The sequence below is a fragment of the Callithrix jacchus genome, chromosome 16 (assembly GCF_049354715.1).
Source record: "Callithrix jacchus isolate 240 chromosome 16, calJac240_pri, whole genome shotgun sequence".
NCBI classification, from domain to species: Eukaryota; Metazoa; Chordata; class Mammalia; order Primates; family Cebidae; genus Callithrix; species Callithrix jacchus.
In genome coordinates this window covers 95292956-95569446 of record NC_133517.1, presented here as the reverse complement: position 1 = coordinate 95569446, position 276491 = coordinate 95292956, and the positions used below count along the sequence as shown (strand labels likewise).

The 276491-nt window shown below is 42.2% G+C and overlaps 2 protein-coding genes, 1 long non-coding RNA gene and 1 pseudogene across 22 annotated transcripts in view; 1 reads left to right on the top strand and 3 right to left on the bottom strand.

The window, feature by feature from the left end:
• Positions 1–20372: 20372 nt before the first annotated feature.
• On the bottom strand, positions 20373–41273 carry LOC108588734 (uncharacterized). Of its 2 annotated transcripts, none has more exons than XR_008477005.2 (2): positions 40927–41273; positions 20373–23260 (listed from the first exon to the last, which is right to left on the bottom strand). It is a non-coding gene; the product is annotated as an uncharacterized LOC108588734 (long non-coding RNA). The 2 variants fall into 2 exon arrangements; XR_013527813.1 differs by lacking the exon at positions 40927–41273 and adding an exon at positions 40687–40899.
• Positions 41274–78545: 37272 nt separating this feature from the next.
• On the top strand, positions 78546–258892 carry GRHL2 (grainyhead like transcription factor 2). Of its 4 annotated transcripts, none has more exons than XM_054246362.2 (16): positions 78546–78693; positions 131410–131605; positions 140150–140217; positions 146166–146559; positions 158076–158131; positions 161735–161891; positions 165775–165886; positions 187074–187168; positions 208067–208225; positions 219284–219371; positions 219882–220021; positions 224851–224882; positions 234265–234359; positions 239155–239240; positions 253687–253751; positions 255807–258892. In XM_054246362.2, the coding sequence occupies exons 2-16, from the start codon at positions 131438–131440 to the stop codon at positions 255919–255921; spliced, it is 1830 nt and encodes a 609-aa protein (XP_054102337.2). In that variant the 5' UTR covers positions 78546–78693; positions 131410–131437; the 3' UTR covers positions 255922–258892. The 4 variants fall into 4 exon arrangements, with proteins under 4 accessions (XP_054102337.2, XP_035132584.3, XP_008981643.4 ...); XM_035276693.3 differs by having other exon boundaries at positions 78546–78896; positions 234268–234359; XM_008983395.5 differs by having other exon boundaries at positions 78546–78896.
• LOC118148608 (SAP domain-containing ribonucleoprotein pseudogene) lies at positions 116943–129935 on the bottom strand (annotated as a pseudogene).
• A 7273-nt stretch (positions 258893–266165) lies between the features above and the next one.
• Positions 266166–276491, bottom strand: part of NCALD (neurocalcin delta) — a 471461-nt gene continuing 461135 nt past the window's right edge. For all 16 annotated transcript variants that reach the window (XM_078353439.1, XM_078353446.1, XM_078353438.1 and 13 more), the window contains one exon: positions 266166–268809. In XM_078353439.1, coding sequence (XP_078209565.1) covers positions 268712–268809 — 98 coding nt within the window. In that variant the 3' untranslated portion in view covers positions 266166–268711. The remainder of the gene's footprint in view (positions 268810–276491) is intronic.

Sequence of the window (276491 nt, the reverse complement as noted above, 5' to 3'; positions counted from 1 at the left end):
CCTGGATGAGATTGTGCCTGCGTTGGGTCTTGAAGGATGAGCCAGGGTAGCCTAACAGAAAAGGGGCAGGAGCATTCGAGCAAATAAAAGAGAGAAACAGAGCTAAGTGGGTGAGGACCATCCAGGCAAATGGAAAAGAGAAACAGAGCTACGAGGGTGGAGGAACCAGCAGCAGTGATGCAGCGCTGAGAGTCCGCAGGGCGGGGGGAGAGAGAGGAGGAGGGGCGGGTAGAGGCCAGGTGGTGGCAGGTGGGTGTGTCCTGGGGAGGATGCTCAGAGGAGGATTGGGAATCTGCCGCCTGGAATGCCGAGGATAATCTCCCTGTTTCTCTCTCTGGGTGTCTGCAAGTATCCATTCCACTCTCTTCCAGGATTTCTGCTTTCTCTGGTGTGCATTACATGTAGAAGACAGAAGACTGCCAACTAAATCTCTGTGGTTTTACCTTGGTCTCACCATCTTGCTATCTCTCATCTCCTCTACTCCTCTCTCCTCTCTCTGCTTCTCCTTTTCCTCATTCTATTCCTCTTTTTCTCCTTCTCCCTGCTCTTCTTTTTCTCCTCCTTCTCCTTCCTTCTCCTCTTCTTTCATTCTTCCTATTCCTCTTCTGTCATCCTTTCCTCCCATCAACCCTATCCACACACTCCCTGGGAATAGGTTCTGATTGATTATCGGTGGGTCAAACGGACATCTGTAGTCCAGTCGACTGGGCCCAGGGTGCAGGGTCATGACTGCCCCTGCCATGCAGTTGATGAGCCCACTTCTTGTGAATGAGTGTAGGATGGGAAGCCAAGAGGATATCGTAAGCTAGGCAACCTCCCCAGAGCAATCTCTTCTGGAAAGGGCCATCTCTTACTCCTTGGTACCTGCACATTTCATTCAGTGCTGAGCACCCCATGTGATTCGTAGAAGCTGCAGACTGATTGATTGCAGAACGATCTTCACACTAGGAAAGAAAACCTACCAGAGCAGGGAGAATAAAGTCAGTTACAAGGCAGTATTTGAGGACCACGATTTCTCAGCATCCTCAGGTAGCCCTGGACACAGAGCCAGCTAATCGATGGACGGTCCCAACACCAGAGCTCCAGTGTTTTTCCTCTGTCTTCATCCCTCCTGTTTTTCTGCCCTTTCACTTTGTGCACTTCAGAGTCCAAACCTCCATTCTTCCTTAGCACTTCACTCTGTCCCTTCCAGGCTCCCCATATCAGGGCCCCAGAGGGAAAGAAAAGCAAACAGTGGACAGTACGGCGAGACCTTGATCTGGTTTTAGCCTTAGCACCATCTACCGCTGTGACCTTGGGCCAATTATTTGATCTCTTATAGCTTTTATTTTCTCAGCTATTAAAAAAAAAGAGGCTATGATGGTTTGCAGAGTTGTTTCCAGGAGCCTTAAGAATCTGCAGAAGTGTTCCATGGGCAGCCACAGGTAGGAAGGTTCACGAGAGACTCATTCCTAACTTCAACTAACAGGGCACCTAAGAGTTTACAGTAACAGGTTTCAGATTGAGAGTGCTACTGCTAACCTGGACCGGTTGATCTCTAAGGCCCTTGTATATATTACTTAAGCATTTTGTTAGGCAGGAAGGAAAGTGTTAACAGAAGCATTTGAAAGAGAATGGTCTGCTTTTCTCTCATATAAAAGAAATATGGAGTTCAAGGTCAGGTGGCAGCCCCATAATATGAGCAATGACCCTGGCCTCCTTCTTCCTTCTTAATCCATCATCTTTAGCACTGGCTCAGCACTGGCTACTGGCTTCCATTCTCATACTTGCTATATGTACATATATATTTTTTGAGACAGGGCCTCACTCTGTTGTCTAGGCTGGAGTGCAGTGGCACGATCTCCACTCACTCTAGCCTCCGTCCGCCTCCTGGGTTCAAGCGATTCTCTTGCCTCAGCCTCCCGAGTAGCTGGGACTAAAGGTGTGAGCCACCATGCCTGGCTGATTTTTGAGTTTTTAATAGAGTCCGGGTTTCACCATATTGGCCAGGCTGGTCTCAAACTCCTAACCTCAAGTGATCTGGCCACCTTGGCCTCCTAAAGTGTTGGGATTACAGGTGTGAGCCACCGCGCATGGCCACCACACTTGCTATATACTTACTGAACACTTGTCTATATATACTTGAATGTCCACATATATAAAAATCCAGAGACCTCCAGGAACTTCTCCAAGCACTTTGTCCGTGAAGTTTTCTATAGGCAAAGTAAGAAATCCTCACCCCTGGGTACTTTCCCACTGTGTTTATATCTGTCAAGCATTATGTTTAGCACATTGTATTATATGTCATCTCTCATGTGCCACATGGACCTGGGCTCTGTGACAATGACACCATGTCTCACTCCTCTTTGGGTTCCTGGTGCCCCAGCATCCAGCAGACATAGCTGAGTAGATGGGTGAGTGAACGGATGAGTCAACGCATCGTTCTGTCCTCACTCCCCACAGCCCGTCTCTAACAAATGAGAATTGGATTATTTGGTCACATTTGTTCTCAAGGAGGAGCAGGACACAGGTGATTATCTATGGGTCTGGAGCTCCAGGAGAGGTCTAAGCTGGAGGTTAATTTGGGAATCCTTGATTATATGTGGAAGTTAATTTATGGGATGGACTGAGATCACAGAGTGGGCCAATGAAGGAGAGGAATGCTAGAGAACGCATCTAAAAGAAGTGAATAGAGACTGGGAATTGTGGTTCATGCCTGTAATCCCAGCACTTTGAGAGGCCGAGGTGGGTAGATTGCTTGAGGTCAGGAGTTCGAGACCATCCAGACCAACATGGCGAAACCTTCTCTCTACTAAAAATACAAAAATTAGCCAGGTATTGTGATGTGCACCTGTAGTTCCAGCTACTCTGGAGGCAGGAGAATGGCTTGAACCCGGGAGGCCGAGGTTGCAGTGAGCTGAGATCACACCACTGCACTCCAGCCTGGGCAATGAAGCAAGACTTCATCTCAGGAAAAAAAAAAAAAAAGTGAGTAGAAAAAGAGGATGCCACCTAAGGAGGCTGAGAAGGAATGGAGACATGGGAAGAGAACTGAGGCAGGAGGGGGCTTCAGAAGGCATGATGGGCAACAGCATCAGAGGCTATGATGAGGGCAAGGGCTCCATCTGCTCTTCCCTGCCCTGCCCTCTTGACCAGCTTTGAGAGCTGGTCACCAGCTGCACCCAGGCCCTGCCCCTCACACTCAGCACCCCAAAAGGACCACATTTCCCAGGAGACCAGAGATATCTATTCCCCACATACAGCCACGTCCAACCATCACAACCACACCTCCTCCATTATAAGATAATTTTGTATATAGCAAAAGGAGTTACAACTAAAATATATAACTATATGTAAGGCACGGAAGGCACTCTTGCTGCTGAGGTTCTTTGGCTGAGATGGTCATAGCTGAGATTCATGCTGGGGTAGTACAACTAAAACCAAGCCCTGAGTCAAGGGAGCAATCGGAATCCAAGCCAGATCTCCAGGTTGGGGTTACACCGGTTAACCAAGCGTATGCCAAGAAGCACTGGCTATAGGGACTAGTAAGAAACATGCTGAGAAAAACAAAACAAAACAAGAGTCTTGCGGGTAAGTGAGAACCAGGAAGTCAGAAGCTGCTGGCTGAGCCAGGGGCTGGAAGCTAGAAGCTCAGAATCAAGAGCAGCAGAAGAAACTCGAGTTCAGCCTCAGAGCATTAGCTCGCAGTAACAAACTGCTAAGAGCACTGGGAAGGGAGAGCTGATTCTTACCGGGCAGACCTAGGGCAGTTTCCCAGGTCAGCAAGTATGCCTAGCAAACAATCATGTGGTGTGAATGACTTAGAGGAGTTTTGAGCTGCACTTGGAAGAATGGCAGATCTGAAGGTGGGAAGGTCATTCTGGGCAGAAGAAAACATTTAAACAATAGCCTGGAGTGCAGGGTTAGTTGTGGCTGCAGGTGGCTGGAAAGAGGATGAGGCTTTTGTCTGTGCGCTCAGCATCTCCCTGGGGAAGGAAGAACTACTTTTAGGATTGTGCTGTTTCAGGGTGCAGCCCTGGAATGAAACTGGACCTGCTGCCCGCATCAATGCCAGCTTTTGACTGAGAGAGGGCTGAGTCCTGGGCCAGGCAGCCCAAATTCCCACCTAGACAAAGCAGATGCCCAAACTCTCCTGGCCCGGGCCACCTGCGTGGGGCCTGCTGGGCAGAGCTCAGAAACTGTCTCTCCATTCCTCTCAGCTTGGACTGTCTCCATTATGTTAAGCTGCAGGCCCCCAGGCAAGGCTCCTGCTGCTTTGTCCCTGGATGCTCCTTTGAGCCAAGAAGGACACTGATGCCAGTGTCTCCTCCGCTGCAGAGGTACCTGCCTGGTTGTGAATGACAGCACCCTCAGCGCTGCAGAGGTGCCTACTTTTTTTCTGAACCACAGCACCCCCCAACACCTGTGGGCTCTGTCACCTGTCCCGAGGTCTTCGGCTCAGTCCACACTGCCAGGTCAAGGGAGCAGGAGATGCTGCATCCTTGGTTTACCAGACTTAAGAGGAATGGAGTAGGAGGGACTGTATGAAAAATACATAGTGAGGATGCTTCAGGAGAGCACAGAAGCCCAGCACTGAGTGTCCTGGAAAGACTTCAAACAAATCTGCACATTCAACACAAAAAGATAAAACAAAAATAGAAAGCTTTTCTTCTGTTCCGTAGTCACCTGTAAGAGACTGTGAAGGCTAGGAGACATTAATTAAAGAGTGATAATAATTTTCTGGGTTCCTTTAGTGGTTAATCTTTCACTTTTTGGCAGTTTCTATTACCTTCCTAACAGTTTTTAGGTCTATGAAATCAATCACCTCTGTCTCCAAGTCCCCGTGTACTTATTATGAAATATAATGAAAGCATTGATAAAGGTGTGCAAGAAGATGAATGCATCCGGTGAAGAGAGAGAGACAGATTGGTGAACTCCCCCACCCCAGTTACTCCTTCCGGTGAGTGAATACTGCTCACGAGAGTGAAGAGGTATTTCAGCAGCAAGACAAGAAAACTTCCCAGGCTGCAATTCTGGCTCTGCTATCTAAGCAATGATCATTACAGGTTGAACTATTTAACTCAGTTTCCTCATATGTCCAATGAAGACAATCATATATACCTTAAGAGTAGTTGTGAAGAGTCAGCGATATAATGGCTATAAAGCTCTCAGCGTTGCCTGGCACAACCTATAACTCAATAACAAAACAAGATATCTAATTTTCAAATGACAAAACGGCCTGGGCAACATGGTGAAACACCATCTATACAAAACAACAACAACAACAACAAATCAGCTGGGTCACACCTGCAGTCACAGCTACTCAGGAGGTTGAGGTGGAAGCATCGTTTGAGACTGGGAGGTCAAGACTGCAGTGAGCCAAGATGGCACCACTGCACTTCAGGCTGAGAGACAGAGTGAGACCCTGTCTCAAAAAAAAAAAAAAAAGCCGGGGGTGGTGGCTCATGCTTGTAATCCCAGCACTTTGGGAGGCTGAGGCAGGCAGATCACGAGGTCAGGAGTTTGAGACAAGCCTGCAATATGGTGAAAACCCATTTCTACTGAAAAATACAAAAATTACCCAGGCGTGGTGGCACATGCCTGTAGTACCAGCTACTCAGGAGGCTGAGGCAGAAGAATCGCTTGAACCTGGGAGGCGGAGGTTGTCGTGAGCTGAGATTATGTCACTGCCCTCCAGTTTGGGCGACAGAGTGCGACTCCATCTCAAAAAAAAAAAAAAAGATGAAAGACTGGAATAGACATTTCACCAAAGAAGATACATGAGACTCTAATAGGTGTACAAACAGATGTTCAACGTCATTAATTATTAGGGAAATGGAAACTGAAACCACACTAAATACCACTTTCTATTCACTCTAAAGTCTATAATTTTAAAAATAGACAATAGCAAGAGCTGGAGAGGACAATAGCAGAAACTGGAAACTCCTTACATAGTTGGTGAGAATGTCAAATGGTATAGCCACCTAGGAAAACAAGTCAGTAGTTTCTTTAAAAGGTTAAGCAGAGTTGCCAGCAGCAATTTCCACTCCTAGTTATCTGGCCAAGAGAAACGAAAGCATATGTCCACACAAAGACATCTGTTCATAACAGCATTATGAATAATAGCCACACACTTGGAACAATCCAAATGTCCATCACACAGTGACTGGCTACACAAGGTGTGGTAATTCATATAGTGGAATATTATTCAGCAACAAAAAAGGGCAAACTACTGATACATACTATCACATGGATGGACCTCAAAAAGATTTTGCCAAGTGAAATAAGCCAGAAATTCATTTACATAGAACTTCTAGGAAATGCAAATCTGTAAAACAGATACCAGATTAGTGTTTGCCTGGGGCAGGTGGGTGAGACTGGAAATTCCAAGAGGACACGAGGCCATTTTGGGGCTGATGAAAATCTTCTAAAACTGGCTTTTAGTTATGTTTGCACAACCCTATAAATTTACAAAAAGTCACTGAATTAAACACTAAGGCAACTTTTACAGCATATAAATTATACTTCCACATAACACTTTGAAAATTGTTACAAAGATTGTATGGCAACTCAACGAAATTGTGTGATATGTTAAGTAAAAACTAAAAAGGAAAAATCCATAAGTATTTAAAATACAAAGTACATAAATGATTACAACCATGAATGAATCAGAATAAAAATGAGGGCTGGGTACAATGGCTCATGCCTGTAATCCCAGTACCTCGGGAGGCTAAGGCAGGAGGATCACTTGAAGCCAGGAGTTCAAGACCAGTCTGAGCAACAAAGTGAAACCCTGTCTCTACAAAAAAAAATTTTTTTAATGTAGTCAGCCATGATGTCTCACATCTGTAATTTCAGTACTTTGAGAGGCTGAGGCAAGAGGGAGGATTGCTTGAGTCTTGAAGTTTAAGACTGCAGTGAGTCATGATCGAGCATTCCAGACTGGGCAACAGGGCAAGACCTTGTCTCTTAAAACAAAAAAGAAGAGTAAAAATGAAAGAACTATGGAGCAATAAAAGTTGCCATATCAGTAAACTGGAAGATTTTTTTTTTTTGGTCTTTTAACAAAATGTGAATTTTGTTTTGTTTTGTTTTTAAAATAGAGACGGGGTCTCACTATGTTGCCCAGGCTGGAGTGCAGTGGCTATTCACAGGTGCGATCCCACTACTGATCAGCACAGGAGTTTTGACTTGCTGTTCCGACCTGGGCCAGTTCACCCCTCCTTAGGCAACCTGGTGGTTCCCTGCTCCTGGGAGGTCAGCATATTGATGCCGAACTTAGTGCGGACACTGGCTTGGCAGAGCGCACTGCAGCCCAGAACTCCTGGGCTCAAGCAATCCTCCCACCTCAGCCTCCCGAGTAGCTGGGACTACAGGCACGCTCCACCACGCCCAGCTAATCATTTTTGTTATATTAAAAATGTTAAGCTGAGGCAGATTTTCTTTTGTGTTTTCTGTCTTCTAGCTTGAAGTGAGAGGAGGAGGAGATAACAGTGCATCCTTGTTTTTGAGTTTTTCCTTCTACATCGCTAGAGAGCTTTACAGACATTAGCTCATTAATCCCCAGCAATCCTTGAAGCAGGCAGAGAATAATATCAATTTCCCACCTTGCTTATTCTGGTTCATTTAAAGGCATTTTAAAAATGTATTATGAGGGTTTTATATGAAGGAGTTATAATCATATTTTATGTATATAAATTGTCATATATATATATATATATATATATACCAAAAGAGATGGATTACACTTTACCTCCTCTGAACTATGTTATTTCTCCTCCACTCCTATTGCCTTCTTAACCCTTCTGAACTAAAGCTGAGGGGTCATGTTACCTTAGCCTCCAAACAACAAAAAAACAAACGCCAAGCTTGCTAAGTGTTTCTGATGGACTGAAATGGGAATTTCTCTTTTTGTGCTATCCTTAAGTTAGAAATGAATGTTTGGGCAGCAGCTTATCCAGCTGGTTAATGGCATTTCACTTGCCTTTGCTTAGGGTCTACTTTCTCTCCATCACAAACAGGCAAAATCCCAAATTGCGTTACAAGACAAATGATTCCTAAATAACAAATTCTGAAGAATGTCCTCATCACACATGCATTCCACTTGTGCTCTCCCCTTGACTACAATGCCTGTCCTATCTTATCTGCCAAATGACCTTTCTTGATCTTTTCAGACCTAGCATCTTTTATAACCATTTACCTTTTTCTCCTTTACTTTCCTTTGGGTACTCCCCGCCCACATCACAGAGCATCTTCCCTCCTGTACTCTCATGATTCAGACTTCTATTTTCATCCGTATCACCCATGCTGTAAAATACATGGACCTATGTGCTTATCTCCTCCTTTTAGATGTGAGTTCACTGAAGAAGAGTTGATGTCATCATCGTCTTTGAATCCCAGCACATCCTGATGAGGATGATGAGTACACAAGTTTGCTAGGGCTGCTGTAACAAACACAGCAGACTGGGTGGCTTAAACAGCAAATTAATTTTTTCACAGTTCAGGAAACTAAAAGTTCAAGACCAGAACATTGGCAGGACTGATTTCATTCTGAGGCCCCTCCCCTTTGCTCATAGATGGCAGTCTTTCCCATGTGTTCTTCACATGGGCTTCCATCTGTGTGTGTCTGTGTCCTCATCTCCTCTTCTTATGTGGACATCAGTCAGACTGGATTAGGATCCACCTACTCGACTGTATTTTACCTTAATTACCTCGTTAAAGGCCCTCTCTCCAAATCTCCAAATACAGGCACATTCTGAGGTAGTGGGATGAGGACTTCCACATATGGAAGTAATTTGGAAGGGAGGGGGCACAATTCAGCCCATCACAAAGGTAATGAAGATGATTAGATAAGTTACCATTTATTGAGTGCTTGCTAGAAGATAAAAGAGGCAAGTGGAAAGTCAAATGCCCAGTCAAATTCTGGACATTTGACTTTCCATTTGCTATCTCTTTTAGTCTCCAATAACCATAGTTCTGATCAATAATACTGTCATTTTTGGCTTATAGATAAAGGAAAAAAAAAAACAAGGCTTACAGAGGTGAAGTCATTTATCTAAGGTCACAGAGCTGATGTGTAGTGAAAATGGCATTCAACCTAGGAATACAGCTAACAAAGGATGTACAAGACCTCTTCAAGGAGAACTGACACAAACAGATAGGAGAATAGTCCATGCACATGGCTGGGAAGAATGAATATCATGAAAATGGCCATACTGCCCAAAGAAATTTATAGATTCAACACTATCCCCATCAAGCTACCAATGACCTTCTTCACAGAACTGGATAAAACCACTTTAAACTTCATATGGAACCAAAACAGAGCCCACATAGCCAAAACAATCCTAAGCAAAAAGAACAAAGCTGGAGGCAACATGCTGCCTGACTTCAAACTATACTACAAGGCCACAGTAATGAAAACAGCATGGTACTGGTAGCAAAACAGAGACATAGACCAATGGAACAGAACAGAGGCCTCAGAAGCAATACCACACATCTACAACCTCTGATCTTTGACAAATCTGACAAAAACAAGCAACGGGGAAAGAATTCCCTATTTAATAAATGGTGTTGGGAAAACTGGCTAGCAATGTGCAGAAAGCTGAAACTGGACCACTTCCTGACACCTTACACTAAAATTAACTGCAGATGGATTAAAGATCTAAACATAAGACTGAGCACAATAAAAACCCTAGAAGAAAACCTAGGCAAAACCATTCAGGATATAGGCATAGGAAAGGACTTTATGACTAAAACACCAAAAGCATTGGCAACAAAAGCCGAAATAGACAAATGGGATCTAATTAAACTCCAGAGCTTCTGCACAGCAAAAGAAACAATCATTAGAGTGAACTGGCAACCAACAGAATGGGAAAAAATGTCTGCAATCTACCCATTTGACAAAGGGCTAATATCCAGAACCTACAAAAAACTAAAACAGATTTATAAGAAAAATACAAACCCATTCAAAAGTGGGTGAAGGATATGAACAGACAGTTTTCAAAAGAAGACATATATGAGGCCAATGAACATATGAAAAAATCATCACTGGTCATTAGAGAAATGCAAATCAAAACCACATTGAGATACAGTCTCATGCCAGTTAGAATGGCGATCATTAACAAATCTGGAGACAACAGATGCTGGAGAGGATGTGGAGAAATAGGAACACTTTTACACTGTTGGTGGGAGTGTAAATTAGTGCAACCATTATAGAAGGCAGTGTGGTGACTCCTCAAGGACCTAGAAATAGAAATATAATTTGACTCAGCAATCCCATTACTGGGTGTATACCCAAACAATTATAAATCATTCTATTATAAAGACACATGCACACGTATGTTCATTGTGGTACCGTTCACAATAGCAAAGACTTGGAACCAACCCAAATGTCCATCAACAATTGACTGGATGAAGAAAATGTGGCACATATATACTGTGGAATACTACACAGCCATAAAAAACAATGAGTTCGTGTCCTTCATAAGACATGGATGAATCCGGAAACCACCATTCTCAGAAAATTGGCACAAAAACAGAAAAGAAAACACCACAGGTTCTCATTCATAGGTGGTTGTTGAACAATGAGAACGCGTGGACACAAGGAGGGGAGCATTGCATACTGGGGTCAGTTGCGGGGTGGGGGGGGCTAGGGGAGGGACAGCAGGGGGTGGGTAGCATGGGGAGGGGTAATGTGGGGAGAAATGCCAGATATAGATGATGGGGGGATGGAGGCAGCAAACTACCTTGCCATGTGTGTACCTAGGCAACAATCCTGCATGATCTGCACATGTACTGCAGAACCTAAAGTACAATTTAAAAAAAAAAAGGAGAGAAAATGGGATTCAATCCCAAGCTATTTTGCTTCCAGAGCTATACTCCAAATCACTCTACTCTACTATCTGCCACATAATTGGTACATCATTCATGTTTGAAGAGAGAATCACCAAGAAAATGAATGAAATAGTGAATTACTGCCGTCATGTAACATTTAGATTTGATTGCACCATTCTGAAAACTTACAAAAAATATACGTGTAAAAATTTGATAGATAATTATCCTAAAAGATAACTTTATTCTTGTCTTTTTTTTTTTTTTTGAGTTGGAGTCTCACTCTGTCACTCAGGCTGAAGTGCAGTGGCACAATCTTGGCTTACTGAAAATTTCTGCCTCCTGGATTCAAGCGATTCTTCTGCCTCAGCCTCCTGAATAGCTGGGTTACAGGCACATACCAGCATACCCAGCTAATTTTTTGTAATTTTAGTAGAGACAAGGTTTCACCACATTGACTAGGCTGGTCTTGAACCCCTGACCTCAAGTTATTCACTCACTTCGGCTTCCCAAAGTGCTGGGATTATAGGCATGAGCCATCATGCTCAGCCCTATTCTTGTCTTTTAATACAGGCAGGTTAGAAGGGATTAAAAATTTACAGCTTTTTAAATTCAAAATTTAGCACTTTTTGTTTTAAAAAAATAAATTGAGATTATGCAATAAAAGAACATTAAAGATGGTAGAAGTTTCACAAATCATTTGTTTCAGGCCAGGCACAGTGGTGTACACCTGCAGTCCCAGCTACTCGGGAGGCTAGGGAGGAAGGATTGGTTGAGCCCAGAAGTTCATGGCTATAGTGTGCCATGATCATGTCTATGAACAGCCACTGCTCTCCAGCCTGGGCAACATAGTGAGACTTCATTTCTAAAAATTAAAAAAGAGCATAATAAATTAAAATTTTAAATAAAGAAAAATATATCCGGTTCAAACTCCTTTTACAAATGAGGAAATAAAGGCATAGTGATAGTAGCTGGCTTGCCATTACTGTATTAGACTGGTGACACATTATTAACTATGCATTATGATTCTCATTATGCATCATCACTGGGCTCCCAGGTGTGGAGCAATCAAATTAAGTTTTTCTCTTCCCCAAGATTATTCCAGAGTAGTTGGGGTGTTAGACAAATGAGGAGACGAGAGAAGGGGTTAAACCAGCAGTCCTTCAAAGCAACCCAACAAATTCCTTTTTCCCATTTGCCTTTTTTCCTCATTGCGACTCACCCAAACTAGGGAAAGGAAGACTCTTTCATATGCTAGCTGAGAGGGGTATTCCCTAACACGGTTAAGGAAAGGAAAAGCAAAATTCCCAGGAAGATTAAGTATGTCATGGGCTGGTGACAGGTAACTGACCTGTGTTCATAGCTACACAGCTCTGGGCATCATCTTCTGCCGGGATGCCCGGACCTGCAAGCAGAATCTTGGAAAGTCACAAATAGAGACAGAAAGAAATTATTTAGTCCAACTTCCTCAGATAAGGAAATGAAGTTGTAGGAGGTAAAGTGACTAACTCAGGATTAATCAGCCAATTGGTGAGAATATTGGAGACAACAGTCCTCTTCCACAGATAAATTGGGCAGGTTTTGTAAAGTTTCACTCACATCTAGCACCTCCATAGAGCCAGGCAGTGTTTTCCAATGTGTTCTGCAGACTGCTAATGATCACACAAGAAAAGCAAGGCAACATTTGTGTTTCTTTTAGTAATTATGTATTGGCCAGGCATGGTAGCTCATGCCTGTAATCCCAGAACTTTGGGAGGCCAAGGCAAGAGGATTACTTGAGCCCCCAAGACTTCAAGATCAGCCTGGGCAACATGGTGAAACCCTGTCTCTACAAAAAGTTAAAAAATCAGCCAGGGATGGTGGTGCACGCCTGTAGCTTTAGCTACTCAGGAGGCTGAGGTGGGAGGATTGCTTGAGCCTGGCAGGGCATGGCTGCAGTGATCTGTGATTGTTCCACTGCATTCCTGCCTGTGACAAAGCAAGACCCCTGTTGAAAGACGGAAAGATGGAAAGAAGGAAGGAGGGAAGGAAGAAAAAAAGGAAGGAAGGAAGGAAGGAAGGAAGGAAGGAAGGAAGGAAGGAAGGAAGGAAGGAAGGACGAAAGAAAGAGTGGGTGGGTGAAAGGAAAAGAAGGAAGGAAAAGAGAGAAAGAAAAAGAAAGTAGAAAATAGAAAAGAAAGAAGGCCAGCCAGGTGTGGTAGCTCACACCTGCAATCCCAGAAGGCCAGCCAGGTGTGGTAGCTCACACCTGCAATCCCAGAAGGCCAGCCAGGTGTGGTAGCTCACACCTGCAATCCCAGCACTTCGGGAGGCTGAGGTAGGCAGATTGCTTGAGTCCAGAAGTTTGAGAACAGCCTGGGCAACACGTCAAAACCCCATCTCTACAAAAAAATATAAAAATTAGTTGGGTGTGGTGGCGAGAACTTGTAGTCCAACTACTCGGGAGGCTAAGAGGCTAAGGTGGGAGGATTCCTGAGCCTGGGAGGTCAAGGCTGCGGTGAGCTGAGATCACACCACTGCGCTCCACCTGGTCTCTGTTTTTTCCAGACTCTGTCTTAAAAAAAAAAAAAAAGAAAACAAAAAATTAGTTAATAACAAATTTTATACAAAAATAGTCTAGGTTAAGAAATGGTGAGTTGATTTTTAAAAATACATTCGGTAAATAATATTACAGATACAATGCTATCATCATATTGCAAAAATCATGAAGGAGTAATATGCAAAATATTGAGGTGGGGGACACACTGGATAATTCTCTCTTTTTACAGATTCATTAACAGGTGCATGGAGAGGAGATGGGATTTGCTCATGAAGAGGATGGAAATATTTTCACATACAGTTCAGGGATTTGGCCTTCGTCTGTAGCAACCCTACTCACAAGCACTAGGCCTGCTTTCTGTTTGACAGGTCATGGACTTTCAGTGATTTTAGGGTTGCCGTCAAACAGAACTTTTTCCTCTTTTTGATAAATATTGTCAATACATTGTGAGAACAGCAGTTGTCTTAACATTTGATCAATATACTTACATGTTTGATGCTGAAATAATAAATCAGAAAAGATCCCACTGCAAATGTTCTCATGGTCATCTGTCACTTATCAGATCAAGGTTTTGTTTTGTTTTGTTGTGTTTTTAGAGTCTAGCTCTATCGCCAGGCTGGAGTGCAGAGGCACGATCTCGGCACACTGCAACTTACCCCTCCCAGGTTCAAGCAATTCTCTGACTCAGCCTCAAGTAGCTGGGACTACAGGCATGTGCTACCATGCACGGCTAATTTTTTTGTATTTCAGTAGAGATGGGGCTTCACCATGTTAGCCAGGATGATCTTGATCTCCTGACCTCATGATCTGCCCTCCTTAGCCTCCCAAAGTGCTGGGACTGCAGGCGCGAGCCACCGCGCCAGGCCAGATGCTTTTATCTGAAAATTGGCAGATTGGACAGCCACCAGCCTACACTTGTTCTATAGAGCCGCTGTTCTGACATGTTTACTGCGAACAAATACATTTTGTTTTTATAGGGTGAATAATATCCTGAAAGGGCACCTTAGGCTTCTCATTGCCCAATTTAAGCCAGTCCAACATATCCTCAGCCTTTAATTCCTTTCTTTATTTAAAATGTCTCATTAAGTCCTCAAAATTCACAAAGCTGAGTAATGAATGAAGGTGAGGCTTTTCACGGAGTTTTTCTGTGGCTGTTTTTATTGTTCACAGAGTTCCCACCCTAATGATTTGTATCTGGAACATTTGTAATCCACTAACAGAGGCTTAACCCTCCTTCAGAGGAGATCAAGCATTCATCTTCAGATTTCAAGTGTGTGGGCCCCAAACTCTGGGCCTGGAGTCCTTAGTCCGGCTGCCAGAGGCCCACAGGTAATCCATGAAACCTCCCACTCCTGTAGCATGTAGTAATGTTTTCTCTGAGACACTCTGTCAAAGGAGAATGCAAAAAAAAAAGCTGAAAAGATGTGAGCTCACAGCCATGTGAGTAGTGAGCAAGACAACAGTGAATTACAGACAGTTCCTGGGCTGGCTTTCAAGTCTTCCCAGAGATCAGCATGTCCCAAGGTCCTTCTAAGGCAGTCTATCCTCTCTTGCATTGACTGCAGTTAAGACGTCTTCCTGGTCTTAGAAATACATGCTTCTTCTTACCTCCTGAACCCTCCTTGGTCAAAGGCCATGAGACCGTAGTAACAAAGAATTTGCAAGTGTTCAAACTGAATGCAGGCTGGCAATGAGGGGCACACAGGTAAGTACAGCTCCAAGCTTGATACAGATCTTAGGTGCCTGGTACGCAGCAGGCACTCACCACAATCCCTACTGTCTCGCCCTCACCCAGCCCAGTGCTCTTATTCTGCCCTGGTTCTCTGTACTCTCCGGTTTCACACTAGATATTCTGGCTCCCAAGGTGGAAGTTGCAGTTTTTGTCTGGTTTCTGGTCCTGGCTGACTCTCCTGCTCCAAGCTGCGGCTCCCATCAGGCCTGTGTTCCTGCTCAGCTCTTTTGTTCAACTCCCTTCACTTCTGCTGTCATCTTCTTCCCATCCCATGGCCCAAAGTCCCCCTTTCACCTCTTTACTGGACACAAGGGCTTTTCAGTTAAAACACTTCAGTGCTCACTCAGGAATTCTACATAACACACTTGAAGACCTGGTTGCTTAAAGCTGACATTGCATATCCACCACAGAAGGAAAACTTCCCTATACTCATAAGCCATCTCAGGGCAAGCCATTTCCTTTTTTTTTTTTGAGGCAGAGTCCTGCTCTGTTGCCCAGGATGGAGTGCAGGGCACAATCTCGGCTCACTGCAACCTTCACCTCCAGGTTCAAGTGATTCCCCTGCCTCAGCCTCTCAAGCAGCTGGGACTACAGGTGCCTGCCACCATGCCCAGCTAATTTTTGTATTTTTAGTAAAGACAGGTTTTCACTGTATTTGTCAGGTTGGTCTCAAGCTCCTGACCTCTAATGATCTGCTCACCTCGGCCTCCCAAAGTGCTGGGATTACAGGTCTGAGCCACCGTGCCTGGCCAGGCAAGCCGTTTCCTAAAAAACTGAGGCTGGGGATATAGCTCTTGAAGAGTCTCTCTAAAAACTGTAAGAAAAGGGTGTGAGAAGATATTTTTTAATATAGAAGAATGTATCTTGTGCTATGTTTTTGGTATCATTAAGAAGTCAAAAGCCTCCTAAGAGATTTCCCGTACATTTCCTGACCAGTTCCAAGCTTCTGCTAAGTAGGCAGCAGATCAGGTGAGCTCACCCCTCCAGGCTCAGTTGACTGTCCCTGGTGAGGACACATGGCAGGGATAGCCCATCTGCAGGCCAGGGGCCTGTGATGCAGTCTTGCTCAATGGCTAAGCCAGTCAAACCCTTCTCTCAGGGATTTAGCAAAGACACCCAGAGGGAAGTTAGTTCCAATGGCTGGACCCGGAACATCACACAGATTTGGGTGCTGAACAGCCATGTTGGGCCATGTGTAGACAAATAACCAGAAATATTGAACTGGGAAGAAAGACAATAAAAGAGGCGATGCACAGAGAGCATCTTTGCTGTAAGTAGAAGAGCTGGAAATGTGAAGGAGCGTAGCACAGAGCTCCCTCTATTTCTGCTTTTCCTGAGGCTGGCTTTCTTAGGTTTTCCAGGGCTCCCAGTCATACATGTCCTTCCAATAAACCTTACCCTTTCTGGAACAATTTGAGTGAGTCCCTGTTTCTGATCAAAGCCACAGCAGAATCTCTATGCAGGGCAGTCTTTCTGGACGCTAAGCGTGGTGCCATCAGAGCTCTCTCTAAGGGCAGATTGGTTAGTGACCCCTTCTCAGTATTGGCTTGGACATCAGCCCAGGGGATGCAGCCCTCTTACTAGACACGTCTGATATTTCATGGCCAGGGCCTGGATTCTGCTGCGGGAAGTTCCAACTTCCAGGGACTGGATCCAATACCGAGAGGCTGGTAAGGGGACTACTTAGGAAAGAATCAGCTCCAGCCATTTGTCTACACTCAGGTTACTCTACTTAAAATAGGTCCTGGCAAAAGGAACCTGACTCAGCCAAACTGGGTCTCATGATCCACTCCCGGGGGGGGAGGTCAGGCAGCACAACTTGATTGGTTTTCTCAGCAAGAAAGACTGCCCTCAATGGAAAACGTAATTTCCCCAAAGGAAATCAAACCATTGCTTTCAGAATAAAGGGGAATGGACTCTAGCAAGTAAAACAACAAATGCTCACCACAGGGGTGGAACTGAGATTCAAACTTTCTGTGTGTGTGTGTGTGTGTGTGTGTGTGTGTGTGTGAGAGAGAGAGAGAGAGAGAGAGAGAGAGAGAGAGAGAGAGAGACTCGCTCTGTTGCCCAGGCTGGAGCACAATGGCACGATCTTGGCTTACTGCAACCTCCACCTCCGGAATTCAAGCACTTCTCCTGCCTCAGCCTCCTGAGTAGATGGGACTATAGGTGACCACCAAAATGCCTGGCTAATTTTTTTGTATTTTTAGTAGAGACAGGGTTTTTCCGTGTTGGTCAGGCTTGTCTTAAACTCCCAACCTCAGGTGATCTGCCCGCCTCAGCCCCCTGAAGTGCTGGGATTACAGGTGTGGGCCACCGTGCCCAGCCTCAAACAGTCTCTGTAGGACTTGCCAATCAAATTAGTAACAAACATGTCTTTATCCAGAAACAAAATCTGTCTCCCTCCAATGTTGCCTTATTGGTCCTGGTTTTCCGGCTTGGAGTCCCACGTCACCAGCCTATTCTTCCTGCCCTCTGACTGTCCTTCAGTTACATGAAGGCAGTTAGCATACTCTTTCTCCTTAATCTCCCAACCCTGGTCTCAAGTGCTAGCTTCAAACATTCCTGGTCCCTTAAACTCTTTCTCATGAAACACGGTTTGAGTTAGCTTCTTCACTCTGGTTGTTCTCTTTAAAACCAGCTTCAGATTTTTAATTTTCCCACTTAAAATGCAGTGACCAGAGGAACCCAGGAACAAAACTTCAGGTATGTTTTGTCCTAAGCAGAGTAGAGCAGAGCATCTCAGAATCTTAAGACCTTAAAGACCAAATGGTCATTTGTTTCCATGCCCTGCCTGAGTGCTGATGGCTCTAGTTCTGTGTCTTAGCATTGCCATTTGTTAGCTGTGTGACCTCAGGTAAGTTATCTAACCTCTGCAAGGGCGTTTCTTTACCTGTTACCTGTAATCATAGTACGTATTTATGGTCACTGTGCTAGTTAACTGAGACAATGTCATGCAGAGTGTGGGCACAGTGTGTAGCCCACAGCAGGCCCTCAATATGCTTATTACTATTACCAGTTATTATTATTCCCCCCCTTTTTTTTGAGACAGAGTCTTGCTCTGTTGCCCAGGCTAGAGTACAGCGGTGCAATCTCAGCTCACTGCAACCTCCACTTCCCAGGTTCAAGCAATTTTCCTGTGTCAGCCTCCCAGGTAGCTGGAATTATAGGCACACATCACAACATCAGGCTAATTTTTGTATTTTTAGTAGAGATGGGGTTTCACCATGTTGATCAGGTCTTGAACTCCTGACTTCGTGATCCACCTGCCTCGGCCTCGGCCTCCAAAGTGCTGGGATGACAGGCATGAGCCTCAGTGCCCAGCCTATTATTCCTTTATAAAATTCACCCCAAGTAAGTGGCTATCCAGCCTGTCCGTAACCACTGAAAGAAGATCAGCCAGAGGAGGCATGTCTGTCCTTTAGAGTTTGCACGAAGGCACACAAGGGATGAAGAAGTCAAAGAACACACTGTTTGGGATTTATCTACACTCTGAGAAGGAAATATTATCTGGGAAATTACAGCGGGACTTTGCGGGAAGATGTGGAATGCCGCAGGGAAAGGAAAAGGGTACGTTCCTCTGGGAGATAATGTGCAAGCTAATTTTGTTTTGGTTTTGTTCAGGATTTGCAGTAAGCAGTCATTATGTCAGAATCCATGAAGATCGAGTTCAATTATCAAGGGGTGAAAATCACCAAGCAAATATTTGTCATTGATAAGAGACTTCATAATCAGAGTGGCTTCTCACACCCACAGTAAGCTCTGCTCGTGGGACTTTCGAACTTGAATTCACTGCTCCAACTCTGTGTAGACAAATGAAACAAAGCAGGCCTGGAGTAAATGTAACATATGCCTCAGGAAATACCCATATTCCCTGCCTCACTGCAACACTGCTACTGAAGGTGTCTCAGCATGAGTGAGGAGTGGCAGAGGTGAAGATCATTGTCTCTATATGGTAATCAGAGAAATAAAAGACAAAGACATGATTTAAAGTGCGTGCACCACTGAGAGGTTGTCAAGTGGGTAGTTAAAAGAACAGATCTCGCCGGGCGCGGTGGCTCACGCCTGTAATCCCAGCACTTTGGGAGGCCAAGGCCGGTGGATCACGAGGTCAAGAGATCGACCATCCTGGTCAACAAGGTGAAACTCCGTCTCTACTAAAAATACAAAAATTAGCTGGGCATGGTGGTGGGTGCCTGTAATCCCAGCCACTCAGGAGGCTGAGGCAGGAGAATTGCTTAAACCCAAGAGGCGGAGGTTGCAGTGAGCTGAGATCGCGCCATCACACTCCAGCCCGGGGAACAAGAGTGAAACTCCGTCTCAAAAAAAAAAACAAAGAACAGATCTTGGAATCAAAGACAGTAATTAGACTTCATAAAATCTAATCTGTCTGTGAAGGACCAACTATATCTCGTCCATCATGGTGTCGTAAACCCCTGGCATTTTGCCTGAATCAGAGCAGGAGTTCCATAACTGTGGATGATGGAGTGAACTGCCTGGGTTCATATCCTAGCTCAGCCATTTATAACAGTAGGACTGGAGGCAAGTCCTGGAACTTCTCTGTGCCTCAGTTTCCTGGTTTGTAAAATGGGGTCATGAGAACATCTGCCTCAGAATTGTTGTGAGATTGAAAGAGAAAGTGCAAACAGTTCAGCATGGCACATAGTAAGAAGTCTGTAACCTCAAGTTGTTCTTGTTCTGACCTTTCATTATTATTATTATTATCACTGATTTTTTTTTTTTTTTTTTTTGAGAAAGACAGGGTCTTGCACTGTTGTCCAGACCAGAGTGCACTCTGCAGCCTCAACCTTCTGGGCTCAAGCCATCCTCCCGCCTCAGCATCCCAAGTAGCTGAGACTAAAAGTACTTGCCACTGTGCCCAGCTCAATTATTACTGATTTTTAAATAAATTCTGATAAGTAGTCTGTAGAATAATAACCTTGATATTACACAAATCAAGACTTAAGTTGCCACAGCAGTGCCTGTTTTACCACCAGCAGTAATCAACAATGAGACTGCTAAGTTTTTTGTTTCCTTGTTGGCTTTTTGAAAGTCAAATATTAAGATCCTCTTGTTCTTTGCTGTAATTAACTCTTTGGACTGGAGAGGTGCTTTCGGTGGAATCCCCAGCTGCTAATTCTCCCTTGCCTCTCCCACCTCACTGCCAGGACTTCAGTGCTGTGCACCCCGAACTGCATCTTAGGGCTTCAGAGCTTTGAGAGCACACAGAAGAGTGGAAAGTACCTACCATTTATTTGGAGCTGACAATTTCTGCTATGAAAAGAAACAATGTGAAAGAAAAGGGAATTTTATTTTTTAGAAAACAAACTTGGTAAACTAAAAAAGAAAAGATTAATCACTTGGAAAATTTCGGAGTTTTGACAATGTTTTAGCAAAGTTTCCTATTACATTATAATTTTCAAGTCTCAGTCTCTCTGAGTTTGACTTTTGTCTTCTCACCAACCATGAATATGATATAAGATAATTCAGCTGATACCAGCAAAAAGCCCTTTGAATTCAAAAGGAAGCCATGTTAACGGAGGTGGGTCTGTGTCTATGTGTATATATATGTACACACACACACACACACACACACACACACATTATATATACATATATAATATTATCCTAATCTATTATTTTATACACTAAAAAAACTGCTTATTTACAATCATTTTTTAAAAATATGTTTTACCAAATTAGTACTTTTAACTTTCAAAATGTACACAACATCTACAATTTATTGAGGAACCCCCCCCCAAGTATTTTGCCTTTTTCAGTGTCTTCTGCAACAACGCTGAGAGAAATAGCCAATATTTCTGGACAGTCTTAAGCAAGGCATCACCCTTCGAGAAGCCTGTATTCTGCTCTTAACAACATTATGGCCTCTTTAAAAAGGAAAAGAAAAAAATAGTCCGAGGAGGAGAGGGATGACTTTTCAGTTCTATTATCTTTGGCATTTTGTACTAGTCTGGGGTTTCTCAAGTCTTGAGACAAAAAGCACACATTCATTTTAGACATTTAAAAAAAAACCATTCTGAATGCCTTTGCAGTTTCTTCCTTGAGCTGTCTTCAGGGAACTATTTATTTTGCTTCTTTACCTTGCAAATAGCTAACGGCTTCCAGCAGGGCTCAACCCAACCTTTTTGTGCCCTGAAGTCATCGGTGCGTCTTTAAAAGAAAACCGATTCTTTGGAATGCTGTGCGTGCACATGCCTGTCGGACTCAGCAGGCCCCACCTGCAGAGCAGGTAAACCAGATCCTCCTGCCGGCCTCTGCAGCCACATTCCAGCCGGGCAAGCTCCTACTCTCTAATTGTTACCTGTCAAACAGGTCACCCCGGCACTTGGGTCTGGTCCAAACATGCGCATGTTCCCACGAAATCCTAAACCTGCAAACCTTTGACCTTTCCATAGTTCCGAGTTCCCTTGATTATTTCAGCCGGGGCTGATTTAAATCGGAAAAATGACTTTTTAACGGCTTCTTTTTCCTCTCTCATCCTGGATGGTAAGGCTGATCTTGCGCTATGTGGGGTTTCTGGATGAGCGCCCTGTGGCAATTCAAGATGGCGTGAAGGCAGCGGTTAGGGGAGCAAGCGCCCCTAAAACGAAATCCACTCACGGAAGCTGTGAGCTGCCCACCGGATCACATAGAGAACAAATCCCCTAAGGTGGATGGGAACAGAGGTGACTCACGGTGAAAACTCTCTTCCTTCCCTTTCTGGGTCTGGGCTGGGCATGGAAACTGTGCTGTGAGCTCAGCCCAAAACTTGCAGTAAGTAAGCCTGTGGGAAATTCACATGGGCTGTCTGGGCCTTGGTTTCCCCTCTTGAGGAGAGAGAAGGAGCTGCCCCACCCCCGTGTAAAGGCTTCTCCCAGCACAGTTCAATGTTCTTTTTCTTCTTTTGAGGCAGAGTCTCTGTCGCCCAGGCTGGAGTGCAGTGGCACAATCTCAGCTCAGTGCAACCTCCATCTCCCGGTTTCAAGCGATTCTCCTGTCTCAGCCTGCCAAGTAGCTGGGCTTACAGGCGTGAGCCACCATGCCCGGCTAATTTTTGTATTTTTGGTAGAGACGGGGTTTCACCATGATGGCCAAACTGGTCTGGAACTCTTGGTCTCAAATGATCCAACCGCCTTGGCCTCCCAAAGTGCTGGGATTACAGGCATGAACCACTGCGCCCAACCCAATGTTCTTTTCTCCTATTTGTGCCACCCAAGGTAGGGAGATCATGTCCCAGAAATGCTCCTACCATGTCACTGGTTTTATCGGGGATCGTCAATCAGCTGAGGGCATATGTCAAGGGACTTCCCTCAAGTGTGCTTCTTCCTAGGGACACGTTGGTAGAATACAGGCCATCTGAACTACAGTTTCCCTTCTGGATTTCACCTCACGAGTTCATGCTTTTTAATTGAGAGGCAATTTTTTCCCACTGTTCTAGCAATGCTGTGTACCATGTTTATTCTACCCATAACAACTTCAGAATCAAAACCACAGGCTCACTGAATCGAAACACTTCATTTTACAAGCTCGAAAACGGAGGCCTAGAGAGGAGGGATGAGTGGCCAGATGTCTCTCCGCTGGTCAGGCTCCTTACTTAGCAGACCGTGGGAGCTGGTGAAAATCGGAAGCTAGCAAAATCATTGTCGGAGAAGTGCCACGGGAAGGTGCTTCTACGACTCCTCCGCTTACGGAATTTCAAACATCCGGGCCAAGAACCCAAGCTTCTCCAGCAGGTTTCTGACAGTGTGGGGCTATCAGGCCAGTTTGCTGGGAATTTTTCTTCTTTTGGGCGGGACAGGTTAAAGAGCTCAGGATCACTCTGTGCAGAGCAGGATCTGGCGCTTCCTACGCTGTTTGTCCAGCTCAGACTTGTCCACCAGAGCCAAACCAGCCGGCTGGGCTGGCTCCTGGGAGAGAAACTTCCTCGGGGCACTGGGGTGGGAGGCTACAGGCTGCAGCCTTGCTTAGCACCCTTCTCAACAACTGCTCTCATTATGGAGAGCGAGTAGAGCCCGTGCACTCCTGGAGGTGAAGTCCCAGCAGAGGCCTGGCTGGCTATGCTCTGGGCGCTGCTCATTCATGAGGGCTGCTCCGCCCTGCGGGCACCGCGATTCCCAAGGAGGGGCTGTAGGTACTGGAGGGGTCCTCAGACGTCAAACTGGACAAACAGACACTTCTCCCTGTGACGAGGTCCAGCACAAGAGGCCATAATGTGGTTACTACTATTTATACAACACACCTAATCAGCATTATTTCCTGTTACTGAACACAAAATTTTCCATAAATATTCAACTGTTTTGCTGTTAACTTCAATTCTACCCCTAAGGTCGTCATTGCAACGCTTTTCTGCTGGCTTTCTCCACCACGGACTTGCTGTGGAACACTGAGCAAGTTAAGTCAACTCCCTGAATCTAAGCTTCCTTATCTGCAAAATGGGAATAATTGTCCTATTTCCCTAATAGCATCATTGTGTAGAATAAATGAGATCAAATTCCCTGCCTGGTATGGGGTCTCGCACGTAAAAAGGCTTTAATAAATGTCAGCTATTTTTGCTCTAGCTGATATAAAACTTATTCAGATATTGACCCAGCTGGCTCTGTTTCAGATTGGTATGTTCGACAATCAAAAAGTAACTTCAAAATAACTCAAAGTTGGCTGAGCATGGTGGCTTATGCCTGTAGTCCCAGCTACTTGGGAGGCTGAAGTGGGAGGTCCTCTTGGGAGTTTGAGACCAACCTGGGTGGCATAGCAAGGACCTTGTCTCAAAAACTAAAATTACAATAAATAAATACAATTTATTTTTTGGAATACTTGTCATTCTCCAACACTGTGAAGGGAAGTTCTGTTCCTTAGAGGACACAGCAGTTCCCTGTCCATGCAACACCTTAAATTCTAGGCTGTTCTCCCTGCCATTGCTCACACTTCTCACTGCCTCTACCTGACATTTGTTGGCATGGAATCAGGGATTTTAAACAGACGTTGGCATAAAAGAACACAAAGTATGATTAGAAAAGGTTCTCTGGGGCCAGGCTCCGTAGCTCACACCTGTAATCCCAGCACTTTGGGAGGCCGAGGCAGGCGGATCACCTATCAGGAGTTTGAAACCAGTCTGGCCAACATGGCGAAACCCCATCCCTACTGAAAATACAAAAATTAGCCAGCATGGTGGTACACACCTGTAATCCTAGCTACTTAAAAGGCTGAGACAGGAGAATCTCTTGAACCCAGGAAGCAGAGGTTGCAGTGAGCTGAGATCGCACCATTGCACTCCAGCCTGGGCAACAGGGAGACACTCCTATTTCTAAAAAAGAAAAAAAAAAAAAAAACAGAGACAAAAACAAAAAGTAAAAATGCTCTCTGAAGGAGAGAATACTTTCGAATTATGGTTTGGGGTCCTTTCTACCATTGGCTCAGTGAATCCAACCGCCTTGGTGGCAGTGGCTGTGTCAGAAACTGTTCCTCTCTGAACCTTTCTTTAGGCCACCATGCTGATGACAAAGCAGGCTTTCAGAGACAGGGAAGAATCCAAAGACAGAGAGAATCCACTAACTGAGTGACAACTCCCAAATCCTCAAGTGTTGACAGTTATTTTCAATGTCCTGGCTTTTCTAGAACAGGAATGGCCCAAGGCCACCCCCAGCCTACAACCTGGCCACTAGGGATGGTTGGGGATGGCAGGTCAAGTGAGAAATCCTGGACATTTGACCCAGTGGTTAGTAAGGCAATAAATCAGTTAAGATCCTGCAAGGCACGATGCTATTAGGTTGATGCAAAATAGTTGTGGTTTTTGCCATTTTGCACCAACCTAATATAATCAACAAATGTTTGCTGAATCCATGCTGACTGAACTCACCACACCTAATAAATCACAAATCCCATCAACTCTACCTCCTAACTCTCTCTCAAAGAGGATGTGACTGCTCCATATCCTCATTGCTTTGATCTGCATATATGGCACCAAGATACCGCATTTGAATTAAGATGCCTCCTAATGGCCTCCTACCTGGTTTTCTAGCAGTGGTTTACGTGGCCTTTGATGATCTCTGCTAAGGTTTATCTTGCCAGTCTCCCCTCTAGACTCTCCCCATCCCTGATCTAGGACACACTAGAAATGCTGTTCCCTCTGCTCAGATGACTTTCCTCACCTAACTCCTACTCATCCTTCAGGTCTCTCTTTAGCACTCTCTCCCCCCAACCTCTGTCTCTCTTTCTCTCCGTCCTCCCCCATTCCCTCCCCTATCCCTTCCTCTCTCTCTCTTTCCTTCCTTCTTTCTTTCTTTCTCTCTCTCCCTCCCTTCCTTTCTCTCTCTCCCTCCCCCCTCTCTTTCTCTTGCTGTCCCTCCCTCCCTCCCTCCCTTCCTTTCTCTCTCTCTTTCTTTTTTTCTTTCTTCTTTCTTTTCCTTCCTTCATCCATTTTCTCTGAGACAAGGTCTTGTTCTGTAGCCTAGGCTGGAGTACAGCAGCACGATCTCGGCTCACTGCAACCTCCACCTCCTGGGCTGAGGCAATCCTTTCACCTCAGCCTCCCAAGTAGCTAGGACTACAGGCACTCACCAACACACCTGGCTAACTTTTTTTTTTAGGAGAGACTAGGTTTCACATGTTGCCAAGGCTAGTCCTGAACGCCTGGGTTCAAGCGATGCCTGCCTTGGCCTCCTAAAATGTTGGGATTACAGGTGTGAGCCAACATCACTTTCTACAGAATGTCTACACTCTACCAAAACTGGTATGTGACACTGTACCCTTCAACCCAGTGTCTAAGCAGCAGGATGCCAGGCATGGCTTCCACCCGGTCACCGTGGCACACCGTGCGTAAGACAGTACCTGATCCATCATAGCTCTTCCACATGCGTTTTCTCATTTAATTGGTATAACCATCCTAGAATATCAGCATGGCGGTGCCCACTTGACAAATGAAGAAACAAGTTTAAAGACATGAAGTAACTCCCTCAAGGTCATCCAGGTAGTAGAGGGCAGAGCCCACATTTTAATCCGGGCCTCTGGGCTGCTGAAGCCTGTGCTTTTAACTTCTACAGGATGCTGCCCCAAGAATACTCAGTTCTCTTCATAATTAAATGGAGGTCAAACAGTTCATTAATGAGGGCCTGAGTCACCAATGAAAGAGATCAAAAGATCTGGCTCCCCTGAAATTCAGATCCAAGCAGTTGTCTGACCACTCTATTCGTATTTTTGCTTTTGGTTTAGACGCTAGCAGTTAGGTTTCGTGAGAGAACAGGGTCTAGGGGACACAGTCCTCCAGATGCAGGAACGTAAGGAGTAGCTTAGATAGAATGCCATCCTGAGTGCAGGAGGTAGAGCTTGGGGGAGGTAACCAAGAGAAGCACCCCAGGCAGTGTGTCAGGGAACAAGAGAATGCAATACCCCACCTTCCCAGGGACCTCAGAGGACAGAAACTAAACTTGATGCCAAATAAGGACTGTCCTGGGCCCAGTGATGGTTAATGGCATAGCAGAGGGGGCTTGAATTTGGGGTGCTTTAGCCAGCCTAGAAAGGGCACAGAACGAGTGCAACAAAATACCGTCTAGTGTCTCACTCACGTATTCCTGAGAGAAATTCAGATTAAATGTTTGAGTTAGAGCAGAGAAGGTCATGAGGACATCAGATGACCCTGTCCTGCCCCAGAAGAGAATGAGAGTACATATCATTTGTCCAAGGGCTTTGGTGAGGAATGAGTATGAAGAGGTCTTCCATTCTCTCCGTTTCTCAAACTGGCCATGCCTATCCACACCCTCTTCTTGGACACCTCTCACCGTACCTCAAAAAACGAAGGAAATAAAGAACTTTCTGCTCACGGGTGGGCAAAAGGAAGCCAGATCTGTCAAAATCAAGGGAAAGAAGACTAATGTGAAGTTTAAAGTTTAATATAGCAGATAACTCACTTATCACAAAGACAAGGCAGAGAAAATGAAGGAGTCTCTGCCTCTGGGACTTTGGCAGTAAGGTACTGAAATGAACGAGACACACTGATTTGAACTGTACTAACATTTTTTTAAATTAAAAAGAAAAAAGTATAAATAGAAGCAGAAAATTAACACTAAGCATGGCTGGGTGTGGTGGCTCACGCCTGTAATCCCAGCACTTTGTGAGGCCAAGGTAGGTGGATCACTTGAGGTCAGGAGTTTGAGACCAGCCTGACCAACATGGTAAAACCCTGTCTCTATTAAAAATACAAAAATTAGCAGGGTGTGGTGGCACATGCCTGTAATCCCAGCTACTCAGGAGGCTGAGGCATGAGAATCACTTGGACCTAGGAGGCAGAGGTTGCAGTGAGCCGAGATCACACTTCTGCACTTCAGTCTGGGCAACAGAGCAAGACTGTTTCAAAAGGAAAAAAACAAAACAAACTCTAAGCATAACAGGAATCACATGTGTTGTTTTGGGTCCTCCCTATCCTGCCTTATCTTTGCCCCACAACCATTGCCTCCCAGATCTTTGGTTCCTGCTGAAGATGATATTCAAGGCCCTGGGGAAATAAATAAAGTTAGAAACTTACAGAAGGTAGCAAGCTTTATTGAATGAATGATATGAAAAAGGAACATCTTCCTTAAACTAGCCATCATAAGTCTTTTCTACACAAAGGAAGGTAGGTAAAAAATAATGAAATAAAAATTAGTATTGAAATTAAAAAGGGAAAGGTAATGATGGTGTTTATAAAAATTATTTGAATATAGAAATATAGAACTTAAACCTACTGAGTCATGGGTAGCACCCATTGGGTCAGCTAAAGAAAAAAGCATGTCAGAAGGAGAAACTTTGCTTATGGAAAGAACAAATGACGATCTTCAGAAATCGGTTTGGTCTTTAAGAGTGAGCATTATGTAAGAATGCAAAGGATCCCACATGGAAATCATTGCTCCTGTTTATGGAAGCAATGTGTTTAAACTTGAATGTCAGAAGCCTACATGAATCAACAGTGGCTGAGTGAAGCAACTGAAATGCATCCAACTTCCTACCTGTAAAAGGTAATAATGTTTCGTAATTATGTATAATAACTTTGATGGCATGGGAACACAGCAAGCCTGACAAAACTGTGTAAAATGGAAGTGACTTTTTGAAAGTGGCTTCCCTGAAATTCAAATTCAAGCAAGCGTCTGACCACCTTCCCAAGAGGTAGGGGATCCTTGAGCGATTGCTGTTCGGACCACACTGTATTAGCCTTGTTTAGTTCTTTAAGTACTCAAAGACCTGTTTGATGCTGCGCTCTGAAAAATACTCTTATAATGATTAAGAAAGAAGTGCGGATGCAGATGCACATTTTTGCTTTTAATTTAGATGCCAGCCATCAGAAAATCTTATGAGGGAATGGACACACACTGTATACACGCACACACAACACAACACAACACAACACAACACAACACAACACAACACAGAGGCTTTGTGCTGCTTAGTTACTTCAGCTGAAAGTCCTTCCGTGGAAAAAGTAATTGAAGATTCACCTGTGTTCAAAGCACATCTCCACTGCCCCTGGTGGGAGCTGTGGAGTGAAAGAAACCACAGGTACATCATAGGAGAAAATTGGCTAAAATTGGCCAAGAAAAAACCAGCAGCTCAACTCCTCTTAAGAAGAGTGAATGAAAAGTTATGCTGTTCAGATTCCATTAATATATGTAAACATACAGAATAAATTCAGAAAGCACAGTTCCTATGCTAGCAAAATTTCAAAGAAACTTTGTAAATTAATACCAAAGGAAACATTTTTTCCCAGTCTATTTTGTGTTCTAGAACTTGCCAAGGGCTCTGTGAGATATAAAGGAAATAAGACATCGTTATTTCCCTCCAATTTAAATCTAGTTAGGGCCCGGCACGGTGGCTCACAACTGTAATCCCGGCACTTTGGGAGGCTGAGGTGGATCACCTGAGGTCAGGAGTTAGAGACCAGCCTGGCCAACATGGTGAAACTCCGTCTCTACTGAAAATACAAAAAATAACCAGGTGTGGTGGTGAGCGCCTGTAATCCCAGCTACTTGGGAGGTTGAGGCAGGAGACTCTCTTGAACCTAGGAGGTGGAGGTTGCAGTGAGCTGAGACCACATCATGGCACTCCGGCCTGGGCAGCAAGAACAAAACTCCATCTCAAAAAAAAAAAAAAAAAAAAAATCTAATTGAGTAGACAAAATAAATGCACATTAAAAGATGAACATTCCAAAGCGTGGGTGAGGGAAGGTGGGTGGTGTGGCTTAGATGCCTGGGGAGATCCTATGCTAAGGGACTAGCCAGAGAAGAAGCTACAAAGTAAGCAAATCTAAGGAAATTACTGGGGTGGTAATGTCCAGTTCTGGCCAGAAAGCCCAAGTAAGTAACCATCACAAGGCACTTGATGAGTATCTCCAGAGCTTGTTACACTTTAGGGCTTACTATCTGCAAAGTGCCTTAGGTGGTTATTCCATTTAACTCTTACACCACCAATAAAACAGGGTCCCTACTACCATCCCTGTTTTGTAGATGAAGAAGTGAGGCACAGAGAAGGTACTCGTCTTTCCTTAAGTGACAATATCATAAGCAGCCTGCAATATGAACCACTGTACTAGCCAAAGAGTAAATGCTCAGTAACTGTGGAGGCTTTTGGTCAAATAAAAAAACTATCACAAGTCTGTGTTAACCTAACTGTTTCTGCTAAAGTAACAATTACTTTAAAACACGGAAACCTGGTTTGGAAACCTCATAAATATCAGCGCGTTATATAACATAGCTATTGTATAAAGGATTTTCAATGAATTACTACTCAGGATGTTTGCCAATGAAATGTTAAGGTCTTCTCAGCATTCCATTCAGCTTATCATGCTGATTGTAACAAGCAGAGTTTTGGCAAAATGTCATTCTTTCCTAAATTGGAATGTCTAATTCTGCCTAGCTTTGTTAGCAGAGGTTATGTTTAATGCATACAACCAGATTTCATCTTTGGCCGTATTTAGTCTGGAAGAAGATCTGTTAAGAGCCATAGGAGTTAGTAGTCTTTTACCTAATGGAATTTAAAACAAGCCAAGACATGGCTACATTTCACTGAGATTTCACTTGAGGCGACCCAGTGGTCCCTGTTAGTGACTACCCTTCTGTTAAAATTCAGCCTGAAAGGGTATCAGGATCAATGAAACTAAGTTCCAAGATTCCCAGCTCTTTTTGTAGCATTAGGAGTGTGTTTGATTGTTTTCTTATTGCCATTCACACATATTGTTTGGACCCTAGTCAAACATATACAAAACACTTGGACTTTTTTGCACGTGTTGGAGTAAGTGTATCTATTATACAAAAACACATAAATAAAGAGACCTAAAATATATAACTCTCATAGATCAGAGAGACAGTTTTATCACATGTAAATTTTCATACTGGTCCATAAGGGGTCATAAGCAAGGATGATTATTGCAGAGCTGTAATACTGGGGAGCTGGAAGCAATGTGGGTGGATATCACCGGGGTCATGCGTGGAAAATGTGGGAAAGCACAGACTGGAATACTTTGCAGCAGGAAGGAGCAACTGACTTGTACCCACAGCAACATGGATGGAATGAAAAATTAACAATCAGAATGAGTCATGAGGACAAAATGTCTACATAAAGTAAAACTGCAGGCACAAAAAGCAGCAAAACAGCCTGGGCACAGTGGCTCAGGCCTGTAATCTCAGCACTTTGGGAGGCCAAGGCAGGTGGATCGCTTGAGGCCAGGAGTTCAAGATCAGGCTGGTCAACATGGTAAAACTCTATCTCTACAAAAAACAACAAAAATTAGTCAGGTGTGGTGGCAGGCACCTATAATCCCAGCTACTCAGGAAGTGAAGCAGGAGGATCCCTTGAGTCTGGGAGGCAGAGGTTGCAGTGAACCGAGACTGCACTACTGCCCTCCAGCCTGGACGACAGAGCAAGACTCTGTCTCAAAAAACAAAAAAGCAGGCCGGGCACGGTAGCTCACGCCTATAATCCCAGCGCTTTGGGAGGCCGAGGAGGGTGGATCACAAGGTCAAGAGATCGAGACCATCCTGGTCAACAAGGTGAAACCCCGTCTCTACTAAAAATACAAAAATTAGCTGGGCACGGTGGCGCGCGCCTGTAGTCCCAGCTACTCAGGAGGCTGAGGCAGGAGAATTGCTTGAACCCAGGAGGCAGAGGTTGTGGTGAGCCAAGATCGTGCCACTGCACTCCAGTCTGGGAAACAACAGCGAAACTTGGTCTCAAAAACAAACAAAAAAATCCAAAAAAGCAGCAAAACATATTTGTGTGAGAATGCATATAAACACATGCATGTACCGTAGTTCATCAAATACATGAGAATTGTTGGTTGCCTGGGAAGGGGAAACAGGAATAAAAGAGGCAATGAATAAAACCAGAGAAGAGAAAAGGCCGGGCGCGGTGGCTCACACCTGTAATCCCAGCACTTTAGGAGGCCAAGACGTGTGAATCACGAGGTCAGGAGATTGGGATCATTGCAGCCAACATGGTGAAACCCTGTCTCTACTAAATACAAAAAAGTTAGCAGAGCGTGGTGGTGCATGCCTGTAGTCCCAGCTACATGGGAGGCTAAGGCAGGGGAATCACTTGAACCTGGGAGGCGGAGATAGCAGTGAGCTGAGATCGCTCCACTGCACTCCAGCCTGTGTGACAGAGTGAGACTCCATCTCAAAAAAAAAAAAAAAAAAAACCCGGAGAAGAGTTTTGCATGTGCCAATGAAGCCACTGTGCTGTGAACTGATGAGTGGGACAAACTCAATCCTCTGCACCTAAGGTCCAAAAAGCAGAGAAGAAATGCACGTAACTCAAAAAGATTTTCATCTTGGGTGCTCAGCCCTGTGGCTCCTGGACAAAATGTTTGAGAGGGCAGTTAATGGTTACCAGGTGGGTTTCTTAAGCACTTTGGATGTGCTTGGATGCTCTTTAGGCCAGAAGTTCCCAGCCATGGCAGCACATTAGAGACATGTGGAGATATTTTAAAAATACCACTGGTAGGCCCCACCCTCAGAGATTCTATTGTGCCCCGGCGTCAGCGTGTTTCAGAGCCTTCAGGTGATTCTAATGTGCACCTAGGACTGAGAACCATTGATTAGGTTTCTGCATTTTTTTTCCTAGTTACAAATGTTTCATTCTTTGGCATTTGAAAAGAGACTACTGAAATCAGATTATTTTCCTTTAGCCAAACATTAATTTCGTATTAACAGAGAGCACTTAAAATATTCATTGGATCACATACCCAAAACTTTTCACTGGGCCACTGTGTGTTTAAGCTGGGCATTGCATAATTCTACGGGGTGCGTCCACGGTGTAGTCTACGCAAATGGAGCCCCCTGGAGTCACTCAGTGCACAGCCTGCCCATTGTACTTAGCAGCTGGTTTGAGTGTCCACTGTGTGTCATACATTGAACTAAGTGTCTTGACTGTACTGCTAAACAAGATGATGTAGTCCCCGCCTGATGGAACTTCCAGCTTCTGGGGAAGAGTCACACATATGACTCTTAGGAAGTGTGACTGCGCTGGGGAGAGAGGGGTACTACAGGAGCTCATGTTAGGGCCCCTCACACAGTCTGTTGGGGGCAGGGAGGGCTTGCTGAAGGAATTGAAATTTGAACCAAAACCTGACAAATAAGTACTGGAGCTGGGGGAGAAGAACAGTGCTTTATACCCAGAGGAAGCCTCCCTGACAAGACAGGGAGAGGTTACTATGATCCTAACACAGCAAAGCAGCTGCATACAAAACGGGGCTTCAAAGGAACACAGGGCCTGCTGACACAGGGTCTAGCGGTCCACGTTAAGAAGCATGGACTTTAACTCATGGGTAATAAGAAATGAAATAATCAGGCTGGGCTCGGTGGCTCTCTCCTGTAATACTAGCACTTTGGGAAGCAGAGGCGGGCAAATCATGAGGTCAGGAGTTCAAGACCAACCTGGACAACATAGTGAAACCACGTCTCTACTAAAAATACAAAAAACTAGCTGGGTGTAGTGGCGGGTGCCTGTAATCCCAGCTATTCAGGAGGCCAAGGCAGGAGAATTGCTTGAACTCAAGAGGCTGAAGTTTCAGTGAGCCAAGACCGTGCCACTGCACTCCAGTCGTGGTGACAGAGTGAGACTCTGTCTCTAAATGGGTAAATAAATAAATAAATAATCATAGATGAGGCTTGAAAGATCATTCTGGAAACAGATGGAGCTGGGTTGCAGGGAGCTGAGAGTGGATGCAGGGGGTTAGTTATGGGACTATTGTGCAGATCTGGGTGGGAGAGGATGGTGGCTTGGATGAGAGTGAAGGATTGGGGAGGGAGGAGGTAGACACATGTGATAGATATTTGGGAGAAACAGGACTAGAGAGTGCCTGGATCTTGGGCTCGGGGAGAGAGCCGGCACTAGACAGAGGCAGTTGGGCATGTGTTGAAAAAAGGCACAGAGAAGAGAAGAAGACCTGGATGGGAGGAGGAGGTGGGGAAGATGGTGACATTGTCTTGGACATGTTGCTTTTGAGGGGCTGGTCTCATGGGCTGAGCTCCTGGGGAGCAGGCTCTGAGACAGAGTTTAGAGAGTAGGGTGTTTCTTAAAGTGTGCTCTTGAAGGCGACACAGAAAGTGGGGGAAGGACACAGGAGTGTGGAGAGGGAGACATAGAGCTGCAGAGCAGGCCTAATGACAGACTTGGCTGTGGCAGAGTGTACTCTTCGAAGACAGCCACAGCAGCGTGTGTTCTTACAGTGTGATGCTGGCACTCCTTCATGGAGGGCAGGGTCCACGTTCCATACCGCTGAAACTGGGTGCAGCTTTGCGATTGCATGACCAGTGTGATGCTGCACGACTTCTGAGATCAGATCACAGAAAGGCAATCGTGACTTCCACTCAGCTCTCTCTCAGGTGCCCTAAGTCCACAAGTAAGAAACCTGGCTGTCCTGACATCTCCAGGCTAGAGAGAGCACATGGAGAGACCACACACACACACACACACACACACCACAAACACACACACACACACACACAGGTGACCAAGGAGCCCAGTGGCTCCAACCCCCACAGTCTGAGTGTGCCCAGTCCAGGTGCCAGGCCTCTGAGTAGTTGAGTTTTAGATGCATCCAACCCCAACCTGCAAGCCAGCCCAGCAGACACCAAATTGAGCAGAGACAGACTATCTCTTCGTTTTCTTCCCTCACCCCAACCCCTGTCCAGAATGCAGAATCATGAGCAGAGTAAATGCCACTGTTACATGTGGAGGTGGTTTGTTACACAGCTTTATATAACCAGCACATCAACTCACCCTCAGGGAGCTCTGGAGCTAGGAGTGCCTTTCAGAGCTGTTCCAGGTTAAGCCAAGATGGCGGAGCTTCTATATTCCTACATTGATCAATGATTGAATACGAGCTTCCCCAAGAAGTGACATGACCTTGGACAAGGAGGTTGTTTACAGCTGAGGCAATCCTGGATGATGACAGCACTTCCTGTAGCTGGGGGCAAAAAGTCCCTTCCTGAAGGGGATTTGAGTGGCACAGCTGTGATTGCTATGGCCAAGGAGACAGCAGCTCAACTACGTAGCAGGAAAGTGGCTATTCAGGGCCTGGAGTTTGGAAGGCCATGGTATTGGGAAATACTAGCTTTTTTTTTTTCAATGTACTTCATCCTGTGGTCTGAGAACTGAGAGCAGCCTACATCTGATCATCCTAATGCAGCTCCCTTGCCTGACCTGACAAGTCAGTAGTCAGGATTATTACCCAGTCATCCTCATGCCCACTAACATTGAGAAGCTCTGGATGAAGATGATATCAAAGCCAAGGGAGAGTAGATGAGGCATCCAAGGGAAACTACACAGGATGAAAAGAGAACCCCAGTGCCGCTACCATTTGGGAAGAAGACGGAAGTTGTAAAAGATATGGGGTAAGAGTAGGAAACAGATGTGGCTTCCAGGGGGAGCAGTCAATAGTAGCAAATGCAGAGAAGAGATCAAGTAGGGCGAGAACGCTGGAGTGTCCGTGGGATTTGGCAACAAGAAAGTTATTGTTGGCTCTAGCCAGGGCAGTCGGGGTGACTGTTGTAATTTCATGGTACAGCCTTGGAGATACCTACCCTGAGACTTTTGGCTCAGGTTTCTGGTACAAAGGAAAGCACTAGAGCTAAGAAGGACCCCAGAGGACTTGATGGGATTGTTTAGGATGGGCCCTCTGCTCGGAGTAAAAAGAAAGGGACAGACTAAGCAGAAACAATACAAAGTAAGATACAAGAAAGTAAATGAGTGAGAAGTTAAAAGGAAAGGAAACAACCTATCAGGGAGACTAAGGACTAGCTAAAGAAGCTAAGCCCAGAAGACTATTTGTCAAGCAAGTACCCATCAGTGTTTACACAACCAAAACAGGGCAATCCAGTGGAGGTCCTTACTAGAATAGTCACTTTAGTAGCCAGGAGAGCAAATGGTTTGGAATCAACAAACCGGGATTTAGTTCCCAGCACCACAAAGCAGTATCTCCTAGGGAAGCCATCTCACTCTGAGCATCCATTTCTTTATCTGCAAAATGGAGATGATAATGCCTAACTTGCTACTCTGCTGCAAGGATTGTAGCTCATTCATTCATTCAATGAGCACTTACTAAGCAATGCCACATGCTGGATGCTACACTTGACACAGACTACATAACAGCAAATGGCAGAGACCAGGCCCACACCCTCCTGGAGATAGACATGAAATAGATTGTGACAACACTAATGATGTCATGACATTTGTGATTAGTGCTATAAGGAAGAAGAAAGACAAAGTATGTTAGATGCCAAATAGTGCTTAGGACATAGTAGATGCTCAGAAAATGAAATTTACAATCATCCTTATTATTGGGAGAATGTTTAATGGTACCATATTCAGTAAAATTGTGAAAAGAGATATTTTATCTTTGGTCTCTGCATATTCCCTCTCACTGCTGTTTTCCTCTTCTGGGGAACTATGAACTTCCTTTTTTTTCTTATTAAAATTTGTATTTTTCAGCCAGGCATGGTGGCTCATGCCTGTAATGTCAGCACTTTGGGAGGCCGAGGTGGGCGGATCATGAGGTCAGGAGTTCAAGACTAGCCTGTCCAACATGGTGAAACCCCATCTCTACTAAAAAAATATAAATTAGCTGGGCATGGTGGCAGGCACCTGTAATCTCAGCTACTTGGGAGGCTGAGGTGAGAATTGTTTGAAACCAGGAGGCAGAGTTTGCAGTGAACCAAGATTGTGCCATTGCACTCCAGCCTGGGCAGAGACTCTGTCTCAAAAAAAAAAAAAAAAAATGTATTTTTTTAAGCACCATTAAATACTTGCAGGAAGAAGTGAGGAGATTGAGAGGGGTATCGCTTCTGTGACTTTAAAACCGCTGATGGAGATAACCCCCAGCATCACTCATAGTGTAAACTCGCTCCCGAACTTCTTACACATAAAAAATATAAAGGTGCTTTTGAGAGTTTCCTCTTCATGCACTCATTGATCAGACATAGTGTAAAGGTGCTTTTCTTGTGAGGGTAATTGGTATAGTATATTGGCACCTCTTTAAAAATATATATTTTGGAGCAACATTGACACAAAACTGACTCATCTGGCAGGAAAGTTTGCCAATATGAGTTGAGAGTGAATCAGAGACACATTTTATAACTTACCAGCCAGAGGAATCACTGATAATAACCTTCGTTGCCATAGCAAGTTCCTTTCAGGCATAGGATTTGATACTCTCTCCAACTCCATAACATACTAGCTCCATTCTACAGCAGAGACAATCAAGACTCAGAAATTTCAGCAGCTTACCCAAGGTCCCAGGACTGCAGCTTGCCCCAAGCCTTATCTTTCCCAAAGCCTTGTCCACCTCATCAAGCTCTCTCCAGAAGAGGAAGAAGCCAGAGAGGTGAAAGACTCCAGTAGCCCCAATGAGAGGTCAGCTAGGGGGCCTGCCTTTCACCCTGGTGGCCTTTCACCCTGGTGACCACACAGTCAGAAGAGTCATACTTAGAGTGGCTTCGGGTGTCTCACAGTCATCATTTGAAGTGCAGGATGGTGTGACCAGGCTCTGAGGGAAAGGTGAAGCCTGGCAGCCTAATGAGCCAGGCTTGAGGATGCACTGGCTGGGACTGGCCCAGAAAGAGACCTGGCCAGGTATAATGGCCACCTGGGCAGGTATAATGGCCAGAGACTTGCCAGGAGTATGCTTGTGCAGGCAAGAGAGAGTAGGAGTGTGTGTATGTGAGAGAAAGAGAATGTTTGCACGTGGATGTGTAAATGTGTGTCACATGAGCTGGTGTTTTTGCACATGGGTATATCTGGGTGGGAGTGTGTAAGACAGCGCCCGTGTATGTGTGTGGGTATGTGTCTGAGAGCACCTACATGTGTGCACATGAAGAGTCCACCTGAAAAGCTTCAGAGTTAAGGTGCTTCTGATGCTCTGGGTCACTCTGAAGTGTATCTGCTCCCGGTTGTCTAGAATGCTGCAATCGCTTATAATGTTTGTCAGGGGGAGCCTGAAGGAACACAGTCCCCAAGTCACCCTGCTTCACTAATCCCCCAGGAATGAAATCCCCACAACCCAGCAGCTATCATTTAGAGCCTTTCTCAATTAGCAATCACGATGCCTAAAGCTTTGAACAGTTGTTGCATGTTTATCTTTCTCCTCAAGTTCACTCTGTCTGCTCTCAGAACCAGCCAAGTTCAAACAACCTTCTGTCTGGCAACCACAAAGACAGCTCCCCCAGCCCCCACCCCAAGGCAGTTATAACCAGACAGAGGTTGGAGCCGATTTCCATGATCTCTGTGTGTGTTCTGTTGCTTTGTAAGAAAGTGAGCTTTATGATGTGCCGATGTTCATCAACGAATTGCAGTGGCTTACAATATTAAAAACACATATCCAACAGAAATGCTTCAAAAACTCAGATTGAAACTCAATTCTAAAGAAGAGAAAGAGGTTTCATTGTGTGTTCTGTTGCTTAGTTTTCATTTATGGTAAGATAAAGCCATGAGAGGTCCAACACTGGGTAATGGTTAAGAATATGCCTTGACCGGGCCGCACACGGTGGCTCACGCCTGTAATCCCAGTGCTTTGGGAGGCTAAGGTGGGAGGATCACCTGAGGTCAGAAATTCAAGACCAGCCTGACCAACATGGAGAAATCCCATCTCGACTAAAAATACAAAATTAGCTGGGCGTGGTGGCGTATGCCTGCAATCTCAGCTACTTGGGAGGCTGAGGCAGGAGAATTACTTGAACCTGGGGTGGCAAGGTGGGGCTGAGGTTGCAGTGAGCCAAGCTCCTGCCATTGCACTCCAGCCTAGGCAACAAGAGCGAAACTCTGTCTCAAAAAAAAGACTATGCCTTGACCAAGCAGGTTGGCTCATTCCTGTAATCCCAGCACTTTGGGAGGCTAAGGTGGGTGGATCACTGAGGTCAGAAGTTCAAGACCAGCTGCCCAATTTGGCAAAACCCTGTTATCTCCAAAAGAGAGAGAGAGAGAGAGAGAGAGAGAGAGAGAGAGAGAGAGAGAGAGAGAGAGAAACCCTGTTATCTCCAAAAGAGACAGAGAGAGAGAGAATATGCCTGTAGGAGTTACACACTCTGGCTTTTCATTATTGTACTGTTTGTTTTCTCCAGGCCTCAGTTTACTCATCAATAAAAACAAGGACAATGATAGATCTACCCTGTATGACTGAAGAATGGAATAAGATAATGCATATACAGTGCTCAACACAGTGCCTGGTGTACAGTGAGCAAGCAATTTAACTATGTTGTTATTTTCACTGCCGTGTTAGGATTTGAATGGAATCCACGTTGCATCTCTTTTTGGTGGTATGCACAGATCTAGGTGGGATTTCCTCCTCTCTTCCGGACCACTGGGAAGAAAGGTGAAATGAATATAGTACTAGAGTCCCATCATCTAGTAACCAAGAGCAGATGTGTGGCCCAATCTTGTGTATGGCAGCAGGGTTGTTTAGGCTGCATGAGAGACTGTGTGACTTGGGATTTCCTTTAATTTTCTGTTTTTTAGTTTTGGTTTTGTTTGCAAGCCCTGCTGGGCATTGGCATGGGCTGGATTTGCTTGTGGGCTCTGTGATTGCGAGGAATGAGGCTGAGCTGAGCCAAGGTGATGACTTGTGCTCAACTGCAGGTCAGGCTGTGGCTACCTGGGGCATAGTCCTGGAAGACCTGTGGGCCTCCTTCTAAGGCCTGCTTGAGTTCTGTTGATCTTTGAGGAACAACAGATCTTAAAAGCAACCAACCTCAGAGAACACTGGTAGCCTGTTTGACAGACCCAACCTATAGCATAAACACATCCATGTGAATTTTTTACTCAACCCAAAATATCTAGACACACAGTCATCATGTGCATACATTCCTGATGTCTCCGTTGGGTGGGTGAGAGGTGATCTGGGATCTCTTTAAATGTAGTTAAGTGCTCAGGGGCATCCCACTGAGCCTTCCTACCCATTCAAGAACCCTGCTGTCTTCTAGCTTCCCCTTGGCATTGCCTCAGTTTCCCAGATTTCTGAAGGAAGCACCCTTTGTACAGGCCTGTGTGGGGAGTTACCCCAGGAGCTGTCAGTCTGATCCCACCCAGTAGTGTTATTCATGTAAGTGTCTGTCTTGCATTCTTGCCTTGCACCTAGCAAGATGGATTCAAGAGTTGGAGCTGCCCATTATTTATCTGTGCATCCCCATCCCCACCTCCCACTCCAGGTCTCCTTGGTGCCTGGCACTGTGTAGGTACTCAATACATATTTGTTGAATCAGGGTATGAGTATGAAAGCACGTGAGCAAAGGAACGGCACATTTCACAGAATGAGAACATATTCAGGCAGAAGTAAACCCTGCCAGTCTTTAGATTAAGCCTCCATACATTACAGTCATGAACACAGAGGCCAGGACTCCCCCAAGAGGTGGGGCATCTTGGTGGCACGACCAGAGTCCAGGTGTCCAACTCTTGCTGTGACCCTGGGCTGCTTCCCTCTCTCTTGGTCTTCATCTGTCATTCTCAGAGGGAGACTCCAGAAAATGCCTGAGAAACAGAGGATTCTACCTGGGTCTCTGTCAGCCCCACCTCTCACTGAAGTCAGTAGTTTATTAACCAGGATATAACTTGGCCTGGCCTCATTACAAAACCAAATCAATAAATATTGATTGAGTGTCTACTATGTGGACAGTCAGGTGAGAATGAGGGAAGGCAGGAAACAAGAGAGGAGAGAAGCCTTGCGCATCTGTCATATGAATGGTTGCTCTGACACTGCAAGTCATGCCCCTCACACAGTCCAGAGGACACAGCAGGCATGCCTCTGGGCTTTCAGCACCAATGATAAGGGGAGGAGGTGTCTCTCCTGGCTCCAGAGAAAGCCCCTTTCTCCCTCAGGTGAGAGGGAGAGGAAAGAAAAATGTTATGTAAATAATGAGTCCACAACTACACCCTGTTCATGCACGAAAATTCCAGGAATGATTAAACCGGACTGTGGCTCCAGGATAAACAGAAATTTAGCGTCGCAATTGCCCCATGCTCTTGCACACACACACACACTGCCTTTCTCTCTTCATTGACACACACGGTATGTTGGCGCATGTCTATCAGCTTGTAACCTGCCCACAAGGAAGGCAGTTCTTCTGAAGAGCCCTCAAAGATGCCCACTGTCCCTGCTTACCCACTCCTTCATTTTTGTCCTGGTCACCTCAGTTAGTTGCTCCAGGCTTCTACTTGTCCATTTTTAAAAAGGGAATACTACTGGCTGAGTGCAGTGGCTCACACCTGTAATCCCAGCACTTTGGGAAGCCAAGACAGGAGGATCACTTGAGATCAGGAGTTGAGACCAGCCTGACCAGCAGGCTCTACTAAAAAAATACAAAAAAAAAAAAAAAAAAAAAAGCCAAGCATGATGGCTCACCTCTGAAATCCTAGCTACTCAGGAGGCTGAGGTGGGAGAATCAGTTGAACCAGGGAGGCAGAGGTTGCAGTGAGCTGAGATCATGTCACTGCACTCCAGCCTGGATGACGGAGTGAGACTCTGTCTCAAAAAATAAATAACAAAATAAATGAAATAAAATGAGAATTCTTCTGAGACGCATTCCTCCTAGGGAAAAAAGAAAGGACAATAAATATCACTATCTGCTTTTCACGATACTGTGATTACAGTTGTGCTTCATAGATATAAATATTCCTTAGAAGTTGTACTGTATGCTTCACATAGTCATGGTATTTTTCAGCGGTCAAGTACATCCTTCAGTATACTGCTTTCAATGGTGGATAGACCACCTGCACTGATCAACAAGGAAATAAAAGACCTGAATGGCCTGTAAAACAACTAGCTCTAGCAGACATCTATGGAGCACTCCACCCAGCAACAGAATGCACATTCTTCTCAAGTGCAAATGGAACATTCTCCAGGATAAACCATGGGCTAGGTGACAAAACAAACCTCAATACATTTTAAAAGATAGAAATACTACCAAGTGTGGCCGGGCACGGTGGCTCACGCCTGTAATCCCAGCACTTTGGGAGGCCGAGGTGGGCAGATCACCTGAGGTCAGGAGTTGGAGACCAAACTGACCAACATGGAGAAACCCTGTCTCTAGTAAAAAATATAAAATTAGCTGGGTGTGGGGCGCATGCCTGTAATCCCAGCTACTCAGAAGGCTGAGGCAGGAAAATTGCTTGAGCCTGGGAGGTGGAGGTTGCGGTGAGTGGAGATCGTGCCATTGCACTCCAGCCTGGGTAACAAGAGCAAAATTCTGTCTCAAAAAAAAAAAAGAAAGAAAAGAAAGAAATACTACCAAGTATGTTCTCTAAACACAGTGGAATAAAATCAATAGCATAAAAAAAAGTTGGAAAACTCACAAATATGTGGTAATTTAACAACACACTCCTAAATAACCAACGGGTTAAAAAGAAATCAAAAGGGAATTCAGAAATAGTCTAACATAAATGCAAATGAAGATGTAACATATGAGAACTTATGGGAAATATCTAGGGCAGGGACTACAAGGAAATTTATAGCTCTGAATGTTGACATTAAGAAAGGACAGAAATTTCAGATCAGTAACCTAACATTTCACCTTAAGAAACAGAAAAACAACAAACTAAATCTAGTTCTTTCTAAAGCAAAAAGAAAGAAGAAAATGACAGAGATTACAGCAGAAATTAATAAAATAGAGACTAGAAAAACAACAAAGAGAAAAAAATCCATGAAACCGAAAGCTGGTTCTTTGAAAAGATCAATACACTGACCAAAAGTTGGCCAAGTGCTGTAGCCCACGCCTATAGTCCCAGGACTTTGTGAGGCTGTGGAGGGAGGATTGTTTGCACCCAGGAGTTCAAGACCAGCCTCGGCAACATAGGGACCCTGTCTCTATGAAAAAACACAGAATTATCTGGGTATGACGGCACACACCAGCAGTCCCAGCTATTTGGGAGGTTGGGTGGGAGGATCCTTTGAGTCCAGGATGTCCAGGCTGCAGTGAGCCAAGATCACATCATCACAGTCTAGCCTGGGTGACAGTGAGACTCCACTTCAAACAATAAAAATAAAATAAATTGGCCAAAAGTCACTCCTAGACAGAATTCACTGTGGATAGGGCCTTTAGACAACTTACTCATGCTTGACCTTGGACAAAGAGGTTGAGGCTTTGAGAGCTGGTGGTGTGGCCAAGGTAGAGGTAAGATTGGAGACCAAGTGTTCTGACCTCCACCTGAGGCTTCTGACACTCTCCCTCCTCATTTAGCACCTAATAACAAATCAAACGCTCGTATAGCCACTCATATTTGCAATGCAATAGGAAAACCGTTGGAGAGAATTTTACCATTAGGTAAGACAATATCTATTCAAATAAGTCAAATCATTTTCTCCTGTTTTGTCTCCCACATAAATAAAAAAGTATTTATTTATTTATTTATGTATTTTGAGTGAAGTGTCTCTCTGTCACTAGACTGGAGTACAATGGCGCGATCTTGGCTCACTGCAACCTCTGACTCCCTGGTTCAAGTGATTCTCCTGCCTCAACCTCCCGAGTAGCTGGGATTATAGGCATATGCTACCACCCTCCACTAATTTTTGTATTTTTTTTAGTAGAGATGGGTTTTTACCATGTTGTTCAGGATGGTCTCGATCTCCTAACCTCATGATCCACCCGCCTCGGCCTCCAAAGTGTTAGGATTACAGGCGTGAGCCACCACGCCCGGCCGAAAAGTATTTATTTTGAGCCTGTAATCCCAGCAAAACTCTGTCTCAAAAAAAAAAAAAAAAAGTATTTATTTTGATTTACTTGAAGTAGATTACTCTTCCAAGCAAGATTTAAGTAGATTACTCTTCCAAATGACCTATTTTCTGTGGTTATTTAAAAACAACCCAGGACCGTAATAGATGTGGCAAAAGAGAATTTAAATGATGTGCCTATAAACAACTATTCTCCTGCAAGTTCAGGTTGTTCAAGACCAGACTGGGCAACATAAAAGTATTTTATATAAACTCAATTAATCTTCTCAAAAATTCTATTCTATGACGTAGATCCTGTTACTGATTCCACTTTACAGATGAAGAAACTGAGGTGGAGAAGTTAGGTAATATGTCCAAGGTCATAAGCAGCTGAGCTGAGCATCCTTAAGTCTATGTTCTTTTTTTTTTTTTTTTTTTGAGACAGAGTCTCGCTGTGTTGCCCAGGCTGGAGTGCAATGGCATCATCTCAGCTCACTGAAACCTCCTCCTCCTGGGTCCAAGCGATTCTCCTGCATCAGCCTCCAGAGTAGCTGGGACTACAGGTGCGAGCCACCATGACCAGCTAATTTTTATATTTTTGATAAAGACGGGGTTTCACCACGTTGACCAGGATGGTTTCGATTTCTTGACCTCGTGATCCACCCGCCTCAGCCTTCCAAAGTAGTCTGTGTTCTTTTTTTTTTAACCAAAACATGGATCTCCAGTTCAAGTAGTCTGTGTTCTTAACCATGCCCCATAAACAGCCCCATGAGGAACCCAGATTTAAGATTTGGCTCTATCAAGTATTGTTTATGTTGATGATGATGATTGTAGCCTCTTTCTTTCAAATTCCTACTTATTTCCTCCCGCTGAAATCCTCTTCAGGAACTGGAGCAATTAGGAATCACAGTATGATAAAAAGTTAGAGCTCGGGGAACCTTGAAAACCATATAAGTGAGGACTTCATTTTACAGATGAGGAGACTGGGTCTAGTGTATTCACATAGTTGCTGGGTGGTTGTTAATGACAGAAGAACCATTTACATAAGGGACAATCAATCCCACAGCTCTAGTTTTGTAGTTGGAGACCTCTGAACAACAAATCTGTTTTATAGATGTTTCTAAAATAAGTTCTGGATCTTTCTGTAAGAGAGCACCTAGCCGAAGTATTCTGAACCCTGGCTGCCTATTAGAATCACCTGACGAGCTTTTAAAAGACACTTACTTAGGGCCAAGCATGGTGGCTCACAACACTTTGGGAGGCCAAGGTGGGTGGATCACTTGAGGTCAGGGGTTCTATACCAGCCTGGTCGACATGGTGAAACCCCATCTCTACTAAAAATACAACAACAACAAAAAAATTAGCCAGGCACAGTGGCACATGCCTGTAATCCCAGCTACTTGTGAGGCTGAGGCAGAAGAATCACTTGAACTTCAGAAACAGAGGTTACAGTGAGCTGAGATCACACCACTGCACTCCAGCCTGGGCGACAGAGCTAGACTCCATCTCAAAAAAAAAACAAAAAACAAAAAACACAAGGCTTAGGCTGATAGACTCAGAATCTCTCTGGGGCAGAATCTGAACAACTAACTACATATTTTTTGACCACCCTAGGTGAATCCCATACATAGAGAAGGCAGAAACCCACTTGCTTAGCCAATATGTGATATACTCAGGCTGGGCACGGTGGCTCAAGCCTGCAATCCCAGCACTTTGGGAGGCCAAGGTGGGCAGATCACAAGGTCAGAAGTTCGAGACAACCCCATCTCTACTAAAAATACAAAAAAAATTAGTCAGGTGTGTTGGTGCACACCTGTAATCCTGCCTAGGGGAATCACTTGAACCCGGAAGGCAGAGGTTACAGTAAGCGGAGATCATGCCACTGCTCTCCAACCTGGGTGACAGAGCAAGACTCTGTCTCAAAAAAAAAAAAAAAAAAAAAAAAAAAAAGAAAGAAAGAAAGAAAAAGAGTGGTATACTCTTGCTGCTTGGCCAAACTAACACTTTATTTAGTCAACAACTCCACTGGTGATTGGGGAACAGTTTTTCAGTTCATAGGTAAGCAGGGTTTGGGGGTCTTAGAAACATGAAGTTAGTTAAGTGTTTTCTCAAGGTACTGAAAAATAAAAATAACAACAACAACAACAAAAAAGAAACATTAGTGTGACTGTTGGTGTCTTGAATTCCTTGGTGAATAAAGAACCACCACAAGGCATACAGTCATTTCCCGGTATTCCATAAACTAGACTGTAGGTTTCAGAAGGTGAGGGTGGTAGAGGAAACACAAGAGTTTGGAAGTAACTGCCATGTGTCTGTCTAATCCAGTAAATCCTTACAGACTTACCTGATATCAACACTGATCTTGGCCTTGGCCTTCCGTCTCTCAACATGCAAGTCATTCCTCTCCCAGGCCCACTGTGTGGCCCCTAAGCTAAAACCAAGCTCAAATGGAAATATGTTTAGTTGTTATAAAAAAGTAAAATGTGGGCAGTCTCCCAACAGAAATAATCAGCCCGCTTGCCCAGAGGGCAAGTGCTAATGTATCAGAGCAGAGGAATGAATGGGGAGGAAACAAGGCTGCCTCCCAAGCCTGGTCCCCAACGCCCTGTGCACGCAATAAACAAACAGCCATTTGAATTGCACTGGTTCTCCTGTTTTGTTTTGTTTTTTAATTCTGCAGAATGATAAAGACCTACAGCCTGTTTCTACAGTGTTTTCATGGCTAGAGTTGTAGAAAACTGCATTTTGTCAGTTTGAATAAGTCCATCTGAATGAGTCAAATTTTTTTAAAGCCCCGAGATCCAACAGAGCTGGAAGAAAGTGGGGGTGGGAGTTAAATGGTTCATTTGAGATGTTTGCCTTCGGTAACGTGAGCGGGAAAGCAGAACAAATGTGGGACAGGCAAGGAGGGGCCCGGGCTAACGCTGACCCTGAAGGACTCAGGGAACACATCGGGATTCAACACCCGCTCTAAGGCAGAACTCCCTGAAGCTCTTTGACAAGCAGCATGGACAGGAACTAAAGCAACAGGGTCCAAGGGAAACAATTACACATGGAAAAAATAATTGAAATGCTTCTTTTACTTCTTAAGGAAAAACAAAGTGCATGCTAAGAACATTGGATGTCGCCAGGCGCGGTGGCTCACGCCTGTAATCCCAGCACTTTGGGAGGATGAGGTGGGCAGATCACCTGAGGTCAGGAGTTGGAGACCAGCCTGACCAACATGGAGAAACCCGTCTCTACTAAAAATAAAAATTAGCCGGGCATGGTGGTGCCTGCCTGTAATCCCAGCTACTTGGTAGGCTAAGGCAGGAGAATCGCTTGAACCTGGGAGGCGGAGATTGCGGTAAGCCAAGATTGTGCCATTGCACTCCAGCCCGGGCAACAAAAGCAAAATTCTGTCTCAAAAAAAAAAGAAAAGAAAAAAGAACATTGAATGTCTCAGTGAGTTGTACCTAGGATCAGCTTGATATTGATGAGAGAATGTCAATAAAATGATCACAACAACACATTGTTGATCCTACCTTAGGTTCTGAAATCTGTGACTCTCCGTGAATTGTTACTCTATAGGCCCTGGTCCTCTCTTTTTTGCATATTTCATAGCACATAGGAAAACTGAGCTGTAACAGCTCAATTCCCCCACCCCCTCCATCTCTTGTCTTCCCTTCATCATGCGTGGCCCAAAGTGTCATTAGCTTTGTCTTCTGCTAATGACAAAGGGGACACCAAGAGGGAGGGCTTTTCACCCCAGGATCCTTTTGTTCCCAGCAAGGGGCTGGAGTCAGGGAAGGGGCAAGCTCACCCCAGTCAGAGACCCAGCATTGCAAACCGGAGCCTCTGCTGTTTTCCAGGTTGGAAAACCCTCTTGGTGAGCCAGATCGTAAGCAGAGATAGGGATACCACCGGCCAAAGTTTCTTAACCACGCTTCATTTTTGGTTTGCATATTCACTGTCAAAGATTCTCATTGTTAAGAAGCAGTCAAAACCTCTTTATATGCATTTAAGTAAAGTGGTGTTGCTTTCTCTAATCCCTAGAAGGGAGAAAAACCAATGTTTATTAAATTCTTTTTGTTTGTTTTGAGATGGAGTCTTGCTCTCTCCCCTAGGCTGGAGTGCAGTGGTGAAATCTCAGCTTACTATACCCTCTGCCTCCCGGGTTCAAGCGATTCTCCTGCCTCAGCCTCCCAAGTAGCTGGGATTATAGGCACCTGCCATTATGCCCAGCTAATTTTTTTTTTTTTTTGTAGTTTTTAGTGAAGATGGGGTTTCACCATTTTGGCCAGACTGGTTTGAACTCCTTACCTTGTGATACGCCTGCCTCAGCCTTCCAAAGTGCCTCAATGTTCATTCATTAAATTCTTATTACGTGTTAGGTCCCTTACAAACACCATCATTTTAAACGCTGTCATTTTTTACCCAGCGAGGTCAGCATTATTAGTCCCCTTTTATACTGATGGGAAATTAAGGCTCAGAGACGGAAGGGAACTTTTCCAAGATTACATAGCAAACCATTGATTGAGCCAGGTTTCAAGCCTAACTGTACCAGGCTTTCAAATCTTTGCTCTTGTTCTCTGTAGCATGCAGCCTCTTTCTCTATTTTCTCCTTTTGGCCCACCATTATCTTACTCAATTCTCTTGCCTTCTTTCCTAAGGGGTGGTTCTACCAAGGACATCTTTCCCACATACTCTACTTATTCCTAGTGACAGGGCATTGCCCCTGAATGAGGCTCCCTGAGGGCCTTATTAAGAGCTTGGGAATTTCTGATCTGAACAATTGCAACTTATGATGTCTTATGGCCAGAAGAAAGGATAAACCATAGCCCATTCCATGATATTTCAATCTTGCATCTCTCCTCTGGCTGTTCTTATGCTCCTTCTTAATAATAGGATGGCATTTCAGTTTCATCTTGGGTGATAAGCACTCTGGAATGAGAGAGCCAAGTTGAAACACAGTGTCTGGCTTTGTATCAGTGACCTCAGTTTTCACATTTGTAAAATGAGGATAATCATGGATTGTTGTGAACAGCACAAGAAGCAATGTAAGTAAAGAGCTTAGTGTGGTGACTGCTCATAGAAGACGCCTCAGTAAGCATTTTCCCTCCTTTCTCTCCTCCTCTGTCCCTGGAAACTGGAAACCAAGCAGGGGTGCAGAATCATTTGTCCGTCAAGGGGGTACAGTCTTGTTACAGGAAAGGGGTCCCGATCCAGACCCCAAAAGAAGGTTCTTGGATTTTGTGCAAGAAAGAATTCAGGGTGAGTCCATAAACTGAAAGCAAGTTTATCGAGAAAGTAAAGGAATAAAGAATGGCTACTCCATAGATAGAGCAGCCCCAAGGGCTGCGTGTTGCCCATTTTTATGATCATTTCTTAATAATATGCTAAACAAGGGCTTCTCCTTTTTAGACCATATAGGTAACTTGCTGATGTTGCCATGGCATTTGTAAACTGTCATGGCGCTGGTGGGAGTGTAACCGTGAGAAAGACCAGAGGTCACTCTCATCACCATCTTGGTTTGGGGGGTTTTAGCCAGCTTTTTTACTGCAATCTATTTTATCAGCAAGGTCTTTATGACCTGTATCTTGTGTCAACCTTGTATGTCATCCTGTGACTTAGAATGCCTTAACCATCTGGAAATGAGCCCAGTAGATCTTGGCCTCATTTTACCCAGCTTTTATTCAAGATGGAGTTGTTCTGGTTCACACACTTCTGACAGTCTGGCCTCCAGTTTGACCATCAGCAGGCTGTCAGGGCGGTGAGGAAGCTGAGCAGGGTCAGTGGCGATGCATGTGAGCGAGGTCCTCTAGTCTTTGCCCTTTCCTCCAGCTCCAGTGGTCCAGACCCAGGATGACCACGTCACAGATTTCACTGATCATGTGACTAAGATCTGGGGTGGACATTGGGGGATTATGGGGAACAGAGCTGTCAGGGCTACCAAGACTGAAGCTTGTATAAAATATAACCATGGGAGTGAAATGGGAAGAATGTGAGGGTTTTGAATTCAACCAAAAATGCTGGTGTTTGTCTCCACTGCATATCAACTGTCTCTTCGGACATATGATTTCACCTCTCTGAGCCTCAGTTTCTCCATCCCCACATTCACTGAGCTGCTACCATATGCCAGGCACCTTTTTGCACACTTTATTTTTATTTTTCATTTTTGTGGGTATATAGAAGGCTTATATATTTATGGGGTACATGAGCTATTTTGATACAGGCATGCAGTGTGAAATAAGCACGTCATGGAGAATGGTATATCTATGCCTTCAAGAATTTATCCTTTGAGTTACAAATAATCCAGTTGTACTCTTTAAGTTATTATAAAATGTACAATTAAGTTATTATTACCTGTATCTTGTACACTTTTCATATATACTTTTTGTATACAAGGCTTACATTAATAAACATTCTGGAACATGTTGTCATATCCCAGTCCATTTTATGCCACTGCTTAGCATTTACTTGTTTAGCAAATAGCTAAGCCATATACTCACCCTCACATTGTTTATATTCCAGAGGTAATTTGAGGTATAAGTGGGTTATCAGGCCTAGTATATATTGTGTCTTCAATAAATATCAGTTCCCTTCTCCTTTAGCCTACCTCACCTTATTGTGGACCATAGAGTTCAACTATTAAGTTGAATGACATAAAACTGACATTTAAAAAGTCAAAAATAAAAAAATTATTGCAGAAATAGTAAAGCCTATACTGAAATTCATATGGAACCTCTAGGGACCTGAAATACTCAAAACAATCTTGAAAAAGAAAAACGAAGCCGAAGGACTCACACTTCCTGATTTCAAAACCTAGTACAAAGTTACAGTAATCAAAACAGTGTGATACTGGCATAAAGACAAACATATAGGCCAATGCAACAAAATAAAGAGCCCAGAGGTAAGCCTTTTTATATGTACGTGTGTGTGTGTGTGTGTGTGCGTACATATACACACATATATAGTCAAACAATTTTTAAAAAGAGTGTCAAAGCCATTCAAAGAGGAAAGGACAGTTTTCTCAACAGTCGGTGCATGGAAAAGTGGCATCTTCACATGCCAAAGAGCAAAGCTGGACTCATCTACCACCGTATGCAAGCGTCAGTGCAAAATGGTTCAGAGACCTAAATGTAGAACTTAAAACTATGAAACTCTTAGAAGAAAATGCAGGGCTAAGTCTTCATAGGCCAGGTGCAGTGGCTGACACCTGTAATCCCAGCACTTTGGGAGGCCGAGGCAGGGGGGATCACCTGAGGTCAAGAGTTCAAGACTAGCCTGGCCAACATGGTGAAATTCGTCTCTACTAAAAATACAAAAATTAACCAGGAGTAGTGGCAGGCACTCGTAGTCCCAGCTACTTGGGAGACCGAGGCAGAAGAATCGCTTGAACCTGGGAGGTAGAGGTTGTAAGTGAGCTGAGATTGTGCCACTGCAATCCAGCCTGGGCACAGAGAAAGACTGTGTCTCAAAAAACAAAAGTTTCATGACATTAGACTTGGCAGAGATTTCTTGGATACAACATCAAAGGCACAGACAACAAAAGAAGAGCTAGACAAACTTCATGAAAAATTTAAAATTTTTTGCATCAAAAGACACTATCAACAGAGTAAAACCCCCAAAATGGGAGAAAATATTTGCAAATCATGTATCTGATAAGGGATTGATTGATACCAAGAAATCTTAAAAATCAACAAGAAAAAAAACGGGATTCAAAAATGAACAAAGGACTTGAATGGACATTTCTTTTCTTTTCTTTTTGAGACAATGTCTTGCTCTGTTGCCAAGGCTGGAATGCAGTGGTGTGTTCTTGGCTCACTGCAACCTCCACCTCCTGGGTTCAAGTGATTCTTCTGCCTCAGCCTCCTGAGTAGCTGGGATTACAGGCACGCGACACCACACCCAGCTAATTTTTGTATTTTTAGTAGAGACAGTGTTGTGCCTGTTGGCCAGGCTGGTCTCAAATTCCTGACTTCAGATGATCCACCTGCCTCGGCCCCCCAAGGTGTTAGGATTACAGATGTGAGCTACCGTACCCAGCCCAACAGACATTTCTTTAAAGAAGACACACCAATGGCCAATAAGCAAATGAAAAGATGCTCAACATCACTAACCATTAGAAAAATGCAAATCAAGACTATAGTGAGATACCATCTCACACACATCAGGATGGCTGCTAACAAGAAAACAGAAAATAACAAATGTCGGCCAGGATACAGAAAAATTGGAACTCTTGCGTACTGTTGGTGGGAATGTAAAATGGTGTAGTCACTGTGGAAAACAGTTCCTCAGAAAATTAAAAATAGAATAACCATAGAATTGAGCCATTCTACTTCTGGGTTTCAATTTTCAATTCCAAAAGAATTGAAAGCAGAGTCTCAAAGAGATATCTGTATACCCGTGTTCACAGCAGCATTATTCACTTCCACAAAAACATGGAAGCAATCCAAGTGTCTACCAGCAGAGGAATGAATAAACAGAATGTGGGCTTTTCGTATAATGGAACAGTATTCAGCCTTGAGAAGATAAAAAAGTCTGACGTGCTACAACTTGGATGAACCTTGAGAACATTATGCTAAGTGAAATCAGTGAGTCACAAAAAGAAAAATACTGTATGATTCCACTTATATGAAGTGGAGTAGTCAAAATCATATAGATAGAAGGTAGAGTAGTGGTTGCCAGGGTTGAGCGGAAAGGACAATGACAAGCTATGGTTTAATTTGTACAGTTTCAGATTTTTTTTGAGACCGTCTCTTGCCTCATTGCCCAATGGCATGGTCTCAGCTCACTGCAACCACCGCCTCCCGGGTTCAAGCGATTCTCTTGCCTCAGCCTCTCCAGTAGTTGGGATTACAGGCGCCCACCATCAGGCCTGGTTAATTTTGGTATTTTTACTAGAGACGGAGTTTCACCACGTTGGCCAGGCTGATCTCGAAATCCTGATCTCGTGATCCACCCACCTTGGCCTCCCAAAGTGCTGGGATCACAGGCCTGCGCCACCGCGACAGTTTCAGTTTTACAAGATGAGAAGCGTTATGGACATGGGTGGTGGCAACGGCTGGATGGCATTACGAAGGTATTTAATACCATTGAATCGTACGCTTAAAAATGGTTCAGATGGTAAACGTGTTTTACACCACAGTTTTAAAAACACATTGAAAATGGCTAAATATCAACCATTGTTTATGCCCTAACATAGTATGGATGAAGAAGCTTAACATAACAGAAATAGCTGGATGCAGAGGCTCATGCCAGTTAACCCAACACTTGGGGAGGTTGATGTGAATGTATCACTTGAGGTCAGAAGTTCAAGACTAGTCTGGGCAATATGGTAAAACCCCTTTTCTACAAAAAATACAAAGATTAGCCAGGCATGCTGGTGTGCACCTGTAGCCTCAGCTACTAGGGAGGCTGAGGTGGGAGGCTTGCTTGAGCTCAGGGGGAAGAGGCTGAAAGTGAGCTGTGATTGTGCCACTGCACTCCAGCCTGGGTAACAAGAGCGAAACTCCGTCTCAAAAAATAAAATAAAATAAAATAAAAATAAAGCAGAAATAGTAACAATAACCTACCAGTAGAAGCTCGATTGGATTTGTTTTTCTTGACTTCCTAGGAAAGTGATTCCATGCCTTGCTTTGTTAAACCTGGCTATAAAAGCAAGGCATCAAAACAGACTGTTAAATGCTCACTGAGGTAGAAAACCAAAGCCCACAGCAGTGTCCCACATTAGGAGCCAATGGATGGAAATGAGGGAATGGAAAGGTGAAACAGCAAACAGAGGAAGGCTGGCTGGCACACTGCCCGACTGGACAGCCTGATGCAGCCACCAGCCTCAACCCGGGGCAGGGAGACCTGTGGGGCCCTGTCTCTTTCCCTGAAGCCAACAATAAAGTGACAGGCACCCAAGAGAATATACGGCCTGTTTGAACCTTGGTGAAGCACTGTCAAGGGAGATTGCCAGAAAAACGTACTCTGTCCAAATGTAAGTTCCTTCCACAAAAATTGGGCAGCTCCTAGAATTTAATTCCATTAACATCTCAGTGCCTCCAAACATTGGATTACCAGAGCTCATCAATGGCTGCTCTCAAGGGCAATTATCTGTCATTATCAATGTATTGCCTTACCCTTTTAATTAGGATGTTAATGTCCAGTGTAAACAAAGCCTTCTTTTCTAATTTCAGCTGTGCACAATGAAAAGCCCTTTTTTTGTTTTCCATCCCCCTAGGGTTCTGTGAACTGAATTTACTCTAGTTCTTCAAGTGTGGAAAAAGTAAACAAGGTTTTGTTTGGATTCCACCTTTCAGTTTCTCTGGACTAAAACCCAGCAAAGTGCCAGCAAGTTATCCCAAAGAAAAAAATTGTCCTGAGGTATGAAAATAGTTTCAGAGAATGTTACGAAAACAAAAAAACAAACACAAATTCAGAGGTTTTTTTAATAGTTAAAGAGAAGAGAGGGGAAATGTTTGGCATATTTTCAATTGCTTTGTATTACCACAGAAAGGTAAACAATTTTAAACTCATGTTAAATTTTAGCTAAACAGGTATTGAGGTCATTAACAAAGGGTCCCTATGGCAGATTAAATCTTTCATATATCAATTTCTGACACAGGGACTTAAAACAATCAATACAAAATTTCTGAAAGAAAGATGAGATGAAGCAAATATCAGAAACTTAAAAATATACACACATGAAGAAACAAAAATCATCTATGTAAGTGACCTTAAGTATTTCTTGGTTGTCCTTAGCCATCCACGGAGTAGTCTGGTTAGTGAGAGTTGCCTTATCTCTGGGGAATGTACTAATCGTTCCCAAGGTACAGGTGTCCCTTATTGGACACAACTTCCTTGACTCTGCAAGAACCTCCTGGCACAAAGCAGTCAGGCAGGGGGTTCCCTTTGGCTGTCTGTCTACGTAGAACCTACTGGAATCATCACATCTGCCTGCCCTATTCTGAACATTGTTTTGAGGCTAGCATGGAGCAAGACTTATTCAATGTTTGAAAGTCTAGGGGAGAAAATAATTTGAACAAAAATGTCACACTTTAGTGGTTAGATTGAGTAACTGTTGTATCCTTTCTCTCAATGTTGATTATTGAAATGATTTTTACTACATTTATAGTAAAAAAAAAATTAGTAAATAGAAAAACAAATGATGCTACATAAGTTAACTTTATTTTTTGCTTTTATTTATTTATTTATCTTTGAGTTGGAATCTCTCTCTATCACCCAGGCTGAAGTGCAGTGACATACTCTTGCTCACTGCCAACTCTGTCTCCCAGGGTCAAGTGATTTCTCCTGCCTCAGCCTCCCGAGTAGCTGGAACTACAGGCATCTGCCATCATGTCCAGCTAATTTTTGTAGTTTTAGTAGAGACAGGATTTCACCATGTTGGCCAGGCTGGTCTCAAACCCCTGACCTCAGGTGATCCACCCACCTTGGCCTCCCAAGTGCTGGGATTACAGGTGTGAGCCGCCACGATGGGTCCATAAGGTAACTTTTAAAAATCCTGTCTTAATTGGCCCACTTAAAGAGGTTTTACAATGGTTAATTCTTATGTTAATTTCCATTTGTAAATAGAGGTCTGGTTAATAAAGGGTAAACACATAAAAGCACTCAACAAAATCTATAAAACCACTTCTATCTACCATCATCAAAAACTGATTATTTTTTCCTTTTCTGTCTCTTATCAACAAAATCCTTGAAAATTATCTTTGGTATATTCCTCGTAAATGTCAAAAATGCATTTGAATGTGCAAATACATCTTTAAAAACACATTTTTCTTTGATTATAAAAAGTAATATAAGGCTACAGAAATTTTAGAGACTATAAAATAGTACCGCCCAAAAATATCACCCATAAACCTACAAACTGCAGTCAGCCATTGTCAATATTTCTGTGAAATAGGCAATTTGCCCCCAGACAGGGAGCCAGGATGGCTGGGAGACCTTGGCTTCCAAGGTTGAGGGGCATGAATGACAAAGCTCAGCTGATTTTGCCACCAGACCTATTATGCTCCTTATAATGTAAGTGATTTGCTGGAATATTACATAAACTAAGGGAATATGAGTGTGAAAACAAACAGAATTGCTCTTTTGCTTATTCATTTATTTATTTATTTAGAGATGGAATCTTGCTCTGATGCCCGGGCTGGAGTGCAGTGACATGATCTCCACTCACTTCAACCTCTGCCTCCCAGGTTCAAGTGATTCTCCTGCTTCAGCCTTCCAAGTAGCTGGGATTACAGGTGCCCACCCCCATGCCTGGCCAAGTTTTGTATTTTTAGTAGAGATGAGGTTTCACCATGTTGGCCAGGCTGGTCTCAAACTCCTGACCTCAAGTGATTCACCCACCTCAGCCTCCCAAAGCGCTAGGATTACAGGTGTGAACCACCACGCCCAGCCAGAATTGTTCCTTCTATGCCAACTAAATTGAATGCTTTAGAAAGAATCCATCAGGCAAGATTTTAGAATCAAAAGTGTTCTACACTCAGCTGGCATTGCAAGTGCCTCATTCCAGATCAAGACAACATCCCTCCCAGGCACTGCAGGCCAGTGTTTGAAGACAGTAGTGGGCAGGATTGGGGCAGGCAGCTGAGGCCGCCACGTGGGCCATCACAGATGCTCTCTTCAGCCCCATACATCAGGATCTGGAAATGAACACTGTGTGGACTTTACCTCCCCACCATTTGAGATAAGATCACTCAGCTGGAGAATCTCCAAATCTAGAGGACTGAAGAGATTCCCAACAGCATCGGCTTGTTCCAAACACTTTTGCGTTTACCCCAGATCCCTCAGTTGAGGAATCTGTGGATGTCACTGATTAATGCTTTAAGCTAAACACCAGCTTGTCTTCCCCTGCCACCCCAGGGAAAGTGCTCCACCTCTCTCCCATTCCACACCATTGGCTTTTCCTTTCAGTTTTCCTGATTTGAAAAGTACTGGAGGCAATTTAGGAATGAATGAAAAACCCTCCACCAAAGCTGTGTTGCTCCAGAGCCCTGAGGCAGAACTACTTCCAAGTGTGGATGGAAGGCGACATTCAGGCAGCATTCACAGATGGAGCTGCAGAGGGGTGCCAAGGCTGGGGGATGTTTCTGTCTCTCCTGAGTTCCTGTATCAGAAGCTTCCCAGCTACTTTCTAGCAGGCAGAATGAAGGGGACAGGCAGCAGCCACATCACTTTCCACTGCAGTCACAGTTCCAGTGGCCTAAAGTGGCTCCTGCAGTAGACTCCACCACCTTTGCCTATCTAGACAATTTTCCTCTTCCCAGTCTTGATGTGGGGCCCTATCCTTGTCCCATTGGATGCCTTCTCCCTGGGCTCTGAGTATTCAACTAGGAGCAGAAAGTGGCCTGACAGTGCCCTGTGCCAACCACCAACTCATCCCCATGGAGAGCCGGAGGAGCAGCCCCAGCTCCTGTTCCTCCTGAGCCCTGATAGAAAGATTTCCCTTTGATTCTGTCAGCTGCCCATATCCTTCTATTGAAATCCATTTCTGGCCAGGCACAGTGGCTCAGATCCATCTCTACTAAAAATACAAAAATTAGCCAGGCATGGTGACATGCACCTGTAGTTCCAGCTACCCAGGAAGCTGAGGAAGGTGAATTGCTTGAAGCCAGGAGGCAGAAGCTGCAGAGAGATGAGATTGTGCCATTGCACTCGAGCCTAAGTGACAGAATGAGACTCAGTCTCAAAGAAAGAAAAATAAATAAATAAATAAGTTTAGGAAAGAAAGAAAGAGGCCTTTCTGATTAAAGTAGCCAGAGCTAATTTTTTTTTTCTCTGATTGTAACTAAAAAATCTTGAAGGGCACCGCTCACAGCCATATGTGTGTATATGTTTGTGTGTGTTTATGCGTATGTGCATATGCACACATTTGTGTTTTGCCCTCAAAGCACAGCCTGGGTCTGTGCATTTTACAGTCAATAACTCAACAAAAACATCTGTTCAGTTTACCTCATACATTCCCTTCGCTAATATGTAGGCTACTAAGCTAGGTACAGAAAGTAGAAAAAGGAGTAAGATGCAATTACCTTGCTTCAAAGTCCCCCTGCCCATGGTCAGCCAGGAGAAAAATCAGATGTATTTACTACACTGTATTTTAGTGGATACCTAGTGAATTATCAGTCCAGCCTGTCTAAATTGGTGGTCTTGGTAATGGTGGTGGCAGTGAGGTTGGAGGGGGGTAGCTATGTTTCTACATGATCCTGCCTGCCTGGCAACAACGATTGGTCCACAGGGTAAACATCTGATTTAATTCAGGCCAATCATGATTTTTTTTTCTCCTAGGAATCCAGAATAAGGGTTGGGTAAAAAGAGTTGGCTGGGGAGGAGAGAGAATGGCTAAGAAAAATGTTGAGAGGTAGAGTTGGTTGGTCATTTCCCTCTACAGGGCTCAAACGTGAAAACTTGAGTGAGGCTGAGCATGGTGGCTCACTCCTTAATCCCAGCACTTTGGGAGGCCAAGGTGTGTGAATTGCTTGAGTCCTGGAGTGGGAGACCAGTCTGGGTAACATGGTGAAACAGTGACTCTACTATAACAACAACAAAACAAACCCAGAAACTAGCGGGATGTGGTGGAATGTGCCTGTAGTCTTAGCTACTGGGGAGGCTGAGGCAGGAGGATGGCTTGAGTCCAGGAGGTCAAGGTTGCAGTGAGCCAAGATCATGCCATTGCACTCTAGCCTGGGCAACAGAGTGAGATGCTGTCTCAAAAAAAAAAAAAGAGTGGGTTGGGAAGTCACCTTCCACCCACCAAGCAGCAGACTTAGCAGCGGAACAAAGAAGGTTGCCCAGAAAGAAGGAAGGGACTGCCAGAGAGAAGCCAAAGGGCTCTGGACCCTGTGACCACCCATGGCCATGATTCCCTTTTCAGGCCTCACTGCATGTCAGTTTTTGGATTCTGTGAGACATCAATACTGTATGATTTATTGCCACTTGTGATCAGCCCAAGTGAGTTTCTGTGTTTGCAACCCAGAGTTCTAACTGAAAAAAGCATAAATCCCAAGCACTGTGGGAATCCAACCTGCACAATGACTAATTCTCTAGGGATGAGAAGAGGCCTTGTAAGCCTTCCCACAGGAGGTGGCATTTCATTCCTCTTTTGCATAGAACCACAGAATATTCCTTTACCTTTCCTGTTGCTATCTCAGGTCTTATCCTTCATGCTGTGCTACTCCAAGTTTAGCACGGATTTCTCTAGGTGAGATTCTTTTAATTCTATTTCAGAATAGAAAACAACTATGTGCAAATGTAGGTTTTGTTGTTGTTGTTATTTGAGACAGAGTCTTGCTCTGTCACCAGGCTGGAGTGCCATGACGCGATCTCAGCTCGCCACAACCTCCACCTCCCAGGTTCAAGCAATTCTCCTGCCTCAACCTCCCAAGTAGCTGGGACTACGGGTGTGCACCACCATGCCTGGCTGAATTTTATATTTTTAGTAGAGTCAGGGTTTCACCATGTTGGCCAGGATGGTCTTGATCTCCTGACCTTGTGATCTGCCCACCTTGGCCTCCCAAAGTGCTGGGATTACAGTTATGAGCCACCGCACCTGGCCGGTACCTCTGTTTTTATAGTTGGGGTAACTTCTCCCAAGCTGCTTACAGAATTAGGTATTCCAGCATGGGCAAATTTTGCTTTGGTTGCTACATGATACTGCATTCAGTAGCTTCCATTTCTATGTTCCATGAATGTCGAACACATTACCATCTTAGATTATGATGTGAAGCAAGTCTGACATCCACGCTATTCTTCACTGAACATCCCTAGCGGTCACACTTAAAGAGTTTCACCAGTGCAGGATTATAGTACACAGTCATAAAACCAAATCTTTTCCCGTCATGGCTGCCATGTCTAAGAATCCCAACGTTCCCTCTAAATTCTCATCAACACCATTCATTCGTAAAGCTAACTAAAGGGTCTTGTTTATACCTGTGCCCTCATCAAAGAATGCATCATTAGTGATTCTATTTTATTTATTTTCTTAAGACAGGATCTCACTCTGTAACCGAGGCTGGAATGCAGCGGCACAATCTTGGCTCACTGCAACCTCTGTCTCCTGGGTTCAAGCAATTCTCCTGCCCAGCCTCCTGAGTAGCTGGGACTGCAGGGACCCGCCATCAAGCCAGGCTAATTTTTGATTTTTTTTTTTTTTTTTTTGTAATTTTAGTAGAGATGGGGTTTCACCATGTTGACCAGGCTGGTCTGGAACTCCCGACCTCAAATGATCCGCCCACCTTGGCTTCCCAAAGTGCTGGGATTACAGGTGTGAGCCACTGTATCCAGCCCATCATTGGTGATTTGAGAGTGATTTGTCTGATTTGAAAATTTACAAAGGGAAACAGGACATACTTGTTTTGGCTTCTAGCTTTCCTCCCTTCTCAAAACAAAATCTGCCTGTAGGTTTGATCCCCCATAGTGTCATAGTGTCAGTTTGCACGTAGGGGACTGTAATTCTGGATTTCAATCTCCAGGCTCAATTTTGCTCTCTTACGAAGTCATAACCTCAGCTGTACCTCTCTCAATTGTATTTGACATTTGTGATGCTCTTTTGTGGTTGACATTGTCACCGTCATCTTTGATCTTTATTTTGTTTCTCACCACATTAGAACCTAGGTAGGAAAAAAAGAGTGCAATTTACTGGGGACCCCCTTCGAGATCCAACAAATGATTTCTCTTAATTTTCCCAGCCCTATCTGCAACATGTGAGTTACATTGTTTCTCAGTGCTGGTTGGGAGGATATATTTTGCTTGCTGTGCTTAATAGATACTTTGTTACACATTCACCATCTGTAACAGGTTTAAATGCCCTGACATCAAATTTATAACTACATTTGTATAGCAACTTTACTTGTAAAAACGAACTCTTGAAGTGACTATCTTCTTTTTCAGTTTGGCAACATTTTCTTCCTGTGTTGTTTCATTTATCCCACCTCTGAATGTAGTTTTGAAAATGGCAATTGTTAATTTGTGTTCTTTAGATACAGTCATTCTTTACATAATAAACATATAGCAATTTTCTTTCTTTTCACAGAGAAAGAGGATCTCTTGTAATTTTCTTAAAATAGGTGATCCTTTTAGTTTGGCATTTTTCCCCATTAATGATAAAGAAATATGTTCAGAGGCTGGGCACGGTGGCTCAGGCCTGTAATCCTAGCACTTTGGGAGGCCAAGGTGGGTGGATCACCTGAGGTCAGGAGTTCAAGATCAGCCTGGCCATCATGGTGAAACCCCATCTTATTAAATAAACAAATAAATAAATAAAAGAAAAAGAAATATGCTCAGAAAAAAATGTTAGAAAAATAGTAGAAGAGTGGGCTGGGATCAGTGGCTCATGCCTGTAATCCCAGCACTTTGGGAGGCTGAGGCGGGGGGATCATGAAGTCAGGAGTTTGAGACCAACCTAGCCAATGTAGTGAAACCCCATCTTTACTAAAAATACAAAACTTAGCTGGGTGTGGTGGTGTGAGCCTGTAGTTCCAGCTACTCAGGAGGCTGAGGTGGGAGAATCAAATGAACCTGGGAGGTGGAGGTTGCAGTGAGCCAAGATCACACTATTGCACTCTAGCCTGGTGACAGAAAACAACAAAAAACAAAAAGAAAAAGAAAAGAAAAGAAAAATAGTAGAAGAATGAAAATAAATGGCAGCTGACACCCAGCCTGAAGATTGTGGAAACGCAGAGCATGGTAGAGACTGAGCAAACAGGAGGTGTCTATCTTTGCTTAGGGCCATTATTGCTATGTGGGCCCAATGTAGTCAGATCATGGTTTTCTTTTTTTTTGTTTTTGTTTGTTTGTTTTTTAGAGAAGATGAAATTAGACTTTTAAGTAACATTCTACTTTAAAACTACTGTCTCAATAAAAAAAAATACCAAAGATATCAACAAAGTACATTTTTTGGCTGAATTCCCTATTCCCTCCCCTCCCCTCAGGCTTGCCAGTTTTTTTTTTTTTTTTTTTTTTTTTTTTTTTTTTTTGAGATGGAGTCTTTCTCTGTCTCCCAGGCTGGAGTGCAGTGGTGCAATCTCAGCTCACTGCAATGCAATCTCCGCTTCCCTGATTCAATCAATTCTCCTGCCTCAGCCTCTTGAGTAGCTGGGATTACAGGCGTACACCACCACAACCAGCTAATTTTTGTATTTTTAGTAAAGACGGGGTTTCACTGTGTTGGTCAGCCTGACCTTGTGATCCACCAGCTCAACCTCTCAAAGTGCTGGGATTATAGGCGTGAGCCTAGTTTGTCTATTATCAGAGACAACAGGAGGCCTTTAAGGTTGTTTGGCATAGGCGGCTGCCTATATCATGAAATCTGTGGCAGGGAGGGTTGGGGCCCCTCTAAGGGACAGGCTGTCTTCTTTCAAAGGGCTGAGATACCTGCAGCAGGGAATGGAGCCAGTGGAGACAGTGGGCAGATCCTCGCTAAGGAACCATTTTGCATTTTGCCTGGGGCAACTTAGGCAGCTGGTGACTCACTGGAGAATTCTACTCTCAGATTGTTCTTCCTCTCCCTCCTAATCTGTCTGTTCTCGCTGATTCTGTTTTTTAAACCAGAGAAGTTTAGACTCATATGAGATTCTGTAGATTGGCAGATACTTGGTAAATTCCTACTAGCTGAAGGACACAACTAGACAGCTGAGACAAGAAACACACAATCAATTCAACCAAAAAGGCAAAATGCGTGGGATAAAAATAGAGCAGCCAGGAAAAACAAGAAAGGATTGCATTCATTATAAAAACAAATAATCATTAAGGTGCCCTCACGTCTTGTTTGAAGCAGCATGCACTAATAAAAATAAAAGGAAAAGATAAAAAAAATTAAAGGAAAAAAATCCAAAATAAGAGACCTATGAAACCCTTTAAGCTCTCCTGTTAAGACTGATTGGGTATTCTGACAGGATGCATGCACACCTATGTATTATGCAATATCCTCACACTTACTTTAGTTTTACAAGCATCTTGTTTGAATAAGCTGTATTTAAAACAGGGTTTGAGCTTTTTTTTTTTTTTTTTTTTTTTAAGCTTTGGAAACTATCCATATTGGGCAGGCAGTCTTTAAGACAGCCCCCGAGGATCCTGCATCCCTTGTACAATTTCTTCTCACACTGCACCAAGATTGGTCTGTATGAACAATAGGAAACAGCAGGAAGAAGAGTCATTCACTTCCAAAATTAGGTTATAAAAGATGCCGCGACCTTCTGCTTCTGTCGCTGTCTTTCTGTCACTTGCTCTAGGGGAAACCAGCTTTCTTAAGTCTTGAGGATATTGAGACATCAATGTGGAGAGATGCACAAGGCCTGTGATTCAAGCTTGTCCAATAGACTGTGGAAGAACCATGTGATCCTTTGGCCTTCGGATGACCACAGTCCCTGCTGGTAGCTTGGCCATAGCTCATGAGAGACTTTGAACCCTGGCGAGCTGCTCCTGGATTGCTAACTCTTAGAAACTATGTAGCATGTTCAGTGTTTATGTTTTTAGGCTGCTAAACTTTGGGATAGTTTGTTACACAGCAACAGTTAGCAAATACACCATTGTTTCATTTTTAAAATGCTCACTTAGTTACAAATACATATAGAACTCTTAAAATTGTTACTTTTGGCAGGGCATGGTGGCTCATGCCCGCCTGTTATCCCAGCACTTTGGAAGGCTCAGGTGGGAGGATCCCCTGAGATCAGGAGTTTAAGACCAGCCTGGGCAACACAGTGAGACCCTGTCTCTACAAAAAATTATAAAAAGTTCGCCAGGTGTGGTGGCCCATCCCTGCTGTATTTCCAGTAGGCTGAGGTGAGAGGCTTATTGAGAGCCTGGGAGGTCAAGGCTAATTTTTGTATTTTTAGTGGAGACGGGGTTTCACCATCTTGGCCAGGCTGGTCTCAAACTCCTAACCTCATGATCCACCTGCCTTGGCCTCCCGAAGTCCTGGGATTACAGGTGTGAGGCACTGAGCCCGGGTAAATCCATTTTAACATAGATTCTTCCCCTCTCCAACCTTCAAATTTTCCCCCATGCCACTGACTTCTTGTACTAACTAACTCTGCTGCCTGTAGGCTTCCCAACATTTGAGATTGTTTTCGCTTGGCTCGTTGGAGTGTCATTCAGCTTGTTTCTTAGCTCCCTTATTTCCTGTAGGTATTAGCTCTGGAGGCTTGATTAGATTCAGCTTCATTTTTCAGACGAGTACATCTCAAAGGTAATGTGGTGGGCTTGGCCATGTTGGTCCTTCAGGAAGCCCGTCATGTCTGGTTATGTTAAGAGTGATCAATGGGTTTAGGTGGTGACTGAGTCATTCTAAAGCTTCCCATCAACCCTTCACCATATTAATTTCATTCATTGATAATCACAGCTGATTTCTGAAGAGTAATCTCTGATACAATAGACTTGGTCCCTTGGTCACAATTTACCTACAAAAATCCATGTCATTCTTAGCCCCGAACCCCCAGAAGCTACGGCTTCCACTCATGGCTATATCTCCAAGCCTTAGATGAGTGTTTGTCAAACTGTAAGGTCCATACAAATCTTGTGAAGATGCAGGTTTGATTCAGGAGGTCTGATGTGTAGCCTGAGATTCTATACTTCTAACAAGCTCCCAGGTTATTCCAACAGCAAACTGGTCTGTAGCTGCACTTTAAGTAGCAAGCCCTTCATGCATCTCTGACATCTGACATCCAGGCGGAAGCCAGAAGTAGCTGTGGGTCACTCCGAGGTCCTCTCTCATGACTGAAAGGCCAACTGCCTAAGAATTAGAGAGGACGCCTGAATTAGGCAACACTGTAGGGCTCTCTTCCCGGCAAATCTGCCATCTCCCAACCTGGAAATCTACTACATGGGACCAGTCATGGCCTCAGATGCCTCCTTCACCTGCCTTCTGCTGCTAATGCCTGAACATGTGACAAGACCACTTACCAACTGGGCTGGACCACCTCGACCTAGCCACGTCTTACTCCCTACCCCAAAATTATCTCTACCCAAAGCTCTGCAACCAGAGATAGACAAAGCACAGTGGAAATGTATGGTGCCCTGGTTGTCCCCAAACCTATTATACTGAGAAGAGTACGAACAAGAAACTGTGACAGAGGCCTGTGTAATATCTCTGTAGAACCCTGAGAAATATCAGGGCTTTTTGCCAGGACCACCTAGGAGCAACTGATACCACCTCATGCAGGGGAGGGAGGGGCTGGGCAAGGACCAGGTGGGACAATAAAAGCAAATTATCCCATCAGCAAATGCTGCTGATGATTGTCCTAGGTTTTGCACCGTCTGAATATTATGCTCCCATTTGGTTTTCACTCATTCAGATCTCTTGGCTTGAGATCCTAGATTCCTGGTCCAGTTTTCTTTTTTTCTTTTTCTTTCTTTCCTTTTTTCTTTCTCATATTTTTTTTTTTTTTTTTTTTTTTGACAGTGTCTGCCTCTGTTACCCAGGCTGGAGTGTGGTGGCAATGGTGTGATCTCAGCTCACTGCAACCTCCGCCTCCTGGGTTCAAATGATTCTCCTGTCTTAGCCTCCTGAGTAGCTGGGATTACAGGCACGCACCACTACACCTGGCTAATTTTGTATTTTTAGTAGAGTTGAGTTTTCTCCATGTTGGTCATGCTGGTCTTGAACTCCTGACCTCAGGTGATCCACCTACCCTGGCCTCCCAATGTGCTGGGATTACAGGCATGAGCCACCATGCCCAGCCTCCAAATACTCTTTCTGGTATTCTTGACCTGACCTCCAAATGTTAATACATGGCTTAGGTGGTCACGTTTGTGATAGGGGTTTAAGTTATCCGAATATATGATTTTCCAGGTTGGGACATTTCCAAGATGTTGAGGCATCAACAATAAGCATGTCTCATTAAAAATCTCAGAGGGAACATACTGTTCTGCTGTGGCCCTAGCCATGGTTTCTGGGTTCTCCTTTTGGCATTTTCCCTTGGGCAAATGTTATCTCATCTCGGTTTATTTATAGTTCATTTAGATCATCAAAGCAATAATAATAATAATCCCCTAAATAGACAGAGATGCTCTGATGATCAATAGGATACGTAAAAAACATTTTCACACAGAGTGAAAGTCAAGGAGGGTGCAATTAATACAACATCCCACAACCACACTCTCATTCTCCCCATCTACCCAATTTGTGTTATGTTCTTCAAAACCTTGCCTCAAGTAGTTTTCCTCTCTGAAGCCATTCCTGACTCAATCTACCACATCTGTATACAGGGACAGAAACAACTTCATATTCAAGTCTAGGAGGTGACATGGTACAGGCTTTGAGAAAGGGCAGATCTAGATATGAATTGTGGCTCTGCTACTTACATTATCCAAAATGAAAGTCAAATTTATTATCTGTACTATGGAACTATTAATACTGTGGTATCACTGCTGGGTTTTAAAAAATTATATTATTTTATGTATTTTTTGAGGTGGGGTCTTGCTCTGTTGCCCAGACTAGAGTGCAGTGGTGTGAACACAGCTCACTGCAGAGCTCAAGCAATCCCGCCTCCTCAGCCTCATGGATAGCTGGGATTACAGGCATGCATCACCATGCCTGGCTAATTTTTTTTAATTTTAATTTTGGTAAAAAGGGGTCTCTCTATGTTGCTCATGATGGTTTCAAACTCCTGGCCTCAAGCAATCCTCCCACTTTGGCCTCCCAAAATGCTGAAATTACAGACTGTGCCCAGCTGCTATTGGTTTGTTTTTTGAGATGGAGTCTCAAAACTCACTTTGTCACTGAGGCTGGAGTGCAGTGATGTGATCTTGGCTCACTACAACCTCGGCCTCCCTGGTTCAAGCAATTCTCCCTTTCTCAAACTCCTAAGTAGCTGGGACTACAGGCATGAGCCATCACACCTGACTAAATCTTTTGTATTTTTAGTAGAGATGGGGGTTTCACTACATTGACTATGCTGGTCTTGAACTACTGACCTCAAGTGATCTGCCTGCCTCTGCCTCCCAAGGTACTGGGATTATAGGCATGAGCCACCATGCCTGGCCCTGTTAAACACCAGTCTCTCACTTCTTTCTTGCTAAGATAACCCTGATTTGTTCAACTATTGAGTGGAGATTTTTTTTTTTTTAATCTCATGGACGATGCTTCCAGCTCCTGATCTATACTGGTCATATGACCCAATTCTGGCCAATGAGATACAAATGGAAGTCTGATGAGAGCTTCTGGTAAAAATGTTCATCCCTGCACTGAGTGCTTTGTCTTTGTGCCTTTAAATTTGACTACTCAAGGACGTGATATTTTCTACCACGAACAGCAGACTAGTGCAAAGACACTGATTCAGAGCTGTGAATTACAAATTTTTGATCTAATGTCAGCAAATGCCTCCCTCTGTCTCAGGCTCAATATTTCTTATCGTGCAAGAGAAGTTAACCCGTCTTGGCAAGGGCCCTACTAGCGCTACTAGTTGGCTGCTCTTTGGTTTGCTGCAGAAAGCATCCTTAACTCTTATCATTACCATCTCATAGAGTACTGTTGAGACCTAAGGAGGAAGCCAGTTTGCCTGGAGTACAGCAGAGGCTCCATAAATCCTTCTGGAATTTATTTGCTCGACAGTTCTGATGAAGGTGCTCAATGTGATGCCTCGCTCAGCTGAAGTTCCCTAACCATGGAACAGTTGTAGAATGGGAAGGATGCTTGTGACTGAGAATGTTTGTCACTTATTCATTCATCAAATATTTACACCTGCCAGCTATGCACTGGAGAGATGATGCTGAACCAATAATAGGTGTGCTAGTTGCCTTCATGGTGCTTAGAATCTAGTGGTGGGAGATGGTTGGTGATCAAAGACCACACAACGTGAAATTACACCAAACATGAAATTTCACCAAACGTGAAATTACAACTGTATTCAGTATTTTCAGGAGGAGACATGTTGCTCTGTAAATCAATTACGGAGAGATGTATCTTTCCAAAATACCTATCTCTCATCTGGGAGCATCGAAGAGGTTTCCCTGAGGAAGAGATAATTGAACACTGACATGAAGGAAGATTGGGAGCTAGCTGGGTGAGGGAGGAAAGAAAGCAAGAGTTTTGAGGAGACAGATCTGTAAATGGGCAAGAGAGTGCATGGTATGTTTGCAATTTGTACTGTAATTTCTCAAATTAACCATATTTTGATCAAAAGTGTTTGTATACATATATATGTGTATTAACTATGTATATAAAACCATATAGTTAAAAAGTCAAATGATTACATTGATTAATACTTTTGAAAATAATATTGTTTACAATGCATGCCTCACTCCTACCCACTTCCTAGTCCTGCTCCTAAGAAACAATTCTTTTCCTTTCTTTTTTTTTTTTTAAATCAATTCTCCCACCTTCATCTGGGACTACAGATGCATGTCGCCATGCCTGGCTAATGTTTTGTTTAGTTTTGTTTTTGTAGAGACAGTGTTTCCCCATGTTGCCCAGGCTGGTCTTCAACTTCTGGGCTCAAGCAATCCTCCCACCTTGGCCTTCCAAAGTGCTGGGATGACAGGTGTAAGCCACTGTGCTTGGCAGCAATTATTTTTCATCATTTAAACTTTCCTTTAAAAACTCTAATATTTACTCCTGCATTTCCAAATAATATGCTGACTTGCTAATACAGTTCCAATTTCTTCTTTCTTGCCTGCCTTAGGGCTTGGAAAAGCTTGGTAACCACTTTTCCAGCCACCCTTGCAGGCAGAGGTGACTGTGGGATCTAGTCCTGGCCCATGAGACATCAGATGAAGGCATGTTGGGAGCTTCTAACATCAGTGCTGGTATTGCTTGAGGCTAGCATTATTCCTCCCTCCTTCTTGCTGCCTTAAACACAGATGTCATGGTTACAGTTGAAGGGATTATCTTCTGCCCACAGAGAAAAGGCCAAGAGAATCCTTGGGATACCATAATTGACATCACTGAATATCAGGACTGAAGCCAGTGTTGCTAACTTTGAGAACATTATTTATTTGAGAAAAATTAAATCCTATTTTTCTAAAAAACGATTTGCCTTGATTTACTAGCAGCCTAACACATTCCTAACTAACCCTAGTGTTGCTAGTTCGTGATGTATACGTTGTAGGCAGTAACTGCGGACTTGCTGCTATGGCAGCTGGTTTAAGTCTTGCACAGCCCTCCACTTCCTTTTTTTTTCTTTTTTGAGACGGAGTTTCACTCTTGTTACCCAGGCTGGAGTGCAATGGTGCGATCTCGGCTCACCGCAACCTCTGCCTCCTGGGTTCAAGCAATTCTCCTGCCTCAGCCTCCCCAGTAGCTGGGATTACAGGCACGCGCCACCATGACCAGCTAATTTTTGTATTTTTAGCAGAGACGAGGTTTCACCATGTTGACCAGGATGGTCTCAATCTTTTGAGCTTGTGATCCACCCACCTCAGCCTCCCAAAGTGCTGGGATTATAGGCGTGAGCCACTGTGCCTGGCCCAGTTCCTTCTCATCCATACAACTTCAGTACCTCTCTCCCTTTATCTTTTCAGTTGAGTTTTGTCACCGATGTTAGTAAATCATTACTCAGTAATTCTATTACTATGAGCATATGAATACTATACGGTTGAGCCAAGTATGTACTGAGATTAATATGATTCTATTTCCATTCTTATACTTGTTATTTCCCTGGAGCTACTGAATGCTAAATATCTGCTTTGTTCTCTCTGTGCCTATTGCTACTACTTTCCACACTCACACTCTATCAATATGATTTCCTGCAATCTTAAATTTAGTGGTTGGATTCTCCTCCTCTATCCCATCCAGAGACCTCTGTTGAAGGAGAAGTTTAGTTACTCTAAGCTGGCTACAAAGTCATCATTCTCTGATTTTCCTCTTTCTCTCTCTCTTTTTTTTTCTTTTTTTGAGACAGGGTTTCACTCTGTTGTGCAGGCTGGAGTGCAGTGGCGCGATCTCAGATCACTGCAGTCTCAGCCTCCTGGGTTCAAGTGATTCTCATGCCTCAGCTTCCGCAGTAGCTGGGATTACAGGCGCTCACCACCAAGCCTGGCTAATAGAGACCGATTTCACCAGGTTTGAGATGCAGCCTCAAGTGATTCACCTGTTTTGGCCTCCCAAAGTGCTAGGATTACAGGCATGAGCTGCCACACCCAGCCCTTCCTCTTTTTCTGTTGCCTGCCCTGTTTTCTACGTCTTAGGACTATTCTTTTTTTTGGTGTTCTTCCAGGTTTTAATGGAGGATGTCACCCAAAACCTTCTGAGAACGCGCATGACAGGCAATTTTTGGTACCTTGCACTTCTGAAATGAAATTTTATTCTACTTCTATATTTCATTGATAACTTGTCTAGACATGGAATCCAATATTTAAAGGCATTTTTCTAATTTCTTCAAGCTGGCAGTATTGCTAAAAAGTCTAATATATTCTGATTCTTAACCCTTCATGTGCAAGCAGTTCTTCTTTGCTTATTTCATTTTATTTTTACTCTCTGGAAAGTTCAGTCAAGAAATGTAATGATAATTACCTCTATGCCTTTCAGAATTCACTGGTCTGAGCATTAAGTGGGTCCTATCAATAAGAAACATAATGCTTTAGTTCTTAAAAGTCACATTTAATATTTTTTTTTCTTTGTTATTTTTTGAGATGGAGTCTTGCTCTGTCACCCAGGCTGGAGTGCAGTGGTGTGATCTTAGCTCACTGCAACCCCCATCTCGTAAATTCAAGTGATTTTCCTGCCTCAGCCTCTCGAGTAGCTGAGATTACAGGCACCCCACCAAGTCTGGCTAATTTTTGTATTTTTAGTAGAGACGGGATTTCACCATCTTGGTCAGGCTGGTCTCGAACTCCTGACCTCGTGATTCACCAGCCTCGGCCTCCCAAAGTGCTGGGATTACAGGCATGAGCCACTGCATCCAGCCTTATCTTTTCTCTAATAATTTTCTCCCCATTATTTTTTTCTACTCTTTCTGAAACATTTGTCAGCCACATATTATTGTTTCTTAATTGACTGTAAATGTTTTTTTTTTTTTATTGTCCATTTTGTTGTCTTTTTGGTCTACTTTTGGAAGATTTCCTATATTCTATCTTTTTTTCTTTTCTTTTCTTTTTTTTAAAATCAGGGTTTCACCATGTTAGTCAGGCTGGTCTTGAACTCCCGACCTCAGGTGATCTGCCTGCCTTGGCCTCCACCTATATTCTATCTTTAATATCCCATTAAAGGCTCTATTTCAGCTTTCCTGTTTTTAATGTTCAGAAGCTCCTTTTGGCCCTCTAATATTTGCTTTTGTTGCTTTTATTTATTGATTTCTTTCTTTCCTTTTTTTTCTTTTTTTTTGAGACAGAGTCTCACTCTGTCACTTAGGCTGTAGGCTGGAGGAGTGCAGTGGTACGATCTCAGCTCACTGCAACCTTCAACTCCTGAATTCAAGCAATTCCCCTGTCTCAGCCTCCCAAGTAGCTAGGAATACAGGGGCCTGCCACCACTCCCAGCTACATTTTGTATTTTTTGTAGAGATAGTTTCATTATGTTGACCACACTGGCCTAGAACTCCTGGCTTCAAGTGATGTGCCCACCATGGCCTCCCAAAGTGCTGGGATTACAGACATGAGCCACCACACCCTGCTGTTTGTTGCTCTTAAATAGTGCATTGTTCTTGTTTCACTGGTGCATTATTTGTTTACATGTTAATCATATATTCTTCATCCCATCCCAGTACTATCAGTTTTTCTCAAAGTTATCCTTTTAGCTAGACTTTTGTTCTAGAGTTTGTACTTCCTTTTGGAGGCTTTTCTCAAACACTGAAGATCTTCGACCTCATGCTTATATTTAAGGGTGGTATGAAAAGTTCATTAGAGGCTCTCTGTGAGGGTGGGACTGAAGGATTTTTTTGAAAGGAGATTGGGTAGACAAGCATCTTTCTTTTTTTCTTCCTCCTTCCTTTCTTCTTTTCCTTCTCTGTCTCTCCTTCTCTTCTTCCCTTTCTTCCTCCCTCCCTTCTTCTGGATTGGGAACACTTACACATTCACAGCTGTAGATCTTTTTCTAGGACCTTATAATTTATTTAAAGAAACATCCTCTGATCTTTTGCCTTGGGGGAGAGGCATGGGTGGTGGTGGTATAAACTTGGCTCCTGGCTTACTAAGCTGGGTGGAGGAAACTATGAGATGGTATCGCACTGATTAGCATATGATCTTTCATTTGCTCTCTTTCTTGTAGGTCCTGTGCCTCCCTCCTGATGGTTCCCCTGATGTACCCAAGTGGGAAGCTCTCCTGGTTCCATTTCACTACAGTATACTCTGTCTCCTCCTAGCATGGAGATGGGATGGAGTTTTGGGGTGAATTGTATCTCCCCAAATTCAAGTGTTGAAGTCCTAGCCCCCTAGTACCTCAGAACGTGAGTGTATTTGGAGATAAGGCCTTTAAAGAGGTAATTACGGTAAGATGGAGTCATATGGGTGGGCCCTAATCCCATAGGTTTATAAGAAGAGATTAGAACACAGACATGTGGACTCACAGTGAAATGACCATGTGAGGACATGGTAAGATGGCCACCTGCAAGCCAAGGAGGCCTCTGAAGAAAGTAACTCTGCTGGCATCTTGATCTTGGATTTTTATCCCCAGAACTGTGAAAAAATAAATTTCGGTTGTTTAAACCACACCATCTGTGGTATTTTGTTATGGCAGCCTGGAAAACTAATATGGATGGGACCTTGCTTGCACTGGGTGGGGGTGGGGGTCTGGGGGCCTAACAGCTTTGCATCAAGCTTTTGAATCAATCCATCTGGCATCAGTCCTATCACTCACTCCCACCTGCAATGATAATCAGACACTTGATTTTCTAGGCCAAGTTTGTCCAACCCTTGGCCTGCGGGCCACATCTGGCCCAGGATGGCTTTGAATGCACCCAACACAAAATTGTAAACTTTCTTAAAACATTGAGACTTTTTCTTTTTTTTTAATAGCTCATCAGCTATTGTTAGAGTTAGTATATTTTATATGTGGCCAAGGCAATTTTTCTTCTAATTTGGCTCAAGGCAGCCAAAAGATTGGACACCCCTGTCCTAGGCCTTTCTGAAGTTCTACAGGCTAAATGATCATGATCCTCAGTGTCTACAGATGTTTAAGCTCACCTGTCTCAACTCTGCTAAATCAGTTTCTACTCCTTCAGTCACTTTCCAGTTTCCAATTTTGTTGTCATCTTTAATACTCTCGTCTCCTTCCTTACTTTTCTATAAATGAGAATTCTGTAAGTGGCCCTAGAGGGCCAGGATGTGGTGGCTCAAACCTATAATTCCAACACTTTGAGAGGCCAAGCATTGCTTGAGCCCACGAGATTGAGGCAGGCTACAGTGAGCTAGGATTGCACCACACACTCCAACCTGGGTTATAGAGTGATTCCTTGTCTTAAAAGAAAAATAAACAAACAAACAAACAAACAAATAAGTAAATAAATAAAGGACTAGAGATAAAGACATGTACTTGGCTGGACATGGTGGCTCACACTGTAATCTCAGCACTTTGGGAGGCCAAGGTGGGTGGATCATAAGGTCAGGAGTTCGAGACCAGCCTGGCCAACATAGTAAAACCCTGTCTCTACTAAAAATACAAAAATTAGGTGGGCATGGTGGCACACGCCTGTCATCGTAGCTACTCAGAAGTCTGAAGCAGGAGAATCACTTGAACCTGGGAGGCGGAGGTTGTGGTGAGCTGAGATGGTGCCACTGCACTCTAGCCTGAGCAACAGAGCAAGACTTAGACACACACACACAAAAACACATGAATGCTCAGTTGGTCAATTTCAAATTCAGGCATCCAGGCATATTTTACTCTTCTCCAGGTTCCTTCTTGGGGATAACAGCCAATTTAATAAGTTAGTGTTTTTATAGTGCAAAACAGCCTAGGCGGAGCTAGTACCTGTCATGGCTTCACAGCAGATTCAATGGCAGATCTGCTTTAGTGGCCCCACATATGATGACATATAGTGGAAGACGGTCAGCAGACAGACTCGTTCAACTAGATCTGCAGCCCTTTAAAACTGGATTCTGGCCGGGGCACCGTGGCTCACAACTGTAGTCCCAGCACTTCGGAAGGCGGAGGCAGGTGGAACTTGAGGCGAGGAGTTCCAAATTAGCCTGACCTACATGGTGAAACTCCGTCTCTACTAAAAATACAAAAATTAGCTAGGCGTGGTGGCAGGCACCTGTAATCCCAGCTACTCAGGAGGCTGAGGCGGGAGAATTGCTTGAACCTGGGAAGCAGAGGCGGCAGTGAGCTGAGATCACACCACTGGGCAATCTGGGCAACTCCGTCACACACACACACACAAAAATAATTGTATTCTTCTGCCTGGTTGCCACAGAATGGCATCCTTTTCCCCAAGTCTCATTATAAAAGGTTCATCATAATGAAATGACAATTTAGCATGAAATTCTAAATAGAAAATGAGATTAGCCATCTTAATAGATGTTAAAGACCATCAATTAAATGATAATAAAAATAACACTATTTTGCTCCAGGAATTTAATTAAAAATTTTACCTTATAAATAAAATAATTTGGTTTAAAAACAGCACTATCTTGTTACCAGTTTTTACATGAACATTTGCTTTGTTGCTGCCTCCTAAAATAACCATCGAACTCTAAACTGTGGTGAAACTTCCAAGTTCACGATGCATACTGCAGCAGATTCCAGGATCATTACTTTGAGGAGCTAAGTACACCAACTAAGTACAGTGGTCAACCATTAAATAAATAATCACTAGGTTGAGCATGGAAAATCTACTACTTACTCTATGCCTGTCTGTTGCAAAACTCCATGTCCAGCATAATTTAGGATGATGGTCTTCAATGGCTAAGGGTGTGCAACTTCATGTTGTCAGAATACTGTACTGTGTTTCTCAATTTTTTTTTATTTTTTATTTTAATAAGATGGGGTTTCACTATCATGGCCAGGCTGGTCTTGAACTCCTGACCTCAGGTGATCCACCCACCTCCACCTCCAAAAGTGCTAGGATTACAGGCATGAGGCACCACGGCTGTGCTTTTCAAATTTTAAGATGCATCAAAACCACCTATTGGTTTGCTAGAAACACAGGTTGCTGTCCACCTCTTTGAATTTCTGATTCCATGAGTTTGGGGTGAGTTGGTGAATCTGCATTCCTAACAAGTTCCCAGGGGATCTTACATTGACAGTCAATCCAGGGACCACATCTTGGAAACCACTGCCATACTTAAGTGTTGATGAATAAAGACATTTGGAGAGAGAGTAACATAGTCTCATGGTGAGTGTAGCAGACACTTTCATATTTATTCACTACTCTTCTGCTAAAGGAATCAAAACATTTGGGTAACAGGTGATTTATGATTGACAATTTAAAATAGTCCTTTCAAAGCTTTTCCTTTGCTAATCTAACCAATGAATACAGCAGTAGTTAGCCGGTTGGGGACAACATGATCAAAGTTGAGTTACTAGATACCAAAGAGGAATAAAAGATTCTTGACTATAAACCAGCAAAAGAAATGGTTTAACCATAAACACTGGGTTTCTTTGCACAGAGAAAGTTGGGACAGTTTGGTAAAAGCTTTTGTGTAATTTTGGAAATGGACTTCAGATTAAAGGATTAAACCCACTTGTTTATCTTCATTCTCCCCTAAAAAGGATAGCAAAAGAACATAAAGGGATAAATCCAGAGGGGCAAAGAGACAGAGGAGGAGTCATCAACAAAAGCTCTGTTTCAACACAATTTTGATGGAGGAATGAAAACTAGTTTAACAGAACAGTGAAAGCTACACTCTAATGTGGCCCTAGAGGTCAGTACAGAAAGAGCCCAATTCCCTACAAAACCCTAGAGTGGTCTGGGCCTTGGAGATGCCAGAGATCACCAGAAGAAAATGCTGATGAGGGGCCCCAGAAGGGTGAGGGAGAGGTGAGCAGCTAAAAGCAAGGGGCCAGGTCAATATCGGCACTTGGAGTTGCCAGAGTCTCAGGTGCCCTGTCCCACTCCTTGCAGTCAGCAAGAGAAAGAGGAGAGAAGCTTGTCCAGCAGGCACAAAGAAAGGCAGGTGCTGGAAAGAAAAAAGTGTGAAAGATTGCATCCTAAACAGTTACTCATCCAGACCCTTCCCCTGAACCACTTCCATTGGCAGCCAAGTGAATGCCTCCTCAGGCAAGAGATTCTAAGATATTTCTCATGAGAAACTGACACGCCCCAAAGAAAACACATCTAGTTTCTGACATTTGAGGTATCTTCCCATAAAAAGATGAGCTTTCGTGTGATCACCGCACAGCAAGCACACCTTTCTCACCTCCATACAGACTTTCTGGTGAGGTTTCTATTACTTCATTCTTACTTATGAAAGGAGAGGAAAAGGTTTGCAGACAGTTGACAAAAAAACCTCTAACATGATGGGACTAAAACAAATAACATGAGAAGGGAAGCTAGAAGAAAGCCAAGACAAGGCAGGAGGCAAAGAAAACCTTACAGTAAGCAAACACTCTTAAAAGATAGGAAAAATTAGTGCAACTGCGACATAGTCGCAAAATTCTATTTATAACAGACAGCATGAAATGAGCTCTTTAAATAGCAGAGATAACAACTGCAGTAGAAAGTAAAGTAAAACAGGACAAAAGATGAAGAGATATGTCACAGGAAAAAAAAGATAAGAACATTCTGAGATTAATCCACTCTAAAAAAGAAATAACAAGATTGAATAATAATTGAGATTTTAATAAGTGACTGGTACTGTTCTAAGTGGCTCAGACATATTAGTGAGGTAATTACTATTATTATCTCCATTTTATAGATGAGGAAACTGAGGCACAACAAAATTAAGTGACATTTCCAATAGTAACACTAGAAGTTAGAAGATAAAACAGCAATTTCTGCCTGTAATCCCAGCTACTTGGAAAATTGAGTTAGGAGGATCACTTGAGTCCAGGATTTTGAGGCTGCGGAGAGCTATGACCATGTCACTGCACTCCAGCTGGTGTGACAGAGTAAGAACTTGTTTTAAAAATTTTAATTATTATTATTATTTGAGACATGGTTTTGTTCTGTTGCCCAGGCGGAAGTGCAGTGTCATGATCTCGACTCACTGCAGCCTTGACCTCCCTAGCTCAAACAATCACCTTTCCTCAGCCCCCTGAGTAGCTGAGACTACCGGTGCACACCAGTATGCCCAGGTAATTTTTGCATTTTTTGTAGAGATGAGGTCTAGCTACATTGCCCATGCTGATCTTGAACTCCTGGACTCAAGTGACCCTCCCGCCTTGGCCTCCCAAAGTGCTGGGATTATAGGTGCAAGCACTGTGCATGGCCTAAAATTATTTTTTAATTAAAAAATTAAATAAGTGAAAGAGCAATTTCTACAAACTTATAAATGAAGAAATTCTAGTTAGAATTCTACACTTGGTCAGACTCTCCATTAAAAGTAAAAGTTGAATAAAGACATAACAAGTATGTAAGAACTCAAATTTTTACCTTCTGTACCCTTTCTTGGGCTGTTACTAGAACACATGCCATGGAAAATGAAGCAGTAAACCAAAAAGAAGGCACAAAACACAGAAATGGGGATTTTCACACTACAAATTTAGGAGTGTCCCAGGTTGACACTTGAGCAGCAGGTCCACAGAGTAACTCATCTCCATTGAAACAGTAGAACAATGAATTTCTGGAGGAATTGTTTTCAGGGAAAAATTGGAATTGATTGTTTGATCATTTGGAAAATAAACATGATAGTCATTTGATAGATCAGTTGTAGAAAAATATCAGGTAGGTGCATAATAAGCTAAGTAAATAGATACAAGGTTTTACAAGAAAGAAAACAATAATAGTACACGAATTTGCTCTGTTGTCATTGCTATTGGCATAGTCACTTACTTAGCTCCTAAACTGTGAAAGTGCTATGTTGGAAGGAGAAGTTGCCTGGCATGAAAGAACTAAATCCTAATCTGAAGCAACAGGTAGTCAGAATACCACATCTATTGGCAAATCAAGAGATAGCAGTATAAATTATTTAGAAATAGGGAGGTAAATGACAGAAAAGACAGATAAAAGTGGAATGTGGCTGCCTCTAAAAAGGAGAACACAACAGCTATGTATCTTAAAATATGTTAAAATAGTACCTGCATTGTCTTGAAATATATTACTTTTTAAAGTGTGTGTTTATATTGTCCTCAAAAAATACAATTTTGAAATTTATTTGTTGAGAATGGACACATGGAACAAACCAAACCTTATTTTATCGTGTAATTTTCTGAAAATATGTGATCCATAAACATAAAAAAGAAAACCTGTATTAAGTCTGGCAGCTTTAGTATTAACTTGAAATAAAATATGGTAAGCTTTCCATGTCCTCTTTTATTTCCACAATCCATATGTACGAGCTAGATCCCAGATAGAACTTCACAGATACTTCACTCTTTGTTAGCAGCGGTTATAAATTACACCTTTGCTAATTTGCGTTGTTCCCAACCAGGAGAAACATTACCACAAAAAAGTCAGTTTCATCCTGCAGTGTTTCCGTAGCAACCATATTAAGCTGGAAGGATAAAGCACCTTTGTAGCAGTAGCGTCTATTGAATTACAATGTAAATGTTGATGCTTGCCTGGAAACGTCAAATGACAACAGGTTTACAGAACGAATTCAGTGGTTGTTTGCAGCTCTGGAATCCCGGGCTGCAGAGTCGAGACCGAAGAGGTGCACCTGGCCATCTTAGTGTCCATTCAACCAAATCTCCTCACTTCATTAAAACCACGCCATTCCCCACCTGCCCAGCTCGTAAAAGGATGCTCACCTGTTTAAAATCTGTAATATACCTGACGTCTTTTATACAGCAGGACACGAAAAGTGTTTGTTGTGGATAAGCATGTTAAAAATTCAATTACGCAACAGATCAAACTTTGTGCTTCTTTTCCCCTCTCAGCACAAAGGGAGTTTAGTCCCATACTCTTCTGCCACTGTCAAACAGCCCTGTTACTGTGGGCATTAAATGCCCCGTGACGTACTGCGCATTTGATTCTGGTTCACTTGGGACACCTGAGCTCGGCTCTCAGTTTCTTCCACTCGACCCACAATCCCTAGTGTTTGCCGGTGTTGCATCCCCCCAGCCCCTTTCTTCGCTTCGTCCAGTACCCCCACCTTCCCATCCTGGCCTTGGTGAAGGAGGAAAACGCAGCTTGAGGTCTACTCGAAGACTGACCCTCAGCTTCCATAGGCTGCCGCCGAGCTGCCAGCATGCCGCCGCTCCACTCAGGTAAACTTCGGAGTGAGTTACCTGCACTTGGAGAAGGGCCTTACCTGAGCGCGCCTCTGCCAATGGCAGCTCACCTGAGGGAGCTCCGCAGCCAATCACCGCGCAGCTCGTCCCTCGGGCTTGTACCCTTTAGTGAAAGAATTCAGCTCCTTGCGAGAAAGTTACCTGTGGCCGCCCAAGTCCGCCACTTTCTGCTCTGTGTCCGCCCATTGCCACGATCCAGGAGGACTCCGCGCCGCCCGGCCGCCTCCGAGCTCGGGCCCCATGTGAGGGGCCCCCCCTTATCCCACCTTTCCGGCTAGGTGAGGGCGCGAGCGGGCGAGCGAGCGAGAGTGGTGAGGGGGGACGGAAAAGCAGAATTACCTGTAGCTCTTGTTCTGCCATCTCGGGCGCTCTCACACACCTTCACCTGCACAGACTTGAAAGTCCAGTTTCACCAGAGGCTGAGGCTCCAGGAAAAGGGGAGCAAGTTCATTGGATCAAACATGTCACAAGAGTCGGACAAGTAAGTGGATCACACGCGCCTGCTGCTGCTACTACCACTTTGGGCTGATGGCAACTGGTTTGTTATGTTTTTGTTTTTGTTTTTAAGTTGCTATTGTTGGTATTTTTTCTTTTTGGTGGATCCAGACTTTTCCGCATTATGTTTCTACCCTGGTTAAGGGGAGAAACCCTACAACAATGTGAATGTTTAATACCCCTTTGGGCCTTGATAGTAAAAGTGGATTTTCCTTTTCCTTTCTCCCTTAGGAATGGTCTCAGCTCCCGCTCCCGGATAAATACTTGGTTATTGCCAGAGGTTGTGGCAGATGGGCGCGGGAGGCCTGCTCTTCCCCCTCTGCTTTAGCTGCTCCCACCGATCTGGCGTTTAGGGCCATTTGGAGGTTCAGCTGAGTTCCTTCGATTTGTCCAAAGGGCCTGCTGGAAAAGTGGGGCTTGGCCGCTTTTGTGTGACCGCAACAAAGAGCTTTTATACCAAGGCAGAAACGGCCATCTTCTCGCACCGGGCAGGAGGGTGGGCGTGAGTGCGCGCCCGCCTGTGGCCCCCGAAGGGAGGCGAGGGCGCAGGGAAGCCGGGGAGCGCGGGGGCTGCCGGCGCTGTCCCCCACTGCCCCCACATCCCGCCTCCCTCCTCCCAGCCCCGGCCTGCCTCCCCCGGGTCCGCCCCCGCATTGTTTGGCCACCTTCCCCAGGTGCCTGGGGGAAAGCACCGTTCGCCCATGGGGGTACTCGTGTGAGGCCTCGAGTTAGGGCCTTGGCGGGGCGCAGAGGGGCGCCTGCCAGGGAGCGGTTTCCCCGCGCCCCGACGGCGTTTGCACGCCCCCCGAGCTCGCGGCCCTCCACGCAGTTGGCGGCCACCTCAGACACGGCGGGCAGAACTGAATGGGGCGCGCCGAGGCTTCTCGGGGGCTCTCGCTGTCGAGGCCGCTGGACTCGCTTTTTTCGCGTCCCCGACGGGCACTCCAGACTCGCCGGGAGCGGCAGCCTGAGAGGTCGGAGCCACCCGCGGGTCGCTGGGCCAGGTCCCGCCGCGTCACGGCGGCCTCCCCGCCCCCGCCCTTGCCCCGGCTCTCGCTCTCCGAAGGCTTTGTGAGCCGGGGGAGGTGGGGCCTGGGCGGGCGCGGGAGGGGGCCGGAGGTGAGTCCCGCGGCCTTTCTCGGGATTCGGCGGGGACACTCCCTTCCCCCTCCTCTCGGGCGCGTCCGGGCCTGGGAACTGGCTGCGTCCTATTGGAAGTGCGCGGGGCCGCCCTTTTGCTTTCCCCGGTAACTTTGCCGTGGCGTTGCGGCCACCGTGGGGACTTTCCTGAAGGTGTTTCGTCGGGGAGGGCCGGTGCCCCGAGGCCGCGGGCCGCCGAAGCCTGTCATGGAGAAGTGGCGGGGACCCGTCCAAAGTGGAGGGACCACGAGGGAGGAGTGGGAAGGCCCTGCGGACCTGTTCAGGGGTGGAGGGGAAGGAACGGCCTCAGGATAAGGCCGCTGGTAGGTTAGGCGAACCTGAGAACATTCGCTGTCACACTTAAAAAGCAAAAAACTGCCAGATAGTTGTACTCAGTTAGCCACCGATGAGGAATTGACCGAGTACAGCATGCCGGAGTGGGAAGAACTAGCGTTACCAACACGGGAGGAGGGTTCGAGGCAGGTGAGGAAGGGGAGAGTGTGTGCTTGTCTGAGAATACCCCCCCCAGCTCCTCCTTAGATCTCGATAGTCTTTAAGGAAACGCGACTCATCTTTGAAATTTTCAGTATCCAAATGCCGAGGTGACACACGTTTTGGGGGCTTGTTTTGATCCTTGCGTCAAAAATGGTTGCAAATCTAGTTTAATTAATCGAGCAATTAACATTTGGTTTGACTGCCTAGTTTTGTGATACAACAGGACTCGAATTCTGAATGAAAACGGGTCGGTCTTTAACCAGTTCAGCCATCAGAACAATGTGTTTACCGTCAGAAGTAAGTACTGAGCGCCCCAACCTGGTTTCACCACACGCATCACCTAGTTTTTATGGGTGATAAGTATCTGGGATTATGCATACTTACATTTAATGAAAGTTGCTTTTCTAGTCGTGATTTCCAAGACGACATTGTGTATCTTGGGTAAAATAATCATAACAATAGTGCAAAAAGACAGTTTGACCTGGTTTGTCTCTCTTATTGGGCTGTTGGAAAATGCTTTAAGTCACTATACGGCTTCTGGATCATTTTTTGCGAATTCTAGCCTAGTTTTCTTAGTGTTAATATTCTAAGGGAGCCCTGGCAAGAGTGGGTCTGAAGCTTATGCAACTATGTGTGTGAGATGGGGTGGTCACACTGTGAGGCTTCCTTCCTGAGAGGCCCTAAGCTCGAACTTCTTCAGCCTCATGGAAAATCTGCACTACGAGGCCTGCCTGTAGTTTCTGGAAATAACAAAGGAATGCACACTGGATCTTCCTTCATAATCCCATTGAGATTTAGGCAATCTCTGGGATTGCACAGGAAGATATTTCCAGTTAACATGGCTTGACTGAAGTCGCATTGTCTTTTTTATGGTGTGGACTTTTCAGGTTGAAACGTTCTACTTTTGATGTTTTGCAGTGTTGATGCTATCGCCAATTAAAACAAAGTACTTTTAGGACATGTTGTCTTCGTACGTATTTTAAAATTCTTTACTCCCCCATCTTAAATTTCATGAAGATTTAAGATCTTTGTCAGCAAGCATATGTACAAATGAAGCAATGATAGACTAAGAAATTCTTATTTTACTGTCAAAATGTATGAAATAAATTCAGAGAATGTATAGGTACTATGTGATTTGATACTCAAAGGTGTGTTTCATTAGGTAAGTGTGTTTTCTGGTTACCTACTATTTGTAGCACATTCAGATAGGCATAATAGAGGCATGTGAGGATGGATAAGATGAGCCCTGTTCTCAGGGGGCTTATGCTGTAGTGGAAAGCAATTCATGAACAGACATACTTTTAGTGAACACAATGCCTGATAAGTGTTTTAACAGTTTCAAAAAATACAATAGTTACAAAAAAGTTTCTAAAAATACAATACAGGTCATGATAAATATTGCTTCTCCTATTCATCCCATTTTTGCCTTTGATGATTAATTTTAGTCATTTTGTGTGTTTTATGTCAAGGAGTCTTGCTATTATTCAGAAAATGGCTGAAGTTATAGGTATTTTATGTGGATGACTATATTTTAAACTCTCTAGTCTTTAGTTTTATAAATGCATATGTTTGTTTACATTTGGCTATGCAAAATATCTTTTAAGGTCAGAAACATCAAGAATTTATCATATCTTCTTCAATACAAATACCCATTCACTTTTTCAATGAATATGCCTTGAATGCCACTGTAGAGTGGGCATTGAGATTCACTGGTAAACAGAACCTAGTCCCTGCCTGCATGGTGCTTAGTGTGTGTGTGTGTGTGGGGGGGGGGCCGGTGGTGAGGGAGAGTAGACAGCAAATCCTTGTTGATAGTAAATCAAAAAAGAAGTAAACATTTAATTAGATGATGATAAGTGCTATGAAGGAAAGCCAAACCAGCTGAAGGGGGTGAGAATAATGGGGATGTCTTTTGTATAGGGTGATCACGGACAGCTTCCCCAACGAGGTGAGCTTTCAGTAGAGGCCTGAGTAAAGTGAGGGAGCAAGCTCTAAGATATCTGGTGTAGGAGTGTTAGAGGCAGGTGGAAGAGCAAGTGCAAGGGTCCTCGGGTAAGAGTGTGCTCAGCATGTTCTAGAACCAGAAAGGCGCTCAGTGTGGGTGAAATCAGAGGCAGAGATAATGGCACCATCAAGTAAATTAACATCAGTTCTCTACTCATTAATCCGGACAGTTGCATACTCAAAATAGTCAAAAGTATTCTTGTAAGCGGTCTTGGTAGTCAAGAGAGATTAATACCCAATGAGTAAATAATGAACCAGCTAATACCTCAGTCTTGTCTCTTTTCCTATCACCAGTTTAATGCTGAGGGGTCCAGAGTTCTGTTCCCTACAATGGATTAAATCTTGTACACTCCTTAATTCAGAGATGAATAAATGCACACATTCTAGAGGATCCCTGGGGATTCAAACTAAAGAAGAGGGACAAAGTACAGATAGTGTTTGCTCAGACACGCCCACCTCCCTAAAACTTGTAGTGTAATCTACTACCTTCAGCTACCTTCTCCACTCCTTAACATTAGCCTCATGCAAGATAAAAATGGCCCTTGCTGGCCAGGCGCGGTGGCTCCAGCCTGTAATCCCAGCACTTTGGGAGGCCGAGGCGGGTGGATCACGAGGTCAAGAGATCGAGACCATCCTGGTCAACATGGTGAAATCCCGTCTCTACTAAAGATACAAAAAATTAGCTGGGCATGGTGGCGTGTGCCTGTAATCCCAGCTACTCAGGAAGCTGAGGTGGGATAATTGCTTGAACCCAGAAGGCAGAGGTTGCTGTGAGCCGAGATTGCACTATTGCACTCCAGCCTGGGTAACGAGTGAAACTCCGTCTCAAAAAAAAAAAAAAAAAAGAAAAGAAAAAAAATTGCTCTTGCTGCCTTCCTCTTGCTCCTGTTCAGTTTCTACGAACTATATCCATCAGAAAACATGGACTAGTCCACTGTGTCTGGAGAAACACTGCATAGTGTGTGCTTTAGTGACTTTCCCATCAGTGACATAAACTGACATACAGGCAAAGTTAACCAAACTGAAACAGAAGAAAATGCTGGACAACAGGACAAAAATCTGAGCTAATAAAAATGAGTTGAAGTTGATGTACATACTTAAAAACAGGAATCTCCACAGGAGCTTTTAAAATCATTGCATTTCAAACTCCTCTGAGTTTAAAATGTATAAAATACAATCGGAGGTCCCCAGGGTCCCAACTCAGATTCTCCAGGAGAGAGCACAGGGAATTGCATTTAAACAATGTTCCAGGCATTATAATTGCCTTAAGTAGGGCAACACTATTTCAAATGAAACTTAATGTTACTTTATGTAATAGATGCAATTTATATGCAGCTTTTCAGGTGCATTTCCAGTGTGTAAGTGAAAGAAACCCGTGGACTTTCACTTTATGCTACATCGGATGAGCTGCTTCAGATATGATTTTAATGTGGATATAGGCCTGCTGTTGATGTTGTTTGCTTTCATTGTTTTGCTGAACTGCTGCTTCTGGAAGAAAGGGGTCTTTTTGACAAGGCATATGTTTCCAGAGCTGCTAATGACCTGATTTTAAATGATGTCATGTGCATGGGCCTCTGCCAGGCTTGCCAAGGGTTTTGCTAGGGTTTCTGGCTGAATGCCACTCATGTGTGAGCTGGTGTTCAATGTTTTGTGTTATTATTATTTTTTGAGACAGTCTTGCTCTGTTGCCTAGGCTAGAGTGCAGTGGCACAATATTGGCTCACTGCAACCTCTGCCTCCCGGGTTCGAGCAGTTCTCCTGCCTAAGCCTCCCCAGTAGCTGGGATTACAGGTGTGCACCACCATGCCAGGCTAATTTTTTTATTTTTAGTAGAGATGGGATTTTATCATGTTGGCCAGGCTGGTTGCAAACTCCTGACCTCAAGTGATCTGCTCCCCCTGGCCTCCCAAAGTGCTGAGATTACAGGTGTGAGCCATCATATCTGGTGTTCACTTTTTTGAGGACAGTTGTTTCATTGAATTCAGATTCTATTTTGTAGGACAAAGTCAAAGGTAAAGAGTTCTAGTTTGATATTGATCCCTGGTGAAATGATTTGATAGGTTGATGACTGCAGTTTCATTTCTAAGGCTCGTGGTAGCTTGAAGTATTACTCTGATAAGTCAGTATTAGAGCTTCTGTTGGCCTTTAGTGAGGTTCAGTTTAAAATTGACTGCAGAGTCCAGGCCGTTCAAATGCGCCCAGCGCCACCTGACTTAAGATTAGGAGTAAGTACTAGAGCAATCAATGAAAAGCTATGCCCAGCAATTTCTACTAGGCTCGGGAAAGTAAAAAGGAGAATTTAGAAAAGTAGTTGGATAAATGAAACATACGTAGAAGCATTTAAACGTTACCACTACCCAATCACCTCAAGAAGTGTTTGTTTTAAATGTATAGAAAATTCAAATAAGATTTTTTGGATGTTAGATTGTTAAATTTACTTTTTAAAAAGTCTTAGATAATTTAGGCATCTGCTTCAGTTCCTCTTTATGATTTTGATGTAACTGTTCATTTCCAGTTAAAAAATTAACAGTGGTTACATAGCATTTTCCCCCTTTCTTACTTCCTCCCTCATTTAAACCCACATTTTCTTCTTGTTCCCTCCTTCCCTTCGTTCCTTTCTTGGTTTGTTGCCCTAATGTTACTTTCCTAGGTTTTTTCCCTCCCATATTGCTTGGTGAGAAATGACAGCTGCATAGCTTCTGCTCATAGAGACAGATGTGAGTCTGATTTTAGTCTGATAGTTAGTGAACTTTGCTGCATTCTTTTATTATTTATAGTATCAGCAGTCCACCCTTGTTACTTGGACCGAGAGGTAAGATCATGGCCACAGATGATGTCAACTAGTTTAACCTTGGAAAAATTTAAAGTTCTTTTTAGTGTAAGAAAAGCCTTACCCTAAGTTGATTGGAGTTCTCACTCATGATCTCTGGCAGTCACATTAGGGCACTGATACTCTCTTCCTTTTCAAGAGGTTTTCAATGACTCTTGTTCAATTATAAAAACTAGGCCTGACCTGAAACAGGGTAGTGATTGGTTTGGCAGACTTGTCCAGGGAAAATTCCTTAACGAGCAGCAACAGGCTGGATAGGAATTTTTGCTTTGGCCCAGGAGGACTGGTGGGTTGCCTAGGAACAACAACATGTCCTTGGGAGTCCCTCAGACAGCTTCACTGGTCTTCAAATTGAGGCCTCCAAATTTCAGATTCACCCTACCATCCACCTGCCTGCATATTTTCTTCCTTCGGATGAATCCAGGCTCCTCAGATCAGTTTGCTTATTTTTCCATTACCAGGAGAGTACATTTTATGTTGTAAGTTTCTTATAACGGTAAATGGTAAAGTACTGGATTATAGTAGGTGCTAATGAAAGTGTATTTATTTTTTATTTATTTTTGAGATGGAGTTTCACTCTTATCACCCAGCCTGGAGTGCAATGGCACAATCTTAGCTTACTGCAACTTCTACCTGCTGGGTTCAAGCAATTCTCCTTCCTCAGCCTCCTGAGTAGCAGGGACTACAGGCATGTGCCACTAGGCCAGGCTAATTTTTTTTTTCTTTTTTGTATTTTTAGTAGAGATGGGGTTTCACCATGTCGGCCAGGGTGGTCTTGAACTCCTGACCTCAGGTGATCTGCCTGCCTCCCAAAGTGCTGGGATTGCAGCCATGAGCCACTGTATCCAACTGAAAGTGTATTTTATGCTGTAAGTTTCTTAATGGTAAATGATAAAAAAGTACTGGATTATAATGGGTTCAGTGGGATAGAAATAAGAAAGCATTCCTTTGGGGATCTCTACCTCCCATCCCCAATTATACTGGGAAAAGAGAAGTGTTTCTGCTTCAAGAGTTTTGGTGAGCAGTAGTAATATTATTTGTAAAAACAGCAGTTTTGATTTGCCGCATACGATACTCATCAAATAACACATTTTAAGAATTCTTACAGGAAATACTAGAAAAGCTGGTACATTTCAGGGGATTTCAATGTATATTTTGAAAATAAGTCAGAGTTCTGGAGATTGTTCATGCATTTGAATGGGTATTCAGTGGAAAGCAATCGATGCCTGTGGCGGATGAAGCGCTTTATTTAACTTTGTAATGAACATGGCAATGAACTTTGTGGGGAATGCTTCACTTTCACTCTCAAGGAAATGCTTCCTTTACAAGTGTGAATGCAGATACCCACCGGAACAGAAACGGAAAGTAAGAATTGCTTGTGGCTTCTCTTTATTTTGGCGCCTGCCTTTCATCTGAACCTTGAATTTACAAATATAACAAAACCCTGAGAGCCAAAGTCTCTTCCTTTTTAAGGCCCATGAATTTAGATCAGGATTTCAGGAGACAGGGAAGGGTTGAAGTGAAGGAAGGAGGAATGGAAAAAGAAAAGGACAAGAGAGCAGGGAGAAACTGTTTAACTGCTGTTAAGTTGCAGTGTTTTCTCAGTGGAGTGTGAGTGGCGGGCATGCGCTGCCTTTGGGGCCTACGGTGCGATGGCATGTGGCTGTTTGGCCTCCTAGATAATTGGTTTTGGTTTTAATTTGCAGCTTAGAATCCTAGAGCTAGGAAGAGCCTTAGGCGTCATCCAAATGCAACTTAGGGCTTGTGAGTGGGCAAGTATAGGATTTTGATCTAAAAGCCTAGTTTGAGGAGAAAAGTATCTTGCATTTCTTCTTCTGTGTTTCATTTTGGGATTCGAAGCATAAGGTGAAAATTTAAAGTTTTGATTAGTTTGAAAAAGCACACTTTTTTTTTTTTTAAGGGAGATTGATAGCAGGATAAGCACTGCATGTTTACTTCTTAAGCCATGAACAGGAGTCTGTGAAATACCTGGGTAAGATTCTGATACCATTACTGGGAGCTAAAATGGACTTCTCTTTCCTCACTCACCCCAAATCATTGTTTTTGGTTCTCAGTTCAGTGAGCCCCATAAAATAACTGCCTTCTGTACTTCGTGGATCTAACTTTTCAAAGAAACAAGGAACAAAGGTAGCTTTTGCCTCTTTCTCGGATTGCCAATAAGATAATTAACATAAGATCAGAGGATTCTTCTTTCATTGTTTTTCATCTGTAAAATGGAGTTGAACTAAATGATCTCTGAGAATAATCACCTGCTCCAATATTCTGCATCTCATTTTTTCCCTCCAGAGGGGTCTGGGCTGGTGGCGGCTCACAGCAGAGGCTGTGAACATTAGCGAGACAGGAGGTTACAGGCACAGTGGGACCTGCTTCTGCTCCCAAGCCCCCTCACCTCCTTTATCAAAATCAACAGTGGTCTGATTCGGGTGACAAACAGATTTCTGCCAGGCAGAAGAAATTCAAAGGGTCATATGGAATTCAGAAGGGAGCGAGGTGGTGAAATCAATGGTTTAACTAGAGGACTCCTGCACAGCCTTGCTGGGCTAGTAGAAAAGTGGTACAAGAAAATCAGATAAAATGGGCTGGCAGGGACGCTGAGAACTTCTTCCCAAAGACAGCCCAGGAAGTGGTTCATTCTCGCAGGCTCTTGGAGTGAGAGTGAGGCAATATCAGAATGAATAGAACATTGACTAAAATTTAATGAGCTGAAAACCTTAAATAGATGGAAGGAATGACCTCCTCCTCCTCCCTTTCCTTCTATTCTTTCCCTTCCTCCTCTTTTTCCTCATTCTCTTTCTTACTCTTCTCCTTCTCTTCTTCTCCCTCCTCTTCTTCTTTTTTCTTTCTCCCGCTTCTCCTTTTCCCTATTACTCCTTTTAATAGAATGTAATTCACAGACACCCACTGTCAAAAAATATTGTCAGGAGAGTAGTTTAGTAAATGTTCAGAAGACATTTCAAATAATATAAGGATAAGAGTAGCAGCTGCAGTTTCACTTCAAGGATAAGGTGATGTATTTCACTTCAGGGCACACAACAATCATTCATTTAGGCCAGGAATAAAATACCTGGTATCCCATTATGTTATAGAATTTAAAAGTCTCTGAAATTGACTTTTTCTGAAGTCAGTGGCCCCTGGTAGGTTCTCATGTTGGAGGGAATTTTGATTAGGTCACAGAACATTTATTTCTGTTTCCCTTGCATATTGGGATTTTTAAGTTGCTCTGGAGTCTTGGTGTATACTTTTAAGAATATGTATGTCTAACACATTTTGGAAAACAGTTTTAAAGATAATAAATACCTCAATAGAATGTCAAAGAGCATGAGTAGACAAATTTATAAAAGCTGTATAAACGGCTGGGCACGGAGGCTCACGCCTATAATCCCAGCACTTTGGGAGGCCAAGGTGGGTGGATCATGAGATCAAGAGATTGAGACCATCCTGGTCAACATGGTGAAACCCTATCTCTACTAAAAATACAAAAATTAGTTGGGCATGGTGGCGCGCTCCTGTAGTTCCACCTACTCGGGAGGCTGAGGCAGGAGAATTGCTTGAACCCAGGAGGCGGTGAGCTGAGATCGCGCCATTGCACTTCAGCCTGGGTAACAAGAGCAAAACTTCGTCTCAAAAAAAAAAAAGAAAAAAAAAGCTGTATAAATGGCTAATACAGAAAATAATATTAGCTGTAAGCTGTATTCATGGTAAGAAAAATACAGATCATATAACAGAGATGTTCTAAGCTTCCCTGTCAAAATGGCTAAAATTAACAAAACTGGATTTGGGTAAAATATATGTTTGGAGAATGACAAATTATCACAAACTCTGGAAGGCAGTTTGGCAAAACTCATTGAAATGGGTCTACCCATTGAAATCTAAATTCCAGTTTCAGGGATTTGTCTTAAAGACATAATCAAAGATATTAAGTGCCACATGATTTTTAAAACTGAGAAATCAAAATAACTCTAAAAGCCTGGCCATAAAGGGTTGGTTTAGTAATTCATGGTTTAGTGAGATGATGGAACATTATGCAAGCATTATAAATCACATTATGAAAAAAATCTTTAATGATAGAAGAAAATGTTCGTGATGCATTATATCAGAATGTTCGTAGGCATAAAAGAAGAATAAAGGATTCAGAACAAAAAAAAAGTTAACAGTGGTTTGCTCTCTTAAGGATAAAATATAGGTATTTTTTTGTCTGTTGGTGTTTTTCTCTGTGTTTTCCTACTGTGCTGATGTAAGCTTGCACTGCTTTTGTAATTAAGGATAAATTTTATTTATGCATTTATGTATTTTTTTTTTAATTTTAAAGGTTATTTATAAAAATAAGTTATTCCACCATGGAGACATTTAAAAGTAATACACACATCTCTAAATAAAACGGAAAAGCCAGCTTGCTGCTTGCTGTTGCAGGTAGCACTGACCCGATCCCCTGCAGAAGTCCCTGCCCTCTCCTGAAGTCCCAGGAATGCCATGCTGCCCTTCATGATGGCATGCTGCGTGTTCGTTCTGCGCTATTCCTCAGTGACTGTAGATTGGTTATCAGTGTCTCAACAACCTTGTCCTTTTAGAGTTGCATATATGTTAAGTCTAATTATTAAATCCAATTGTTTTTCAAAAAAGCACAAGTTGGTATAGGAGTTTCCAACATGTGTATAATCTGAAGCCGAGGAATGACTAAGAACGAGAGGAACTCAGTTGGTTGCACTCTGTGGGCTGCATGTGTCTGTGCAGTTTCACGCAGCAGATTCTCTGGAGACAAACCTGCCAGCCACCCTGCTTCAGACCCCGCCTGAATGTTCATGGGAGAGACTTGGCATTGGGCCCAGTTTTGACATCTTTGGGAGGGACAGGGAGAACCTGGAATATGACTTCCTTTAAAAACAAAAGAGAGTTGTAGGCAAGGTTGAAGGTTTTTTTTTTTTTTTTAGTTTTCTAGAATAAAAATTTATTTTTTTTTTCAGAGTGTAGACTTGCTTCTCCCCGGAGGGCCACACAGTGACTCATCTGAGTGCTTCTGCAAGCTGGTGCATATATCATGCCAGACCAGCTTGGGTCTGTTAGTTAAGCTGTAGGAGATTGCATCATAGGATTTACTGCAGGCGTCTTTAATGGGAGCTTTGTCGCCAATGTGAACTTATTTGCTTATCAGTCTATCCAAGAAGCCTCCACAGCAGGGAACACAAAGTACCTGATGTGAACTTGCTGGGGAAACTGGCCTTCCAGAGTCACTCGAAGTTCCCAAAATTGCATTAGAAAGGAAAAGAAAAGGGTGAAAATGAACTTTTGTAAAATGTGAGCAAAACCAAAGCAATCTTTGGCTGCAGAATTGACACGGAGGTGGGGAAACAGAACTAGTAAGGTATACTTTTTGTCTGCGTGCTCAAAAATGAATTTGCAATTGCCACCTCTCTCCCACTCCTAATTGGTCTTTCCTGCCCCCATCTTTTCCTTCATGTTGTATAGAAATTCTTCAAACCTCAAATACTGTACCTGATACTTTCAAAAATCATGATCTTTAGATGTTAAAAGTCTAAATAAAGGCACCTATCCTTATGGGGCTTGCGGGAGGGCTGAGGGAAGGACTACAGTCTCCTTTTATCTGACGTTTATCTTCAGTTTTAGCAAGCATTCTGTAAGGTGTGTTTTGTATTATGTCCAGCCACATGAAAAACACACATTTGCATTTTGACTTTGTTCATAAATCTTGGGACACAAGTCGTTTATCACTTTTAGCATCCTGAAGTTGCACTGGGGCAGCAGAAGTATTGTTATGCTTTTTATCCTTTCTAATCCCTCATAAGCAATAAAATACCTGTGTGTTGGAATCCCAGGACACACTGAATTACAAGCTCCAAGGTTTTCCACTGCAGCATACCCATGTGTGCTTGGAAAGGTGAACAAAATTAAAGGTGCTATTTAGAGCTTCCAGGGCTAACTAGACTTTGCTGTTGTCCTTGTAGCAAATATGTCCAGAGTATGGAAGAAGTTGAAAATGCTTTTACGATACTGAGGTTTGTTTTTTTATTGTACTGGATATTTAATGGACTATTTTATAAATTGCTGTTGTGAAGCATTTCTGAACGACCGGCTTCATAGCTTTCTATGCTATTGCCCAGGCTGACTTTTATTGCAACTGCTTTATGATACCGTTTTGCATTGTATGTGTTTACTTTTTACAGAAGCATTTCCTGGGAGGAGGTTTCTTTTTCTGATTATGAACATAATATACACTCATGAGGAAAAATTGGAAAATAGAAAAAAGGATGTAGGAGAAACATCACTCATAATTCCAGCACCCTATTAATACCTAGTCTTTTCTTAGTTTCCAATATGTGCATGCATGGTATATCCATGTGGTTTTACAAAGAGTGTGCATGTTATGATTCTCTGCTTTTCACATTATTCATGCCATTTTGCATTTTCCACTTAATATTATACTACTGGTTCATTACCCATCCCTTAAGTATTCTCCTACATAGGATTTAGGATTTTTTTTTTTTTTTTGAGACAGAATTTCACTCTTGTTTCCCAGACTGTAGTGCAATGGTGTGATCTCAGCTCACTGCAACGTGTGCCTTCAGGTTCAAATGATTCTCCTGCCTCATCCTCCCAAGAAGGTGGGATTACAGGCACCTACCACCATACCTGGCTAATTTTTGTATTTTTATCAGAGATGGGGTTTTACCATGTTGGCCAGGCTGGACTCAAACTCCCAACCTCAGGTGATCAACTCGCCTTGGCCTCCCGAAATACTGGGATTATAGGTATGAGCCACTGTGCCCACCCTGCAGTTTGGTAGTTAAAGAGATTAAACATCTTCTCAGATTTTTATTTTGTAACTTGTATCTCTTCTTTAGTGAAGCTCTTGCTTTTACCCTGGCTACTACCTATGATTGTGTTATGTTCTGGAGGAGAGGGAACTTGGCTCAGGGGGACTTTGGGGCAGAGATCCAGCTGTGCTTCTCTCTGGCATCTACCCAAAGTTGTACCTTCCAACATCTGTAAGGTTGAACCATATGGGTTAACAGAGGCCTGTTTTTATTTTTCATTTGTTACCAAAAACTTGGGATACTTACATTTTTATCATTGACTTGTGAGAGCTCTTTTTGCACCTAAAACTATTAACCCTTTTGTTAAAATCCTGGCTATCCTTTTAACATGTTACTTTAATTTCATGATTTAAAAAATGTCCAGAGGTTTAAGTGTAAAATATGTTGGTCTTACGTATGTGTGAGTACTTTTGTTCCTTTCACATGTGGAAAGTTTGAGATGAATCTTTATTGATTTTGCTCATTAAAATTTCTTTTGTTTTAGCCTTTTTTAGTGTCATTTCAAAGGTTCTGTGAGAGGTAGTTAATTTATACTTAAATGTAAAAGTATCAGAAAATAATTTTCTACCACTCAAGAGATGTTAATACTGTTAACATTTTGAAATATATATTTTTACTCCTTTTTTTGTGCATGTACATACAATTACTCTATATATAAGAAGATAAGATAGTGATTTATATACTGTTTAGTAAGTTATTTTTTAAATTGATACTTATTACAGATAGTTTTCCATGACAATAGACATTTTTAATGGCCGAATAGTTTTACATTGGATAAAAATATCTAAATTAATTTAACCATTTCTCCTTTGTTGTACATTTATATTTTTCCCTCAGTTTTTTACTACTAAAGTCAGTACTTGAATGATTACCCTTTTTTATCTTTCATTTTTTGAGACAGAGTCTCATTCTGTCACTCAGGCTGGAATGCAGTGGTGCAGTCTCAGCTCACTGTAACCTCCATCTCTGGGTTCAATCAATTCTTGTATCTTAGCCTCCTGAATGTCTGGGATTACAGACATGTGCCACCAGTATTTTCAGCAGAAATATTGGGATTTTGCCATGTTGGCTAGGCTGGTCTCGAACTCCTGGTCTCAAGAGATTCACCCGCCTCAGCCTCCCAAAGTGCTTGCATTACAGGCCTGGCCTTGAATGATTATTCTTATTGCTAAATTTTGCACACTTATTAGTCATTTCCTTGAAATACTTTCCAATGAATAGAAATTCCTAATTAAAAGGTAAGCACTTTTTGAAGACATTTGGTTCATATTTCCAAATTGCCATCCATTTTCTCATAATTAACACTCCCACCAGTGGTCTATCTGAGACTAAGATTCCACATTCTAACAATGCATATTATAATCCTCTCTTTAGTCTTTGCCAGTTTGGTAGATTAAAAATGATAACCTGTTTTGAATTGCATTTCTTTCCATTTACTCAAGTTGTTTTTTTGATCACAGTAGAGCTTTATCTTAGTTTTAAATATATAGAGTATTTTGAGATCTTGAAAGTGCTTCGGGTTTTACAGAGAGTTCAGCTATAGAGCTTTTACATCAGTAAACAGAGTGTGTTAGCAGAGTGTGGAGCGATGATCTCTTCTCTCAGTATGTCATCGGGTCTGAGACAATCCCTAATTCACAGCCCTCATTCCTTTGCCAATGAAAGCAGTGACTGAGATCAGCATTTAAAGTCCCCTGATCGATGACCACAAATTCAAGGAAGCTAGTCCAGGGATGGGGGCCCAACATCTCTCAGCAGACCGATGGTGAGTTCAGGATGACTTCAGGATGAATACATCCAAATGACAGCAAATGAGTGGCCACCACAAAAGCCTATTTGACTATGTGGTTTATTGAATACCTGTAGCCAGACACAAAGCTGGGCACTGAACTAAATGTGTTAGCTTAAGGTTCAAGATTGTAATTAGAAAAACATAATTTAGGGGGAAAAAAGCAATTGCACATTTACCTTCCATTCTTCAGAAAATTAGTTGTGGGAAATGTGGTAGGAGGTCCAGAATGAGGTGCGAATCTTCAAATTTTCTTTCTTTTGATTTCAAAAGTTCTGCCACTATTTTTCATTTCTTAGGTTTGGTTAGCCTTTCATCCCTTCCCTGTTGTGTGTTTGTGTGTGTGTTTCATTCCTTCCCTGTTGTGTGTGTTTCATCCCTTCCCTGTTGTGTGTTTGTGTGTGTGTGTCATTCCTTCCCTGTTGTGTGTGTTTCATCCCTTCCCTATTGTGTGTGTGTGTTTCATCCCTTCCCTGTTGTGTGTGTGTTTCATCCCTTCCCTGTTATGTGTTTGTGTGTGCGTTTCATTCCTTCCCTGTTGTGTGTGTTTCATCCCTTCCCTGTTGTGTGTGTGTTTCATCCCTTCCCTGTTGTGTGTGTGTGTTTCATCCCTTCCCTGTTGTGTGTGTGTGTTTCATCCCTTCCCTGTTGTGTGTGTGTGTTTCATCCCTTCCCTGTTGTGTGTGTGTGTGTGTTTGGGTGGCCTATTAGTGGTTAAGAAACACTTCGGTTGTTTATCTAAATCATAGGGCTATTTAAACTGAAGTCACTTTTAAAGATAAGGCTCCAGGGCTCTGCAATTAAGCTTTATATTAAAAACCTCTCCTAGAGCTGCGGGTTAAAACATCTGTCATATACACATTGCTTAAAATGTTAAAGGCGACATCTGTGGAAAACAGCAATTGATGGGAGTAATTTGTTACTTTTCTAAACTGAGATACAACATTAAAACATGTAGGACAATTTAAAATTTGTCTTAAAAGTGTTGATGGCATTAGAGCCAGCTGCATTAATCGGGAACTCATTATCTGCTCTGAATTATTGAGGCTATTTTCTTCAATATTCCTCTTATGGTTAACTATATACATATATACATATGTGTGTGTGTGTGTGTGTGTGTGTGTGTGTGTGTATTTTTTTTTTCCTCTACAAATCTTGCAGAGATGATATGAACAGAAAAATTCAGCTTAATTAGTTTGGCTACTGATTAAGGGGAAAACATACTTAATTCGAGTAGAAGGTTAAACTCATTATTTTAAATACATTCTTAGATTATCTAGGATTTCATGTGATCCAAGCTATACTTTGTCCTATTTTTTTCTTTCTTTTTTTTTTTTTTTTTTTAATGTTCTTGAAGCTGTAAATTTAAGAATTGCTTGATTAGGAAGTTTGTCATTTGCAAGCAACAAATAATGGTTTTCCTCCATGAAACCTATAAAGTACTTATGTAAATGAAATCTTTAAGTAACTGGTTATATTGCATTTATTTATTTAGAGGCAGGGTCTCACTCTTGCCCAGAGTGGAATGCAGTAGTGCAATTTCGGCTCACTGCAGCCTTGACCTTCCAGGCCCAGATGATCTTCCCACCTCAACCTCCCGAGTAGCTGTAGCTGGAACCACAGGCTCACACCACATGCCCAGCTGAATTTTGTATTTTTTGTAGAGATGAGGTTTCACCATGTAGCCCAGCCTGGTCTTGAACTCCTGGGCTCAAGTAATCCACCTACCTTGGCTGCCCAAAGTGGTTGGATTACAGATATGACCACCTAGCCATATTTTTATCTTTTTGAAAACTAACCCTAAGTATTTATCCATGAGTTTTATAATTTTTTTTCAGTAAATATTTTAATGTCAGCAGAACATTAAATACTCTGGATTTATTATCGACTCACATTTAGGTTACATGTAGGTTGTTGCCAGATTTTTCACTATTATAAAATCATAATTCTATATAACTCCTGAGGCATAAAATTGTTCAAGATTTTTATATTCCTGAATTAAGGACCAGAGAGCAAAGACAAACACGATTTTTAGATTATTTCCTAGAATAAATTTCTACAAGTAGAATTTCCTAGCTTAAAATTTACAAATATTAAAAAAATATATATTTCATTACACAGTAACTATCAATTTAGGGAGAAAAAAGATAAACTTGCCTTTTATACTTCTACCACTTTCAAAAGAACTTTAACAATTTTTGTGGATATTCTTCCAGATGTTTTTCTAGGGATTGTATCACATATGAATGTGCATGCATTTGAGAGTTTTAAAATTTTTCACTTGGCCAGGTGCAGTGGCTCACGCCTGTAATTCCAGCACTTTGGGAGACTGAGGCAAGTGGATTACTTGAGGCCAGGAGTTTGAGACCAGCCTGGCTAATGTGGTGGTGCTGGGTGTGGTGGTGTGCACCTGTAATCCCAGCCACTAAGGAGGCGGAGGCAAGAGAATCCTTTGAACCTGGGAGGCGGAGGTTGCAGTGAGCCAAGATCATGTCACTGCACTCCAGCTTGGGCAACAGAGCAAGATTCCATCTCAGAAAAAACATTTTCTTTTTCACTTGTCTTATTTTTTACAAAAGTAATTTCATACATACTGTTTTATGATTTTGATAGTTCCATATCAATAATACAGTTGCTTCATTTTTCATTTTTCTGGTTGCATGATATTTCTTTTCTTTTCCTTTTTTGGAGACGGAGTTTCCCTCTTGTTACCCAGGCTGGAGTGCAATGGCACGATCTCGGCTCACTGTAACCTCCGCTTTCTGGGTTCAGGCAATTCTCCTGCCTCAGCCTCCTGAGTAGCTGGGATTACAGGCACACGCCACCATGCCCAGCTAATTTTTTGTCTTTTTAGTAGAGACGGGGTTTCACCATGTTGACCAGGATGGTCTCGATCTCTTGACCTCGTGATCCACCCACCTCGGCCTCCCAAAGTGCTGGGATTACAGGCTTGAGCCACCGCGCCGGGCAGCATGATATTTCATAGCATGAGTATACAAGTGACTAAAGGATACATTCATAGAAGTGGAGCCTTTGGGGCAAAGCTATATGTATTGAAACCTTTGATAGATTGCTCTCCAAAAATGCTACTTTAATTTAGAATCCAATCAGTAATGGTCACATATGCTTACTGCTGCCTACCGTCCTAGCAGTGCATCGTATCAGTCTTTTTCAACCTCCGTGTCCTGGTTTCAAGCCATTTTCTGCCTCAGCCTCCTGAGTAGCTGGGATTACAGATGTGTGCCACACACCTGGCTGATTTTTATATTTTTAGTAGAGATGGGGTTTTGCCATGTTGCCCAGGCTGGTCTTGAATTCCTCACCTTGCGATCCTCCTGCCTCAGCCTTCCAAAGTGCTAGGATTACAGGCGTGAGCCACTGCGCCTGGCCTTATACTGTTTTTGTTTGTTTGTTTGTTTGTTTTCTAATGGCTTCTAGGCTTTATGCCTCTCTTAGGAAGGCTTTCTCTGCCCTAAAATTAAAAACAGACAACCTTACCCCCCTCACAAATTTCTCTTAAATTTTATTCTATCATTCTATTTATTTTTCTTTTATGGTTTCACATTTCCACTGAAAGCTCTGATCCACCTGGAATTTATTCAATGAAGAAATGAGGTAAGATTTTTACATAATTGTTTTTCTAGATGGCCAAACTATTGTGCCAATGCTGTTTATTAAACAGTACATATTTCCCTCACTCGTGTGAAATCCAGCCTCTATTATATATTAAATTCCTTTGTGTATTTAAGACTGATTTTTAACTCTTCGGTGTGTTCCATTGATCTAGTTATGCTGTGAAGCAACTATTTATTTAAATTTATACAATGTTTTAGTATCTGGAAGTGTTGTTCCATCTAATTAGTCTACCTAACAAAAAACTCACTGGCTATTTTGGCTTTTTTTTTTTTTTTAATTCAAACTGAAATCAGTTCGGTATTTCTTAAGAAATCCTGATTTGAGAGTGGAGAAAAGGGAAGGGATTCATTAAACTTTATGAATAACTTTAGTATAGAGTTGACATCTTAGTAACATCATGTATTCCTATAAAAACAAATGTTTTGCTCCATTTATTTAAATCATCTTTGATGTTCCTCAGTATCATTAAAACATTTTCTTCATTAGAACTCGTACTTTTATTATATTTATTTTTACAAGTTTGTTTATCAAAAAAATGTGTTCTTTTGGGTATTTATTTATTTACTTAGTTACCTACTTATGAGATGGAGTTTCACTCTCGTTGCCCAGGCTGGAGTGTAATGGCATGATCTCAGCTCACCACAACTTCTGCCTCCTGGGTTTAAGCAATTCTCCTGCCTCAGCCTCCCAAGTAGCTAGGATTACAGGCATACGCCACCATGCCCAGCTAATTTTGTATTTTTAGTAGTGGAATCTATCTATATAGATTTTTATATCTATATTCAACATGGATTTCTCCATGTTGGTCAGGCTGGTTTCGGACTCCTGACCTCAGGTGATCGCCCACCTCAGCCTTCCAAAGTGCTGGGATTGCAGGTATGAGCTACTTGTGCCCAGCCCTTCTTGGTACTATTTTAAGAGATATCTTTGCTTTTTAAATATGTTTTATTTTATTTATTTTTTGAGACACAGTCTCACTCTGTCACCCAGGCTAGGGTGTGGTGGCATGATCTTGGCTTATTGCAATCTCCTGGGTTCAAGCAATTCTCCAGCTTCAGCCTCCCAGGTAGCTTGGATTACAGGTGTGCACCACTGTGCCTGGCTAACTTTTGTATTTTTAGTAGGGATGGGGTTTTGCCATGTTGGTCAGGCTGTGTTTTGATTTCTTAAATCTTTGTCTTTTATTACACTGGTCGGGATTTCCAGTATACTCTTGAGAAGGAGGATGGCAGAGGATGCTTTGAGTGTTTCACTGCTGAGATAATGGTGCTATTGGTTTCTTGGCTATTGTCTTAGTGCCATCAGACTGCTATAGCAAAGTACTGGGTGACTTATAAGCAATAGAAACTGATATCTCCCCGTTTCGTAGGCTGTAGATCTGAGATCCGGGTGCCAGCATGGGGGGGCTCTGGTGAAGGCTTTCTTTTTAGCTGGCTAGTTTTCTGGCCTCTCCACCTCCAAATACCATCACATTGGGGATAGTATTTCAACATATGAATTTTAGGGGTATACAAACATTTAGTTTATTGCAGCTGTTAATAATTTTTATATTGTTTTTTTTTTGTTTTATTAGTACAGTGATATCAATAAATTAATTTCCTAATTTTTTTTGAGTAGTCTTGCATTCCTGGGATAAGCCTTACAGAGTCATGTTGTAGTTGTTTAATTAATAGATTCAGTTGCATCAATATTGTCCTGAGGATTTTATATCTATATTCATCACAGTCTCACTACTTACTGGGGTGGTGGCCTTGGCTAAATTACTTCATCTCTCTTAGTTTCTCATGTTTAAAAAGGGGATAATAGTGAGAGATCTTGCCTCCCAGAATCAGGGTGAACTGTGAGACATGGTAAACAATAAATGTTTGTTCTCGTTGTTGTAATTGACGCTGGTCTCCTGTTTCCTGGGTGTGTGTATGTGTCTCTCTGTATATGGGTGCATGCTCTCATTGTGGGATTTTTTTGTTTGTTTGTTTGTTTGTTTTTTTGAGATGGAGTTTTGCTCTTGTGGCCCAGGCTAGAGTGCATTGGTGTGATCTCAGCTCACTGCAGCCTCCACCTCCTGGGTTCAAATGATTCTCCTGCCTATGTCTCCCTAGTAGCTGGGATTACAGGCACCTGGCACCACGCCTGGATAATTTTTGTGTTTTTAATAAAGATGGGGGTTTCACCATGTTGGCCAGGCTGGTCTCGAACTCCTGACCTCAGGTGGTCTGCCCACCTTGGCCTCCCAAAGTACTGTGATTATAGGTGTGAACCACTGCGCCTGGCCATTGTGCATTTTGATAACTGTGTTATACCAGCTGACTAGAATGAGCTGGGAAACTTTCCATGCTCTATTATGCTCTGCAACAATTCAAACAACATTGGATTACCTATTCCTTGAAGGTTGCTAGGGCCATGAAAGTCCTTGACTAACCTTTCAATATCTTCTATGCTCCATTTGTATATCTACCGAGGCTTTCGCAGTAAGGCCAAGTTTCAGCATTGATGTTTTACAGGAAGTCATCAGCTCCAGATCTCCCTTATCTCAGTGGGTCTGTCTTCTCACCCTTTCTTCATCAGATTTTACCTCTCCGGCCATTCTCTTCACCCCAGCCCCACTCTTACACACATACACATACATTTACATGCTCATACACATATGTGCATGCCTTTATGAATATTTGCCTAGAAAAACTGAGGCCGGGCATGGTGGCTCATGCCTGTAATTCCAGCACTTTGGGAGGCCGAGGCAGGTGGATCACCTGAGGTCAGGAGTTCGAGACCATCCTGGCCAACATGGTAAAACCCTGTCTGTACTAAAAATGCAAAAACAGCCAGGAATGGTGGTGTGCCCTGGAATCCCAGCTACTTGAGAGGCTGAGGTGGGAGAATTGCTTGAACCTGGGAGGCGGAGACTGCAGTGAGCCAAGATTGCACCACTGCACTCCAGCTTGGGTGACACAGCAAGACCCTGTCTCAAAAAAAAAAAAAAAAGGAAAAAAAGAAAAACTGGGGCCACAGTAGATGAGACTTATGTAGGTGATTCCTGTGGCTAGAACTGGGACCAATAAGTGAAAATGAAGAGATTTTTGTCTCAGTTTATGTATGTGTTAGTCCAGATGCTCTAAGAAGCAGACACCATGATGAGTTTAAACACGTGAGAATCTTCCTAAGGGAATGCACCTGTGAGGGAATGGAGTCAGGGAGCTGAGCAAGGCAAAGAGAGCCTCCAGATTGTGAGGCAAGCCCAGCCTGAGGGCTCGAGAGAGCCAGCAGTCTAAGAAAGCTTCCTCAAAGCCGGAGGAGTCCTCTATTTTGTGCCGTCAGAGGAGTCCTGCATCTGTCATGGAATCAGCCAGTGCAACTGCCAGCTGGGAGCAGCTCTTGGGAGCCTGGCTGGGGCTGGGCCCATAGGTAGCTGCTCTCCCTGCAAGTTGCCCACTAGTGACTGCTCCAAAGTAGAGTAAACATTTCCCAACGACAGTGGAATGAAGAGCTCTTTCAGATAGTGGCTTATTTCCAGAGATGTTTAGGCAAGAGATTGTTGGGACAGGGCTCTTTGTGTTTGAAGGAGAAAGTCTCAACCTTTAAGTTCCATTTCCGAGCTCATTTTTCTCTTGCCTCTTCTCCTCTCCTTCCTCCTCTACTCTGTCGCTCCCCCTTTCTTCTCTTCCTCCTCCTCCTTTCTTCTTCTTTTCCTTTTTTCCCTCCCTCCCTCCTTCCCTCTTTCCCTCCCTCCCTCCTTCCCTCCCTCTTTCTTTCTTTCTTTCTTTCTTTCTTTCTTTCTTTCTTTCTTTCTTTCTTTCTTTCTTTCTTTCTTTCTTTCTTCCTCTTTCTTTTCTGACAGAGTCTCACTCTGTCGTCAGGCTGGAGTGCAGTGATGCGATCTTGGCTCACTGCAACCTCTGCCTCCCAGGCTCAAGTGATTCTTCTGCCTTGGTCTCCTGAGTAGCTGGGACTATAGGCACGCGCCACCACACCCAGCTAATTTTTATATTTTTAGTAGAGACGGGGTTTCACCATGTTGGCCAGGATGCTCAGGATCTCTTGACCTTGTGATCCGTCCACCTTGGCCTCCCAAAGTGCTGGGATTACAGGCGGGAGCCACTGTGCCCAGCTGGCCTGCCCCCCGCTTCTCCCTCCCTCCCTCTCTCTCTCTCTCTTCCTTTCTCCTTTTCTCTCTTTCCCTCCCTTTCTTTCTCTCTCTCTTCCTCTTTCTCTTTCTTTACTTTCTTTCTTTCCCTCCCTCCCTGCCTCCCTCCCTCTTTATAAGGACCACTGCAATGAGGTCTTACAGTAGGAAAAAGAGAGTAGACCCAACTCCCTTTCACTTTCTGTCTCTCTGTCTGTCTGCACACAGACACACACACACACACACACACACACACACACACACACGTACATCACCGTTATGAGGTTGGGGCGGTCACCACTTTTCCGATTTTTTTCAGCTTCACTAACAAATTTTAAAAATGCCTTATGAGGCTTAAATTCAGCAGTTCAACATCTCCTTCCCCTCTCCCAGCCTGAGAATGTCTTTCTTCCCTCCCTCTCTCCCAGGGTCCCGTCTCATTGTCGACAAGTTCAGGAACTAGAGTTTCACTTAAGTCAGGGTTTCTGTCCTTGTTACGATATAGTGAGGGAAAAAAAAGTAAAATAGAACCAGGAAGCCTGGGCCTCTCCTGCCACTTCTGCTCTTTCCACCCTTCAGAGTCTCTCGGTTGAAAACCAAGACGTGTTGCATGCTGGGCACTCCATTTTCATATTTCAGTGAGAGGCAGTTTACGTGTTTTCATATGGAAGCCTTTCTCCTGCGAGGCGCACAGTATAGAGGTTGGAGGGTGATTTCCGGCATCAAGGAGATAGGGTGTCCAGGAAAGCCTGGGATTGCATCTAAGACGTCAGCTTGACCTTCCTCTCTCCTTCCTTTCTGGTGAGTTTCCCATTACAAACTCCTCGTGTCTTTTGCCAGCAGACTGGTGTTGGGACCATTGTAGTCTACCAAAGACAGCTTAAGAATATTGCACCTTACAATAATGTTATTCATTCTCTGAGGCCATTACTGTGCATAGAGTATCACAGGTGCCCCTCTAAGTACTGTCCATGGATAGCTCAATTCTCAAGTCATATCTCTGAGGGTTGATGAGAAAATGGAGCACAGGTAGACATAGTAGCTTGTCAGAGGTCACAGGGCTGACAGGCAGCAGAGATGGAATGGGAACCCTGTGGTCTGACTCTGCCATCTGTGAATTCAACCTCACGCTTCACTGCGTGTTCTCTGAAAAGGGATCAAATGGGGTTTTGGTTTCCTGCTTCTCAGGAGGTCCAGTGCCCATTTGCCTACCGCCTCCCTCCAGAAACCTGGTGGTTTAGTGGCTGACAACTGGCAACCGCAGGCTGCCTCTGGGCTGCAGACATGTTGCAAATGTCCCACATAGTATTTTCTTAAAATGTAATTTTAATTTTTATCAAAGAAATGTATTTAGTTTAAAATATCAAATAATACTTAAAACAATTTGTAAAACATAGACCTACTCTTCTTTCTGGTTCTGATCTCCAGCAGCAACCGTGCTGGATTTTTTGACCTAGTTTCTTTCTTTCCTTTTTTTTTTTTTTGAGTCAGGGTCTCCCTCTGTGGCCCAGGCTGGATGGAGTGCAGTGGTGTGATTATGGCTCACTGGCTCACTGCAACCTCGATCTCCCAGGCTCAAGGGATCCTCCCTCCTCAGCCTCCCAAGTAGCTGGAACTACTGGCACATGCCACTATGCCCAGCTACTTTACAATTTTTTGTAAAGATGGAGTCTTACTATGTTTCTCTGGCTGCTCTTGTCAAATTCATGAGCTCAGGCGATCCTTCTGCCTCGGCCTCACAAAGTGCTGAGATTACAGGCAAGAATCACCAATCCCGGGCCCTGTTTCTTCTTGTTTACTGCCATATGTCTCCGAAATAAATACTGCTATTTCTTGATCTATCATTTTGTGTATTATCCATTCACTTCCAACCATGAAGACAGGAGTTTGGCTCTGCCACACCACACTTGCATGAGTCAATTATTTCTTCACTTACTGCCACCATCTGAAACCTGCTTGCATGGACTTTAAGGCCAGCAAGAAGCCTGGGCATTTGAGGGTGTGGCAGGCTGGAAAAGCTTGTACTTTGGTTAAATGTTCTGGATCAAGCTCACTCCGTATCTGCAGGACAGTATCACTGTCTTCCTGTGGCGGATGCCTTTGGGTTTTAGGTCAGTCCTCTACTTGATCATGGAGTCGGGGCCTCTGCTTCTACTGAGGACTGTCGCTTTGGTTCTTCACATCTCCCCTTTCCACCCTCATGTCTCCTATTTGCTAGGGTTAAAAGTAAAGGGAACCTGGGGGTGTTGGAGCCATGTCAATAAATCACAGCAGAAAACTCTTTTTTTTTTTTGAGATGGAGTCTCACTCTGTCACCAGGCTGGAGTGCAGTGATGTGGTCTCAGCTCCCTGCAACCCCCACCTCCCAGGTTCAAGTGATTTTCCTGCCTCAGTCTCCTGAGTAGCTGGGACTATAGGAATGTGCCACCATGCCCAGCTAATTTTTGTATTTTTAGTAGAGATGGGGTTTCATCATGTTGGCCAGGATGGTCTCAATCTCTTGACCTTGTGATCCGCCTACCTTGGCCTCCCAAAGTGCTGGGATTACAGGCATGAGCCACTGCACCCAGCCAGAAAACTCTTATGAAACTTCATCTGGGGCTTGTCAGCGGTCTTCTGAGAAGACTGAGCAACTTGCTCCCTTCCCCGTTTTCCCTCCTTCAAAGGGTCTTACCGTAGTTACCTCCCATTTTGTTTTCAGTTTTGCTAAGTTCCTATTCTCTTCTCGGGATGATTCACGGATGCCTCCTTCCACTCATCCTAACCCCTCTGGATGGACCAGCACCCCAGGGACAACAAAAAGGGCAGGGAAAGTGTCCAGGCAGCTGCCACAATAACACCAACCAAGCCACTAATGCCATCAGCACAAAGGGCTGTTCTCTCAGTCTAGTGAATTCTTTCTGCTAACAAAATCTGATTGCACCTTGTATTTGATTCAGTTCTGCAAGACACTTTTCTTGGGCAGTATTCTAACAGTTGTTGGGGAGTCTGTGTCATTAAAAAATTATCACTTTCCTCAGACAAGGCAGACAAGATGAGGCTTTCATAGAGCATCAGACAATAAAAGAAGTACAAGACTGACCTTTGTTTTTTCTTTAGAGGTATGTCTGTTTGCAGTCATCTGATCCAAGCATCACAAACATTGTAATGAAGCAGCTATAGTTCCTGGAAAGCTTTAAGACTTTATGCTTCTTGCAGCCCTACCTGACTTTCTAATAGGCTTGCTTGGCTAGTACCTATTTGATATAAGTGAACCCGGAAGAGAGAACTCCACATTTTTGTGCAGCAGTGATACCAGGTAGAAGAGACAGGCAACTTGGGCTCACCAATGCCTCGCTTATTCCCACTATGACACGTGGCCAGCAGGAGAGCCCATGTGAATGCAGGGTTCTAGAAGTTCTTGAGCTTTCAGGCTCTACAGTCTTTTCTACGTAACACAGCTCATCCTCCTGATCCAAGGCTACATCTACAGTATAGCAGTCTTTTCCTGAACTCTTCCATGAACCTTCCCCAGCATGACATGTTGCCTTCTCTTGAATGATCATATCCTCCACCTCCCTGTGACTTTCTCTATTAGAAAATCAGTAATCCAGACTGGTCAACATGATGAAACCCTGTTTCTACAAAAAAAATGTGAAAAATTAGTTGGGTGTGGTGGTGCTTGCACCTGTAATCCCATACTCAGGGCAGTGAGGTAGGAGAATTGCTTGAGACCTGGAGATCGAGGCTACAGTGAGCTGTGATTGTGGCATTGCACTCCAGCCTGGGTGACAAAGTGAGACTCTGTCTCAAAGAAAGGAAACAATAAATAAAATCCTTAGTATAGGGAAGGGAAGCCACCTGCAGTGTGCCGGGAGTGGTACACAACAAGACCACCTCCTCACTTGGAGGAACTCCACTTGAGCTCTCCTGGTGGGTTTGGTTGGTTACAAGAATATAATAGAACCATTCTGCAAGTATCTGATCTTCAGCTGTTTTTGGCATTGCCTTCCTGCTCATCACCCATGCCATGTGTTTTCTTTTCTTTTTTGAGACAGAGTTTTGCTCTTGTTGCCCAGGCTGGATGGAGTACAATGGTGTGACCTTGGCTCACCACAACCTTGCCTCCCAGGTTCAAGTGATTCTCCTGCCTCAGCCTCCTGAGTAGCTGGGATAACAGGCATGTGCCACCATGCCCGGCTAATTTTGAATTTTTAGTAGAAATGGGGTTTCTCCATGTTGGTCAGGCTGGTCTCAAATTCCCAACCTCAGGTGATCCATCTACCTCAGCCTCCCAAAGTGCTGGAATTACAGGCATGAGCCACCTCGCTCAGCCCACATGTTTTCTTTCTACGCACTGATCAATGATCCTTCAACAGAACGATTCACTCCTAGCCAATGAGTTAGCTCTGTATGTTTGAGATCATTCTGTGCTGCTTCTCTTCCATACTAGGAAGATCCCCCGAGTTCTTTCCATCTCCACTAAAGTCTGAAAGTGGAGGTAATGACATTTCAAAGAGTTTTCTAAGGTGTTGTCTACTCCTTTGGCCTTCTGTCCATATTGGGGGGCTATTAGCAAGCACTCTACGTAATCTGTTGATTTAACTTCTGTCTCCTGTGCTCTGTTTGTGAGGCACATTGGTATGAGAATCTTGCATTTCCTCCCCTGGCCCTGTCTGTTGGAATGTGTGGCATGGCGCTGTGCTGTTGGTAAATTTTTGAGATGTGCATGTACGCACACACACAATTTCTGTCCATTTTGGTTAGGTTTTATGGGAGAGTGGGTTTGTAATGCAGCCTTACCCTGATGCTTTTAACCAGAAATCTCTACTGATTTTTAAGTGTTTCAAGTTTTGTGGTCAAACCTAACAGTTTTTCTTCATTGATTTTTTTTATTTTTTATTTTAAGAGACAGGGTGTTGCTATGTCGCCCAGGCTGATGTTGAACTCCTGGCCTCAGGTAATCTTCCTGCCTTGTCTTCCCCCAAGTGCTGGAATTACAGATGTGAGCTGCTGTACTTGCTCTTCATTGATTCTTCCTCTGTTTTTTATGTTCGCGTAGCTATTTCCAAATGCAAGGTCAGATTAACTATTCATCTGTTATTACTTGATTTTTTTTTTTAAGAGATAGAATCTCGCTTTGTTGCCCAGGCTGGTACAATCACAGCTCACTGCAGCCTCAGACTCCTGGGTTTAAGCATCCCTCCTGCCTTACCCCAGAATAGCTGAGATTACAGGTGTGCCACCATGCCCAGCTTTTTTTGTTTGTTTGTTTGAATATGATTGAATATGAAACAACTAAAAAAATTGTCTGGAATTTATTTAAATCATCTCAAGTAAAAGTTTAATTTAAATAAGTTAACACACAAATGACCTTCATTCACATCACACCCCCCCACCCAAACCCTGTGTTTTGCAAACACATATACATATGTATAAATGAAGATATATATATATATATATATATATATATATATATATATATATGTATATTCACATAACATATGCATATACAGATAAAAGGCTTTTTCCTCCCTCTATTCACTGCTGATAATCAGTTTTAAAATGAGAATTTTTTTGGTGTTCTTCATTTTATTTTTATTTATTTCTTTTTTGGAATAGTGTTTTATTGTTGTTAAATATTATACTTCAAGTTCTGGGGTACATGTGTGGACTGTGCAGTTTACGTGTGCCATGGTGGTTTGCTGCATCCATCACCCGTCATCTACATTAGGTATTTCTCCTAAAGCTATCCCTCCCCTAGGCCCCTACCCCGTACTATCCCTCCCCTAGCTCTCTGCCCCCCAACAGGCCCCGGTGTGTGATCTTCCCCTTCCTGTGTCCATGTGTTCTCATTGTTCAACACCCACTGATGAGTGAGAACATGCAGTGTTTGGTTTTCTGTTCTTGTGTCAGTTTGCTAAGAATGATGGTTTCCAGCTTCATCCATGCCCCTGCAAGGACATGAACTTATTGTTTTTTATGGCTGCGTAGTATTCCATGGTGTCTATGTGCCACATTTTCTTTATCCAGTCTATCATTGATGGGCATTTGGGTTGGCTCCAAGTCTTTGCTATTGTGAACAGTGCTGCAGTAAACATACATGTGCGTGTGTCTTTATAATGGAATGATTTATAATCCTTTGGGTATATACCTAGTAATGGGATTGCTAGGTCAAATGCTGTTTCTAGATCTAGATCCTTGAAGCATTGCCACACAGTCTTCCACAATGGTTGAACTGATTTACACTCCCACCAAGAGTGTAAAAGCATTTCTATTTCTAAAATGAGAATATTTCAAAATCCAAGCACAGATCCCAGACTAGAGGACTTCCTTTGAGTGCTTCTACTTAATGTCTGCAAGAGGAAGAACAAATAATTAGTTCTTATTTTCCTTACAGTTTTCTCAGAAGCCCATCTAAATTCTAATCAGGCAAATCAATGTTTAATTGGCTTTTGTTATTTTCAGCATTTTAATTTTAGATCAAACTGACAATAAAGTCAATTTGTTTGCCCTATCTCCTTTTCTAAAAGGGACATCTTGTGTAAGCAACCTATTCTGTATAGATTTTATACAGACTTCCCCCTTACTTTCTTGTGGAACTCTTGTAAGTTTCTAATCTGTTCTCTTAGCTTTAAAGACAGGGGCGGAGTCCAACATTTCTACCATAGAATATCTCTGTTAATTTTGGAGATTATAGACTGATTCACACAGTATGTGAGGCTGCAAATTGAGTAAGACATAATACCCACTTGCACAAAGATGTAAAATTTGCAACTGTATCGGAATAAAGAAAATGGCAGAAAATGCTGACTGCCTTGAAATAAAAGGGCCACAGAATCTTAAGGAAGACCTTATGAAGATAATTTTTTTTCATTATGCAGAAATAATCCTTAGTTTATCCTTCCTGGGCCATTTCAGTAGCTGCCTTATTGGCCTCCTACACAGTAATCCTATTCAATCCCACACAGCAGCCAGGGTAATCTTTTAAAGGTCACGAGGGAATATCTTGTGTTTTTAAAAGATCACCCTGTGTATGGATTGAACAGAAAAGATGTTGATCAAGATGTTCCCTTGCTAAAGACCTTGCGTAACTACCTGTGCACTTAGAATACAACATAAAATCCTAAAAGTGAATTACAAATCCTTGCATAATCTTTCTCTGCTTTTCTCTTAAGTTTCAGCAGACACCATTGTCTTCCTTCTTGAAACATTATGGTCCTGCTATACTGCCCTTCATTTAGTTGCTCGATTGGGAGAAATTCCATCCTGCCTCAGGGACCTTGCACATCCTGTTCCTGTAATGACATTCCTTCCTCTTTTCCTTGAGAAATTCCTCCTCCTCTTGCAAGTCTCAATGTGTGTCTCTATACTTCCCCAGTAACTCTATCCTGAGCAGCCCCATCTCAACCTAAATTAGATCCTGAATCAGTCTGGGTTCTTTGAGATGAATAATCTAAGGCAGGATTACACATGCAAGAATTGTATTAGGAAACCACCTGTGAGAAAAAAAAAAAAAGGAGCTGGCAAAGTAGAGGAGCTGCCAGACCACAAGGTGAGTCTGACCTGCAGTGAAGGAGAGAGGGAGAGAGTGTTGAGCAGAAGCTTTACAGGTCTGCTGTGCAGTCTAAAGAAGATGCAGCAGGGCCATGGGGTGGGGGTGAGGGTCTCTGAGTCAGAGTCAGCCATCAGAGGAGTCCCTGTTCCCCAAGAATGCACCTGATTTGGTAGTCCTGTCATACATGATCGCTGGCTGGAGGTAGTCCATGGCAAAGTGTGGCCTCCATACAAATGCAGTGAAAGATTTCAGCGACAGGCAGCAGGAGCCTTAGCCTGTGATGTTCTCTGTGGTTGGAGGTGTTGTGAGGTGCGCCTGGCTCCCACATGGTCCCTGTGACATTTTCTCTCGTACTTTTCTTCATTAACACTTGTCACATCTGCAATTGCATATTCCTCTGTCAGAGATTCACTAGAGCAGAGACTGGGTCTGTCTTTTTCACTGCTGTATCCCGGTACTCAAAGCAGGACCAGCTCACAGTAGTGCTCAGTTAAGACCTGTTGTATGAATGTGGTCTTAACTTCCATAGTTTTTAAGTAGCAGTGCTTCCATTATTTAACAAGACATATCTTCCATGATATGATTTTTCTTTACATCTTTATACCTGGACTTATATACCTAGGGATTAGGGCTGATTATGAAGAAAAGCTCTCAAAATGGAAATTTTGTTAGCTTTTAGAGAAAGCTCTGGTAATAAGCTTACTTGAACTAATTAATTAATTAGTAGTTGAAATGCTCCTTGATAGGAGAGATTTTGTCTGGCTTGGTCAACACTGCCCCTTGCACCTAGCTCAGAGCCTGTAGTACAGCAGAATCTCAAAAAGGTGTGTTCCATGAATTGAGTGGGAAATTAAGGGCAGGGACTGTGAATGGAGAAAGGAAACTTTGGCAGGAAGCTGTTTATAATTTTCGTTTTGCCCTCATAGGAGAGTGCTTATATGTTTGCAAAGCACTAACAATTAGACAACAGTATGCAGTGATTCTTCATAGCCAAGATTCCACAACTGTGGGTCCAACCAACTGTACTTCAAAGATAGAAAAAAACAATAAAAATAATAATAAATAAAACAACTATTTACATAGCATTTATATTGTTTTAGGTGTTGTAAGTAATCTAGAGATGATCGAAAGTATTTAGGAGGATATGCATAGGTTATACACCTAAAATACCAGGCCACTTTATATAAGATGCTTGGGCATCTGTGGATTTTAATATCCATGGGGGGCCTGAAACCAATCCCCTGTGGATATGTGTCCTCCAGCAATTTGTCCCTTAATTATTTCAATGTTAACAAAAGTGACCGTGTAATCCCAGGGAAATGGTATAACCTCTCTGGACCTCAGTTTTCCTATTTGTAGAGGGAGAAGTTTGGAGTGGATGATCATAAAGATTTCTTTTCAGTACTTATATGCTACAAGTCTATTTATAAACACAAAAATGAGTATCTCAGGCCATTGGCAAGCCTTACAAATATAGGTATGTTTATATATGTGTATATATGAGTGACATCCACATCTGAGTTGTTTTGGCATCGAAATTGTATGAAATAAAACTTGCTTTGTTGACTTTAATTGCTCTTCTAAATAGGACTTCTGGTCATAGACTGGGACCACAAAGTAGAAATCTATTATTCCTTTTTTTTTTTTGAGACAGAATCTCACTCTGTCACCCAGGCTGGAGTGCAGTGGCACGATTTCAGCTCACTGTAACCTCTGCCTTCTCAGTTCAAGTGATTCTCGTGTCTCAGCCTCCTGAGTAGCTGAGATTACAGTTGCCCACCATTACACCCTGCTGATTTTTAAAAATTTTTATTTTTAGTAGAAATGGGTTTCACCATGTTGCCCATGCTGGTCTCGTACTCCTGGGCTTAAGTGATCCACCCACCTTAGCCTCTGAAAGTGCTGGTATTATAGACTTAAGCCACTGTACCCAGCCAAAATCTATTATTCTTATCAGGAATGAAAGGGGATGTTTTTCCCCCATACATGTGAAGAGAGAAAGGTGCACAATAGAAGCCTCATGCCTTGGAGTGGGGAACCGCGTAAAGAGACTGCGACCATGCTTTTATGTATAAAGCAGAGGAAAGGAAATCAAGAATGCTGGGTGCTATGGAGAAGAAATACCCAAACTTATTAGTTCCCCCCACCCTGCCCCAGCTTGTTTCTTTAGTCCAATACTTCTGTATCTCCTGAAAGGTCTTTTTTTTGTGGGTTGTGGGTTGAGGGGTGAGGGGAGGTCTCACTCTGTCAGCCAGGCTGGAGTGTGGTGGCACAATCATGGCTCACTGCTGCCTCAATCTCCAGGTCTCAAGTGATCCTCCCACCGTGGCCTCCGAAGTAGCTGGGACTATGAATAGGCACCACCATATCTGGCTAATTTTTAAAATTATTTTATAAAGATGGGTTTTCGCCATGTTGCCCAGCTGGTCTTGAATTCCTGGGCTCAAACACTTGTCCCACCTTGCCCTCTCAAACTGTTGGGATTACAAGTGTGAGGCAATGGCCCAGCCTTCTCTTCCATTTATTTTCAGTTACACAAGCTACACACACACACACACACACACACACACACACACACACACACATTTAAAACTACTAAATAAAGACAAATCAACTCACAGTGCCACCTCCAAAAGTTACTTGTTTTCTTCTGGTTTATAACCTTATTTGTTTTCTCTGACTCACATACTTATTGGTTTGTTTTAATGCAATTGATACCGTAATTATCAATCATCAGGTGTTTAATAGAGTGTCCCACCATTCGGGTCTGTCTGTGTATCTCTTCAAGATATACCTCTCTCAGGGTGCACCCTCATCACCTGGTTAAGGTAGTAGCTACCAGGTTCCTGCACTGAAAAATTACTGTTTTTCTCTTTCCAAATACTTGAATTACTTTTGATTATTCATATTTTTCTAGAAATGTTCCCATTTTGTCTGTTTTCAAATTTATTAGCATAAAGGGATTAATAAAATTCTCTTTTTAAAATGTGTGCTGTATCTAAAATTGTCTTCCTTTTCTAATATTTGATTATCTTTGCCAGTTTGTTAGTTTTCTTTGCCATTTCAGAGAACCAACTTTCATCTTAAATGGTCCTTTCTGGCAAGCCTTTACTTCATTAATTGGTTTTATCTTTATTACATCCATCTTTCTAAGTTCTTTGGGTTAATTCTTTAATTTTTTTCTCACACATTGTATGCTTAGCTCTTTAGCTTTTTAGCCTTAACTCCTGTCTAACATAAGCAGTTGAAGTATGAAATTTGCCTCTAAGTGATAATTTATCTATATCCTACAACATATAGCATTTTATCATTGAGTTCTAATTTAAAAAATCCCTTTAAGAGCTGTTCTTCGACATGTGCATATCCAGAAAAGTATAATTTTAAAACATATAGTCTTTAAATTTCATCTTCTTTGCTGTTGGTTTAAAATTTAAGTATGTTGTGCTCAGAGAATTCGGTTTGTAAGATAAGAGTTATTTGAAATGGGTCGAGTTCTGCTTGGTGGCCTGATATTAGATTAGTTTTCTTATGTATAATGGGTACTTAATAAATAATACTTTTAAAAAAATCCAGTTTGAAAGTATTTATCTTTTAAAGGTAGGGTTAACTCACTTTCACATATTACAATTGCTGATATATAGTTTTATTTTTTCTATTCCATATCATTATTTTTATTTTTGTTTCTTTTTGTTGGATTGATCAATATATCTTTTTTCATGATTTTTCTCTGGTTATTTTCTAGAGCAGTGGTTTTCAAACTTTTGTTCTCAGACTCCCTTTAATACTTTTAAATTATTGAAGTCCCTGAAGAGCTTGTATTTGTGTGGGTTATATCTCTTGATATATATCATATTAAAAATTAAAGATGATTCATTTAAAAAATATGTATGGTTCAATCAACTAAAATAATTGTAAACCGTACGATATAAAGCATATTAACATAATGTTTTATTTTATTATGCTTTTTAACCTTTTTTTTTTTCTTTTTGAGATGAAATCTTGATATATTGCCCAGGCTGGTCTTGAATTCCCAGACTCAAGCCATCCTCATGCCTCAGCCTCCCAAGTAGCTGGGATTGCAGGTGTGTACCACCACACCCAGCTTGAAATAACATTTCTGAAATGAAACATAATTGGCTGGGTGTGGTTGCTCATGCCTGTAATCCCAGCACTTTAGGAGGCTGAGGTGGGTGGATCACTTGACGTCAGGAGTTTGAGACCATCCTGGCCAACATAGTAAAACCCCATCTCTACAAAAAATACCAAAAATAAGCCAGGTAAAGTGGCACACGTATGTAGTCTCAGCTATTCTGGAGGCTGAGGCAGGAGAAAGGCTTGAACCCAGGAGGTGGAGGTTACAGTGAGCTGAGATCATGCCACTGCACTCCAGCCTGGGCAAGAGAGAAAGACTCTGTTTCAAAAAAAAAAATCAAAACCCTAAACTAAAATTTCCAAAACATCGGAATTTAATGAGAAGAGTCGTGTTATTTTACATTTTTGCAACTTTCTTTAATGCCTGGCTTAGCAGATAACTACTGGATTCTCACATCTTCTTTATTCAGTCTATTACAAAGTGTTATTTTGATTAAAGAATTCTGCTTCACACTGATAGTTGGAAAAGGAAAATATGTTTTTATAGCTTTTTCATATAATTGTAGATGTTCTTTGATACCTCACCAAAATTCAAAGGTGATAGTTTTTAAAGGTTAATTGCAATGTGGAAACTGAAAGCATATATTGAACTTTCTGTGTTACATTAAAATCTGTAGGCCTGTCTTGTACTTTGAATAGACCTTATACTTGTGTGTGATTCCATAACATCACACATTGGCATTTGGAAATATTGGTTGATTGAGTTATTTGAATTTTCTAAATGTTAATGTGCTTCATGATACATTAGCCAAAAATTATATCTATGAATCTCATCAGAAAATAAACTTAAAGCACTAGAAAGTTATCAGTAGTGGTGGATGCAAGTTCTTAAAATTGTTCTTTTTTTTTTTTTTTTTTTTTTGCTTGAAAGCTCAAATTTTATCATTGGCAACAAATACTGTCAGTTGTTTTCCTTGAAGTGATAGACTTTCGCTTGGTTTATTTTTGAGAAGACGTCAGCCAAACACTGCAGTCTGAACACATAGTTTGTCATTCTGTCATTCTTTCAGGTAAAAATGGAATCCCTTGAAAAAAGCAGCTAGTTCAACTCCCACTCAAACCACTGCTCAAGTGCTTTTCCTTGAGGCAATCGCTGTATTTCAGTATGCAACCAAAGTGCTTTACATGTACTTCCTGCTTTGTCACACAGAATATTAAAAAGGTTGGTACCCAAAGTTTGAGACTAATAAAATAATCTCTACTGCTTGATGAAGGACATTCTCAAGTGAAATTCGCATGTATTTGCTTGTTTGCTTGTTTTGCTTTTATTGTGACAATAAGAAGGCAATGCCTCAAGTACAGTTTAATGCCACTGTCTTGATTCATGTAAGAAACTTGAACTTTTGCCCAACATTAGTTTTGTACCATTACCACAAATGTCAACAGAGGGAATAAAGCAAATATGTCTCAGTATTGTTATGGAAATAGTTTTCAATTCACAGAGGACTGAAAGTCTCTAAGGGATGGCCAGGTGCTGTGGCTCACACCTGTAATCCCAGCACTTTGGGAGGCCAAGGTGGGCGGATCACGAGGTCAGGAGATTAAGATCATCCTGGCTAAGACGGTGAAACCCCATCTCTACTAAAAATACAAATTAGCCAGGCATGGTGGCAGGTACCTATAGTCCCAGCTACTAGGGAGGCTGAGGCAGGAGAATCGCTTGAACCCAGGAGGTGGAGGTTACAGTGAGCAGAGAGCACACCACTGCACTCCAACCTGGGTGACAGCGTGAGACTCCATCTAAAAAAATAAGAAAGTATCTAAGGATTTCTCTAGGTGTCTACATACCATACTATGGGAATTGTTGTTCTTTAATTCCTATATCCTATCTTTATCCTAGTAATTGTTATCTGTTACGCTTATGTAAAAAGCAAGATCAATATGTGTTTTATTTTATTTTATCTTATTATTATTATTATTATTTTGGTAGAGAGAGTCTAGCTGTGTCGCCCAGGCTGTTCTCAAACTCCTGGCCTCAAGCAATCCTCCCACCTTGGCCTCCCAAAGCATTGGAATTATAGCTATAAACCACTGTACTGGGTCCGACACACCTTTTAAACAACTGCTCCTATCACCTTTCATTTTAGTTTGGTATTATCTTTAAGAATTCTGTCTTGGTGCCATACATTTCATTTCCATGATCAGAAATCAGCTACCGTTAACTTAGCATTTTACTGGCTTACATGATATTCTCTGATGGCTGTATCAATTTTCTTCTTTATCCATGCATATCTTTCTTCACTTTGACTCAGGCATAAATTTTTCAAAATGGATATATGAGTGGAATCGTTTTTGAATTTTTTCACAACTAAAAAGGTCTTTATTTTGCCATTACACTTGATTGATCTTTTGTTGTGTTTAGACTTCCGTGTTCAAATTCCTTTTCTCTTGTCTAGCAGCATTTAGTGATGTGGATGAGAAGTTTATTGGCTGGCAGTTTCTTGTCTGTTGAATATTGCTTAATGTTTTTTCCAGTAGCTGTAGTATTTTAAAATTGAATCTTTAACCCCAAAATTTCACCAGGATATGAATAGAAGTGCCACTTTTTCATTATTCCTTCCAACACTTTGGTCCCTTTCATTCCTAATACTCAGGTGTGTTTTCAGCTGGAAGACATTATTATTCTAGTCTAGTCTAGTCTGTTTTCCCTTTGTGTATTTATTTCTTCTCTTTCATCCTCTTCATCGCTTTTTCTGTAAGTCTTGTTAATTGAACTTTATACCTGTAATCATCCTGCATACCTTTTAACTTTGTCTTAAGATTTTTGTTTGTTTAAAAACTAGACAGGGCCGGGCGCGGTGGCTCAAGCCTGTAATCCCAGCACTTTGGGAGGCCGAGGCGGGTGGATCATGAGGTCAAGAGATCGAGACCATCCTGGTCAACATGGTGAAACCCCGTCTCTACTAAAGATACAAAAAATTAGCTGGGCATGGTGGCGCGTGCCTGTAATCCCAGCTACTCAGGAGGCTGAGGCAGGAGAATTGCCTGAACCCGGGAGGCGGAGGTTGCGGTGAGCCGAGATCGCGGCATTGCACTCCAGCCTGCGTAACAAGAGTAAAACTCCGTCTCAAAAAAAAAAATAAAAAAAATAAAAACTAGACAATGCTTTGATCACTCAGTTTATTAATTCATTTTTTGCTGTCTTTCCTATTCAGTCCTCTTACAAAATTTTATTTTAAAAATCATATAACTTGTTTTGTGGTTTTTGTTTTCTAGTAGCCTATGCTTACCTTGTAGGTGCAGTAGCTTCTTTTTTTTTTTTAAACTAACAAGCAAAAAATCAAAAACAAAACTAGAACAGCCTTAAAGTTGGAATAGCAATAAGTCGAATTGCTGCTGGGCTTCCCAGATGTACCTGGGGTACATGTGCCGTCATTGCAAGGCAGGAGGTAGGCACGTGACTGTGCATTTAGGTATATCTGTGACCAAGAATAATCAGATAAATGGAAACCACTGGCAAACAGAAAGCAGTAGGAATTTTTCAGCAGGCAATCCCACAGCGTGCTGCTCTTTTCCTGCTCTTCAAGTCTGTGTCCTCTGTGGTTCTGGTTCCAGCTGAACCGGTGACGATCCCAAATTGCTTCTTCCTCTTTTTCAGTTTCTCATCATCTTCAGACTTTCTGGAGATTGAAGAGCCATTCAAACCAAATCTTTGAGCTATTTCCTTTAGCTTATCCAGGTTCATCATTGGTTTGTTGTCAGATGACAGACTTTTGTGGGAACTGAAGAGGTCCTAAGCTAGCTGCCCAGGCAGTTTTCTCATTCTTCAAGCTTATGGGTTCATGGACTCGTTCCACCCTCTTCTGCATTCTCTCCACTTGCATTCTCTACATCTATTTCAGATGTGAGTTTTACCACTTTCTTCTCTGCTTCCACATCAACTTTTTTTTCAGGGAGTTCTTCCTCTTTGACAGGGACTTCTATGGGGCTTGGTTTCTTCTTCCTCTGTTTTGTCTCCCGGTACCTCTTCTTCATTTGCCTCTTCCTTAGTGTGCTCTAAAAGATGTGCCTGGAGCCTTCTGATGACATCTTGTATTTCCTTGGTCTCCAAAGACGTGCTTGCTTTAGTTCAGCAGTCTTGCACTTACGGCGCCACCGTCTTGGTCGCCATCCCCTCCAGGAGACCCCAACCCACTGACTCCCCAGTATCTTCCATGTAACGTTCTTTTCTGTATCCAGCATTATTTTCCTCATAAATAACCTTTTTTGCTTATCTTCGGGCTTCTCTTTTACTCATGTAAGGTTCCTTAAATATCTATCTATTCTTAGTTCTCATATCAAAAGGGAAGGGTTAGACTGAAAACTTTTCAGTCTGGGCAGGGGCTGTTAGCAGAACGGAGCCCACTCTTCCCAGGTGGTTGCTCTCTTGATGGAAGTTCTGGCCACAGGCTCTGATGGTACCTGGAGCATCCTTTACATGTATACTAGTGAGGCCAGCAGTGCAAGCTGGGGTTACACTCATGAGAAGACTTTTTTGTTGCTTTGAGCTCGTTTTTTTTCTGTTTCCATTTGTGGCAGTTTGAAGTTACTCTAGATGTTTTTACCATGTTATTTTTCTCTCTGGCCCTGCGAACCTCACAGGCAGACTCCTCTGTATTTAACTAACTAAGGTTGTAGTTAGTTCCATTGGGCACATTGTACGGGAAACGGCTTGGCCATAGGCACTGAAGACTGAGTTTTCCAAGCTCGGAGAGAAAATCAGTCCTCAAGCACACACTGGTGGAGTATGGCCTTCTTAACTCTGGCTTCTCCTTTATTCCAGTCTCTTCTGTTTTCTGTCTTCTAGAATTGCATTAAAATTTCTGTTTTCCATATTGGCTGTAAATGTTAGAGGTAAACACATGAAATAGTGTTTAAATGGAAATTGGTCCTGCAGGCTTGTAAAGTGTTTCTGTGCTTTCACTCTTACTGCTAGAGATTCAGCTGCTGTCATTCCCTCGGAAAACCAGACTCTTTTTTAACTTTCAAAGCTAATTTGGTTATAACATAATTCTTTCCTTTAAAAATCATATTTTTGTTCACTCTTAAATGTATTTCCCAATTCCTTCATCTATATTTCTGTTACATGGATTATTTGCTATCATTTTTCTGCAGGACATTTAAAAATAGATGACCTCTAGTAATATACTAGAGATAAATTAGGACTTGCTACTCATCACCCCATTCAATTCATTCAATAAATATGTGTTATCTGCCTGATATGTACTCTCTAGAATGTTCCAGGACCTTGGAATTCTACAAATAATTTAAACATGTTGTCATTCTTCAGGGAGCTTACAAAGTCCCCTTTTGCCTAATTTCTCTATTATTCTGAATTTGGACATCATCCGTTACACGGTCTTTTGTATCCAGTCTGTTTATGAGTTTTCCTTTTCAACTAAATTTTTTTCTAACTGTGAAAATAGAGCGTGGTCAAGAATAGGAAATAGAGAAGGATGCATAAGAAATCAGGCTCAGAGGTTGTGCACAGTGGCTCACACCTGTAATCCCAGCATCTTGAGAGGCTGAAGCAGGTGGATCACTTGAGCTCAGAAGTCCAAGACCAGCATGGGCAACATAGGGAGACCTTGTCTCTACAAAAATAAGAAAATATTAGTCAGGCATGAAGGTGCACGCCTGTGGGGACCACTCTGGAGGCTGAGGTAGGAGGATCACTTGAGCCTGGGAGATCCAGGTTGGAGTGATCCATGATCACACTATTGTACGAGAGAATATGAGAGAACATGAGAGAACACGAGAGAACTCAGGTTCCAGGATGCAATGCTGACCTAATGCCGACTGCTACTGAAACTGACCAAGTTACTTAACACTCTGTTCTCAGTTTCCTCATCTGTATGAAGGGCATGATATCTATATCTGACTTTAAGTTTGCTATTAATATAGCGAGTACACGAGTTAACCCACGTAAGGGGCTTAGAACATTAGCTGGCATACAGTAGATGCTCAATAAGTAGTATGACGTTATTATTGAAGAGTACTTGAAAAGTCAAAAAGCAGAAGCAAATAAACATTCACCTATGATCATTGTTAACATTTTGGATTGTGATTTACACACACCACACACACACACACACACACACACACTCTCTCTCTCTCTCTCTCTCTCTCTCTCTCTCTAACAAATTTTAGTCATTTTATAAGTTGCTGTCAACAAATTATCTCCATTTTAAAATTATTTTCTTGTACTTTTCCTTCTACTTTCTATTGTGATATCCTTTTCATTGTTTCTAGAGCTCAGTGGGTTACCTTTCCTGTAGCTCCTCAATTTTGTTTCTAATCCTTTTACTTAGTAGGTGAACTAAGAACATGCTTAGGGCACTACAAAGCTGGGGCACCCGAGAGGGAGAGGAAGAGAGAGAAAGAGACAGAGCGAGACCATGCTTCAAGCAGTAGATCAGTATATTTTGCAATCAGTGTCTAAAATGAAAACATCTTAATTTCAATGAACATAAATGTTGTTTTGCAGTTTATTGCTTTATGTAGTAGTTATAATATTTTCACTGAATTGATCGAATCTTCTCTTTCCCAAGCATAGCCATCTTTAACGTGAAGCTTATCAATATCATCCTGGGCTTATGGATTTATTTCATTTCCTAGGAATCTTAGGTTAGGTCAATGGCAAAAAGTTAGAGTCATCAAGGACAAGCTCTGAGCATAGAGTCTTCCAAATAAATTTTAACTCTTGTTCTGACATGGAAAGTATCTGTTATCTTTTGTGAGTTGCCTCTAGCAAGTACCAAAAGGAAGGACACTGCTGAAAGCAACTGGCAGTCAAACCATCGTTGTTGGCATTTAAATTGTGACATTAACCCTGGGTAGAAAAATCGGTTCATTAGTTTCCATTTGAAAGTCTTATTCTGTTAATGGGAAAAAGGCCAATATTCCAAAAGAGAAAAAAAATTATCACATTTTGAACCTTTGCTCTTTCATTTTGGGTCTGAATATGGTCTTTTTTTTTTTTTTTTTTTTTCGCTAGGAAGCTGAAATGATTCCTTAAGTCGGTAATCGGCCACAGTGAATCAGCTACAAGAAACTGAGATGAATCTCAAGTGCTCAAGACTCATAATACAAGCTATTTAGAGAGCAGAATTCATGTGATCTTGAGATAAAGGCTGTGTGTGTGTGTGTGTGTGTGTGTGCACACACATGTATATGACGGAAAGAGAAAGAGGTAGGGGAGAGAACAATTGAGACAGAGTACATAGCATGATCCTGGAAAATATATAAACATATCGCCACTACTTCTTAAAGCAAGGGAAGTGGTAGAAATTTTTTTTGTGTGTGTCAGGTCAGTGTTGGGAATGATGGACAACAGGTAGAAGAAAGGAGTTCTTAATATCGGGCCTTTGCTGACTGACATTGAGCCTTCCCCTCTAGTTGCCTCAGGTCTAAATGTAAATATCCTTGGTTTCCTAGCTATAGCTCACATCTAAGGAGAATAGAAGAATGAATCCCCACTTTTTTTTATTTGAAGAAGAGAATTAAGAGGGAGAAGAAAGATAGTTCAAATTAGATGGAAGCTTTTTAAATGAAATTTGTAATTATGCTTCCTAAAATCAAAGCAACTTACATTTGCATAGAACTTTATAGCTCACAGCCAACTTTACAAATATGCTGTGAATTGATTTTATGAAAATGAAGAATGAAGCTCCTCCCATTCTCTCATTAATATTTTAAGCCTCAACTTTTACTTCAATTCCTCAATGGAGATGGAGATTCTATTCATTCATTCAGCAGATGTTAATGGACTACCAAGTATGTGGCAGGTACAGTTCAAGGTGCTAGTGATACATTCGTGAACAAAACAATCCCAGCCCTGTGGAGCTTATGCTGTAGTGGAGGTAGACAGACAAGGAACATTGACGGTAATAAAAATGTAAGTTACATTATGTTTAAGGAGGCGATGTCTCTTGTGGAAAAAAGAAAGAGTAAAGAGCTGGGTAAGGACGACAGCAAGTTTTAAAGGAATTGGAAATTCCAGCATGGATGGAGGCAGGTTGCTGCATTAAATAAGGTAGTCAGGTTACGTCTCATGGAGGTGAGATTTGGACAAAAGCTTAAAGGAGGTGAGAGAGTTAGCCATGGGTATTTGGGGAAAGAACGTTCTGGGAAGATGAAACAGCTGAAGTCAAGGCCTTAAGGTGGGAGCACTGTGGTAGGATGAGAATGAATGAGTAGGAGAGCGTCAGGAAAATAGACTGGAGAAGGAAGGGACCCATAAGCCTGGAGGATGTGGTAGGTTGCTGTAACAACCCTCCTGTCTATTCTAAAGGAAATAGGGAGTCATGACGGAATTGAGCATGAGAAGGGCATGATGTGATTTCCGTTTCAATGGGATTTCTCTAGATACAGTTTTGTTGAGAATAGACTGGAAGGAGGGAGGGGTAATCACAAAAGCCGGGAGACCTATTAGGAAACTGTATCATTTTCTATTGCTGTTAACATATTATCTCTAAACTTAGCAGCTAAACTAGCATACATTCATGATCTCACGCACTTTCTGAAGAATCTGGGAGCAGCTCAGTTGTGAGCTTCTGGCTCGGGGTCTCATAAGGTTGCAGTCAAGTTGTCATCTGGGTTCATAATTGATTCAAGACTTGACTCAGTTGTGGGCTGCCTTCAGTTCTCACCAGTGGTTTGACAAGCCTTCAGTTTCTTGCCAAAATATGCCACGATATGGTAGTTTGCTAGTGCAAGGGGATGGGATTAGAGTCGGGGAGAGACTTACAAAGATGGAAGCTGCAGGCTTTTATTATGTAACTCTGTAGTGATATACTATCACTTCTACTAGGTGCTGTTGGTCATGTAGACCAACCCTGGACCAGTGTGGAAGAGGGCTCACAAGGGTGTGAATTCTAGGAGTCAAGGATCAATGAGGGCCTCACGGGAGGCTGGCTGCCACAGTCAATGCAATAATCCAAGTGCAAGATGATGGTGGCTTGGACCAGGGTACTAGCAGTGGAGGTGGTGAGAAGTGGTCAGATTCTCAATATATATTGAAGGTAGAAACAATAGGATTTTTTAATGAAGTGGATGTAACAAAATGAGGAATCTAGTATGGCTCCATGTATTGCAACTAGAAGGGTAGAGTTTTTGCCAACAGAGACAGGAAAGGCTGAGGGCAGACAAGGATTTAAAGTGTCGTGTGGCGCTGATTGAAGAGCAGATGTTTGGCTTCCCTACATTAATTGTCTTGCTCTTCTCTAATCCTCATCGCGGCCCAATTAGAGGGTGCTACTCTGTGTCTAATGCTCTACTAGGTGCATCACATGCATTTTTCTCTCATTTATTGGCTCTTTCACAAATGGGAAAGCTGAGATCCAGACAGGTTGAATCACTTGTTCTATGTGATAGGGCTAGTAAGTTCTATGTGATAGGGATTTAACTCAATAACCATCTCCTTCGGTCAGATTCTGGATGTGTAGGGCTGAGGGCCCTACGGGGTTGTGGGGTGTCCCTTATGCTGTGCTGAGGCGCAGGATCCAAGGAATAGAAAAGACACAGAAGTACAAGGAAAACGCAGCTGGGCTCGAGGGGCCACGCCACCTAGACTCAATAACCATCTCCTGTGGTCAAATTCTGGTCAGATTCTGGATATATTTTGTAGCTGTGTTACTCTGGACAACTTAGTTAACCTTTGTGTGTGTGTGTGTGTGTGTGTGTGTGTGTGTGTGTGTGTGTGTGTAATATTTGATGGAATGCCACTGTCTTGGTGTTATTGGTGAATCTGACAGCTCAGTGACAGTTTTTTTCTTTTTTTGAGAGGGAGTCTCACTCTGTTGACCAGGTTGGAGTGCAGTGGCATGATCTCGGCTCACTCCAGTCTCTGCCTCCCGGGTTCAAGCAATTTTCCTGCCTCAGCCTCCTGAGAAGCTGGGATTATAGGCTGTACCACTACACCTGGCTAATTTTTTATATTTTCAGTATAGACAGGGTTTCGCCATGTTGGCCAGGCTGGTCTGGAACTCCTGACCTCAGGTGATCCACCCACCTGGGCTTCCCAAAGTGCTGGCATTACAGATGTGAGCCACCACACCAGGCCTTGAGTGACAGTTTTCTTTGCATAGTCAGTCAACTTTGCATTATACAAATTTAATGGTAGATTATATAATAAATATCACATAGGCTGTACAAGTTTTTAGCAAAGAGAGGCCCTGAAAGACTAAAATGGGGAAAATCCTGGAAAATTTTTTGGAGGATGGGATGTTGCAGCTGGACTTTGATAAGAGCACAGTTTTGATAGAGAAGCAGGAAGGGAATTTCAGGCAGGGAAAGAATCTGAGCAAAGATATGGAAATAGGAATGGGCATCTTTAGGGAGCTGCAGAGAAAATGGCTTAATTCCTTCTATTAGGTAGTAGAAGGAAGTAAATTTTGAAAAGTAGGTTGCGGTCAGATAGAGGAGGACCTTAAATGTCAGACAGAGGATTTTGGACTTGGTATTATAGGCAGTAAGGAGTCAGAGTACACTCTGAAAAATTCAGTTCTATGAAGATTATTTCACTAGCCTTCAATATTGGATAAAAGAGGGGAAAATTGAAGGCATGAGAGATAACACTAAAGCTGTAATAACAAATCCGGCTTCATGTAAGGGATAAAGAGAAAAAATAATAGCATGGATGCAGCTTTTATAGTGTGTCAGTGTATTTAATGCTGACAAAAATAGGAGAAAGTGAGTATCGTTATTCTGTCTAGTTTCGGGTATGTCTTCATTTTATAGGTGAAGAAACTGACACACAGAAAGGTTAACTAAGTAATCCAGAGTAACATAACTAATAAGTGGTGCAGCCAAGATTTGCACCCAGGCAGTCTGGCTTCAGAGTCTGGATTTAAAACAGTAGATAAGGTTTGGCTTTGAGTGACTGGGGATAGATAATGATGACAAGTGCTTGGTTAAGAAATGATGATTAGCTTAGGGTTGAAGACATTGAGTTTAAATTGGCAACAAGATTCTTTTTTTAAAAAACTTTAATTTTATATTCAGGGGTACATGTGCAGGTTTGTTGTATAGGTAAACTCATGTCATGAGTTTGATGTGCAGATTATTTTATCACCCAGGTACTAAGCCTAGTACCCAATAGTTATTGTATGCTCCTCTCTCCTCTTACCCTCTACCCTCTGGTAGGCACCAGTGTCTGTTGTCTGCCTGTGTCCATTTGTTCTCATCTTTTAGCTCCCACTTATAAGTGAGAACATGCAGTATTTGGCTTTCTATTCCTGTGTTAGTTTAAGGATAATCACTTCTGGCTCCATCCATGTTCCTGCAAAAAAAAAATGATCTTGTTCTTTTTTATGGCTGCATAGTACTCCATGAGGCACATGTACCACATTTTCTTTATCCATTCTTCCATTGATGGGCATTTGAGTTGATTCCATGACAAAAGGATTCTACATAGAAATACAAAAATGGTTCTCACATAACATATATTTGTTAGTCATTAAGGTAGAGCAATGAAAGCTGTAAGAATTAATGATGGAGAGAAATAAGAAAAAGGCCAATGAATGGTCAGAGTTAGAGAAATAAGAGGAGATTTCAGGAATTAGAAATTAGAATAGTTGGCTAAAGAGAAGAACCATCTTAGCATAGTATCTCACAAGTAAAGCAGGATTTTATGAAAGTTAAAAACAGCCAAGAGTTAAGACCTGAGAACAGTCCACTGTACTTTGAGCTGGTTATTAGTAGTATCCGTTCTGTGGAGGGTACTACTACTATCTATTATCTGTTGAAGATCTGTAACATACCTGGGACTTCATATGTAAATATCTGAGTGGTTCCTTTAGAATATATCATGATACAGAGGAAGAGATGGAAGCCCAAAGAGATACCTGCTCATCAAAGAGATGAGCATCTAAATTCACTCATTGATTACCTGAAGTTACTCAACTCCAAAAGCATCCTCCCCCTAGATCAAGACAAAAATTCCATAAACACAAACAAGCCAATGCCCTTGTAGGAGTTATGAAAGAAATGGACATGAGAAGTTGGTTAAAAATAATAATTTGTGTGCAGACTTCACCATCCTAGTTTTTCCTTTGTTATTTTCTTTTAATTTCTTTTCTTTTCTTTCTTTTTTCTTTTTATTTTTTTAGACGGAGTCTCACTCTTTTTGCCCAGGCTGGAGTGCAGTGGTGTGATATTGGCTCATTGCAACCTCCGCCTCTCAGGTTCAAGTGATTCTTCTGCCTCAGCCTCTCAAGTAGCTGGGACTGCAGGCACTTGCCACCATGCCCAGCTAATTTTTTGTATTTGTAGTAGAGACGGGGTTTCACTGGGTTAGCCAGGATGGTCTCAATCTCCTGACCTTGTGATCCAACCACCTCAGCCTCCCAAAGTGCTGAAATTACAGGCGTGAGCCACTGCGCCCGGTGAGGGCTGATTTTCAGTAGATCATAGAGCGGTAGCTGCCCTACTACATAAGAAGCCCTGACCCAGAAGCAGATCATCCACTAATGATTTAGCATTGGGTTCCTCATGAACGTGCATTCCGTGACCGGCATTGCCCTAGTTTTTGTTTTGGATTCCAAGTGTCTTTTACAAGCGGATTTGTGTCTGGATCTGTTGACCATTACTGCCCATATCTTTAGAAGGGGAAAATGTTATGTGTTAAGCTTCTGCTTCTTCCCAGCAAAGCATTCCTGCATTAGACTCCTCTATACTCAGGGGAGCATAGAGAGGGCTGTCCTGGAAGAGTGATCTGGAGCCATGCAGACCGGCTGGTCTTGGTCTCAGCCACACAGCTGCACAGTCCCTTTCACGGCTACAGCTGATGACTGGTCTCTCAGCCATCTTCCAGTGTCCACAGAGTGAAGTCATGGATTAAAGAAAACGAATGAAAAAAAAAATTGTCCATGTGACATGACCTTAGCCTTGCTGTGATTGCTCTGGTGATCACTGAAATTTTTCTCCAAACAAGGACCTTGAGATCGAGTTTACAACAACTGTTTACCATTCTGTGTTTGAGGACATAACCCACCTAAAGCTTCACAAAGGACATTTAAGAAGTGGACCAGAGTAGAATTAGAATTACCCTTCCAAAAGAGCAATAATAAAACAGCTTCAGAGTGTTCCTAACTGTGGTGAAAGCTGCTCTGTGAAACTTTCCTTTCTTTACAAGTCTATATTTTTGTTCAGTGCACCAGAGAGATTATTCTGTTTTTATTAAATTAAACTTCATTCAACAGTTCTCTGTACCAGAGAGATTATAATCTACGAAGAAAAAAACCAAAGTCATTGCGTAAAGGGAAGAGCATAAAAGGCCCCTGTGGCTGTCAAGAATGTCAAAAGAAATGGCTAATAAAGTTGTGATTTCCCAGAATATTGTTTCCACTGATTACATAAGGACTCGTCAGCAATTTCATTGTAGGGGAAAGGCTGATGGAGCTCTTACATTCATGAACAAAGCTTTGTGCCAGGAAAGATGAAATCAACAAGCTAAGAGACCCTGCAGGAGGGAGTAGGGATTTTAAGAAGGAAGATTTAGGGGAAAATCTCTCCAGGGAATCAGGGCATATCTTAGTGAAAATCAAGACTTGGCTCTGATTCTTCAGCTTGGTGCTTCCTGCTAAACTTTTGAAATGTAGCCGTGTTATAATTAACACCTCACCCCACCCCTGCTCCTCCACAGTGACGTGTACATCTATGAGGCATGACGCAGTAAAATCCTCATCCTTTTCAATAGTGTGATAACTCCAAATAACTTGAAATCCTTCCCGCAGGACTGGGCATTATTGGAAGTATGCATGATGCCTGTGCCCTCGTGGGCAACGACCGAGATTCCAAATCCTCTATTTTACTCTCCAAGTGAAGGCTGCAGACCAGGCAACCAGGGTGGCCCCAACTAACCAATTGTGGGGGATCAGGTGAAACTGTCATAGCCTGGACCCACTACCTCTGCCTTCTTAGTTCTTCCTGGAGGCTTCATGATAGACCCTCATGAGTCCACCAGCATTTCCTGTCTCCAAATCCAACCCTGCATAGTTAGAAGTTTTCTACATGAGAATGTTATTTTATCATTAGATTAAATATGTAAATTTTTCTAACGGAGTCACCAAAATAAATACAAATGTGCTCCTTTTGTAAGAAAATCCCATTATTCTATACTACCAAAATATCCTTCACTTTATTTTATTTCAGTCTTGAGATGGAGTCTTGCTCTGTCACCCAGGCTTGAGTGCAGTGGCATAATCTTGGCTCATTGCAACCTCTGCCTCCCCAGTTTAAGTGATTCTGCTGCCTCAGCCTCCCAAGTAGCTGGGATTACAGGTGTGCACCACTGCACCTGGCTAATTTTTGTATTTTTAGTAGAGACGGGGTTTCACCATGTTAGCCAGGCTGGTCTCGAAATCCTGACCTCATGATCTGCCCACCTCAGTCTCCCAAGGTGCTGACATTATAGGCGTGAGCCTTATCCTTCACTTTAAAAAGCATTTTCCACGTCCCTCCATTTCAGCATTGACCAGCACATTCCCACCTATGCTTCGGCTTTGTGTGGAAACTTTGGCCCACTTCTTTGTCCTCTCATTAGTTCCCTCTGTCATGTGCCCTCACAACACCACCCATGTCCTTTCTCACACACATGGCCCTGTAATAGTGATATTCTCTCTCTCCAGCAGGTGCGTGGGGTAAGGAATAGTATGTCACGTGCCACTCCATCCTTAACCAGCACAATGTCTAGCACCTATTAGGCTCTCAATAAATATTTTAAGAATATAGTTAAATGAACAACTTCAATTTCCCTTCAATTAATGACTATCTTTAAAGCTTTTAAATTATACTCAACTTTACTAAAAATGGATATAAACTGTGCAGTGATAATCATACCTGTGATTTGCAAAGCACTCGGCAGTTTGCACAATCCTATTTTTTCTATTATTTGATTTTCATAAGCACATTGTAAGTTGGGTGGGCATTGCCATTCCTATTTAAGGCAGGAGAAATGAAAGGTTAGACATTATCCAGCTTCCCCCTACTGTAAATGGTGAACAAGTACCTTCTTCTAAGGCCTATGCTAGTCCATGTCACCACAGTGCCTAATGGTATGGTAGTAAGTCTGCCAACCAGGGTGTTTTCTCGTGTATTCCAAGAAGCCTCATTATATCCTTGTAATCCAACTCGTTTGCAGTTGAGTCCATGTTCTCTTTTTCTTTCCAATGAGTTTCACCAAACCACTCACTCAAAGAGCCTGATTCAGAGGCCTAGCAACCATCTAGCCCAGAATTCCACTCAGCTGAACATGCGTTTCCCATCTGCCCCACCCCAAATATATCTTACCAATGCCAGTGTCATTTTTCTGACCTTATATCAAGGCATGCACCATGACAGCACATAAAGGGCCCTTGACACAGTCTTGGTTGTGAGTTCACACCAATTCTCCATCACAGGGTGAGCTAAGGAAACATCTACCACTGGGAGATCTCACAGGAGTGTCAGCAAAAATAGACCTCTTTTTTTACTCCTCCTTTTTAAAATTTTCTACTTTATTTCTACATTTTTCATTTACATTTACATTTTCATTTCAATAGCTTTAGGGGTACAGGTGGTTTTTGGTTAGATGGATGAATTGTATAGGGGTGAAGTCTGGGCTTCAAGTGCATTTGTCACCTGAATATGTACGTTGTGCCAATGTTTATTATATCACTCTGTCTGCCTTTGCATAGCCATAGCTGCTTAGCTCCCACTTTAAGTGAGAACATGTGGTATTTGTTTTTGTTGCTGTTCCTGAGTTACTTCACTTAGGATGGTGGCCTCCAGTTCCATCCACGTGGCTGCAGAAGACCTAACTGCATTCTTTTTTATGGCTGAATAGTATTTCACTGTGTGTGTGTGTGTGTGTGTGTGTGTGTGTGTGTGTGTGTACACCACATTTTCTTTATCCACTCATCGATTGATGGGTACATAGGCTTTTTCCATAGCTTTGCAATTGTGAATTGTGCTGTAATAAACATACAAGTGGAGGTGTCTTTTTTTTTTTTTTTTTTAATATAATGACTTATTTTCCTTTGGGTAAATACCTAGCAATGGGATTGCTGGCAAAAATGGTAGAACTACTTTTGGTTCTTTGAAAAATCTTCATACTGTTTTCCATAGATATTGTACTAATATACATTCCTATCAACAGTGTATAAGTGTTCCCTTTTCACCGCATCTGCTCCAGTATATATTGGTTCTTGGCAAAATGAGACCTCTTTCATGACTACATGACCATCAGAAGGCCTTAGCAGTTGCATTTCCATTGACTGATGTTGGTGTTTCCTTCCTTTCACATGTCCCTGCCATGTTACGATGTGTTGACATAGATGTAACTGAAATAAAATATCTCATTGCTCCATTTCAATGAACAAGCATACAAGTGCTAGGAGAGAAGTGACCAAACCTCTGCAGGCTCTGTTATCTGATAGCTGAGTACCCAGCATGGGGAGATGCTGAGGGCCGTCATGGTCTGGATACTGGAGTCGTCACACTCACCGGAGGACATTGCCCTATTTGTCAATTGCTGCTTTATGCAAGGCTGGCTTGGTTAGGATTGACTCCTACCCATTTCTGTCTCTACTGTCAATTCCCCATATAGACTCCCTCATTCTCCATGATGGTCTTTGTAGCTCGTAGCTTGTTTCTTTTTTTCCTACATCTGTCAGCCCATACCTGTAGCTCTTATATCACCTAAATATTGTAGAATTCTGTAGCAGCACAGGCTCTATAATAGAGTCCGTCTCATTACTGTTGTTCCATATCATTTCACACAGCATTACCTGTAATACATTGTGTTTGCAAAGTAGCTTACATTTCCTTTTGAAATTGAGACACGGGTTGGTCTATAGTTTGCCAGTAATTTCAAGCATAAACTAGATAAAACAGTTTTCAAAAATCATTAGCACATTGATTACATTTAATGTCTTGCACATATTTATAAAGAGAACTTGGAGAATTAAATAAAATCTTCTCTCTCTTAGGGTTCCATCCTTGCATTCATTAATAAAGAATAATTAGGCCAGGTGTGGTGGTGCATGCCTGTAATCCTAGCACTTTGGGAGGCTGAGGCAGATGGATTACCTGAGGTCAGGAGTTTGAGACCAGCCTAGCCAACATGGCAAAATGCTGTCTCTACTAAAAATACAAAAATTAGCTGGGTGTGGTGGCGGGTACCTGTTATCCCAGTTATTTGGGCGGCTCAGGCAGAGAATCCTTGAACCCAGGAGGTTTCAGTGAGCTGAGCTTGTGCCATTTCACTTCAGCCTAGACAGGAGCAAAATTCCGTCTCAAAAAAAGAAAACATTAATAATTAAATAAAATTACTTGGCAGCTAGAATGACTGGATACAAAGCCCTGAGTTTAAAGAGAACCAACTGTCTTAGTCAATTTTGTGCTGCTATAACAGAATACCTGACCCTGGGTAGAAATGTATTGGCCCACAAGTCTGGAGGCTGGGAAGTCCAGGATCGAAGGGTGACATCTGACAAAGGCCTTCTTGTTGCGTCATCTTATGGTGGAAGGTGGAAGGGTAAAGGGAGAGCAAGATGGAAAGAGAACAAGAATGGACGAAACTATTTCAGTCACAAGGAACCCACTCTGATAAAGGCATTAATCCATTCATGACCTAAACGACTCTTAACGAGGAGTGGGTTCAACACCATGTGGAAGCCCTACCTTCCAATACCATCACAATGTTGATTAAATTTTAGCTTAGATTTTGGAGGGGATGAACATTCAAAGCGTAACACCAACTTATACTACTGGTACTTCTTTTTAAAGACTTACTATTCCTTCTCACAGACAGTAAAAACATAAACCAAAGGCTATCACTTTAACTTTATTTAATCTTCTTCCCTTCCCACTCCCCCATTCTGGGGAAATGAAAATTAATGTTTGTAGTCATGTAATGTATATATTATTAGGGGTAAAAAAATTTGCCGTCTCTAATAATGAACCTCACATTTCTTTTGCTTTTACAGTAATAAAAGACTAGTGGCCTTAGTGCCCATGCCCAGTGACCCTCCATTCAATACCCGAAGAGCCTATACCAGTGAGGATGAAGCCTGGAAGTCATACTTGGAGAATCCCCTGACGGCGGCCACCAAGGCCATGATGAGCATTAATGGTGATGAGGACAGTGCTGCTGCCCTTGGCCTGCTCTATGACTATTACAAGGTAGGTCCCCAGCCTCCACTTTCCTCTTCTTCCTGCTCCAGGGCATCCCCTTGCTGGTGGGAAGAAGGAACAGATTATTTGTCCCAGGCCAGGGAACTAACAGTATTTCCAAACTCAATATAGAATTCAGCCTCTTCCTGTTCTCATTGCCCCCTGTTCCCCATCTATGAAGCTCAAAGTTATCACTAACCCAGAGGAAGTGTTTATTTTGGGATGAATATTTTTTTTGTCCTTTGTTCACATGCATAAGTATTCTTTGCATATTATCCTTACTTATATTAGAGATACTTCCTTGTTACCATTTTTACTTTAGGATTATTATTTTTCCTGAAGGAAGTATATAACATTGTGTGCCCTTATTAGTTCATTTTCACTCTGCTGATAAAGACATACCCGAGACTGAGAAGAGAAAGAGGTTTAATTGGACTTTCAGTTCCACATGGCTAGGGAGGCCTCAGAATCATGGCGGGAGACAAAAGGCACTTCTTACATGGCAGTGGAAGAGAAAATGAAGAAGATGCAAATGCAGAAACCCCTTATAAAACCTTCAGATATTGTGAGACTTATTCACTATCATGAGAACAGTATGGGGGAAACTGCCACCATGATTCAAATGATCTCCCACAGGGCCCCTCCCACAACACCTGGAAATTATGGGAGTACAAATCAAGATGAGATTTGGGTGGGGACACAGAACCAAACCATATCAGTGGCTGTACCATAATTTCGTTATTGCTCAGTGGTTAAACATTTAGATTGCCTCTAGATTTTTCCATTTATAAGAAATATTCAGGGTTTCTGGATTTTTCAGTTTTATGACGAACATTCCAATGAACACTTTTATGGAAGACTTTTGCAGCAATTTCAAAACCTCATTTTGTTACAACCCTAGCTTTCTCCATTTGTATTGATGAATACTAAATTTTTATTTTGAAAAACTCTTAAAGCAAAATAAACATAATGCAGTTACATTATAAAAATTTACTTGCCATATACTACCTATAAAATTAACAGAAATTTGCGTTTATTTTGGTGGTTGGACATCATGAACTCTTATTTTAGAATAAGAACTGAATCCCACCTCCCCTTCTCCCTTCATCGTGGGAAAACTAGAGGTTTTGGCAAAATCATGCAGGAGAGGTAATTTCCCTTTTAGTAACCTTTGGTCTCTGCTTTCTGTTTCCTTTCTGCTTCCTACTTTCTGTTAACTTTCAGCAGCCTCCACTTTGCAAGCTATTGTCTCCTGTCTCTCCCCCAAAACAGAGTTCTCACACTTTCAAAAGATCTCCCACTACCACCACCTCTGGCATTGCCACCACACCTACTCTTCTGCCAGAGGTTTCTAAAATTACACATTACTTTTCCAACCTCTTTCCCATTAAAACACTCAGGAGGGATTCCTCCTTGGGGAGATGATTGAAAACAAAGTGAGGCTTTATCTAAGATGGAGAGCAAGATATGAGTGGCAGGTGCAAATGACTGACAGGTGGGTCCGACCAGGGTATTTTAAATAAGGATATTGCTAACTCAAATAAATGCATCCTTTATAGTTAGGAAGTGCTGGAGAAATATATAAAGGGATTTCTATTGGTCTAGGCTGGCTTTCCTGTTTATCGAGAGAGCTAGCACTGGCAGATTGTGACCACCCTCTTATGAAGGCATAAAACTTCAAGCAGGACTCCTGACATAGCAGGGAGGACTTTAATTTTGGGGAACTTGGGCTCCAGATGAAAGGATACTTTAAGGCCTAAAGTACATTGCATGTAAGTAAGGCATTTTCTCTACAGTGAAGGGGAATTCCTGGAAAAAAGAAAAGTCTGAAAACCGAAATGATTTCATGGTAGGCTTTTCCTTCTTTTCTGGCTGTGGTTGTTTTATAGTTTTCATCCTTTCTGATTGAGGATCTCATCTGAGAAATGCAAGGATAAATTCTAAATGTTTCAGATTGAAAATTTTCAAAACGTATTGAGGATAGTTGGGAAGCATGGAACTCATTAAATTAGGGTGCCTCGTGTTCTGGGCCATTTCTTGAGGGCGTAACTTTTTTGGCAATTCTTTTTTTTGTATTAGCTGAGAAAGAGAAGCATACCCCGAAACAAACATGATTAGTAATTTTTTTGTTTTGTTTTGAGATGGTACAGTGGCGCAATCTCAGCTCACTGCAACCTCTGCCTCCTGGGTTCAAGCAATTCTCCTGCCTCAGCCTCCCAAGTAGCTGGAATTACAGAAGTGCACCACAACGCTCACTGTTTTTTTTCATTTTTAGTAGAGATAGGGTTTCACCATGTTGGCAAGGCTGGTCTGAAGCTCCTGACCTCATGATCCATCTGCCTTGGCCTCCCAAAAAGCTGGGATTATAGGTGTGAGCCACCACACCCAGCCCCTTTTTGTATTTTTAGTAGAGACAGGATTTGGCCGTGTTGGGCAGGCTGCTCTTGAACTCCCAACCTCGAGTGATCCACCCGCCTCAGCCTCTCAAAGTGCTGGGATTATAGGCATGAGCCACCACATCCAGTCCATAATTAGTAACTTGTGAAGCCAATGTATTTTATTTCCCACAGATGCAGAGGATAATTAGGTATTAGTAAATATGAGTAATTAAGTACTAGTAAATGTGTTACCTAGATTACCTGTTCTTTTGTATATTTGCTAGCGTTTAGAGGAAAGTTGAAACACTGCTTTCTGTAAATATCTGAGATACCAGGTAGGGACTTTACATAAAACTCAAGTTGCAGCCAAGTCTATGACTCCTTCTGTTGAATTAATATTTTCCAAGACCATGTGGACTGCTAGAGTTATATAGCTTCTTTTATTTCACACGAGCTTTGCTATATTTTTGCTTGGAACATTTTAGTGTTTGTGGAAAGAATGGGTCTTGTTTTCATTCTATGTTCAAATGATCATTCTGAAGCCCTTTTCAGTTTCCTGGGTGTTCACAGCTTATATACGTTGGTGTTAAAAGTTATAAGGAAGTTAAATGTCCCTTGAGGACAGAACTTTTTCTGTAATCAAGTGAAATGTTAATGAAACAAAGCAGTTCTGGGTTTTTAGTGCAAACTCTGGGAAATTGCTGCCAAGTTATCATTTAAACTTTATAGATTTTCTATGTCTTTTCAGAGTATGAATTCTTTTTGCCAAAGTAACCATTTTTCCTTGCTTCTGAGTTGGAGTACTTCACCCCTGAGGAGACAGTCGTGGGGTCTGTGCAGAGGGAGGCGTTCATCAGATACATGCAGCCACTCCAGAAATGGTGGGCCCTATCCTCTGAACGTGGCAGAAGCATACCTTTGCGTAATACTGTGTACATTTTAAAGTCTTTTCACTTACATTTGATAACTGTCACCATAGGATCATTGCAGTGAAGTCCATCAGGTTTTACATTTTATAGTTCAGGTAACTAAGTGGGCTTTACCCAAGATCACAGGGCAATCCTATATGTTTTCTCATAGCCATTGTTTTGCCATGCCCACCATTTAAAAAATGCCATTTTTTAAACCCATTTACAAATTTTAAAAGTATGCATGTGAAGCTTAATATGTTGTTAACTAATCAAGTGGTATTTATTTTTTAAAACCCAAACGTATAGAATCTGTCACAATTGAGAGACTCAAATCCTAGCTCAGTTCTCTATCCAGTGTAAACTACTCACCAGTAAGAGCTCCAGAGTTCTGCAACCTTTCCATGAATTTCAGGCATGATAGAAAGACCCGACAGACTCAATTAGCCATATATTTTTTAAATGTTTTGGCTGACTTTATCTAACTTTATTTTTCTCTTGAGAAAGCTGGTTTATCATCATCTGGTTCCAGTTGTAGTGAAAATAGGCTCCCCTGGTCAGTTGGTTTCTATCTGTCCTACTGACCAGCAGTGCTGGAAACCAGTTTGTGGGTTGATTTATTTGTCCATCCATCCATCCACCCACCCACCCACCCGCCAAATATTCACTAAGTAGCTATAACCTCCCAGCAGTGGGGATAAATATTGGATATCCAAAGGCAGGTGAGATTCAGTTCATCACCTCAGAGAGATCACCGACAATCACAGTCCAGACAAACACAGTCCTATAAACCTATCACCATGGTTTATGGAGCTCAGTGCTCTAAAAGGGGTGTGTTCCAAGAGCAGTGGTCTGACTTAACCTCTCAGACAATTCAGGCTTTCCAGAGGAAGCAATGCCTACTTTGCCACAGAGTAGAAGACAATCTGTCACGTACACAGACTGGACAGAAAGAGAGAGAGAGAGAGTTGGTGAGGGGAGTTCATAACTAGGGGCAAGATGCCTAAGATGATTCCTGGATTAATCAAGGCAGAGAGTACAGAATAAAGACTTGGAGGAGAGTGATAATTATGGGTTGAGTTTGACGTGCCTGCGGGAAGTCCAGGTAGGGATGTCTGGTAGGTAAGTCTAGGACTCAAGAGAGGAGATCAAGTTCAGAGTTCTCAGTTTATCTAAGGATGGTTTGCAAAGCCAAAGTTTCAGAAAAGAGCATGGTTCAAAGAAGAGCAAACCTGCAGATTAATAACTGCCTTTCTGGCATTGTGCCTGGCACCACAGACTAAGCATAGTTGTCTGCTCAGAGCTCACATCAGGGACTCTTGGCAACAATAACATCCAATTCCATACATCTTTGGGAGTTGCTAACATGCTTCAGTGTTTGGAATGTCTATTTTGCTAGTTCTTTGATTCTGTCCTTCCCAGGCCATTTTCATTGATCGATTGATTCTTTCAATAAGTATTTAGTGAGGGCCTACTATATTCCGGGCACTCAGGATGTAACCATGTACAAGGTAGACATAGAGATTGCCATGTCGTGGACACAGAAAATTAGATGAGACTCAAGGTATGGGCACAAGTTAGCCTGGAGAAGGCATGGATGGTGGTGTGGGTGTAGGAGGGGTGGGACATGTTCTAGGCAGAGAGGACTTTGTGTGATGGCTCTTTTGTAGGAAGGAGCATTGCATGGTCATAGATACAGTTGGCCCAAGTGTGAGAAGCAAAAACAGGCTGCCCACGTTGATGTGGGAGACTTTTTGGAGGCCACCTACCTGAGAGTAACCAGAAGCGCTGAAGGATTTTAGGTAGAATAGGAGCATGATGAGATCAGACTGCATTTTAAGCAGACCACTTTGAGTCCTCCTAATGGATCCCGAAATAAGTCACAGGAATGAAATGAAGGAGAGGACAGACCAGTTAGAGCTGCTGCAGCAGCCCAAGCAAGAGACCCTGCAGGCTGAGCCTGGAGGCCGGTGTCCAGGGGCAGGGGATGGCTTTCAGAGGCACAGGGCACTTTGTGCCACCTGGTTGGAAGGGAGGGGGCAAGGGATCCTTGACAGTCACGAAAAATGTGATGGTGCCATAGCACCCAACAAAAGAAGTCAATCATCTGTCCCTGGTTCAAGGCTCTTCCTCCTCTGGCCTTTGCTCATCTCTGAGGCCACATCTCCTTCAACTCATTCCTCACACTGGCCATGCCTTCCTTTTTCTGTCCTGGTCTCAAACTTTTCTACAAGCAGCTCTGGTGGCTTCTAACCTTCTGTCTCCACCTGACAATTTCCTACCCATGGCTCAGCCCCTCTGGGGAACACCGTCTTATAGCCTTCCAGACAGCCCTGCCAGTGGCTCAGTTTTATCTCATATCACGGGGTATTAAATTTTTGAAACACTGTAGAAATAACTATATTTTAGGAGAGAAACTAAGTGCTCTCTGGTGGGGTTGGGTGAGTCATAAACTCAGGACCCAGTGGCAGGCAGAGCTGGAGAAGTAGGTCTCCCTTTTTTTTTTTTCTTTTTTGTAGTTTTCTAGTTTATTAAGTTTTTAATCTGAATGCCAGTGGAATTTCTTTCTCCTTCTTTTCCCTCTTTAATTATTTTATTATTTTTATTTATTTATTTTTAATGATTATACTTTAAATTCTGGGATACATGTGCAGGTCTCTTTTTTGTGGGGGGTGGAGGATGGAGTCTCACTTTGTCACCCAGGCTGGAGTGCAGTGGCTGATCTCGGCTCACTGCAACCTCCACCTCCTGTGTTCAAGCAATTCTCCTGCCTCAACCTCCCAAGTAGCTTCCACTACCACACCCAGCTAACTTTTATGTTTTTAGTAGAGGCAGGGTGTCACCATATTGACCAGGCTGGTCTCGAACTCCTGATCTTGTGATCCACCTGCCTTGGCCTCCCAAAGTGCTGGGATTACAAGTGTGAGCCACTGCGCCCAGCCAGGTATCCTTATTTTTTTTAAAATAAATTTATCATTTCAACTTTTGTTTTAGATTTGGGGGTATTTGTGCAGATTTGTTACATGGATATATTGTGTGACACTGAGGTTTGCTGTACGACTGTGCCCACCACCCAGGCAGTGAGCTTAGTACCCAAAAGGTGGTTTTTCAGCCCTTGCCCTGCATCCTCCCCACTCCCCGCTCCCCGCTCTAGCAGTCTCTTGTCTGTTGTTCCCATCTTTATGTCAATGTGGACTCAATGTTTAGCTCCCATTTATAAGTCAGAACACGTGGTATTTGCTTTTCTGTGTCTGCATTTATCCGCTTAGGATAATGAACTCCAGCTCCACCCATCTTGCTGCAAAGGACATAATTTCATTCTATTTTTATGGCTGTGGGGTCTTCTTAAATATCTACTTCTTTCTTAATACCTTTTAAAAATGTCATAAAAATATATAACATGAAATATACCATTTTAACCATTTAAGTGTCCAGTTCTATGGCATTAAGTATATTCACATTGTTGTGCAAACATCGCCACCATCTATCTATCTCCAGAGCCTTTCATTTTCCCAAACAGGAAACTCTGTACTCCTTAAACAGTAATTCCTTTCTTGTCCTCCTACCTGCTGGTCGTCTCTGTTTTACTGTCTGCCTATGAATTTGACTCTTCTGGGGTACCTCATATAAGTGGAATCATATGGTATTTGTCCTCTTGTATCTGGCTTAGTTTTTTTTAGTGTAATGTCTTCAGGGTCCCTCCATATTATAGCATGTATCCTAATTTCATTCTCTGTTAAGGCAGCATAGTATTCTGTCCTGTGGCAATGCCCATTTTGTTTTTCTATCTATCTGCTGATGGATGCTTGGGTGGTTTCCTCCTTCGGGCTACTGTGAGTGGTGCCACAATGAATGCTGTACTGAGTATTGAAATTGTATGTTTATCTGTCATGTTCAATAGGTGATGAGAACTATTATTTATCTCATTTCTATACATTGTTTAGCAATGCCTAGTCTAGTATGGACTCTGAACGTAAACATGAATTAACTATTATTTATCTCATTTCTATACATTGTTTAGCAATGCCTAGTCTAGGATAGACTCTGAACGTAAACATGAATTACTTACAATTGATTCATTTTATTTTTATTTAACAAATATAAAGTACCAGACACTCCAAGTGCTTTAAAAAATTAACTCATTTAGTTTTACTAAAAACGTGTGAGACGAGGGACTACCGTTATGCCCACTGTACAGATGAGGAAAGTGGGACAGAGTTTACTGAGTGGTAGAGCTGAGGTTTGAATCCAGGCAAGCATGCCCTAGGTCTGGACTCCTGGCCACCCTGCAATGTCCCCACCCTAAGCCAGGTGTCTGGGCTTGTGTACACATTCAGGTAAGTGGAAACCACAGGAATTGCTAGGGGACTCCAGTAGAGGGATGATTTTCATGAATGTGCTTTTATCTCAAAAAAGCAAAGGCTACTTTTTGGGCGCAAAGGAATTTGGCTAGAAGGAAGACCTGGAGATACAGCAAAAAAAGAGGAAGGAAATACACAAATGAGAAATCCAGTCGACAAACCCCATTCAAGCCCACTTACTGATGTGTTTGAAAACTGTGGCAGAGTAAAGGATCTAGGATGCAGCAGGTTATTAGATGATCAGAGACTCAGCTGGTGGGATGGCCCGTCTCTCAGTTAGCACTTTTTCAATAATCTTTCAGGTAATATGTTGGCATTAGGGGTCTTAAGACAATAATGAAAGTGTATTTAGAAAGAAAATCTTGGAAGCAAGTCCACAAGCTGTGTAGGAAGGTGGACAAAGGGGGGCCCAGGTATATTGGATACTTCCCCCCCACTGCAGGGCCCCCTGTGCCTGAGTCCTCCACCATGTTAGCGCCTAAAGCCCTCATCAGAGAAGGGTAGACCCCTGTTCTTTACAGTGACTCATCTTGCAACTCCATTATGTTTTCTGTCTGCTCAAAGGCACCCATGTCTAGATTCACCTCCACTCATGTTGCTCCTCTCCCCTCTTTCACTCCCGTGGTGAGGAGTGCACAGATCCAGGGAGAGTCACCCAGGCCAACCATGAGCAGCTGAATCATGTCTGTTGTGGCCACGTGTTTATCACCAACCCCTTGTTGTCTCTGGCTCCATAATCATTGTCACTCAGGCTACTTGCCTTTAACATCTCCTGGTGATAGCAACTTTTCCACCATTTCCTGGAGAACATTCCATTTTGGTTTCTTTGTTGATGCTGGTGTCCAGCTCTGAACATGGTCATGGTTGCATCAGTGTATGCCTGACTGATGGTTGGTGATGTTTCAGGTTCCTCGAGACAAGAGGCTGCTGTCTGTAAGCAAAGCAAGTGACAGCCAAGAAGACCAGGAGAAAAGGTACGGTAAAGGAACTTGCCTGCCACCCCAAAATAACTCTGTTTTCTGAAAATGATGTTATTAAACTATGTGTTTTGTTATTGAGATGGATTAAGAAGCTTAGCATCTTCTGTCTGTCTTTTGAGTCTGGACCAATGCTAGATCTCTCAGTCAGGAGAGCAAATTACATTATTGGTGATGCATCCAAAGGGTCTCTGCACCCTCTTCAAATACCCGCTTTCAAGGGGAGGCTTAAAATCCTGAGTCAGAGGTGAGATGCTGGCAAGATAGCCCACTGAGGAGATGAACTTTTCTGATCAACCCCATGGCATTATAACTGCAATTAGGCCGCCCAGGAAGTGAGACACTTGAAGGATTGCTTTTGAAGATGAGGGGAGGGCAAAGAAAGGAGGTTGGGCTGTTAGCCAAGAGAGGCATAGGTGATGGCCATTGTGAGGGTTATCCGCTGTCAGGGTGAAGGGGAAGGACAGCTGTGGGAGATCACTAGGGAACACCCCTTCCCTGCCCTCCTCAGTCAAGAACCAGCTGAAAAGCAAGGCACAGTCAGATAAATTGAAATTAAAAGGGGGGAAAAAATCAAAAGCAGCCTATATTTCTGATGAAGCCAATTGGAGAATGTGACTGCAGCTTGTAACATTTCAGTCCTGACTTAGGTAATCTACCCATTCAGTCCCAGGCATGTCTTTGCACCATTTATGGCACTGGAGGGAGAATCCCCTTTCTTTGGCTAGGATGATTCCCGAGAAGAGACAGGACCAGAAGGGATTGAATCACCCTGCACAGCTACTTCTTTCAAACTTACTTTTTTTGAGACACAGTCTCACTCTGTTGCCTGGCTGGAGTACGGTGGTGTGATCTTGGCACACTGCAATCTCTGCCTCCCAGGTTCAAGTGATTCCCCTGCCTCAGCCTCCCGAGTAGCTGGGACTATGGGCACATGTCAACATGTCTGGCTAATTTTTGTAGTTTTAGTAGAGATGGGCTTTCACTATGTTGGCCAGGATGGTCTTGATCTCCTGACCTTGTGATCCACCCACCTTGGCCTCCCAAAGTGCTGGGATTACAAGTGTGAACCACTATGCCTGGCCCAAACTCATCCACTTCTTTCAAATTCATCCATCATTAAATCTCTTCCCTTGCAGTGGGATGGAGAGAAGCCCTAGTGTTTTTCTATTGGGAATTCATCTATATGGAAATAAAATCCCCTGCTAGCACATATGTCAGAATCTGACCTGACCTTGATAGGAACTTCTTGGGACATTACATCTTCTGTGATGAGCAGCAGGGGCCACTCCACCAACCAGCAGCCCTGTGCTGTGCAGCATCTCCAGGGTACAACCCCAGCAGAATATGAAGGCTTCCTGCATCTGATTCACTCTTCCATTAGGGATCTCCTGAAACTCCACATTGCCCTGAGGTCCTGGGACCTTGCTGGTAGAAGTGATGACAAGGAAGAAGAGGCTGACACTCTTCAGGCCCCAAAACTTTTCCTTGACCCAGCCAGTTTTATTGAGTTAAGCTTGTGCTATCCGCTTAGTCCTGTGCCGGAATTAGAGCAGGATCAGGGCAAAAACGAGTCTAAGACATGTGCACTGTCTACTTCTCTCAGGATGACATTACAAAGCAACAGCTCATTGTATTTTAGTAGTTATTTTTGTAATTTTTCACAGCAGTTTTTGAAAAACTGCAGAGAAATATAGACTAAACTACCTCGTATAGATTAATTAGGACTTAGACTTCTCGTTGAATGTAATTTGGAAGGTTATGATCTGCGGCATATTCATGAACTAACGTACCGTGTGTTAACATAGAATCATCACAACTCTTTGTCTACAGAAGATGCTTCCTGGAAAAATCACAGAATCTCAATGACATGATCCAAATTTTCGCAAAAATGTATTTAACGTACCATTATTATCGTTGCATTTTTTCTCATAATATTTGGTTCAATTTTAAATTCTATTGCAGGTGATTAGTATCTCACAATAATTCTTAGTTGGAATTACCTATTTTTTAGATGTCTTTTTTTGTTTTGTATTTTGTTTGTTTGTTGTTTGTTTTTTGAGACGGAGTTTCGCTCTTGTTACCCAGGCTGGAGTGCAATGGCGCGATCTTGGCTCACTGCAACCTCCGCCTCCTGGGTTCAGGCAATTCTCCTGCCTCAGCCTCCTGAGTAACTGGGATTACAGGCACGCGCCACCATGCCCAGCTAATTTTTTGTATTTTTAGTAGAGATGGGGTTTCATCATGTTGACCAGGATGGTCTCGATCTCTTGACCTCGTGATCCACCTGCCTGGGCCTCCCAAAGTGCTGGGATTACAGGCTGGAGCCACCGCGCCCGGCCTAGATGTCTTTGTGAAGTTCTCTGGCATTAGCTTCGAAAGCTAAAACTGTTTACCAGAGGCATAGTTACACATTTTAGGGTGGTGCCAAATCTGCTATTTTCTGGGGTTATCATAACATTCAACTAGATTTATACAATTCCATAGCTTGCTTGTTTGTTTGTTTATTAGGACACCAAAGCCAAAAAAATTTGGACTTGTATTCTTAGAATTAAAAAATTAAGAAACTTGGCCCCAAATGGACTCTAACTATAGAGAAGTTGGTTTCCTTTGAATATTTTGGCAAAGCCAATGAGACTGTGTGTGTGCAAAGCTCAGAATGGAAACTAGGTAACAATTTTGTAGCCAATAAATGTAGACCAACTTATCTACTCCTAACCTGTAGGGGCCTATCCTCAGGTATTAGTGGTTATTTCTTCACTTAAGGATCTAGACTGACATGAGTTCAGGAAATCCTGGGTTTTGATTAAACAGGTGAAGGAATGCTGGGACCTCTACTGGGTTCATGATGTTTGTGACCCACTCAGGGTGGTCTTGTTATGGTAATTTTGTTTGTTTTTTTATTACTGATTTTATCACGGACTCTTTTGTGTGTCTGTGTGTGCGTGTGAGGAATATCTATTAATATTCCATGCAATGTTTAAACAATGAGGTTTAGGAAACAGTAATGTAAATGGGTGGTCTGGGTTTTGGCATCCCCCAACTAGCTGGATTCAGATGAAACATAAATTCTAAATTTTCACTATTTTTTGTGTACAGGATCGCTCTATTGATTTGACCACGAAAACAGGTCATTACTTAAAGGCAAAAAGTATGTAGACTTGTGATTTTACTTCTTAGGAAATTATTTTCTAGACTTATTTCTTCCTACAGATAAAGTTTTAGATATCTTAAGTATTTCTCTATTTGCTGTGTTCATGTGGAGAAATTCTTTTCGCAAGTTTCACTTTGAAGTTTCATCTGAAAAATCAAAGCTGAAAATATCGAGTCCTGCTTGGTAGTTAGGCAAGCTCAAAGGCTAATGGGCTTCCTTCTTTATACACAGGAGCCAGGAGAGCCCAGTTCTTGGAAAAAAAAAAAAAAAAAATTTTTTTTTGAGATGGAGTTTCGCTCTTGTTGCTCAGGCTGGAGTACAGTGGTGCCATCTCATCTCACTGCAACCTCTGCCTCCTGGGTTGAAGCAATTCTCCTGCCTCAGCCTGCTGAGTAGCTGGGATTATGAGCATAAGCCACCGTAGCTGACTAATTTTGTATTTTTAGTAGAGATGGGGTTTCTCCATGTTGGTCAGGCTGGTCTCGAACCCCGACCTCAGGTGATCCTCTCGCCTTGGCCTTCCAAAGTGCTGGGATCACAGGTGTGATCCATGGCGCCCGGCTCCAGAAGAACAAATTTTAAGAGAATATTCCTCTCAATGAGAGATGCCAGAAAGCCCCAGAAAGCACACGCTAAATTAAAAAAACAAAACAAAACAAAAAAAACAGAAACAATCCAGGCAGCGGGGGAGGGGGGGGCAAACTATGTATTTTCTTTCCATATCACTCAGAATAATCCATAAATTAGTGAGAGGTGGTCTCAGAATTGCACTGACCAGAGGAACTTTGTTAGTAAAATCATTTTGCTTTCAACAATAATTTTCCATTAGTGAGTTCCTATTTGTTTCTGCTCTCTCCCAGACTTCTTTAGCATAGATGAAAGTATTTCATTCTAGTCTGGCAAGAATTACTTACTACATCCTCTCTTTTCTCTCTGTACCACCCAGGTGGTATGAGATCTGGGAGCTCTTGCTTTCCATGAGCCAAGCTACAGCACTGCCTTAAGCTCCCACAGGAATTCAGTGCTAAGGACATCAGTGAGCTCATGTTCTCTCTCAACTTGGTGAAAATATTTTAATGATAAATTCTCATTATCTGATTTCTCCTTTAATATGCCCAGAGAATGATGAAAAATATCCTCACCACTCCCCAATTCTTCACATTATTATGTTCATCTTCCTTCTGCTTTTTTCTTTTTGTATTTTAAAATAAACTTTTTTGGTAGAATTTTCAAACATATACAGAAGTACAGAGAATAGTGTAATAACCCCCCCCCAAGTACTCATCCCATTCTTCAGTTCAGCAATGATAAATTGTTGCCATTGCTTAATAGCTGCTTGATATTGACCTTTTCTCTTTCCCCTTCTTTCTTTTTTTCAAATTGCAGTAGTATTTAAAATAAATCCCTGTCATCATATTAGTTAACCTCTAACGACTTCTGATATGTATCTCTAAAAAAAAAAAGGACACTTTATTATATAAGCTCAAAATCATTATCACCCCTAGCTAAATTAATAATTTTTTTTTTTTTTTGAGAATTAACAATTCCTCTTTTTTTTTCTGGCTCTGTCCCCCAGGTTGGAGTGCAGTGGTGTGATCTTGACTCACTGCAAACTCTGCCTCCTGGTTTCAAGCGATTCTCCTACCTCAGCCTCCTGAGTAGCTGGGACTATAGGCACATGCCACTATACTTGGCTGATTTTGTATTTTTAGTAGAGATGGGGTTTCACCATTTTGGCTTCACTGGTCTCAAACTCCTGACCTTAGGTGATCCACCTGCTTTGGGCTCCCAAAGTGATGGGATTATAGGCGTGAACCACTGAGCCTGGCCAACAATACTTCCTTAATATCAGCCAATTCCCAGTCCATATCCAACTGCCTCCAAATTCCCATTATCTTCTAAATGCCTCTTTGGTTTGTTCAGGTTTGGATCCAAAGAAGAGCTACTCATCACACTTAATTTTTATGACTTTTAAATCTTGTTTATCTAGAACCCTTCTCCCACCCTTCCGCCTTTTTCCATGCCTCTGACTTGCTGACAACTTTAGGTCAGTAAGATGTGCTACATTCTGGTTTGTCTGATTGCTTTTTTTTAATGTTAAGTCATTCTTTCTGTTCCTGTATTTCCTAAGTGCCAAAAGCTAGATATGAAGGTTTGGTTAGATTTAGGGTTAGGTTTTGTTGCATTTTGTTTTTGCTTTTTTTGTTGTTTGTTTGTTTTGTTTTTGTTTTTGTTTTTTGGAAACAGAGTCTCGCTCTGTTGCCAGGCTGGAGTGCAATGGCGCGATCTTGGTTCACTGCAACCTCCACCTTCCAGGTTCAAGAGATTCTCCTGCCTCAGCCTCCTGAGTAGCTGGGATGACAGGTCCACGCTACTGCACACCACGCTGGGCTAATTTTTGTATTTTTAGTAGAGACAGGGTTTCACTATGTTGGTCAGGCAGTCTTGAACTTCTAACCTCATGATCTGCCCGCCTTGGCCTTCCAAAGTTATGAGATTAGGGCCTAAGCCACCGCATCCAGTCCTTTTTTTTTTTTTTTTTTTTTTTTTTTTTTACAGTAGGGCCAAGTACTTCAGGTTGCATGATACCAGTGGGTGCATGGCTCACTTGTGATTCTACTTCTAGTGACGAAGAATCCCATTGCATTTGGTTGTGCAGTTTGCAAGCCCCCTGTCCCTTAGTGGTATTAGCATCCAATGATTATTGCCTGCATTGGTTATTTTCTTAGGTGTTGCCGAATGGTGATTTTTCTAATTCTATCATGTTGCGGGGGCGGGTTTGAACACACAGAAACTGCCTTGGCACGAGTGAAGCCCAGAGTAATTTGAGTGGAGGGGAAAACAGAGTGCAAGTCCTAAAGACTGTTCCAGTGAACCTTTCTCTAAATCAAGATCACCTGGAGAATTCCAAGCGGGAGCAGTACAGCATCAGCGTCCCCGAGAGCTCTGCCATCATCCCCGTGTCGGGAATCACTGTGGTGAAAGCTGAAGATTTCACACCAGTTTTCATGACCCCACCTATGCACTATCCCCGGGGAGATGGGGAAGAACAACGCGTGGTTATCTTTGAACAGACTCAGTATGACCTGCCCTCGCTGGCTGCCCACAGCGCCTATCTCAAGGATGACCAGCGCAGCACCCCAGACAGCACGTACAGCGAGAGCTTCAAGGACGCAGCCACAGAGGTGAGTCCCAGGCTACATCGGCCAGAACCCAAACCCAGAGCCCCTAGCTAATTTCTTCTCTATTTCCTTTCAAAGTGTGATGAATGAATTAAACAATGAGTTTAGTTTCAACTAGTTTTCCAAAAGATGTGTTTGTTGGTAGTATGGCATTGTTTCTAGACACATACTTATAAACCTATCTATGCCTATGTGTGTGGAGGATTATTTCTATTTTTCTTGATTCTTAGATGATGGATTTTTTGTTTCTTTTCATTTTAGTCTTAAGATTAAATATTAATGAGGAATTAAGAGATGTTTCTGTGGAAACTTCTGCTTTGTAAAGTTTTCACCTTGATCTTCTCTAGTTTGTAACCTTCCAAATGATAGGTAGCTTAAGGTAGGGCTTGTCCATTCTTTCTTAAAAAGCAATATAACTTTGGACCAGCATGGTGGGTCACACCTGTAATCCCAGCACTTTGGGAGGTTGAAATGGGTAGATCACCTGAGGTAGTGAGTTCGAGACCAACCTGGCCAACATGGTGAAACCCCATCTCTACTAAAAATACCAAAAAATAAAATAAAATAAGCCAGGCATGGTTGCGGATGCCTGTAATCCCAGCTACTCAGGAGGCTGAGGCAGGAGAATCACTTGAACCCAGGAGGCGTAGGTTGCAGTCAGCTGAGATTGTGCCACTGCACTCCAGCCTGGGTGCCAAGAGAGAAACTCCATCTCAAAAACAAAACAAAACAATATAACTTTAAAAAACCTAATCTGATGGAATACTCAAGATGGAGAATTTGCATTATCAATAATCAAGTGTGTAGATATGTGCATTCTTTCTACCTTACAAATAAAGAATATGTATTCTTCTCAGGAGCCCATAGGACAAACAGAAGCAATTTTCTTTGCTTGTTTTAAATTCACAAGTTCTAAGTGCACAGTTGAGAATTTTGGTAGTCGTATACAATTGTAAAACCAACATCAGAATCTAAGCATAGAAAGTTCTCTTGCCCTAAAAATTCCCTTGAACCTCTTTGTACTTGAAGCCCTTCCTGGCCCCCTTGCGTTTGGTAAGCATGGATCTGCCTGCTGTCACCATAGTTTTGCCTTGTCTAAAATTTCATTTAAATGAAATGATAGAGGATATAGTCTCCTACTGTGCCTTTTTTGCTTAGCAAATTTTTGAGGTTCATATATGTTGTTGCTTGTTTTTTGTTTGTTTTTGAGATGGAGTCTTACTGGGTCACCCAGGCTGGAGTGCGGAGGTGAGATCTTGGCTCACTGTAACCTCTGCCCACTGAGTTCAAAGGATTCTCCTGCCTCAGCCTCCCGAGTAGCTGGGATTACAGGCATGCATCACCATGCCTGGTTATTATTTTTTTTTCTTTTGTATTTTTAGTAGAGTTGGGGTTTTACCATGTTGGCCAGGCTGAACTCCTGACCTCAGGTGATCCGCCTACCTTGGCCTTCCCATATGCTGAGATTACAGGTGTGAGCCACTGCGCCCAGCCTAGTTGCTTGCTTTAATAGTTGCTTTTTAATATTGCTGAGTAGTATTTCATAGTGAGTGTATGTCACTATAGCTAGTCACTAGTTGATGGACACCTGGTTGCTTCCAGCTTTTGGCTGTTATGAAAAATGCTGCTATGGATATTCCTGCTTATATTTTAATGCGGACATACACTTTGATTTCTCTCAGGTAAATACCTAGAGCTGGAATTGCTGGGCCATGTGGCTCATGTATGTTTAACTTTATAAGGTAGTACCACACGGTGGTTCAAAGTGGCTATACCATTTCATTCCTGCCAGCAATGTATAAGAATCCCTGTTTTCCACACTGTTGCCAAAACTTGGTAACTGTTAAACTTCAGCTCTTTTAGTGGATATGTGATGGTGTCTCATCTTGCCTTAAATTTGCATTTCTTTAAGTGTAGTGATGTTAAACAGCATTTCATGTACTTATTTGGCCCTTCCTATAACTTCTTTTGTGAAGTGTCTGTTGAAATTATTTGTCCAATTTTTAAATTGAGTTTTCTTCCTTTTGTTAAGTTATAAAAGTTCTCTATATAATGTGAATATAAGCCTTTCGTTAGTCACATATTTTGCAGTCCATTAGCCTTTTTTTCTTAATTATATCTTTCCATGAGCCACAGTGTTTAATCTGATAAAGTCTACTTTATTAATGATGTCATTTATAGTTTATATTTTTGTTATTTAAGAAATCTTTCCCTAACCCAATGTCACACAATTTGTTTGATTTTTGTTTTCCTTTAGACATTTATTAGTTTTACCTCTTTCACTTAGATTTTTGATTTATTTTGAAGTAATTTTTATATATGATGTGAGGTAAAGATTGAGACACTTTTCTCTATACTGATATCCAGCCATATTGGTTTTGTTCCAGCACCATCTGTTAAAAAGATGATCTTGTATTCATTGAATTGCCTTGGGTTCTTGGTAAAACAGCAATTTATGTATAATTGTAGGTTCTTTTTCCAAATTTTGACCCAGAATATGTAATATGTGTTTTTATTAGCTCAGATCAGTTTCTTTACCATTTAGGAGCAGTGCCTCTGTATTTGAGATGAGAGTCATTGGTTCCCTATTTTTCAATCCACCTGGGCCAATAAAAGACAAGGACATAAGGAGAGAATATATGGTTTTCCACCTAAGGAGGAGCGAGTATAGTGGCAGCGTGACAATGTCTTCAGCCTGCTGCCTATTTAATTTCCACTGGGGCAAAATGCAGCTACCTGAGCTTGATATTTCATCTTTAAATAATAATACTTAAAAATAATGAACATTTGATAGGTACTCACTATGTACTAGGCATCATTCTAAGTGATATGTAAATAAGCCTTACAAAAGCTCTATGTGGTAGGTACTATTATTGTCATCTCTATATTCTAAATGAGCAAACTGAGGGACAGAGAGCATAAGTACGCTCATGGTCATGTCGCGGTTAAGTGAGAGGGATGGGACTCAACCTAAGCTGTTTGGCTCCAGAACGTAAATCCTTAACCAAACCACTGCACACTCAGGGAAGACTGGGGCCTTCGAATTCTCAGTAGTTCCATTGCTTAAGACAGTGATTTACCAAAATCTTTTTAAAGATATGTGACTGTCCTTGATCCATCTCAGAATTTTTTTTTTATCTTTCAGGTGAGCAAAGAGTACAAAATGTTGGCGAGTAGGGACTAGCTCTCTGCAAAGTTGCAGAGAGCAACTCTTGTTTATTAGGGCATAGAAGTTGCACTAGCAGCCCTGCCACTCCTGGCACCAGTCATTTCTGAGTGCCAGCTGTATTCTGTGGAATCAGAGAGTGATGAAAGTGACACATGATAAATTCCTTGTCCTTAAGAGTCTGTCACATTTCTTGGGTTCTGGTAGCTTTACAATCAAACTTTCAGTGCCCTTGAAGTTTAAAAAACGGTCTTACAATTAGTTTTTCTTAGCTTCCTGAGTCATATGGCTTAAAATAGTGAACTTTCTTGTTTTCTTTTTTTAAACTGAGTGAAGGATCTCATAGAGTCTTTGGTGTTGTTGATTATTTGATTTGCTCTCAAGTAGTCAGGGGTGTTTCTGTCGGAAAAGCAAATAACTGAAATCATCACTCTGCAATCCCATGTGAGACACATGCTTTTTCACCAAAATACTTCCACTGATGTTTTTTTCTCACGCAGTGTAGAAATATTCCATTAGTCACAGAGGAGTGTATGGACATGGTCCAATGTCAACGGAATCATCATGCTATTTGGGGGATGTGTTATCAGTTATGTTTGTATTGTAGATAAAGAGGCTTGTGAAAGGAAGCTATTGTATTTTGGCCTTTATTTTGAAGTAGATTAGAAAGTAGAAAACTTACCAGAAACTAAATATGAAGACTATTCCCACTGATTTTGGTTGAGCTGCTCTCCTTGTCTTGGAAATCAGTGTTTACATGGCATATCGTATTTCAGCCTGATGTAAATTAAATGGAATGACCTACTACGATCTTTAGCTATTTTATTGCCAACTGTTATGAGATTAAGTGATTTCAGAGTAATTTCACCAAGAAAATTTCATTAAGGAAAATTCGTCTAAACTCATTTATTCTAGGCAAACTATTAAAATATCTAGAACTCTGGTTGAATAATCACATTTCTTTTGCCATCTGAGGCCAATTCTTCCGTGTGTATGTGCTTGTGCACGTGTAGTGGTAGCAGGGAAGGGAGTAGTTTGCCTTAACTCAGGCTAAGATTTTTGAAAAGACAGTGGTAGCATTTAGCCTGGGAGTGGTGGCTTGTGCCTGTAATCCCAGCACTTTGAAAGGCAGAGGCGGGAAGATCATTTAAGCCTGTGAGTTCACGACCCTGTCTCTACAAAAATACAAAATAAAGAAATTAGCCAGGTGTGGTGGCATGCACCTGTAGTCCCAGCTGCTTGGGAGGCTGAGGCGGAAGGATTGCTTCAGCCCAGGAAGTTCAGGCTGCAGTGAGCTATGATCATGCCACTGCACTCCAGCTTGGGTGACAGAGCAAGGCCCTGTCTCAAAAACAAACAAAAAACAAAACAAACTATTTTAATGGATGAATTTTAGCTAATTTGATTTATATTTTATTCTACATCCTCTTTGTAATAATGTTTGGCAAATATGTTGATTTATACTGGGTGTTAGGCATTGTGGTGATGTGGAAGCTTAGGGCCGAAGGCATGTCTGGTCTCTGCCTTCTAGAAGCTTACAATCTGTATGTGTGAAGGGAAATAATGATAGGTGCCATTTATTGAGTTCTACTCTGTGCCAGGCACCATGGCTTATGCATTTTACTTCTAATCCTTACTACCATCCTGCAAGGAAGGTGCCTTATTTTTCCATTTTACAAATGAAGAGACAGAGGTTAAGAAACAAGCCAAAGATCATCCCACTAATAAGTGAAGAGTATAGTTAATAAATGTACATTGGAGTAGTAATTAAGACCAAAAATGTTTCAGGAAACATTTAAAAATTAAGAGATGGAAGAAATTTTGTCAAAAATCATATAGATACATAATCATAATAAGAAATAAAAATGGAAGGAAGAATTTGTTCATTCTGTACTACAATTTTCTTTAAATCAATTAACAATAGTTTCTTATTTAGGAACAAAGAAATGCCAAGATCTCAGTGATTTAATACAATAAAATATTATTTCTTACTAATAAACGTCCTGATGCATGACTGCACAGCTTTCTTGCAATTAGTGACTCAGGAATCCAGGGTCCCTGCATCTTGTGACATTGTCACCACTATATGTGGTTTCCAGTATCACCCCAGCATAGGAAGGGAGGCCATGGAGATGGCATACTGACTAGTAGATACTTTGACCTAGTCCACATCAGCTCACATTTCATTGGCTAGAACTAGTGACATGATCAACCTAACTGCAAGAGGGCTGAGAAGTTTAATTCTCCCATCAGTCCTCTCATGTGCCCAGGAATTGAGAAGAACTATTTATGAGTGAACATCAGACAGCTTTGCTGTGTATTTCATAATTAACTCCAGGCATGTTATTTGTAGGATTAATATAGTTTGCAAAGCATCTTGAAATGAAAGCAAGAATTACTATTTGTCATTATCTGGATAGATGTGTGATCATTAGTCCATTGATTTTTATATTTATGTAGCCTGAAACTGGAAGTGATCCTGGATCTAAACCCTATCTAATTTGATTGATTGACAACTGGTAGTTCATTTCCCCCAATACATTCAAAGGATAAAAACATGGCCTCACTTCTGATTAATGCACCCAGTTTTATTATGTTTATCTTAAACATGATGCAGTGGCTATGATGCCACCAGGTTTCTTCACTTTGTTAATGTATTTTAACATCAAGCAAATGTTATAAAATCTCTAATGTTTACATTTTATACTTTAAGGAGGATTTAAGCTTCTTTATATGTAGTCAAAGTTGATTAAGACCGGATGACCCATTATTTAGATTAATAGAGCGTTTACCCACCTAACGCACAGAATGTTTATGAATGTTCCAGTTCTGTTAAAGCTGTTATTTAACTTCGCAGCACCATTTGACACTGTTGATCACTCCTCCCTCTTGCAAATGCTCTTGTCTTCATGTCCACAGCTTCAGTTATCATCTGTCCAAAAGACCTTCCAACTTTGTTCTCCAGCCCAGTCCTCTCTTCTGAACAAATACTCTTTATTATATTTCACTGCCCATTTGATTTTTTTACTCATCCCGAATCTAACTCCCCTTGTGCTCTCCAGCTTCATAAGTGGTGCTGCCATCTTCTGGTTGCTCAAGCTCTACCTTTGGTCCATCTAATCCATTATCAATTCTATCAGTTTTACATTCTTAACATCTCTGAAATTCATCCATTTGTCTCCACTGTACTTCACCATACTGGCCCAAGCTCTCACATTATATCTGTCCTCTAATATTGCCATTTCTGCTTTTGTATACTGTGCCTGTGATAGTCTTCTCAAAGTGGAAATCTGATCATGTCACCCCCTCATTTAGATACCATTGCTCTTAGGATTAAAGATCTAAATCTTTTTTTTTTTTTTTTTTTGAGACGGAATCTTATTCTGTTGCCCAGGCTGGAGTATACTGGTACTATCTCTGCTCACTGCAACCTCTGCCTCCCAGGTTCAAGTGATTCTCCTGCCTCAGCCTCCCAAGTAGCTGGGACTACAGGCATGTACCACCACACCCAACTAATTTTTGTATTTTTAGTAGTGACAAGGTTTTGCCTTGTTGGCCAGGCTGGTCTTGAACTCCTACCTCAAGTGATCTGCTTGCCTCGGCCTCCCAAAGTGCTGGGATTACAGGCATGAGCCACCACGCCCAGCCAAAGATCTAAATCTTTAACAGGTTTACGAGGCACTGCGGAGTCTGCATCTCAAATGCTTCTCCCATCTTGTCTCATACACCTCCTCTCTTTCTGCTCTCTGCTCTGGGCTCCAATAAGTCTGTGAACCTCATATGCCCCCTTCTGACTCAGGACCTATGTGTATGTTGGTCCATGGGGTAGAATCAAGTTGTGCAATACCATACCCACTAGCCATGTATGATTTTTAAAATGAAATAAAATTAAGAATTCAGTCCATCAGTTCTACTAACTTTATGTATGCATGCACCTAGAGGCTACCATATTGGACAGTGAAAATATAGAACACTTTCATCATTGTTCAAAGCTCTATTGGACAATACTGCTCTAGAATATTCTTGACTACCTTTCTATACCCTTCCTTCTGTGAGACTTCCTTAGGGAAGCCCTTTTTATTATCTCACTCCAATTGCTACTAGAATCAGTTTTCTATGTATCTAAATCCGCCAGCTGAAGACCACCATGAACACATCTATAGTCAAAGTTACATTTATTTAGCCTATCTCAGCAGGGAACCATTATGAGCATCTTAGGCAGAGCTGGGAGCTCTTCATAATGTTTGGTCATGTGCTGGATGAGTCCAAGGAGGGATTACAGAAGTGCAACCAGCTGTGGATTGGATACTGTCAAGATGTAGGGACACCCAGAAACTGGACATCTCATGATTATTGTTCAGAAGGAGGGGCCGTTATTCACCTTGTCATTATGTTATTGTCCTCTGGGGCTCTGTTGGAAGCACTGCTTACCTCCTGTCGGCCTTATCCAGTGTTTCTCTGGAAACTTTGCACTCTGTTAGGAACATTAAGGTTGACTGTCAGTGGTGCCAATTTTCACTTTCTCATAGCTGTGAATATGATGAGCTCATATAGAGCTATTGCTCTTCCTCAGAGTGTCTGTATACAGTTTGTAATTTTTAAAAATAAGTAATTGTTTGATTAGTGTTTTTTCCTACTTGACCAGAAGCTTCATGAGAGCAAGGACCTATTCTCCTTTTGTTCACCATTATATCTGTACCACTGAGCACAGTGCCTGATATAAAGTAAATGTTTAGTAAATGTTTATTGAAAGAGTGAATGAATGAATGATGAGACCTAAAAAGTTAGTGGCTTATCAAAGACAAGAAATTGTTTAACAATTTATGATTTCCTTACAGTTAAAGAATAATTGTCTTTTTGAGACAGATTCTTAGCAGATAACTCCTCTCCCAACCCAAGAGAAAAAACAGAATTCTAATATTGAGATTTAAATGTGTTTACTATTGCCTAATGGCAAAGTACTTTAATAGTAACTTATCAAATATAGGTATCATACCTTCTTTACTCTCATTTTTCTGAGTTCAAATTTATAGACGCACTACATCGAGTCATGGTAAAATACGGTGATGTTGGCTGCCTGACTGTCTTTTGGGATCCTACAAATTACATAGAACTCCAAGCAACTGTGGAAACTTGATAACTGTAACCAGAATGACCTGGGCATTCTGATTCTAATTCCTAATGCTAATTTATTTAGAACCATGTAACCCATCAATGTAATCAGATCTCATTTAAAAGATGATGATGTTTTCTAGGTACACTATCCATTTAATTCTTTTAAAATTATAAATATAATGTAACAGAATTAAAAAATTTTAAGCTTGACAAAAAGTAATATCTACGTCTGTAACATGGTTAACAATAGTAGTCACCATTACTATAGCATGGAACTATGACAAACATTTACTTTTTCATAGTTCTTGTCCTTATGCATTGAAGTGGGATTCTGTATTTCAGCCAGCATGTAGTTGAGTCTTTCTGAGTCTGAAGATTTCTAGTTTCATACCTTCTCATGCCATCTAATACCATTTGGGGATTAGAACCAAAGAATTTACAAGTCATGCTTTAGGAGGCTAGCCTATCCTCAGGCTGCAGAAATCTGTGGCATGAACAGTAATTCATTCTTGCCATGTTTACTAATGCTGATTCATTATGGTTTTTATGGATTACTGCATATTCCTTAGAGCAAAGACTTTGAATAATACATCTGTGTCTCCAAGTCACTTCTCTAAATGCTTTTCTCATATTAACCTCTTACTCCAAAATTTTCTAATTCCTGACCATATGAAATGTAAATACATTTTTCTAAATCAGCCTTGTCCAGTAGAACTTTCTGCAGTGATAGAAATTTCTTTTTATACTATCCAACGTTAGTCACTAGCCAATGCGTTAATGTAGTACTTGAAATGTGGCTAGTTGACTGAGGAACCGAATGTTTGAATTTATTTCAGTCTAATCAACTTAAATTTAAACAGCACATGGAGCTAGGGGCTTCTGTATTGGGAAGCAAGACCTAAATTTTCAAGTCCCTCCTAAATAACCAGGCAAGGCCAGTGTCCTTGGCCTCATGTAGGTACCACATTTGTGCTCATCATTTTTGTCTTGACTCATGGTGGCCCTCTCTTGCTTCGGTTGGTTTCCTTCAGTTAATCCAAGCTCTCTTTGGCTTCCAATGGTCGGAGCAAAGCTTACCAGCTCTATGAATTTTGCTGATCTTCCTTTCTTGGCAATGCCCACTCTGTGCTTTTCCAGTCAGAACACGTGAATGAATGAATGAATGAATGGATGGATGGATGGATGGATGGATGATTCAACATAGACTTTCATATATAGTCATTTGCTATATTTTAGTATTTTTTAATGTAAATTTATTCCATCCCTTCAACCAATTTTTATCTCTCTGAGGCCAGGACAATGTCACATATAATTTTGTATTTCTTCTGGCAGCAAAGCAGATAGTGAAAGTCCAGAAAATTCTCATTGAATGCTTTACTGATTACCTGATTTATTGCAAAAGAAATACAAATCTGTACCTCTGTCCGTCATGATTATTTAATCAGCCAAAAAGTATTTGGGTAATGTTCATGGGATTCATTTTAAAGTTTGAAGGGAAGACCATCTCCTTGAATTCAAGGAATAAGATTGGATAAAAAGAAGGATCATAAATACATATGGAAACTGTGATATAAGGTACGCTGAATTCCAGAGGTGATGGTTAGGGGTTGTGAGGACGTTTGGAAAATAGCTGTGATAACTTTTTTCCTCTGGAAGGAAACCCTTGAAATGCTGGTCAAAGAATATAAGTTTATTGCACAGAAATGAGAGGCAGGAAGGTTATTTCTTAGGAAGAGACACTGGAAAAATGGTCATAATGAAAGAACTAGATGTGTGGTCAGCAGTATTCTACTATATTCACTTCAGATCAAGAATCAGGGCTTTTGGTCACCTACTTTTGAAAAGGTTCTAAAATGTAGCAAAGCCAAGCTTATATGCATTCTACATATAATTGAACATCTTGAGACCCAAGCTGCTTTGTGTGAAATGCTAAACTTAGTTTTCCCAGAAAATGTACTCCTACATTATTGTGATAATGAAAATCCTTAAGAAGGGCACAGAATAGGGTCAAACTATTACTTTATAATAGTATTTATATATGTATGTAGTGCTCACTATGTACCAGGCTCTATTCTTAGTAACTTAATTTTTTTAAAGAGAATAGCATCTTAGGCAGGGCATGGTGGCTCATGCCTGTAATCCCAGCTCTTTGGGAGGCCAAGGTGGGTGGATCATGAGGTCAGGAGTTCAAGGCCAGCCTGGCCAACATGGTGAAATCCCATCTACTAAAAATACAAAACATTAGCCGGGCATGGTAGCTGGTGCCTGTAATCTCAGCTACTCAGGAGGTTGAGGCAGGAGAATTACTTGAACCCAGAAGGCAGAGGTTGCAGTGAGCTGAGATCGCACCACTGCACTTCAGCCTGGGTAAGAGTGAGACTCGGTCTTAATAGGCACTCCAGCACCTGCCACCCAGGCTGGAGTGAAGTGATGCGATCATAGCTCACTGCAGCCTCGAACTTGGGCTTCAAGTGATGCTACCCCCTAAACTTTCTGGGTTGCTGGGGCCACAGGAATGAGCCACCACCCAGCTAATTTTGTTTTAATTTTTGTTAAGACAGGTCTTGCTTTATTGTCCAGGCTGGTCTGAAACTCCTGGCTTCAAACAATCCTCCTTCCTTGGCCTCCCAAAGTGCTAGATTACAGGCATGAGCCACCATGCCCAGCCTATTCTTAGTACTTTTTAAAAACTTATTTAATTCTTCTAATTATTATGCATAGAAATTTTATAGATGAAGAAAATATAGCATTTGCCTCATTTTACACAGGTAGCAGGTAAAAGAGCTGGAACTTGACCCTAGACAATCTTGCTCCAGAAACTATGTTCTTAACCACTCAACTGTATTGCTTTTTGCTGTGCTATATGACCTCTGTGTAATTAGCGTTCTGTTCATTCAGAATTTATGACATTTGGAATAAGTGTTGGAGACAATAGGAAATGAAAGAGATGTATTATGTACTTGAGGAAACAGTGTCCAGTACCTCCAACACTGTAGAAACACCTGTGGACATGTGAATAACAAACAAAGCACAAATGCATTTTCTGTTGAGTGTAGCTCTCAGTGAGCAGGTGATAGGTGAGTTCTGTGACTACTTTTGCTGTAGTTGAAAACATAATATCAAATACATAACTTTCTTTCCTAGTGAGAGAATAAAATAGTTGGGATACATTGATTATTATCATTTTTACACAATGACTTACCTATTTGTTTTAATTTCAATGACTCATATTTTGCAGAAATTTCGGAGTGCTTCAGTTGGGGCTGAGGAGTACATGTATGATCAGACCTCAAGGTGAGTTACCAGGAGATGCATTCTTAGAAACTGGTTAACTAATAACCCTTTAAATGTACCTTCAAGTTATACTTTTAAACCTTTTTTCTTTTTAAACTTTTACAGAACAGTGTGATTTTCTTTGCCTCAGTGCTGTTTTTCTTTATACAAAGAACTTCTATATCATTATTTCCAGTCTTAACCAATTTTCTGGGGCCTACACCCCTTTTCTTTCTTCTGTTAGCTAGACATTCCTTCTTAGGTGTTCCTCTGAACCTCGTACTCATGTGCCTCCAACCCAACAAATGTAATATGACGCTCTATCTTTTTTTCTTCTTCTTTTCCTCTTACACTTGTTTCACACCTGGTGTTCTGCTTTTATTTCCTATTGTGGCTAATGATGTACTCATTATCAAGCTACCCAGGCTAGAGGTAAAGGATCTGGCTGCCTTTCCCAGCACTTGCCAAATGCTGAATTGACTGTTCCAACTGTCATCTCTTTTCCAAATTACCCTTGTCAACTTTCTCCGGAGCTACTGCAATACATTGGATCTCCCTGCCAACCCTTCTTTTTTGTTCCACTGTGCATATAGCTAGCTACCAGCTATTGTGCACTCAGGTGCCTTCCATGTGCAGCAGTTGTGAGTAGGATTGGGTATGAGATATAATCTCTCCTTACAAGAGGTCCATAAACTTTTGGAGGGGGACAAATGTGATGGCAGACGAATTGCAAAATATTTTCTAAGAGATGAATCCTGCTACAGAGATATATAAACAGAGCTAAATGGACCTATAGGCCTGGACATGTATGTAGGAGTAGGAGAGCATGTGGGGGTAGGGGCAAATCTTCACAGGAAGTGGCATATGAACTGGATCTTGAAGGATTAATAGCAGGTGTTTTCTAAGGAAAGAAGATTAGGAACATTTCAGGTAGGAAAGTCATGCTTGAAGGCCTTGGTTATGATCATATCTGAAGACAGGAGAGACTAGCAGCTGTGTGTGGTGTTTCATGCCTGTAATCCAGCATCTTGGGAGGCTGAGGCAGGAGGATCACTTGAGTTCAGAAGTTTAAGACTGGCCTAGCCAACATAGTGAGACCTCATCTCTATTACTTACTAAAAATAGAGAGCAAGAGAGTGGCAAGAATGAATTTGTCTCCTCCAGTTACAAAACTTACCAAAGATTTAATCATTTCAGGCAGAATTGAACTCAGATTCCTTATGAAGGTCATCAGGACCCTCTATGTTTTGGTCCCTCTTTACTTAAAACCCCATCTCTTATTATGTTTCTTGCCCCTTTGCTTTTACATATCTGGCCCTCTTCCATTCTCTCAGTTTTCTCTTAACATCCTCTGGTTCCTTCTGGGTCTTAGTCCAGTCCCAGGCTCTCCACTCATCCTCCCCAGATCATCTTATTTAGAATTTGGTGTGTTGCGGCAGTGGGGGCATGGAGCGGGAGGCAGGAAAAGCTGAATTTGAAATTGTCTTCTAAAATATGGGAATAGGAGTTTAATTTGCATGCTGTAAGTCCAGATAACCATGTCAGTAGCTGCCAGGCCAGTGGGAAGAGTGAGGACTTACCAGTGACTTGACCTGGTTTCTCTCTCTTCTGCTGCCACGGTACAGCGGAGTGAGCATGTCTCTTAGCCTCTCCTTATCTGTGAAACAAGGAAGGTGGGCTGAATCTTGGGTTTTTATCCTGTGTCATGGACAGGCTTGATGGACACAAATCCCTGAAATGATATTAAAACTTATTTATGTTCATAAGCGCCTTTATCTGGGAAGGAAAGTTCACTGCTTTCTTCATGTTTTCAAAGCAGTCTCTGACCTAGACAAGACAGCAGCTACTGGTCTAGGTGATTCCTAATATCCTGTCCAGGTCTAAAATGTGAGGATTCAGTGGTACTCTATTGAAATTGCTTTTTCAGACAAAATGGCAGTGGAATCATTTCTGTTTTGAATGATTTATTTTCCACCTTCTTTGAATTTGCTTAGTTTATTAGCTTAAGCCTATGATTTTTTATCATCAAAAAGGAGTATTATTTTGCCCTTCAGATTTTTTCTTATTATAAAAGCTAAAAAGTAAATAAAACATTATATACATATTTAACATAGAAAGCAAGAGCCCCCCTATAATCCTGTCAGGGGGCCATTTTCAGAGACAAAGTTTGAGTCATCTTTGTGCCCAGCCTTTTGACAACTATGAAATAAAAGCGCTAGAACAAAACAAAACAAAAAACTCAATGGAAAGTTTCTGGTGATCTGGAAAACACACAATGTTTGTTCCTAGATTGTCATTGTGTGCCATCCTGTAGTGTAGCAGAAATAAATATTTCTGAATGAATGTGTTAAACGAGAAAAAGATTGTGATTCATACCTGTTGCATTCTTTTAAATAATTGATATACTCTTTGAAGTTAGCAAAAATCAGTGTTTTTCTTACATAAATTATATATATATATATATATATGTTTTTTTTTTTTTGAGGTGGAGTCTCGCTCTGTAGCCCAGGCTGGAGTGTAATGGCATGATCTCGGCTCACTACAACCTCCCCCTCCTGGGTTCAAGCAATTCTCCTGCCTCAGCCTCCCAATTACCTGAAATTACAGGCCGTACCACCACAGCCAGCTAAATTTTTTTTTTTTTTGCAGTTTTAGTAGAGATGGGGTTTCACCATGTTAGCCAGACGGTCTCAATCTTCTGACCTCATGATCCACCCACCTTGGCCTCCCAAAGTCCTGGAGTTATAGGCATGAGCCACCTCACCCAGGCTGTATCATGTTTAAAAAAATATATGAGGGACACTATTTAGAGCAGGGATCTGCATACTTTTTCTGAAATGAAGTAGAGAGTAGGAATTTTAGGTTTGGCAGGCTTTCTCTCTACCACGATCACTCAAGCTTGCTGTTATAGTATGAAAGCAGTCATAGACAATATGTAAACAAATGAGTGCAGCTGTGTTCCAATAAACCTTTATTTACAAAATCAGGCAATGAGATGGATTTGGCCCATGGGCCATTATTTGCAAACCCCTGGTTAAGAACAACCCTGCCATGAGTTATTCTGCAGACTTGAAAACAAGAAGCAAAAGACAAAGTACTCCCTGTGATTAGGGAACTAGAGCCTCAGGTGAAGGTTTGAGTTTTGGATTTTCATGTCTTGAGATGTTTTAAAGTAAGATACAGCTATTTGTAACACCTTGGTTAGACAAAAAGTAAAAGGTTATGTATATATATGAATTGAACAAAATTATTTATTTAGTTGTTTTGTTGTTAGCGTAAAAGTGGCAAACTCTCTCGACTCTTAAGCTTCAAGCATTACCTAATTGCCAGCTAAAATCTATCAGGGGTTCTTTTGGTAGAGCTTGCACAATTGGCTGGATACATTGTGGACTTTCTCCTCTTCCAAACCATCTGGTTTATGGGCCACTATTAGAAATGTTGTATACATTATACTAGCGGTGACCTTCGGTCTGGTCTCATCTCTTTTGCCATGCACTGTGTTTTGTCTCTAAAACAGTAAACTGTGATTAATATTCATGTGAAATGCTATTAACGTGCAATTGATCAAAAAAGCAGAAATGTCCAAGTGAGTGGATCTGACCACTGTTTGTTTTCTGTTCACAGTGGCACGTTTCAGTACACCCTGGAAGCCACCAAATCTCTCCGCCAGAAGCAGGGGGAGGGCCCCATGACCTACCTCAACAAAGGACAGTTCTATGCCATAACACTCAGCGAGACCGGAGACAACAAATGCTTCCGACATCCCATCAGCAAAGTCAGGGTAGGGGCCACATTTCTCAGATAAAGTACAAAGGAATCAGATGAATGGAATGGCTTGGAAAAAAAATAAAACCTTCAACATAAATAATTCTAGAACGAATGTCAGAGAGTAGGGGCAAGAGCACTTACTGGCTTGTAGTTTATCATTGTAATCAGTAACCAGTAAACCCCAGGGAAGGGACATGGTTGGAACGTGCTATCTGACCGTATCCGAGGAATTTTCCTGCTTCACTCATTGCTTACGTGCTTGCTTGTTGTTGTTTTCAAACAATTGATCTTGATTTTTCAAGTAAGTAGCTGTAAGCAGAACCTCTCTGCAGGTGAGAAAGAGCTTTGTTCTATTCTGTAAAGGAGAATGCAATTCACTCTGAATCCCTGGGCCTGGTGGAACTTGGTTTGAAAGCCTTCTGCAGCCCGTGCTTTCTCAGGATTCCAGAGAGAGGCATGGTCCCCTCCAGAAGTCACTTAGTGACTTTCAGATTCATGAGTTTTCAGATTCTTGAGTTTTCTTCTGAGTTTTCAGATTCATGAGTGTTAGTGCTACTTGTGTGAAATGAAACTGGCACTCCCTGCTCTGGAAGCCTGCCAGCTTCTGGTGTACTTGCTACTGCCAAGAAGGGCGGGGCCCAGTAATCCCTCTCCACTGAAAAGGAGAATTATAGCACAGCTCTGGAAACAAGTGGAAGGACTTTCCCAATCTGTTCTAAAGTGATTTATGTTGTTGTGTCTGTGATGCCCAGCCCACCTGATTTTAGTCCTAGCTCCCTCCTCTTAACCACTTCAGAACACCCGGTGTACCCAGAGTGCCCACAACTCGGGCATGACCCCCAGTGCAGGTGGGGCACAGGTCCCGCACAAGGCTGAACCCTCTGCAGTGAGAAAGTTGCCTGGCATGCTGTGTGCCCATCAGGAGAATTAGTAAGTTCTAACGCTGTGGTCAAGACCCTGGTAGAGAATATGCTATCACAATAATAATAACAAGAGTCATAAAATAACAATTCATATTTATTATCTTCTAACAACAGGCACTGTATTAGATGCCATCTGTCTAGTAACTTGTTGAAACTGACAGCAACCCTATGAAAAAGGCACTATTGTTTTTATGATATTACAGATAAGGAAACTTAGTGATAAAATTTCAGAAGCTCATAACTGGCAAAGCTTACATAGCTAAAAGGTGAGGGAACCAGGATCTACCCTAGGCCATCAGACTCCTGAACACAACTCTCTTTACCATGAGGGTGTGCTGTGTTGAACAGCATGGAGGGCTGAAATACAGGGAAACGTTAGTCTGGATGTATTTCCCTGTGGATATATTTTCTTTTTTTTCTGAGATGGCGTCTCACTCTCTCACCCAGGCTAGAGTGCAAGGGTGCAATCTCGGTTTACTGCAACCTCCGCCTCCCAGGTTCAAGCAATTCTCCTGCCTCAGCCTCCTGAGTAGCTGGGATTACAGGCATGTGCCACCGTGCCCAGCTAATTTTTATATGTTTAGTAGAGGCGGGGTTTTACCACTGCTCTGAACTCCTGACCTTGTGATCTGCCCGCCTCAGCCTCCCAGAGTGCTGGGATTACAGGTGTGAGCCACCATGCCCGGCCTCTGGATATATTTTCTATAAATTACATTCTCCCTTTCCCATATATGAGCATCTGGTAAGAAGACACTGAATAAATTTCCTTTTTTTTTTTTTAAGCCTGTAAATTCCAAGTGTGGGTATAACTCATATACACCCTTTTAAACACTGTTACCATCAACCTGGAATAAATGATGGGTGGTTAGTATTCTAAGGTCATGACAACAGTTTGGCATACAGGGACTTTCCCAAGAATTCTACTTTGCTGATATCATGAAAACAATTTAATAAGAAAATTTTATTTCTGTAGGTTCTGTTTTGGCTAAAATGAAGAATTCCCCCAGGCCCCCACCCTTTTAAGGACTTTAACCTACACCCGTGGAGGTTAAGTTGGAACCTCTCAGAGTGGCTCTTTCGTACTCCCTAGCTCTGGGGCAGGAAGGAGAAATGTGCTTGTAACCTACCAGCATTTCTTTCTGTGAAGAGTCATAACAAGAGTCATAATAACATTTCATTCCAAGTCAAAGCATGTAAGGAGTGGTAATAACAGTTTTAAACTGTTTTTTTTCTTTATCACTGAAGAAATAAATTTCCATACCAAGAATATGCCATTATTTATGCTAATTTAGATACTTTTCAGACAAAAATGTGACTTTAAATGTTATTTTATTTTGAGGTAGAAACAAACACCAGGAAGCCATGCAGTAAACTTACACATAAATGGAAAAGCTTGAGGAAGTGCGAGAGGGCGGAATGAAAAGCTGGCTGAGCTCACAGTTGCACCAGCACAGAAAATGGTTTTCTTTATTGCCACGTACCCAGTGCCTCAGAAGGTCACACTGCTGGTGGATTTGCAGTAATATGGATATGTATTTCTAAACAGTTTTCCTAACCCACATCTGCTTTCTTGTGTAAAAATTGTTTACATATACTTTAGGAAGGAGCCAGGTTTGGAGGAACAGCCCGCACCAGCATGTATTTGCTGTCTATTATTTGTCACGTGCCACGGTGAATGGCAGATACTGTTTCTGTCCTTACACTTGATGTTAATTGGGAAGACATTGCCACCAGCTGAAAAATTGTGAATAAGTAAATGACTACAAATGTGTGAACTGCTACAAAGGAGAAGGTGATTTTGGTTTTGGTTTTAGTTTTTAAGACAGGGTCTCTCCCTCTGTCACCCAGGCTGGAGTGCAGTAGTATGATCACCACTCACTGAAGCCTCAACCTCCCAGGCTCAAGTGGGTCTTCCCGTCTCAGCCTCCCAAGTAGCTGTGACTTCAGATGTGCACCACTCTGCCTGGCTTTTTGTTTTATTTTTTGCAGAGGCAAAGGTCTCACTATGTTGCCCAGGCTGGTCTTGAATTCCTGGACTCAAGTGATCTTCCCACCTCAGTCTCCCAAAGTGTTGGGATTACAGGTGTGAGTCACCGGGCCCAGTCCTAAGTACTTAAGGAACGAGAGTCTATGAAATACTCTTCTGGGACAGTAGGAAAGTGCCTAAGAAGTGTTTTGGATGTGGAGTGAGAGGAGGTATATTCCTGATACTGTAATTAAAGGTTCTTTTAAGAAGAAGTTGTTTTTGGTACTGTCTCCATTTCATAAATGATGGTGAATTAATGTGTATTTAGTTTAATGAGGCCGTTGATAATTTAGAACTAAAAAGAGTTTTGAATTCTTATTTCTGCAAGATATAATTAGTTTCTCAAGCTCATTTTTAAAGTGTATCCACATTATATTTAAATAGATATCATAGTTGCCTTTGTATATTTCAGTGTATGAAATATCTGTAGTTTAGATCTATGTTCATCAATAGGAATTTGTCTTTTAGCATTTTCCGCATTTCCTTAGTATTTTTCTCATTAATTTTGATATTCCAGCCTGAGGCACTTAATTAGACCACAAACAGATGTTTGTTTCTTTACAAATGGCACCACATTTTATGTTTAAGGAGTAGAGATGTCAAAAGTATGCTTGTTTCTAATACAAGAAAGAAAAATTTTGAGGGGTTTCTGCTGACCTCACAAAATAATACATTTGTTGATAATTGGTGAATCTGCTTGTTTATAACCTCCTGGTAAAACTGATGTGGGACTCTTTTTTTTTTTTTTTCCTCCATGCTGTTCTTACTTTTCAATCATTTTTTAAGTAAATCCATTTTATAGCAAAGCAGACCATATAACCAAGCTTGTCTGGGCTTTTCTAAAGCAAGATGACACAAACACACCTCTGGTAGAACTTCTAGAACTGGAGACTGAGGCAACAGAGGCAATGGTCAAAAAGTAAGCTCCACAATTCTCCCCTCTGCAGAGCGTGGTGATGGTGGTCTTCAGTGAAGACAAGAACAGAGACGAACAGCTCAAATACTGGAAATACTGGCACTCTCGGCAGCACACAGCGAAGCAGAGGGTCCTTGACATTGGTGAGTTGACCTTGACTTCCCTGCATAGTTCTCAATAGACTGACATGTTGTCTTGATGCCAAGAGGAGCCCGGCACAGTAATCACAGCTGGAGCCACAGAGCTCTTGTGATGTGCCAGGCACTAGTCTATGCACCTGTCCTGTGTCAGGACATTAAGTACAGATCAGACTGGGTAACCAAAACCAGGCTAAGCTGAGAGCAAAGAGTTTTCTATTCTATAAAAGTCAACTGTGTCTCATAAAATCATAGTCATATATTTAGATTTGCAGTGACCATTTCGGTTTCTAAAACGTGTTTTCATGGCCTCCCCTTTTGAGCCTAATAGGCAGGCAGCAGGTCAGATGAACCCTTATCCCTGTGATATAAATAAACTCAGGCTTATGTGACCCTCGGGCATTTGGCAAAGGTCACGTGTCTACACAGTGAGTTTCTAGTTCTCTGTCAGATGTTCTTTCTGTTTCAACACATGCCTAGTATAAGAAATGCTAGGTGATCAGGCAGGTGAACCATTTAAAGAAGGAGTGAATCTGCCAGGAGTCTGTATATCCTTAAACATGAAGTCTGTTCTGTAGAGGTCAGCTCCCTGGATGGCACATCACTCAGGGTCCAGTCTGGAAGGCAATATGCCCAATAATTCACTGGGCATGAACTCATTGCCAAGGTTGGAAAGGCTGAAGGCACAGTGAGGCAATCCAGCTATTACCTGCAGGGCTGGAGAATCAAAGGGAGGAGGAGGAGATGGGTGTTGGAGAAGCCACCCAGCAGGAGCCGGGACCACAGAGGGAGCTGCTTTCCAATGGGAGATGAAAGCGCAGCAGAATCGCTGCCAGACACATTCTCAATGCCAAGAGGGAGGAGAAGAAATGTCCTGGATTCTCTCTGCCTCCCGATCTCCTGCCAGTGACTCTCATTCTGCCTCCCACTGGCAGAATTTGACTCAGAGTCAGAGGGCACATTACCCTGGAAAGTGCAGTTTGTAGAATCAACCTCTGAGATGCAGAGCATAATGAGGGAAGTCAGGGAATGGATCTTTCCAGAACTCACTTAAAAGCAGACAGTAATGTATGTGTTTCCATATAATTTATCACTTTCCATAAGAAGTCATTTCTCATTTATAGACTTTATTACCCCATTTTGCTGACTAAGATGCTGCAGTCCGGATGAGTGTGGGCTAAGTGAAGGTTCCCATCATCTTGGGTATGACAAGGTATTACTGAGACTTGCAAAGGATGATTACTTTGATTTCTTATACACTGCAATGAGGATTCTTCAGGACTTCCATTTTACCCTGGCTCGGACTCCTTGACCCCAGCGGCAGAGTTTAGTGGCTAGGCTGGGTCAGAGACTCATCAGAGAAGATATTGAGACTAGTTACTGGTTTTCATTGGAAAATAGTTAAGCCACATCTCACCCCTACCTCACATACATATATACCCATTGTATTCACTAGTCAAACATATTTATCGAATAAACAAGCAAACAGGCCTAGGAAGGCTCACTGACTCCCCCTCAGATGATTCATGCAAGAGGCGGGATAAGATCTGCCTTGCCAACCCGAGTTGATAAACTAAACCAAGACCTGGTGACTAGGACAGGGGTTGGGGATACTTGCCTTAACCTGTTTAGTTAAATCCGCATGGAGAAGAGGAGCAATTTTATTTTATTTGAAAAGTTACCCTTATAATTATTACCCAAGAAAATGAAAGGAGCAATTAAAGAGAAATATGGACTAGGTCCAAATAAGGCAAATAATAAAAGCATTTTACTGGCATACCTGTTGTTCCAACTTTGCTAGTGTTGCAGGGTTGACTTTTCTGAGACTGGCATATTTCTTAGGTCTTGTGAGACTTCAGATCTTCTCTTCTTTTTTGTCTCTTGCCTGCCTTCAGACTTTTCTTTCTGTATACTCATGTGTCCCCATAGGCACACACATGCTTTATCTCTGAGATTTGTGATATTTACTAAGTAGCTTCATGGCTAACTTGGCTACTTGCTTCCAACCTGAGAACAAGGCATTAAATCCACCACTTAGTTTCAGTGAAACATATATTATCTGAGCACAGTCTCTACCCTAACCTCAACCTGACATCTCTCACACAGAGTGAGAAAATATGCAAAAATCTCATATAATTCATTCTTCTGCTAGATTAAAAAAATCAAATCATGTATTTCTCTTCTAGTGGGTTGTAAATACCATTTCCCATGTAAAGGAGCACTGATGGTGTCCTGGCACATATGTCTGTCTGTCGCACCATCAGGGTCACCCCTTGTCGCCACCAGGAGTATCATGAAGGGTTATGGGTGCCTGCAGAAGGTGAAGGAAGGCAGAGAGTTCGTGGGCCATACATTTGCCGGTTTGGGTTAGGAACCTTCTAATGGCCTAAAAATTAAAAAAAAAAAAAAAAAAGTACCCAGAATTATTTAATGCATTTCTTTTTCAAAACCTCTATGAAGCTGGAGGTTAAAGTCAGGGCTGAAAAGTCACAGTTCTCAAATCTCCACCAGCATCTCTGGTCTGCAGATTCAACCATGCCAGCCAGGCAGTGATGCTGAAGCTGGAGCTAGAGACAGAGATGAGGCCCCCTTAGCTAAAGCAAGGATTCTTTCTTTAAATGGATACATAATAATTATACATACTCATGGAGTGCCTGTGATATTTTGATACAGGCATACAATATGCAATGATCAAATCAGGGCATTTAGGATATCCATCGCCTCAGACATTTGCCAATTCTTTGTGTTCAGGATAGCTCAAATCTTCTAGCTATTTTGAAATACATAATAAATTATTGCTACTTAGAGTTACTCAACTCTGCTGTTGAATTCTGGAACTTATTCCTGCTATCGAACTGTGTGCCCATTAACCTACCTCTCTTCATCCCACCCTTCCTGTCTCCCTTCCTAGCAAGGCTGACCTCAAGTGATCCACCCTCCTTGGCCTCCCAAAGCGCTGGGATTGCAGGCAAGAGCCACTGTGCCTGGCCAAAACAACTCATTTTCTTGATTAAAAGCCAGGATGCTAAGAGGGAAGAATTTTACCCAAGGTCACACACCTGATAAGTGGTATGGAGGTGGGATAGAAACCCAAGAATGCCAGAATGTGTACCATTTTTATAAAAGCAGTCATGTGTCATTGGTCATTAGAGAAATACAAATCAAAACTTCATTGAGTTACCATCTCACAACAGTTAGAATGGCGATCGTTAAAAAATCAGGAGACAACAGATGCTGGAGAGGGTATGGAGAAATAGGAACACTTTTACACTGTTGGTGGGAGTGTAAATTAGTTCACCCATTGTGGAAGAAAGTGTGGCAATTCCTCAAGGACCTAGAAAGAGAAATACCATTTGACCCAGCAATCCCATTACTGGGTATATACCCAAAGGATTAAAAGTCATTCTATTATAAAGATACATGCACACGTATGTTTATTGTGGCACTGTTCACAATAGCAAAGACTTGGAACCAACCCAAATGCCCATCAATGATAGACTGGATAAGGAAAATATGGCACATATACACCATGGAATACTATGCAGCTATAAAAAAGGATGGGTTCATGTCCTTTGCAGGGACATGGATAAAGCTGGAAACCATAATTCTCAGCAAACTGACACAAGAACAGAAAACCAAACACCACATGGTCTCACTCGTAAGTGGGTGTTGAACAATGAGAACACATAGACACAGAGAGGGAAACATCACACACTGGGGCCTGTCAGAGGATAGGGGGCTAGGGGAGGGGTAGCAGGGGGTGGGGGAATAGGGGAGGAGTAGCATTAGGAGAAATACCTAATGTAGATAATGGGGTGATGGATGCAGCAAACCACCACGGCACGTGTACTTATATAACCTGCACCTCCTGCACATGTACCCCAGAACTTAAAGTATAATAAAACAAACACAATTATTTGAAGTCCTCTCTCCACCATATGTTGCCTCTGTATTCCAGCCCCTAGCCAGTTCTTGGCACCCACCAGGCCCTGACTACATGGAGAGCATCTGATTTACAGACATCCCGATTCTTCTGTCTGTGGCTTCCTCTCCAGACATGGAGGACGTTTTGCAGTCGGGTGGTGGACCTCTTGGCTGCTGCTAGTTCTGACACTGGTGAAAACCAGTTTGATATGCAGTTCTTGTATATTAGGTCATAAACTGTTTGTCAGGAGTTGGGGACAGGGGAAGAAAACATTAGCAATGAGCTCTAACTTGATATAAGTAAACCAAATAAACTCAGGCCCAAGGGGATCCTGCTGCTTTTCAGAACACATAAGCAAACTTCTCTAAGTCTCACAAGTTCATTCTTGTGAGCTCCTTGAATAACAGCAAATCTTCGAGGTCATAGATAAGTTTACATTCTGTGGCCCCAGGAGCATTCTTATGCCAGTTGTAGCTCCTGTGTGGAATTGCTACATAAATGACGTTTGCAGGTTGATTTTCTCTGAGTAAGAAAGCTTCTGTAAAAGAAGGCATGGAGTTAGTGACAGCTTGGTTAACGCCGAATTGAGGAAAAGCATAGTTATTCCACATTCATTCTGCAAACATTTATTGAGCACCTACTATGTGCCAGACCCTTTGTTAGCCACAGCCAACACAAGTGTAATTAAGGCAGAGCCCTGTACTCAGACTGCTCAAGATGAGGGGCAAGAAGATGACTAGCTAAAATAGAACGTGGTAAGTGGCAGCATAGAAGAGCACTTCCCAGAGAAGCTTCTGAGAATCATCTGAAAAGATAACTAGGGCATGTGAGGTCAAAAAGGTAGGGAAAGGTGCTGTAACTCATGCAGTAGTACATTCATAGGTACAGTAATCAAGACAAAAAAAGTGGGACTGAGGCCGGGTATGGTGGCTCACACCTGTAATCCCAGCACTTTGGGAGGCCGAGGCTGGCGGATCATGAGGTCAGGGGTTGAAGACCAGCCTGGCCAACATGGTGAAACCCCAACTCTACTAAAAATACAAAGATTAGTTGTGCGTGGTGGCAGGTACCTATAATCCCAGCTACTTGGGAGACTGAGGCAGGAGAATCACACCAGTGGTGTGATATTGGCTCACTGCAACCTCCACCTCTCGGGTTCAAGGGATTCTCCTGCCTCAGTCTGGGCAACAGAGAGAGACTCTGTCTCAAAAAAAAAAAAAAAAAAGGACTGACAAATTATTGAACAAAGTCTAACAACACTATTAGCCAAGGTGAGTGGGTTGTATACTCTCATGCATGCTAGTGAGAGTGCTTGTTGATTCGACCTATGCAAAGAGCGGGGTAAAGGAAGGAAGTCCTTAGTGAATGGGATTGTGGAAAGGCTTACATTTTAATTTATTTATTTATATTGATATTTATGTTTATATTTTTTTGCGACGGAGTCTCGCTCTGGAGTGTAGTGGCACAATCTCTGCTTGCTGCAACCTCTGCCTCCCAGGTTCAAGCAATTGTCCTGCCTCAGCCTCCCGAGTAGCTGGGATTACAGGGGCCCGCCATTATGCCCAGCTAATTTTTGTATTTTTAGTAGAGACAGGGTTTCACCCTGTTGACCAGGCTGGTCTTGAACTCCTGACCTCAGGTGATCTGCCTGCCTCGGCCACCGAAAGTGCTGGGATTACAGGCGTGAGCCACTGCACCCAGCCAAGGCTTACATTTTCTAAGGGGATCTTACAGTGGCAGGGAGATGAAGCGTTGATGGAATTTGCTAGTCCCAAGCTGAAAGAAACCCTGGTTATACTGTTTCCGTGTGGCACACGCTGAAGCCTTGGGTTCCCAATAGCAGCTGACTGAGCCCAGGAAGGATCTAGGGGCCCACACACCCAGAAGGCTCTGAGTGTTAGAGGTTCATTGCTTCTTGACATCTGAGTCCTGCTGGCAAAACTCAGCTGCAGGTAGAATGATAGGGAAGGGCTGTTTGAATTCCTCTGCGATCACCCACCTTAGCATCTTTGCAGAGGAACAACACTAAGCCAGATTTGGAGCTCAGAGTTTCTTGCTCTTTGTTGCCTTAACACTGCCTTGTCTCCACAAACTCTTGTTTTACAGTTTTGTTGGGGAGATATTCGTGTGTGCATGTGCGTGTGCATGCATGTGTGTGTGTGTATTTATACTTTTTTTATACTGAGGTTTAACATGAATATCTTATTTTAGCCATGTCTTTCTGTTGAATGAAACAAGATGTATAAGAGAAGGCAATAATAGACATTGTACCTGCAAATTGCCATTTATCCAAGTGGCTGTGTTGCATTTGCATATCAGCCTTCCCAGCGCTTCAATACGGTCACACAGTGGAGAATGCGCAGAAATAACAGTCACATAGAATACTGTGATAAAGTGAACTTTCTCTCCAGTGAGTGGCAGCGCTTGATTTTGGAGGCTTTGGCTACTCATTGAGGATTTTTGGCAGGTTTGTAATGGGATATCTGTATTTCAGAGAGGTAATTTTGAGCCAGCATGTGGGATGGATGCTGTGAGGGCTGGACTGGCAATGGAAGACAAGCAATAGCCAGGCGAAAGACTGGGACTGGAGGCCTGCATTGCAGAGGGGAGATACCAAGTTGACCCAGGAGTGAGAGAGAAACTGCAGAACTGATAGAGTCTTGATGACTGATTGGCTGTGGGAGGTCAGGGGAAGAAAAGGGTCATGAAGAAAAGCGCAGCTTTGCTGACTGGTTGGATGCCCTCCCCAGAGGCAGGGGAGACAGAAGGAGCAGCGTGGCCAAGTGTTGGGGGGCGTGGAGGTTGGCCAGGTGCTGAGTTCAGCCAGGGGCATGTTGATTTTGAGGCACCATCTACACACAGAACAGGCTGGAAGTTTCCCAGGACTTATTTGCACAGTGGAGTTATCCATTTCTGCACAGTGTGTGAGCCACTTAAAAAATATTTTAAATAGATCACAAAAAAAAAAGTTTACTGGACTAGACATCGATCAATCTCCTCAAATAGTGGATAGTTCTAAAACCACTTTCTGGGGAAGGTATATTTTTCTATATCTTTTTGTATACCTATTTGTTACCTTTCAAACAGGGAAGAAAAATTAGAAGAGGTTCAGCAACCAGCCTTAACTTCGTAGAGTGGTAGCCAGAAGCCACAACCGTTAATTAGTAGCACATTCATATATAATTTCTCCCTACTGAACAGAACTAATTCCTTCACTGCTTTCTGGTGCAGATGTTCCAAAATAATGCACGTAACAGTTTTTGTGCTTTCAGAATGGACAGTACAAGTTATGATGTAATGAGCCTGATTCCACAAGCACATCTAAATAGACATCATTACTTTATAGTCACATCCAGTGTAAGCATTATTGATACAAGGTTGTAGTTAATTGTGAAATAAACTGTATGCTCTCTATTCAATCTGTCTTTAATGTTGGTTCGCAGTAATCTTTCCTATATCAGGATTTATTAGTTACATTGTTAATATTAATCCTGTAGATTTCCATGGTAATTAGCAGGCAATTATAGTACAATTTCAGTTATTAGCATGTGGTTATAAGATTTTCATCTGTGCCCTCATGCAAATCTATTTCTTAAGAGTCAATGTTTAAATCGTGCTCTGTTGAAAGTAATTTACATTAAGGTCATGCTTTTTTGAAAACTTAAGTTTTCAAAATGAAATCAAAATATTTCTTCAAGTTTGATCCTCCATAGTTCTCTTGAAGGGCAAAGGAAGCCTCTCAAAAGATGCCTGATCACAGACTTCAGCTGAGCTCTGTGTTTCAGCTTGGCTGTCCTGTTCAGGTCTAGAAGCTTTTTAAAATTTCTTTTTTTGTTTGTTTGTTTGTTTTTTTTTTTTTGAGCCAATTCTGTAAAATAGAAGCTCTTTTTAACCTGGAATCATGCTCTACTTTCAAACAGAAATTGTAATTAAAACTAAAGAACAGTTTAACTGTTAAAAAGGTAGTGTTTTTTCTTTGAGTTTGTTAGAGGAAGCTGGCTGTGGATGTGCCCTACAAGCTTGCTTTCTCACAGTTTTTATAGCCAGTCCTGGGCTGGACTACTCCGAGAGCTGTGTAGAAAACTGGGAGGGTGGAGACTTGAGGTGGTATGTGCAAAGAGGTGACTTCCACATGTTGGGATGTCAGGCGATCAGGTGGCCAGGTGATCAGATAGCGTGAATTCGTGGCCCCAACAGGCCTGGGAGCCAAGAGCACCAGTAACTTCCCACTCTCTTCACCAGGGTTTCCCACTGCCCCATCTCCTTTAGCTCTCTCGCTCTCTGGAGGGCTGTCCTTTTCCCCACCTTATATAGATTTGCACTCTCCCTGCAGTCTGGAAAATGTAGGTCTTCCCTCCTTTAAAAATAAGTAAACAGAATTTCATTTTCTGATGCTTTTCTAGGCTGTTTCCATACTTCTGCATAGATATGAAAAATAAATTTGATTACAAACCAAACCAACCCTCTTGACAGCTCCCAAATTAAAACAGCAAAATCCAAGGGCTGGTAAGAACTAAAGCTATAGTTAGAGCTCAGTCCGAAGAGCGAGCTCCATCCCCACGTCCTCCCCAGGACCAGATGTGAGGGGCAATCTGGCAGGTAGGCCAGCAATGGCCGCACTTGCAGCTCCAGATCCTCCCTCTCTATTATATCCACGCTTGCTGTTATCATGAGTTCATGTGCAGTGTAAGACATGCTCTATTTTCTAGAGAAATGCTAAAGCCACAGTTACGGAACACTCCTTTTCATCTCAACATTGATTAGAAACATTTATGTGATAAAAGTATGGTAGGCTGTGAAGGCTAATTAACTTCACAGTTAATTAGTTAATTAACCAACACTGTAAATGGAAAGTTTTGTTTTGTTTAGGCAGAAAATAATTTTCAATAATTGAGCCAATGTGGGTTTTCACCTACTTCATACCTGTCTCAGGATGAATCCTGAAAACTGATTTTATTGAGGCCAGCATCTCTGGGAAGAATCCCTTCCCCTGCATGTGTGATGAGGATGGTCCTCAGGCTCCCTCTGGTTCCCTTCGTGGGAAAGAGTCAGGATCCTATCCCGAGCTCCAACTCCTGATCCTTGCAGACTCCCTTTCAAGCTATTGCTGGGCCCTCCTCTTTCCTTCCACCCCATGTTTCTTATAAGAGGAGCCTACACTTCCTGCCCTACATCTGAAACTATCACTTGTTTCTCAATCCAGCAGAATCTGACTTTAATTAATATTTTTAAGTGACAGATCTCTTTTCACCCTTCCCTATTGTTTCTTACTTTCAGCCTCTTGTTTGTCCCTTCTCTGCGGTTCTCCTTATCTAGAAGGAGCCCTCCTTCCCTCCCTTTTTCACCTGGAAGACATCTCACACCTTGAGACCTTGTTCCCCTGTCTTCACTTGGGTGACACCTTCCTAATCTTCGCAGGTACAGTCAGCTGCTCCATCCGTGGGCTTTGGTTTAGATTTAAACAGTAGCACTTGGCCATGTTTCACTTGGTTTATTCATTCATGCATTTATTCATTCTATTAGATGCTGAACTTTTTGAATAAAGGTAGGATTTTTTAAAGCTTTAATCTTTGTATGCTTAGCAGCTGGTACAGAACCTGGCAGAGAACAGAGGCTCAACCAATGTCACAGGGTTGATGAACACACTGCCATGTGTGGTGTTGTGCATCTAGGTGACAGTGACAGCAAGCAGGCATGTGCCTGGTTCACTGAGAAATCTGACTGGGGTTGGACTCTCCTCTTTCATGCTGAAAGAATTGCTTTTGGTAGTATTTTTCTGGATACTAAGAGGGTAAATATGCATTTAGTACTTCCATTTCTTACATTTAAATATTTTGTTGTACTATAAATATTTTGATATAACTTAAATACCTCTGAGACATAATTTCTAGCCTACAAGCATAATATATATGCTAATAAACAAGGATAAATTTCTCCTTTTAAACTTAACTAGAAATTATTTCTGTTTTCTTGAAACAAACGTGGGAAATTGTTGAAAGGCAAAAATTTTTTTAAAAAGTAGCTAGATGTGGAATGAAAACTTACGACTAATGTGTCTCGTTATCATTTTTCTTCACTGCTCCTGGGAACTCAGTTTGTCTGGTTCCAGCACATTGTTGTTTAATAAACCTTTTCTTATAGCTCTGCTACTCCTGACAATTTTAAAGCCATGAGTGGTTAACCAGAAGGAATGTTACAGAGAAGATAAAAGCACAAATGCTTTCAGAACACCCTGAGAGTCTGTTTTAATAACAGGGTAAAGCTGCCCCATAGAGATACTGGTTTAGACGATGAGATTTCAAAATCATAACACACACACACACACCACACACTCGCATGCACGGATAACTGAAACCACTCATAGGCCTGCTGTGTTTAGTACTATACAATGCTCTGTTTCCTATCTTCCATCTTTTTAAAAAAAAAACATTTACTGGACATTGAGTTGTTTTTCCCCTAACTGGTGGGACTTCTGTTATATCCATAGCTATAACATCATTCTTTCATCTCCAATGTGGAGTGTATACTTTTATTCGATTTCATGTTTTTTGTTTGGGACCGCATTACTTTCTTTTTTCAGAGGTGCATTTAAGGAAACTTCAGGCACTCTCATCGTATTACAGATTTTAGTATTATTGGATTGGCTTAAAAATGACGTCCCCCCCCCACAAAAAAAAAACCCTAGAGATGTAATTAGATAGTTCATGAGACTCATATATTTCATGGACAAAACTATAGAGCTGATCTATTCAGCCACCCTCTAGCATTTGCTAGAAGTTTCTCTCCCTTTGGCCTCCAATGGAAACAAATGTGTGTCTTTGGAACGTCCGCAAGTGAGAAATGAGGCAAATTTCAAGTTTTTCTTCCTTGTTTACAAAACCTAAAACTTGCCAAGTTTTTTCAAAATTAAATAACGCTTCTTCTTTGTAGAAGCCAAAATAAGGTAAAGCTAATCTGAATAAAACTCTTTGAACAGGCTCCAGGAATGTGGACCACCACTAGTTTTTCTGCTTTTGATGACATGTGTTGAAATAATTGAGTGCTTAATAAATGAGAGTCTCGTCATAGTTCAGCAATCCTATGTGATCGGGGCTGCAGTGTCTCCGTTGTACAGCTAAGGCAGCCAGCTTAGTGAGGTCATGTAGTTCTCCAGAGGTCACTGTGGACTCAAGTCCATTCACACCTACAGCCTGGGGTCAGCATTAGAACGGTTAACTGTAACAGCAACAGCAGTTTCCCTCTTTAAGAGAATTCAAATTCCTATTTTGACATAGTATCAAAATCCTCTAAGAATTCCAGACTTGATGAAAAAAGGAAAAGTACACAGGACTAGCAATGTGAGTAATTCAAGAAGCAGTTAATGCAGAAATCATTCCTACAACAAACTAGAATAGTCTACTACTTCCCACTGGGACCCAACCCCTTAACACAAGTAAGAGGTCTACCTTCCTACCTCACCTAACTCATTCTGTGTATGTGATTTGCAGCCAGGGGTAAGTGGGGAATTTGAAAATGTCAATTTATCTTAACTGTATTTTGAGTTGCTCAAGTAATTAGGCTTGTGGTTTAAATTTAGTGAAAGCTAATCCACTTGAAGATTTAGTCTTTGTACTGCACTGCCAATTACCAAAAAGTTATTTTTAGTGTTTGAATCTATTCAGTCTACAACTCTGAAGTACAACTCTAAGTGTCTGAAAATTATTTTTCACACCAAGGGTTGTTAGACACTAGAATGGGGCTGTGGAATCTTATAAAACAGAAATTCTTGAGACTCTTACCCATACTATAAAATACCATCATTTCAGAAAGAGTTCAGTTTCCATTTATAAATTAGGGTCAGTTTAACCAAGAGTGATAGTTTCTGGATATATCATCTGAGGTGGGAAAAGATTAGGGAGCTTTGTGCTAGAAGGGGCTCTATTTGCAGGGGTGATTACTGCTGACTAACCACTCTGGGCAGTAACTTCCAATCCTGTGTGCCCATAACTTTTTGTCCCCACATCTGCTCCCAAGAGTGTCAGTGTATTAGACAACAGCACGAACAATGGCAAACCGGCATATGCTTCAGTAGTTCATGCAGTGTTATAAGCATGTTACTTACCAAAGCACATTCTGTGTCTTCATTCATTCAGAAAACTGTCAGGAACTTTCAGGTACTTTTGTGTGATTTACAAAGTAAATTTGTGGACAGAGACAAAATGGTTATAAAATCTCCCCGAACCACATTGTAGGGCCCATCTGAGTTACTAAATCTGGAGCTATATGCCAAGGTGCAAGCATGGGCACACGGCATGTGCGTTTATGTGTGTCTACAGACAGGATATGACCTATTGTCAGTTTGAAATCAAATTTGCTAGTCAAGACCAACAGTCTTAAAAAACAAAATCAGATAGAATAAAAATCCTAGCATACACAGAACATAGTAATGAATTACAGTGTAAAATGTTTTTCATATTCTGTGCTTAGTACAACTTGAAAGTGATAACACTGTCTATATAATTCCTTTTCTACAAACAGGAGGGTGAATCAAACACAAGTAAAATATTAGATGTAGCCTAAAGAGAAAGTTCTAAGAAACACAAATGTTATCTGTGAGGGTATTATACTAAGCCATAGAGAGTAAATAGTAGTAATGTTATTAATAATTATGCCTTTTATAATGTATGAATAGAAGAGTCACCCTATGCTGGTAACACATGTTTTCATAATTTTAGCCATTGTTGTCCTGGATCATGTATGGAAAGGTGCTCATTTGGCTGTATATCAGAGAAGGCAAAGGTCTCTGGCATTGCGTGTAGATGAATTTCATAAGTTCTGATCCCAGCCTGGCCCCTTACAAACTGACTGTGGGGGATGGCAGAGTGCTTAACATGCTTGCCTGTTTCCTATTCTAGGAAGGGGGAATAATAACTTTTAAAAGCTACTAAGCAAAACTGTCTGAGGTCTTATTTGTGAAGTACGTATGTTTTAGCACAGGGTCTAGCGCACCTTCAGCTCTCAAAAAATGGTGGCCATTATTATTATTTGCTCACGGGCTGTTATTCCAATGACTGAAATACTTTAGTGCCTCTAGAAATCAGCTCTAGTGTCAACACATTTAAAGAAATCCAGTCAGGTCACCTCTGACTCTGTAAAACATTATAAAGAAAATAATGAACTCATAAGTGAGTTCTTGTGAGTCATTCAGGTTCTAAGAAGCCACTGCTTTGAATTTGAAAACAGAAAAAAAAAAAAATCTCAGAATCCGCTTAGACTAGGGTTCATTTATTCTGCCTATTTCAAGTCAGAGCAAATGCTCCTGGAATGACCCTCTCCTGTTTCCTGAATTGGAGCCGATCCTATTTGGCACTGCCGACAGGGAGAAGCAGATGTTTGAGGACAGGTGGGAGGGGCAAAGTGGAGATTAGTACTGGTCCCACCTTCCACTAAGACTAGCAGGGCCCGGTTCTCTTAGCTATTGTCTCTATTTTGTAGAAGAGGAAATTTCAAGTTCAGAGAAGTTCAGTTAACCCACTGAAGGTCTCAGGGCTTGGTGGGAGGAGAGACGGAAAATTAAATTCAAGTCTGTGTGTTTCCACACCATGTCCTTTCTCTTTATGCCTTGATTGCCACCCTGTAAATAGACTTGTAAGCATCAGAACCCCAAACATGTAAACTATGCCGAGCCCTCAGCTTTTGTAAAAGGGGTCTTATTAGGCCGTGGTATATGAACATTGAGTTGGCAACGCTGCCCAGAGCCGTTTTCAGCATTCCAGCTTCATTATTTCACTAGTCCAGACAGAATCCACACCTTTCAGAAGAGACTCAATCTTTATATTAATTATGCCACTCCTTTTAATCTGCAACAATATATACAAAAATAATTAAAAGGCGTAGTTATAATTTACCAAGCATGTGAAGCTTAATTAAGGTGGAGGAGTTAACATTGCCTTTGACGGGATTCCCAGAATCACACTTGCACCTACAATCAGTTTGAAGAAAGCTCAGCCTACAGAAGTCTGAACTTAAGAATCTGTTAACAGGCCAGTGATTATATGCAAAAGATAAAAAAATAAAGATTACAAGAGGATTCATTGTAACAATTCACATAGAATTGGATCCTGTGATTCCTGTGCCAAATATAACTTGCCGGAATCGCAAACACAAAGCGTTGCACATTCACGCATCCTCGGAGTCCTTTGCTGGAGCACTGCAAAGTTTATCATCATTTCCCCAACACTGACACCTCAGGTTTTCTTAGAAAGGCTAACTTCTGAATGTTTCTTTCAATCTTCACAGTGCTTGCAGTAGATGCAGATTATTTTCTTGTCTCCTGTCTACTGAAGCATCCCAACCTTGTCTGTCTTGTCAAGGAATTTGCAGTGATCCCAAAATGTCCAGTCTCTTTGCCTTCTCAAGCTTACATTCCTTCAGTGCTTCCCAACAAACTAGTAGCCATTGTAGGATGTGCTATGATCCCAATATCTGCTGACAATATATTGTTTAATTTGCAAGATAAATATGGACAGTGGTTTAAAGTATGGCCTCTGGCATCAAGCAGACCCAGATCAAATCACAGGTTGGCTCGTTACCAGCTATATGATTTTCCACAAACAGCTTAACTTCCGTGTGAGAGGGAGATGCTGATTCCTGCTTCATAGAGTGGTTGCCAGGATTAGCAGAGATGTTAATGGCTTCACATAGGCTTGGAACAAGCTTGTAAGTTCTCTGTAGCAGCTATCACCCGGAGACTATTTGCATTTAATGCCAGGAGATGACAATGTCTTAATCCAAAGGATGGAGTGTTTCAGGATGGGCTTCCAGAAGTAAGAATAAGCAGACATCCTGGAGCAGGTGGTGCTTGAATCTTACTGTGCAGGTTACCTGCCTGTCCTCCCATATTGCTATTTAGCCCTCCTAAGAAGGGAAATCTGAGGAGCAAAGAGGAACTGTCACATGGACTTCACTGATAGTTGATGTAGGACCTTAATGACAGATATGGCGCTTTCTAATACTGGGTGAAGTAAATCCAATGCACCCAAATAATCCAATAATTAAATTGCTCCTATTAATTATTTTGGTATTTCCATTTGCCATAGAACAGTATTAAATGTGGTCCCCAGATCAGCCACATCAGCTCTACCTGGGAGCTTGCTAGAAATGCAAAATCATGGCCATATTCCAGATCCATGGAATCAGAATCTCTGAGAGTGGACCCAGAATCTGCATTTTACCAAAGCTCTTCAGGTGATTCTGGTGCATTGCAACATTCAAGAAGCACCGTTACAGAATATCCACTCAAGCCTGTAAGCCATGGGAATTTGAAAACACTTGGGAGGATTCTAGCATGCCCTAGAGAATTTCCATGAGTTCCCATACTCTTCAATCTGACATTCCAAGGACACACACAGACTTAGAGAAGACCCTGAAAATTTTGGCTGTATCACTGGCAGCATATGACATTAACAATGAAATCAGGTTCATTCTTATTTCATTAGAAAGACTCCCATTTATTCTCTGCATTTATTTATTTATTTGTTTATTTATTTAGTTGTTGTTGAGATGGAATCTCTGTCACCCAGGCTGGAGTACAGTGGCACAATCTTGGCTCACCGCAACCTGTGCCTCCTGGGTCCCAGTGATTCTCCTGCCTCAGTTTCCAGAGTAGCTGGGATTACAGTTGCCTGCCACCATGCCGGGCTAATTTTGTATTTTGAGTAGAGATGGGGTTTCACCATGTTTGTCAGGCTGGTCTTGAACTCCTGATCTCAGGTGATCCACCCGCCTTGGCTTCCCAAAGTGCTAGGATTACAGGCATGAGCCATTGCACCTGGCCAGCATAATTTTCTAAACCGGTTTCAGCCAATAATATTGTTGCATCATTCCTGTTTTGGGAAATATTAAGCCATTTTCCTATTTGTTCACTCATCCTCACCAGGTAGATGTTAGTATTGTGTTTACAAACTAGTATCTAAAATACGTAGTTTTTATGTTGCCTTGTCATTTTTTTTTTTTTAGGGGAAAAAAGTTCATTTGAAATTTAATATGTTCAGAATGATGTGTTTTGTAATTCGTTTAGAGCCGGGTGATTATTTTTCAGCTATGGTAACTATCATTGCAAAAAGAAGCCATTCTCTCAGATCACATGAGTTTTAATCACAGGAAGGAATCTCAGATGCAGGAGGTTGAGTGGAGGGCCTTGAAAATGATATGTCCATGTCCTAACTCCCAGAACCCGTAAATATGACCTTATTTGGAAAAAAGATCTTTGCAGATTGTGATTAAGTCAATGACAAATTCTTAGAAGAGAAGGAAAGGAATGGGCCAGGCATGGTGGCTTACACCTGTAATCCCAGCACTTTGAGAGACCAAGGCAGATGGATCACCTGAGGTCAGGAGTTCGAGACCAGCCTGGCCAACATGGTGAAACTGCGCCTCTACTAAAAATACCATAAAAATTATCCAGGCATGGTGGCAGGTGCCTGTAATCCCAGCTACTCAGGAGGCTGAGGCAGGAGAATCCCTTGAACCTGGGAGGCAGAGGTTGCAGTGAGCCAAGATTGTACCATGGCACTCCAGCCTGGGTAACACAAGCAAGACTCTGTATCAAAAAAAAAAAAAAAGAGAGAGAAGAGGAAACAGATACAGAGACAAAGAAGCGAAGGCCATGTGAAGGGAGAGGCGGAGATTGGAGTGACAGCACTGCAAGTCCAGAAGTGTTCAGGATCACTGGCAGCCCCTAGAGGCTACAAGAGGCATGGCACAGCTTGATTTCAAGCTCCTGGCCTCCAGAACTGTGAGCAAAAGTGCTCGAAGCCACCGTGTTTATGATAGTGATGGCAGCTCAAGGAAACCAGCACAGCCGCTCATTACTATGCCTTTTCCTGATTACAGCTGTCAACATTTACAACATTTGGGTTTGAGAAGCTTACTTGAGGAAATAAGTTGAGGAAGGTCCAGCACCAGGTTACTGAGTTTCTATTCCTACTGTGGGCCATAAACTCTTAAGCATACAACACTCACCACAGGACATTCACCCAGCTTCCAGAAACTGGAAACACATCTATTAGCATTTTATTTCTTGGGCAACTATGCATGTGGACAAAGCTGCATCGGTGCACATCAGCTGGTTAGTCTCTTAGAAGGCTTTGACAGTTGTGACGTGGGAGCAGAGCTATTGTACCACCTGTAGAGACTGAACACAAAGGGCAGAGATGAGCAGATATTTCTTGTATGATATCAGGCTAGAGAGGAGTGCATGACATTAGTCTCTTAGTTATCTTTTTTGTTTAGAATGCTTATGGATCCATCCATTCATTCACTCAACAAACTGAAGGAGCACGTCCTATGAGTATGATACTGAGCACTGAGAAAGCAGCAGTATTAAAGATAAGTTCCTTGTCCTCATATAACATGTATAGCTAATGAGACATGCTGGTGATAAATAGTAAACTAATGAATAAAATACTTGTACATGCCATGAGGGACATATACAAGGTAATGGAACCACCCAATAAAAAGTAGTCTTACTATTCCTTTTGTTTTGGGCATTAAAAAGCAGATTAAGGATAATCATCTTGTTCATTTATTTATCTATATACTTATTTATATTCTGTCTCTGAAAAAGCCACAGGATCAGGGACCTAGTTTTGTTTCTTGCTCTTTCTCAAGCATAAGGCCACTGCCTGGCACATAGAGGGCCCATAGCAAATGTTTCCTCAGTACATTCGTTGATTAAGTGAAGGTGATAGAAACTGACAGAGACCTTGAACAAGATTAGGGTGTTTTATCTGTATCTGCATTGCATTTGTTTTTGAAATTCTTTCCTTATTTGAGTGAATACACTTTTTACAGAAGACATTTTTTTATGGGGGCAAGCTATGGGAAGTAAAACCTCATAATGTAACTCATGAGAGCTGGGATACATATTTCGCCAAACTTGCTTGGTTTGTCTTTATTTCTAGATATGACATTTCTTTCTTTTTTACAATTCACCTAAAAGCTGTTTATTTTTAAATGTATATTTAAAACTTCAAAGTTGCAAGACTATCTTTTAAAATAATTAGCTATAAAGAACCAAAGACTTCAGCTGAGCTAAATTCAGCTGTCTTCTTTTCTCTTCAAAATTTTAAAAGTTTGGCTGGCCTGCTGAAAGCACAGGTTTACATTTGAAATCCAAGTATAGTCGTATACGCTTATTCTAAATTTGAAAGATATAAAATTGTTTTTCTTTGCTTTTTGCTTTCTCTTTTAACTTTATTTCAAAATCAGTAAGGAAACTGAATAAGGGAAAAATGGGCAAATGACAGAACAGGAATAAATAAATATATTTTTAAAACAAAGAGAAAATAACAAATACAAAGAGTCAAAAACACCATGAAAAATAGTTCAATCTGTTTTGAATCAGTAAGTTACAAATTAAAATAATGAGTTACCATGCTTTGCATATCAATTTGGAAAGAAATATTTGAGGGAACAAGAATACGTGCACTGTTACTGTGAACATAAATTTGTTTCAACTTTTCCAGGAACACTTTCACAAAATGAATTAAAAGCCTTAAAAATATTTTTCCCTTTGACCTGCTACTTTCACTTCTAAGACTATATATTAATGAAATATAATTAAGCACATAAGCATTTTTAGCTGTAAAGATAATTAAATAAAACATTATTTGAAACAGAGAAGTATTGGACATTATCTTACCAAGATGAGCAAAATAAAGTCATGGCATATAATTCAATATAGTGGTATTTGGCCATTAAAAGTAAACTTATACCAGTTTGGTGACATGAGAAGATGCTGATGATGTGTTAGGTAAAAAATAAATTAAGAAATAATTGTTACAGTATTATATAAAATATTTATAGCCAGGTGCAGTGGTTCATGCCTATAATCCCAGCAAGTTGGGAAGCTGAGGCAGGTGGATCACCTGAGGTCAGGAGTTTGAGACCAGCCTGACCAATATAGAGAAACCCCAACTCTACTAAAAATACAAAATTAGCTGGGTGTGGTGGCACATGCCTGTAATCCCAGCTACATGGGAGGTTGAGGCCAGAGAATCGCTTGAACCCTGGAGGCAGAAGTTGTGGTGAGCCGAGATTATGCCACTGCACTCCAGCCTGGGCAACAAGAGCAAAACTCCATCTAAAATAAAAATTACATATTTTTATTAAATATATAAGTTTACCACAGATCTGTTTGTAGTTGGTTATTCGTGGGTGAGAAGATAAGAAGATTGTGGTTGCTTTTAAATATTTTTTTATTCATGGTCTCTGACTCTCCTGTGGTGGCCACACATGCTTTTATATGGAAGTGTGTTATTAAAAATGCAAACATATGTAGTTTGGCTTTAACATTTCTATAGGGGGAAACCATAGAAACATGGCAAAGGACATTAGTAAGCAGTTTCTGTAAGGAGACACCTTGTTTGCTTTCCTGTGTGAGTAGGGATGTTTGAACTTAAAAGTGGTAGAAGAAGTGTAAATATATTGTCAATGGAATGCTGCCTTGTGCCCATCAGATTGGCAAGAAAGAAGGGAGAAAGATGGAAAGAGAGTTCTGATGGGAGGCTGCACTGGCTGATCCATCCTGGAGAGTGAGTTTCAGGGCCGTTCTGGAGAGCACATTTAGTAGCTTTTTCTGTGGCCATCCATCAGTTCAGCTCCCAGGAATATGAATTTTTCTCACAGAGTTGTCTGTGGTACCAGAGAGCAGAGATCACTGAAGGGTCCATCTCTGGGGAGAGGGGATAAGTAAATCGTGGTGAATGGTCCCTGCAGCCCCAGTTAGAAATAGGTGTGCAACTAGCAGTGCGGTTAGATCTGAAAAGGTCTATAGTGCAGGTTGCCAGATGAAATACAGGGTGCCAGTTAAATCTGAAATTCTTACAAGTAGTGAATACATTTTGAAAATAAGTATATCCCAAATATTTGCTCAATCTGGCAACCTTAGCCATAGAACAATAGAATTTATGAAAATTAAAGCTATGTACATAGGCAAGTCAAAATAGTATATTCCATAAGAATATATATTAACACATTTATAGCTATTGCATTTGTGGGAAGGATGATATGAATAAAAAGAAATATATACTACCTAAATAAAGTCATAAAATAAGAGAGGGCTTGAATAGACCAATGTTGATAGTGAGGTAAGTATGATTAACTCAACTCTCCATACCTAAGTCCAAAAAGAATTTTTTTTTTTTTTTTTTTGAGATGGAGCCTCACTTTGCCACCCAGGCTAGAGTGTAGTGGCATGATCTTGGCTCACTGCAACCTCTGCCTCCCGGGTTTGAGAGATTCTCCTGCCTCAGCCTCCTGAGTAGCTGGGATTACAGGCATGCACTACCATGTCCAGCTAAGTTTTGTATTTTTAATAGAGACAGGATTTTACCATGTTAGCCAGGCTGGTCTCAAACTCCTGACCTCAGGTGATCCTCCCACCTCAGTCTCCCAAAGTGCTGGGATTACAGGCATGAGCCACTGCAACTGGCCCCAAAAAGAAATTTTTACAAGTCTTTACTGTGGTCTTCGGGAATTTTTTTACTAAAGTCCTGATGACACTGCCTGGCTGATAAACAGAATATTCTGTTCTACAAAAACTTCCCTATGGGGTACCCTGGTACTTCTATCAAAATTAAGCAGCAGAAAAGTGAGCAAGTGGGAGAGTGGGTAGGTGACATGGGGCTTGGGGGACAAAAGAAAACCTTAATAATTTTATAAAACTAGTAAAAACTGAAACTAGTGAACATTGGTATGCTTAGATTTGCTCTTTTTTTTTTGAGATGGAGCCTCACTCTGTCACCAGGCTAGGACATAGTGGCACAATCTTGGCTCACTGCAACCTCCGTCTCCTGGGTTCAAGCGATTCTCCTGCCTCAGCCTCCCGAGTAGCTGGGAATTGCAGATATCCGCCATTGTGCCCAGCTAATTTTTTGTTTTGTTTTGTTTTTGTTTTTAAGTAGAGAAAGGGTTTCACCATGTTGGCCAGGATGGGCTCGATCTCCTGACCTCGTGATCCACCCGCCTCGGCCTCCCAAAGTACTGGGATTGCAGGTGTGAGCCACCGCACCTGGGCAGATTTACTCTTTTAATAGAGGAACATGCTTACATTCTTATAGAGTAAATATTAGTAAAAGAACATCAGTGAGCACCAATCCTTAACAGTTATCATGGAGATAGTCAGAAAAATAAAGTTTAAATTTACCCGTTGGAAAATGATGGTTCAGTACATGTCACCGAGTCACTCTTACTCCTTTAAAAGCTTTTTCTTTTTTAATATTACAGCTGATTACAAGGAGAGCTTTAATACAATTGGAAACATTGAAGAGATTGCATATAATGCTGTTTCCTTTACCTGGGACGTGAATGAAGAGGCGAAGGTGAGTGACAAAATAGCATTGATTCATTGTTCATACCTCTTCATAACGTGCCCATCCTCTGCAGTTGATCGTTTTTTTAAAAGCCTCTATCTGTAGCCTCCTATTAAAAAGAAAATGAACCTTTCATCTTTTGCCTTTGTGGAGGGTAAGGGAGAAAAGGGAATGTGCTCCTCTGTGGCTTCCCATAGAATGTCCTGAGCCAAGCTACGTGTCCACCCAAATCCTTCAGGCCCTAGGCTTCATTTTGGCACTGGGAGCTGGGAAGATGGGGCCAGAAAACCTTTTCTCCTTGCAGTGCAGATTCCCCCAAATGTCTCTCCATGCAGCCACCTCCAGGCACAGGGAAGAGCTCAGAGCTGATGTCTTTGTAGGTAAACTGCTGGGCAGATCCGTGACCCCATAGCCCCTTCCAGGCTGAAGCTGGTTGAAGGACAGAATACAGGAAGCAGGCTGCAGGTCTCTGAGCTCTACTGATGAAGGTGCAGCCACCACTGTGCCCTTCAGCCACTTGTTTCATATTGGCTGCTTGACTAACCTTTGTCTGTTTTCTGGGGTACCCACATGGTTAAGAAGTACAAAGGTAAAAATCTGTGGCAAAGTGAGCCTGAGAAAAGACATCCTCCATTGCACTGTTTGGTTAAAAGAAGGTGGAGTCACTGATACCTGGATTTGCTTTCCAGTCGTGAGTCTCCTTGGTTTTATGGAAACCCCAAACCGTTCTGCTAGGCCCATCCTCCTTTCTGTGTTCCTTAGCTTCTGATCCTTGATTTTTATTTTGAACTCGAGGGACGGTGCCAGATCAAACCTAAGCTTGTTTTCTGCTTCAGTTCTGGACCATCTAGGAGGGTATTAGAAGAGGTTGTCTTCAAACTAATGAAAAGGTCAATGTACATTGCTCTGGTCAATGCTTTATTGTCTGTGAGCAAGGGGAAGGCTGGGTGAGAAAGGAAACAGGTTGGGAGCTTGCAGGCCTGGCTACAGAAGAAGAATTGCCCAGTGTCTCATTTCACTCAAGTATAAAACAATACAGAATAGGTCTGAGAAAGGCGGCCCAAATGGGAAAGTGGTGAAAGAAAGCCCGCACAGGCTGGAGAAGGTTCCGTGGCTCAGCACCTCCCAGAAAGGATCCAGGCCTGCCATGGAGTACAAATTTGGTCCCACAGAGAACTGTAAGCAAAGTTGACTCTAAGGTCCACTCCTTCTTCATTTAAAGTTCCTTGCCCAAGCTATGTGCTTTTGGCACTTTGTTAATCTCCTGGGTTACCCAAGCCCCATTCTCCCTGCCCCTGCCCTCTCCTGAGAACATTGAGCTCCTGTGCTCAAGGCTGCCTGCACCTTCCCCACATCCCTGCCTAGCACCTCCTTAGTCCAGCCAATGCTTGCCCCTTCTCATCATGTCCTGTTCTCTCAGAGGCTACTTTGCTGGGCCCGATCAGTAACAGGCAGTCTGTGTGATGGCACAGGACTAGGATGGCCACTGAGTCATCCTGAACAAGTCATTGGACCTCTCTGGGCCTTGGTTCTGGTGTGCAGATAAACACACAGATGTCCAAATGTGTCTACTGCAGCCAGTGTCATGCTGAGGCCGTACAGCATGACAATCCAGTGCTCTGGGGAGGGAGGCCTGAGAACCAGTAACTGAACAATAGTTCAGTTGTTGTTCCACTACTGGTTCCCAGGAGAGGCAGGGTCTATGTCAGAGGCCCTGGGGACAAAGTATGATTGTGTAACTGGAAGTGTCTTACCAGTGTTAAAGGCCCAGGCATGGTGGCTCATGCCTGTAATCCCAGCACTTTGGGAGGCCAAGGTGGGAGGACCCTTGAGGCCAGAAGTTTGAGATAAACCTGGGTAAAGTAGGGAGAACCCATGTCTACAAAATAAAAAATCAAAATTAGCTGGGCATGGTGGCATGCATCTGAAATCCTAGCTACTCAGGAGGCTGAGGTGGGAGGATTGCTCAAGCCCAGGAGGTAGAGGCTGCAAACAGCGATCACTGTTACTGTACTCTAGCCTGGGTAACAGAGCGAGACCCTGTCTTACACACACACACACACACACACACACACACACACACACACTCCCTCTCTCTCTCTCTCTCTCTCTCTCTCTCTCTCTCTCTCTCTCTCTCTCTCTCTCTCTCCACCAACAAATGTTAAGGCAAGCTATAAGTATGAGCTGTAATCATCACCATAATTTTTATTATCATGCCATCTGTGATAATGAGTGCTGGGGGTGAATGTTTTAACTGTTCCGTTTCAGTAGGGACTTTTTATAGAAAATGCCTAAACTGAAAGGGACCGTTTAATGATGGAAGTTTCAGGCTCTGTAGTAAACCAGTGAGATAGTTAATGTGGAGTTGAGTTGACCTTCCAGCCCAGTTCATGCTGTACCACTCATTCACCGTAAGCAGGAGCTTACTTTTCTTGTCTAAATGTGTGTGCTGGTGCGTGTGGGTGTGCACGTGGGTATGCATGTGTATGAACATGTATGTTGCTCGGAGCAGACAAGTTTAAGCTCACAAATGCTTTGAGAAATGGCAGTGGAGGATATTTTATATTGCATTGTTTTACATTGCAAAGTTTGTTTAACTTTGCTAATAATATTTTCAGTGATTATACTTGGTTGCAGCAACGGTTTGAGATTTGAATTAATCAATAAGTAATTTTAAAAAATATTCCAAATATATTTCTCCAGACTACTGAAGAGCATCAAAAAAACTTTTTTTAATTTTACTTTAAGTTCCTGGATACAAGTACAGAATGTGTAGGTTTGTCGTGTAGGTATACTTGTGTCTTGATGGTTTGCTGCACCTGTCAACCCATCATCTAGGTTTCAAGCCCTGCATGGATTAGGTGTTTGTCCTAAGGCTCTCCCTCCTCCTGCCCCCCACACCCGACAGTCCCCAGTGAGTGATCTTCCCCCACTGTGTCCATGTGTTCTCATTTTCAACTCCCACTTATGAGTGAGAATATGCAGTGTTTGGTTTTCTGTTTCTGTGTTAGTTATGAAGCGCTTTTAAAGAGAAACCATAAAAGTTAAATCCACTTCATTAGAAAGGCTGGGAGGATTTGGTTTTATCTGCAGAGCCTAAGGCATTTCTCTAAAATATCATTGATTTTATAATAAACAGACTACAAAAGGCAAAACTGCATGATCACCAGAAAAGCAGCTTTTCAACAAAGCAGGAAGTAAAAGGCATCCCTCTCCCAGCGGAATTGTTTGTGATTTTCATGTTGTGGACTTATCTATCAGGAGCAGTTGCATTTGCTTTCCAATTCCTGTTGGTAGTATCTGCACAGAAATCTTTCACAGGCTTCGGAGCAGTAGGCCCTTTCAGTATCACATGATATTTTGGTTTGTGTGGCCAGAGGACACAATTTTGTGACCTGCAGCCTTTAGATGGTCCACAGAATGCACATAGGTATGTGTGTATTATGCATTTTTGTACTTCTATTTAAAATTTTAACTTTTTTTTTTTTTTTTGCCCACATTAAATAATCAGAAGATCATTATTTTTAAAAATCCAGGTTTTTAAGTCTCTTGGATAATTAGAGATTCTGGCAACCATAGACCCGAGGGTTTGCAAGGCAATGAGTGGCTCTTGTGAGGTACTGGGCTCTCTAGTTACTGCTTTCTCCAGCATTCCCCATTCTGGAACTTTCCCTGCCTCGTCCTGATGACCATTTGACTTTTCATGCCCAACCATGTCCCCCAGGCAACTGACATGCAGTTTAGATCTTCACTGCCTTTCAGCATTCAGTAGGGTAGTGACACAATGCAGGTCGAGGCTGTAGTAAGTTCAGTCTGCCCAGAGCTCAGAGGAATGGGGCGAGCAACGCCATCAGCATTCCCTGGCTCCGTGGCTCCTTTGGCCCAGGCTTCATGGTGCCCCAGTGGCAGCAGGCCAGACACTAATTTGTGTCCTCACTGTTGAAGGGAGAATCTGTGACATTTTTCCGAATGCTTACAGCAGTAATACATCTTGATCTTTCAAGATGTTTTTTAAAAAAAAACCCACCAGAAAACACTTTGATCCAAATGTGAATAGGTATCAATGAGCTGGATAATACCACCTGAGGATTAAGAATGAGAGTTTTGGGCTGGGCACGGTGGCTCATGCCTGTAATCCCAGCACTTTAGGAGGCCAAAGTGGGTGGATCACCTGAAGTCAGGAATTCGAAACCAGCTTGACCAACATGGAGAAACCACATCTCTACTAAAAATACAAAATTAGCCAGGCGTGGTGGCACTTGCCTGTAATCCCAACTACTTGGTAGGCTGAGGCAGGAGAATTGCTTGAACCTGGGAGGCGGAGGTTGTGGTGAGTCAGGATTGTGCCATTGTACTCCAGCCTGGGCAACAAGAGCAAAACTCAGTCTCAAAAAAAAAAAAAATGAGTTTTTTTTTTTTGCGCAAAGTTTTATATATCATCTTTGAAGCAGCCATATCAGAAGAGAACTTCCAAATATGCTTTAAAGCCATGGCAGCAACATTTGAAAAACCTGTATGTCTTCCCAAGGTGATTATGTTAAAGGTTAGCTTTTATTTGGATATTCCAGTTTTGATGTGTTTATTTGAAAAACAAAAACCAAAGAAAACCAGCCCAATATTTGGTATTCTTGTTACATACAGGTCTGTAATCAGGACCTGATGATAAAGCTTAGATTTTTCTAAAGCACACTCCTATTTCTTTCTTTCGTTGCAACTTACATTTTATTTCTACCTCTCATTTAGTATGAACAGAAAAGAAGGGAAGACATGAAACTCTAATCATTTAATTAAATGATAGGAAAACGTTTGGTCAGGGAAGGTGTTAAAGGTATTAGCTAAAATGAGGTTTGGGGATTAATTCCAGATTTGCAGTGTCCACTGCGGGCGGATTCTGGCAGAACTATTGCAGAGTTCTTCGACCCAGAACTCGTTTTGCTGGTTGTGACACGGAGTCTTTCTGCACAATGACACGTGCAGCAGAAACGGTCTCCAACAGGATCGGCTTTTGCCCTCAGGGTCTCTGCAGTCTGGAAGCCTACGTGAACACGTGTCCCTGGGTTTCTGTTATCTAGGCGGACAAGGTTCTGAGTGTCCACACTGTCACTGCTTACAAATTGCTGGGGGGCAGGCCCCAGTGTGTTGTGGCATAAAGAGCACTGAAATGGGGTTCAGACAACCAGATTCCAGCCTTGGCACCTGAGGAGCCAACTTTTGACTTCCCCTGTTGAGCTTCAGTTTTCTCAGTCATGAAACAATGGGAAGTGTGTGTGTGTGCATAGATTGAGATCCCATCCATATGATCCCAACGGGAGGACTTCTCTGCCACATTCTTTCACATGACTCCCATTTACAAGAATGTTTAAATTTTCTTTCTCTCCTTACCCAAACACTGGTACCTAAGAAGTAGATTTGTTGGTCACTAATCCCAAGATGAGGAATTCCCATGCAAGACCCTATTTAGTTATTAAAGGGCTGTGAGCTCAGATTCCTGGCACTGAGCACTGCCTTCCTCCAAGCGATGACATCACCCCCAGAGCACAGTGCAGCAAAGCCTAATTACAGCCTTCCTTTCCTCCTAGGTTTCTAGGGAGAGTCTTGAAACTGGGCCCGTTATTTTTGTCCAAGGCTCTTTTCTCTGTCCACAGTGATTTTAAGATTAAACCAGTCTTGGTGTGCTGCAAAGACCTCCGTCATGTGACCACAGAGAATTACTTGAGCATTAAAGGTGCTGCTTAGTGCTTTGTGCTTTCAAGTTTCTTTTTTGCATCTTTTCACTGGAACACCATAACAATTTCTCCACATCTCTATGCTTCACTCTTCTGTAGTTTATAACACATATGAAAAAAAAAGGCTTCTTTCCATTAATCTTTTTCTTAAATTGCTCTTCATCCAATCCTTTTAAAATGACCTTAGTTTAGAATTCAGTCAAAATGTTCACTACCATCGCCACTAAATGATTATGCTGACAAATCTACTACTAGGCTATCTCCGATCGCTATGATTTTTAGAAAAGTTGATTATAATTCATTAATATGAAACTCTGATCTCCCAGGGTTATTCTTTGCTGCCTTCTAACCCAGTGCCTCAGTTTTCAGAAGCAGAGTGATTACTTTGTTTATCCCTTCCTCCTGTCACCCTGTATATTGAGTTGCAGGAAAGGAATTAAGGGTATTGGTTTGTCTAGCCATCTGCTTTGTCAGATCATCAGCAAATGTTCTTCCCGCATTTTGGGATTGGGCAGGACCTTCCAGACAGGAAGTTGTTGCAGTTTTAGAAAGGGCCAAGGACATGTAAAGCATCTGTTTTTTTTTATCTCTGTTAACAAATTTTCCTAATGAGATTGGAGGTGGGCAGGGCTGAGACCCGTCGGAGGTGGGAAAATGAACAGAAAGGCTAAGAGACATCATGGATAATCTTCTTGTGCCTCTTAGATTCTGATTCCACTAAATATTACCTCTCAACATATTAGGCCCTGCAGGATTGGGCAAATGGAAAAAGTGAATTTAGAACCCAGGACCCTCTGAGTCCAGAGTCCATGCTGTTGACTATTCCAGTAGAGAGAAATCAGAATTTGTTTTAAGTCAAAGCAAGCTATGATTTTCCTTTTTCAAGCAATCTATAGGGTACAACCTGTGTCCATCCATCCAGAAAGAAAATGAATGTCTGACCCCATTTTCTTGAGCAAAGCAGTTCATTCAGGCCACCCTGCTTTCACCAGCTGCCCTGTCCTCAGTTTCTCCTGCCCACAAAGATGGCCCTGCTGCTCCAGCACGTCCAGCACATAGAACTCTCTCTATCCATGTCTTCTGTCCCTACCCGTGGATTCTACCTCACTTGTTTATTCAGACCCCTCCACCTGGCCCCGTGCCTGATATGCAGTGGGTGTGCTACTTCACGGGAATGATTGTTCCCTTGTCAGAGATAATGAAGGAAATATCAACTACTAGGTCCTCCCAACACAAAAAGGTGCCATGGAAAGAGCACATGCTTCAGAACCAGACAGCCAAGGTTCGAATTCCAGCTCTACCATGCACTAGCTGTGCAACCTCAAGTAATGCTAGATAACTTTGCTGGGCTCCAAATTCCTCATTAGGTATATCACCTGTCCATATCATACATATCATTGACCAGAACTGATGTGGGAGTGAAAACTCCTTGCACTCTTCAATGGAGCCTATGCGTGCTGATTAGCCTAACACTAGTGAGCCCCTCTGCATAATTCTTATCTCACCCCAAAGATCAGTGCATGCTTTCAGTTACAATGCTGAGACATATCAGTGTTTTCTTCTCTGCACCTTTACACATTTATTCTTCATTTCCCCCATCTCTCTTTAGCTCCTTTCCCTGGCATCCTGAATTTAATTTTTATTCATTTACATGATCTCTGTGCACCCTTCTTATTATATTTTTTCTGTTATGAGTAGTGGAGGTGATTCCTTGCTTTTTTTTTTTTTTTTTTCAAAACCAAGCAAGAAGCACAGCACTAAAAAATTTCCAAAGCTAGAATGAGGATTATGATCAGAGAAGATGAAGCTTGCAGGAGGCATATGACCCTTCACTCCACATGCGCAACTAAGAAATTCAACAAACAAATCCTCACATTTGCCGGGGTGGTAATTGGAAGTGCCTACTTACACATATGCCAGTGTTCCTTCCATAGAGAGATTCCTCTAATCTTGGGTCTCTTTGGATGCTTCAAATGCATTGGATTTACAAAAGAAGTGTGCATGTAATTTTTGAAACTGTGGGAAATGCAAGGTGAGGAGACTTGTTGATATTTCCTCTGGGCCCTATTTGCATTAATAGTTTTGCCCCATTGCCTTCCTGTTGGATTTTGCTTTAATACCGAGGAGATATCATCTAAGAACTGGGAGCCAGTCTCAGGGAGGCAAACAGGGATGTGCTGGCTTAGAGGAAACTAGAAGTACAAGTTGAAAGTAAAATGTTCTCATCTATATTTGTAAATGCCTTTTTAAGGGAGAAAATGAAATTGATTTAATGTCCCGGCACTGCCTCAAAGCTGCCCCAGACTTAAGGGTGCATTTGGTGTGGCCTGGGTCTTGGTGACTGCAGTGACTGGCTTCATGTTGTGAGATGTGACTAAAGCCATCAGAAAGGCTGACTTAATATTTCCATAGAAATTTTAGCTCTTGTCTTTCTCTCACTGTGTGGGTTCACCTTTTCTCTTCCCAGTGTTGTCTTTTCAAGGTCAGCAAGGCAAGCCTAGCTTTCTGCTCCATCAGCTGCAACTAGGGAGGAAAAATATCTCTGTGTCCTCATTATCTCAATTTTAGTAGCTTAAAAGGTAAGATGGTAAGAACTGTAGGGCTTTGGCCATGGCTTATGAAAAGACAGTAAATGGGAGAAAACATAGGTGTTCTGACTTCTTGTACACTGCAAATTATTCAGTATCCCTGGGTGCAAAACAAGGTTATGCTAATTGAAAGTCTGGCTTGTATTCGGCACCAAATCATGGCAAATCCATTAAGTTGTCTCAAGTGTGTTACTTTTCTCCTTTCCCCCTTCCCTCTATCTCTCTTCCAGTTCTCGTCACTCTAAACTAGTTAATCTGTTTTTATTGGGCCTCCATTGTGTGCCAAGCACAGCTCTTTTGAAAATTAAAGTTTTGGTGGTCTTAATGAATCCTGCTTTCCAAAGGGCTGTTCCTAAATGGACAGCGTCCTTGTTCTGCTGAACTCCACTGCTGGATACCAAAGAAGGGAAGATGTGTAAACACTATTTTTCAGGATGAAAATGGAAATCAAAGGCCTGTCCAAAGGAGACTACACTCCTGAGTGCCCTGTGGGTTCATGACCTTGCTTATTTCCCACCCCGCACTCCTCAGCAGCCCAGTGCTTTCTGCTGGGGAGTTCTCTTTCTGCTTACAAGACAGTCTGGGATGATACGGGGTTGGTAGATATTAATGATTAAGAAAAGTTATATTCCATTTTTGGCCTGAATGAATGCATTGGTTGATTTTAAACAGGCAATATTGTGGAAAATTACAGAGTATTATAGAATATATCCCATGGTCTCAAAAGTAAAAATAGTGTTGTGGGACACTCCTGGGAGGGGTCTTGAAAGGTTGAATTGCACACTGCAAAGCATGGCAAATGGCATTTTTATGTGTTTGCTGAGGTGTGGTGTGGGTAAAGGAAGCCTTAAAAGGGAAAGGTAAACATTTGCTGGAGTCTTTGGTATTCAACTTAAACAAAGCTGTGCCTTTGTTCCAGTTTTATAAGGTAATGGACATTAGGGAAAGCTATAACCTAGAGTTAATTCGTATATAAAAGGAATAATCTTTGGAAGGCATCTGCCCAAAGATATCAATGTTGAGATCTTTGTTAGAATGTGAAGTATCCGTGGTTTCTGGACTAAATTTTGCTTAGGACTCTGTAATTAACATGTGTGAACTATTGGATAGTGCAGAGAATTAGACTGCATACTTGGGTTTCATAAAATGATTGTACGTGTGTACATAATGACTAATATTTGTTCAGTGATTATCATATACCAGGCACTCTGCCAAGCACTCTATGCATTATGCAGTATTCGTATTTTTAAGTGAATAGCAGTTCCTATTTAACTTGAATTTGAAGTTAATGAGGAATTTGAAGCCCAGAAAAGTTAGCTCGCTTACCTGAGGTTACACAGCCAGTGCATGGTAGAGCTGGAATTCTCATCTTGGGCGTCTGGTTCTGAAGCATGTGCTCTTTCCACAGCACCTTTCTGTGTTGGGAGGACCTCGTGGTAATTAATGCCTCCTTTACTATTTCTGACGAGGGAACAGTCGTTCCTGTGAAGCAGCACACCCACTGCCTATCAGGCACTGGGTCAGGAGGTAGAGGGTCCTGAACAAGTCAGGCAGAGTCCCCACGCTCAGAGAATGTTCAGACTAGTCTAGGCACTGAGACACGTGTAAATAACTGTAACCCAAGGTAGGTAAGTGACAGTGACTCTATGGGAGAAAAAGTGCTAGAAGAGATGTGAAGAGAGAGGTAACTCCATGTTTTATTTTTCTACATTTTATTTTTAAAAATTTCAAGTGAAAAGTTGAAAGACTAATACATTTAACACCACTTACCTTTCACCTGGATTGACTCACTGTTCATATTTTGCCGGATTTGCTTTTTCTCTTCTCTTCTCTTCTCTTCTCTTCTCTTCTCTTCTCTTCTCTTCTCTTCTCTTCTCTTCTCTTCTCTTCTCTTCTCTTCTCTCTCTCTCTCTCTCTCTCTCTCTCTCTCTCTCTCTCTCTCTCTCTCACACACACACACACACACACACACACACCCTACACCTCTCTTCTAAGTACTTCAGCATGTAGAGGGGTCCTCTTTCTGTGGAATCAGGAAGACACAAGGAGGGACATGGCATGTAGGATGTGTCTTCAGGGGCAGGTGGACTTCAACATGAGGAATTTGGAAGAAGAGCATGTGGTGGGGAACAAGGGGGTCTCTGTCCAAAGGTGCAGAACCTGGAAAGCACAGGGAGAGAGGGCACCGTGCCGTTCAGAAGAGTGTGGCACTCAGGAGGGAAGTTAGTGTTAGTTGTAAAGAGGGGATGATAGAAGTCACAAGAAAGGATGATATTGCTGTGGAGAGAATTGGAGGGTGCGCAAAAGAGGATCAGGGATGGGACTCAGACCCTCTCCATGTAGAAAATGTGAGGAAGAGGAGCCAGAGAAGGATGGGGTGGTGAGTAAGAGCAGCGAAGAAGAAGGGGAAGGAAGGAAGGAGAAGGGGGACAAAGAGGACAAGGAGAGGGCCGACAAAGTCCAATGGCTTAGGCAGTGGTTGTTCAAAGTGTGGTCCTCAACAAGCAGTAACAATGTTGACTTGGGAGATTGTTAGAAGTACAAATGCTTGTGTCTCCCAACGCAGGCCCACGGAATGAGAAACTCTGGGGCTGAGGCCGTGTGACCTGTGTTTCAGCCAGGCCTCCTGGCAGTTCTGATGCATGAAATTAGGAGACACCTCTTATAAAGATGCTGCTGAGAAGGCTGCCCTTGATTTGGAGAAAGCAATTTCCGAAGTAATTTTATACATGCCAGTAATTTATACATGCGCATGTGAACAAAAGCCACATAGAAAGGCATTCATTGCAGCATTGTTTATGAGAGAAAAAGTCTGGAAACAACCTAATGTTGAAGAAATTGTCATTCCATATTTCATGCTTTTTTAAAGAGAGAGGAAAAGCCATCTTCAGGCTTTACTGTTCAGTGAAAAAAAAGCAAAATGCAGACCTGTATGCTACCATTTGTGTAAAATAGGAAATGATGTGTATTTGTATTTGCGAAACATGTTTCTAGAAGGATACTCAAGAAATTGTTGGTTGGCTGGGGAACAAGGAAGGGAGGTAATTTTTATAGGATAACTTTCGTGCCTTTTGGATTTTGTACCATATTCAGGTATTAAAAGCTCAAAACAAGTTTTAAGTATTTAACATGAACAGAAAAAGCTTCACAAGACAAATGTTAAAAAGTCAAGTGAATGAATCTTTCAGTCTGTACTTAAATTCTTCTGGGCCAGGCACAGTGGCTCACTCCTGTAATCCCAGCACTTTGGGAGGCTTAGGCAGGCAGATCATGAGGTCAGGAGATTGAGACCGTCCTGGCCAATATGGTGAAAACTGTCTCAGCTGAAAATACAAAAATTAGCTGAGCATGGTGACACTCGCCTGTAGTTCCAGCTAAGTGGGAGGCTGAGGCAGGAGAGTCACTTGAACCCAGTGGGCAGAGTCTGCAGTGAGCCAAGATTGCACCACTGCACTCCAGCCTGGGCAACAAAGGGAGACTCTGTCTCAAAAAAAAAAAAAAAAAAAAATTCTGCCTGCAAGCTCATGATTTCACCAAGCAGCCTAATCTCTTGGTTATGCAGTGCCAGAAGCCCCCCTCATACTCATGTGCTGCTTGTGTATGAGGGAACTTTTGACACCGCATAATATCTGTTCAAGTGACAGCAGAGCAGGAGAAGCTGTGGCAGTTCGAAGAGCAGTGAAGGTTTCTGCCTGAGAGACTTCCCTGTGCTCTCCCCAGCAATACCCAGGACTCAACCTCTTCCAAAGTGCTCTGGAAAGAGAGATTTAATGTTTTTAAATCAATTCTCCTTAATTAAATGTTTGTTCTATTAATGCAAATCATAACTAATATAGCCTTTGGATCATCTGAAGTTAGCTTCACAAAATCCCCTGGGAGAGAATCCAGTTGGAAAGTAGCAATTAGGGGAGGAAGTAGTAATCTTACAGGAAGGAGGGCTTGAACTGGGGGACCCTGGGAGTGCTAAGGAAGCCCTCCAGGCAGGAGCACTTAGGAAGGTAAAATGGAGAGGGCTGTGTTGACTCTGCCACGGGGGTGAGGGCGTGGAGTTCAAGAACAGGACCAGCTGGGAGACTGGGTGTCGGAAAGGAGAGAGACAATGCTGATGATAGTAAAATTCTTTAGATTTTCATGACACTCTACAGTTTAAAAAATGATCTCATTTAAGTGTCATGGTACCAAGGTAGGGATTGTTATTCCTATTAAATAAGGCCCAGAAAGGTCAGACAGTGAGTCCAAGGCTGCAGTGCTAGCGTTCGCACTGGGGACACTGTTTGAGCAGATGTTTTTCTGGCTGTGCTTTACTCTCATTATAATTGAACCCAAGTTTGGCTTCTCACCACTTGAAAGCCAAACTCAAGAGACAAAGGTTGGTGGAAGGAAAAGCAGGTTTATTGAGAAAGCCGACATAACCGTACCTTGGAGCTAATGTTCTAAGGTACCATCTTAAGTCGGTACAAACCTTAGGCTCTTTTGATGTTAGGGGCAGGAGGACAAGGAGGGGTTGAGATCAAGAGGTAAGCAGCGACTGCAGACATGTGGACAGCAGTGAGTGTCCGAGGAGCCTGGGAATTTCCTTGTCCTTGGTCGGGTCACAATGCTTGTAAAAATTGTTAGCAAAACACACCTAGTTGTTTACATACTTCCCAGGCTTAGTTTTAAAAGCTGCGTGACTGCTGTTTTTGCATATTATGTCAGTGCTCTAAAATCATCTTTGCCTATGTGCAAGAATGGGTGAAGACTCCTTAAACAAAAATGCAGTTACTTATGTTAGTTCTTTCGCTGTCTCACTGTCACATCACCTCACCCTCAAGCTTCAGAGAAAGCTCTTTCTTCCTCTGACAAAACTTCACTTGTGAGTTGATCTCCTTTATCCCCTGCTTCTGAGGCTCTTGGGTCCCATAGCCACTCCTCTCTGCAGCCTCTTACATACCTCATCTCTTATCGTGCGGACACCTCCTTCATCTCAGAAGTGCACCTCTGCTTGGCCAGCTGCCTGCTCCCAGTGCTCCCATCCCTCCCTCAGCCCAGGTGCTTCTTCTCCGTCTCCTTGGCCTGTCTCACTTGCCCAGCAATCACCTTCCTCTCCTCCCTTCCATTGCTCTGGCCTCTGGAAGGAGCATGGATGTTCTCCACTACTGAACACAACAGCATTTTCTCAGTCCTCATTCTCCCGTCCTCTCTGTAACTTGGATGTTGGAGGTTGTGGCCACAGCTCCATCTGCCTTGGCCTTAGTGATGCACACTTGGCCTCATTCAGTGCTTGTTACTGGATCACAGGGATAAAAGCATTTTGGTTTGCCTCTTTCCTCACCACCTACCACCTTTCAGGTTCTTTCCTCACCTTCCAGATATAAACCCTCCTTTTCCATTAGGGTGATCTCTCCACAATTTCAGAGCCACCATGCTCTTTCTTTCTCTTCCATCTCTCTTTCTCCTGTTGTAAGACTCCTACAGGAAATCTTCCCTGGCTACTTTGTTGAGCTCCCTCCTCCTCCTCCTCCTCCTCCTTCTTCTTCCTCCACTACAACTACTAATTATTACTACTTCTCCTTTTCCTCCTCCTCCTTTCGATGGAGTCTCGCTTTGTCACCCACGCTGGATTGCAATGGCACAATCTCAGCACACTAAAACCTCTGCCTCACAGGTTCAAGCAATTCTCCTGCCTTAGCCTCCCCAGTATCTAGGATTACAGGCATGTACCACCATGCTTGGCTAATTTTTGTATTTTTAGTAGAGATGGGCTTCACCATATTGGCCAGGCTGGTCTTGAACTCCTGACTTCAGGTGATCCACCCACCTGGTTCTCCCAAAGTACTGGGATTATAGATATGAGGAACCACACCTGGCCTTTTCCCTTACTTAAAGCAAGCAAAGTCTGGCATATTCAATTTAATATCTAATTATATACTTTCCACAACAGTGAATACTGTTGGATCCCCACCTTTTCCTTTAGGGCAGGTCCCTGCTAGATAGACTTCTGTATTTCCCATGGCCTCCATATATGGCATTTTCATAGTGTGGATGGATGGGGGGTGGGGGCGGGGGTTCAGGGGGAGAGAGAGAGAGAGAAGAGAGGATGAAGATATTCATGCTGAATATATAGTTGATGCTTAATTTATGATTGTTGATAGATAACTTCTGGTCAGAGCAGCTAACTCCACTATATTAAATTGACTTGAGCTACTCATATTAATCTCAGCTCTTAGGAGGTATTGGTTATGAAACCAAAAACATAGATAAAGTTGTATTTAGAAAAACATTTTGTCTTCTCTTAAGTTATTAGACAAATATCTGTTGACTGTCTGCCATGGGCTTAGCACTAGGAATGCAGTGAGCTTGAGGCAGACAAGTACCCTCCTCTAAAGGACTTTTCAGCCTCATGGAGCAAACAAATAATTAAACAATAAACAAATAAATAATAAGATAAATTCAAATAATTGTGTGTGCTATGAAGAGAAAGGAAAAATTGGACAGACTGTGCCACTGGTCATGGGCCAAGGGGTTGAGAGGAGGAGGAAGAAGAGGTGACATGGATGGTCAAGGCAGATATTTCTGAGGAGTTGTCATTGGACTGAATCTGAGTGAGAAGAAGGAGCTGGCAGCGTGATGATCTGCCAGGACAGCACAGGAGGCAGAGGGCACAGCAGGCAGCCAAGGCTCTGAAAGGAGAACAACAAAAAACGGAGCACTGAAAGAATATGGGGAATGACGGCAGAGTATGGGAGTCCACAAGTGTGCATCTGTGTGTATACATACATACCCGCGGAATTGAGGGGAGAAAGTAAAGAAATATATTATCAGGAAGAAAGAAAGGAAATAAAAATTTGAATGAATTACTCCCTGAAAGTGCTATATAATTGTACGTTTTATGAAATCTAGGCATTTCTTATATCCTCAGCAAAATGGCAAGCCCCCTGAGGGTGGGTGGTCTGCCTTGCACCCTGTGTTCCCACATCCCAGCACAATGTCAGGCACAGAGAGAAGACATCAAATGACTATCTGATGAATACATGCATAAAACAAACGGATGGGTGCCCAAAGCTGAGATTTCACATTTTAATATTATCTACTTTTAGTCTGTCTTCCGTCTCAATTTGGCATTGCATCTGCACACAAATACAATCCTATCAAAATGGAAGAAGAAAGGTAAAATGTGAGAAAGCCATCTGTAAAAAAACTCTAAAAACCAAGAAAAGAACAAAGTAGAGAAACTGGCAAGAGCACGTTTATATAGTTATATTGTTTGTGAAAGAAAAATATGTTCTAGTGTTAAAATGAATATTTCTTCATGTACCTGTAATTTAGAGACATCCTGTGCAATTGCTTGGAAAATATTTTTCCCCCAGTCTCAATTATCAGGAAATAAGTAGCTTTCTCAGTCTTTAAAGAGAAACATCTTAAAAGTGCAAAATACAATTGTTTAAAGAGGACAATAAATACATTGTACCACATCACAGATGTTACAATGTTTTGAATCCCAAATTGCTTTCTGATTCAAAGGTAGACCCATTTATTTTAATGGAAAGCTCTCAGAAAAAGGCTTAGGAGTTAATAACCAAGTTAATGTAGCAATTCTAAAGCTCATTGATTTGTGTTTATTTTAATAAATCTTACTGCATGCATCATATACAAGTGAGGGGTATTAAAATTTCAGCAAAGTCACTTGTCTTGGGTAGAATCCACAAAATGGGAATTGCAATTCATATGTAACAAATGAGTTTTTTTTTTTTTTTTTAAGTCTTTTGTCATAAGTCTTTTCTGAAAAAGATCTTGGCACATTTAGAAACAATCTTTCTATCTGTATCAATCTTCCAACTGAGGACAAAATTAAAATTGTAACTATTATCTGCCTGAATACACCTGATCTAATGAATTCGTTCTTAAAAAAATTAATTATGTGCTATTAGCATTATAGAAAAACAAGTGAGGTTTAAAAAATATTATATGAGCATTCATAACTTTCTTAACACTTGGGAGACAGATAGATTGTTTATGGCATTTATACACTCTTTACATAATCAAGGCTTCCACCAAAGTAAAAAATAACTTTCTGTGCTTGACATTTGGATGAACATTTGGTAGAGGAAATTATACCTTTTCCTTAAGCCTCTCTAATACATATTTACAAACAAGTGCTTTGTAGATGTACTTCCAAGTAATTTGCTTTCACATTTGCCTGCTGTGCTTAGAGCTGAGATATGGTTGGGTTTGCAAGATGAAACAAATGAATGCTTATCAGTTTCCAAGCCAGGGTTTTAGTTAATGTCCTTCCATGACTTCCCAAAACTCCTCCCCACCCCCAATTTCAGTTAAAGTTCAACCATTTGGGTTTTGAGTGCAGTATAGCCAGACTATGATTGATACCATCAGGCCCTGAAACTGTGCTTTGCTAGTGCTTAGCTAGGCAAGAGGAAAACAATGCCAACCCTATTATAAACCCCCCCGCCTTTTAGGTTCCCTGGGAGCTGACAACACAATGTAGCAGAAAAAGCAGATTCTTGTGTTGTTTACTTTTAATGGAATTAGGAGGCCTTGAATCAGAGAGAGACGGTTAGAGCTTGTTCTAAAGACTTCTCTCTATTGAGAGAACCTAGCCTAAGTGTCTCCCAGTGGAGTCTGATGTGTGGTAGCTCATTTGACCTTTAAAGACCATCTCTGCTGGGTGGCTGGTTTTTATAATTTCTCCAGGGAAAATTTAGTCTATGTATTGTAGTATATTGCCAGTAAGCAGTTATTTCAGTGGGTGTAGTGAGTCTGTCCCACTTAAATGGCCCTTGTAAATATTCACAATCCATCACTTTGGCTCTTAGTTGAGAGAGCTGATAAGGCCACACTTAATATTGCTTGCTGCCTGTCTGAGTGTATGTCCACTGTGAGTGACATGTGGTTAAATCAGTGAGCCAACCATGAATCTTAATAGCTTAAGAAATATTCATCAGAGCACTTTTCTCCTCTGGCTCCTGTATCTAGGCAGGCTTTATGAGGGGGTGGAAAATAACCAGTCCGTGTTAAGACTCCTGCGTATTATGGCCACCAGCAGGAAGATCTCTATGAAGCACATGGCCGAAGTGATGAGCAGCTGCATAGCTCACCAGAGTGATCATTTGCTTTGCTGACATATCACTGCATTGATACATTCAGCCAAGATGTTTTTCAGGTGTTCCCAGAAAAGCATACTTTTTTTTTTAACCTAAAGGTTGGTGTTTGATGAAACTGTTGTAGTCTCTAGAACACCACTATACGTTCTCTCTCAATTTTCCTCTGACTTCTGCGATCACAGGAACCATAACCAGTGCATCTATGCTAGTGCCTAGCACAGCCTCAGGAGTTTGGTAGGCACTTATAAAATATTTCTTGCATGAATGACTTAAATAAAAATTCTCTGCCATTAGGGCTTCTCTAGGGACAGTAGATGGCATTTTCTGTCTGTGTGATTATAGTGGGCAAAATACTTTTGTCATGGAAAATCAGTAGGAGAATCAGACATAGCATGTCCTTTCCTTTCCCCTTCCCTTCCCTTCCTTTTTTCCTTTCCTTTCCTTCCCTTCCCTTTTTCCTTTCCTCCCCTCCCCTCCCCTCCCCTCCCGTGACAGAGTTTTGCTCTTGTTGTCCAGCTGGAGTGCAATGGCACGACCTCGGCTCACTACAACCTTCACCTCCCAGGTTCAAGAGATTCTCCTGCCTCAACCTCCAGAGTAGCTGGGATTACAGATGCCCTCCACCACCCTGGCAAATTTTTATTTTTATTTTTAGTAGAGATGAAGTTTTACCATGTTGGTCAGGCTGGTCTTGAACTCCTGATCTCCAGTGATCCACCCACCTCTGCCTCTCAGAGCGCTGGGATTACAGACCTGAGCCACCCAGCCTGTGTGTTCTTTCTTAGAAGTCTTCATCACTCAGTTCCTCTGAATCACCTGACATTTGCATCTTTAGTCACTCACTTTTTCTTTACTGTTCTCAGTCCTTGTCAGGCCCCTGCTCTAAGCCCAGTGAATGTGTGGGTTTGTATTTCACTAGTGTTCGCCAGGCCCAGGGCTCTGTTTTGTCTTCCTGGGGACTCTGTGCACACCTGCCTCTCTGTATACACAACACAGAGGACCACTCTCCGTTGGTCACTGCTGGATCACTCCTCTGTCTCCCTCTTGGACTGTTAGCTCCCTGAAGCAGGGGTTTGGTCTCTTTTCTAAGCCTGGTATCTAATGTTGTGTTTCACCCATTGTGGGCTTGTGTGGAAGTTTACAGACTGAAAACATGAGTTAAAGAAATGAATGAAGAAAATGAATGTATCGGTAGTTAGATTATCTTTTTTTTTTAAATCAACTTTTAATGATATATATTTAAGATATACAACACGATGTTACAGAATACCTGGAGATACTTTATCATCTAATAGCCATCATCTCACATAGTAACCCATTTCTGTTTTGGCAAGAGCAGCTAAAATCTACTCATTTAGCATGGAATCCATATCAGTACCCTTTTTCTTTTTTCCCCGACCTCCCATCTACGGTACAGTTTTATTACTGCTGATCCTCGTGTTGTACCTTAGTTTGCTAGATTTGTTGGCAGAATTAGATTGTTGCTGAGCACTTGTTTTCAGACAGTGGCTGGAAGCGTGAGAGCACAGGGGTCGGGGCACAGGGTTGCGGTGATCAGCCTGTCAGTAAGCCCTGTCATCTGGCCTGACTGCTATGGATATGGTACCCTACTAAGACATTCCTCAGTGCCAGGTGAGGACCTCAAAAATAAAATAAAAATGAGGTTTATATAGATGTAGCACTAAAAGTGAGATGCCTGGATTGCCAAAAGCCTTCAGGCATTGGGTTTGAAATGAACTAGATCAGTTCTAGTAGTTAGATAAAAAATTCAAAAGGCCTTTATTTTATTCATTTATTTTGAGATAGGATCTCGCTCTGTCACCCAAGCTGGAGTGGAGTGGCACGATCTCAGCTCACTGTAGCCTCGACCTCCCAGGCTCAAGCAATCCTCCCATCTCAGCCTCCCAAATAGCTAGGACTACAGGCATGCATCACCACACTCGGCTGATTTTTAACCTTTTTGTAGACATGAGATCTCACTATGTTGTACATCCTGGTTTCAAACTCCTGAGCTCAGGCAACCCCCCTGCTTTAGTAGCCCAAGGTGCTGGGATTACAGATGTGGGCCACTGCACCTGGCTGAAAGGCCTTTAATATGTAGCCCATTTCTCATGGCTTTGCATCCTCCAAAGCTGCTCTCCATAGTGTTGCTGTGATGTGAGGAACTTCAGGTCCAAGGCTTAAAGGTGAATGGAAAATGCAGGGGATCAGATAAGACAAGCGTTAAATAGTATATCTAATAACATGGTTTTCAGAATACATAATTGTACAATTTTAAAGCAATGAATAATTATACATTTTAAATAAAAAGAATACATGTGGCAGCAAGTGAAAATAGTACCAAGAGTATAAGATAGTGTGCCTGGATCTCCCCACAAACCACCTCTTAATCATCAGTGTAGTTACCACGTAAACCTGTGTGCTGCACTTATACCTCAACTCCGTGATAAATCACTTTTAAATGGTATCAATGGTCTGCCATCCACTATATTAAATGAATTTAGCTATTTACACTCCTCCCTCTCTTCTTACCAATATTTTATAATAAAATTATTTTTAGTTCTTTTGTTGGTAAGCGCTATAATCTTATGAATCTCCTGGAGTTTCCATTTTTTGGAATTCATGTGGGTTCCCTTGTGTCTCTTGATGTCCCTGTGCTGTGAGGTGAGGATGTTAATGCCCTCACTACACCTTCCCTCTCCTGTTCCAGATCTTACATTTCCCAGCTCCTCTTTTACTTTTTCACTACCATGGAAGTATATTTGTATCCATATTTTGTCCTGCAGGGAGTGATCCTAAAGGGAAAAATGAAATCTGAAAGACATTAAGTGACTTGAGTAAAGTTTCTTAGCTGGTTGACGTTACAGCTGGGGCCGAAACCTGGGGCATTTCACTCCCCTTTTAGTAGGCTTTCTGCAGATAAACTCAGTGATTCACTCATCTAATGTTTATTGAGTGCTCATTTTCCTCCAGGCACTAGGTCCCAGTAATATAAAAATAATAAGTGGTCTCAAATTGCATGCTTTATAATCAAGGAAGAAAGACAGATATGTAAACAAATAACTAGGTTTCAATGCAATAATGTGCAAAGGGAGGTGCTATCTGATTTTTTTCTTTATATTCCACAGGTCAGATTAGAATAACTGCTATAACTATGAAAAGTGGCAGCTTTGATGTGTTGAGGAAACAGTGTTTTACTCAGGCCACTTGTGCATATTTAAAAAATAAGTAAGACTTGGCTGATATGCTTCCAGGAAAGTAATTTAAGTGGTCTGTTTCAAGATTAAACATGAAAGCAGATTTAAAAAATAATGTGTAATTATAAATGATATGTTTTATGCTCAGCATATTTTTATGTAAAAAGAACATCAAAATATTCTTCAGTTGTCCTTATGGGGTTGTTTAGTGTTTTGACTTAAAGTCTAAGGTTTATGCGTTTGTCGTACATTCTTTTTATGGTGACTTGTGAACCTTTCTTTTTCCTTTCCTCAGATTTTCATCACCGTGAATTGCTTGAGTACAGATTTCTCTTCCCAAAAAGGGGTGAAAGGACTGCCTTTGATGATTCAGATTGACACATACAGTTATAACAATCGTAGCAATAAACCCATTCATAGAGCTTATTGCCAGATCAAGGTCTTCTGCGACAAAGTGAGTAAAGATGACAGTCTTTTTTTATAAAGATATCTTTGCTATTAGACATTACTTTTAATGGCATTTCTCCCTTGTCACCTTCACTTGTCCAGTGGTGTCAAAATAGTTACTTAACCCATCACAGTGGGAGTGGTAATCTTTATTCTCGGTTCCTACTACATATCTAGGAAGTCTTCAGTCAATGGTATTTTTTTTTTTTCAGTTCATCATTTTTATCACTAACTTAACGACTGACTGGCTGTTTCTTAGTCAGCTCAGGCTGCCATACCAAAAAACCATAGACTGGGTGGCTTAAACAACTGAAATGTATTCCTCAAAGTTCTAGAGGCTGGAAAGTCCAAGGTCAAGTCATCAGCTAATTTGGATCCTGGTGAGGGCTCTCTTCCTGGCTTGCAGACAGCTGCCTTCTCACTGTGTCCTCACATGGCATAGAGAGAGCATGTGCACAGCTCTCTGGTGTCTCTCTTCCTAAGGACACTGATTTTACCATAAATACTCTATCCTCATGACCTCATCTAAACCCAATTACCTCCCCAATATTTCACCCCCAAATACCATTACATTGGGAATTTAGGGTCCAACTTATTAACTTTGGGGGCACACAAACTTTATAATACATTGTACTGTAAGTTTGATCCAATTAGATAGCTCAAATAACAGATTAATACTCTTTACTGGGTGGAGACCCTGTCCCAGAGCATATTGGTACATCTGCTTTATGGGTTAAATGGGACCTTATCTAGGACTTTTTGGAATGGAAATAGCACTTATAAAATAAGTTCATTAGTCCATATGCACTTAGTAAACATGTACTTTGAATCTCCCTGAATGCCACCCCAAAAGAGTAAAAAAATCTGCAAAGCAAAACTTAAAACCCCAAGATTAGGTGACAAGAGATCTTCACAAATCCCAAATATGAATAGGACCAAGCATCAACAGTTTCAAAACCTGTGTGATATCAGCATTTGTGAGGGAAAGTAATGGGGCCACTTGATAGCCAAATAACAGAAAACCTACAAAATTGAAAATTGTCCAAAATACTCACTGGAAAGTGAAGTGGGTGTCTCAGGATGGCAGGTGAGACTCAGGTGGGAGGGAACAGATCTAGTGGATTTGCATTTGCTGGTGAGTGCAGGGGACTGAGCACTGAAATGTTATGAGCTCTATGAACTCTGAGAAGTTAGAAACCAAAGTTGCTTTCTAAGGCAAAACCCTGCTCTGGAAACAAAAAAGTGCTCAGAGTAAAGTCCAAGCTGAGTTGGAAAAAAAGCGGTGACAAGGAAGGAGGGGGTCAAAATAAAAGTGAAGGTGAAGATGGGACGAAGTACAGAGTAGGCAGAGCTCAGAAAAATCTGACTATTTGTGCATCGCTGTTTGAACACAGCAGATGGGAAGCCTGGGAGCATGAAGCTAGAGGAAATCCTGGCTCACTCATTTCACTTGAAAATGACCAACAGAAAAGAAAAAGCAATTAAATCCTAAAGAATGTTTCATGAGAAAAGAGATTAAGATCAGACTGACTTCCCTATGAATAATGAATGCCTATCAAAAAGGCCTACAAAACAAGTGAAAACTGTAGCCTGATATTTCAAAATAAGCTAAATGAAATTAAAGAAATAATGAAAGTTTGAAGATCAACACGAATCACAATTTGAAAAATTCAGCTTGAGATGTGTAGAAAAAATAGAATGACTTGAAAGGAGATGAGATGGAACTCGTGGAATTTAGAAATAAAGGATTAAAATATATTAGAAATAAAAAACTATGCTAGAAGCAGTACAGAGCAAATAAATCTAAAAGATAATACTTTAAGAAAACAAGCTGGAAAACAACAAAATGTTTTAAATCAGAGGAAATGAAGAAAGAGGTGTGAGATAAAATACAGATATAGATGAAAGGTAAAGAAGATGTGATATAGGCCAGGTGCATGGCTCACACCTGTAATCCCGGCACTTTGGGAGGCCAAGGTGGAAGAATCACATGAGTCCAGGAGTTTGAGGCCAGCTTAGGCAACAAAGCAAGACCCTCATCTCTACAGAAAAGTGTAAACATTACCCAAGTTCAGTGATGCTTGTCTGTAGTCCTAGGTACCCAGGAGGCTGAGGCAGGATGATTTTTGAGTCCAGGAGTTTGAGGTTGCAGTGAACTATGCTCTAGCCTGGGTGACAGAGTGAGACCCTATCTTTAAAAAAAGAATTCAGCATACATATAATAAATCTTTGAGAAAAAAAAGTGGGAGGGTGGAATAATAAAAATACATATGCTTTATGCATTTAAATACATATGCTCTAAGGAAAACTTTAAACAGAAAATGTATGTATTTAAACAGCCCACCACCCACTTGGGAAAATTGATCCAGTATAACCAATACCAAATAGTTAAGTTATTGGACTTTTGAAAAAAGAAAATAATATAATTTGGGCATCTCAGTAAATAAAATAAATATTAAATTACTTATAAGGCAAATTTGATTATCAAACTTTTAAACAGCAATACCTTGTCAGAAGACAATGTTATTTAAGGTAACGAAGTAAAGAAAATATGAGCCAAGAAGTTTATACGCAGCCAAATTGACTTTGAAGCATAAAGAGAAACACAGGCACAACAAAATAAAATAACAAACTCCCTGAATCCGAGAATATTTCTTCTTAGAGACTCCAGTGGTGAATAAACTTTAGACAAGCAATATTACTGTAAAGACACTGATAAAATGACTGGTGGTGAGCATTCAGGATCTGTTTGCCTGTAGATCTCATTCCTAATGATGGCAGAGTGTGACAGTATATTCTGATAAGGTAGACATTGTACAATTATTTTAAAATTGGGAAGGATAGAAAGGAGGGTATATAAAAAATAAAGTAAGTTGACTAACCGCTTATAGATATTCATTGTAAATGAAAGGATACTACTTCATATCAGATGCTGGGGAGAGAGAGGAAGGGAGAGATGATATTAGCAGCCAGTTCACTATTGCCCATCACTCTTTTTTAAAAATTATTTTTCCATAAGTTACTGGGGTACAGGTAGTGTTTGGTTACATAAGTAAGTTCTTTAGTGGTGATTTGTGAGGTTCTGGTGTGCCCATCACCTGAGCAGTACACACTGTACCATATGTGTAGTCTTTTATCCCTTGCCCCCCTCCCACTTTTCCCCAGAATCCCCCGAAGTCCACTGTATCATTCTTATGCCTTTGCGTCCTCATAGCTTAGCTCCCACATATCAGTGAGAACATGTGATGTTTGGTTTTCCATTCCTGAGTTGCGTCACTTAGAACAATAATCTCCAGTCGTATCCAGGTCACTGCAGATGCTGTTAATTCAGCCCATCACTCTTAAAGGTGCTGCAGTCAGTTGTATTAAAGGTCTATATGCTGTTAACATTCCTGAGACTTCTGGTTTAGCAATAACAGAGCATTGAGAGAAGTAGGCTCCAGTGAGCAGACAGCAGTGGCAGGAGGAAGCAGAGATGGGCCATGACAATTTCAGTTAATGCCAATCATCCAGCTATCACAGCAGCACAACAATCAATAGGACAGTTTCCATGACACTGGTAGGACAATAGAACAGTACACAGTAGGACAGTTCACAGTAGGAAAATTCACAATACACAGTACACAGTAGGACAGTTCATAGTACACAGTAGGACAGTGCACCGTAAGACAGTTCACAGTACATAGTAGGACAGCTCATGCACAGTACACAGTAGGACAGTTCACAGTAGGAAAATTCACAATACACAGTACACAGTAGGACAGTTCATAGTATACAGTAGGACAGTGCACCGTAAGACAGTTCACAGTACATAGTAGGACAGCTCATGCACAGTACACAGTAGGACAGTTCACAGTAGGAAAATTCACAATACACAGTACACAGTAGGACAGTTCACAGTAGGAAAATTCACAATACACAGTACACAGTAGGACAGCTTATAGTACACAGTAGGACAGTGCACCGTAAGACAGTTCACAGTACATAGTAGGACAGCTCATAGTACACAGTAGGACAGAGCACAGTACACAGTAGGACAGTATACAGTAAGCACACAGCAGGATAGTTCACAGTAGGACAGTTCACAATACATAGTACACAGTAGGACAGTATACAGTAGGACAGTTTAGGACAGTACACAGTATATAGTACGACAGTTCACAGTACACAGTACACAGTAGGACAGTACACAATAGAACAGTTCACAGTACATAGTAGGACAGTTTCCATGACACAACAATCAGTAGGACAGTTTCCAGGACAGCAGGGAGGTTTCTGTGACAATTTCTAGAAGCCTGTTAAATCAATAGACTTAGTTGTGTAGAAATGGTGAAATATCAAAGGTACAGACAGCATGAGTAATTTCCCCAGAGACACACAGGGAGAATGCAGAGGAGTTAGATGCAAATCTAGGCCTGATTTCAAACTCATTCTTCTGGAATTGATAAATAACTTTATACAAAAAATACTGAAATGACAACTGGCAATTCAAAATCTCAACAAAGAGCCAAAGTAGCCTTTAAAAACAAAACAAAACAAAACAAATCAGCTTCTATCTTTAATTCAGCAATATTAAATATTAAGAAACATTTTCAAACAATGTATAAGAGATATTTTAAAAGCATAAATAACAAAGCATTTAAATAATTTGAATTCCCTTACTTTATTTCAGATATTCCAGGGGAGATTGTAGAATCCCCCTCTATGAATCCCCTTCTTAGAAATAAAGAACAAAGTCAGAGATGAGGAGAAAGAGGGGGAAGAATTAGAGGAATCTGGCAATCCATTCGTTTTCACTTTGGCAGTTGGAATTAAAAGTGAGAGAAAGGGTTAAGGATTCTCCTAAAATTATTCTATGTTATAGTGTTATTGCAATAAGTAATAAGAAAAAGAAAGAATAAAAGCCTGCAGATGCATGGAGAATGTTCTATTGTTGTTCACCCATGTCCTAGAATGAGAGGGACTCTAAGATGCTAAGAGGGCAAATAAAATTATTGATTGATTATACCTTTTGTTTGAAAATATTTTTATACATTTTCATTCAGTTATTTTAATCTCTAAAAGGGAGAGGCCTAAAAAGAGGATTATATGGGTTTTTCCAAAGCAGTTTTTTCCTGAAGTCATGCTAAGAGGGTAATCTGTGACAAGGAAATAAACGGTTGGGAGAACCACTTATTTGTGTGAACATGTTTGTAAATACGCATGAAAAATGGGAAGACTATGTGAACAAACAACTTGCCAATCAGAAAGTAGGTGGCATTTCTAATAGCTCCTGTTTTACCTATCAGTCTAGTAAATTTCAGGACTAAATAAAAGAAAGTGGTTGGAGAATGCTGGGTACATGGTAATAAGCATTTATTCCAAGTCAGTGGTGGTGTCCAGAAGTTCTGGCAGGTAGTCACACATCATGATGTTAAGGTTAGGGGGCGGGGGGTGGTGTCAGGAAACTCGTAAGGAAGAAATCTCATGGGTCCTGCAGGGTAGATTCATCGTAATTACTGTCAATTTCTTTAACAAACTAGACCCCAAATCTTTTGCTGTAATTTGTCATCATATTTGCAGCTTTAATTTCAAAATCCAGGTAAAACTAATTCCTGAGAGATTAAAAAAAGAAAAGTTTAATATTTGTACCTTTCAAATGGATGTGTAAATACAAATGCCCAATTTGAATTATCCCTTCAGGCAAAAGAGCTGAGAGCTATTCCATTTTAAAACCATAAATTTTCTCATCACAGTCTACAGTTTTCAAAGATGGAATTCTGCACTATTTACAGCTCTCCAGCTTGACTTCTAATTGATACACCTGTGAGACTACAGATGAAAATAAAGAAAGGGTTTCCCTAACCATTCTTGGTATTAAGATACTTCTACTAGGATGTATGTCTTAATACATTTTAAAAATTCAGGATCTGTTTATATAGCTGTATAGATACCTATGTGTGTATCTTTATGCTAACATTAAATACTTTTGCAATCTTTCGTGAAGATTTTGTATTACTGCAAACGATAGCTACATATTATGGAAAAACTGAGAAATAAAGCCACATTTTCTTAAAATAAATGTAAGACGAACAACTTAAGTGTTAAATAAAAAACAAAGACAGCCATCACCTCTCAAGTGGCAGCAAAAATGATCACAATATAGGCAGGAATTTTTCAGATGTATTTTCCAAATTTAACACTCTATAGTGAATATTTACATGGAGGGAACTATTTTCAAATGATAAATTTGGTATTTGTAGCGAATTATACTCTTCTGGAAGAAGTCGACTTTAATAAGAATAGAAGGAATATTTTCTAAAAGCCTTAGGTCACAAAGAATCATATAAGAGGTGGCATATTTGGAAGGTCTTGCTCAAGGGATGTTTTCTCCACCTTCACTGAATGTATTGAAGCTTCCCGGGGTCACTGTGAAATCGGAAGCTTTATTCTAGAAATAAGAATTGTGGTTCTCAAGAGTAGATACTATCAAAATCGTTTTGTCATGCTGATAGCTGGGCATTCTGGGCAGTAAATTTCTTTTGCAGAAGGGCCACCATCTGCTTTATAGATACTCTATGTTTTATGTTAATCCCTTGGGTTTGGCATATAAAAGAATGCCTGAAAAATAATAAGCAAGTGATTTTTCTAAAAATCTACATTGAACATACAGGCTAACTTCATTTTATTGTGCTTTGCTTTATTATGCTTCACTTCATGTCTCTGTGTCACATTGTTGATTCTCAACAGTTCAAACATTTTCATCGTTATTATGTCTGTCATGGTAATTTGTGATCAGTGACCATTGGTGATACTATTGCAAGTGTTTTTGAGCACCCCCAACTCCACTCACGTAAGATGGTGAACTTCATTGATCAGTGTTGTGTACTGTTCCGATTGTTCCAAGAGAGACTTGGGAAAACCACTTATTAGTGTGAACATGTTTGTAAATATGCATAAAAACTGAGAAGCCCTTCACCAGTCTCTCGCCCTCTCTACCTTTAGTCTTCCTATTGCCTGAGACACAACAATATGAAACCAAGCCAATTAATAAAACTGCAATGGCCCCTGAGTGTTCAAGTGAAAGGAAGGTTGCATCTCTCTCACTTTAATCAAAAGCTAGAAATGATTAAGTTTAGGGAGGAAGGCACGTCAAAAGCTGACACAGACCAAGAGCTGGGCCTCTTGTAACACTTAGCCAAGTTGTGAATGCAAAGGAAAAGTGCTTAAAGGAAATGAAAAGTGCTACTCCAGTGAACACACAAATGATAAGCAAGTAAAATAGCCCTATTGCTGTTGTGGAGAAAGTTGCGGATAGAAGATTAAACCAGCCGCAACATTCCCTTAGGCCAAAGACTAATCCAGAGCACGGCCCTAACTCTTTTCAACTCTATGAAGGCTGAGAGAGATGAGGAAACTGCAGACGAAAAGTTTGAAGCTAGCAGAGATCACTTCATGAGATTCAGGCAAAGAGATCATCTCCGTAACATAAATGTGCAAGATTAAACAGCAAGTGCTGATGTACAAGCTGCAGCAGTTATGCAGAGGATGTAACTAAGATGGTTGATGAAGGTGGCTATGCTAAACAACAGATTTTCATAGTGGAAGAAACCGTCTCCTATTGGGCATTGTCACCGAGGACTTTCATAGCTAGAGACAAGTCAATTCCTGACTTGGAAGCTTCAAAGGAGAGGATGACTTTCTGTTAGGGGTTAATGCAGCTGCTGTCTTTAAGTTGAGGTCAGTGTTCATTTACCATTTCAAAAATCCTAGGTTCCTTAAGAATCTTGCTGTATCTAGTCTGCTTGTGCTTTGTAAAACAACAAAGCCTGGATGACAGCTGATGTGTTTTCAGTGGGCTTAATTTTAAGCCCACTGTTGAGACCTACTGCTCAGGAAAAAAAAAGATCTCTTCTAATTGACAGCTCCGGTTAGATGTACAAAAAGATTAGTCTTGTTTTCATGCCTGTGAACACAGCAACGTCCATTCTGCAGCTCATGGATCAAGGAGTAATTTTGATTTTCCAGTCTTATTATTTAAGAAATATGTTTGATAAGGCTGTTGCTGCTGTAGATGGTGATTCCTCTGATGGATCTGGGCAAAAGAAATTGAAAGCTTTTTGGAAAGAATTCCCCATTTCAGATGCCATTAAAAACATTCACGATTCATGTGGGAGGAGGTAAAAATATTCACATTAACAAGAGTTTGGAAGAAGTTGATTCCAGCCACATGGATGACTTTGAGGTGTTCAATACTTCAGTAGAGGAAGTAACTGCAGATGTGATGGAAATAGCAAGACTAGAACTGGAAGTGGAGCCTAAAGATGTGATTGAATTGCTGCAGTCTCATATGAAAACTTGAACATATGTGGAGTTGCATCTTACAGATGAGCAAAAAAGTGAGACAGAGTCTACTACTGGTGAACAGCCCATGAACATTGTTGGAATGATAACAAAGAATTTAGAATATTACATAAACTTAGTTGATAAAGCAGCAGCAGGGCTTTGGAGGATTGGTTCTGATTTGGAAAGAAGTCTTACTGTGGGCAAAGTGCTATCAAACAGCATCACATGTTACAGAGAAATCTTTCCTGAAAGGAAGAGTTGATTGATGCATCAAACTTCATTTTTGTCTTATTGTAAGAAATTCCTATATCACCCCAGCCTTCAGCAACCCTCACCCTGATGAATCAGCAGCTATCAACATCGAGATAAGACCATCTATTAGCAAAAGTATTACAATTTGCTAAAGCCTCAGTGTGTCTTTTCTTAAGTATTTTTTAAAAATATATACGTTTTTTAGACATAATGCTATTGCACACTTGATATAGTATAGTGCAAATATAACCTCTCTATGCACTGGGAAACAAAATGTGTGACTCTTTATTTCAATGTTTGGTTTATTATGGGGGTCTGGAACTGAACCCACAGTATCTCTGAGGTATGCCTGTATATAAATCTTGAAACAGATTCATTCTTATCCCCTTCCTCATAAATAGCACAAAATAAAACATTAACTCAGAAATCAAATTCTTTGACCCAACTTGGGGTGCTTCTTCAGGCAGCTGTGATTTATACAGGTTAACAAATATCTAAATTTTATTTAGATTAAATGTTACATCATACAGGGCTCCAAACACATAGAAAAATGCCTTTCATGGACCCAATAAAAAATAGTTTATCTTACAGACTCTACTATTTTGAAGAGCCCATTTACTCTCATCTTTCACATCCAGTTGAAGATTGTATCTGCGCATTTAACACTTCATTTTTTGAAAACATGTTTTCTAGCACAGAAACTGTGCAAAACCTTTATACATCATGAAGAGACTTCCCAAGCAGATTGTTTTATATTTTATGCCCCACTTGCTGTGAGTTTCCATGATCTACGAGTGTCAATGACAATTCAAAATTTCAAATGAAGCACTATAAAATTACCCCCTTTGGTAGTAAGTAAAATAATGATCCCATTTGGTAGTTTTTAAAATATAAAAATGTATATTTAAATTATCTGGTTAAAATGTGAAGCTATTTCAATTCCATTATGTAAAGCTCTTAGAAATTCCCTGGCACAGAGTTAGCTGTTATTACTCATTCTCTAAAAATTAGTTTGAAAGCCATAAACCCTCACTTCTGTGGAACTTTCATTGACCACAAATTCTCATTGTGTCATGGCATCATATTGGCCAGAACTGGGAATCTGCTTTTCTACAAAAGCCCATTTGATAAGCAAAAAATATGTCTCATTGTTTTATATAAGTCAAACCATTTGTGTGTCTTTTTCTGTGAATTGCCTATTTCATGACTCTTGTCCATTTTTCTTTTAGTATGTTAGCTGTTTTTAAAATTTGAATCATTATTTATATGTTAAGGATTTGACATTTTATTTGTTATTTTATTGCAAGTATTTTCACCAACTTGTCCTTTGTCTCTTAATTGATTTGCATACAGAAGGATTACATTTTTATATTGTTAAATCTTACCTGTTTTATACATGATGATGTGGGGACAATTTCTGAAGGGTGAAAGGTTGCTGACTGGTCTGTGCATTGCTGCTCCCTAAATATGCCACCACAATGGGCAAGAACTGCAAATGTGAATCTGAAACTTAGGGAAGGAGTTTAGGTTGGAGATGTGGATCAGAGTGTCACCTGCCTAATGCCTTGTGAAAACAAAGATGCAGATTAACTTTTCCATGGCAAGAGTGGAAATAAAGCAAGGTAAAGCAAGGTAAAGGACCCCATGCTGGAATGTCTGTATTTGGGGGACAAGGAGAATAAAATGAGTTAGCAGAGCTTGTACAGAGAAATAAGCCAAGAGATAAGATAGAGCATCATCATAGGCAATGAAGTAAAGAGATACAAGGTGATGGTCAATTGGTTAAGTAGGATGCGATTTGGCAATTTAGCAAGAGGAACCCATGAAAAAGCCAAGCTGGAAAACCAGAGGAGCAAAAAGGAGTTGAATAGACTAAACATTTTTGTTTGGTTGAATGAGCACCATCTCTAAGAACATATGGAAATATTGAAACCAAAACAAAAATTATACTTATGTGTACAAAGTGGTCCTACATCTTGTGTGGTTTCCTGATGGCTTCTTTCATTTCCACCACTATAATAATTTTTTGTAGTTTAAAAGGAAAGCAAAGGAAACCTTTTATAGGGAATTCACATTTAAAGCCCTCTTCATGCCTAGGAATACATTTAATCGGTCAGTGCTTCATCTTCTGTCATTTTATTATAATCACTAAAGTTACTTAATGGGTTTCACTGGGTCAGGGCACTGGGCTGATTCTTTCCATATGGATTCTAAACTGAATTTCTTTAAATAGGAAAGATACCAAAAAAGGAGAGAAAATCCAGGAGAGGCAGGATCCCTCACGGGTCACAAATGTGGTATAGACTTATGAGTGGTCGTGGCTTTCAGGGCCAAAGCTCAACCTTGCCAGAGGAATGGAAATGGGGCTGCCTGGTTTCCTCCACTGCTGTATTGTTTCATATCCTCATGACTTGTGTGTGACATGACTTTTGCATGCTCTGCTAATATGCCTGGCATTGTCTATTTGTTTTTTCTTTTTTCCTATCAGGGAGCAGAAAGAAAAATCCGAGATGAAGAGAGAAAGCAGAACAGGAAGAAAGGGAAAGGCCAGACTTCCCAAACTCAATGCAACAGCTGTGAGTTTCACTGAGACTAATGTTGCTTTCTACAGGGTAGACTCAATGCGGGCTGTGTCCACTGGGGGAATCGGTGGAAGACGTGGGTTGCTGATATAGCTACATACATACAAGGCATGGCTTGCTTTCCCCTGGCCGTGGAGACAGGTGATTGATTACCCCTGTGAAAAGCAAATAGAATCACATGAGCACAGTGTGTTTGAGCTAGGAAGGACTTTGTAATAACATGGAGACCAACATCCTCCTCCTGCAGACAGGAATCTTGGGTGCATAAAGGGAGAGAAGGGTGTGAGGGACCCCATGCTTCACCTCAGGAGTGTTCAGTTGAAGTCCACGCTCCTGTCGGTTTTGCTGGGAATGGGGTAGTGGGGGATGCTAAAGTGTATTCATGTCTGTGGTATTCAGAAAGCTTCAGAGGAGAATATCATGGACTTTAAGACTAGGACCTAGAGTTGAGAGTTCTTAGTCATCCATTACTCTGTCATTTATGAGTTTTGTGATCCCATCCAGCCTCTGATGGGAAGTTGGCCGCCATCCCTTTACAGAAGAAGAGTGACATCACCTACTTCAAAACCATGCCTGATCTCCACTCCCAGCCAGTTCTCTTCATACCTGATGTTCACTTTGCAAACCTGCAGAGGACCGGACAGGTATGACCTACCAGCTAATGTCCACCTCCCATCCATCCACAGGGCAGGTAGGGCCTTAGAAAAGAAGCAGACAGTGTTGACCTCAAAAATAACTTACCTTCCATTTACTAGAGAACAAGTCACTGTCATTCCCTCTAGTAAATGCATTTTTATGGAAAGGAATGTCTCAGGAGAGGAAACTAAGTCGGAGAGGAGAGTAAGCTGATATTAGTGAAGTCTTGACAAAGAGTGGAAGACGAAGAAAGTAAGAAGGCTGATAACCTGTTGTGTTCTGACAGCTTTGTGGTGGCTGGGATTATCCTGATGCAATAGAGCTCCACCTAATGTTGGGAAATTGAACTGCACCTAAAACTTCATAAAGTTGCCCAAGGGGAAAGTCTCAGCTTAAATAAAACTCCATCAACAAATTTTCACTTAGTAAATAAAGAGTTCCCATTTAATAGGTAAATCATTTCACATCAAAAGAAAAATAAGGTTGTAGACAATATCCCTTTAAAACATTTCCACTCTTCTAGTTATATCTACAGGTGAAACGAAAGATCCCAAACTGACATAAATGTCCAATAATTAACTCATTACGGTAGCAAGTTGATGGAATATTATGCGGTCACTAAAATTTTAATTATGGAAACTACATAGCAACGTGGGACCTCGTTATGATAATGTTCAGTGGGAAGAAAATGTAGAATAGCAATTTGTGTTTATATTATCATCCCAAATATATAACTGAATTTGAAAGGAGCAAGAAAAATTGCAACCCTTTTTACAGGGTTATGAGATATGGCTGATTTTTCTTTTTAGTATTATTTCTGTTATGTGATAAATAAAAATTATATGAAAGAAGAAAAAATAATTATTTCCTTAGCATTAGCCAGAATTATTTTTTACCAAACCAATTGGGTTTTAATGAATTTTTGTATCCATTACTTTTCTTGTAAACCCAAAGTCCTTTAAGGAAACATCTGTTTTGAGATATAAAGGCATACTGACACATTTAAGTTTTTCTTCCATTCTAAGCATGCAAACACTCATTTGAATTGACCTTAGCATTAAAAGAAATCACTATTGGTTTTACTTTCTTTTTTGCATGTATTTTGTCCCCAGTATTCAGTGTGTTCTTTCATTATATTCATGAGACAAAGCAGTTCTACGACCACAGCTTTTTTGTTGTTATTCATGACCCGACATGGGAATAAAATGCCTATAGTTGTTTCTTAAAACACAATGGCTGGGTGTGGTATAATCCCAGCACTTTGGGAGGCGGAGGTGGGTGAATCAAGGTCAGGAGATAGAGACCATCCAGGCCAACATAGTGAAACCCTGTCTCTACTATAAGTACAAAAATTAGCTGGGTGTGGTGGCGCATGCCTGTAGTCCCAACTACTTGGGAGTCTGAGGCAGGAGAATCGCTTGAACCTGGAAAGCGGAGGTTATAGTGAGCCGAGATCATGCCACTACACTCCAACCTGGCGACAGAGCAAGATTCCATCTCACAAGCAAAGCAAACAAACAAAAAAACATTAAAAGCCAATTTAACATTTTCATCCTGTCTTACTCGATGGATAAGAACAAGGACACAAAGTAGGGAGAAAGAATTTTGTAATTTATCAAGATAAGCATGCCAGCACTTATTTATTATTTTTTAATTCCCAAGACCATGGTGGTGATTTGTGTCTGCACTGTCTGTGCCCCATGGGATATTATGGAGCTAGGTTTGCACACCTTCCAGAAGGGATAATTGAGTTAAATTGTTCTTATTGTTTGGTTTATTGTCATGACTCTGGCTTCAGTTCCATGTCAAAGCTGACAACCTGACCAGTTCTTTTGGCAAGATTTCTCCAAAATATACAAAGTGTAAATTAATCTTAAGAGGAAAAGTGGCCCTATCTGGCTGCTCCTGACTGTCAGTCCACTGACCTGTCTTGTCCCCTGAATGTCATGAGCCTGGGTGTCATGAGCCCAGCTGTCAGCCTGAGGTGGAATCAGAAGGAAAGTGCAGACTTTACAATCTGTTGGTTTCAGCAGTTGCCAGGCAGCCCAATCAGTGCCCCCCTGTGTATCCTGCTTGTATATCCCCCCTGTATATCCTGCTTGTATATCCCCCCTGTATATCTGTAGGCCTTCCTCAGAGCTCTCTGGCTTCTTCCATGGCCTTGGATTTGGAGATGAGGGGTCAGTGAAGGAGCCTGCTCTGAGCTTCTGGAAACAAAGGAACACCCTCAACTGTCTCTAGAATAACCTGTGACTATGCTGTGGTCGATCAGCTAACTTAGCTGAAGGAAAGGAGCTTGGACAGTGGCTGGCTAGGGACTTTAAGACTGCGTTTTCTCAAAAAAAGATAGATGCCTGGGAGATCCTTCCAGAAACAGGAGGGAAGAGGCAGTGCCATGGCCTTAGATTTGGGGATGGGGCAGAGACTGGCCAACTTTGACCTGTAAAACAAGAGCTCTCAGTGGCAGGTCAAAGGATATGACTGGTTTCCCTTAAGGGGATAGAAAGATAAAGGGGAGCAAGAGAGACTCAAGGACTGGTGTGTATCTCAGAAACCACTGCGGTCCTGAGACTTGCTAAAATCAGCTGCATTGCAGCTGTGCCCAACTGCAGGGCCAGCAGTCCTGCAGTTCTCATGGCCAGTGAGGCACCTGCGAGCTATACGAAAACTACAGGGCAGCCGACCTTGTTCACTCAAGGACATGACTTGGGGAATGGGTTTTTTCACTGTCAGTCCACATGCCCCCCTAACTTTCCTGTTATCTTATTGATTCACATATGGATTGAAATATTTTTCAGATACTTATCGAAACTAATATGAAGGAATAAATCCAATATGCAGGCTCTGTGGAGCCCTTCAGTTTTACTCACCTGATATTGAGTCCCTGATATTTAGGCTATTTATTTCTGGATGCTTTTAAAGGTCACGTGATTGCATGACGTTGGGAAAAACTGGTGGGATGCAGAGGCATCATCGTTTTAGATAATATCTACTTTGCAGGCATCAGCCTTCCCCAAAGGAGGCTTGTCCCCAAGGAGGACTCTTCTCCTCCCTCACATGCTCCAAAAGCATCTCTTGCGCTGTTGTTGTAAACAAACTTCCCCCATCATAGGGGTTCTTGGTAAGGATTTGGATTCCTGAGTTCCATCCTTGATCTTTTGAATTAAAATTACCCAAGTGAGTTCCAGGAATTTTTGTTTATGATAAAGTTTCCAGATAGTTTTATACCCTCTAAAGTTTGGAAAACATGCTCTAAAAATTAAGTTAGGGCAATGGACCCAACAGCTGACAAGGAAGAAATCGTCAGTCCTTATGGGTTAGGAGGAGAAATGACAAAGAAGAGACAGCGATAGGGACAGTGAAGTACAGGCCATTCAGGAGGGTGGGAAGACACCTAAGAGAAGGCTGCTTCCATCTTTGAGGCACCAACCAACTTGGCAGAGGGCAGGAGTCAGGCCAGACAGATGCACTATGTCACGTTTAAAGAAAGCAGTAAAACACAAGCCAACATGGGGAACTTTTTCAAAACAATCCAGTTGTGTGGCTGGTGGAATGCCCCCAGCCTCCTTCACTTCGGTAGGTTACTCCATATTTGTGAAATTAGGCAGTCCTATTCCTAGTACATCTCAATGACAGATGCTCTGAATGCCATGCTGAGACGAGGTGGGGAGAAAAAACTTACCGCCATTGTTTTCGGTTTAAGAAGAAACTAAGTATACAGTACAATACTAGCCATTAAAAAATTAAGAGGAAAAATTCCTGTAGAAATCTGAGCTAATGACTAGAATGACTCATTCTCAGAGTCCCAAGTAACCAGTCTTGTTTTATAACCAGGTCTAGGTTTGCAGCATCCCAGGAACTGCCAAGAGCCTTTGAGAAGGTTTGTGGGGAGGTTGTTCGTCTAGGCATAGCTGTTTCTCTCCAAGGCTGGGGCAGGGATAGTGACTAGATGTACTAGCATCAGAGGCTACTTTTGAGTTAATATGCAAATGTGTGATCCTAACTCAGGTATTATTCTTCACCCAAACACAACAGTCTTGACACACACACAGATAAAGCTGAAAGAAGGCCCACAATTAATGTTTACAAATAATGGGGCTATGAGGACATACATACATAGCAGATACCCTCTGGATTTCTCCCATGGTTCTATAAAGTAATAGGAATGCTTTGTAATTTCTTTAATCTGATTCTGCCTTCTGCCATGCCAACTCCCTAGTCTGTCTTTGGAGATCTTCCTTCTGGCCAGGAACACCTTCCAGAGCTAAATGACCTTTCCCGGCCTGAAGACTGTTGACTCCTAAATTTCTTTGGTTCCAGGATGCCAGGATAACCTGGGTCCCTTTGGGGAGTAAGTAGACAGGCCTAGTTACTGTCATGCTGCTCTCTTACCCCACTCTCCATCCCCCACATGGTCCACAGGCAAGTCGACTCCAGACACTGCACTACATGGGAGCAGGAAAAGGACCCACCCTACAAAGCCAGAGCCTTTGTAAACAGTGGATTTTAGATCCCACCAAAATGTCTCCTTAATGTCAAGAATAAGATTTGGCTTAATGCCAGAGTTAATCTAACCAGACCGACTTTAGCTAGAAATAATCAGATTTCCAATTGTATTTCACTAAAATCTAAACATTAACCCCACGGAGATTATAAGGAGGTTAAAAATGCATTTCCTTAGAAATACACACACACACACACAACAAAGTATCCTTTAAAAAGTTAGTATTTGCCTTTTTGAGAAACAGTTCATGCCTTAGGCCAGTCTGTGCCTCAGGTGGTATTTTTCCATTTCGTGTCTCTGACCTACAGTAAAGCCTGTTGTTTTGTTCCACAGGTGTATTACAACACAGATGATGAACGAGAAGGGTAAGACGCTCAGTTCTTTCATTTCAACACCTCAAGTCAGTGGTAATGGCACTTCCAGCACGGGGTAACTCTAGGTAGGAAGTAAAACTGTCCTCTCCCCTCAGGGCTCAGAGCTGAGCGATGCTTGATTCTGGGGACCATCTGGGAGGTAGGCTGGGGGCTGGAGGAATGAATAGCTTTGTACTTTCAGGACTCTTTCCCCACCTGCTCCTGCTTACGACCCACCTCTTTGAATAACTAGCCGTTTTTCTAAGGGCCTCATCTCTTCCATTCCATCCTTTCATTAATAATCCAGTTGCTGAAATCTTCTTGATCGTCCTTTTTACCAATTGTTCAGCCCCAACACAAGATCAAGTTGAGCTTGAGGCAAGAGTCAAAGATGACAGCCTACCCTGCTTCCAGTACTGCCTGGGCTGCACGCACAAATCTCAAAGTCTCTCCCTGAGAAGTTAGCCTGGCAGGTGAGGCAGGTTTGAAGACCAATTGGACTGAGAACCTTTTCAACTATAAACAAGAGACAGTCACAGAAACTCTCAATTCCTCCACATCATGTCTGCATAAGAGTGATGGGAGATGTTCTCCATCTTTGCCTAAGATACACACCTGAATGTGGTTCTGCAGGCTTTTAGGAGGAGCCAGGTCTTCAAAGTGCTTTCTATTCACTAACTCATTTTGTAGACTCAGAATTTTTGGGCCAAAAAGAAACCTTAAGGTCATTTAGCTGACCTCTTCTTGCAGATGATGGTAACAGCTATACCACCTCTTTGATGAGCAGCCAGCATGTTCTACTTGAAAATTCCCAGTGATGGAGAGTTCACTGGGTGTGAGATAGCTCATGACACTGTTGGACAATTCCAGTTCCTAGGGAGTTATTTTGTCTGTTGAGCAGATGTCTGCGTTCTTTTGACTTCTACCCATTGGCCTTAGTTGTGCTCTCTGGGTAAGTCTCGTCTTCCCATGTCATTCAAACATCACCTTCCTCCCTACAACTGTTCTTGGTAAAATATAGTTTTACTTCTCAACATCTTAATTTCTCTCCAACTTATACTACTAAATTTGTTAGTAGTCTCCTTAAAATTGGCTGTGTCAGAATAAATATATGTTCTGAACCACACCAGTTGCAGGTTATATTGGGAGATTCCTTCTTAGGACCTGGATGCTATTTTATACGCAAAGTAATCTAGAACTAGCTGCATTTTCAAGAGCTACCTTATGTTCTTGGTTACATTACATATGTGTCACTAAAATCTTTAGATCTTTTCTCTTCAAACTACAATCAAACCAGGGCTTTCCTATTCTTAAATAATTAATGTATTTACTTGCAAAACATTTCATGCTTGGCTAAATGGAGCAGATATTGCTGAGTTTATTCCTAGAGCAGAGGTTGGCAAACTATAGCCACAGGACGAAATTGGGGCCGCTGCCTATTTTAGTATAGTCTGCAAGCTACAAATGGTTTTCACATTTTTCAATGTTTGAAAAGAATTCAAAAGGAGAATAATATTGCTTGGCATGTGAAAATTAAATAAAAGCCAAGTGTCCTTAAGTAAAGTGCTCCTGGAACACAGCTGTGTCAATTCATTTATGTATTCTCTGCGGCCCCTTTGCTGAGTAGTGACAACAGAGACCGTATGGCCTGCAAAGTCTAAATGTTTATTGCCTGCCCCTTTATGGAAAATGTTTGCCACCTTCTACCCTAAAAGGTAGAAAATCTCAAAGGAGTCAAATGATGCCCTGGCTAGTTAGGAGCAGAACCTCATCCAGGATTTAACCTCTAAATTCTGAGTTCTAAATTTTCTAAATATTAATTAGACTGTTCTTTCTATCTTGGCACATAGATAATATATTCCCAGTGGTTGGAATGAACAGAAATGACTAACACTGTCAATTCTAATCAGTAATTCCCACATTTAATGAGGCACAATGTGGTGTCCCAGAAACAACATTGACTCTGAGCTCAGGAAGCCCAAGATCTCCTCCTGGGCTGCTGCTGACCAGTGTGAAGCCTTGGGCCAGCTCCTTGATCTCTGGGCTTTGGTTTCCTTAATTGACATTGAGGATCTTGCATACGATCTTGAAGATTCCATCTACCACTAGCATGCTATTGTTCTCGTGGGAAAACTTAGTTTTATGACTGAGAAGGACCTGAGATCCTGAATGTGCCTTGATAGGCAGGCCTCAGTTGTAAATCTGTCTCACCTCAAACCATCCTTCCTTGCAAGCTGAGTGCAGTTAGATGGCCATTGACCTACTTGCAGCTCCATTGGTTTGGCTTCTCCGTGTTGGCTCACCCTGTGTTATTTTATAACCATGACACCCAAGGCCTGCATCGTTTGCTCTTACACATCTAACTAGAGTTTGACTGAGCAATATGAACAGTGTCAGAGTCTGAGTATTAAGACATGGTAGGTGTGTGGGTACTGTGGTGTACAAAAGTGATAATTAACGTTACTGGATACCTTGGCTAGGTACTGTGCTAAGTGCTTTATGCATGATATCATTGAATTCTCCCAGATTTCCCATTACTCCCATTTTATAATGAGGAAACAGGCTTCAAAAGATTAGGAGGCCTTTTCAAAGACACACAGCTGATAAGTGATGGAGGCAGGATTTAAACCTGGGTCTCGCTGCATTTCCCATCACTGGCTTTTAGCCATGATGCCCTGTTGTCTAGCCCTCTTAATTCTCGACCTGTGGCTACAAAGCAGGTATTGAGAGACAGGCCCTCACTGAGATAGCTTTCTAGCCTTGACAAAGGCACATCCTTTGTTCATTCTGTGGAATGTAGGACCCAGATTGTACAAGTCCAGATGCGTGTATCTGGCAGAGCGGACCAGATCTGAGGCCACCATATGTGGTCACCTAGTCCTAAGGAGTGCCGGTTGGCAACTGTATAACTTTCATCAGGCCTACTCATTGGCCATGTTCTTACCTCTTACTGACACATGGATAAATACTCACATTAATGTTCAAGTATGCAAATGAGCGCTTAAAAGCATCACTCACACAATGACCAGACTGAGGATATAACACAAGAGCCTGTCTCCTGGCAACCCCACAATCATGCAGATTTGTTGACTTCTCTCTATGACTGGTCTGGTGGGCAGGGGAGACAGCAGTTATAGACACGCAGTCTTTTGGACGGCAGTTCTCAACAGCAGGTCTCTTGCTGCACAATCGAATCACCTGGAGTGTTAAAAAATATCGTGCCAGTCAGCCACAATTAGAATCTAGTTTTGATCTTGAATCTTAACTTAAAATAACAATCTTTTAGAGCCTCAGTTTTCTCATCTAAAAATAGCAGGATAATAATACCCCACTGCTAGCGTTATTATAAGCATTAATATATAAAATGTCCTAACACATGGAATTTGATTTTTTTAAAAATCATAGCTATTGTTATTGTTAAGATTCCTATTCAGGCCGGGCGTGGTGGCTCATGCCTGTAATCCCAGCACTTTGGGAGGCTGAGGCGGGTGGATCACCAAGTCAAGAGATTAAGACCATCCTGGTCAACATGGTGAAACCCCATCTCTACAAAAAAAAAAAAAAAAAGGATTTCTATTCAGACCATGAAAAAAATGATACTTAATTGAGAAACAGAAGAGAGGGAGATAGAGATGAAAAGAAAGAATAAGCCAAACAGAAATAATTTTCTGTAGAGGATGGTCCCTTAATGTGAAATTTATGGATGTCTCTTATAGAGAAAGAGGGGCAGGCTTTAATCGCCCCTGAAATAATATGCAAGTTGATATGCAAATAGCATGCACCCCTCCAGGTTGGTCTCACACCATTCAGAGAGTTGGCTTCACTCATAAGGCTCTGAGTGTCTGCAGCAGAAGCCCTGCCTCTCCTGCAGGATAGAGGTCCTGTTGACACTGCCAGACCAAACCATGAGTTTGACCAAAGCGTTGTTGAGAATAGAACAAGATCCTGCTCATCTTCCATGGAAGCACACATTTTGGCTAGAATTTGTTGCCTTTGGGGAAGTCAGAAATTATTAACCAGTCAACAGTGAGTGCATTTAATCAACATGATGTTAAATCTAAAAAGTCATCACTCTGTGTTTATTATCAGTTTTTGTGGGATTACAAAATAAAATTTTTCTAGAGTCCTGTACTATTTCTCTTAAAGGAACGATTTTCCACAGAATCAAGTGCTTTTCTTTAATAAGGTTGTCAGAGATGCCAAGCAAATCATGAAATGTGGGAGGTGATGTGTTACGCATTACCAAATATACCTGAATATAAAGTGATTAAGAATATTGGGCAATTTCCGCAGTTTCCCAAGAAGAAAATGAAAACATAAAGTTTTGGGGCCAACCTGAATAGGTACATCTTTATAGCCAAAAGAGTCAATGACTTGCTGATACTTGCTCTGTTAATTTAATTACACATACATTTAAAGAAAAACAGACTATATAATTTAGAAATAGCTATCATATTTTATGAAACACACTTATTGAAATTCTTCATAATTCCTCTTCAACATCAGGTCCTTTCTCATCACCGAAGTTACTTTTTACCTGAAATATTATATGTGGACCTGTTTTTACCATCTGTTTTTCCTTTGGTCGTGTTTATTGTCTGCTTGATAAATATTGATTCAATGGTGAACAATGTATATAAAAATTATGGAGCTTATATATAATGATATTCCTTTCTTATCAAGGCCATACTGCCTCAGTGGGTGCTCATCCCCATAAATGAGTCAGAGACAGAGCTGACACACACCTGGGTTGCAGGTGTATTAGCCTCAGGCTACCTCTGGCTCATCCTAGGTTGTAGTTATGAGGGACTCACTATAGGCCTTTTTTTTTTTTGGTGGGGGGCCTGATACCTAATTGCTGATTCCGCAGGATAGTGAAACTGCCAAAACCTCTTCAGTGATTTTTCAAGGGCTTTTGCAAAACTTCTGTTGTCCCATGCATCTTAAGAACTTGGCAAATACCTTAACAGTAATACTACAGAGTATCTGGCTCACTTCTCTGTACCTCCCTTCTCTCTGGAAGTTTGACGTAAATTCTGGGTACCTTTGTAATCCTAAGCCCCAGTTCTTGTTTCTCAAATGCTATGAGATTGTCAAAAGCTATGAAAGCGTCCTTGCTCTTAGGTCTGAGCCTCTGGCGGGCTTATCATTCACTACGCCCCACCAGGGATTGGCAAATGCTTTGAGAGGAGAAGTGGTCACTGATGATCAGCTCACCTCTCTGCAGTTCTCGCCGAGATTTCAGCTCCTCAGGTTCCAGCTCTCTCATCAGCAGTTCTCCAATGAGATTTAAATCTCCAATGAGATATAAAAAATTTTTGACAGTTTTTCAAGTCATTTTGGCTAGAACATTGCTCTGCCACAAGCAATAACATTTTAGCAGGAAACAGAAATATCTGTATTATCTTTGAAAATGATTCCTCTGGGGCCTACTGACCTTGTTATTTATGACTTGCAATTTTGAGCTCATCTTTCAATAATAGTTACTAAATCTGTGCTGTGTGTGTTTTTTTTTTTTTTTTTTTTTTTTTTTACTGACAGCTCAAATGGTTTTCATTAAATATCCTAAACTAGGATTGATTAAAATCATTTTGGGATAAGTTCTTCCCCAAAGAGTAATTTGTTGAAAATAAATTCATTCAGATCCTACTTTATAATGTGAGAGACTTTGTGCAGATTTGAATAGAAGATGACCTTTTTTCTGAGGATAACATGGGCAAGGGACTTCCATTTAGACAGGGCATTCATGAAAGCAGCATACATAGGCCACAAGCAGAGTTGAGAAATAGGCAAACTACGTCTCTGTGGTGCCTGCAACCCCACTCTGTACTCTTCTTGGGCACCTCCTCAGTAGGCAAACAATGCCTAGTGAAGCTGCGTCTGGCAGGCAGGATGCAACGTTGCCTTTCACAGGAATGGCCAGAGATCCATGCTTCAGACCTGACACCTTCCCACTGTTTTTTCTGATGAAACTTGACACTACCTTCATGTCTTAGGGTCTTGCTCTCCCTGAGTTGACCCTCCAAGGTCATGGCTGAATGTGCTGCTGGGCCTAGAATCATTCTACCTAGTAGCCACCACGTTGCGCTAGGGAGATGGAACTGATGTCAGAGAAAGCACTCTTTTCTTGCTCTCCAATCTTTTTGTGGTACATTTATCCCTCAGAATCTGTGGAAGATTGGCCTTAGGACCTCCCACGGATACCAAAATTCACAGACTGAAAAGTCTCTGGTATAAAATGGCATAGTATTTGCATATGACCGACACACATCCTCCCTTAAATAATCTCTAAATTATTTATAATGCCTAATCCTATGCAAATTTTATGTAAGTAATTGATCTATTGTATTGTTTTGGGACTAAGGATAGGGAAAAAAGTCTGTACATGTCCAGTACAGATGCAAATTTTTTCTGAATATTTCTTATTGTGGTTGGTTGAAGCCATGGATGTGGAAACCACAGATACAGACGGCGAGCTGCAGTTGGACTGGGCACTGGGGAACCTGAAATTTGCTTTTTTCATTTGTTAAATGAGGCGCTCATATCGCCCTTCTTTTCTTGCCTTCTTTGAAAATAAATGAAACAGTTGAATTTGAGCCACGCAAACTTATTCACTCCTACTGAGTTTACAGATTTGAAAGTGTGAAAAAACGTTTTTGAACTCCCAAAAGAAATGTGTTTATCCAAGATGTTATTTTATTGGTAGAGTTTGTCATGGTTCAGAACAGGGTGCTATCAAAAGTCAGCAGAACTGGAAAAATATAAATAAATCTTGCTTGGTGAAAAGGAAAGTCACTAGCTTAGGAACCCTCGCACAGCCTGACGAGTGTCTGGTGATGTTTCAGGCTATTTACCCGTTATTAACCTACTGGTCACTGACTGCCGTGTGAAGGGATTTTTTAATCTTCTAGCCCTGAGGCCATGGTCACCTCTGTAGAGTCACATGGCCTGCTTTTATGACAAGGTAGTGAGAGGGAAGCAGAGGGAACAGTGCCCTAAAACTTTTAATGAGTTAGCACCTTCAGCTGGGACCCGGGTTTTAAGTTTCTCCTCCAGTTGTTTCCATAGTTTGACTTACTAGGGGATAAATTAAGAGGATGCTGATGCTGAAGAGCATTTCTTATGCCCGTCCTCATTATCTCAGGGTTATTGAGTAGCTTTGTCCTGAGGTTGCTCCCTCAAAGATGCCTCTCCGAACAGCCTGTTTCACGTATTATTTGCATTGCCCTCCATCTAACACTTAACACATTGTACCTTTTGTCATCACTGAAGTGGGTAAAATTAGTTCTTGCCACGGCCAGCTCTCCGGTGCTCATAAGACTTCAGTGACTGAGGCGATATGTGCTTTGTAATATCTGATGTCTTATTAAGGACTTCAAAGGACAGATATACCTTCTGGATGTATAGAGAAGGTAAAATAAACTGTTAGACTTATCGAAATGCTTTGGGGACTGTTTATAGTTTTGTATCTTTTTTTTTTTTTTTTTTTTTTTTGAGAGACGGAGTCTTGCTGTATCACCCAGGGTAGAAAGCAGTGGTGCAATCTTGGCTCACTGACACCTCTGCCTCCTAGGTTCTGGTGATTCTCCTGCCTCAGCCTCCTGAGTAGCTGGGATTACAGGCATGCACCACCATGCCCGGCTAATTTTTGTATTTTTAGTATAGGTGGGGTTTCCCCGTGTTGGCCAGGCTGGTCTCAAACTGCCAACCTCAAGTGATCTGTCCGCCCCCATCTCCCGCAGTGCTGGGATTGCAAGCGTGACCCACCGCACCTGGCCATACCATGTGCTCTTTTTACCACTAGACCCCACCATTAGCTTCACTTGAGAATTGATATATAACTTCATAATGACAATAACGCTGATGGAGAGTTGAAGGTTTTCATGGTCGTGAAAGCTTGGGACTGATAATACTGTCAATCTCCTGTGAGGGAGCTTTACCGACATTAGTCCTTTCAGTTGGACCGAAAGAGGCTGTTTGGAATGTCCACTATCTGATGGTAAATGGATACTCTCACCTCTTTCAAACTGTCTGCCTTGTTCACTGTTCTCAAGCCCTCTGTTCCTCTAGTCTCTCCAACTTGTCATCGTCATCATGATCATCATCATCTTCATCTAACTCTTGAAGAGTGCTTACTGGGTATTAACACGCGAGTGCTTTACACATGGGAATTTATGTAATTTCCTTAACAGCCTCCTTTGAAAGATAAGGAGACTGAGACCCAAGAAAGTTGAGGAACAGGTCCAGGCTCCTACAGCAAACTGTAATGCAGGGATTTAAACACGGCAATCTGGTCCCAGAGTTCCTGTCTTAATAATTCTGCCAAACTGCCTGTCTGGCATCGTTTCACGGGCCCGGTCCCGGGGGCTTGGGCCTTAATCCTGAATGTTGAAATCTCAAAAGATCAAAAGTCCTGAAGTCTAAAATCCCTCATGTCATATTTTTCGGATTTCAGCATTCAAAATTATGGCATCTGGGATTGTGTCTTGGAACAGTGATCAGCACTGGGTCCCAGAAATCTTTAGACAGGCTAAATATTTCTAAAAACCTGCATCTGCTCCATTGAAGGTTTGAATCTTACTATTTTAAGACTCCATTTGGTGGCATTTTCTCAGTACCAGTGACTTCTATCCTCTTGATTTCTGTTTCTCTCAAAAAAAAAAAAAAAAAAAAAATCCTCCCGTTGCGTAGGGTGCCCAGAATGGACAGGGACTGTGGGAGGAAATGGAGAACCATCAGAACTGGTTGAGCTGGGGACATGCAGGGCCTCAGCACCACAGGCTTCTGGGAAGGGAGACTGCAGACCTCTCCTGAGAAGTAACGAAGGCCTGTGCAGCCGAGGTCTGAGTGTCTAAGGAACTTCCACCACTGCAGTCCATTTGCTGCAGTCAGATGGAGAGGCACAGTGTGAGGAAGGCAGGACAGCTGCATCATAGAACCCATGGCAGACTCACAGCATTTCCAGAGGTCACTGCTTTGCCCCAAGGGGCTGGCAAAAGGGGTAGGCCACCCAGGCCTCAGCTGGTTGGGAGGAGCTGATGTGACTTGGACACCACACCGACACTGGGGATTTCCTTCCCCACAGCCTCGATCCTGAGCGGAAAGAAGGGATAGGTGTTGGACGGAGTGAGTAAAACCGTGAAGTCTCACCTTAGTGCATCCATATTCCACAGCGGGAAGCACACGTTGTGTCCATGCCCTGAAGCTAGTGGTGTGTGCTGCTTCAGACAGGGATTGCTTGGGACCTGTGAGGGGAAGGAGGTTGGTGAGTGGATCCAGTTACGGAGCATAGGGATGGTATAAGCCAAGGAAAAGACAGAAACTGACATGCACATGAACATGTGTTTTGACACCTTTCTGGTTTTACTTAAGGATTTCTGCTTATCTTTTCTAGCAGCAGTGTTCTTGTTAAACGGATGTTCAGGCCCATGGAAGAGGAGTTTGGTCCAGTGCCTTCTAAGCAGATGAAAGAAGAAGGGACGAAGCGAGGTATCTCTCCTACTGGGGCATGCCCTCCCAGAAGGGGTGCAGGGTATCTCTCCCGAGAAGAGCTTGCGGCCCTCTTGCCCAGGGCCCTGTGGCTCTGTGCCAGCCTGGTGACTTTCTCTTCACACGGGAAGGCTGTAGTCTTCTCCTTTGCTTTAAACTGCCATTTTAAACAGGTTAAGTAAACATTCGTTATTCCTTGGTTCCTTTGCCTTGGGAGAACATAATGAATAAACAGACTCATCCTGCAGTGAGGTACAAGGTTAACAATGAAACTCTTGGCGGGGGTGTGTGTGTGTAGCAGTCACACCTCATAAGAAGCAGAGATTCAGCCTCATTCAATACATGCAAATGATTCATCTCACACAAATCAGTGAGCCTTAGGTTTTGTGGTATCACCGCTGACTCATTTTCTCTCAGTCAAGGGTCTTACTCTGCTTCACCAAGAGAGTAAGAAACAAAGCCTGGCTGTGTCCACGTCTTGCTCAGCATGTCAATGCCATGCACGATCCCTTGCCCTCCCTTGGAGTAAGAGGAAAGTGTGTGGGTGCACATTCACCCCATTATCCTGCGGCAGCCAACACTGAGGCTTCTAGAAACCCAAGACCTAGCCAGTACTAGACTTTTTTTTGAGACAGGGTCTTGCCCCATCACCCGGGCTGTAGTGCAGTGGCATGATCACAGCTCACTGCAGCCTTGACCTGCTGGCTTTCAGCTATCCTCCCTCCTCATCCTCCTGAGCATCTGGGACTATACCACTACGTCTGGCTAATTTAGTTTTTTGTAGAAACAAGGTCTCAATGCATTGGTCTGGTCTCAAACTCCTGAGCTCAAGCTATCCTCCTGCCTCAGCCTCCCAGCAGTATGGATTTTCAGTGAGTCAGTTCACCATGTTAAATATGCCTGCCATCTGCATAGACTTGAGTGCTTTGTTATTGAGAAATTTGATTTTATTTTTCCTGTGTGTTGTGATGGGATTTGTGCTGTGGTCAGTTCGCTGTATCCTGCCACAGCCACCTACCGTTGTGTGACCTTGGAGAGGTTCCTCACCCTTCTGCTCCACCGAGTTCTTATCTGTAAAAAGGAGATGGCAGGAGCGCCCACCTCACAGAGCTGCATGAGGTCTGAGGAGTTAATACCTGGGAGACATTTCAGGCTGGCATCACACACAGAGGCAGCACTCTGTGTTCACTGTTGTAACTAGTTAAGTGATATTATCATAACTGTGAATAAGTAATTAGTGCTTCAGAATGGACACAGCATAAATGCTACATTAGAAACATTTAAATCTTTACAGAAGTTTCTTTAAAATAAATTTTTTTTTGAGACAGTCTCATTGTCACCCAGACTGGAGTGCAGTGGTATGATTTCAGCTCACTGCTGCCTCCACCTAACAGGCTCAGGCGATCCTCCCACCTCAGCCACCTGAGTAGCCGGGACCACAGGTGCACACTACCATGCCTGGCTAATTTTTTGGTAGAATAGGGTTTTGCCATGTTGCCCAGACTGGTCTCTGGAGCTCAAGTGATCTGCCTGCCTCAGTCTTCCAAAGTACTGGGATTACAAGTGTGAGCCACTATGCCCCACCAAACTTTTAAAAGAATTTCTGACTTTGCAAACTCACCATCAAATATTGCAGTACATTTGAACTTCATTCTTGGATGGCTTTTCTATAGAGTCAGGGCAGTGACACGGAAATCAGGAATCACAGAATCACACGGTGAAGCTAATTATGGCTAGCCTTCACATAGAGTACCTGAGGTTAATCCAAAGACTCTTATTCAGATTATTCTGAGATTGTGAACCCAGCACCAAACTTGCCGCTAGAAATTATATAGGGCTGTGGCCTTTGAAACATCTGAATCATAGACACATGAGGGCGCTGTAACCTTTCGGCAATAAAGGACACTTTCCCCTGGAGTGACTTTTCTTGAGAAAAGGTCAGTGGAGTTACTGGACCCCTTGCTTGGAGCATCCACTGAGCCGGTCTTTGACAAGTAGGAGAATCAGGCTCAGTGACTTTGTCGTCTATTGTTTATTTGTTAGAAGTTCTCCAAGAGAGAATGAGCATAATTATCACTAATGCCATGAGTATAGGTTTTTGACTTTGTGGCCATTTGTCAAGGTAGCTGGGTGGGAGTCCCTGGCGGGCTGCCATGTGGCTACCTGCCTTTGGCTGCACAATGCCTGGTACGTGTAACGGTTGTTCTTGCGACTATCAGCAGAGTGATTATTGCAGAGTAATGAAAGCTGACTCCCTGCGAAAGCTGTGTGGGTAAACTGTGAGCCCAGCACGCCCCACGATTTGCTGTCAACAGGCCCAGCAGGGGAATGGTGGAGCTGCCCTGCCTGGTGCCTCTCTCAGGCCCATCAACATGGCACGGTGCTCCCTTCACACTTTTCAGCCACACCTGAAGCAAGAGTAGCAGCCGTATCATTTCAAAGACCATGATTTCAACAGAAGAGATTTGTAAATCCAGCGGAAGCAGTACACGTAAGAGAATATGGTTTGGGTGGGGCACTGTGGCTCACACCTGTAATCCCAGCACTTTGGGAGGCCCAGGCAGGTGGATCACTTGAGGCCAGGAGTTCGAGACCAGCCTGGCCAACATGGTGAAACCCCCTTTCTACTAAAAATACAAAAAAATTAGTTGTATGTGGTGGCACACACCTGTAATCCCAGCTACTCAGGAGGCTGAGGCATGAGATTCATTTGAACCCAGGAGGCCAAGGTTGTAAGTGAGCCGATACCATGCTGCTGCACTCCAGCCTGGGTGAAAGCAAGATTCTGTCTCAAAAGAATGTAATTTAGGGGTCAGCCTGCTGGAAATTACTTTTCGTTTCCTATTTGGGGCTGTAGAGAGAAGTTATAGACGGTTCATCTGCAGCAGCAACCAATGGCTTTTTTCCTTGGCTTTAATTTTCCTTATCTGGATGTAACTGAGGTCCTGTATTCTAATTATTTTTCCTTGTACTGCTAACACTGAGTCCTCTTGTAATAGCCATTAGGTCATTAGATTATTTTAGCTGAAATGAAGGCTATAAAATATTCCTTCCAAGGAACTAAATTTGGAAATCTTTGGAGGCACATTCTATTTATTTAATTGGTACTTTACTTTTATATTTGGTAAAGAGAAGAGAATCAGCAATACTTGTTCTTTATTTTGTTTTTCTTTCTTTCTTCCCCTCCCTGCCCCCCACACGAACTGAACATCCACAGCCTGCAGAAAAGAAATGCAGGCAGAAGCCACGTGTACCCGTGTAGACTTGGCCTTTGTGAAGCAACTAGCTTTAATGAAGTCCTCTGGGACTGGGAGCAGAGGGAGGAGGGGTGGGGGTTTGGATGAGAGCTGATTTCATTTTCTAGCTTCAACTTTGTTTTTCTGGTTTCTGGCTTTGTTGGTATCTGAGTGTCACTGGTACCCAGAATTGGCAGCGTTATTTGACCTGTGCATTTTCCCTAGATGGCCACGGGGCTTCAGCCTTAACCCTCTTCCTTCCCTTTGAAGGAAAAATCAGAAGCCATCTCCCTGGGAGGAGGGAAACCACTCAGTGGGGATGAGGGTGGCCTCTGAATGACAGTTCCAAGTTTATTCTGGGAGCTTAGCCGCAGAACACAACTGCTGTAAGGATGCAGACAGGTGAAGGGCAAGGCTGGCGGAAGGAACATCTGCCAGCAGGTGTCACATCTGTGGGACCCTGGGGGAGTGTCTCAGCCTCTCTGAACTTGAGTGTGCACATCTTTAAAGATAGCTGAGACCTCCCTACCATTTCTCGTACTCTCTACATTCTCAATTTCATAATGTTATTTTGCAGAGAAAGAAATAGAAAAGCTGTACTCCACCTCACTGAGGGCACTAGAACCGTGACAGCTGCTTCCCCCATTGATCGAGGACTGGTACTTGCTGTAAGCAGGCGCTGGGCTAAGCGAGCCACATGGCTTTTATTTCATGTAACCCTCACAGTAGCCCTGCAAGGCAGATATTATTATCTCTGCTTCACAGAGACCAAGGCTTGGAGAGTTTAAATGACCAGGGCCCATAGCAGGGGTTACACTCTGGGGTCAAAGCCAACCCCATGGAACAGATCCTAAGTTTCTTCCTCTCCTGGTCTCAGAAAGTGCCCGTCTCCCTCCCAGGCCTGTGCACATGTTGGTTATCTTCCTGGAGTTTGCTCTCCCTCTCCTCCCTTTCTCTCCACTGCTCCCACCTCGTCACTTGCCTGCATTGATGCAAACACAATTCACAACTTGGATCTCTCCTTCAAAGGACCCTTCCAGGAGCTTTCCCCCAACCCCTCCAGATCAAGGCCAGGCCCCTATGTCGTTTTCCTTCATAACCCCATGTCTAGTCTGCTTATGTGAGGCATGCCTGCTTCACTAAATGGACTGCAAACTCCTTAAGGACAGGGGCCATGAGTTAACTAACACTGCTACAACCCCAGCTCCTGGCATGCACAGCCTCTTGGCCCAGGTGGGCATTCAGTAATATTTGTTAAAGGAACAAATAACATAGAAGAAAGAGGCTGCAGAAAGAGATGTCTTGTACCCATCTGGAGAAATTCCAGTGGGAACACTGATGTCAAAGATCTTACAGCCGGGTTGTTGGTTTATCTCATTGAATCATTCCTTGATAGGAATGTCTGAGTCACCCTTGTTGAATGTCATCTGGGCTGGGGGTCTGAGGCTTCAAAGGAGGTGCCAGCCTACAACGCCTTTGTGACAGGAAACAGTCCCCTGGGGCAGCTGTGGAATTATGTGGGCCCTCGGTCACGTGGCTCTCCTGCCCTTCTCTTCCAGTGCTCTTGTACGTGAGGAAGGAGACTGACGATGTGTTCGATGCGTTGATGTTGAAGTCTCCCACGGTGAAGGGCCTGATGGAAGCGGTAAGCCATGTGCCCCTTGCAGCCTCCAGGAAACCTGCTGTGTTCTCTCTCTTCTGGAATCCATGTGTACTAACATGCAGCCACCGAGATGGTTTCAGAATGAGCTTTATGCAGAACAAGAAAAACCTGAGATTTGTGGAGGCATCGATCTCCATACTGTCAAGGCTTGTTAGCATCTTAAGGAGAAGGAAACTGAAAAACTGCTAATTCCCTGTCAGTTTAAGGCTAATCACAGTTAGATGCTATGGAGGAAGGTAAAACTGAGTTTTCACACGTCTCGGTATGAAACCAAATTAGATATGATTAACTCTCAAATATATACAAAACAAAAGCAATCAACAAGTGTTCAGAATAAAAATATAATTTCTTGGTTAAGGAAAAAAAAATAACGCAGAATTATGGTGATTTGCAGTAAGATTCTTCCTTCCTATCCCTGGCCTTGTCTAGTATTACCCACCTTGGACTTGCAAAAAGTTGTTTTACATTTCATTTATATGTTATTCACCTGAATATAACTGTAATAGAACTCTACTTCTAATATAATCTCTAACTGCCCCCACTCCCAACCCCTTCCCCCTTCACTGCCCCATACAACTATATTGTCGAAGATGTGGTTTTTTATAGTGATAGAGACAACATGACTGCCGGGAACACAGTTTAGAATTGTTGGTTGGTTTGGAAAACTGCTACATTGGAACAGCGTCTTGGGTTATGAAGCCAAATGTTAAACTATATAGGATAGTTCCTATAAGTGGAATCATACAGTTTCTTTCATCTGGGATACTCTTTAAGCCTCCTTTGCATTGTGGTATAAATCAGGACTTCACTCTTTTTTTTGATTAAGTAATATTTCACTGTATGAATATACCATATTTTGTATTTCCATTCATCAGTTGATGGACACTGGAATTTTTCTACCTTTTGGCTCTTGTGAATACTGCTACTATGCACATTCATGGACAAGTTTTGTTTGAACACTTGTTTCCATTTCTTTTGGGTATGTTTCAAGGCATGGAATTGCTCAGCCAGACTCAAAAAGCCACATGTGGTATGATTCAGTTTATAGGGCATATTTAGAATAAGCAAATCCATAGAAAGGAAAGACAGGTTAGTGGTTGCCAGGGGTTGGGGGTAGGAGGTGGAGCAACCACTTAATCGGTTTTCTTTGGGAGGGATGAAAATATTTTGGAATTAGATAGAGGTGATGGTTATACAATATTGTGTACTGTGAATCTACTCAACAGCATTGAATTATATACTTTAGAATGGTTAAAATGGTGAATTGTGATCTATCTATTTATCTATCTGGCATTCATTTCTAAAATAAATTAACCAGAAATTTTTAAAAACCATGTCGGAATGTTACCAATGTCACTATGCCACCCTCTGTGATCTGTTGTTAACAAGTCCCCAGGCAATTCCAAGTCGAGCATCAAGGACCTCTGTCTAAGGAACACTGATGGAGGGCTAGGTCGTCTATTTTGTTTTACAGGATTTTTCCATGGGATAGAGTTTGTCATTACTGAATCTGCCTAACATTAAGGGAGAACAAAAACAGAAATCAATGCAACGAAAATCTGACCTGCATCCCTTCAAATAAACCAGGATTTAGAAAATGAGTCTAAAATTGCCAGAAGATAGACTAATAAGCTGGAAAAGCCCATAAAATATTCAGACCTCTCTGGATAACTTTTGGATAATTTCATACTCCAATCTGGCCTTTAAGACCGTATTACCAAGACTGACTTAACCGGGACAGTGGTGTTTAAAACCTACAGAAGCAGTTGTTCAAGTGCGTATTCTCTGACTTCAACTCTAGAGATTCAGATACTTCTGAATTGCAGGTAGATCAAGGAAGGGAGGAAGTGGGGATCGGGAACCTGTATTTTTAACGAGCTCCTAAGAATATTCCGAGATGAGTTGGGTGTGAGACCCTCTGATCTACACTGTTTCTGAATTGATTCCTTACACTCCAAGCCTTCCTTTTGCCTCGGTGTCTTTTCGTTACCTTCCATGGCATCTGACCAGTTCTGTAAGCGTTCTGTAAATGGAATTGCACTGGACCACCCTGGAACTCACTGTCACCTTCACTCCCACCTAAACAGCAGCTCAGCAACCCCTGCCTACTGTCCCCGTCACAGCAGCATCCGGCTGTTGATCCCTTTTAGTGGGTGCTCATTCCTACTGCCTTGCTTTGGTTAGCTGAAGGTACAGGGTGAGGGGTAGGGATGCATCCTTTGACCCTGTAAGCCATAGAGAGGTCAGGTTCCGTAGGCTGACTCTGGTCAGATTCCTTACGGCAATTCTGATTTTAACTCCCCTTTATGTCTAAAAAGAAAAGATTTCATTGAAGCACCAGCATGAGCTATCTCCTTGCATCCTAAGTTTTGCAAATGGGAAAATGCAAGAGATATTCCTCCAGGATCCTCAGGTGGGGCCATCTGGAATGACAAAGCAGCCCCTGCAACTTGGGAGTGACCATGAAGAACAGCAGGCTCTGTTTAAGCGAGGGCATAAGCATGCTGTGAAACGAGGAGGTAGAATTTTGAACAAAAGTGGCTCCTGCTCACTGTAGTTGTACCCTAAATTTATTTGGGACCTGGATGGGGAAAGAAAGTGTTCATTTCAGGGTGTGGGTTCTCGTAAGACCAGGACCTTACTGGTACATGACACTTTACCATAGTGACACTTACCAGTACACTCTCATATATGGGTAATATGTATGTGTATAATATAAATATATACAGTATGACATATTGTATATATATATTAGTATATACAAATGTATATTGGTAATGTGTGTGTATAAAACAAAACAAATACACATATATCCTATACAGACAGTATAGCCTAGGGGTCAGCGTATGGGCTTGGCCTCAGAAAACCTGTGTTCAGATTCTGGCTGTTCCTCTTGCTAGCTGGACCTTTTTCTTAACCTCTTCATTGTTAAAATGGAAACAATAATACTGCCTGTCTCGTGGGGCTGTGGTGAGGATTAAATGAGATAACAGGTCTGAAACTCCGCCGGCCACGGCATAGACCAAATCCAGTTAATTAGCCTCTGTTACTGAACCATTGTTTGGGTAGAAATCCTCAGATTTTGGATTTCTCAAGTACTCCTTTTCTAAAGTCCAAAAGGCAGAATGTTATTTTTGCTCGTGATTCCATTATGTAATATCCCACGAATGTGAAATTTCAGCGGAGGAATGGGGCTGTGGAAACGGGCAGATATCTGCATCTGAAACTCCGAAGTCGTGTGGGGAGGTCCTCTCTCCTGAGCCCAGAGGCAGAAAGCTGCTCCCAAGTAATTATCTTTATGCCCCACAGGTCCAAAGTCCCACATTAAACAAAATCTCAAGACAAGAAGGCAACGTGACGCTGGCCTTCATGTTTTGTTTTGACTTTGAATTTCAAAATAATGTCATTGTGTGGGTGCTTATTGTGTTTAACAACTGAAAGTTATACAGACAGAAAAAAATGCTCAGTGAGTAGAAAAGGAAAAAATCTTAACTTTTAAGTAAACTTGTTTAATCAGAGATATTATACTTGACCTCAGGCCATCACTTTGAACCCTGTCACTGGTTGAAAATGGCTTCCCATAAACACAAACATAGTCCCCTACTCATTACTGTGGACCTAGGGCATTGCTTATCTAAGTGGGCCCAGCAGAATCACCTGGGGTACCTTTCAAAGATGCCATCCCATGGGTGGATCACTTGAGGTCAGGAGTTCAAGACCAGCCTGGTCAACATGGTGAAACCCCATCTCTACCAAAAAATGAGCTGGGTGTGCTGGCATGCACTGTAGTCTCAGCTACTTAAGAGTCTGAGGCATGAGAATCTCTTGAACCCAGGAGGTGGAGGTTGCAGTGAGCCGAGATCATGCCGCTGCACTCCAGACTGGGTGACAGAGTGAGACTTCATCGCAAAAAAAAACAAAAAAACAAAGATGCCATTTCAGAACCCCACCCATGATCTTTAGAATCAGATTGTATAGGGGTAGGCCCAGGAATTGCACTGGTAACAGGCTTCCTGGTTGAATTGAAGCACACTAACGTGAGAGCCACTGGCTGGTGTGTACCTTGGCTGGAAACTGGTATTAGAGTCTGATTCTCCCCTAAGGTCCTACATGCATTATTCACTTAGAATGATATAAGTCACCTTATGACACTGTTTTGGTTCCGTATCTCTGCAAAGGTAATTTTAAACCAAGATATGGCCCTACAGACTATTTCATAACCTTATCCCAGTGGATTTTAGGAATTGGCCTGGGTCTAGGCTACGACCTTCATCAAGGGCTTGGGAAGACCAAATGCGCTCTGTTGAGAAAGGAACTCACAGTCTTCCAAGGCCAGCAGAATTCACACCTTCTAATGTAAAAGTGTGACTGTGTGAGTCTTGCAGTTGTTTTGGAAATAGAAACAACTGCTTCGTACCAACATGTACATTGTTTTGCTCCCTGCCTGAACTATTTTGATTGTGCCTCAACTTCCTGATCCATAAAGTGAAGTCATCAAGAGAATTAAATGAGTTTAATACAAACATTCGGTAGATAGTAGCTGAGCAGATGATGGTAATGATGTTGATACAGCTCTTTCCACATCAGGGATATTTGGATTGCTTTCCACTGGAGAACCTGCTTTTATTGCTCCCTATCCTCAGCCAGGCATTATTTAGATGTAGAAGAAAATCTGAACTGGAGGATAAAGAGCCAAAAAAAAAAAAAGTTTTCGTGTTTTTTTTTCTTTTTAAAAAAGTAATTCTTGGCAATTGGTGGTGAAATGTGAATTCGTCATCTTGATAGAACAGTGTTGCCACCCTTCCTTCCGAGGAGCTTAGGGTTGAGTCAGAAGGTGTCACATCAGACAGATTTGTGGAACAGTTTGGGGATGGTGACAGTGTTCCTACAGCCTACACAGGTTTCCTGGAGTCTGTAATTTAAGGCACTTGATAGGATGGAGTTCTGTTATTTTAAAAATGGGGCTGTTCTTACACTCAGCAGACATTATATTCTTCACTGAGATAATATTTTTGAGTTTGCCTTCATTTAAAAAGTCTCCATGTAAGAGTGAGGTCAGGACACTGCTGTAAGGGCAAGTGTAGCAGCATGAGAGGAGAGAGTGGACTGGGAAGCTTGCCTGACCTGCTTCAAATCATGACTGTGTAGTCTTGAGTATGTCCATTTTTGAATGTTTGGTTTCCTTCCTTGCAACTTATGAAAAATGCCTACCATGAAGAATAGTTTTGTTTGTACTACCCTTGAACTCTTACTGTTTTGGAAAGAACTCTTTGACCACAACAAAGAGGAATGAAATTATGGTTTAATCTGTGCCAAGCAGAGTCACTATTCTGGATGATTCTTCTTATTCGGTAGTCCTAAACCTCCCAGACCTTCATTTCAACTGCTAGAAAATCATTATCCACACAGATCTATACACCCAGATAGAATAAGAAAGAAAGTTCTTTATCAGCCAGATGTTACTGAATCTTCCCATACTTGGTATCATTTGGAGAATATAGGCTGTTTTTCTTTCCATTTGCGTGTTTAGTATTATGTCAGTCAAGCCATCCACATAACTTTGATGATTCAATTTGGCTTCTTTATTGTTATAATTTTGTTATAAATTGTTATAAGGATTTTAAATGCCTTAAAGACAAAGAATTTGGTGGTGGTGATGGTGGTAGAAAGATGAGTTTTCAGTTCTTTCCTTTCTGCATTTCTGGTGATTTTTACCTAGTCATCTTGCAAATAAAGCATCTCTGGCCACTGTACCTTCTGGCTAATCCCGAAGGCCAACAGGGTCACTCATACCTCAGGGCCTTTGTACCTGCTGTTCTGTCTGCCAGGAATGTCCTTCCTCTGTATGGACAAGGCTCACTTCCTACAGGCCACTGCTCACATGTTGCTTTATCAGATGGGCCTTCCCAGCCCACCTACATAAATAGCATCTTCACCACCCTCCGTCATTCAGAGCACTTATCAACACTTGACATAGTTATATTTGTTCCATGTTTATTCTTTTTCTCTTCCCCAGTTGAATGTCAAGTTCACGAGATCAGGGGCTGTGTTTCTTTTCTGTGGTGTATTCCCAGAGCCTTCAGCATAAGTATTTGTTGACTGAATTGGGCATCCACTGTATGTATACCCTCAGACCGAGTGCTGACGGCGGCGTGATCTTCACATGCACTGCTTCATTTCATTCTTACAATATCCCTGTTAACATGGCAGGTAAATAGCATCATCACTACAGATGTGGAAACTGAGGCCCAGAGGGTGTGGTTTCCAAAGGGCTGATAGTGCTGCAAAGTGATGGAGCCAACTTAAGACCTCAAGCAGCTTAAGTTCAATTAGGGAGACATTTACAGCTGAAAAGTTATTACAAGGATAAACATACCCAATCACAGCTCACCCCGACTAAAAGAAAAGAGATTAGGCAATACTAAGTCATGAGGCAAGAAGCAGTATGGGTGGTGGTGGCCCCATGCAGTCAGACAGCTGTGCTGGGCAAGTTACTCAACCTCTCTCCTCCCCAGTGTCATCTCTTCTGAAATGAGAATGATAATATGAGATAGTCTTATGAGGATAATAAAATGGGATATAGGATTGATGTGAGGATAAATCGGTGTGTATACATGGTACTTAAATTGGCACACAGAAGTTATAAATGTATATATAACGTGTGTGTCTAACAGACATATACACATATATGTGTATATATATACGTATATAACAGATCATACGTGTGTATATATATACACGTATATGTACATATATCCATATATATAGCCTATGTTTTTTACACACACACACACACACACACACACAATGACTGTGAGTGCTATGAGGCAGGGAGACAGATTGAGTTTCCTCTAAGGCAAAGAGGCTCGTGAAAGGGATATTCTCTCTCAGTGAAGTTAACTGATGTCTATAAAGAAAAAGGTCACTCATGGCCTTAGCAGCACCCACGTTTTGTCCAAATGTGTCATTCATATGTGAAGGCGATTCATGAATCATACCTGGTTCTCCTGACAGGTCAAACACAGCCACATAGGAAGCATTTACAAGCAAGAGTCCACTGCTTTTTTGAGGTATATCTTAAGTGCCCACAGTGAATGAACAGCGTGTAACTCTACATAAAAATAATGAAAAGTAATGACTTGCAGAGCAGGCGGTTCTGTTGTCTGCCTCTAGAGAAAGCTGACTGAATCCTACATTGCTCACTAACTTCTGCCTATCACATACATGAGGTTTCTGGACAAAGAGAACTTTCCACAAAAAAAGTAGAAAAATTACAGATCATCAGACAACCAATAACACATTGATGAGATATCTCTAAGACCTAGAATCTTCCTGGGTGTCATCTGTGGGGTCTTTACAATAATGACAATGCACTTTTAAAATTATAAAAATGCATGCTCAGTTCCGACAACTTGAAAAACACACAGAAAAAAACCCCAAGCACTCTGAATCACTCTGTTCCCACAGAGTGATCATGTGGCACACATTTTCCATTCATAGAAGGAAGGATGGTTGTGTGGGTGATCTCATCCAGCCCCTGGGCAGAAGGAATTTTCTGTCACCTCTGACAGTGAGCCAGCTTCCTCTGCATGATATCCTGCCCCGTCTCACTTTCCAGGGTTCTGAATTTGGCAAAGCACATTTCCTTGATGTGCATGGAGGCAGAGAACACTGTCCCAATGTGGCACATTTGTAAGCTGCCTTCGATGCCGAGAGTTACACTGAGAGCAGGACTTTGCCCTCCTGGAGGTAGAGTTTTCACCTTTGCCAGCCGTTTCTTGATACTGGATGGGGTCTATGAGTCTTGCCCCCAGACCGTCTCAACATATGCCCGTTTTCTCTAGCAGCTCAGAATCAAAAGCCATCAGCCAGGTGTTCCCTTTCAAATTCTGTCTCTGCCACTTACTGGCTGAGAGATCCTGGGTGAGTTACTTAATGACTGGAAGGCTCAGTTCTCCAGTCTGAGGAACAGAGCTTACAAAAGCACTTATTTCATTGTCACAATGTGAGGACTTGGCATCATAATAGATACAAAGCTCCACAAACCTGCGTGCTGGGAACCCAGTTCCCAGCATCAATAAATGCTAGCTACGGGATGGTGCCGCTGCTACCCCAGATTTTCTGCCCTTTTCTCAGTGCTGACTTGCATCAGCTGATTTGTGAGCCGAGGTGTTTCCTTTCATGCTTTGGGGAGCTGTGAATCAAACCCTCAAAAAGAAAACCCAAGTATCAGATTCACTTTACTTTCAGAACAGAGAGAACTCACAGATATAAGCTGGTTGATGTTGAGTGGAAAAAACTCCCTATTTTACTTTTCATTTTATTTTAAAAAGAAGTTCCAAGTAACACTAACCAAAGTTCAAAAAAACTTATGAAGGGCAAGGAAGTCAGAATGGTAGTTAGGTACAAATAACATAGTCTATGGGAATTCCAAGTAGGCAACGAGTTCTTATATACAGCTAAAAATGTTTAGCAGGGTGCTTGCTTTTTTGTGCCATGGATACCTTTGGCAGTTTGGTGAAATAAACGGACCCTTTTCAGAAAAATGTTTTTAGATGTATGAAATAAAATACATAGGATTACAAAGGAAACCAATTATATTAATAATGCAGTTATCAAAATAATTTTAAAAAGCATGCTTGTGATATAGAAATATATGTGCGCCTTATTCATGCATTAAATATCATGATCTATGGGTGAGACCAAGAACTACTGTAATTTCAAGGTATGAATGAATGTAATCAGTATTCAGGAACATCTGCAGGACTCTAATATGATATGAAATATCTGTGGTTTCCATTGATAAAAAAGACACAGTTACTGTATGTTTGTACTTGAAGAAAATGCTACATTCCAGTTTGAGGTTAGTGAAAATAAGGATGAATGTTTTCCCCATCCAAGTTCATATATATACTCTTTGGGCACCTGTAGAACCCAGGTTCAGACCAACCATGCTGAAGAAATGATAGCTCTAGAAATGATGTGGAAGCAGGTTGCCCTTCAAGGATTTTTTTCTAGTCACCATCTCTGTTAACTGCATCATTCTAGAACCCCAGGGAATGGGGAAGGTAGTGAGCTCACTCCTGAGAGTTGGCTACATCTGGGTCCCTCTTCCTTCATCCCTTCAGCAAAGCTTCACCCAGAGCCCTCTGGGTGCAGAACCAGCTCCCCTTGGCAATTCCCTTTTAATTTGCATGTGCACGTATGGCCACCAGGAGACATGACAGTGCAGATGCCAGGCATGGGAGAAAGAGAGAAAGAAAGCATAAATTCTTCCAAAGGGAGTTTTCAGGGAGGAGTGATGAAAGCTATGTCAACTGTGCATTATTGAATGTCTCACCAGATTTGGAAACAGCATTAACAGCATTAAGATGTTTAAGGACACTTTCTAGTGTTTGTTTAGACAGATATAATATCTTCTCAAGCAGTCGCTGAAGGAATTTGATTGTCTAAAGAGATGGTGAGCTGCTATACAGCCAGGGTTATGTAGAAGTATTTCGAAGAGGTTAAACGTCTCTGGAAACTTAAAACATTTTTATTTCTAATTTTATTGAATTGTGATTCAATGTAGCTCATCTTTGTTACCCAATACATGAATCTCTTTAGGATATATAATATTTATAATATTTGTGTGTGTATATATCTATATCTATATATATAAATGTGTCTATGTGTGTATGTATAATTTTATTATGTCATATCAAGTATAATGATTATATTATTCAACTATTTTTACTTATCCATCTACTAGATTTGTTCAGTTCTAAAAAGGGTCTACTGAAATCTCTCACTGTCATTGCATTTTTTCAAGGTTTTCAAGTGGAATCTCTCATGATAATTGCATTTTCATTTTGCAATATCATAGCACTCAAGTAAAAATTATTACATCTGTAATAATTATAACAATTTTTGCTTAAGTGCTATATTATCGGATGCATAAAGTTTTGTGATTGCTGTAGCTTCTCCATCAGTTGTGCTTTTTAGCATTGTATCCTATCCATTCTTAACCTCATTGACTTTTAATTATGCCTTGTCACCCCTCTTTTGCTTCTGTTCGCTTCTCATTGGTCACCCATCAGTCATCCTTCACTCACCACGTATGTTCAGTGCTCTCCTTTTTTTTTTTTTTTTTTTGAGATGGAGTCTCACTCTGTTGCCCAGGCTGGAGTGCAATGGCACGACCTCGGCTCGCTGCAACCTCCAACTCCCAGGTTCAAGCGATTCTCCTGCCTCAGCCTCCCAAGTAGCTGGGACTACAGGTGTGCGCCACCATGCCTGGCTAATTTTTTTTGTATGATTAGTAGAGACCGGGTTTCACTGTGTTAGTCAGGATGATCGCCATCTCTTGACCCTGTGATCCGCCTGCCTCAGCCTCCCAAAGTGCTGGGATTATAGGCATGAGCCAAGGTGCCCAAGACAGTGCTTTTCTTTTAAACAGCATACAGCTGGATTTCTTTCCTTATCTGTCTTTTTATTTATTTATTTTCTTTTACACCCACTCAGACACTCTGGCTTTTACTGGAAGAATGAAGTCGATTCTCAATTGGTATAATGACGGATACACTTGATTTTATTTCTTCCACCTTTTTGTTTATTATTTATTTCATTTTGTGGTTTCTTTTTACTTTCTCTGTAGTTTCGCAGTCAGATTCTAAGTTGTTGTATTTCAACTTTTAAATTTGAAAGTTATTATTTCCTTTTTCTAAATTTTCCAAATTCCCAAAGTAATCCTTCTCTACTGTTTGAAAATAAACTTCCAACTATATTCTCCAGCAACACCCTGCAGCCCGGCTACTCCCTCTGGGAGATGAGACTTTCAGAGCTGTATTCTCTCCCTTGCCTTGCCTCCTCTTGCCAAAATGAGCCAGTTGAAATGCCCGCCCTTTCCCCATCAACTTCCAAATTCTAGATTTTGCAAAAAATAGTTTACTGCTTTATTTCTAGAAAATGATTAGATTTTCCTTTGTAATATGTCCTTTTTTCTTCCAGAATCCTTATTTAGCACTTAATTTCACATTTGCAGTCTACATAATCCTATATACCAAGTTTGTCCAACCCATGGCCTGCAAGCTGCATGTGGCCAAAGACAATTATTCTTCCAGTGTGGCCCAGGGAAGCCAAAAGATTGGACACCCCTGCTATATATTCAAGCTTACAGCCCAACACTGGTGGCTTTTTTTTCTTCCCTCTTTCCCTAGTTTGATGTCTCTATTTAGATGCATTTGCTATTTGGATGGAGTTCCTTTGTGAGTCCAGTGGTCCCTCGAGGTCCTTGGAAGGATTGGTTCCAGGACATCTTCCCCATACCAAAATCCACAGATGCTCAAGTCCCTCATGTAAAATGGCGTAGATATTTGCACATAACATACACATCCTCCCACATACTTTAAATCATTGCTGGGTTACTTATAATATGTAATACATTGTAAAGGGTATGTAAATACTTGTTATACTCTATTGTTTTTATTTATATATTTTTTTGCCATTATATTTGTATTTTTAATTTTTTTCTAGTATTTTCAATCCATGGCTGATTGAATCCAAGAATGCAGAACCTGGATATAAGGCTGACTTCTGGGGGTTGACTGTATTTTTTTTTTTTTTTAATTGTACTTTGGGTTCTGGGGCACATGTGCAGATCACACAGGATTGTTGCATAGGTACATACATGACAAGGTGGTTTGCTGCCTTCATCCCCCTGTCACCTATATCTGGCATTTCTCCCAGTGTTTCCCTTCTCACCCGCCTCGTCCCTCCCCTAGCCACCCCCCGCCAACTGACCACAGTATGTGATGCTCCCCTCCCCATGTCCATGTGTTCTAATTGTTTAACACCTGCCTATGAGTGATGACATGTGGTGTTTGGTTTTCTGTTCTTGTGTCAGTTTGCTGAGAATGATGGTTTCCAGATTCATCCATGTCCCTATGAAGGACACAAACTCATCGTTTTTTATGCATAGTATTCCATGGTGTATATGTGCCACATTTTCTTTATCCAGTCTATCAATGAGGGACATTTGGGTTGGATTTTTGAAATGAGATACTGGGGTGAACTACACTGTTCTTTCACCCTGATGAGTGAGAGAGAGCTTGTTGGTGTATGGGACTCATGGAGTAAAGTATTTTTTTTTTTCCTGTAATCTGTAAGAGTTCTTGTCCACTGTCATTTCATTTCTATTGTTGATATGAGAAAACTGAAGCCAGGCTATCATTTTTTGGGGTAACTTGTTCTTTTTGTCTGGAAAGTTCCAGGATGTTTTCAAGTTTTTTTGCTTTTCCTTCATGATTTCCATCTATGTTATATCCTTTTGCTTTGCACTTTAAAATTGTTTTTGACTTGATTTTTCCTGAAACTATTGAGTTTGCTAAATTGACCACCTATGATTTCATTCATTTGCTCAACTTGAAAAAATTTTTAGATCAATAATCATGTTTGTATATCAGAATTTTGCATGCATGTACTTCTCAAGTGTTCTGTTTTTCTTAAGTGCTCGTTTATGTTCTGTTCAAATGGATGCCTCCCACACAAGTTTTGCCAAATTTCTTTGCAATCTACAGGCTGTGTTGTTTTTCATACTTGGCTCGTTTGGCTCAGGTGTGGCTGCTATGAGGCCATCTCATTGGTGATGAATTAGTGGTGTCTGTCAGGCCCGCTGCTCATTCCCAGTCTCCTGTTGCTCTCCCAGCTCTCTGCTTACCTGTTCCCCTGCCTTCTAGCCTTGTTAGGGGATGGGGAATTCTTCCTGTGGGGTGAGAGGGATGGAAGGGTGGGAATCTGTGATTCTCTGTAGAGTGAACTCTTCTTAGAATCCAAAGCTCTTCCAGCTCTGCTCTAGACCTCTTCAGCCTCTCTTTCCAGCCTCTGCTGGACTTTCCAATAATCCACGTTTCAAGCTTCTCCTTTCTCAGCTGCCTGTGAGCCCCACAAGCCACTGGGCTCTGCAGGGGTAGACAGATTTGATTTGGGGGTAGAGAGGGAATGAAAGACGTTTACAGCAGGGCTTTCCAGAATCCAGCTGTAAAATACTACTACTTTGCAAAAGTGAAACACAATCACTGTAAAAATAAAATAGAACAGAATTGTTCAAAATAAAAAGTAAAAGATCTTCTTGTTTCTGTCCATTCTATAGTGGTAGCCCCTGTTAATAGGCTGGTGGGCCCTTCAAATATTTTCCATGTACTTACACACACATACACACACACGACAAGGGATCACACTATATACACAATTTTGCAACTTGGTATTTTCTCCTCAGTATGTTAAGAATATTTCTGTTAATGTGAATTCATGTAGGCTTCCCACATTTCTTTTGACGACTGCATGGTTTTTAAGCGTGAAAAGTTAAAATGCGTTTCACAGATGTTTGTTATATGCAGTTTTTTCCATTCTAAATAGTGATGCTTTGAAAACCTTTGTGTACATCTGAATGTATTTCTGTAGACTCGATTACTAGATATGGAATATGTGGGTCAAAGGATATGCACATTTTCAATTTTCATAGCTTCTGCAAAATTTCTTTCCGAAGGGTAGAGCTTGTTATTTCTGCATATGAGAGTAATAATACGGAATATGAGAATTGCTGCTTCTCATACTCTGGCTGATACTGTATTATCAAGTTTTAGTTTTTTGTTAGCTTGAAAAATAAAAGTAGTATCCTACTTTGTTATAATTTGAAATTTTTAAATTATGACTGTTGTGGTACATTTTTTCATGTGCTCATTGTCCAATTACTTTTCTTCTGTGAATTGCTTCTTCAGGTTTTTTCTTCTTTTGCCCATTGAATTGCTGATCTTTTTCTTGATTTGCAGGAGTTCTTTTTAACTTAAGGAAATTAGTTCCATGTCTGTCATTGTGTTACAAAAATGTCAGTGTATTTTTTGTCTTCCGCTTTTTAATTTCTGTTTTCTGTATTGCATTTAAAATTGTGTTGTTTCTGTTGACCTTGTGTCCTTTTTCTTTAGGGTTCATGTCTTGTTTAGAAAGATCTTCTTTAAGATGACAGCTATCCACAAAACTCATGGTTTCTTCCTCTACTTTTATGGTTTTATCTTTCACATGTAAATCTTTGATCTGTCTCAAATTTATTTTGGTGTAAGGAGCAGAGAAGAAATCCATTGTAACTTGTTAAATTCTTTTCTGGATGGCTACTATTTCATCCAACATCATGGTTACAGTTCATCTTTTTCTGACTGACTTGGAATGCTACTTTTATCATAGATTGAATTCCCATGAGGCTAAATCCTTTGTTGAATGATTTAAAGTCTATCTAAAGGGAGAGCCTCATAAATGAGTGTTTTGAGAGTTTGGCTCTGAGTGAAGAGCACTCTATGCCCGGGAAAATGTCCAAGGAGTGAAATTGGAACTTTCCCCTTGCCTGTACTTGGGTGTCCTTCCATGCTCATCTGCCTTCTTGTTATTGGTATTACAGATATCTGAGAAATATGGGCTGCCCGTGGAGAAGATAGCAAAGCTTTACAAGAAAAGCAAAAAAGGGTAAGAAAGAAACAACTTACATTGACTTCCAAATCAGATAAGTCTACATGATGCCTTAAAAATAAAACAATGCCTGTCTTTTGTTAGGTCTACTACCCACTTTTCTTAAAAATTGTGTCTGTCTTCCAGAGAATTGCAGAGCAGATTGTCTTTGGAAGATCTTTAGGGAGAGAGGGAGGAAGGCAGTGCGTTGGCACTAGGTCAACTGAGATGCCCTATTCCAATGACAGGATGAGCAGGCAGACCACAGAGGTCTGGAGGTGTTGAGGACACTGAGGAGAATGGCAAAGTCACCTCTACAGGGAGTGGAGTTTATAGGGAATCACGTGTGGCTCTTGGGGTTGGTTTCTGGGTGGCATACTAGGAACAAAAAATGGTTTGTAACATAGGGGATTCTTCGAAGGTAATTTTCAAGAAAAGTTTCTCAAATAATCATTGGACCTGTCTGTTTTCATTTTTAAGAACAATAGGTCATATCTACTGGGCGTTAGGTAGGTACAAAGTCCTTTCCTACATGTTTTACATGTATTCCTCTATTTACTTCTCACCACTGTATGAGGTGGAATCTCTTATCTCTGATTTATTGATGTGGAAACCAAGGCAGAGGGGGCTTAAGCATCTCACCCACGGTCTCATCTTCAGTAGGTAGAGCACAGATTTGAACCCAGGTCTATGTCCTCAAGGCTCAAGTGCTTAGCTCCCACATTTTGCTGTCTGACTTCCTGCGTGGGCTTCTGTGTGTGAAGTAAGAGCCACAGAGCTAGCCTAAGCCCCAGGAGAGAGTATCTGTTGATTCAGGTTCTGGAGTATTTTCCTACAAAAAGCAGAAGATGAGTCTTTCAGCTCTTCTCTGGGTCAATATCATAAAGGAAATTGGATTATCTGGAATGCTCAGGCTTTCTGAGTTATGAGTACTGCTGGTTGATTGGAGGATACGGCAGGAAACCCTTTCCACCTGAGCTCTTGTTGAAAGATTTACTAAAATGCACATTATTCTTCTTGCCAAGATCAATGTAATAGGCTGGGTGTATTCCTCTGACAGTGAGATTTGAGTGGTGTCTCACAGTCTTATTGCTGAGCAGAAATCCTCAGTGCAGAGGTACATGCTGATGATAACGTTTTGCTTTCGTCGAACTCTATGTCAGGTCCTGTGCTAAATGTTTTTATCCTAAGAACAATCCTTTAAAGCTGGATTATTGTTCTTACTTTTGCAGAAGAATAAACTGAGGCTCTGAAAGGCTAAACAGCTTGCCTGCTGACACACTGTGAAATGATAGTGTGTCAGTCGGTACTTCATTCTCAAACTAGCACCTGACTTCAAATCATGAAATTGGCTTTAAGGAAATTATGGAAGTCTTTGGAAGCTGTTGGCTTTCTTAGAACTCTACCAGGGATAGTTAGCCAAGGAGTAGGTCACAGGTGATAAAGTGTAAGTGTCAGAATGAGGTAAAACTAGTTTCAAAATCAAGCTTGGCCATGCACTAACTGAATGAACTTGGGGAAGCAATTTAACCTTGCTGAGCTCAGTTTTCTCATTCGCAAAATGGCAATGATGATGCCTACCTTTGAAGTCACTGTGAGAACTAAATACAACATCATATTACATGCTCAAAAAAGGGGAGCTGCAATTCTTACTTATTTTCCTCTTTCTCCTCAGAGCAGAGGCAATGCATTTTTAAAGATGCATTTTCAAGAGGCACTATGGTTTAATGGAAATAGGTAGGGGGCCTAATGATCTAGGTCCTGGCCCTGGTAATCACTAACTCTGTGATTCTGGACTTCCTAACTTCCCTGGGCCTCAGTTTACTCATCTATAAAGCAAGCAGGTTGGGTTGAATGTTAGTTCTGAGAAGTTGAGGCTTTGCTTTCCTCAAACTGGTTTTTGGGGAAAGCAAACAGAATGAGGGTCTTTCCCTGCCTGTATCCTCTGTCCTCCACTCTCCCAGCCTCCACCGCAAAAGAATGGCTACGAGAACCCCCAGCCCGGAGCTCCCCTTGCCCTGAGCACATTGTTCATGGCATCTTTGTTTTTCACACCCTCCCCCTCCATGGCAGCATCCTGGTGAACATGGATGACAACATCATCGAGCACTACTCGAATGAGGACACCTTCATCCTCAACATGGAGAGCATGGTGGAGGGCTTCAAGGTCACGCTCATGGAAATCTAGTCCTGGGTTTGGCATCTCACTTTGGCTGGAGCTTTCAGTGCATTCCTCCCTGGGAGAGACAGAGGCCCCGGTCCCAGAACCAGGAGACCCATCTCCCCAATCTCTCAACTGCTGTTACAAGACTGTGCTGGGGAGTGGGGAAAGGACAGGCCTCACTGTCAGTGTGCTGGGTCCATCCACTGGCACCTACCACGGAGCTGAAGCCTGAGCCCCTCAGGAAGGTGCCTTCAGCCTGTTGGATTTTTATTTATTGCCCAGCTTTTCCTGGAGCCAGGGTCCAGGCCCGCCAGGACTCTGCAGGTCACTGCTAACTCCAGATGAGACCGTCCAGCATTCCTCCTTCAAGAGAAACTCATCCCCAATAGCCTAAAAAATGTCCAACCTTTCTTTCTCACCCCTCCACATCTCCCAAGCAGCTGGACAAAATGAGCCACTTCTGGGTGTAGCAGTCATCGGTGGGGTAAAAGGTGGATGCCCCCCTTTCTGGTCAAACACCTTCACGTTGCTCTGGGGAAGGCTGTCTTGCTAAATATCTCCAGGGTTCCCAGCGAGTGGCCACCAGGTCTTGTATAGGAAGACATTCAGCCATTGTGTAATTAGTAAGTAACACAGAAAGTCTGCCTGCCTGCATTGTACATAGTGTTTATAATATTGTAATAATATATTTTACCTGTGGTATGTGGGCATGTTTACTGCCACTGGCCTAAGAAAGACACAGACCTGGAGACAGTTTTAACGGGGGTTTTTGCCTCTGTGCCTGTTCAGGAGACACGCAGGGCTAGGGAGAGGGCCTTTGGGATGTTGAGGTGACTGCAGCTGATGCCAAGATGGATATGCAGTGGGCATACCTGGGGCTCATTCCCTGTCTCCAGAGGAAGCCCCCTCTCCCTCTCCATGGGCATGACTCTTCTTCGAGGCCACCACGTTTATCTCACGATGATGTGTTTTGCTTGATTCTCTGACTCGTGGGAAAGGTCATCCTGTCTGAGACCCCAGCTCCTTCTCCAGCTTTGGCTGCGGGCACGGCCTGAGCACTCTGGAGAGCCTCTGCAGGGGGCCCTGTGACTAGGCCTGCTGCAGAGCTGCTCAGCTATCATGAGAATCCTGGACACTGTGCCTGTGCCTTGCAGTTTACAAGCACGTCCTTCATCTCAAGTGGTCTTTTCAAAGGCCTGCTGCAGCATGAGAGCTGTGAACAGTTCAGCTCTAAGTCAGCAGGCCGGGGTTTCCTCCCGGGCCACTAGACGGAAAGGAGGGACCCTTTATGTCACTCCTGGATGCTGGGTTTAAGGAAGTGAGTGAGAGAATGTGCCAAGAGTGCTGGCTCCTGTGAAACCAGCCTCAGGAGGCAAACTAGGAGAGAGCATTCTCCTGCTACACGCCTGGGAGCTGGAAGAGAAGAACACTCCCCTAAATAATCACAAAATGATGAACCATCATGGACCCCTGTTCTCTTTGAGGGGACAGGTTTAGTTTAGGGGTTTGCATTCACCCTTGTGGGCTGAAGCACTAGCTCTTTGGTAGCTAGACACATCTTGCAGCCAAGGCCTTGGGTCTAGGACAGTTTCTCTATAAGCGTCCAGGTTTGTCTGGAAAGCACTTTGACTCTTACCTGGAGGCGCCTCTCTCAGGGCTTCCTGCACTCCCACCTCATCTGCCCTGAGATGCAGAGCAGGACAGAGGGGCTGCTTCTAGCTCAGCTGTTGCTCCTTGAGGCTGCAGAGGAATTGAATGGGACAGAGAGCAGGTGCTGTGCCCAAGAAGATCTCTGCGGCAGTGAGGGGCCCGCTCTGTGTGTCCTCTGGGCATGTTAACCCTTCCCGTGGTGCCAAAGGTTTGCATCGTGGATCCAGCTGTGCTCCAGTCTGTCCCCTCCTCCTCCACTCTGACTGCCACGCCCTGGACCAACAGTTTGGGGGCCCTTCAGGGTACTAATGGGGCTCTGTTCTGAGATGGACAGATTCAGTGTTGGAAATACATGTTGTACTATGCGCTTCCCATGCTCCTTGGGTTGGGAATAGTTTCAAACATGATTGGCAGACATAACAACAGCAAATACTCAGGCTGGGACACAGGACTCAGAGTAGGAAAGAGACAATGATTTGGCAGTCTGCCACAGGCAGCCTACCCTCTCTCTCCAGCCTCTTTAGGAAGCAGTTTGTCAGTCTTGCCCTAAGGCAGAAGATGAATTGAAGATGCTTCTGCATGTTTCCTAAGTCACTGAGCAATCGTGGTGGTGACAATTGCCACAACAAGGGATACAAGGCCAGTGCCACCAGACAGTGGTGCCAAGTGCCACCTCCCTTCCGATCCATTCCCTCTGCATCCTTGGAGCATCCCAGCTTGGCTTTGATGTGTCCTTGGCTATGTATCTTAGCAGAGCTTTGATGAGCAAAATTTCCTGAGCAAAACACTCCAGAGATAGGAACACTTGCCTCCTCTTCTTTTTTGTCCTTAAATTAGTCACACTCAAATAAATAAGCTTAAAAAAATCCGTGGAAGATCATGGACATGTGAAATGAGCATTTTTCTTTTTTTAAACAAAGTCTGAACAGAACAGGAGTTTTTTCTCATACATCTCCAAATTGTTTAGACTTTATGAGTGTTTAGAAGTTGGGACCAACAGAAAATGCAGTTAGATGTCATCTTGGAATTGGTTCCTAAAAAAGCAAGGCATGTCGCGGCCCAGAAACTTAGGAAGCGTGAAATGAATCAAACGTTTATTTTCCTTCTTATTTAAAATCATGAAAATGCAACAGAAATAGAGGGTTTGTGCCAAACGCTATGAACGGCCCTTTCTTAAAGACAAGCAAGGGAGATTGATATATGTACAGTTTGCTCTCATGTTAAAAAAAAAGGTAAATGTAACTTAATAGTTTTGTAAATGGGAGAGGGGGAATCTATAAACTATAAATACAGTTATTTTATTTTTTGTACATTTTTAAGAAGAAAAAAATAAATATTCATAACGTAAGAGTAAAACGACAGTGTCTGGTGCTTTCTGCGAGGCGAGCGTTGGGCATTTTTACCTGGTTGGAGAGCGGTTTCTGTGTGACGTGGGAAAATTCTAGCTGCCCACCCCGCCTTCGGGTCCTGGGCATTTCCTGTTAAAGTTACTTTGCCGTGCTTCACCCCAGTGTTAAATGAGAAAAGGGCTGAAGACCTTCCAATGCTTCAGTGTGAACACGGCAGCCTCCCCCCGGTGGTTATTCTTTCCAGTTCCTCGGGGCAGGGAGTTGGTTCCATGCATTTGCTTATGCCCATCCTCACTCCCAGGCAGGCTTGCCTGCCCTTGAATTCCCAAAAAAGCTTTCTGTTTCTTTAGTTCACCTGCACCAACCTCCAAGTGGAGGCTGAAACCATGTGGCTGAAACTCCAATTTTCTCACAATCTCTGCCCTGGAACCCACAGGCTCCCTAAAATCGGTCGGCTTAAATGCAAACGCGTGAATGGACTATGCCAGTACCTGCTGGGGTTTCCTTGGTGGGCCCCACTCTGTGGAGCCACCCACATTCCTTTAACTGCCGTCCATGATTATCTCACAAGAGCAGCTCTGTTCCAAAAAAGTAGTGTTTCTACGTTCTTCTACATCTTCTCATCTCTCTGTGTATCCATGTCCACAGCATTCAAATCCTGGCTAAACAGCCTTCAGGAAGCCTCCTTGACCGATTTCAACCTCAGTGGCATCTATAGCAGCCTCCACGCCTAGACCTGGGGCTGGGAAGTGAGGGGCTGGAGGAAGCACTTGCTGCAGAGCCTTCAGGAGAGATCCTGGGATTAGAAATGGGCCCCAAGGGCCAGGCGCGGTGGCTCACGCCCGTAATCCCAGCACCTTGGGAGGCTGAAGCGAGTGGATCATCTGAGGTCAAGAGTTCGAGACCAGCCTGGCCAACGTGGTGAAAACCTGTCTCTACTAAAAATACAAAAATGAGCTGGGCACGATGGTGTGCACCTGTAATCCCAGCTACTTAGGAGGCTGAGGCAGGATAATCACTTGAACCCAGAAGGCGGAGGTTGCAGTGAGCCAGGATTGCACCACTGCACTCCAGCCTGGTGACAGAGTGAGACTTTGTCTAAAAAACAAAAAAGAAAGAAAGAAAAGAAATGGGCCCCAAGGCTTGTTATCATGGCTGTTCCACAGCCTCAGTAGGAGGTCTCGGTGCTCTCCCCAGCTGCCTAAGTAGGTCCAGCTGAGAACACAAGCTGGTCTCCATGTCTCCAGAGGCAGCCTCTCCCTTGGCTTGTGGCAGCCATGGTCCTGCTGTCAGGTACTCACCACATGTGCCACCCAGCTCCCTGGAATGAGACGCTGGTTGGATAGGTGATGGTGGCTAATTGTGAGTGTCGCAAAGTCCAGTACCTGCTCTTGCCTTCCACTCTCTACACTGATTCAGTTCAGTTACTCTGGACCTGATGTTTCACCATGTGCTGGAGAGAGAGGCAAGTTAGACAGTCTGCTCCCATAGGAGGTGTGGTACAAAAGGATGGTGATCTGGTGTCTGTCAGCACAATGATAAACATTTGCCCTAGGAGATTCAGGGCTGTTATCTTCCTAGTCCTAAGGCACACAAACCCCTCTTATCCTTAGACATTCTGTATATGATGAGAAATCACCACCATGATCCTCACTTTGGGAAGGCTGCCAACTCAAGGGTTGGAGCTCTGTTTCTGGGAAGTCAACAGGAAGGCGAAAAGGCATGGCCACTGTGTCACTTGAGGTCCTCCAAGATGTAGATGCCATGATGGGATTACAAGTTCAGCAGACTTATTGGAGGAAGTCCATGTGGGAAGAGCCTTGGACCACAACACAGTTCTCAGAAAGTTTCAGCCAGGTCAGTGGGAGCACCAGGCAATGGTCATCCACAAGAGGAGTCCCACTCTGGGCAAGAAGGGCCAGTCCTAATGCCCCTGCCGCAGGTAGCCACAGTCCTAACACCCCTGCCGTGTGCAGCCATTGACCTCCTGGGAGACTGTAGCTTAGAGGGACTCCACAGGCATGGCAGCTGGAGCCTGGCAAGCCACTCTGCTCCCAACTGCAGGTTCTCCTAAGGGAAGATTGGAGTGGGGCCAACCCCTTCTTTTTAAATTTATTTGTATTGCACTTTAGGTTCTGGGGTATATGTGCAGATCATGCAGGATTGTTGCATAGGTACACATGCAACAATGTTATCCCTCCCTGACCTCTCCATGCCCCCACTATCCCTTCCTTGGCCTATCCTAAACAGACCTCAGTGTGTGATGCTCCCCTCCCTGTGTCTATGTGTTTTCATTGTTCAACACCTGTCTGTGAGTGAGAACATGAGATGTTTGATTTTCTGTTCTTGTGTCAGTTTGCTGAGAATGATGGTTTCCAGATTTATCCATGTCCCTACAAAGGACACAAACTATATGGCCATTTATTATGGCTGTATAGTATTCCATGGTGTATAAGTGCCATATTTTCCTTGTCCAGTCTATCGTCGATGGCCATTTGGGTTGGTTCCAGGTCTTTGCTATTGTAAACAGTGCCACAATGAACATACACGTGCATGTGTCTTTATAATACAATGATTTATAATCCTTGGGGTATATACCCAGTAATGGGATTGCTGGGTCAAATGGAATTTCTATTTCTAGGTCCTTAAAGAAGCACCACACTGTCTTCCACAATGGTTGAACTAGTTTATACTCCCATCAACAGTGTAAAAGTGTTCCTATTTCTCCATATCCTCTCCAGCATCTGTTGTCTCTAGATTTTTTAATGATTGCCATTCTAACTGGTGTGAGATGGTATCTCAATGTGGTTTTAATTTGCATTTCCCTAATCGGTGATGATGAGCAGTTTTTCATATGTTTGTTGGCCTCATACATGTCTTCTTTTGAAAAGTGTCTGTTTATATTCTTCACCCACTTTTGGATGGGCTTGTTTTTTTTTTCTTGTAAATCTGTAAATCTGTTTTAGTTCTTTGTAGATTCTGGATATTAGCCCTTTGTCAGATGGGTAGGTTGCAAAAATTTTTTCCCATTCTGTTGGTTGCTGGTTCACTCTAATGATTGTTTCTTTTGCTGTACATAAGCTCTGGAGTTTAATTAGGTCCCATTTGTCTATTTTGGCTTTTGTTGCCAATGCTTTTGGTGTTTTAGTCATGAAGTCCTTGCCTACTCCTATGTCCTGAATGAATGGTTTTGCCTAGGTTTTCTTTTAGGGTTTTTATGGTGTTAGGTCTTATGTGTAAGTCTTTAATCCATCTGGAGTTAATTTTAGTGTAAGGTGTCAGGAAGGGGTCCAGTTTCTGCTTTCTGCACACTGCTAACCACTTTTCCCAACATCATTTATTAAACAGGGAATCCTTTCCCCATTGCTTGTTTTTGTTAGGTTTGTCAAAGATCAGATGGTTGTAGATGTGTGGCATTGCCTCCAAGGCCTCTGTTCTGTTCCATTGGTCTGTATGCCTGTTTTGGTACCAGTACCATGCTGTTTTGATTACTGTAGCCTTGTAGTATAGTTTGAAATCAGGTAGCCTAATGCCTCCAGCTTTGTTCTTTTTGCTTAGTATTGTCTTGGCTATGTGAGCTCTCTTTTGGTTCCATATGAAGTTTAAGGTGGTTTTTTCCAGTTCTGTGAAGAGGGTCATTGGTAGCTTGATGAGGATAGCATTGAATCTATAAATTACTTTGGGCAGTATGGCCATTTTCATGATATTGATTCTTCATAACCATGAGCATGGAATGTTTCTCCATCTGTTTGTGTCCTCTCTTATTTCCTTGAGCAGTGATTTGTAGTTCTCCTTGAAGAGGTCCTTTACATCCTTTGTTAGTTGTATTCCCAGGTATTTTATTCTCTTTGTAGCAATTGTGAATGGGAGTTCACCCATGATTTGGCTCTCTGTTAGTCTGTTATTGGTATATAGAAATGTTTGTGATTTCTGCACATTGATTTTGTATCCTGAGACTTTTCTGAAGTTGCTTCTCACTTTAAGGAGATTTTGGGCTGAGATGATAGGTCTTCTAAATATACAATCATGTCATCTGCAAATAGAGACAATTTGACTTCCTCTTTTCCTAATTGACTACCCTTTATTTTTTTGGCTTGCCTAATTGCTCTGGCTAGAACTTCCGATACTATATTGAATAGGAGTGTGACAGAGGGCATCCTTGTCTAGTGCCAGATTTCAAAGGGAATGCTTCCAGTTTTTGCCCATTCAGTATGATATTGGCTGTAGGTTTGTCATAAATAGCTTTTATTGTTTTGAGATATGTTCCTTTGATACCTAGTTTATTGAGAGTTTTTAGCATAAATGCATGGTGAATTTTGTTGAAGGCCTTCTCTGCATCCATTGAGATAATAATGCGGTTTTTGTCTTTGGTTCTATGTGTGTGGTGGATTATGTTTATAGACTTGCATATGTTGAACCAGCCTTAAATCCCCAGAATGAAGCCTACTTTATTGTAGTGGATAAGCTTTTTGATGTGCTGTTGCAGTCAGTTTGCGAGTATTTTATTGAAGATTTTTGCATCCATGTTCATCATGGATATTGGCCTGAAGTTTTCTTTTTTTGTCGAGTCTCTTCCAGGTTTTGATATTGGGATGATGTTGGTCTCATAAAATGATTTGGGAAGGATTCCCCCTTTTTGTATTGAATAACAAGGGCTGAAGTTGAGGCAACAATTAATAGCCTCCCAACCAAAAACAGTCTAGGTCCAGATGGTTCACAGCTGAATTCTACCAGATGTACAAAGAGGAGCTGGTACCATTCCTTCTGAAACTATTCCCTTCTTTAAAAAAGTCTCCGGCTGAGTGTGGTGGCTCATACCTGTAATCCCCACACTTTGGGAGGCCGAGTTGGGTGAATCATGAGGTCAGGAGATCAAGACCATCCTGGCCAACATGATGAAACTCTATCTCTACTGAAATACAAAAAAACAAGCCAGGTGTGGTGGCATGCACCTGTATTCCCAGCTACTCTGGAGGCTAAGGCAGGGGAATTGCTTGAACCCGGGAGATGGAGGTTACAGTGAGCCAAGATTGCACCACTGCATTCCAGCCTGGTGACAGAGAGAGAATCTGTCTAAAAAAATAAAAATCTCCAGTAAACAGCCAGTCAGGCTGCACTTAACTTCCCTGAGTGGGTTTTCTGCACTATCACCCTAGTACAACGTGCCCTTTGCCCCAGGAGTCCTTCATCCCTGCACATCTCTGAGTTCTCTCAGGGTACATGAGATTCATTTTGGAAACTCAGGAATTCTACAGTGGGGCCTCTGATCAGCCAGAAGCAGCAAGAAAGAGGAAGACGATGGTGAAAAGGCACCAAGTTGAGCATCACCCACTTGATACCTGGCAGCAAACACTCCCGATGGACCACTGAGGAAAGAACTTGATTTCTGTTCTGCCATGGGACAGCAGTGTAAGCTACTTTGTAATTGTTCTCAAGGCATTGGCTGTGAGCTTGGTCTTACTGCTTCTTTGCTAATAACTCCAACCAACGCCACACCCAGCCTACCTCCAAGACCGTATATAGTGCTTGGTTCTGTGTTTGGCCACCATGAACACTCGACGGGAGCCCAATGAAGTGATTAAATACTGGTATTGGAAACAAAATACATCTCGAGACCATCTCTTTACCTGTCTTCATGAGGATTATGTATTGGGAGCAGAGGTGAGTATTTAATAAGGGTGGGGAGGCCTAGCTACCCCTGCACTTTGAAACATTTTCACCATTTCTTTTAGAGTGCCATTAACATGTCAGCCATGTCCTAGAATAGTGTTGGGAAAAGAAGTCATGAAATAAGGCTGGGATGCTCTCAGAGTAGTCATTGTGTGCATCCCCAAGGGTGCCCAGGACAGTGCATTGTACATTAGCACCTAGTACAGCAAGTGCCCAGGACCTAAGTCCTGGACATGTGGTGAGCATTCAATTGTAGAGAACCCTGCTTGAAATGAATAGATCATTGGTGATACCCTCAGCCTCAGCATCTTTCCCTATGTGACCATCTATTCTAGGTGGATTTGACTGATATTCTACTGACTTAGGAAATATAAGACTCAATGTTTTTTTCTCTTGTTTCTTCGGCCACCTCAACATCAGAAAATTTCAGGGAAGTGTTCAGCATACTTCCGGCAAAGACAAGCGAGGCAAGAGAAGGATCTCCATTCCTTCAAAGGCGGTTTTTGTGCTCTCCATTCTACCTTGACTGGAAGAACGCTTGGACTGTTTTTGGCTGGTGGATCCCGAACTAGGATGTGCAAGGACTCAGCTGGGTTGGGGCAGCAGGACAATGCCCTGAAAATAGGACCCTTGGGTTTGGAAATTGGCTGCAAATTCCCAGGTTGCTGGTAGGCAGACTCCTGATCAGGCTGGAGACACCAAGCCACCTTCTCAGGATCAGACTGTGTTATTCATGCTCAGGACTCATGGTGTCAGGGCCATCACTGGTCCACTAAACAACTGTGTGCAGAAGGAAAAGACTCCCTCGAGGGCAACTCTACTCCCACACAAGGTCTAGTTGGCCCGTGAGGCTCTCCCTTAGCTAACACTCAGGTTAGCAAGTTGGTAGCTCCATTTCTCTACATTAATGGGCTCCTGTGCTGGAGGCAAGGCCAGTGACAGCAACAAAAGCCAACACTGTGATCTATCTGAACTGGCTTGCAGAGCGTAGGCGCTACTTCATGTCATCTTTTTCACTGAATCTTCTCAGGCTGAGAGGGGTGAAGAGGTTACTAATTTCCTGAAGCTTACCCAGATCCCACTGAAGACGAGGTTGCTTCAGTTTCTTCTTTGATTGTACCTAACATTTGAACTCTAGTTTGAGGAAGGAGAGGAGATGGGAAGAAAGTGAAGAGCATGAAGGGAGAGAAGTAAAGAAGCGTGTATGAAGACCAGGGATGCTTTTGGACAAGTTTAGGGTCAGCAGCCTCTCTCATCCCCCAGTCACAAACCTTGGTTCCTTGTGTAGCTTTAGGCAGGAGGAATATCTAGGAGGAGGCTAGTATCAGAAGCTAGAGCCTCAGTAAGGCACATATTCAGCTGGGGCAGCAGTTTAGGCATGAAAACCTCATGTTCCAGACAACCATGTTAAACCAAAAACATGCTTTAATGCCAGGCAAGAGCTACACAGTCAACGGACACATGGGCCACTCTGTAGGCTGTGATTTATAAACTATATAGTATTAAATCCACTGTGGGCATACTGATGGGATGGTACAGCACCCCCAGGCCCCCTCCTACTCCAAACGACATATAAACAAACAGTCGAGCACTGTGGACTCCTTCAGACTGTAAGCCACTTTATTTAAGTCCCTTGAATATCACAGACTGGTTTATTCAGAACAGAACAGGCTTCATTTCAAAAGGTCCTTGAACACAGCAATGACAATGAACAGCCCAGCACAGGAGTGACATAAACCTTGAGGCATGCAGCCTTCTGCTGTGGAGTCCCTTGGCCAAACTTGAGTACATTGGATTAGACATGCCTTCCTGGGAAGGAGAAGGAGAAAAACAACCTTCAGCAGGCCAGGACAAGGACTATTTCCATACACTCTGGAAGTGTCGGTGTTTATCGGCCTGCATGTGGCTCTCCTTTCTTTCCAGAATAGGTGGAGACCTCTACTCCTCACTCCAGCTCTAGGTTCCAAGGAACAGAGTGGGTCTGGCTCAACAAGATGGCATGACGAAGGGCAGAGCCCAGGCAGTTTCTCAAAACATAACCCGATTCCACCTACCCAAAGGAGAATTGAAGGAATTAGGACTTGGATCCAGAGAAAGGAAAGGTGGGATGTAACTCTTGAGCACTGCCAATAGGGCATGCTGGGTCCCCTCGCCCAGTCTGCCTTCTGTGTCTTAGGTTAATTCGCTATTTTTCAAAAACAGATTTTAACACTTGGCCATGGAGGAATTCGGCAAGTCTTGGTACACAACCACTGTGAGGAACTGACCCCTGGGGGAAGACTAGGATTATTTTTTCAGAGTCCAGTTCTCAGAATGTCACCCTACAGGTTTGGTTCTTCTTGGTCTACCATACAAGTTTGGAGTTTTGCTACCAATTACAGCGGATTCAAGCCATATATAGAAACCTGGAGATCATCATGCTTAGGCACACTTTTCTCCTGGTCATGATGTCTTTCTTCCTGTGGCTCCTGTCCTTTGGGAAGTGGCTTGGCAGCAAATATACCTACTGGAGACCTCTTTGCCTTCTCTTAGGGACAAAGTCCCCATCAACAACCTTGAGTATTTGGGTTTCCCCTTGCCAACTACTTGCAAGAGTATGACTTGCCTGTAACCAGCAATTTTACTCTTAGCTTTCAATTCAGATCAGTGTGTATGAGGTCACCCGACCAAACAGCAACTCAGGCTTGTGCTGTCACTTCTGGAAATAGAAGTCTGCATTCAAAGAACACAGCAATGGAAAATACTTTTGGATTCTCCATAGTGGGGGCCTTGGAAACCACAGATGCACGTGCTCATGTCTTTACGATGAATTTGATGACTGCCCAACCTCCAACTCTTGAAAACAGAGCCACAGACACTGAATATTCCAGACATGGCTCCCTAACCATGCACATGGATTAAACCATTTGGAAGTCCCAAGAATGTATGCAATTTTCTTGGAGTCTGCAGAGTATATCAATCTGCTCAGAAAAGCACTACACCTCCAGTCTAATGCTGTCAGTGGGCTGCAGGGCCTGGGAGGCAAACCACCCTATAGAACCCTGTCATAATGTTAACCTCCCTGTGCGCCAATGGACCTGTCCCACTACCACCCGCTCTGCATCTGCCCTCGAGGCATGGCCACTCTGGAAATGCATTCAAAATTCGGGTTGGGCCCTAGTCAGGGTTACTTTGTACTTTTATGGAATATATAAAATATACTTGTCGATTGGTACATTTGTGCAAAGACAGATATGACGTCAAAACAAGACATAGACATTCATTATAGTTGGCTTACTTCACGATAAGCTACTAAAAACAGTCTTCTGGAATAAGATTGTATTAGTGCTCACTAAACATGCATTTCATTTAAACAAGGCAAAACACTTAATTTGGTCTGCAATACCCAATGTTTTATATACAGCAGTCTTTTTATTTATCACAATAGGTAACAAGATGGGTCTGGTTTTGGAATATGTTACCATTGTGTTTAATTTCCAAAGACACGCATATTAGCTCAACTAGTGTAAACCTGTGAAAAAATAGCTGAGCCATCTTTTTCCTCTCCTCTATTAATTTACCTTGAAATGTTCACAGCTTAAAAACTACAGCCTGCTGGGGAAGAAGGTGGAGCGGGCCCCCATGGGAAAATGTCCCAGCTCCCTTGAATAGCCTCACCCCAGAGGGTAACTTGTTCTTGGAGAATCCAGCATCCAGTACCATCCATCACCCCATGGCATGTGTGACAACAGACCCAGGTGGGGAGTTTTGTCTTTCAAACAAAAGCCCCTTGAAGCTTGCAACAGAATCATGGGACTGGATGGGTTTCCCTTCTTTTGCCCGCACCCCCAAGTCTTAGGTTTTAGAATAGAGACAATAGAATCAAAAGAAAAAATCATAGTAATGATTAAAAATCGTCAAACAATGAACACCACGAAGTCTGTCCATGCTCTCCACAAGCACAATGGGGCTCTGGGCATTCCCACGAAGCATCCACGACAAAAGAAGCTGAAGGCGTCACGGAGGAAGGCGCATCTGACCGCACAGGGGACAGCATCACCATTGATATTGTTTGGCAAAAAAAAAAAACAAACAAAAAAACTGTTAAAAAGAAGAATAAAAAGGGAACACAAGCAGCTCTAAGATTTGATTGATGGGTGCAGGGCTCAGAACTGGCCAGCGCTGCTCGGGTCGCACTGCAGGAGGCGGACGATGGATGGGTCACTTTTGGCCCCTCGGATGAACTCTTCCAGGGAGAGTTTTCCTAGGAAGCAAGAGGACAGGTGAGTATTGGCTGGTGGCAGCTGCATGAGCTTACACCCTTCCCACTATATACTGGGCCACATCTGTTCACCTTCTGCCTGCAGCCTCACCACTGCTGTGATACATAACATTCACCTGTCCCAGGTAAGAGCCCAGGGACCCTCCAGTATAAGACCCACAAGGCAGGGGCTCTGCCATCTCGTTCACCATGGCTTTGCCAGCACTTAGGACAGTGCATGTGGCAACCAAACACTGCTGCCTGAGAGCCCACTGTGTGCCCGGCCCTGGGCCTGGGGCTGGGGAGAGGGTGGTGGATGATGCTGAGTTGTTCCCTGACCTCCTGGCTCCAGGTGCCCTGGAGATGCTCACTCAGCATTTGTTAATAAAGAGGCCCTCCTGCCTTCATGAGAATGAGCTGGGCTCTGGCAGCACCCAGGCTGTTCCTATGATGTTCCTCAGAGCCTTCTGAGCCAATCTGTGTTCTTCAGGCTACTCTGTTCTCTTAGGTTTGCTGCAAGAGCCCATCCTATCTTGGGGAAGAAGCCATGGACATAAGTGTCTATGCATTCAGACACTATGGGAAGACAGCTGTGCCTTCATCTGAGGTCAGGAGAAGAGCAGGGTATGTGTTCAAGGCAGAGGGTAACCCATGGGTTTCCGCCTTTCAATCAGGGTGCCCCCTTGCTACCCTGATGGGCTGGAGGAGGGAGGCTCAGCAGCTGGGGCTCCCACTCCAACCCCAGTGACCTTTGCTTTTCGCATAAGCTGGAGCATGTGCGGAATTCTCTTCCAGGAAGGCCGTTCTGTCACTTGTGGAGAGAAGGGGGTGGCAGGGTAGGAGATGGGGGACCACAAGGCTTTCCCCATTCCTGGTGCTTCCAGAAGGACCCTTCCTCTTTCTCTGTTCTACCCCTGGAAGTGAAGTGATGCACTCAATTGGTAAATTTGGGAGGAACTGCTGGGCATCTTTGCCCAGCTTTGCCCTCCCTTTTTCCCTTGGAAGGAGCTGCCCCAGAGAGGATTTATTTCCGTCTGCTCCTCAAGGACAGCACCAGGCCTGCCCGGCTCTGCGCACCTGTGGGTGCTATCAGGAAACCCTTGGACTCTCACGCTAAGCCATAGCCTCCAGTGTGGCTCTGCCTTTTGACCTCTGTCCTCTTTTATTTCTCAACTTATTCCAAACCTGACTGTGGGGACGTCTCCCCCAACAGAAATACCAACAAACGTGTCCCTCAGCCACAGCTCCCTCCCCACCAGAACCTAGTTCTTGTTTAATGAAGCCCAGTTTATCTACATGAAAGAAGAAGATGGGGATGCATTTGTTATTATTTTACTGTTATTATTTTTCTGAAAAAAAATTTTTTTTACTGTACTTTAGGTTCTGGGGTACATGTGCAGATCGTGCAGGATTGTTGCATAGGTACACACATTGCAATGTGGTTTGCTGCCTCCATCCCCATCACCTACATCTGGCATTTCTCCCCATGTTATCCCTCTCTGACCTCTCCACACCCCCGCTATCCCTCCCTTGGCCCCCACCAATAGACCCCAGTGTGTGATGCCCCTCTCCCTGTGTCCATGTGTTCTCATTGTTCAACACCTACCTATGAGTGAGAACATGTGGTGTTTGATTTTCTGTTCTTGTGTCAGTTTGCTGAGAATGATGGTTTCCAGATTCATCCATGTCCCTACCAAGGACACAGACTCATAATTTTTTATGGCTGCATAGTATTCCATGGTATATATGTGCCACATTTTTCTTGTCCAGTCTATCATCAATGGGCATTTGGGTTGGTCTAAATCTTTGCTATTGTAAACAGTGCCGCTATGAACATACGTGTGCATGTGTCTTTATAATAGAATGATTTGTAATCCTTTGGGTATATACCCAGTAATGGGATTGCTGGGTCAAATGGAATTTCTATTTCTAGGTCCTTAAGGAAGCACCACACTGTCTTCCACAATGGTTGAACTAGTTTACACTCCCACCAACAGTGTAAAAGTGTTCCTATTTCTCCACATCCTCTCCAGCATCTGTTGTCTCCAGATTTTTTAATGATCGCCATTCCAACTGGCATGAGGTGGTATCTCAATATGGTTTTGATTTGCATTTCCCTAATAATCAGTGATAATGAGCATTTTTTCATATGTTTTTTTGGCCTCATATATGTCTTCTTTTGAAATGTATCTGTTCATATCTTCACCCACTTTTGGATGGCTTTGTTTTTTTTCTTGTAAATCTGTTTTAGTTCTTTGTAGATTCTGGATATTAGCCCTTTGTCAGATGGGTAGCTTGCAAAAATTTTTCCCATTCTGTTGGTTGCTGGTTTACTCTAATGATTGCTTCTTTTGCTGTACAGAAGCTCTGGAGTTCAATTAGGTCCCATTTGTCTATTTCAGCTTTTGTTGCCAATGCTTTTGGTGTTTTAGTCATGAAGTCCTTGCCTATGCCTATGTCCTGAATGGTTTTGCCTAGGTTTTCTTTTAGGGTTTTTATGGTGTTAGGTCTTATGTGTAAGTCTTTAATCCATCTGGAGTTAATTTTAGTGTAAGGTGTCAGGAAGGGTTCCAGTTTCTGCTTTCTGCACACTGCTAACCACTTTTCCCAACACCATTTATTAAATAGGGAATCCTTTCCCCATTGCTTGTTTTGTCAGGTTTGTCAAAGATCAGATGGTTGTAGATGTGTGGCATTGCCTCCAAGGCCTCTATTCTGTTCCATTGGTCTGTATGCCTGTTTTGGTACCAGTACCATACTGTTTTGATTACTGTAGCCTTGTAGTATAGTTTGAAATCAGGTAGCTTGATGCCTCCAGCTTTGTTCTTTTTGCTTAGTATTGTCTTGGCTATGTGAGCTCTCTTTTGGTTCCATATGAAGTATAAGGTGGTTTTTTCCAGTTCTGTGAAGAAGGTCATTGGTAGCTTGATGGAGATAGCATTGAATCTATAAATTACTTTGGGCAGTATGGCCATTTTCATGATATTCATTCTTTGTAACCATGAGCATGGAATGTTTCTTCATCTGTTTGTGTCCTCTCTTATTTCCTTGAGCAGTGGTTTGTAAGAGGTCCTCTACATCCTTTGTTAGTTCTTTTCCTAGGTATTTTATTCTCTTTGTAGCAATTATGAATGGGAGTTCACCCATGATTTGGCTCTCTGTTAGTCTGTTATTGGTGTATAGAAATGCTTGTGATTTCCGCACATTGATTTTGTATCCTGAGACTTTGCTGAAGTTGCTTCTCAGTTTAAGGAGATTTTGGGCCGAGATGATAGGTCTTCTAAATATACAATCATGTCATCTGCAAATAGAGACAATTTGACTTCCTCTTTTCCTAATTGACTACCCTTTATTTTTTTGGCTTGCCTAATTGCTCTGGCTAGAACTTCCGATACTATATTGAATAGGAGTGTGACAGAGGGCATCCTTGTCTAGTGCCAGATTTCAAAGGGAATGCTTTCAGTTTTTGCCCATTCAGTATGATATTGGCTGTAGGTTTGTTGTAGATAGCTTTTATTGTTTTGAGATATGTTCCTTTGATATCTAGTTTATTGAGAGTTTTAGGATAAAGCGCTGTTGAATGTTGTCAAAGGCCTTCTCTGCATCTGTTGAGATAATCATGTGGTTTTTGTCTTTGGTTCTGTTTATGTGGTGGATTAAATGAATGAAGGCTACTTGATTATGGTGGATAAGCTTTTTGATGTGCTGTTGCAATCAGTTTGCCAGTATTTTATTGAAGATTTTTGCATGTAGGTTCATCATGGATATTGGCCTGAAGTTTTCTTTTTTTGTTGAGTCTCTGCTGGGTTTTGTTATCAGGATTATGTTGCTTTCATAAAATGATTTGGGAAGGATTCCCTCTTTTTGTATTGTTTGGAATAGTTTCAGAAGGAATGGTACCAGCTTCTCTTTGTACGTCTGGTAGAATTCATCTGTAAACCCACCCGGACCTGGACTTTTTTGGTTAGTAGGCTATTAATTGCCGCCTCAACTTCAGCCCTTGTTATTGGTCTGTTCAAGGTTTCAACTTTTTCCTGGTTTAGGCCTGGGAGGGTGCAAGTGTCCAGGAATTTATCCATTTCTTCCAGGTTTACTGGTTTATGTGTATAGAGTTGTTTGTAGTAATCTGATTGTAGTTTGTATTTCTGTGGAGTCAGTGGTGATATCCCCTTTATCATTTTTTATTACATCTATTTGATTCTTCTCCCTTTTCTTTTTTATTAATCTGGCTAGAGGTCTGTCTATTTTGTTGATCTTTTCAAAAAGGTAGCTCCTGGATTTGTTGATTTTTTGAAGGGTTTTTGTGCTTCTGTCTCCTTCAGTTCTGCTCTGATCTTAGTTATTTCTCGTTTTCTGCTAGCTTTTGAGTTTTTTTGATCTTGTTTCTCTAGCTCTTTCAATTTTGATGATAGGGTGTCGATTTTAGATCTTTCCTTGCTTCTCTGGTGGGCATTTATTGCTATAGATTTCTCTCTAGACACTGCTTTAAATGTGTCCCAGAGATTCTGGTACGTTGTGTCTTCATTCTTGTTGGTTTTAAAGAACATCTTTATTTCTGCCTTAATTTCATTGTTTATCTAGTGAACATTCAGGAGCCAGTTGTTCAGTTTCCATGAAGTTGTGTGATTTGAGTTAGTCTCTTAATTCTGAATTCCAACTTGATTGCACTGTGGTCTGAGAGACTGTTATGATTTCCATTCTTTTGTATTTGCTGAGGAGTGATTTATTTCAATTATGTGGTCAATTTTAGAGTAGGTGCCATGTGGTGCTGAGAAGAATGTATATTCTGTGGAGTTGGGGTGGAGATTTCTGTAGATGTCTATTGGGTCCACTTGGTCCAGATCTGAGTGAGTTCAAGTCCTGGATAGCATTGTTAATTTTCTGTCTCGTTGATCTACTATTGAGAGTGGAGTGTGAAAGTCTCCCACTATTATTATGTGGGAGTCTAAGTCTTTTTGTAGGTCATTGAGAACTTGCTTTATTGTATTGGGTGTGTACTTATTTAGGATCATTAGTTCTTGATGCCTTGATCCTTTTACCATTATGTAATGCCCTTCTTTGTCTCTTTTGGTCTTTGTTGGTTTAAAGTTCATTTTATCAGAGACTAGGATTGCAATTCCTGCTTTTTTTTGCTCTCCATTTGCTTGGTAAATCTTCCTCTGTCCCTTTATTTTGAGCCTATGTGTGTCCTTGCACATGAGATGGGTTTCCTGAATACAGCACACTGATGGGTTTTGACTTTTTATCCAATTTGCCAGTCTGTGTCTTTTGATTGGGGCATTTAGTCCATTTACATTTAAGGTTAATATTGTTATGTGTGAATACGATCCTGCCATTTTGATGCTAGGTGGATGTTTTACCCATTAGTTGACAAATTTTCTTCATTGTGTCAATGGTCTTTATCATTTGCTATGTTTTTGGAGTGGCTGGTAGTAGTTGTTCCTTTCCTTGTTTAGTACTTCTTTCAGGAGCTCTTGTAAGGTAGGCTTGGTGGTGATGAAATTGCTTGTCCATAAAGGATTTTCTTTCTTCTTCGTTTATGAAGCTTAGTTTGGCAGGATATGAAATTCTAGGTTGAAAGTTCTTTTAAGGATGTTGAATATTGGCCCCCACTCTCTTCTGGCTTGTAGGGTTTCTTGAGAGAGATCTGCTGTGTGTCTGATGGGCTTCCCTTTGTGGGTGACCTGACCTTTCTGTCTTAGCATTTTCTCCTTCATTTCAACCCTGGTGAATCTGATGATTATGTGCCTTGGGGTTGCTCTTCTTGAGGAATATCTCTGTATTTCCTGGACTTCAATGTTGGCCTGCCTTGCTAGGTTGGGGAAGTTCTCCTGGACAATATCCTAAAGAGTGTTTTCCAGCTTGGATTCATTCTCTCTGTCACATTCAGGTACACCTATCAAACGTAGATTAGGTCTTTTCACATAATCTCATATTTCTTGGAGGCTTTGTTCATATCTTTTCACTCTTTTTCTCTATTCTTGCCTTCTTGTTTTATTTCATTGAGTTGATCTTCAATCGCTGATATCTTTTCTTCCACTTGGTCAGTTCGGCTATTGAAACTTGTGTATGCTTAGTGAAATTCTTGTGCTGTGTTTTTCAGCTCCATCAGGTCGTTTATATTCTTCTCTAAGCTGTTTATTCTAGTTAGCATCTCACCTAACCTTTTTTCTAGGTTCTTAGTTTCTTTGCATTGGGTTAGCACATGTTCTTTTAGCTCAGAGAAGTTTGTTATTACCCACCTTCTGAAGCCTGTTTCTGTCAGTTCATCAGATTCATTCTCCATCCATCTTTGATCCCTAGCTGGTAAGGAGTTGTGATCCCTTGGAGGAGGAAAGGCATTCTTGTTTTTGGTGTTTTCATCCTTTTTGCCTGGTTTCTTCCCATCTTAGTGGCTTTATCTACCTGTGGTCTTTGTAGTTGGTGACTTTCAGATGGGGTCTCTGAGTAGACATCCTTTTTGTTGATGTTGAAGCCATTTCTTTCTGCTTCTTAGTTTTCCTTCTAACAGTCAGGCCCCTCTGCTGCAGGACTGCTGGAGGTCCACTCCAGACCCTGCTCACCTAGGGATCACCTGTGGGGGCTGCAGAACAGCAAGGGTTGCCACCAGTTTCCTCCTCTGCTATCCTCGCCCCAGAAGGGTACCCACCAGATGTCAGCCTGAGCTCTCCTTTATGAGGTGTGTCTTTAGGTATATGGGGGTCAGGGAGCTGCTTGAGGAGACTGTCTGCCCCTTATAGGAGCTCAAGTGCTGTGCTAGGAGCTCCATTGTTCTGTGCAGAACTGCTGGGCAGGTACTTTTAAGTCTGCTGCAGTGGAACTCATAACTGCCTCTTTTCTCAGGTGCTCTGTCCTAGGAAGGTCAGCTTTATTTATAAGTTCCTGTCATGCTGCTATCTTTTTCATAGAGGCCCTGCCCCACACAGAGTATTCTAGTCACAGTTTGCCAGCAGGGGTGTTGCTGAGCTGCCACAGGCTCTGCCCAGCTGCTGTGTGAAATGCTTCGGTAGTGGGGGATGCCCTTCCCCGCACTGAGCTGGACCATCCTGGGTCCAGCTGTGCTTCCTGAGAAACTCTCAATCCGGAGTGTTTCAGATTGCTTGTTTTGTGGGGGTGGTGCCCGCCAAGTCGGATCGCCTGGCTCCCTGTCTCAGCTCTCTTCCTTTCAGTTGAATGGGTGGCTCTGTCTCCCAGGCATTCCAGGTGCTAGTTGAAATGGCTGCCCAGACTTGTGAGTTTCTGTGCACAGACCCAGCACCTGCTGAAAATGCTGCGCTGAAAACTTGTGGTGTTTTTCAGCCCAGGAATCTCCTGGTCTGTGGGCAGTGAAAACTTGTTTGGAAATGCAGTGAGCACTCACCCTCTGTGCTGTTCCTATTCAGTCATCTTGGGTCTCAAAATGCATTTATTATTTTTAATTTGTAGAACTGATCCCCTCCAAGCTTTGCATTCTGGCCATTTTTTATGAGTCCTGCCCTGTCCACACTGTAGTTAGAATGGTGATAACTTCTTCTGGCTTGGAACGGCACAAGGGAAGGGAGATAGGCATGGTCTCCGAAGACTGCAATCTCTCAGCGGTTGGCTCTGGGAGGCAGCAGCTGGAGGTAGCAGAGGCAGACCTGGAGCTCAGCAGGACTCTGGCTTTCTCTGGTTAACTTTCTGCATGTTTCAGAGTTGGCTCCTAG

Coding starts and splice junctions, on each gene's coding strand:
- GRHL2 (XM_008983395.5), top strand. CDS start 78,877: ATGTCACAAGAGTCGGACAA. Junction 158,132..161,734: donor ATGTATGATCAGACCTCAAG/GTGAGTTACCAG, acceptor TTCTGTTCACAG/TGGCACGTTTCAGTACACCC. Junction 208,226..219,283: donor TCAAGGTCTTCTGCGACAAA/GTGAGTAAAGAT, acceptor TTTTCCTATCAG/GGAGCAGAAAGAAAAATCCG.